The following is a 251950-nucleotide window of genomic DNA, read 5'->3' on the forward strand; positions in this document are numbered from 1 at the left end:
AAAGTAACAAAGCAATTCTCTTTAAAGACATATTCCGATGACTATAGTGTGTTTGATGTTTTTATTGTGGCTTTTTTCTGACAATATAGTAAGAAAATTGAGCTGAAACAACACCTTTGAATATTTCTTTATTCAAATCATTGTAAATCAGGAGCAGACAAAAAAATGCAGTTTGACTAAAGGGCATTCCAAATTTTACAAACTCTTAAGGCGTACTTTTTTTTAAAGCCACGGTGCGCCCCATAATCTGGAGTGCCTTATATTCGGAATATTCTGGTTGTGCTTACTGATATCAAGGTGATTTTGTGGCTATGCTAACGTGGTTAACATGTAGCATGTTTTAAATAAGTCAACGCAGTTAATAAAGTTTGACTGACTGACTCTGACTCTCTGACTAATAATCCGGTGCGCCCTGTAAGAACAAAAATACGGTATTTGTGACGCCGACAATAGGCTAGGTGGGCCGCAAGCTCCCTGCTCCAAGCTGTCAGCAACAGGGAAGGAGGCGGGGCTTAACAGTCCGCCCACCACTCAGAGGTTAATTAACCAGTGAACTCCTGCCGCTCTGCAGAAACGATGTCCTAGAAAATGACACAGGCTTTTTTTGGCCTAAAACAGCGTAATCATAATAAGAAGACCACTGGGAACACTTTTCCAATAGATCAAAAGATCGGAGTTCGTCTTTAAAGTTTTGGTGATGGAGAAAAGTCAACACAGTAAACTTATTTGAAGGATAGATTTTAAGGCTGAGGGTTTGGCATTTCTTACTGCTGTAATAATTTGTTTTAAAAACAGCGCTGGAAAGTGGTTTTTATTCAAGGATACGTGAGTTATACAGTGAATAGTGTTTGATCCATCCTTCAAGTTTCATTTCTCTGTTTTTGTTGTGTTGTTTGTTCAAAGGAAGATGAATAGGAAGTCATAAAGAGGTGAGATTCGGAGCCGTGAAGCCCGCTGAGGCTTGTGTCCTGACATTCAGGATAAATTCAGTGGAGGGGTTCCACTTGAACGGTTGGAAAGAGGAAGAGGCATCCATCCACCTTGAGCCAGCTGCCCAGGAAGCCTCATTATCCTCCCTGCATCCTTCCTGAAAGCTTCTGCTGATCAGTAAATGCCACAAGTTTCCCTCCCCACTGCGAGAGCTCTCACCATGAGCAGAGAGCGGAAAGGAGAAGAGGAGCGTCAGACTCTGTCTTTGTCCCTAATGGGGGGGCTGCAGTACACGTTTGAGCATCTCCTTTGCACTCAGAGTGTTCATCCTGAGCAGGGCCACATTTGTTCGTGGGTTTTTTTTCAGCTGATGTTTCCTTCAGTGACCTTAGTTGATCACAAACGACCAAACCTCACGTCGGTTTTAACTGCTGCAGCTCCAAACTAAAACGACATTTGTGTCTCGGATGCCACGAGGGGCATCTCATGAATTAATGAGACGTCAGTTGAGATGTCACGTCTTTATCAGCTCTCTAACAGAGGAATAACACAGGCAGAGAAACTTAACGCGCGCCGTGAATCTCAGGCGGTTTGACTCCAGAGACATGATCTTTAAAAATACTCCCTTTCTCTGTTCGGTGGGAGCAGATTTGCATACCGCCTTTGTTTTCGTATCAGCATTTATTCAACTGTTTAGTCCGGTGGGAGCTGTTTCATTGTGTTTGTGCTTTTGTGTGTTGCTTTTATTTATTTTTTGTTTGGTTTAAAAACTTGATTTGCATAGTTTACTTCTAAGTTATTGGAGGTAAACGACTCAATGTCTGTATTTTGTTTTTGGTTTGGCATAAATCTTTACAGCAAGCTGGAAAAAAAAACACTGATGACGCTATATTTTTTTCACAAAAGTAGATCGTCGTGACTTTGGGCTACATCACATTTCATGGTTCAAGGCTAAGGGTGTATTCAGACTGGACACATTAAAGTGTACCAAGCATAGTTCAGTTACCCTCATAATTTCCAGTCTGAAGACATCCAAGTGGACTCTGGTCTGGGTCCAGGAACCGCTCTCTGACTCATCTTTGAAGGCGATCTCGGTTCGTTTCTAATCAAACCGAGATTAGGTTCGCTCTGAGTTTCCTCAGTCTGAACAGGCTCTGTGGTCGGAGCGGAACAACTGAACAAAAAATGGCCAACATAGCCAGGCATTATGGGATGTGAGCAGAGAAGGAATGTTACAAACAAGATAATGATACAACTCAACAGATGAGGCTCATCAAAACAACTTTTAATGTGAAACACATTGCTTCTAACATTGTTTTCCCAACAATCTTTGTATCATAAACACTTATCAGCATAGCCTTTTAGCCGTCGCCTCCTCAGTAACCGACTAGCAGCATGCCTCCAAAATTTTACCAAAATAATAAGTGGTGCATCTGACGTTGATACAGACATTGTAAATTGGTCAGCGAAATATAAAGTTTAAGTCAGTGAACTATCTTGACACAGGACTTCCATTGTTCATTCTCTCGTTGCTTGGCCCCGCCCTCATAATTCCTGGCCAGTGAGTGAAGAGATCTTTAGTCACGTGGTTGTTTTTTTTTACAAGCTTTGGTCCGTTACAGCGATGTCCGGTTGAAAGCCAGTCTGAATACAGACCAAACACAAGGTTCAGGACTCGATCTGGAACAAATTAACCTGACCTTTCCAGTCTGAACCCCCCCAACACAATTATCCATTTCAGTCAGACAACTCATGCAGTAAAGAAGATTTATTTCCATGATTCTTTTAGTTTAGCATAAGGCTCCGTTCAGATACATAAAACAAAGATCTCCATAGAAAACTTTGGGTATTAAACTACCCCTAACGGAGCTCACAGGTGGAAGCCGGGGAGGAGGGTGGGGTGATGAACGCAGAGCTCGCAGAAATGGAGAAGAGGGATTGGACCGCACACCTGGAACTTAAGTAGGACGCTGAAGTTTATTAGACTGAACCACCTGCAGGGAGGAGTAACCAGGTTTCTTCAGCTGCAGTTCAATTTTAACATTTTTAAGCGATCTTTATGTCATCTATTGCTGTTGGATAGAAACTGTCCTTGCTTTACTGTGACGTCAGCCTGAAGGTAACAGCTCAAACAGGGTGACCACGGTGTAAAGTGTCTCAGATGAGGTTCTGTGCTCTGTTGAGGCACTGGGGGCTGTACAGGTTTTTGAGGGTGGAGAAGGGGAAGCCAACAATCTTTTGACCTGCTGGAATGCATTCCCATGAGTCAAATGCATTTACAGTATGCTAATAAACGTTCTATGGCGGTAAGGTACACACAAAACCGTGCACAAAGTCCTTAAATCCAGCCTTCAGTGGGCCATAAATCAGCTGCTAACAGAAAACTTCAGCATCAAGAAAACAACAGCCCAGCAGAGATGGACTGAAGCTTGAACTTTTTTCTACTTTTCTGTTGAAGGAATACTAAAACTCCTAAATCAGTGTAAATGCTGCTGCTGAGTGCAGTGATGTAGTGGAGAACTGAGAAACATGGGGGCAGCCTCTCCTTACCTCCCATCTGAACCAGCATCTATTTGCGTCGCCAGGTAAGGACGAGTCCTAGAAAATGTGCTTTGCAGGCAAAACGTTACATAACGTGCCTTCTGTTGGAAACCCAAAACTGCTTTCAGGAACTTTCTCCGCACGCCGTGTCCTTTGGTCTTGTTGTGTCAAAGCTTTATGGATGAAAATATAATCAATTGACATAACCAGTCAGCCAGGTAACTTCCTGTATTTCATCATGAAGAGTCCCCACTGCTCACGTAAGAGGAGCTTAATGTTTGTATCGCTCTCCGATTAAGATCATCCTTGAGGCTGTCTGGATCTATTTTGGTCTATCTGCTTTAAATTCTGCACAAAGCTGTGTCTGAACCACAAATGCAATTGCACTTCAACAGTATGCTGGATGAGGGCTTAGCAGCATGACAACAGCAAGGTGTGAGCTGCATGCTGGAAGCTGGAATTTGGATGACGTGGTTATTGATGGGTGTTTGGAGGAGTGGCCGTCTAAAGCTCTGGTCAGTGTCTAATCACGCTGGTCTCACTGTCAAGCATCATAACAGGAGAATGTCCTCCCCTGGAGACAAAAAGTTTCATGAAGGCTATCATAGTTTGTGAAATTCATGTTTCAGTCTTTTTCTGCCTCTGATCACGAGATTTTACTTTCACAGCAGCTGAGCATTGACACGGCTTTGAAAATTACGATAATAAAAAACACTTGAAATTTGAACATTTGAACAGGCCTGGATGAGGAGCTGTATCTGAAGTTTTCCCCATAAAATCAGCAGGTGTGGTCACATGACCCAATGATACATTTTAAGACATTTTTTGTTCTGTGGTGGTTGTGGTCTCAGGATGACACTATATTCTAGACTTTCTTTAAATTGCTGTTAAAATGCTTTAAGGTTGCTCTAAAAGAGAAGTCTTCTGTCAGTCAAATGACCTTTATCTTTACATAGGAGCCAGTTCATACATAAAACTAATCATTTAATGAACAAGCTCCAAGTGGTTACCATGTTGTTTTAAATTTTTATTTTAAGTACATCTAGTCCAGTCCCGTCCCGCCCCGCCCCGCCCCGTCCGGTCCGGTCCAGTTCAGTCTAGTCCAGTCCAGTCCAGTCCAGTCCAGTCCAGTTGTGTTTCCCTCCAGAAGTTAAAAGCCTGTCACCTTCCTATAACTCAGATCTTACATGCTTCATGTCATTCTACATTTGGCCTGCATGTGATAATGTGCTGACCTGTTTTAAACAAACCAACATCCATGTTCATGTGGTGCCAAAGGGAACATGAAAGAGAACTGCAGCAAATTTCACTTAAATTATTCATCTAAAACCGCCTATACGGCAGATGTTTCCAGAACGTGACTCTAAACTGCATCTACATCTAATAGACATTTATTATTGACATTGGGCACAAATGTAAATATGAATCACCTTGTTGTGACCAGATAATGCGCAGCTAAACAGTGTGTATGTTACATGTCTATTACACGCCACCATAATTGTGTGTCATTTATATCTACTGATGTCTCTCCATGGTAATAGCTTCCAGACGCCAATTAAATGTGACAATGCTCAAATGGAGACTAGGGATGCATGACATTGGAGTTGTAGTTGATAACCAGCATGTTGATTTTTCAGATGATCTGTGCTGCTTTGACTTGTTCATCTGAACTCTTTTGGTTTCCATTACAAACGTCAACATCGCAAGCATTTTGTTTTTTCCTTTTCGCCTCCTGCTGCAAGAATCCTTAAGTCTTCTGGAGTTGGACATTTCTATTGCACTGAACCGTGTGCAATGCTCAACTTAACATCCTCTCAATGATTTTCTACATGCCCCTTTTTGTTTGATTACTGAAAGCAATCAAAGAATGTTATCCTACAAACGTGCGTCTCCTCTCGCACTAAAGTAGCTATCAACATGCAACCAACTGAAATTTCTAAAGCTCCTTCACTAGAACTGTGCTTTTACCTTTGGTGCTAAAAGCTAGTATTGTTTATATAATATGAATATTTTTATGATTTTGGTTTCCCATGATTCCTGAAAACTATGAGGAATGTGTCTATTTCTTCTTATTGGAACCTACTGGCAGCTTTTTATGTTCCATCAACTGTTCAACCATACTATGTGTAGTTTCCTAAAGATATCAATGACAAAGGAATCCTCGTTTATTCCTTGTTACATCTTTGGACCAACATCAACCAAATAGCACCACTTATTTAGTGTAATTCATTTAATGTTTTCTAATTATTTTTATAAAACTCTAATTAGGGGGATGTTGCAACTAACTTTACAATCATACGACTCTCAAGCTAAGTTCTCACTGCCGTCTGCACCACGCTTTCTTTCACGCGCCCTTCTTCCATTGAGAAGTCTATGTAAACACGGGTTTAAGGCTACTGCGTTCAAAACTCTTGAGGTCACGGGTGTTTACTTAAAATTCTACAACCGTTTTTGGGCTCTAGATACATAACTTGTGGCAACAAAGTTAAACCAGGTCAAACTTTGATCAATCAGGGATTTGGTAATGACGGAAGAATAAACCATTTGAAAATTGATCATGAAGGAAAAATTAATATTTGCAGTTTGTACCCCGCCATAATTATGACACTAAGTCTTTCATATATCAGAATAGAGCTGTAGAAGAAAGAGCCTGGAGTAAGATTCGCCAGGATTTGTACAGCTTTGACATTTTGCACCAAGACTTTCCAACTGTAGGTGATGGACATACGCTAGTAAACAGTAGAAAAAAGAAGAAGCCCCCCCCCTGCTTATCCATTGTACATCATATCCTTAACCCGTCACATGCCCTGAACGTAGCATAAAACTCTTGAGGTGATGAATGAGCTCAAAAAGCTGCATCCCTGCTGGCCAAAAGGCGGCATTTGGGTAGTAAAAGCAATCTTTTAAAGCAACGGCTGCAACAGACTTAAAAACATTATTGATTTCAGCAATTAGACACAACGTCTTTAAAGACCTACTCCAATGAAAAAAAATTGTTTTTGGTGTTTTGAACATGTTCTGCTTTACTGATGATGGAGGACATATTTAAAGAAAATTAAGTTTCAGATTGCATTTCTTTTACTGATTGTGCTCCAAGTAAGTTATTGTTCATTTATGAACAATAACTTACTTGGAGCACATAAATGAAATGAAATGAAACATAAACAGAGTATCAGAGTCTCTGGAGCTGGAAGCCAAAATGCAGTTTCTAATGAAGAAACTGAAACTGTAAAGACTCAGATAGAAGCTGCTCCTACAGAAACACACAATGCAGCAGTTTTAGTTGAGGGTGCACTCGTTTGAAGGGCGGCGTTGAAAAGCTGATATGACGAGGCACTTTTCCCCTCTGTGCCGTGCCGTCTTCAGTGCAGCAGAGACAAAAAAAGTCTGCACAGTTTGACCTTCCTTCGCCTTTGAGGCTCCGCCTAAAGCCAGGACTGCACAGTCAGGTATCACAATTTTATTACAAAAATTAAATTCTTCATCTCTCAGTTTTGCCATGCTTGGAGCATATAACAATACAGTAAAAAACCCAGACCCAGAGAAGATTGTAAAGCAGACTTCAACAATGCTTTCACAGCACTCCGTCATTCATGCTGTTACTCTACAGACACGGTAACATTCCTAATACAGAGGAGTACAAACACCTGCCAAAACACATCATGTCAGTCAAATGAAAGTACATTTACCAACCAGAGAAAGGGAACCAGAGAATAAATCCAGCTTTGAAAGGAAGAAGAAAAGAGTACACACTGAGTTCGCAACTGAAAACATACTGAATGTGCTGAATACTAGAAACCAGCCCAAGGCACCCAGGCTTCGTAGCGATGTTGGCAAGTTTTGACGACATTCTCACAGAAACACTTGAAGCGCACGATGATAACGAATTGACCTTGCGGCGTCTTTCATCGTACCCTCCTCTTCCGGCATTCTTCTTCAGTCGGTCACAGTGCAAGTTCCGGGGGGGGTAAAGTGAAGGACAGAGCAGGAGACGAGGGGTCGTTGTGGCAGATGGGTTTCACTGAGAGCTGTACCACATTAGACATCACTTCACGGCGCGAAACACTGACAGGTATTGGGGCGGACAGCATCACGCCGCCAACAGGCCAGACATGAGGTCACCAGCTGCACGTCCAAGATCAGAGGAGCCAGACAAAAAGTTGAGGTGTGCTTTCAACTCAACGCCCAAGAAAGGAAAAAAAAACGAGAGCAAATGCCAATATTTTCTCACAGAGGCTTCCAAGGGGGCGTGGATTCAGAGTCCCTCGAGATGTTAAATAGCTAATATAAATCCCAGATTTAAGCTGACCGAAGTCTCTAACAAAAGGAAGATGGGAACGACAAAAGCGCAGAAGTACGTAGAGGCCTTTCTTGAAAGCACAGTTCAGTTGAGTGAACGGCACGGCTCAAAGGTCCATTTGGTTGCTCCACCAAATATTTCAATGTTGTTCTCTGTCCAAGAGAAGACATTGCCGGCTGGTGCTTTGCTGTTGCACGTTGCCAAGTTGTAGATCTCTGCCATAGAAAGTTTCTTATTCCAGATATTTAGGTGTGCTAGCTCGCCAACGAAAGCTTGCGTCGCATCGAAGCCTCCTCCCAACGTGTCCTGTGAAGGAAGACCAGAGGGTTGGACCGTCACAACCAGAAACTGCACGAGTGTCTGTCATAATTCAACAGAAAATCCTTTCAGCGTCAATCTTAAACCTTTTTCTGGAAAGAGATGATTAAAATTAGGAGAAATTCTTCTCAATAATGAGTTTCAGGTTCTTAATTTTTGTCTGGAAAATGTCTAGCTTTGTCCCTCAAGCAATTACGCTTCTGAAATTACACCCTTTATTGCTTTTCTGGGTCAAATTCATCTAAAACTGATAAAGCACACTAAAATTAACAATAATTAGATCAGCGGGCCTCAACTGCACCCTTTCTAAATGTGCCTCATGTTTTACTCCTGGCAGGTTTCCCCCTACCTCTAATCTTTGCTGGAAATTAAATCCCTAATTATCCCAGGTTTGTTTTCCAATGCCGTCTGCAGGGGACTGAAGAGCAGCGGCTGCCGTTACTCATTTGAAAAATGCATAAATGCACCTGCTCCTGTCCCAGCACCAGCACTCCGTCTGGTTTGATGGGGTGGTATGGCGCTAGGTTTTCCCCATTTCCCCGCAGTACTCCGTCCTGGTAGGCCTCCCACATGCCGTCTCGAGTGGTCCACGTGATGCACAGGTGATGCCACTTTCCGTCGTTGATGAGGAACGGCAACTTTGCAACCTGGAAACAAAGATTCATCCTGTAAATGGAAGCAATGCAATGAAACCCTGCCTGGACGCTCCACACCCTCCTGCTGCACCACCTCCTCTGCAGCTCCTGTTACTCGCCTTAGCCCCCCCCCCTTTAGCTCCAGAGAAGTTCATCTGACTCACACAAAGCTTTCTATCTGCTCTACTGCCATTCTGGTTACCTTGTCGTTGATGAGGAACTCCATGGGGTTGTTCCCCCACTCGATCAGGACCAGCTCGTTGGCTTGACCTGGGACGGCGTAGGAAAAAGGCGTCCCCACGCCAGGTGAAGCGTTGGACTTGATCCACAGACACACACTGAAGGAGTACATCTCAGGGAGGCTCATTTTGGCTTTGGCATACATGTAGTTGGTTCTCAGGGGGAAGGTGAGCTGGAACTTATCTGTGGGCCTGCCGTCCTTGTCTGTGTGGAAACACAGCGTCATGAAAACAATTATTTTTTTTACCTTTTTCACACAAAAATATGAATTTCTTACATGGGGTTTGTTAGATTTTTTTTTTCAGACATTAACTTTTCTTTCAAAGAATCATCTTCCTTTTGAGTTTATGTCGATCCAAATGAATTAGTCTCCTCCCTCGTGCGTTTTGCTTAAATGCTGAATTCTTTTTTTTAAATTAAAAATCTCGTTTAAATTTAGACTTTCATGACTTAACTCTCCTGTTTCGGCGGGAAAGAAAATTGCAGTAAAAAGCAAAGTGGTCTTGAGATATGCAAAGCAATGCAGCTCTGCCTTCTCCTCCCTCTCTCCTGCGCGCGCGCAACATGATTGCGGCACTGAAATCGGTGAAATCTCAGGCAGAGGAGCTGTGGACTCCCGCACAGCCTCACGCACCTTTCTCCAGGTCAGTGATTCGGTGGTGCAGGGACGTGAGCGTGGATTCGACCCTGTTCCGCTGCTCGGACTCGTTCCTCGCGCCCGGTTTGCTCTCCTCCAGCGTGTTGACCCGGGACAGCACTTGTCTCTCCATGTCGTCTATCTTGTTCTGCAGCAGATCCTTCAGGCTGTTCGCCTGCGCGCTGTTATTCCCGCGGCTGTACTGCTGCAGGACAGAACAGACACAGTTAAAGTGGGACCACCGACACTTTACAGCATTTCTCAGGTTCCTGTGAATTTTTTTGTCCCCTCCCTTTACATTATTTCCTATTCTTTTATTTCTGCGTCTCGGGTAACACACATGTGGCCCCAGGAAAGGAGCCCAGCGCGTCTCAGCGTCTGCGAGTTTCCTGAACCCTGCAGCTGCTGCTTCAATGAACTTTTGGTGCCCCTCTCCTACCTCGAGGTTCTCCAGTCTCTGTTTGAGCGTCTGTAAAGTCTGTCCCAGCTGGGCCAGAGTCTCCGTCGTGCCCCGAGATACATCCCCCATGGTGTTCTTGGAGCCCGGCCGCCTCCCGCCGGGTCCCGCAGCAGCCGGGAGGCTCTGACTCTCGCAGCGGCTCAACTTGGACGTCAATTCCCTGATTGTCTCCTTCTGGTTCACGATAGTCTCCTTCTGCTGCAGCACGGTCTCCCGCAGCTGGATGATGGTGGTCTTCAGGTCCTCCGCGGGCCCGCTGTTCTGCATGGAGGCTGTGCACAAGTCCATGTCTTTGGGCACCGACGTGCAAATGAACTGCGTCTGTCCAAAGTCTTGCGCGGAGCTTTCCACGACGAGCAGAGAAGAGAGTAGAAAAAGTTTCCACGAGAATCCCGCCATGGCTCCAGTCACGAACGGAGAGCTGGCGCTGAGGGTCTGCGTGGCTTCAGCACCACGGAGCTGTCCACTGAAGCTGTGAGGCGGCGGCGGAGCCGCGCGCGGCTTTTATAGCGCACGAAGCGCGTGCGGCGCAGCTTCCCCGCATCAGAGAGGGGAGGCAGCGGGTCCTGCCGCTGAGCTCTGCCCCTTATTTAAGGGCGTATGGCTCACAGGAGCGCGAAACATCGAGGAGGGGATGAAGGAAAACACTCCAGTTTCATTTTTGACGAGAATTTCTGGGCATTATATAGGTAGTTTCCCTTTGTGGGACCAATTCTATTCTATTCTATTCTATTCTATTCTATTCTGCATTAGTCTATCTAAAACTGGCCCCTCAGTTTACCTGGGAAAGGGTTTCTTAAATTGCAAACGTGGAAACAAAAATGCAATATAATAAACACAAAAATGCACAGAGAGAAAGAAATGAAAGTTAGAGAAAATATTTTAAATAACCACTTTTTTTTAGAAAAAATATTAAAAGAACCCGCATCTTGAGATATAAGAATGAAAACACTTTGTAATTGTTGTAGGTTTTCTTTGTAGAAAATCTGGATGATTTTTTTTCTGAATCATGAACAATTTCTTAAATATTTTTAAAGTGATAAGTTAACATTGCAGGTATCTTTACACCCAAACTGGTGTGAAGAAAAGACCAGTCCACCTTAAATCACTGTTTCGCACCCTTCAGAGAAATGTATCTCGCTGGCGCAGCCCCACACACCCTCAATTTTTTGGATAAAAAAAAAAACATGCGAGTCTCTTTAAAGTAATCATAAAGAAGCAAAAACCTTTTAATTCTGACCACGTGCTGTGTTTGGCTCTACCACTGCATGGGCTGGGGCGCTATGGAAGCTCAAATGTTTCCAAATGACTGAAGGGAGAGTTAGATAACTCCTCTGACTGTACAGGAGGAGGTGGTGGACACTGATCACACACCACCAGCAGCCTCCACAGAGAGAAGATGAGGCTAAAGTCACGCAGGAACAATCATTTCCAATAATAACATGCTTTTCTGGAAGCAGCAGGAGCCAGGATGCCTCATAACCACCGATTACTGAGTTAATAATGCAGTTAGTTCTGTATTTGAAATAAAATATATCACTTTTTAAATCAATTCTCACCACAGAGGGGGTAGAAGAACTTCAAGAACAAATTAAAAAAGGACAGAGCAACTCCAAAAAGGAAAAAAAGTACATGTATATACATATAAATATATGTATGTAAATGGTCTGAGTGAATACTGAATTGTGTTTGGCTGCAGGGATTCCATTAAAAAGTGATGATGGACATCTAGAAAAGAAGTTCTGGTCAAACGTTCTGTATTATACCATGGTTCGGGTAAATGCTCAATTCTGATTGGCTGCTGGGTGTGGACTATGTGAGAGATATTGGCCGCTTAGGTGACTATTATCAGAAATTAACGGACAACACTGAATCCTGAACTCGTGAAGTCTATTCATTTCTGATAAGGGACATCTCAAAGGCCATTATCCGGCCTATATACCACCGACACTTGCAAAACAAATAAATGTTCAATCAATTTTTAGTACATTGTTCTTGTTATTTTTTTTTTACTTTTTCACGGACTATTTTGATGCAACGCGTTGTCATGGTAATGGTTGGGCCGGCACAGACCTCAACTGCAGCGGCCAAGGAAACTGGAATCTATGCTGACCGCCAAGATATGTTAACCCTTGTGCTATCCTAGGCACTTTAACGTTGGGTCATCTAGACCCACTAGACAGTGCGCTGAACCTTTTTTCTTCAATGATTTGTGATCTTCACTGGTGTCCATGGATTACATGAAATCTTTCCACCTTTATCCACCTTTGTCATGGTAGGGAGAACACGTCAATGTAGGGGTGGGGTCATCTAAGATAGCACAAGGGTTAAATAAAGCTTCAGGGTTGATGCAGGCTCAGCGGCCATTACCATCAGGAGTCACACCAAGTATCTAATGTCCACCTCTTGAGAAAAACAATTTAAATGTTAAAAAATATATGGGGTTAAAGTAATAATATTTGATTTTATATTCCTTTTTTTGTAACTGACCAGGGTATATGCAAGATAATGCCTGATGAGGTAGAGTATATCTATTATCAGAAATTAACAGAAAACGTTGCGGTGTGAATTGTACGGAGGATGGTTGCTTCTGTGAAGTCCATTACTCTCATTTAATGGACACCTCACATATACAGTTTTAATATAGAAAAAGCAATTTTTGGAAAATTTTTCAAAACAGAAGTATGTCTGAGAAAATCTAAGCAGCGAAGTTTATGATTGAAAAATTTCTTCAAAACCCAAAATGTCCAAAAGGATGAATTTTTACCTGACAAGTGAAGTAACACTTTGATGATTCAGTAAAATGCACAAGCTGTGCCAATTTTTACCCCTCTACCTCCGTACCTGAGGCTTTGATATGAAGTGGGTTTTTTTTTTGAGCTTCACAAACATTAATAAACAACCAGGAACTACCAAATACTCGGATGTCACCCACCATTTATGAATGACAGAAAAGAGAAAACAGGAAAGCCCTGCCTTTAATCCAGTCTGGGGACGAACCACAGCAGAGCACAGATCCTCACTAAGCTCTCAGATAGAAGGTGTCAGGGATGAGTGATTTATGGAGGACCCAAATCCTGTAGAACAGAAGCTGTTTGTTTAAATACCTGAATCAGAAGAACACAAGGCGGAAATATGAATGGCAGTAACAAAGGACGAGAAGAGGACAGTTGTGCTCAGTGACAGAGGAGGAGCTCAGTGACAGAAAGTTCAAACCAAGACTTTAACGAGACAAAACGGGAAGGAATGACCGGATAAAGCATGAGCAAAATAAAATGTAAAAACTATAGATCCACACTGAAGGATCACTGTAAAGATGAGGTGACAGACAGAAAAAGCAACCGGAGAACAACAACCTCCAACTTTTGCAGCTGTAAGCAGACTTGAGCTGTTAAATCATAGTGTGTACTTTTCTTTTTAGACACAAATTTCCATTTTGACTCATTTTGTGTTCAGTCAAATATTAAATGTATCTAAAGTTTAACATATAGTGTTGGTCTGATGTTGTGTTTCTGTAACGTTGAGTCATGCAGGGTCAGGGAATTTATCATCCTGATTCAAAAACTTTAAAGCTTTTAGGATTGTAGGTATTGTCGATAAAATGAAAAAAAAAAGATGATGTTTTAAAGTCCCACTCGGATCATCTTTTTATCGTTCTCAGTGGTCGATTATGACGTTTTTAGACGAAAGAAAGAACGAAACAAAAAATCTTTTTTTAGGAGACAGTTTCTGCTGAGCGGCGGCAGTTCCTTAGAAATTCACCTCTGAGTTGTGGGTGGGACGTTGAGCAACCTGCCCATATCTGAGAGCCTTTATGCCACTCTGGTAGCTTCCATACGGTGGCCCTGTAGTGCAAATCACTCAACGCAAGAACAATTTAAAGATCATAAGGACAATTTAATAAAGCTAAACAAATAATAAAACAAGATCACATTTTAGAAATCAAAACAAAATTAAAAAAAGAAACAAAAGTTGTTTTCAGAAATGAAAATGAAATGTTAAAAACATGAAATACAATGAGAAACAAGTAAAGGTAGGTAATATGGGACATTGCTGATTGGATGATGATGCTTTGAGTTTTTTAAATACGTTTCAATGTCCAAAAACCCATAAAAATTGTATTAACAGTAACTCACAACCCAACCTAACATTACCGGTGCAACAAAAATGACGCCGCCATGCAGCCGTGCATTTTTGATCCAGATTCCATCTCAGACTAGGAAAACAAAGACGTACATGGATGTATTTGTCTGCAAGTGGACACTTTGGAATGGAGCAGAGCAGGGAGCTTGTGGCCCGCCCAGAGTATTTTCTACATAACAAATAAGCTCTTTTTCCAACAGCATATTTTTGTCTGCTCCTCATTCACAAATATTTCAATAAAAAAATGCTCAGAAATGAAATGTTAAGCTTAATTTTCCCTATATAGATCATCCATTGTCAGAAAATCCCACAAGATAAAGTTAAAAACACCAGAAACTCCATTTTCTCAGAGTGGATCTTTACGTACAGCTTCTACATCATCTTACAATTATAACTTGTTCATAAGTAGATTGTTTCAGCATTAAAAGTATGTTCTCAGACCTGAAGGAAGTCTTAATGGAAAAGTCACAGGTTTCCTGTTAGCCCCTTCTCTCTGCGTCAGAGTCTTGAAACGTTCACTGCAAGCATGCTTTAGGGAGGCTTTACTTCACGTCCTGTTGGTTTTCTAGAGGCAACGTTTAAGTTATGTGTACGTCAGATAAAAGTTGACCCAGCAGTCCTCTTTAATTTGTTTAATCATCGATCCGGCGCCGTGTAATCAGCTGAAGCTGCGAAACAGAGACCTGTAACAAACGGTTAACGGCGGAGCCTTGCTGTCGACATGCAGGATGAGAGCGTTGCAGATTCTCAGCAGCATCTCCAGAAAGCTTGTGAAAGACCCAGCAATCCTCCCCATCAGCGCTCATTTTCACAATGGCTGCAGATCAACAAGTAATGCTTTCAGCCACAAGCAGGGATGCGAGGCTTGTTTACCAGCAGTTTGCAAAGCTTCTCATGTGTTCTGCTTCATGTTAATGATAAAGCGGAGTGGTGCTTCCCCACTGCGAGACACCACACACACAGAGCTGGTGCAGAGCGGGGCAAAAGCACGCCACACATCTATTCAATATTCATCTCCTGTCCCGGGCAATGAAAGCAAAGCTGCAGCACCATATGTTCAAGTGGGTTTGCTTGCATTCTATCTGCATGCATGCCATGAAACGGCTGCAACACCGGGACTCATTTTTGCAAAGGATTTCTGCATTTGTTTTCCACTGAAAAGCATCCTTCTGAGCGGCGTTTGATCTTTCAAAGCCAGGCTTTCTCTGTCGGGGGGGGGGGGGGGGGGGGGCTCCCATGTTGAGACTCGCTCTTAGTTCTGGAGGTCAGATTCTGCCTGCCAATGCAGCAGCCCTGCAGTCCGAGTCGGACTCCAGGGGCCGGAGCGGAAAAGGGCCGAAATCGATGATGATCATTCTGCCCGGCTCGCTGAATAATGCAAGGCTTTATAATAGAACCACCCCCCCTTAATGGCAGAGACAGATAAGAACCATTTCTCTCACTGGCAACAAAGCACTTGCTTATTTATCTGGCGTTTGCGACAGCAGAGCAGAGAGAGGCTGCGGGTGGCGGGGGCTTGACTGGAAAGCTGACAGTGCAGCAGAGACAAAACAAGGAGGGGACAGGGGCTGCAGCGAGGCCAGAGGGCGTTCTTGACTCACCTCTGCTCTACATCTGGCAGCTGTTTTCAGCCTCTTGTTTGATCCAAACCTCATTTCACAGCTCCAGGGAAGTGTACTTTCAGGTTATTAACTTTCCATGTTTGTTTGGTGTACATTTCCCACTGTGCACACTTACCTTCTGACAAGTGAGAATGAAGATGTGCTGCCAGGTAGTCGAAGCCTCTGTGCTCTAACCCTGCTGCTCCACTGATGTCTCCATTCCCAGCATCCCTCCGCGGAGAGGCAGATGAAGAAGGGAGTCAGGGAGGGACTGTCCAATGGGATTTCAGTGCCGTGGAGCAGTCTGCTGCTCCTCTCTGGTGTTCCCACCAGAGAGGAAGGAGGGAAATATTCTAAGCAGCAGTTTCCAATCATGTCATAATTGTATAAATAGTTTCATCTTGAGGCCTATTATTTCCTTCAACATGCTTGTTTGTACTAGAGTCACAGGAGAGAAGGATTTGATCTTCGTAATCAATGTGTCTTTTTAATTTTATAAAATCTTGCTGATATCCAGCCACACCACAGAGTCATTCACCAACTGATTCCCACCTCATTAAAATCCAAAGTGACATAAACAAATATGTGTGGTATTATGAATTACTCTGGGCGGCTGGCTAATCTCATCATAACTCTCCCAAGCATGGACATTAACGCCTTTACAGCAACAGGGCTCTTCATCAAGCTGCTTGCGTTGGACCTCCTCCAGAAACATTTTCCTCACTTGGCTTTCGCCTCCACAAGTCAAAATAGCTTCAAAGGAGAGAATGGACGTTTGTCTCCGACATCAGGCTGATTATTTTTGGAGAAGTGACCCGATTTCATCATAATTTATTGTAATCAACCCGGAAAAACTATGACACTTTTGAGACAGCGTTCAATCTTTTTCTGGACTGGAATTATTCATTTTAGAGCATAAGACTAAAAAAAAAACGTTTATATTACTGAACAATGATAAAAGAAATGCTGTCTGCCTAAATTACACATTTCACAAAGCTGTGTGCCAGTTTTTCACATTTTTCCTTCAAAAGAACCGTAGAAAAAATATTTGTCAGTCACAGATGCTGTAAGTTTATAACAGTTTATTGCAAAAGCAGTTTCTAAAATGTATCCTAATTATTGTTTAAATAAAGGCTGCTGTAATACAGTTGAATTTTTTTTTCATTTTGATTTTCTTGTGTTATTGCAGATTTTATCTGTCTGTAAGAATAGGGTTTTTATTTGGTATTGCCTAGATAAATAAAGGTAAAGTAAAAAGATAAGTTGTCCCGCTTCAAATCAAATCAGATCGGATCATATTGAATCAAATCTAATCGAATCGAATCTTTTTATACATGGAGCCACAATATGTTCTACACCAAAATAAATAATCTAAAAAGAGCAAAACTAGTTTAAAAACAGACACCCCCCAACACAAACACACACAACCCCATTTTCACACTTTCCACTAATGCAGAGTAACTGGGTATTAGGCTAAGTGTGGAAGAACTTCATAGGTCTGTACTGTTCACTATAGATCCACCTTAGCCGTGAAAGAGAGAATGTGAAATTATTTAAATACATTTATTTATTTTTTTAAAAAGGGCTTCAGATCAATGACAAAAGTTTGCAATAATCGACAATGTCATAGGTTAAGCATTCCCTGTTACTCAAGAATTAACACAAATTAATACAAAATGTTTTTTAATAAAAACTTTTTAAAAGATGTGTAATAGTTGTATAATCTTTGGTGGGAACAACTACACAGTTAGAAAAAACAGGCAACGTATTTCAGAAATCTGTGGAGGAATATTATCACATCACTTACAGAATGATGAAACTCAACTTTCAATGTCTCATGGTCATGAATCTTAGGCAGAACTTCTCCTAAATATATTTATTTTTTTGCACGGTTGAGGACAAAACTTAGTGGAGAGTAATCTAGATACTGATGCTGCAGGGCAGCCCCAAACCATTACATTACCCCCACCGTGTTTGAGTGTTCATATGATGGATTTGTGTGAAATAATGTTTATTTTACTCCACTTTTTCTTTGTATTTTTGTATTTTTCCACAGAAAGTCTTTCCTGATATCCTGAGAATTCAGCAGATTTTGGCTTTTATAAGACAAATATTATTTTTTTTTGCCCTTAAATTCCCACAGAAACTTTTTTCCCCTCGTGGTTGTCTTATTGTAATACCGTACTCTAACCTCAAAGTGATGTCATCGCTGTGTTTTTTTGCGTTACTTTGATCATTCACTCCTTGAAGGTTCATAAATACAGTACTCCAGTTTTTTTTAAACTTTTCCCCAAAAAAAATAAAAAAACATAGTCATTTAAACACATCCAGAAAAGCAAAAACTTTGACAAAGATTAAATAAAATGTTGTGCTTTAAGCTAGTGTTAACAAAAAGAGTGGTTTATGTCAGAAAACGTGATGTTTTCATGTTGTTCCAGCTTTTATAATGTGGAATGAAGCAAGTGACTGATTAGTTAAAGCCTGTTTTAGCTTGAATTCATCCTCATAGATTCTGTTCCTTTGGAAACACTAAACAAAGTTTTTTTTCAACCTTTTTTTTCATGTTGAAAGACCGGCTAACATGTTAAGACCATTTGTAACGGATTTTACAAGCTGAGAAGAGCAGGAGAAACCCATTAGTCAACAGTAGCTGATGAATAAATCACTAAAAAGTGACTTTTTTCTGCATAAACAGGTCTCTGCCTCTGTTCCCACGGCTCCGTCCGTGTTCCTTCTCCCAGGTTTCTTCTGCTAATTGCATTTTAATCCGCATGTTTAACATGTTGCACAACTTTATTCTTCACTTTTGACTTCTCTTTCAGGATTTCCTGTCACAGCATTTTTGTTTTTCTCTGCCATTTAATTACTTTCTATTGTAATTCTGCGGCAGTGACGGACTCGTCACATGGGTGTGAAAACAGTTTCTGTGCTCTGCAGCCCTCAAACCGTTCAAAATTTTGAAACAACATTTTCTCTTGCTGCTTTACCTGCCTGTTGTGTCGCGTGTGCAGATCTGATTAAATTGGGAAAATGTCACCAAAATCCACAATTGACCTGTCTGAGCACTAAACAACCATCCTACATTTTATGCTGGGCCATGTTTTTATATTAAATGATATGGTGGAATACTTTCAGCCGTGTGCCCTGCTGAGGCCACCTCACTGTGGGAGCAGGTGGGCCCAGGACTCAACAGGATTGTGAAGCTGAATCCCTGTAAAGCAGAGGTGGCTGCAGTGGAACAGAAAGCTCTCGCCTCATTCCCTTTCAATTACGTCAAGTGGCCAAAGTGTCTACTATTTCACAGGGGAAGGGAGAGGAAGGCACTTTAAGAACCATTTAAGCTTGTTTGGCATGAGATGAAGTTTTGATATCATCTCCAAGTCAAAGCAGGTTTCTTGTTTGTTCCAACCCTGTGTTCCTTTTTCTAAGATTTGAAAGAAGCGTTTAAGACCCACTCTGATGAAAACTGTGCTTTTGGTGTTTTTAACCTGTTTTTGTAGCCTTTTTCTAATGATGGAGAACACGCAAGAACATTAAAATCAAGATTGCATTTGAGTATTTCTTTATTGAAATCGTTGTGAATCAGGAGCAGATGAATAAAAATGGCCGTTTGAAAAAGTGCATAGTTGTGATGTCGAAGATATGCTTGGGGGGGCCACAATCTCCCTGCTCCGTTCCAAATCTCCATCCACTTGCAGACGACTGGATCCATGTACGTCTTTGTTTTGCCCTCGTCTGAGCTGGCGTCTGGCTCAGAACTGTGCGGCTGGACTCCGATTTGCTCGCCATTTCAGTTGCACCTGTGAGGTTGAGTTGAGGGTCTGTAAGCTAGCAGGACAACGTAAACAGATAACTCTCAGTTAAGGGTGACAGGAAGAGGGGTGGGGTTGCACAGCACCAACAACTCAAAGGCAAATTTCTAACGAACTCCTGTCGCTCTGCAGAAACTAGAAAAATAAATCGTTTTTTTTTAGTTTGGCTAAAAATGGCATCATTGTGATTAAAAGACCACTGGGATAATTTTGAAAAAACATGAACAAAGTGGGACTGTAAGAGAGGTTTTGGTTCAACCACCAAGACAGACCTAGCTGATTACTTTGCATCATGCAATGGAAGAAAATACATTTTCCAAAAAAAAACTGAATGAATGTTAGATTCATGCAAAAAAAGGAATGACCAATGTTAAACATCCTTACCAGAACTGAACCTCTGTGTGGAATTTTACATTTTAATTTCCTTTATGTGTCTCTATCAGCTAAAAACAAATGGGAGTTTTTATGTTGGCCAACGTTTTACAACTTAAATATTTCTTCTTAATCATGAATAAATAAAAGTGTATTTTTCTGAGAACCTTTTAAAGTTTAGTTCCTGTGTGTCCTTGCAATAAAACTTAAATTAAAGCATGTAACCTTGGGTTTTGGACAGATCCTCTGAAGCCTTAAATTATGTATGATGTGCTCAAAGACCGCAGCGTTGTCACTTGGCTGTTCAGTATTACACAACCAGAATCTGGCATGAATCATAGAAGGTTTGTTGATAAATATTGTTGGGATCCCAAACCTGTGGCTTAATAAGTAGAATTAAGTGTTGTAACACCACCACATGCTGTTGTTTCTCACCACTATCCCACATTCTGGGGTTTGTAAGGCAAGGCAAGGCAAGGCAAGTTTATTTGTATAGCACAATTCGTACACAAAGTAATTCAAGGTGCTTCACAAAACAGAAAAATGCATTAAAATCACAATACATCATAGAAATAATCAACGTAAAATTTACTTTAAAAGGAAAGAAAAGTATTGAAAATTGATGTAAAAATAAAGGAAGGAAAGGAAAGAAAAGTGCAGATAGGACCTTTCAGTCATATACATGGCTAAACAGAAATGTTTTAAGTCTAGATTTGAACATGAACACAGAAGAGGCCTGTCTTACGACTTCAGGGAGGCTGTTCCAGATTTTAGCTGCAGAATATTGAAACGCTGATTCCCCTTGTTTAGTTCTGACTCTGGGAATCAACAGGAGGCCGGCCCCTGAGGTCCTCAGAGTACGAGATGGTTCATATGGCACTAACATGTCAGACATGTACTTTGGTGCTCGGCCATGGAGAGACTTGTACACAAGCAGAGCTGCTTTGAAGTCTATTCTTTGAGGCACAGGACTAATGTGATCATACTTCCTGGTTCTGGTCAGGACTCGAGCAGCAGCATTCTGGATGTACTGAAGCTGTTTTACAGCTCGTTTGGAGAGGCCGGTGAGCAGGCCGTTACAGTAGTCTAACCTACTGGAGACAAATGCATGAATAAGTATCTCCAGGTCTCGCTTTGAGATTATGTTTTTGATTTTGGCAATGTTTTTCAGATGGTAAAATGCCGCTGATGTTACTGACTTGATATGGCTGTTAAAGTTCAGGTCAGAGTCCATGATTACCCCTAGATTTCTGACTTGATTTGAGGGTTTAAGAGACAGAGAATGAAGGTAGCTGCTGACACTTTCTCTTTGTTTCTGTGGGCCAAAAACAATAACTTCGGTCTTGTCTGAGTTTAGCTGGAGAAAGTTGTTCTGCATCCACGCACTGATCTGTTGGAGGCAGTGGTTGAGTGAATCCACCGGCCCATATTCACCTGTTGTCAGTGACACATAGGTCTGAGTATCATCTGCATAGTTGTGATGAGATATGTTATTACTGCGTATTAACTGCCCTAGTGGCAGCATGTAGAGGTTGAACAGAAGGGGTCCCAGGATCGATCCCTGGGGAAATGCATCACAGCTCGTTCATGCCAGCTCTTCCTAAAAGTGTGACAGCGGATTGACCTTGCTAAATATAAAACCAGTCTGTGATCTTTGCTGCTGCTTTGGTTGGTTTTTGTGATCTTTTGACTCTTTCAGTCACGCCTGCATTCATTCTGCTGCCGGAAACGACGCCCAGTCAACTGGAGCAGTCGGTTCTGGTTTGCTCTCAGACTTGGCCACTCCAAACGCTCGCAGAGCGTGTTTGAGAAGGTGAGCAGCTGCTCGCCACAGAGTGGGCTCGTTCTGCCAATTAATGTGAGCATCTCACTTTGGGTTTCTTCACAGAACAATGCAGGAGAGCTCCTCAGGCTCTCCACTGCCCGCTTTGTCAAGCAAAAAACAACTTCTCCACAAGTGAAGACGTCACTTTGGAATCAAAGGTCATGGTCTTTGGGCTCCATCCTCTTCTCCTCAGCAGTTTTCGTCTTTGTTAACAGGTGAGTGAGTCCTTATATCGTCTATACATCTGATATGGTCAGAACGGGATTTGCATATCACGAGGATCTGGTAGAGCATGACATGGAGATAGTCTGAACCTGACTTTTGAGTCCAATCTGATCCTCTATTGATCTACAAGTGTTCCAAATGGTATTTTAATTATTATTTTAGCCCAAAAACCTGTGTCTTTTTCTTGGACATAGTTTCTGCAGTGCGGCAGGAGTTCATTAGAAATTTGCTCCCAAGTTGTGGGTGAGACTTTTGGCGTGGAGCAACCCCAACCCCATTTCCCATCATCTGTCTTTTTACATGCTCTCCTGCTGTACAGACCCTCACATCCCCAAATTAGCATCACCGGTGCAAAAGAAAGATGGTGAGAAAGATGGTCCTCCATCATCAGAAAAATGCCACAAGAACATTGTAACCCTTGTGCTATCCTAGGCACTTTACCATTTGGAGTTGGGTCATCTAGACCCCACTAGACAGTGCGCTGAACCTTTTTTCTTCAATGATTTGTGATCTTCACTGGTGTCCATGGATTACATGAAATCTTTCCACCTTTATCCACCTTTGTCATGGTAGGGAGAACACGTCAATGTAAGGGTGGGGTCATCTTAGATAGCACAAGGGTTAAAAACACCCAGAACACAATTTTCATCAGAGTCGGTCTTTAGATCCACATAAGAAACCACATAAAGATCTTGTCTATAAAACAAAAACAAGTGTATTTATTTATTTTCAATACCTGAAAGAGAACACACACAAAGACACACAAAAATCCTTAAAAAAGCAGACGTCCCAAATTAGGCACATAAAACACAAAATAAAAAAACGAATGTGGCCACAGCCATAACCCCAGATTTGATTATGAAAGAAAGCATATTAACTACAGTTGTGCACTGAGGTTCCATCTTCTCCATGTTTTCTTCATTTTAGTGCCCCTCATTCATTCAGCTGACTGGTTCTTGTGTTGTTTTCACGTCCTCATTCATCAGGAAGTGAAAGGAGACCCAGGATGTGTGCTCATTGGTGTCTGTATTTTTTCACGAATGAATAGCTGCGAGTGTATGCAGCTATCGATTATCCTGTCATCTCCGGATACTGATGTTTGCAGATGAAGAGCTCTAGAAAACATTTAAGCCAAGCCTGATAATGGAGGATATGTATTAATCAGCATGTTTTGACGAAGATGCACAAGCGGCAGTGAATCGCTCTTCTGCCTATAAGAAACCAAAGGCGTAGACAATTTTAGTTCTTTCAAATTTTCATGTATTGATCAGGTTTCCACAAAACTGTGGCTCTTTTGAGTGTTGATGTGATGTTTGTCTGGAGCTTTTTGAAAGCGGTACAGTGAAAACAGAGAGGATTGGACGCATTGACGCACTCAGAATGAAGAATATATAGTGTGGTTCCATTCATCATCTAACAGATTAAACTGCTCGAGTAAGTGATCTATTTTTTGACGGAAAGGTGTTGGAAAAAAACTGGTTTGATGCTCAATGAGCTGCAGAGTCACAGACTGGTCCGGATCTTTGTGCTGACCCCTGAAACCCACAGAAACGTCAGATATACACCACAGAATGGGACTGGCCAACCCTGGTCCTCTCGAGCCCCAACCCTGCCTGTCTTCCAGCCCTTTCTTGATGCTGACAACCTGAATCAGGTGTGTTCAGTCAATCAGGATGTGAAATTAATTGAGTCAGCTAATCAGCAGCAAGCTGGTCAAAGAGGACTGGAAAGAGGCAGGGTTGAGTTCCACACCAGGGTTGGCCCGCTCATCCATAGAACAATGTGAGAGGGTAGCCTGGTAACCTTCCTTTTCATGTAATTGGCTAGAGGCTACATGTTGCACTGGAAAAACTTGCATGAACATTTTCGCTCTGCGGGTTCACTGAGCCATCTACTATCTTCATCATCTACAAATTTCCTGTCTGCCCCTTTTAAGTTTACCCATTTTTCACCCACAGACAGCCTATATCCACCTGTGAGGGCAGGTGGGACCAAGTCCTAAGTCAAGTGGACACATCTGTGTCAATTTTAGTGATTGGTCTCAAGGTTTCATAGCTTCACAGAAGCAGTCAACAGAGACAGAAAAACCAGAATCTGCCCTTCAGCAAATGACGAACATCTTCACTGGGGCTGATGCTTCTGCAGAGACAGAGCTCACTCTGTAGCCTTGCACTGAGTTTTGTCCCCCTAATATTGCTTACAATTTAGTTTAAAGACCTGGTGGTGCAGTGGTTAGCACCTTTGCCTTATAGCTAAAATGTCCCAGTTCGGATCCCAGCTGGGACCTTTCTTTGTGGAGTTTTCATGTTCTCCCTGAGCATTCTTGGGCTTTCTCCAGGCACTCTGGCTTCCTGCCATAGTCCAAACAGAGGCTTTCTAGGAGTCTAAGTTGTCTCTTGGGTGTGGGACTGTGTGCACCTTCAACAGGCTGGCAGCGTGTACCCTGCCTTCACCTAACAGTAGCCACATTTTACTCTGGCAGCTTCAAAAGGGATAAAACGGGTTAAGAAAATGGATGGATTGGATAGATGGACCCACTCCAGTGAAAATTGTGCTTTTAACATATTTTTATGGCATTGTCTTTATTCAAATCATGGTGAATCTGGAACAGATGAAATGCTCCCATTGGAAAAAGTTTGTAGTGCAAACAGGTAGATCCATGTCCGTCTTTGTTTTCCTTGTCTGAGCTGGAATCTGGCTCAAAACTGTATGGCTGGATAGCTCCAAAATTGCTCGCCATTTTTGTGGCGCAGGTAACGTTAGGTTGGGAGCATAAGGGGCTGCGAGCTAGTGGGAGAGCATTTAACCCTTGTGCTATCTTAGATGACCCCACCCTTACATTCACATGTTCTCCCAACCATGACAAAGGTGGATAAAGGTGGAAAGATTTCATGTAATCCATGGAAACCAGTGAAGATCACAAATCATTGAAGAAAAAAGGTTCAGCGCACTGTCTAGTGGGTCTAGATGACCCAACTCTCAATGTTAAAGTGCCTAGGATAGCACAAGGGTTACACAGAAGGCAGGGTTGCAGGTTTGCTCCACACCAACAGTACCACCCACAGCTCATAGGTGAATTTCGAATGAACTTCTGTCGCTCTGCAGAAACTATGTCCCAAGAAAAAGGCACTGGTTTTTAGATTTTGGCCAAAATGACATAATCGTAATTACAAAACCACTGGGAACACTAAGAAAATGTATAAAAAGATGATTGAAGTGGAACTTTAGAAACATCTGAAAATATAGTAATTTTTTTCTGCCAACCCTAAATTACAATAAAGACCAACACTTACACCAGAGAAAGTTTTCGTGAGCGATGCTACAAAAGCATCAATTTCTGCAGTAAATTATTGCGTTATTCTGTAACTCTAAAAAATACTAACAGAAGCATATTTCATGTAGGGTAATTAATTGACCTTAATTAACCTTTCTCCTAAAAATCCGTGTAAAATATATGAGAAGTTGTGAATTTACATCATTTAGATGTAAATTTACATCATTTAGAATTTTATTTAATTAACTGAGAGGTCATAGGTCAGTTGGCAACTCTAAATTGTCCCTATGTGTGATTGTGATTGGAATGGTTGTGTGATTGTGGACCTGCGACAGACTGGCGAACTGTCCAGGGTGTACCCTGGCTTTGCCCACAAGTGGCTGGGATAGGCTCCAGCAGCTCCCTGCCCCAAAAGGGATAAAACGGCAGAAGATGAAATGAATGAATGAATGAATGAATTGAATGAATGAATGAATGAATGAATGAATGAATGAATGAATGAATGAATGAATGAATGAATGAATGAATGAATGAATGAATGAATGAATGAATGAATGAATGAACGAATGAATAACTGAGAGAAACCTTGTTGGATATTTGCATTTGTATAGATACACAAGGATGGGAAAGGTAAGTGCGTTATTTTTTTGTAATTACATTTTAACCATTTAAGCTTCAGTCAAGACTAAAATGTTGAAGTGAATAAACAGGGACTAATTCAGAAAGTTTTACTCATATTGCCAATCCTGTGTTGCGTCATATTTTCATGCTACATCCATTCGGCATGTCCTTTTTATGACTGTGTGGAGCTGAGAACACAAATAAAGCTGTTATTCATTGCATTACTGTCACAAATACGAATACACACCTTGTTGTGCCTGAAAGCAAATCAATTATTGACCCACAGCTAACTGGTAAACAAGCTGCCTGTACTTTCTTTAATTAAACAGCTCTCGTTAAAGTCATGATCAATTGTTTAAGGGAGAACATGTTGCTGGGTTTTGATTCAACAGATGGAATTGTTTTTTTTTTGTGTGTGTGTGTGTTTTTTTCCCCCAGGACATTTTCAAAAACAAACCTTTGGCTCCTGCTGTTTGTGAAATGAGTGTGAAGCTGAACAGCAAAGGATGTTGGGGCAAATGTGTAAAGTGACTGTTCACTTGACTCATGGTGGTTCAGAGAAATACTTGCTATTTTTTTAGAACAAAACAAGTAAAAATAAGGTATTTGTTTGTAAAGTTTGTTAGAATCACACTATGAAACAAGAGCACGACAAACACCCAAATTCTCTTGTTTTGTGGGCTTGGATTTGAATTTTCAGTGATCATCTCTAGCATTGCGATATTATTTATAGTTAGCATAAAGAAGTACTTATTTCTTAAATAAAGCCAGAAAACTAATTGAATATGGCCCTGTATTCTTCCCCAAATGTTTTTAAAAATTCTGTTGGCTGCAAAGGCTGCTGTGAAGCATGGCAGTGGAAGTATTATGATTTTAGGAGGCAGTCTCTGGAGAAGACATTCTTCTCACTTTAAAGCTTTATTAACAGAAACCTGTCAGTGTTATCAGTTTTTTTTTACCTTTTGACAATATATGATGAAGTCCCAATGTTAAAATATTTAGAGCTCATGAACAGTTTCACTGTTAATTTATCACTCGTGCCTTTTGGCATCCAAAAATGTCCTTTTTTACATTAAGGTAATTAGCAATTGTTTTGAATACAGCAGAAAACATAGATTTGAAATTGATTATTCAAAGACTTTGTTTATAATAGAATGTAGGACTAGTTCCCTATCAAATAATTTAATGCTGAGATTTATAAATGCCCTCTCACCTTGTGTATTTTTGGAAATGTACCTGATAAGAAAAACGTTGGCTCCAGTGGGATCTGCTTTAACCCTTGTGCTCTCTTAGATGACCCCACCCTTACATTGATGTGTTATTCCTACCATGGCAAAGGTGGATAAAGGTGGAGAGGATTTCATGTAATCCATGGACATCAGTGAAGATCACAAATCATTGAAGAAAAAAGGTTCAGAGCTCTGTCTAGTGGGTCTAGATGACCCAACTCCCAATGTTAAAGTGCCTAGGATAGCACAAGGGTTAAAGTAATTTTCTATAGGGACTTTCATCTCTTCCCAAAATGTGTGTATACATTTGCATTCCCAAGTAAGGAAGTATGTTCCTAGCATTTCCATACATTTGGGGCAAACATCCAGTATATTTTTGTTATACATATTCAAATCTGCTGCCGATATATTATATAGATATAGATTGTTTTTGGAGATCTTCTTTCAAAGCATTTACTTTATACTGTGAACCTTCGTTTGAATTAGACAAAAACAGATTATAAAACTCAGAAATGGCGCCTTTTTTGGAACTGTCTCTCAACATAAATTTTTTCTAAAATAGAACATGGTGGTTTATTGAGGATCTTCTGTGTTTTTCTTAAAAAGTTTTCTGACCTGGAGAAATTTATAAAAATGCTTTTTACTCAACTCATATTTAGTTTTTAACTCTTCAAATGACATCATTACATCAGAATGTGGAATATATAAGTCCGAGATGGTGGAAAGACCCTTTGCTGCCCATATTTTAAAGGTGGCAGCCGCTCTTCCAAGGGTGAAGAATTTGTTCCCCCAAATTGGGCTGTATTGTGACAGAGGTTGAGTTTGGTTCATGTGTTTAATAATTGGGTTCTTTGTCTCTTTGCGTAGCTTTTTTGAGGTGTTTGAATTAAGAAATAACAGGAGGGGCAGCTTTAGATCCTGGGATTCCATTTCAACCCAATGAGGAGTGTTTTTGACAGTAAAATGAAACATTATAGATCTAATCTGTGCAGCCCAGTGGTACCATTCAATGTTTGGAATTTTTAGTCCCCCTCTGTCAAAGGGAAGAAATAGTAATGTCAAACAGAGTTTTGCTTTTTTGTTATTCCATACGAACCTAGTGAAAATTCTCTTTCGTTTTGAAAATAAGTCTAGAGGTGGTGGCAGAGGTATGTTTTGAAACAGATAAATTAGTTTGGGGATTACACTCATCTTTAATATATGTATTCTTCCCATAATTGATATTGGTAGTGTCATCCATTTCTCTATGGAACCGTTTATCTTTTCCAGTTAAAGGATCATAATTTGATTCTACTACCTGTTCTAGTCTTGATCTGATATTGATTCCCAAATATTTAAAATTTTCAACAACATTAAATTGAATTGTCGGGCCCCACCTTTGCCAAATAGGGGGGTCCGGTTAAATTGCTACACCCAAAAGATTCAGGACCAGGGAAAGAGCGCCACACAGAAAACCCAAGGAACAATTGTTTTTTAAACTGCAATAATTTAATCCAATAAAAACATGCAGCCACAACACGACAAAGCCCGAACGGTTAAAACCTAAATAACTAAGACCAAATGTTTAAAAAGGTAGTAAAAACAGTAAAAACTTGAAAGAGGGACCTCATAAAAACATTGTTAAAATAATTAAAAGAAATAGTCCATGAAACACCAGTGAGACAGGTCTTGTAGTCAGCCACAGTCTTGTCTTTGTCCACCCTTTGCAGGCGCAGTGGGGTGTTCCTCCCAACATCTACACACCGGCAGGGCTCCTCACCCTGCCTATGAGTGTACGTCGCGCTGTGGCACTCCTGTCCTGGAGAAGACTCCTACACTGACTGCAGCTCCAGCCACACAGTTTGCTCCAGTGCTGTGTCCTTCAACGGCTACCAGCTGCTCTTCCTCCTTTCTCCTGCTGCCAGTGCAGCTTTATGGGTGGGGCCATCAGCTTACTGATTGGACACACCTGGGTGTCCAATCTGGGACCCAGTCTTCATGGGGGTGAAACAACACAAAACACAAAAACCAACTCCACCATACAAGCATGCAAACAAAAATCAGAGAAGACTTCCTCCATCAAAAACAAACTTCAACACAAAAGCATGCAAAAAATGACAGGAAAAGGTTTCACCACACAACAGAATTGTTTCAGAAGTTGGGTTTTTCTTTCTTCTTCATTATGTAATAAAATAGAGGATTTTGTTTGGTTCACTCTATATCCAGAGACATCTCCATATTTTCTGATTATTTCCATTAAAGAACGAATTGACTTTTTTATTTGAGAGAGAAACACAATCACATCATCTGCATATACTGTAAAGCTATTTTGTGTTCTACTGGACCCACTCCGATTCTATGTAGCCCTGTATGGGAGTGTATTGCTATTGGTAGTGGTTCGATTGCATTGTAAATAGCATAGGTGATAATGGACACCTTTGCCTGCAGCCTTTTGTTATGTTTATTGACTGTGAAGTGTTCCTGTTTGTCAAGATTTTTGCCATGGCATTTTTGTAAATGATCTGGACCCACATTTTTAAGTTGGTTCCACATCCACATTTGTCCATGACCTTAAAGAGAAAAGGCCAATGGACCTTGTCAAAGGCCTTTTGAGCATCCAGTGCTCGTAAACCTGTTTATGCTTTATTTGTGCTATAATGAATAATATTTCAAACTCTTCTCACATTGTGAAATCCTTGCCTTGCAGATATAAATCCATTTTGGTCTCTATCAATAATGCTTGGCAATGTATTCTGTAGTTGTGTTGATAAGACTTTACAGATTATTTCAAGGTCAGGTTATTGGTCTAAAATTTTCACATTTGTTTGAAGGTTTTCCAGGTTTTTCTTCCATGATTTTTGATCTTCACTGGTGTAAACAGATTCATGAAATCCTCTTCACCTTTATCCACCTCTGTCATGGTAGGAATAACACGCCAATGTAAGGGTGGGGTCATCTGGACCCCACAAGATACCACAAGAGTTATTGATACAAATTAGTATCTTCATACTGATTGTAAGTTTAATGCTGTTCACTGCAAACATTCGTTGCTTGATAAAATTTTGCCTGTTAAAATCTTCAACAGTGCTTATTAGTTATTGTGTGCTGAACTTTTTAAATTTTATTACTAAGCCTCACAAAGTTAACAAAATGTTTAATTTACGCAACAACAAAAAAAAAAAAAATCAACATTTAGGGGGAGGGGGGGGGCTGGCTTTGTGACGTTCAACTTTTAAAATGTGTTTATGAATGGCTACATATTTTAATAAAACAAATTCAATATTTTATTTGTTAGCCTTTTTTCTTACCCCATAATAATTGGACGGCAATCCAAAACCGGAAGTTTACACGATGGTAAAAAATATTACTTTTTTTTTATAATTATTGTTGTTAATTGTTTTTCCTTTTTAAAACGTTATTTAGAATAGTACTTTTCTTTACTAAAGATAATTGAACAGTGGTCCAGTTATTTATTTTATTTTTAGCGTCACAGGAAAAGCAACGGTGGCGTTTAACGGTGCATTCTGGGTCCTACCCAAGATGGCTGCGCCCTTGCCGTAGTGCTGAAGCAGTGCCTCTCCGGAGAAGTTTTTAGGATTTTTTGTGATTTCTGACAGAATTATCGCGCCGAATCGGCTCGCATGGTCGCTGGCTTGTAGAGGAACAAGGCAGGACCACCGTCATCTATAAGTTTTGCTGGTGCTTAGCGTGGCTGTGGCAGACTGTCCGTGTGAAGATGGGCCTCGTCTCCAACCCCTTCCCATAGCGAAGAGCCGCGGGGAGAGGAGCCGAACATTCCCCTGCAAGCACACCCCCGTCCAGCTCGCCTTCGACGGGTTCGACCTCCTGTATCGGCTGTGGACGCTGCCCTACAACTTCCTCGCGAGGATTATTTGCGCGACCTTCTCTGTCATCGCCCGGAGAAGACGGAGAGCTTCCCCTGTCCGGGCTGATAATCCCGCCGCACCGACTCGGTATGCAGCTGCTCGCTGGGTCTGTACACCCCTTCCGTCTCGGTGTTCTGCGGGGTTCGCAGTGGATACGTTTAAGTTAGCGCTCAGAAAGCCGTGGGAGGCTGTAGGAGAAGTGACGGCGACTGGACACGGGCTGACTGAAGCGCGCGAGGACAGATAGCATTAAGCTAACTGGACCCTCCAGCTCCCGTTTGCTCCGTCAGCCTTGGGGCAGAGTTCTTCACAGCTGAGCAGCAGGCGTGTTCCCACCTAACCTGTTATGAAGACGTCATCCAGGTGTAAATCCCCCTGAGATCATACCCCTTTTTTGAACTAATGTCAAATACCTCGATGTTTATTTACTGTTAGCATGTGACGTTGTTTGTATTGTAAGAAGGGGATTTCACAGCAGAGCTTTAAACCTGACTTATAAGAACTACAGGAACTGCCTCAATGAAAGCGATGTCACTTCAGCAGAAAACGGGACTTCAGAGGCTTTCCTTCAGCCTGTAACGTCAGTGAAATCAGTTTCTGAAAGTTACTTGTTTCAGTTGGAACGGTAGTTTGGTTTTTGTGAATGAGAGAGCCAAATGAACACACATTCTGCCCTCAGAGGTTCCTGCAGAGGCAGGGAGAGGAACCAAAAGTTGAATGGACAACAGTAGATGTTTGCTGACATGCTCCTACCAGTGTTGGTCTGTGGATAAAACACCGTATCTCTCAAGCATAGAATAACTATTCATTCCTAACAGTCGCTTTGCTCTGTCTGTCATTTTAAAATTAATTGCACGTTCTTCATTTGTCTCAGAGATTTCAAAATATTTGTTGCAGGTTTCAGTGATGTTTGATTTATTTGTGGTCCATAATCCCCCTTAAAGTCCAACTGCAATCATCTTGTGATCTATTTTAAAAGTATTCCCAGTGGTCTTTTTAGTTATAATTATGCCATACTTAGCCAAAAAAACAAAAAAAAAACAGTGTTGTTTTCTAGGATGTAGTTTCTGCAGAGCAGCAGGAGTTCATTACAAATTCGCCTCTGAGTTGGAAGCGGGACTGTTGGCACAGAGCAACCCCCACCCCCTTTCCCATCATAACTGAGAGTTATCAGTTTACACGATGTCCTGCTAGCCTCACACCCCCAACCTGACATTACAGGTGCGACAAAAATGGCGAGCAATATTGAAGCCATCCAGCTGTACAGTTTGGAGCCAGATTCCAGCTCAGACGAGGAAAACTGAGCATGTACATTGACGTGATATTTTTCAAACTGCTTTTTTTTCAGTTGCTTCTGATTCACAACAATTTGAAATACTGAAAAAAATGACATTTTAAGCTGAATTTTCAATAGAAATGTTCTCCATCATTAGAAAATGCCACAAGATCATGGGATTCGGTCTTTAAAGAGTTGTGTTGTAGCTTTTTTGTTTGTGTTGTACGTCAGACTTTATAGAAACATGGTAAGTGTCTTAAAGTAAAAGATAAAAAAAAAGCCATAGAAAATGCAAATTGGGAAAAACCAAGATATCTGTTCAGAAATGAAGCATTTACAAACTTCAGGACTCTCCAAACCCAGTCCTGCTTCTTTTCCAGTCCCTCTTTTCTGTTGTTTCAAAAATGTTGGAGCATCTTGGGAGGCGATAACTGAGGAGGTTGATTATGAAGACCAACTGTTTTGCTGTAAAACAACCACAAAGACTTAGTTTTGTGTTTTTGTCACCTGGCAGGGATGATGAGTGGAAGTCACTATGGCTGGGTACCGCTGCCAAAACAAGGAATTTAATACAATTTTAAGTTCACAACTCTATTCAATTTCCAATTCAACACATTTTGATTTATTATTTATCATTTAAATAATCATTTTATCTTTAAATATGAAAAGGTGTTTTCACATAACTAGTGATTTGAGCTGAGGAAAAGTGGATTTTTTTATTAATGAGATTGTAACTTATTACGTTAAAAACAAAATGTTTTTAGCTTTATTTTGAGTAACAGTTTTCTTATAACTGAAGGTTAGCACTAACTCAAAATCCGTGTTAGTAAAATAACTACCAGACTGTCTACTAACGTTTTGGTGAAATAAAAAAAGAACTGAAAGTGGGTTTAGGGTTTTTTGAAAAAAACAAAATGCAATGAGGAAGAAGCATGGAAGTTTCACATGGTGTTAAAAATAACAAGCTTTTATCTGTTCATTGGTGAGTCCTTGGTGTCATGATGTCATGACTTACAGAATAGTTTGGATTTTCCACATTATGTTGTCTTAAATAAAAAAATCTAAAGAGGTCCCTGTACGGAACCCTGGGGTACGCCTATTGAGATGAAGTATTATATTCTATAAAACCTTAGTGTTTCTAGTCAATTATGATTTAACCACAAAAGTAGTTGGCTAGTGTTGCTCAAATCTGAGAGACAAAGATGAGTTAAATATTAGCGGACAGTTTGTGTAATAACAATGTCAAACTATTTTGTTGGTGTTGATAGAAATCCAGCAGCCTGAGGAACCACATCAGCGCGGCTAACATAAGCTCTCTCCCACAGGGCCCTCATGAAAATGGACTCGGACTTGCTTCATTCGCCGGCTGTGGGCCTGGCTGAGGAAGAGGAGGCTGACATGAATGACTGGAAGCTTCCCTTGACCTTCATGAAGAAAAGACACTTGGAGAAGATCGAAGGCTCCAAGGCGTTGGCACAGAGCTGGAGGATGAAGGACAGGGTAACTCTTTTTTTAAATTTCTTTTTATGCCTGTCTATGAAACCTCTGGAGCAGCTTTTCTGGTGCAGTCGATACGCAGAGCTGTTCAATACTCGTTTCTTGAGCTTCATGAGTCCCTCAGGGAGCTTTGTTAATGCTGAGAGAGGAAATCTGAAACGCAAGATTGGGTTTCATTTGTTTCTGCAAACGCTGTCTTTGATATTCACAATGCCAAATATGGAAGCAAAATTAAATATGTACTTATTAATACTGTCTTTCATAAAGAATTATTTAGTTTTTTTTGTATTGGATGCAATCTGCCTGGAAATAAAACACTTCTGACCTCAAACACTGGTCCCCGGGTCCCAAACTAGCACCAGTCCATGGGTCAGTTGGACCCAGTTCTAATCGACTGCACGTACATCATGCATAACTTTCATTATTATTATTCTTCGTCTTATTCTAAATGATTTCCACCACATAACCATTGTGATGCTTATTTCAGTCATCTAGAATTGGACAGCTTGATGCTGACTACCTAAATCAGATGTGTCCAGCCAATCGGGATGTGGAATCACTTGACTCAGCAGGGAGAGCTAGAAAACAGGCAGGGTTGTGGTTCTTGAGGACCACATTCTGCCAACCCTAGTACATAGTGCATTACAGCTAAATTAAAAGCAAGCTAGAAAAGTAAACAAAAAACACAATTTCTTTGTGGAGAACCAGGAACTGCTTTATTAATAGAAAATGATGAAACATGGATTTATCATTCTTTAGTGTGCAAGGTTGCGCAAATCAACCACACTAAAGCCCTGCATGTCAAAACATCACATTTTCCCATCTAAGATCCTTTGATCCTTACAGCAGAGATGCTCACAAGTTCCCTTTTTGCAAGTCTGAAGTCTTTGCATTTAATTTCAAGTTAAGTCTGAAGTCTTTGGTGGCAAATCCAAGTCAATTTAGCTGCAAGTCCAGTCTTAAAACATAAGGCTGAAGTGACTATTTCATGGTCACAAACTGCTTTTGAAGAGCTTGTTTTCGGGACAAAAAACAGGAAGTTGGTGTTTCTACAAAAGCTTTATACATTTACAAAAAAAATTGTTTTAGACTCGAGTGACGTCCTGGAGCTAAAAGAAAATAAGAACAAACAAATTGACATTGTTCACAAGTCCTAATTGTCAAGTCTTTGAGTTTGAGTCTCAAGTCAAGTCTCAAGTCTCTGCATGTAAACCGTCGGTGTGATTTAAGTCCAAGTGCCCATCTCAGCTTCATACTGATCATGTCTGAAGTTTAAGTTTGGATAAAACTTTCAATAATTTCTTGATACCAGAGCTTGATACCAGATTCATGCATTTTAAATATCAGCTCAGCCGTAACAGTTATCGTTATGTCCCAAAAACCCAGGATGTTGTTTCAGAAATCAGTTCCACTAAGGGTTTGTTTTTGACCCAGAAGGACAATGTTTAGGAAGGCACCATGTCTCTGAAGACATCCGGCTTCAGTAGGAGCAACATCTGTCAGGAGTGAATGATTTATACGTTTGGAAGTCCGAATATGTCATAAAATCTTCAACTGGAAGTCTCTTTTAATGTAAATCTGTACATTATTTATAAATTACGCTTGATGACGTTTAGCTATTAATTGCTTAGATGTTTTAATGCATGAAAGCATTATTAGAATGGGATCTGACCTCCCACTAAGAGCAATGTTGGACGTGTATTTACTTTTTTAGTTTAACGCCTAAACTGGTGCTCTGAAGTAACAAAGTCCAGCTACCAGTCTCTCAGAAGATCCCAGTTAGTGTTGCCATCATGCTATTGGTGTTCCCAACAGTGCTGAAAAGATTTGCCGCACGTTTACACATTTTTTAATGGTAAAAAACATTTCAGGAAGGTTGTGGTCAAATGTACGTTACCGCTTTAAAAACATTTCCCTCCATTTGGTCTGGGCGATAGAGTAAACTGTTGTTTAACATCCAGGACACAGCGTCAAATCACATTCTTGTGCATCTTTATCAATCTCAAAGCTTTCCTTCACGAACGGCCGCTGAAAGTTGCAGCTCTCGCAGAACCATGGTGTGATCGGCAGCAGCGCCGCGTCCTTTACCTCCATGCCTCTTGGCTACTGAGTGCTGCCATTATAATGATGGCAGTGTCACTCAGTCACACATATAACCCCCACAAACTCCTCACCCCTGTAGAAAATATGACACTTTGCTGCAGTTAGGACACGAGCGGAACGAAAGTGCAACGCTCAGAGAGGTGTCAAACTGAAAGGAAATGAAGGCATCATTAAATGTGAGGCTGCTATTGATTTAGGAGAATAACGCTGGACTGAAATTGCAGTAGCTATCAGAAAGTCATGCTTGATCTTACTCTCCAACATATTTCATTACTCTGTGTTTGTGCTTCATAAACGCTTCATATATTTTGATTTGGAAAGTCTTGGTTCGTAAAAGTTTTTTTTTTTTTTATTTCTTACAAGGAGAATTTGGCTTTAATTTAAGAATTAGCTGAGACACTAATGAGAGCAGAGTGATGACTAATTTTCCTCCTAGATTGTTGCTTTGTGTTCACTGGATGTGAGCCGCACTAGGTTGTACTTTTCCTTTTTAAATAGTCAAACTCACCAAGTTTAAGCATGTGATAGGTTTGAAGTGTGCAATGCTTTCTGAGATAATATGCAGCACTCTCTTCTGCCTTGACCTGTCTTAGTTGATGGACATCATCTGCAGCTGTTGGGATGTGGAGTGAATCAATGCGCTGAAAGTTAAGCCTGCTGAGCGTGGCGTGCAGCAGCAGGCTTATGCGTGGATCCTAAATGATGTGGTGCACTGTGGGAAATCAGGGTCTTTCTTAGACTCACACAAACACACATAAAACAAGACGAATAGAGGGGCGGCTGTACAATTACTTGCCCCATTGGTCAGTGTTGTGTTTATTCCCCCGTTGGGTCGGTGCCAGCTATTGAATGGTTTGTGCGCGGCTGCATGTGTGCTCCTCGTGCTGAAGCACGTTTACGCGCATGGACGCTGCACCTGCCGGGAGGAATCCGGATGATAGTTTTCACATTTAGTGTGCAGACAGAGTCAAAGGTCAAGGCTAAGTTCAGACGACAAGTGGGCTCTTTACAAGATAAAAGGTTGCGTAACTGCTGATCAGGAAGGTTTCAAGGAGACGAGCCATATTGCTTGTGTTCATATTGTTATTTGCTGTTTGGAGGGGTAAGATTAAAGATGGGAGGAAGTCTCACAATCCCTTTATGAAGCTGTCAGTCTGTGACATCCAGCCAGTCAGGGACTTAATGAGCGCCAGTAGGTTTGCACCAATTTTATAAAGGTTTACTGACTTCCTGTAATAAACTAAAGTACCAAAGCTTATCCTGCCAACAGTTTCGAATGTGCCGTTTGTCTTGCCTTTACATAAAAGATGACATCCACAATTTTTCTATTTGTATTAAACAAACCAACAATTTTAACCTTGAGCTAGGAGATTTCACCACCAGATATTACTTGTTACTTTTTCTGTTTGAGGTGAACACAATAAGAAGAGCCAGACGGCACACCCATCAAAAGGAAGGCCTTTTATTTATGAGGATTTTAAAGATAAATTAAAAATATGATCATGTTGTACCGTTTTGATCATCTTTAATTTTAATCGCAAAACAACCTGAAACTTAATATTAGACTCTGTCCTGTTTAGAGCTCTGTGTTTTATGGCTTCAGTGATGTATTTAGTACATCTTTTTGTGCTGGTCTGTTGTCCGTGGTGAAAATAAATGACTGAATGGCAGCGGCCAAGTCAACACTTACAGACGCTGGTTGTTGAGTAAAAGTAGTGATTGTTGTTGACGCGATGAATGATATAGTCCAGATATATGCTGCAGTTTGACAGATTTCTTTTTTCCCACAGCATGTCTTTGTCATATCAGAAACAGAATCTGTTTGCTGCATGTGGTCAAAAATAGTTCTAGCCTCTTTCTCTCTGACAGCATCAGGTGTGAGAAGAGACTCTTACATACTCGCGTGATACCTGTCTGTGAGGCGGCCACTGCGTGTGAGAAGAATAGGCAAAGCCACTGTGAGTGGCTAAAATGCGTGGAGGGGGCGGGGCCTAGAGATAATCGAGCGCGCGTAAACATCTGTGGGAAGGAAACGGAGACGAATATCACAACCTGATATGTGCGTCTGAACTATGGGTAAGCGAACTATTGATTCGTTCTTCCGACCTGCGGCTAGTGTACCAGTGCCAGAGTGTACAGCAGGGGTCTCAAACTCGCGGCCCGCAGGCTATTTGCGGCCCCCAAGATGATATTTTGCTGTCCCCGCCTTAATATAAAGGTTTAGTGTTACTGCAGCCCGCCAGTTTGTCTGAATGACAATTTTACATTGTCGTGCGCGGAGCTGACAAAGCAACCAATCACAGTGGGGTATATGACTATTGGGCGCGTGACAATGACCGGGCTTGAAAGCAGGACACCTGACAGCCCCTTCCCCGGACCACATTAAGGAGTTCCTTACTTTCCTTTAGAACGTATTTATTCGCTCGTAATTTTCTACATACATGCAGTCCGTGCTGAACTTTTCTCTGGGCCGCACAGACCCGGAGGAAGGTTTAGGTTTTGGTTACGGCGGCGCATCAAACGGTTATGTCGTTACGGCAGCTCACCGCTCCCGTCCCGCGGGAGTCGGGTCAGCTGAGGAGAATAAATGTCCCACACCTACATGCGTGACAGCTAACGGGGTTTGAACTTTAAACACGCTCGAGCAAAAACAACATTAGTTTTAGACTCACTGAAAATACGTAGGGAAAATGCAACGATAGACGTGTTTGAGATGAACCGGCACCTCGCCTGGATCATTGGGGAGACCAGACGGGGGGGCTGTGAGATGAAAGCGAATCTGCAGCAAGACTGAAAGAGAACAGGAAATTGGAGTTGTCCTTAACATTCAATTTAGTTTTAATATTCTTCTCCCCCTTAGTATGATCTGTGTTCTTATATATTTTATGATTATTTTAATGTTTTGTGATGTATGTAGCCTTTTTTAATGAATTGGTATTTTAAATTATTTTAATTAATCACTGCACTACACTATCAGGACACATGTCCCATAATGCATTGTTTTGTAGTCATCAGGGCAGCTTTCAGTCAGTTCAGCTTCCAGCTGTGTCCGGGTAGGTTTGCCCCTTGCTCCCACCTCTTTCTCGCGATATTTTTGTGATGATTGACAGTTGATGTTGGAGCAAAAACAAAAATATATGTCACACACCAGGTGATCTGCGCAGCGTTGAGTCCACCGGGGTGATCTGAAACACGCTTATTGTGCATATTGGCTGCACCTATTTGGTGTCACAAAGATAAATTTTCATCCGTTTTCTTTACTCATTTGTACTGTCATGACAGCGATGGTGCTGTCAGTTTACCTTCTTGTTGCATCTTCAAAAGTGTAGAATAAAATGTGACACTGAATTTTAAACAGCACATTGTAATTTCTGCATCTATTATTAAAGTATTTATTAGTAATACAGTGGAAATTAGTAGATTTGGTTAGAATGTTGATTTACGGTATACGCCCCTAAATTTTCTGGTTGTGCCCCTAAAATTTTCATATAGGGGCCACTGTGCTCCTAGTGAAAAAGGTTAGTCTGGAGCCCTGCCTTAAATAAAAGATAACTCAGAAGTTGGTAAACAATAACGACTCTGGCTTCTTCTTAGCTTGAAAGCTGTTGACAAACATGTTGCAATAATGTGATTATGTCACAAGAATATAAATAGTGTAAATGTAATTACCATTAAACAAACATATTGTTTCAATATTGTAAAAATATGAAGTTAACATGTTTCAATTACATCACATGTTATATTAATGTAAGCATGTTGCAATAGTGGAAGTTTCAACCATTCAAATGTATTGCAATCCCATGGTTGCTGTATGGAGTGGGCCCCCTCTCTTTCGGTTTTATTTGCACCTTAAGGCCCGTTCACACCGGGACGAATTTTGCCGGCGATTTTCGCCGACGTTTAACGCCTCGTGACTAAACAAAGGGCACCAATGAGAGTGTGCACACCGACGCGAAAAAACGCCACGCGTCAAAGCGTCAAAAAAAAAAAAACGCCTCGGGTTCGTTTTTTTTTTTTTGACGCGTCGCGTCGAAATCTATTCAACCAATGAGAATGGCGCTTTTGCACACGTGTCTGGAGCTTCTGAAGTTACAGTAAAACACAACTTGGGGGCGCTCAAACACAAAAATGCCTTGCTGAGCACACATACCAGCGAAGAAGATAGACGCCAAGTAGCGTCTACACTGCCGCGAAGAAATAATGACGGACATTCTAAAATATCCCCGAACCAAGCACCAGTTGGAGCTACTGATGCTTGAAATATTCATGTTTTCTTTGTATGATTCTGACAAGCGCGTAAATACTTGCTCTCTTCTTCTGAGTGAAAAGCGACTTTAACAAGCGTAAAGTTGCGCAGCGCCACCTTGTGTACAGGAGTATTTCTGTTTACATTAAGCGCCATCTAATGTCAGGGAATGAAATTGCATGTTCGCTCGGCTCATTGTCAGCGAAAATCGCCTGGGTGTGAACACAAAAAACGTGGCGAAAAACGCTGGCAAATAACGCTTGGCGAATATTCGTCCCGGTGTGTACGGGCTTTTAGACATGTAGGGCCCTTTGTAGGGGGGGTGCTTGGACATCACTGCCAGCAAGCAGCAGATGTTCCCCCAACACCCTACCCGCCAATTTTAACCACACCTCAGACATTTGGGGCCCCTTGGTGGGAAGGGTGAGGGGACATCACTGTGAGTAATCAGGAGATGTCCCCTCAGTGCCCTACCCGCCAATTTTAACTGCACCCCCCCCTTAGTACACACACCCCTCCCCCTTCAAAATATACATTCCAACACAAACACACACACATGCACACACACACCCTCACAAACACACATACATGCACACACATTTTGCATGTATGTACCTCCCTGGTGGGGGGTACGGGGCCCTTGGCAACGGCGGCCGTGTCCCCGGGGTGCCGGTTTCCTGGGCGCGGCGGTGCTCTCTCCAGGCGGGGGAGGGGGTTCACATTACACCTGAGCCGGTGGTGTCCGTGTCCCTGGGGGGTGGGTTCTGGTTCTTGCCCCTGGGTGCTGGGCCCCGCCAAAATATCCAACTGTGGCCGAGCCTGGTCGGGGCCCACCAGGGGGTTTACAACACCCCTGGTGGGCCCCCTTTTTCCCCGGGGTGCTCCCCTCCTGGGCGGGGGCGGCTGGCCCCTGCCTTGCTCCTCCCTGGACCAACCGTGGGCCGGGTGGGTGGCTGCCTGGAGTGCGGAGCGGGTCTCCCTTGGGGGGTCCTGGCTCGTACCTGGGGTTGGGGCGGGGGGATGCCCGGAACTCCTGGGTGGTGATGGGCTGCTCGTCTGGGGCTGTGGGCGCCCTTCTCGGGTGGGGCCCTGCGTTGGGCTCTCCCGGCGCGGCGGGAGGGCTGCTCTCCTGATTGGGCTGGGGCGGCGCTCTCTTTCCCACCATGCCTCCCTGCTCTCTGGCTCTGGGGGCCTCGCGGCGGTCCTGCTGGCCCTGGCCTGGGTGGGGGGTTGGGTCGCCCGGGGGGCGGTTGTTCCCTGCCTGCTGCCGTGTGGCGTTGGGGGTTCCGGCTGCCGCTGCTGCTGCGGCGGGGGTCTTAGTGTGGGCATGGCTGGGCGCTCTCCTTCCGTCTTTTCACATTCCACCGTCCATTTTCGAAAAACACTCACCTGAGCACAGGTGTTAGCTCACCTTTGCACTAATAGTTTGCATGATTGAATGACTGAAATATTTCACACTAGTTGGTTTTAAGCCATAAGTATGTGTGTGTGAACACTATCTGTTTTGTGTAAATGTTGACATGTGGACATTTTTTTCAGCCAGCAGGTGTGTTGATAACATTTGAGTGTGTGTGTGGACAGGCCCCGCCCTTTTTACACTACATTTGAACCGTACCGTAATGATAAACAACCAGTAAACTTGTTGCTTTATGCTGCTTCATGGTCTTATCCCCCCCCCTCCTATTATCACCCTCTTACCCCCCCCCCCCCTTTCTCTAACATCCCACTCTCTTCTTCCCTTCTTTCCTTTTCCGTCCGGTCCAACACCAAAGATTTTCAAACATGATTGAAATTAATAAAGTTTGGCCTCAATTACAAAAGGGGTTTATTCAGACATATCTTTCGTTTGTCTGGAGATTAATAACCCCTATTGTTAAAGTAAAATATGTCCAACACAAGAGGCTGTCAGCTCTCATCTGCTCGCCCAGCTGTTAGACAGGACAAGTTAAAAAAAAGGAAAAAATAAATAAATAAAAAAAATAAAATGTATTGCAATAGAAATTACAAAAAGATTAAATAACTGAAATATGTTAAAATATTGTAAACATTTGGCAAAATTGTTACTATTTTTCAATGACATGACATTATATAATTTATGAAAACATGTTGCATATTTACAATAAAAACTTAAATATGTTACAATTTTATAAACATGTTACAATATTATAAACAGTGTAACAATTATATTATTATTTTTAACCATAATATAAACATGTTACCATCTCATAATCTCTGTGCTTTCTTATGGCCTGATATTAGGAACGTTGTTAATTTCTGAATGTTTTAAGCTTTACCTTGCCACAATTTGTGTTGGTGTTTTTTAAATTATACTCTGGATTTGGATCCCAACCGTAGTGATTTTAAATGAAGTCTCTTGAAGACATTTGCTCTTTTGCAAACGGAATATTTTTATTTTTGTCACACTTATACTTTAGATTTTATTTGCCCTAAAGCATGCGGTCAGCAGTATTCCAGCCTTTTGCAACAATACGGAAACAAGTCTTTAGATCTGGGTTAGTTTTATTTGTTCAATTCAGTCCGAAGAAGCAGTTCATTACGCAGCTTGTGGACTTTCAGTCATTGAGCCATAAAAGCAAGAAATGTCTGCAGAGAAGTGAAACTCATTTTCATGCAAGAGATTGGGATGTGAGTTAAATAATAGCAGCAACCTCCCTGTAGTAATTTGGGATTTGCCTTTGAGAGCTCAGATCAAAGCATGTTCCCACCCTGCTGAAGTGTCATTGATGAGAATTAAGAGCGCAGCTCTCTCACTGGCTTTGAATGGCCCTAAATTCTGTTTGCTTCTGTTTTTTTGCTTTTTTTTAAATGATACATTTGGGGGATGTCTGCCATTCCAGAAAATATCTTAGATTTTCAGTCTGTCCCGCTTTTATATCATCTGTTTTTGGGCTCATCATTTCTGTTCCTGGACAGATACTTTTCATTTTAAATGAACATGAATGAACTGTGTCGAGGTCCAGATCAGTGGCTGTGTATAGATGGGCGATTTGGTTCTAAAATATGAAACAAAACAAACAGAAAACCCAGAATTATTTAAAAAGTATTTTAGGATTCCAATTTGTGTGTTAAAAGCATTGCCAGTGGTCTTATAATTATTAGGATTACGCCATTTTTAGCCAAAAAAAAAGTGCTTTTTTCTATGACAGTTTCTGTAGAGCGGCAGGATTTCATTAGAAATTTGCAACTGTTGGTGTGGAGTAAACCTTCCCCCATTTCCCATCATCCATCTGTTCACACACTCTCCCGCTAGTTTATAGCCCCTCACACTCCCAACTTAACTTCACTTATGCAACAACAATTGTGAGCAATTTCTGAGCTATCCAGCTGACAGTTTTGATCCAGATTCCAGCTCAGACGAGGTAAACAAAGACATACATGAATGTATTTGTCTGTAAGTGGATGCATTGGAGTCCAGCAGAACAGGGAACATGTGGCCCACCCAGTGTATTTTCTACGGAAAAAACGTGATCCTTTTTCTAACTGCATTTTTTTTGCCTAATTTTATTCACGATTTGAATTAAAAAATACTCAGAAAGGCAATATTGAGCTTACATTTCTTTATATACAGTCAGGACCATAAATATTTGGACATAGACACATTCTCTCTAATTTTGTTTCTGTACATTACCACAGTGAATTTTAAATAAAACAACTCACATCCCATTAAAGTGCAGACTTTCAGCTTTTATGCCATGGGTTGAACAAAAAGATTGCAGATAAATGTGAAAAAATAAAGCATTTTTTAAACACTATCCCTTCATTTCATGGGTTCGTAAGTAATTGGACAAATGACTTGCATGCTATTGGATGGGGAGATGTGGGCAATTCCCTTCTTATGTCATTATCAGTGAAGCAGATAAAAGGCCTGGAGTTGATTAGAGGACTCGTGCATGCAGTTTGAAGATTTTGCTATCATTAAGCTGAGAAAACAAAAAAAAAAAAACATGCGAGAAATTGCTACAGTATTAGGAGTGGCAAAATCAACAGTGTGGTACATCCTTAGAAAGAAAGAAAGAAAGAAAGCACTGGTGAACTTAGCAACGCAAAAAGACCTGGACATCCACGGAAGACAACAGTGGTGGATGATCGCAGAATCATTTCCATGGTGAAGAGGAACCCGTTCACTACAGCCAACCAAGTGAACAACACTCTCCAGGAGGTAGGCGTATCAATATCCAAGTCTACCAAAAAAGAAGACTTCATGAAAGTAGATCCAGAGGGTACACTGCAAGATGCAAGCCACTCATAAGCCTCAAGAATAGGAAGGCTAGATTGGACTTTGCTAAAAAGCATCTAAAAAAGCCAGCACAGTTCTGGAAAAACATTCTTTGGACAGATGAAACCAAAATCAACCTCTACCAGAATGATGGCAAGAGAAAAGTATGGAGAAGGCGTGGAGAAGCTCATGATCCAAAGCACACTACATCATCAGTAAAACACTGTGGAGGCAGTGTGATGGTCTGGGCGTGCATGGCTGCTAGTGGCACTGGGACACTAGTGTTTATTGATGACGTGACACAGGATAGAAGCAGCCATATGAATTCTGAGGTGTTCAGAGACATACTGTCTGCGCAAATCCAGGTGAATGCAGCCAAACTGGTTGGGCGGCGTTTCATAATACAGATGGACAAGGACCCAAAACATACAGCCAAAGCAACTCAGGAGTTTATGAAAGCAAAGAAGTAGAATATTCTTGAACGGCCAAGTACGTCGCCTGATCTTAACCCAATTGAGCAGCATTTCACTTGTTGAAGACTAAACTTCAGACAGAAAGGCCCACAAACAAACAGCAACTGAAAGCTGCTGCAGTAAAAGCCTGGCAGAGCCATCCAGAAGGAGAAAACCCAGCATCTGGTGATGTCCATGAGTTCAAGACTTCAGGGTGTCATTGCCAACGAAGGCTTTTCAAGCAAATATTAGTAATGACCATTTTGTTTTCAGTTATCTCATTTGTCCAATTACTTACAAACCCATGAAATGAAGGGATTGTGTTTAAAAAAATGCTTTAGTTTTTCACATTTATCTGCAATCTTTTTGTTTAACCCATGGAATAAAAGCTGAAAGTCTGCACTTCAATGGCATGTGAGTTGTTTTATTTAAAATTCACTGTGGTAATGTACAGAAACTAAATTAGAGAGAATGTGTCTCTGTCCAAATATTTATGGTCCTGACTGTATATAAAGAAATGTAAGCTCAATATTGCCTTTCTGAGTATTTTTTAATTCAAATCGTGAATCAGAAGAGGGCAAAAAAATGCAGTTAGAAAAAGGATAACATTTTTTACGTTGAAAATGACTGTATGTCCTCTATCATGAGAATAATGCCACAAGATGTTAAAATCACCAAAAAAAGATTTATATTAGAGTGGGTCTTTAATTCATTTCAGTGTGATGATCTAGAATTTCACCTGTTGCAGAATTCTAGCCCGGCTGAGGGTGATTGAGGCTAGCCGCTGTTTTAATAACCTCTATTTATTGCTGACCTAACAAATGGATTAATCAGTAGAAATTGATCTACTCTGGTCAGAGGGCTGTGTGGGAGTCTTAAAAAGGCACAAGAGGGAAAGCCTGGAAAATCCCCTGGAGTCCCGTGCAGTTATTAATGACATGAGGACGGCTTCCAATTTAAATGCACATGCCCGAGTTGTGCATACTTTTCATTCCCCTCTATCCTTTATTAAAATGAACCTTGTTTCACAAGTCTTCTAAAAGCAAACACTGCTTATTCAAGTTAATTTGTTTTCCCTTTTCCTTCCACAAACGCACACACACACACACACACACACACACACACAAACACACACAGAAGAAGCATTAAAGATAACTCTTGTAAAGGAAAACTTTGGTTTACATTCTCCAGCAATTCTTTGTTTTCAACTAATTATGTTGTAGATCATTACAGATTTTCTAATCTTCTAATTATTCTGTTATTAGTTTTCCACTTTGAATAAGTAGACTAAAAAGTTCCCGAAGCAAAACTTTAATTTTGTCTTATTGAAGCAGCACAGCAACCATAGAAACGGGGATGTCAATTTAGTAGGAAGACAAACAACTAAAAAGGCAAAATATTTCTATTCCTTTTTCCATTACATGAACATGCTTGAACATTTTCCCTCTATGACCTCGCTGAGTGGTCTACGACCTTGATATTTTGTCTATCGCGTATTGGTTTGCCCATTTTTCACCTGCAGACAACTCGTGTCCACCCGTAAAGACAGATATTACTAAAGTTACGTTCACACCACCCTCGACAATGTTCGTTCAAGTGACCACTTTCAAGAAAAAGTCTTTGTAAAAGCGCGGAAAGACTTGTTTTGGGCTCCTGCATTCAAAACCCTGTAGTTCATATGTGGCTGTGCAAGTTTCTACAACCGTTTATAGGCTCTACTAACAAAACGTGCAGCCGTTGAACACTTGTTCAAAGTTAAACCAGATTAAACTTTGACCAATCGGGGACTCGTATTTGGTATTGATGTATGGAAAATGTCCCTTTTTAATTCACGGAAATTCCAACTGTTTGAAAATTGTTCATGGAAGACAAATACATACTTGCGGTTTGTGTGCGGCAGAAATTATTTGGTGGTTACATTTTGAACCAACCCTCTTCCAACTGTAGGTGGTGGACATGAGCTAGTAAACGGTAGATAAATAAGAAGAATCCCCTCACTGCTCCTCTGGTGTGAACACCAGGGTCTTGATGTGCATTGCTGAATCCACGTCAGATGCCTGGTGTGAACGTGTGTAAAATTATGGATGGCAAATAATTTTCTGCAGCTCAACCAGGAAAAAACTGAAATTTTAGTTATTGGTCCTGAAGCCAAGAGAGAGAAACAGTTTCTGAAGCTACAGGAACTTTAGTCATTCGGAAGCAGTCAGAAACCTGGGCGTTATCTTTGACTCTAAGCTGACTTTTATCCCCCATATAAAACAGGTGGTTAAAACTGGTTTTTATCATCTCAAAAATCTGGCTAGAGTCCGCCCACTGCTCTCTCTTGCTAATATGGAGATGCTAATGCATGCTTTTATCATGAGTAAAATTGATTACTGTAACGCCCTGCTTGCTGGTCTTCCAAAAACAAATATTAGGAACCTTCAGCCTCTCCAGAACTCTGCTGCACGAGTTCTTACAAAGACCAGGAGGCGGGCTCACATCACCCCAATTTTGAAATCCCTGCATTGGCTCCCCATATGCTTCAGGATTGATTTTAAGATACTTTTAACAGTTTCTAAATGTCTTAACGGTCTTGCGCCTTCTTATTTATCAGATCTTTTAGTAAGATATGAACCCTCGCGGACCCTGAGATCCTCTGGCACTGGTCTGTTAACCATTCCAACTGTAAAAACTAAAACCTATGGAGAAGCTGCATTTCAGCACTATGGTCCCCGTTTATGGAACAGTCTGCCAGAGAGCCTGAGAGCCGCAGAGAGCATTGATACTTTTAAGAAAAGGCTCAAGACCCATCTTTTTAACCTGGCTTTTAGCTAATTTTTTATTTTTTATTTATTTATTTTACTACTTTTATTTATTTATTCAGTTATTTATCTATATGTATTTTCTATTTTTATTTTCTCTAATTTCTTTATCCATTTTATCTTGTTTTATGAACTTGAACCTGATTTTTAACGTGTTATTTTAATTTACCTTATTTCAATGTTTTATCGTTTTTATCAATATGTTTACTTTTTGATTCTCATTTTTATTCATTTTTATTTCCGGTGCTTCCTCAGCTGGAACCTCTCCCTCTGGGACGGCTGCTGTTCAGCCACTGCGGCTCTGGGTGGGGACCTGCATCACCGCTTAGCTGTGGTGGAGTGGTCCCCACCTGTGATGTTGCATCTGGATGTCTATGCGGCTGTTCACAGGGGGGGAGGTTCCAATTACTAGCGTTTCCAGCATCATGTTTTTGTGCTCAGCATATGTGTTACAGCCTATTTTTCATTGTCATTTCCCATCAGTTAGAGAGTGGGAGGTGTGAAAGGCGTGGGGGGCTAGGTACGGGGAGGGGGGCCCTATTATTTATTTATTTATTTATTAATGCTTGCTTGTTTTTATATTTTGTTGTTTTAATGTAAAGCACTTTGTGTTATATTTTTATATGAAAAGTGCTTTATAAATAAAGTTTGAATTGATTTGATTTGAACGTAGCATAAAATCCATCTACGATCATCTTTTGATCTTTTTTTAAAAGCGTTCCCAGTGGTCTTTTAATTATAAAGCTGTTTTGAGCTGAAAAAAAAAATAAAAATTACCAACTGTCATTTTCTAGAACATAGTTTCTACAGAGCAGCAGAAGTTCATTAGAAATTCACCCCTGAATTCTTGGCGGGACTGTTAGCACAGAGTGAGCCTGTCTTCATTTTCCATCATCCCTATATTCACATTCTCCACTAGCTTACAACCCCTCACAAACCAACTGTACATGACCGGTGCAACAGAAATGGCGAGCAATATTGGAGGTATCCAGCCATACAGCTTTGAGCCAGATCCCACCTCAGACAAGGGAAAACGCAGACGTTCACGAATCTAGCTGTTTATAAGTTGATGCATCAGAATGGAGCAGAGCTTGTGGCCTGGTGATTGTAGATTTTACGTGACAACTACAACTTCTTTCAAGTGACATTTTTTCATCTGCTCCTGATTCACAACTATTTGACTTAAGAAATACTCAGAAACGCAGTTTTATTCTTCATTTTCTTCTTACATTTGTCCTCCATCATAAGAAACATGTTAACATCATAAACATGATTTTTATTGGAGAGGGTCTTTAAGGCCTTAAGAGGTATCAAATCTTACAAGATTATATCAGGTGACAAACAATTATTGCTGTCACCAATATTCACCAAAATTGCCTTTTTATCTGGAATATAAAAAACTTACCATATCTTAAATTGCTTTAAAAAATCCATTAATACTTCGTGCAACTGTGACAGTGGACCCCAGTCATTTTTCTCAACCCGGCTAAACTTACAATCAGATATGGATTCAATTCAATTCAATTTTATTTGAATAGCCCAAAATTACAACAACAGTCTACTCGATGGGCTTTGTGCTAATAAATGTAGGGTAAAACATGAAATCAAAAGGATCATGAACGCACTCAGTTCAATAGAAACATGCTAAACTGAACTAACTAAACTAAAACTGGACATCCCTGCCCTTAGACCCTCCTACGCGGTAAGGAAAAACTCCTAAAAAAAACGAATTTCGGAAAAAACGAAGAAACATCAGGGGTGTCCACATGAAGGAGGGGTCCTCCCCCTGGACGGACAGGCAATGCCAGAACTCATAGAGAAGAATTAACTTATCTAACGCTACAACTACACATTTAAAGTACAACAGATGAGCTTCATCCAGATGGAGTCGGGGGCCGGCTGGGGGTGTGAGACGAGCCAGACGCAGGATCCACAGCCGAGTGCAGGAGCAGTAGTAGATGAGAGCCAGAGACGAGGTACTTGGTCAGGATTCTAATTGCAAGGTAGTTTGGAGCAGACAAATAGAATAATCCATAAGAAAAGTGTTGGACACATGTACGCTCCTCCATTCTCATACCAGGCTGCAACATGAAACATCTGTCATTAATGCTCTTGATTTTGAAGCAAATGGAGATCAGATGTGTTATGAATACCTACATCAGGCTCTGGATGAAAACAAATAATGCCATCAGGGCCATTTTTAATAGGCTTTTACTCATCTTGCTGTCCTGAATCGCGATGATTAAATCCAGTGTGATAATAGTCTTTACAAATCTGGCATCTATTTTCAAAAAGCTGCATTTCCCGTGGACTTATGGGTGTTAAAGCAAACGTGAGTCAGTATTGACATTAAAATAAGGCAATGACCTTACAGTGTTCTCAACAGATTTGTTTGACATTTTACCTGAAATGACAGTAACATCTTTTCTCACCCCGGTGATATTCATAGTAATATTTCTCTAAATTGTGCTGCCATTTCAGATGTTGCATTTTAAAGGGCAAACCTGATATTTGTCTCTCCCAGATGAATCTACACATTCTCCCAGCATGCTGTCTCCAAGCTTTGTGGGGGAAAAAAACTTGCACCTTTGCTGATAAATCTCCCTGCCAATGACTGACTTGTAAACATTGGGTATTAATTCACACACAAGAAATGTTTTGCAAACAGAAGAGACAAACTTGGACTAAATAAAAATGATTTAGTGTGATTGTTTTCTTTCTTTCTCCCTAACTTATTTTCCCTAACTGTTTGTAACTTGCTGTAAAGGAGAAAGCAGGTCACATAAATGTTAAACCGGAGTTATGGTTCATTTAAACCGGGGGTGGTCGATTGCAAAGAAAGTCAGAGTAAACAGGGGGCTATCAAAATAAATACATAAATAAATAAATAAAAATAGCTGTAAAACAAACGGCATCAACCAATCCTCATCAATCACTTGATTGACATGCAAACGACCAATTGAACATCCATTGGTACAAACGTCACGTTGAGCGGCAGAAATGGAGTTAATCTAAAATTATCAGTTTATTTCAAAATAATTTTCTGATTCATTTTAAAATCTGCTTTGATAATGAGTATTATCAAAGCAGATATTATAATATCTTTTATAAAATTTGTGTCTTAGTTTTTGTTCGAACTAAATTTGATTTCGAAATGATCTAATAATCTAACAAATTTTATTATCATCTCAGTATCTGACTGGTTGTATTCTTTTTATTTTATTTTACATTGGTTTACATTTTGCTTAGTTAGAGCAACAAATTATATACATTTTTGTTTGTTGTTTATTTCAAGAACATTCTGTTTTTTTAATTATTCAAAATAAAAGCGCTTTGAAATAGAAATCTGGTTACATTTGTTCAAAATCTCTTTTTATCTGTGTTGTGAGTCGTTTTCTTTAAGTTATCGTAAAAAATTCTCAGGCTTTATACACTTAATGGTTTTAAATGACTGAACCTTCTGTAAATATATTTATTTTGAATTCTACTGCTGAAAATAGAGGAATATTTTTTCATTGGCTTTTCTACTTTTAGCAAATAACAGGTAGCTGGAAATGTCACGTGCACAGTTTTAATATCACAAATGCTTCAGGTAAATGTTGCTTAGTGCTAATTTTAATTAAAAAGTCAAACTACTCTCATTTGATAAATATTACTGTTAACATTATCTATAAATATCTGAATATGTTAAGATGCAGAAAAAATGCCATACTGCTTAAAGAACTTTGGTTTGATCTACTTAGTTGGGTTTTCTGCATCAGTGTGAAACATTAAAGTCCCACTCGATCACTTTTGATCTATTTTCTAAGCATTTCCAGTAGTTTTAGTAATGATTATACCGTTTTTGGCCAAAATAAAAAACAACCTGTGTTGTTTTCTAGGACGTTAGCTTCTGCAGAGTTGTAGGAGCTCATTAGAAATTCTCTTAAGTGGTTTTAGCAGGATCATTAGTGTGGAGCAACCCCATCCCCTCTTCCCCTTGTGTGTGGAGCATAGCGGAGCAGGGAGCTTGTGGCTTGCCCACAGTATTTTCCACGTCACAAATAATATCTTTTGCGTCTGCTCCTGATCCACAACCATTTGAATAAAGAAATACTCAGAAACACAAGTTTGAGCTTCATTTTCTTTATACATGTCCTCCATCACCAGAAAAATTCTACAAGAACATGTTAAGAATACCAATTTTTATCAGAGCGGATCTTTAAATCTTCTATTCTTTGTATTCGTGACATGTGTTCACATGTCAGATCCAGCCCTGCGGAGTCCCTCCGGCACACTGCTGGATTGGGGGGAAATAACGGAGTGGCTTGATTAGTTTCACAGGAGCAGCCCTCGTGACATTGATCTTCCTCAGTACGTTACACAGCAGGTGCTTCTGTTGGTTATCTTTAAAGTATCCAGCTGTACTGTCACCTGGCAGTCTGTCAGGAACCACGTGTTATTAGGAGATGCGGAAAACTGACCAATGACCGCATTCATTAGCAGAAGGAAGCTTTCACAAACATACATATAGGTTGTGTATAAATTCCATCACTACTCACTATTTTGTGCGCTATATAGGGCATATGCCATTTTTTAGTCCGGATCTACCAATTCCAAAATCTAGAACCCTGGACATTTCTCTGAAGTCCCTGCAAAAAACTAGTGTGCATCAATGCGCACTAGTTTGGCAAATGTAGACCACAACTTGCTGCGTTTGAATGATTTATCACTTGAATTTTTGTTTTATTTTAGGACCATAAATAGTCTTCGTGAAATGTTCGTATTTATTAGGTTTTTACTTCGTCAAATGGGTGACGTCATCTGCTGTTTAAAAAAATAGTGAGCATGTGTCCGGGTTACGTTAAAATCCAGGGCACTAGATAGACCTGCAATAAATAGTCTTGCAGTGGTTAGGGAGTAGTGAGAGAATTCAGACATAGCCTTAAGAAAGACTATAGAGGACCAGCAGGTGTAATGTTGAAAGATGATGCTTGTTGCTGTTTTTTTTTGTCTGCATAATTGTTGAACATTTTCAGAAACAAGTTTTTTTGGTGTTAATCTGACCCCAGGATTTTGAGAGCGGCTCTAGTGTTTGAGTTTTTAATGAACCTCAAACAAACTTTGGTGGTAATAAGATGCTCAGGTTTCTGCATAGGTCTCAGAGACAGAATGAATCGGTTTCCTCTTTTGCTTCCATTGACTGTTTGCTGTCATTTGCCTTCAGCCCCCTCACAGGCCCCCGCAGCTTCTCAGATTGCATTTTTTGTCTTTTAGGCTTCTTAATTGATGGGTTGATGTCTTTAATCAATCAATAGCCTTTAATATTTTAGTGTTTTGAACGAACTCAGCCCCAAGAGCTCACAAACATTACAAGATTGAGCAGAAATGGATGGCTCTATAAATAGTAAATAGTTATTGGAGTTGTTGTATATTTATGTTTTAACTGTTTACCTTTATTGGTGTTTGGAATCAATTAAGTTTGATTGGCACCCTGATTGCTGGATATAAATGGACACCTGTCGTAAATTAGGCATAAAACGTTTGATGTGAATCAAAACTGATTCATATTAGGAAGAAATAGAAAAATGACAATTCAAAGTTAAAATTGAAAACAAAAGGCGGCCGTACGCGTTTTTAACAATTACGGTAGCAATATATACTGCATACATTTTTATTCAATTATCCTGCTATGTTTAACAACCAAACGCATTTCTGTGTGTTCCAATAAAAATGTATTAATCTGCAAAAGAAAGCAAACTCATCCTTATTCGGGCAGCTGTTTTTGATCTGAAAGGTGATTGGTTTAACAGACCGATGAAGTCATTAGCATTCCCTCTTTGAAAAGTGCTTACGTCAGACTGTAGACCTAATTAAACTGAATGATTAGAGTAGAAGTGATTGTTCTCTTCTGTAGGTTCAGCATTAGTGTGAAAGCTTGTTAGACATCAGGATGGAGCCATACATTGTCACCAAGCTCGATGTGTGCTGTGGTGCACAAAGGAAAGTGTTTCCAAGGTGATGATGAGAAAGAAGCCGAGGTTTCTTGCTGTTAGTTCGGTGTGTAATTTGCACTGGAGGAACTCCATGTTGCTTTATCAACCTTGTTTGTGAGTCAGAAGCTCTCACCTAACTTTTGAATCAATAGCAAACAATGGCCTCTTCCATTCTCTCTGCTCTCTTCCTGTATTTGTATGGAGGGTGGTCTTCATCTGGGGTTGTATTCTTGGCTTATAGTGACTCCAGTTTGAATCTTTTTTAAATTCCATCCTTTTTTAGCTGTGATGATAAATACGAGTCTTCAGTAGAGCAGAATTAGCCTAAATGTTATGGGTACTCTGATATTTACACCAGTTGGGGAAATGTGCAGTAAAGAGAACAGATCTTGTGTCTGACCTACCCTTTGGTGCTTAAACATGGCGACCAGCAGCAGCCAAATTATACAACCAAAAACAACAAAACTGATGATTTTTGGTGGTTTTAGCTTTGAATGGTAAATTGAATGTTGTGTGTGCCCACAGATGAAAACTGTGAGTGTTGCACTGGTGTTATGCCTAAATGTGGGAGTGGACCCTCCGGATGTGGTCAAGACTTCCCCCTGTGCACGACTGGAGTGCTGGATAGGTGAGTAATCAACACATCAAACCCTTGGGACGATTAGATATGAAATGTTCATGATTTACTCTGTGGTTTAAGGACTTTATCACACCAGGAAACCCATATCAGTCCGTGCTAAAGGGCAAATGTTGCTACCTGTAGTCCTAGTACTTTTCTGAGGTCTATGTATAACTGCCAAACTCCTGAACTGATGTGATTTTTTTCACGTTAACAAACCCACATTTTAATGGAATATAGATGTATTTGTCAAATGAATTTAGTTTCGGTTGGGTTACGCGAAAAACATTTCTCACATACAGTAACTAATGGCTTTAACAGCATGAATGAGCAACTTTCACCAGTAAAATGTTAAATTTGTGCATAAAAATGTGAAAACATTTCTTGCCGAAAAACTTAATAAAAAAATTAAAAAAGAAAATTGTTCTCTGGTTCCATGAATTTATTTTCTAAGTGAGGATTGTTTTAATTAATGAATGAGTTTTTAGGGATCTATAACAGATGCTGGAGCACTGATATCACTGTTGTCTACATTTCTATATGTCTTGTTTTCTTACCATTCACTTTTAAATGGGTGCAAAAACCAGGCTAATACTGCTAAGCCCATATTTAGTCAGCCTCGTAGAAACACGATGGTGTGGGCAGTTTTGGTTACTTTATGGGTTTATGCCGAGCTGTTTGAGCAATTTGGGTTTTGAATTGCTAAAGTGATAATAACAGTAACAACACCTATTTAGTCTTTCCTTAACGCCAAGAACACCATATAGAAATGGTCAAAGAACGAAACGGTAAAAAAGAAGATGGAACAGTGAGAGTTACAGCGACAATGAGGGGCTTATCAGATGAGTGTTTTAAAAAAGTGATAAGGAGTCGATGTTATGGATGTGGGGAGGAAGAGCCGTCCATAGTTAAGTAGCAGACTAGCTGAAGGGTTTGTCCCATTGCTAAGACTGAAACTGTCATCTCCATGGGCTGGCTTTGAATATAAAACAATAGTTTAGCCTCCCCTGAGACTAACTGTTGTTAGCCTGTGAGGTACATCACATTTGGAGTGCAGTAGTTAAAGTTTCAGAGACTCCCTTTGTGCTCTCTGAGGACACTGCAGACGTGTCACATGGTTGGGAAGGATACTTTTAAGGTTATATTAAATGTTAAAAGAAAGGGTGATCTCCTGAAAAAACTTTTGGATAGACGTTTAAACAAAATTCAGATTTTATGTCGCATATGAGGCTGTATGAGGGAAATCCAAACCTTGATCTTTGTCTTAATGTTTTTGCACAGAGCACATCAAAATATCGGACAGAATTTCGCTACGTCCTACAGAGAATGACAGACCCTGTGTTGTAGTTAACTGGCAAAAGGCGGCTCAGTCCACTCTAAAACCTACACGACTATGCCTGACTCATTCATTGTATGTGCAGCTGTGGTGTATCTTGTAACGCTCTTGTGTCTGTCTCCTTGCTAGACCCTCTGTCCATGAGTCCACAGAAAGCCCTGGAGACCATCGGGGCCAACCTGCAGAAGCAGTATGAAAACTGGCAGCCCAGGGTGAGTGAGGCCGCCCCCTCCCAGGTCGTTTACTGCAGACATTACCCACACCATAATGGGATGTGTGCAGAGCTCAATCTTGCTGTGATTGTAATGAAACTCAAATGAATCAGAGGTACTTTAAGGTTGATATGTTTGGTTAAGATTTACTTGTTTAATGTTTGTTTTATGGATTTTTTCTCCCGTCTATCTTTAATAATTTGGATGATTCAAGTGGCTTTGCATCAAAGCTGCCAGTTATTAAGCAACAGCACCTTTCAACCTTGTTAAGTTGTGGCATATCGATTCTGATGTTTGTAATAAACCAAGAGAAAATGCTTGTAGGCATCCTCTAAATTGTCAGACTTTGTTTGTCACGGTCGTAGCAAACGTGATCAAGTTATTGATCATTTGGTATTGATCATAGGAAATCAGTAATAGGTTTATTTTATATTTTTAATCTCTATAGCTTATTTTTTCTAAGTTGCTCTGCAGCTATTTTTTTGTTGAAGTATTTGCAGTTAAAAATTTTTTTTTTAAAGCAGTTTCCTTTATTTTGGCACATTTAAAATCTTACTAAAAACGACGACGAAACATGTGACTTGGTTTTGCTCAAACCCTGGTTGGGTTCACTTAAACTATGCTACTAGCAAATAGACTAACTAGTAAAAAGAGGAAGTAGTTTAGATTACTCAACATTTAGGGAATGCTTTGATCTTGTGTCTTGCTCAAGGATACTCTGCGTGGCTCTATGTTTTTACCCTTGGCCAAATGATTTCCAGTCATCCTGGCAACCCAATGAGCTTTAGCCACTCCCCCCCCCCTACGCTAAACCTACTGTAAGTGAGTAGGAGGCTCAAGTACCATGTAAAAATGTACACGTCCAAACTGAACATTTCCAAATTAAAAAGATATTCAAACATTTCTCGTGAGAAGGTTTATGAGGGCTTTAACACGAGCTCCATCAGATCTTCTTCGTTCTTTATCTTGTCAGAGCTCATTGTGGGCAAAAAAGTAGCAGTTAAACTCCAAAGAAAAAAAGTTATATTTTCGGCTTTTTCTGTCTGGAACCAATTCTGAACTTGTTTTTTTTTCGAGTCCTTGAAAAAAACCTTCCTTCTTGATGCTTAGAGGGGTTAAAAAATGCAATTCTTTGGTTTGCTCTGCTTTAAATGTTTAAAATATGTTGCATTTTTTAAAAATATGTTTTTTTCTTCTTTCAAACTGAAAGTGTGTGTTTTATTTAAAAACGCTGGTTTTACTTTTTCTTGGATTTTGGTGTGTCTACCACAGGCACTACTGTATTTCTTAAAACTTACTTGTGAGTAATTTCCTATAAATTTAGTATTTACTGGAGTAAAATGAAAATGCTAAAACACTTCATTCATTCTCAAAGGGAAAAACTGTTGCAGTTTTGACTATAAAAAATCCATTCATCAAAGAAGAAAAGTTAAAAGTGTGCATATTTGATGAGATAAAAGCGTAAACGCATTAAATGCAAAGACAAAAGGATAAGCAACAAAGTAAGAACCACTTTTTGTCGTTTGAAAGCATTTGTTTATTTATTACATTTGTTCTTTTACGGGAAATTACTAGAAAACATAAAAACTTATTTTGAGGTGAAGCAACAATTCATGTGATCAATATTTATGATCAGGTTTTTTTTTATTCATAGATAAAAACAGTTTTTTTTGGTTGGATTTTGCAGCTTAGATGTAGTTCAAAACATAAGTCTTGAAGATAATGATTCAATATTTTTGAGAGTTTTAGGAGATGAAAAGAAAAAGAACATACTCCTATAATCTGGTTTAAGATTATACCGTGTATTTGGGGGTAAAAAAACATCACTATTTAAATCCAGTTGGAAAGGACTGGATTTGATCTGTTTTCTGTTGAGAGATTTCATTGGTAATGTTGGCTAAAGAAATCTCAGAGATGGCTTTAGATGGGTAACAACAGGAAACGTAAGCACACAAACGGCTGTGGAGACTCCAAACAAAATCTCACAATGAGGAGGTCGAAATAGAAACACAGCAACGAGCTGTTTGGTAAGACGGTGGAGGAGAAAAAGTCTCCAGAGGGAGAGCGGCTAAAGAAATGTAGGCTTGGGCTTGATTGACCTCAGAGGTCATCCGCAAATGTTGGTAGGAGAGCAGGAGGAGGAGTGGGAGGCTTCGAAAGCTGCTCCTTTTTCCAGCCTGAGGATTCACAGCGAAGCAGCACCGCACTCACTGGGCTACAATGTTCGCCAACACACCTTACATAAACTGTTGACAAAGCAATCAATTACACTGCAGTTATTGCCTTTTTGTCGCAGTGGGGCGAGATCTCATAATACATCATTTTAAATGCATAAAGTTAATGAATATTAGACAGAAAAGCGAGTCGGAATCCATTTTTTTCAGGTTTTCTTGCTTTGTCTGTAATGTAGACGGTTCTAACATCACAGATGCCTAGACGTTTTTTGTGTTTCTATTTCTGCTGTCAGAAGTCCATCCCTGTTTCCAGCTCAAACATCAACGCTCAAATCCAGAAAATGCACAGATCAAGGCAACGTTCTTCCCAGCAACCGCCTATTCACCACTACCAGCTTCTGTTATTTTACTTAACACTTATGTCTTGTTTGTTTACCTTTTTTTGTCAATCTTAGACCTCATCAGAGCTCTGGTATCTTTACATATCTCTGTATGTTTGTGCTAATAGAAGCTGGAGAAGTCCATTCCAGTCAGCTTCATGTCATTTTTTTAAGTAGTAAAGTTAAAGTCCCACTATCTGTCACACACCAAGGTGTGCGAAATTTGTTCTCTGCTTTTGACCCATCCCCCGGGGGAGCGGTGAGCTGCAGACACAGGAGAACCATTTGGTGGCTTAACCCCCCAATCCAACCCCTTAATGCTGAGTGTCAAGCAGGGAGGCATTGGGTCCCATTTTTAAAGTCTTTGGTATGACTCGGCCTGGGTTTGAACCTTCCAGTAACAAGGCGGACACTATAAACACAAGGCCACTGAACTGGCCTCTGCATTACAGCTGTCTGAATGCCCTTGGGCCAGGCACCAACCTCCATTTCCTTTTAATGTCTCTACTCTGTTTAAGTGTAATAAACAACTGGTTTATAGACCAAACGCTGATTAAATTAGGTGATGGGTGAATATGGCTGACTCTTTAATTGACAGCACTTATATTATGACACAGTTCAGAAATCCTCAGTAGCTATACAAACCACTGTTGGACGGCTGTCAGAGCCAGGTTTTAATCGTTTAGAAAAGAGCTGCATGACTTATCAAATTTCAACTTGTTGGTTAAAGATTTTGTTGTCAGATCATTCCATGCAAACGGTCTCTTTAGCCTTGTTTCCTCTGAGCGGTCCGGTCCGGTTTAGAATGGTCCAGGCAATCCCGGTGAGCGTTTCCACTCAAAGTTGGACCGTCATGGCGCGTGCGGGGTGAAGCAAATAAGAGCAACAATGGAGGTCTTCCAGCAGCTCATTTTTTTTCAGCTTGGCTTTTGGTACTTCGTTTATACAAGTCATTAAATGTTTGAGAGAAGATTGTGAAGGGATACAGCTGCTCTCTTGCCGCTTTTTTATTTTGTCCTAATGACCTTCAGCCAATCAACAGGTTTCAACAGTAGCTCTGTCTTCACCGGTCTGTTCCATTTTTCTATGGACCTACAACCATTGGAGGCCCAAAAATGATACAGTTGGGTCTGGCTTAATGAGTTTATGGGTTTTATGATAGACCATACTGGACTGTATCGCTCAGTGGAAACAAGGCTTTAAAGATCATATAGGATAATTTGGCTAATAAGACAAGACAACAATTTAATGAATGAAAATAGTTAGACAAAGTACAAGTACATTTGTTTTTTAGTAGTTTAAATGATTTTGGGCTAAATCCTAAACCTATTACCTTTATGAGTGGTGAAAAAAATCTGAAAAGTCAGTTTAAAATGCCTCTTTCGATTATTGGAAATCTTTTTTCTGCCATATTTTTCTGTCACCTGGTGTGTTTCCTCCATGTAGTTTTTCCTTTTTCTATGGTTTAAGCTATATTTAATGACCTTTCCTGCGTCACTATTCATTAGGCCTCATATTCAGCAATTAGGTTGTGTGTGTACAGTCATATCTGATATTCATAGTGACCATCAGATATGATCGTGACTGTGGTCATACCGGATGAAAATAAGCAGCTGGGGAACAGCAGGTTACTGTATGACGGCAGCAGAGGAACATTTACTTGTCCGCTCATTTAGGTCAGCTAGAGGCGTTTGTGGGAGTGTAGTTTGCCCAATCATAAAGCGACTCTGATTTCACTTGCGTTGGGGCTTCTTTGTGTTCATTCACTTATTTTATTGCACCTTCAGTTTGTGTAGTCATTGTCAGAAACAATTAAATCAATTCTTTTGCTGAACAAAAGTTTTTTTCTATATCTGGATGTGTCATGCTCTGCCTAGAGGCTCATACTGGGGTCATATTAGGCTGCTTTTGTTCCGCAGACATGATGCTAAGACATGAAATGTTACAATACCTTGGCTTTGAGTTTCTTGCGGTGTATCTGCTTCAACAAGATTCCTCTGCTCTGTCATCTTTCAAGTTTCACTTGTTCACTTTCATATTCTCTCCGCTTGTCTTCTTTTTTTTGAGTCCTTTATTTGTTTGAAATGCTTTCCTCTCGACTTGTTGGTTTCTGAGATGAAAAGCGATGTTTGTCCTGTCAAGCGGTCTGTTCAAAGTCCAACACATTGAGGCTAAATTGCTGAACACATTAGAGCTGCCAAACAGGTTTAGACCCACTTTTTTGCATCTGTGTGGTGTCTATTTGTTGCTTTGTGGCTGCAGACCCCTCCTGTCTTCTCAACTAACCATGTATTTTTTTTTATTATCCTTGAGCGGTAAGTCAAACTCCTTCTGCCTGCTTGTGAGGTGTGCTGCTTTTACCATGTTGGTATACAAATCTAAACTTTCCTTGTTGCTTGCAAATATCCTGGATTGACTGTATAAAAGTTCTGAGGACGGCACATTTGTAATCAGAGGTTATATAGTTAAAAGTTGCTAAAAAGCAGGGTTGAGGCATCCCTTAACTTCTTGTTACTGTGCACCTGTTAGCTGTCGAGCTGTGAAACATGAAGACATTTTCAATACCACATTAACTCTGGTGGACTGAACTGTGATTGGGCTCCAATGTCCTTCCGGGGGTGTCTGTGTGGTGAAACCTCAGAAAACCTAAATTGAATGTTGTAAAATAATATTGAAGTGAAGTCGCTATATGGATGCTGCCATGTTGGAACCATCATTTCTATGGTAACCGCCAACGCAGTGTGAGTTTGTTGGAAGTCCACACCCCTAATACTTGAAAGAGGGCTGTCTGAGGAATTGCTGTTTATTTCTTAATAGAATTCTATGGGATTTTGGCTTCCTGGTACTTCCTGTAGGAACTTGAGGGGGTCAGGGTCTCTCAGTCCAATTCTCATATACAGTCAATGCCTGGAGATAAAAAAAAGGTAGCAGGGCGAGGAAGAATTACAACATCTATAATTGTGGACTGATATTTTTGGCGACACATGATATTTTAACGAGCTCCTTCATTGGTTTTTGAACTGCCCACTAGGAGCCACAGAGAGAAATATTATCCCACTGATGTGCAACAAGCACAGATCTAAAAATTCTGTGGGAAAAAACATGGAATAAGGCTGATATATCCTGATGGGACAGGGAGAAGCTAGTTAATATTTCTGTCTGAGATACCGATGACTCATGCGTGCCTCATTAAACACTATTTTCCTTGTATTGGTGCTTACTTAATATCGATGCAGAACCAATATTGCTTAGACACCCATCGTTAAAAATGGAGCTTACTGGGGATGCATGTGCATTATGTATCTATGAATATCCAGCACCTTCATTTTGAACCATCACTGAATTGAAAAAGCATCTGAAATTATCCCGACCTGGAGATCTTATGGCTTTTAAGCTGCATTTCCGCTGGATGCTTTAGTGCACTACATCCATACTATTTCCATTAACAAAAGTTGAATCAATTCCAGAATAAACCATCTTCTACTTGGCGCCCTTCTGTTGAGGTACTAAGATGAATAGAGCAGATCTGTGAAGGTGCAAATCTATAAATCCGGTCTGTTGTGTAGTTAATTTTGTTTATTTTCAGATCTACTTAAACAGGGACAGTGCACGCTAATGAACATTTCTGTAATTGTACCAATGCTAGCTGCAAAATGAATTTTCAATGTAGTCCCTGGTGTTTCCAACAACACCAAAAACGTAAAAAATCAACAGTAAAAAAGTAATGCAGAAAGTCAGTTTGAAAGTTAAATAGAATAGTCTCTACATATTTTAAAATCTGTTTATTTAATCAAAAACAAATTAAAAAGATATAATTTGATAAATTATCTACAATAATGAAACAATGGAAACGGTAAAACTGTGAAATGCATCCAACACTGACATACAACATTTCTATTTGCAGGTTCATGCAATGTAGGAAACAGGATGTGGCGTCCTCAGGAGTGTGTGTTGTTTGGATTCAAGACAAATTTTTAGTTGATTCCTAAATGCATTAAAAGTTTGACACCATCTTAGGGTGAGTGGTACACCTTTGCAGATGTTACAGCCCTTAACAAAGAGAACAGATAGTCCAAAGTTGGTATTTATCACGATCATGTTGTTTTGTTTGTCATTAACAACACAAAGACATTGAGGATTTAAAATGATTACGGTTAGGACTATCCTAAGAGACGGTGCATTTATTGGTAGAAGAAGGCAAGAGTTGTAGAGGAAGACCAAAGAGGAGACTGTTTTTGACTTCCTAGTAGAGGTCTACAGCATGTTAAGTGAGTCTTGAATTTGATCTCATTTTGACAGTAATTGCGCTGGTCAGCATAGTGATGAATTGCATTAAGGCTTTCATGTGCGGAGGTTCAATCCCAGGCTTTGATGACTGCCTCATAACTTTCATGTACCTGTTAAATATAGCCTTTATTCCTAACTTCTGGGTCTGAATCTTCCAGAGAGTGCCGTCGATGAGTTTTCTCAGAAAGTTGAACTACCCTTGTTGCTCTGGTAACTGCTTCTCATCATCAGTGGTTTGTTTCCATTGTATAAAGGAATTACTTCTATTGTTTGCTGTTACTGAATGTTCACACTGGCTGTGTTTACTGTCTTCTGATGTTACCAGTTGGTGTGTAACCTTTTTTCCTTATCCTAAGCGTGTGTGTGTGTTTTGGCCATCTGCAGCGATGCAGAGCAGGAGGGGACAACACAGGAGGCCAGGATGTGACTCAGTGGACAAAAGATGCACCTCCCACCTTTTGATTCTGCTATTTTTTACTTTGGCGACATGAAAAGATAGTGTTGTTTCATCCTGGTTTCAGGTCCAAAAAACTCCCAGTTGAGTAGAATGTGGGTGGGGGTGCAAAAGTGTGTTCAAGGACAATTGTAATTAAAGCTACAAGTAGCATTTAGCGGGCCCGAGCACGTACGACCGCCTGGCACGAGCGACCGCCCCGTGAGCAACGCCCTGCTCGAGCCATTCTCGTCGTTTTTTCTTGTCCATTCTGGAGCTCCAAGCTAATGTTAATATGACAGCAGCCTGTGGGGGGGGGGGGGGGGGGGGCTGTAATCTGTTGCCTTAAGGGACAAAGACTTTTGCATATAGCATGAAAAAAATTCAAGCAATGATGATAATTGCTATCACTGTCCCTAAGGATGAGAACAATAGAACTCATTCAATTTCCACTACAATGTCTAGATGAGTGTCAGCTATGTCTGATAACTTGGCCAATTAGCTGGACCGGGATCTTGCAAAGTGCAGGTGGTTAACGTCCAGTGTAATGAGTCTGTGGACGGCAACAGTACAGCATAGCTTTTGGTTTCCACAAGAGAAGAACTCCTGACACATCTGCCCTAACAGACAACTACAAGAGGAGTTGAAATGTATAACACGGTGAAGGAGTTTTTGTGCAGAAAAAGGTACAATTAGAAAAGCTGGTAGCAGTGACTGCAGATGGGACTCCTGCTATGATCAATAGACAAACAGGTTTCATCACTCACTGTAAAGCTGACCCAGACTTTCCAAAATGTCTGCATTACTGCTGCGTCATTCACCAGCAGGCCTTATGTGCAGAAGTGATTGGCTCTGGACATATAATGACTCTTATTCTGAAAATCATAAAATACCTCAGCTGCAAAGCAAAAATGCACAGGATTTTTAAGGTGCTATTGGAGGAGATGTCTGTTGAATATGGTGAATATGAACATTAGCCGCGTTTACATGGGCAAAAGTAATCGGAATGAACGCCTGATCGGAAAGAAAATGCGTCATGTAAACGCGCCGTTCGGAATACTCTGCCCCGGTCAGACTCATTCGGATCAGAATTTCTTTCCGATCGAGATAGGTGGGTTATACCGATCGTTTATCCGATCGTGGAGCATGTAAACGGTCATTCCGATCGTGTGTCACTGCTGCTCTGGTTTACGTCACGCATAGACGGTGTTTCGCTGAGAGAAAGCTTTTGAGCGCACACGGGACCGACCAGCTCTGCGGACGCCCCGTGAAAAGCGCCGCTCCGCTCTCGCCCCGCTGGCTCTCCCCTCTCTTACACCCCTCACGGGGGAGATTCGGAGGAGGAGCGCTTCGTGCCCCCTGACGCTCACTCGGTCCACTGGCACCCGAGTGAACAGAGCAGCTGGATTAATAATTTTGTGTCGGGGGGGGGGGCTTTTTTACGTGTGCGTTTTGTTGTTTTGTTATGTGTGAGACTGCGAGCCGTCCCGCCGCTCTGGGTTAGCGGCTGCAGGACTCAGGAGGAACCGTGTTCGAACAGAGCTCGGGCCGCTAGCTCACAGAGTGGCTTTGGGGCGGTCTGTGTGAACTTTCAGAGCAGAAATAAATGTCGCTCAGTCCTTAGAAAGCTGCAGATTGCTGCGTTTCTCGCACGGTCCTGGATTTTGTGTCCATCCATCAGGCTAATGATGTTAGCCCGTGTTAGTCTGTCCTAAGCTTTCGTCCAGCTTAATTCTTCCACAAAAAAAGCACTGACCACACAGATTAAATATAACGATGAGCGAACAGGCAATTCATAATATTCATGACATTAATAAAAGCACGTTTGGAAGATCGTCTCGTATGTTACCGAGCTGCTGCATAAATGTCTGTGGAAGCGGTTTGTTTACAACGGGACCTATATCCGCATCCGGGTGATTTTTACACTACTGCGCATGCCCAAATGATTCATTCCGAACGAGAGTGTGAGCCATGGGAACGTTTGTTCTAATCGGAAAAAGGTTTTCTGTGCCCATGTGCACGGGTGAATTTTAACCCGACCATTGATCCGATCAAGATATTCTGCCCATGTAACCGCGGCTACTGTGAATCTGAACTTGCATTCTTGACTGACATTACTGGAAAACTAAACCACTTGATCTGCGAGCTGCAAGACAATGGCAAAACTATTTTTTTTTGACCAGCCTGCCTGAGCCAGTGTTTTTCTTGTGGGGATCTTTTCTGCCAGGGCTTGTCAGCTTGGTCAGTGGATGTTGCTGCAGTTGTCTCCCTTGCTGGGACAGCTGGAGTTAAACAGCAGCTCACGGCTCTGAAGTGGACCCCGTTGCTGTCCCAGTCTGGATGGGCACTGTGGCGATGTTCCAATGGCCAGGCTGGCTCCTGGTATAAAGAGATTCCCAAATACCATTTCGTAACCGCAGAGCCAAGGATGTGTTTACATGTTTAGGTCAAAAATGTGATGGACAGCTTCATGTTGTCTAAACATGCCACCCTGTTATTAATCCAGTTGATATGGTTCTCCATCTGTGTCTAGGTGATAGAAAAGCATTTTTTTTTATATTTAGAGCTCTAAGCAAACAAACAGTTGTCTATATAAAAGAGCTTTTACAATTGTGCACTTTTAGCAGGTCTCTGAGTTCATGTGACCAATGTATGGTGGATTTTCACAGACCTTGTTTAAAACTGAAGGTGAGAGAGACTTAGAGAAATGGCTTCATTGTTCTGGAGTTCTTTGTTTCATCCACAGAAGAGTAGAATTGGTGATTGATTTTGAAAAGCTGCTGAAAAAAGTATCTTTTTCAAATTGCAATTTCTAACTTGGGTTTTACATTTTGTGTTCCATTTTTTGTGCTTTAATTGGGAAGCATTTGTTATTTGTTTGGTGTTTTTAAGGTTCTGCAAATATACACATCATTTTTTAGAGACATTTGTTATCAGTTGTGTTTGTTGATTTGTAGTTTAATTTCATTGGATGTATAGATGTCGTGTGGGGGGGAGGCTCGAGAGCAGGTAGGACCCAGGCGCAGAGACGGGAGGCAAACGGGTTCAGGGCAAGTGGGTTTATTTAACTAACAAAAAGCGCTGCAGAGCAGGATGACAAAACTAAAAACAAAAACTTACTGTGGCATGGCAAGGGACATGGACGCCAGACAAGAAGACGTGATCAACATGAGCAGAAGTTAATGGACCAGCACAGGAGGAAGGCAGAGACAAGACTTATATACAGACAGGGCAGACAAGACACAGGTGAACACGATTAGGGCAGATGGGGACCAAAGGAAGTAAAACTCAAGAAACATGACAAGACAGGAAACCTTTCAAAATAAAACAGGAAACAGAACCAAACAAGACAGAACAAGAACTAAAGCGAAAAAAAAGACAACAAACTGAAACCATGACAATAGAAAGGAAAAGAAGTTCAAACATTGATTATAAAAAAGGATATAAGAGATAAAAAAAAAAGAAAAAGGAAAAGAAAAAAAATAAAATATTGATTTAATTGCATTTTGAATGAATAAAAAACAATGATTAATAGAATCAGAATCAGAATCAGGAATCAGAAAAAGTTTTATTGCCAGGTTCAGTAGAGCGCACTTTACAAAACGAGGAATTTGACTTGGTGTATAGTGCAATTAAGAATAAGTTAAAAATTAAGTTAACAACAACAACACACTATATACAGTAGAGTAAGGTGAATTAAAGTGGGAGCACAGATGGGCTGGGATGGTGGGGCCTGTAAGTGGCACCGACAGTCCTTTGGTGGGCGGGGGGGGGGGGGGGGGGGGTCACCTGGGGGAGTTGGGGTTCTGTTCAGCAGGTTGGCTGCAGTGGGGAAGAAGCTGTTCTTGTGGCGCGAGGTCCTGGTCCTGATGGACCGGAGCCTCTTGCCAGAAGGGAGGGGCCGAAAGAGATTATGTCCTGGATGAGAGGGGTTGGCTACAATCCTGGCTGCCCGCCTCCAGCTCCTGGAGATGTGCAGCTCCTGGAGAGACGGGAGGTGGCAGCCGATCACCTTCTCTGCTGAGTGGATGACGCGTTGCAGCTTGGCCTTGTCTCTGGCCGTGGCCGCAGCGAACCAGACTGTGATGGAGGACGTGAGGGTGGATTCGATGATGGCATCGTAGAAGTCTACCAGCATCTTTTCAGGGAGGTGAATCTTCTTCAGCTGCCTCAGGAAGTACATCCTCTGCTGGACCTTCTTAGTGATGGAGCTGATGTTCTGCTCCCACTTGAGGTCCTGGCTGATGATGGTTCCCAGGAAGCAGAAGGACTCCACAGAGGTCACCGGGGAGTCACAGAGGATGACAGGGGGAGGGGGGCTGGGGCCTTCCTGAAGTCCACTGTCATCTCCACTGTCTTCAGAGCATTAAGCTCCAGGTTGTCTTGACACCAGCCTGGCTATTTCACTCCTGTAGGCCGACTCATCTCCGTCAGAGATGAGGCCGATGAGTGTGGTGTCGTCAGCAAACTTCAGGAGTTTGACAGACAGGTGACCAGCTGTGCAGCTGTTTGTGTACAGGGAGAGTAACAGGGGTGAAAGGACACAGCCCTGGGGGGATCCGGTGCTTGTGGTCCGAGTATCTGAGACGAGCTTCCCCAGCCTCACATACTGCTGTCTGTCCGTCAGGAAGTCTGTGATCCACCTGCAGGTGGAGTCAGGCACATTCATCTTGGAGAGTTTTTAATACTAAAGATGTATGAAAGACATACCGAAAAAATATGTCTTTCAGTGTTTAACTGGCTGTCTTTGGATTATGCATGCCTGAGTAATGACCATTCTTACTCCTCATCTCTCTGTTCACTGCTTGCTAATTTACATAGCAGGGGTCCCAGCAGGAGGGGGCGGGGTTGTAACACGACTCCTTCAGCAGAGCCAGGCTGAGAGAGGCTTTGACATGTAAGATGTTAGATGTTAGAATGCCAGATGTTAGAATGACCAGTTCATTTTATATCTATGAAAATATTCAGGGAGCTATGGGACATGTTCAGCTTTAGGTCTGTGAAAATTGGTGTCGATTGTTGAAACATAAGTTACCATAAAAAAATGTTTGTTTGGAGTCTAGACAGATTTAACACAGGTTTTTGGATGAAAAGGATTTTTTATAAATCATCTGTTACACTTTTAAGTCTGAAAAAAATATGGAAGGCAGCAAACACAGATCCCTACCGTTTTTAATTTTTTTGTGCTGATATTTGAAAGATAAGTTATGCAAAAAAATAGGTGTTTGCAGTTTTGCCTAAAAAGACGTTTTCGGACCTTTTTGGATGTAATGCTCTCTAAGATGTCACCTGTAACTTCAATCATTCTGAATTTTTTTAGGAAGCAGTAGCACATAAATGCCTATGAAAGTTGAATTCTTGGTGCTGATAACCTAAACAGAATTTATGCTAAAAATCTTTGTTCAGTCCAAAATTTCATTAAAAAAATCAAGTGATGAAGTTTCTCGTAGACCCTATAGTGTTACATATCAAAGCTGGAGGTTATTAAAGGCATCTAATTCTGAAATCTCAGCTTCCTGAGACAAACGGCTGATTTATAATAAATTTCTATTATTTGGGTGCACATAATCGACCACTTCCTGTTACGCAGGCACCGTCAGGTGTACACCCATGAAACTTTACATGATGAGAGAGGACCCTTCTGAGTATCTCCAGTTTTAATTTCATGCACATCGGACAAAGCAAAGAGAAAATACAGGGCAGAATGTGCCCAATGCAATAACTAGGTGGCGCTATAGAGCTCGTCCAAGATTGTCATATCCATGGGTTCAGAATAGAAGCTTCATCATATCCATTGAATTTCAGTGAGATTGGACAAGGAATGTGCACGTGAGAGCAACTTTTGTGTGCATAGCGAGATGCCCAACTTTGCCGCTCTGTCACGACCACACCCCCGCATTGAAAGTTAGGGTTTTTTGTCAGAGTAAACTTCAATGGCTTTTCAACAGGTGGACGTCATTTTCAGGTGTGTCGGCTCATCCTACTCGGAGTAGTGATGCTCCAAGTAAAACATGTCATTTCCTCTTGCCAGCAGGTGGCGCTACACTTTTTCCAGATTTTTTCACTGCAGATGTGTTCAGAGTCAGACTACAATCATGCACATAAATTTTGGATCAGATTGGATTATGCATGGCTGAGTAATGGCCATTTTTCTTTTCATGGCGTGTTTTCGAAACGACCTCCAATTTTGACGCGCCGCCATGGTCACAAACATCCATAAAAACTTAAAAGCTTCGCAATTTAACATCGGACATGTGTCTAGTTTACAAAACCAAAGTTTGGAGTCATTACTCCAAAATCTCTAGGAGGAGTTCGTTCTAGAGCGAGGCCTGCAAATGTCCAAAATACAGCAAAAATGACATATTGTCATCAAAATATCAGACTTCCTGTGCGACTGACAGGTGGGTCCTTTCAGACTTTTTTGTAGGTCTCCATCTGAAGAACATGCCCTGTAAAAATCAAGCTTGTACGTTAAAGCGTATGCGGGGCGTCGGGACAAAAGTCACTGTAGGTGGCGCTATCGAGCCGTTTTTGTGCGCCCATGCCAATCTCCTATAAAATACGAAATTTTTCGCGACTCCTGATGTGTGTGCCAAATTTGGTGAGTTTTGGGGTATGTTAAAGGCCTCAAAAAGGCGACTCTTCCGGTAGAATAATAATAATAATAATAATAATAATAATAAACATTCGAATTACAATAGGGTCCTTGCACTCCGTGCTCGGGCCCTAAAAATTGGGGGTGGACACAATTAGGAACAGACTCTGTGTGTGTTCAGAGTGCGGAGGAGCTCAGCAATGACAAAAACCACTCAGCCTTAAAGACATTTGTGTGACTTTGCAAGTCATCTGAATCACTTCACTGCCTTCCTTGCAGCGCCGCGTTGATGATCCAGATCCCATGTCTCCATGTTTTGTTCTTTGATTAAAACAGCTTTACTCAGCCAACCGCAGCAGGAAAATTTAATTAAAAAGCTCTTTTTTTCCAAGTTTCAGAAACAATGAACACAAAGGTGCTGTTGAGTCTGTGAGCATTTGGTGTAACATCTAACTTGAAGCCCTTAGCCTGGTTGTTTTTGTACTAAACACAGTCCGTTGTGACATTTTTATGCTGTCGTACAGTATTAAGAAAATTTATCCATATTGGAGGGGCTGCCAAATTGATATTTGGATGTACTCAGCCATGCTAAGCAGACGTTTTGGTTTCTTTTTGTCAGCAGTGTGACCGCATGGGTTTGTTTGGTCTCTGCAGCCAATTTTTTGTTATTTAATTTTTAATATGTATATTTCACTGCCTACTCTATCCATATCAAAAAGCTGTTACAAACGTGAAGATATCTTTTGTGAGAACAGAAGGGCTTTATTTTACACCTAAACTGTTTTTTCAAAGTGCCAGCATGAAGAAAAAATAATCTTAGAACACTTGGTAGATTAAGGACCCACTTAGGGCTGCACGATATGAGGAAAACTTGCGATATGCGATATGAGGGATTAATATTGCGATAACGATATAATTTGCGGTATATAAACAAATAGTGAAATAACCAAAAACATCACTCCCATTTTATTGCAACAGTTTAAGAATTGTACTCCAAATGACCCTCGTTGACATAGGAGGGAACATCTAACATAAAAGGGCTCTATCCGATTGGTCAAATGCATAAAGGGATTTATTTGATTCGTTAAATAATTTAAGCTGCCATAAGATTGTTTTAGCACATTTAAGGTAACCATTTATTGCATTTTTTGCTGTGTTTTGCGATATGCATATTGCACAGCTTGATCTTGCGATAACGATAGATTTGCGGTATATTGTGCAGGCCTAGACCCACTCTTATCTTCTTTTGATCTATGTTAAAAGCGTTCCCAGTGGTCTTGTAGTTATGGTTATGCCATTTTGAGCCAAAATCAAAAACATCTTGTTTTTTAGGACATAATTTCTGCAGAGTGGCAGTAGTTCCTTAGAACTGTGCCTCTGAGTTGTGTGCGGGACTGCTAGCGCCGAGAAACCCTTTCCCCTCCCCATTGCTGAGAGCTATCTGTTTACACCCTCTCCTGCTGGCTTACGGCCCCTCACAACCCCCAACCTTACATTACCGGTCCAAGAAAAAATGGTGAGGAATGTTGGAATAAAACACTCAGAAATGCAAATTTGAGCTTAATTTTCATATGTCCTGCAACATGGAAATGCCATAAAAACATTTTAAAAACACAATTTTCATCAGAGTGGGTCTTTTAATATCTACAATGTTTTTCCTTTTTAATAATCTCTATTTCTAAGCCATACCTTTACTTAATCTATGAAGTTTTTTCCAACACGAGTGTCTGGAGTTACACCAGTTGCCTTTATTTGTGCACAGCTAGATCAAATATTTTGTTAAGAATTATTATTATTATTATTTTCCATTTCATCTTTGAAGTTTAAAAAACAGAAAAATGTATTTTTAAGCTTCTTTTTCTAAGAATACTTAGAATACTTTTCTATTTGAGTTTTTATTTACAAAGTTCCAAACTCATTCTGGAAAGCTAAAGCAAATCAGGCATTTCTCTGCACTTTTTTGATTTAACCACTGTTGATTTTCTTCACTCTAAACTTTTTGCTGACAAAAGTTAACTTTTGCTATTGCAGCATTTCTGGTACATAAAATGCACACCTTGAATAGTGACATTTGTTTCCACGTGTGGTCAGAGTTCCTGTATTTATTTATTTATTTACTTTTACTTTCTTTTATCAATAATATCTGGAAAAGTATTTACAGTCTGCCAAAGATAAGGTGTTTTAATTATCAGTAATACAAGCTCTCTTTCTTTTAACAAATGTACAGGCTGCTGCTCTTTATTAGTATCTAAAACAATCTATCAGACCTTCTGTATTTTCTATAAGTGGCTACCAATTATAATTCTTCTGATGTCTTCTGAGACGCATTCAGCCTGACTTCTTTCACTAACAATCACCTCTGGAGTTGTTCGCCCTTAATTACTTCCTAGTTAGTTGTGCTTCTTGTTTGATAAATAGTGGAACTCCTCTTCTCACCAGAGGCTAATGGCTGCTCTCTTGTTGCTTCATTAATGTTCTCTTTTCATGGCGTGGTCTTGTGTTTCCGGACGGTGGTGATATCCATGTCAGCAATCTCACCAGCAGTGTCCCTTTAATGGCCTTATCTGATGGCCTCTTGTCTGCTTTGATTTTGTTTTTAATAGTAGTGGTTGCCCCTGAATTAAAAACAGTATCGTGATGAAACAGCTGGACCCTGTGCAGGCGGATGTGGAGTGGATCTCATTAAACATTTGCTGACAGCTATCAAGCAGCCATCTGGGACATTTGAGTGAAAGGACATGTTTGCCTGTGTAGTGCTGACACTTGAAGCCTCTTTTGGATAGAAATCTTTACCATCCAGCTATGATAATTCCACGAAAGCCTGTCAAAGATTTCAGTGCTACATACTTTGGCTAAATCGAACAATCTCCTTGAAGTTGTAGTGCTCTGGCAAGTATTTAGCGATTTCTCCATCAAGAGCTCAGGTTCTTGCACTGAAATGTAGGTAAAGAGGTTAAATTAGATGAATAACTCTGGGATATTTGACTTTGCGTTGTGTTAAATGGAAAGGGTTCTTTTCTCTGCTGCTAGAAACCATACACATGTCACATTTTTGCTTGTGAATGTCCTGATGGACGCTACCTAGATGGCAGACGGCTGTGAAAGTCCTACAGCACCTATCTAGGAATTTTTGAACAAAAAAGTCGGAATTTGGCTCATAAAAATTTGCATGGAAAACCACTGGTCTGTGTTGAGTCAATTTTAATGAATTGTTATATTTGGCTCCCTTTTTGTTGCCTTTTTTGCACCATATAAAGTAATCGAACTCTGGCCGTCCGAAAAAGAGGAAATAGGCCGGACAAACCAGTTTACAGATTTAAAAACATTCCCCATAAAAACCTTTAAGAGTTCTGGATGGTCATGTGTCAATAAAAACTAAACCCCTTTCTGAATATTTAAAATGGTATTTAAATTTTTTTTTCTAGTATATTTTGAATTGTCCTTTCAGCATATTTTCAACAAACACAAACATGACTCAGCACAACACTGATCCACAGGTGCAATAATTCTTTCAGCAGTGTTATCCAAAACAAAATTACTTCTTACAGGGGTCTGTATGTTCATGAAACGATCCTTCGTGGAGGAGCAGACAGGTCTCGTATTCCAATGGGAAATACTTCGATGGCAATTCTATGGCAGTTTGCTTTGGAGGGAAGTTTGTATAGCTTGGTTGATAACATTGATTAACCGTTCTGAATCGATCCAAGCTTTATAGATCGATATTGATCAATAAAAGTAGAGATTGATCTTTCATACCTTTGCTTCTCCGGTGACCTAACCGCATAACAGCAGTAAAGCTAAAGTCTGCCAGCTTGATGGAATTTCCCATAGGACGGCTAATGCTAACACTAGGTCGACCTATACATACATGGTTTACTAAATGAACAGCTTTATATACTAACATGCATACATTTTTAAAAAATCTTTAAGGGAAACATTTTTAAAAAAAGTAACCATTTGTAGTTTAAAGCACCGTTTTTTGCTCAAATCTTCTGGAATAAAGTGTTATGTTATAGCGCGAGCTCCACCTAGTGGCTAAACTGAAACACCTCCAGGACAGGCAGGACATTTGTGTTTGGTAATATAAGCTAGTTTAGAACATTTACAATGTTAATGATCTGCACGTTTTTGTTGGAGCTTCTTCAAAATCGTGCAAGTTCTATGTGGAGTTAACAATTTCATTGATTTATTATTTCAAAAATAAAATTGACAGTATGCTAACTATATCAGATTAATATCAAAACTTTTCTAGATTATTAATGTATTTCTATTAGAAAATTGATTGAATCAATTCTGGAAAATATTGGTTGATACCCAGACTTAAACGTTTGTCATTGATCCACACAAGAGGAATTGTTGTTATGAAGCATATTACAGACTATCATACAATCTACCAGAGGTAGGGGAGGCTTTACTGTCGCTGTAATCCAGAATTAAAGAGACCGGCTTTAGCGTCAAAGTCTTTTCCAATATCTTTTCCATGTCCTCCAAAATGTCTCCCCAATATGACAAAAGTTTAGGGCAGAACCAAACACAGTGAGAGTTCCAATAGTTCCAATAGCTGATTTACATTTTAAACACATGGGGATCTTTGAATGTTCATCTGATGCCTTCTGTGGGGAGAAATATTGCAGTCTGTGGATGGTTGGAAACAGGTATTTGTTTTTAATAGTCACACCCAAGTCTGTTTTATCTAATAGAATCAATGAATTAGTCTGATTCAGAACATTTAAAAGCAAGTCATTTTGTCTTTAAAAAGGAGGTGTATGCAGTAGCTTTTCTAATGGGTATATTTTATTCTATGCTAGCTGAAATTTTTTTTTTCTTGGTAGGTGGGTGGACCCAAAAGAAACTCTCTTTTAACTTTGCTTTGCCCAATTGTTGTTGAGTTTCTTAAACTCCAGTCATTACAGCTGACCCACTTTACACTTGATTTTTGCACCTTAAGACTCATGTCAGTGCCGTAGATTATTGCTGCAGTGCATCTGTCTCTGTTGCGGATGTTCAATCCAATTACCGGCACTACTTTTTTATTATTCAAGGTCTCTGATTCAGTATCAGATAATTGTGTCCATTCTTTGTCTGCTCACTCTCAAAAGAGTCTTTTCTATATTAGAGACATGTCGTGGTATTTTAGCTGAACGGATTGCAAAAAGATCCAGAAAGTATCTAATAATTTGTCCAAACATGTCAGTGTGGAAAATCCTCTAAAAACCGAAAAGTCCTGCCGCGTGGAATGTGACAGGGTTTTCTTTCTTCTTCTCTGTCCTTGAGCTTCATTAGGGGAAAGAGAGTCTTTTCCGGATTAAAGGGGTTTGTAGTCTGCCACAGACTTTGAACAATTGATCATTACACAGCTCCTCTGCAGTCCTCCATTGTGCTGTTTAAGGCCATGTCAACATTTGACTCACTGCTGTGTCTTATTCTCTAAGGATAATCCTTCTAGAGGTCCAGAGTGTCTAAAGGAAGAAAAATGAGCTGTCTTATTTAGGAGCGGAAAGTGTTAGGAGGCAGTTTTTTGTTGGAGAACAAAGTACAGTAAAAGGTTTATCACAAACATCAAGCAGTTGTAGGTTAGATACATTTAAGAAGCTGTTGTTGTTGTTTTTATATACAGATTAAGATTGTGTGTGTGCAGAAAGAAGACTTACAAATAGATAATGACCGGTTTAATGTTAGACAATCTTTTCACCGACCTATCTGGATGAGACCCAAGTTAGCGTTAAATATTTTTTAGCTTTCGGTTTCTGAAAAACCTATTTTTCATGCTTAAATGCTAGTTGTTGTTTTTTTTATTGCAGATGATAAAGACACAGTAAAGGAAAATAGTTAAACCCTCTTCCAAAAGGTTTAGATCATCTTTCAGAGCAATAAAATATTTTTTATATTTTGTTTTTACAAAAATCATGATTGATTGTTTGTTTATTTTTATCACAGTAAAATTTTCTTTGCTAATGTTTCTTAACAGCTGGTTGCCTAATTCACCCATAATTTCCGTTTTACAAGATCCATCTCGGATCAGAAATATCTTCAGCAGGTTGGCAACTTTATTTGATTGAATCTTCATTCTGTATTTGTGATGATGATGAAGGCGTCAAAGTGGATGCTAACAACTGGATGCTTACTTTAGCTGCGTCCTATTTTTAAGGTGTGATGGATAAATAAAGCAAAATAAACGACAAAACCGTTGTTAAACTAGTATTTTCTAAAAAATAAACATGAATCCACCGTGCCTGCATCTTTATTACCTGCATGTGTGAAACATTTGAGAATCAGTCGCCGCATATCAGGCAAAGCGGCTTCTGGTGCGTGGAAAGAATAGTCTCAATAAATCCGTGTGTTAAAGGATGACTCTAAGTTTTTATTTTTCTTTGAAGTCGAAGACTCTTCTTCGGTTTCCTCACTGGCTCTTTCCTCCCCAAATAAACTTTCCCAAATATGTTTTTTATTTTTTGTTTTTCCTTAGCTTTTTAGCTTTGGGCACCTATGTCAAGATAGACGGATGTGATGGGTTAGGGTTAGGAATCCAGTAGTTTTCCAAAATAAAACTTCTGTCAGTACTGGAACATAAACAAAACAACAAAATAATTTAAGTTAATCTATGCATTTTTTTTTTACTGGTTGCGGCCCAGTACCAAGTGGCTAACGGGCCGGTACAAACAAAAATGTAGGAATTTTACTTCTAAAACATCAAATCTTTCTGGTTTGCCACAGACAAGAAAAAACAAACAAATAGTCCTTACAGTCTGTATAAAATAATTGGCAGGTTAAGCCTTGGTCACAACTGTCCTTAGATACAGGCTTTCTGCAGGTGAAAAATGGTCAAACGTGTATGTGGCATGCAGGCGGCCCGCAGGAAATATTATAGACAGGCGGGTTGAGCGAAAACGTACGTGCACTTTTGTTCTACGTTCATGCTGCAAGTCGTAGTGAACACTTGACACATAAGTGTGAAGTAGGTGAGATACAGGCGCATCATATAGATTGTTCATTTTTTTCAATCCTGCAGACTGTGGAAGGAGTGCTGTTTACTTGATAAGTTCTTGCTCCTCGAATGTAGCCTGACTGTCCACACAAACTAGGACATCCTACAGGCGTCCTACCGCAACTTGCATATCACGTGCACACCCCGTGCATGCGCAATATTTACGCACGGTCAGTAAAGGGCCAGTACTCGCATCTTGCTAACAACTGGTATGTGGCATAAAGGCTCTGTACGTCATAAGGGTGAGCAACTTACATTTACTTTATGAATACTTCACGGTACACTATCACAAGCACAACAACCGTACGTTCCATTTTCAAAGAACCTCAAGGGAACTCTAAGACACACCTGCGCTTCTTTAAGATGTGGCTGCTCCTCTCTGCGACCTTCCATGGGCCCTTAACAACCCAAAAAGCTGCAGCACCCGTACAGGCCTATGTGACTAAATCTTTAATAGAGAAAGAGTTCAAGAGAAGATGCTTATTTCTAAATGAGACTGTTTCTGCCTGAAGAGCTTTGACCATCTCACAAGATTGATCTGGCACTTGATTAAGTCTTTAACAAGGCTGGCACTTGACACAGGACTTGTTTTCCTTTCTTTAGTGTGATGACCTTGTCTTAAGCTTTAGTCACAGGAAGTCCTCCACAGAAAACTAATGTTTCACAGAAAAAGCTTGGTCTCATCCTGGCTGCTCATTAGGTTTCAGAGGAGTCTCTCCTTTTGTGTTTTTGGTTTTGGTCTTTGACAATAATCCTGTGACCTCAGAGCCCTTTGTAAAAGGATTACTGCTTTCACCTTCACACTCTTGTTTCAAGATTTACCGAGTTTATTCACTGTCAGAGCAGCAGCTGTGTGACCCACATTTAAACTCCCTTTCTCATGCCTCAGATTAAACAATAAGAAAAGCTTCTTGTCTTGTTACAGTGAGACTTAAAACAAAAGAAATAGACAACTAATCTGTAAACTGGAATTTTCTCCTTGTCTTTGAAAGTCTGCTAAACTTACAACCCTGCCCTCTACTTAGACCAGGAGACAACTTGATACGAGTATTTCTCATAAGAGACTTTAATTTTGGACATTTTATCCTTTGATAGAATGACTTCCAAGCAACTGAGTCAACAGATATAAACTGTCTTGCAGTTTGGTAAATGTACGTATAACATCTTTTCCCACAAAGCATCATTGAGTTGTATATAAATGTGTCTTCCAGTAAATGATTCAGGCATACCAATGCTGATTATTGTACAAATCATAGAGACTGAGATTCTACTTTCTATCGGGACACATTTATTACTGTCATCTTCTGTGTGGTTAAGTGGTATGTTAGTTTGGCAGTTTTTTCATACTTCACAGCCTACTTAAATGACAGAAAGAAACAAAAAAAGTGCATGTATTATTTCTCTACACTTCTTTTAATTGTACTGTTTTTTTTAATGTCATGAGCATTTTTCTGCACTTCACACATTTTTACTGAACCTGTCTACAACAGCCGTAGCAACAATGATCCTGCTTCAAATGTTCTAAAACATGCAAATGAATCGCATCTAAATTAAAGATGAAAGTAACAACATGAATACATTTCACATTCATTCAGCAACAGCTTTTATTTCAATGTACATGTTAGTGTCCTGCTTGGGGGTAAAATGGTTGTTCAAATCCCAGCTTTAAAGCCCCAGCTTCCTCCCACAGTCAAAAAATGGGCTATGTACATAGTTTGATGGGGGACTAAGCTGTCTTATGCTATGTTCATGACACGCGTTCTTGAATGCTTGTTTAGCATATGGTGTTCACACTTGACCGTTGTTACCAGATACTAGCTCAGGTCTGCCACCTACAGTTGGAAGAGGCTTGTTACGAAATGTCAAAGCGGTGCAAATCTCGCTAATCTTCTTTCACGGCTTTGTTCCGACATATGAAAGACTTGGTGTTATAGAATTCCAGCCGGGCACTACAATTGATTTCTCCTCCAAGGATCAATTTACAATTGGTTGGCACTTCTTTCAATTAAAGGGGATGTCATCTATTCGTCACTACCGAATGAGAGTCCCCAATTGGTCAAAGTTTGACCTGGTTTTTGACTCTGTCCAACGGCAGCGCGTTTTGCTCCATAAGTTTTGCGTTTTGCTCCATAACGAGAGTGAGAGTGAAAGTTTTGAACGTGGAAGCCCGAAACGCGCATCTACACATGTTTACATAGACTTTTCTCTTGAAGTGGCCGCTTGAACACGTTGGTGTGAGGCGGTGTCAGCGTAGCTTTTGCCACAACTGCCCTAACGGGTGGATTTGAGCGGTCTGCGGGTTAAAAAATCTGCAGATCTGTTCAGGTGGCTCACATGAAATATCAAGGTTGTATATCGCTCAGTGAAGCCATAGAGGGACAATGTTCATGCATGTTCATGTATAAAAAAGAAATTTTCTTTTTCAACTCAGAAAAACACAAACAGGAATTCAATTATAGGAACAGCAACACACATTTCCTTTTTTCTTCTGTCGTCCCCATAGTGACTTGGTTGTTCCGTCTTTGAATTGTCTTTGGAAATGAGAGTGGCTTTTGATTTCCTTGAGTGGTAACACAATAACCGGACGTTGCTGTCTAATGAGCTTCCCTTATCTAATGTGGTATTGCCCCGTCTTCCTGCTTTCTTCTCCTCCTTGTTAAATGGATTCTCCCATTCTTTACAAGCTATCAGTTTTCCCCTTCAGGTTTTGGAGCGAGAGGGAGATTATTCAAACACATTCAGTCCTACTAGCCCATCATTTTATTTTAAAATACTAAATTCTGCTCTCGATAAAGTTTCTTTTTTAATTTCTCTTTCATTATTGGAACGTCTTGTTTTACTAGTGTAGTTTCAAGAGTTCAAAACCCAATTCAACCAGAGTTTTATACTTTTCTGTTTTAGATCATAAACATAAGTGTTTAATACCTGTACAGCTTAAGATCAGATCTTCATGCGTGACACATTTACATCTCAAAATTAAGATCATATCTTTGCCTCCTTGTCTGAATTGTTTATTAAATCTGAAAGCTCAGTTTTAAAGCGTTTTCAATGCTGACTGGTTTACCACAAACGTCTAGTAAAGCTGTATGGGATAAATACTGCGACACTTTCTATATACGTGGCTGCTTTTGCTCAACTTAGTCCGTGACAAAATATGAAATGCAGTCAGAAACTCTCCTGGATCCTGTTACCTCACTTTCCTGAAATAGCAGAGCACCAGTCCAGTTAAGCCACGAGGATCTTCCTGCTTATCGCCATTACCTGCAGTGCGATGTACAGTTTTATGCAACCATTAATCCTCTGAGAACATGGATGCCGCCACGACTCTCGTTAAAATGCACCGGTTGGAACTGAAATGACGGATGGCAGGCGATATTTTTAGCACTGAACACCTTCCTGAGAGTCTCAAACACTGATGAGTTCAGGTCTGTATACAGGTCACAGGGCAACTTTTAAAATAATTTTATAGTAAAAGTACCTAAAAAAGATCTTCCTCTCTCTTGAGAGGTAGCCACATATGGTTCTGTTTTACTTTCCTTTTACTTTTTCGTTTACAGTTAGATTCAAGCAGCCATTTGGCAGTGAAATCTTTGTATTTCCAGTGAATTGAATAAAGCACATATGGACTCCATCAGATTTGGAATAGAATGCCGGTTTTTCTCTTCCAAGTGACTAAAACAAGAAAAGTCTGTCTGAAAAGTGGGTTGATCAGTGGCAGGTTTTCCATACCAAAGGCTTCTCTTTGGAACATTGCGGTACATTGTGCTCTACAAAAACACATTTTCCATGTTTGTTTTTTTAAACAAATTGTAGTATAAAGGTGCCTTTTCAGACGTCGCTTGTGTTTTATTGATGCAGCTTTAAATCAATTTGAATAAAAGTAAGGTTTTATTGTGTAGAAGTGTGTGTGCGTTTTCTTTGGACAACTTTATCATTTATTATGAGACAATGTAATTTATCTCACCACCAAAAAAAACTGGGAATAATTTCTAATAGATGAGAGAAACTGGAGACCAAAAACTCATTAATGTAACACGAGCCAAATGACTCGATATTGCATTTTGAAATATGACAGAGATCAATAATAAAATACGTTTTTAAGACTTTTTAGCTTTATCATTGCTATTGAAAATAAGATTTTATAGAGAGAGAAATCAATGCAAGTCTATTGGCAGCAGGTTTTATTCTAAATTCTGAGGCATCTTGTATTTCCCAAGCAAAGAGGCAAAAAGTGTTTTCATTTGTTTTCTTGTGCACTTCTTCTGTTAAGGTTGTCAGAAATCAAACGGAGCAGAACTTATCCTCTTCCTCACCTCTTCACATCTTTTGCTGCAGACTGAAATCTTTACACTGAGGAAAAGAACCACATCCCAATATCTGCATTTATTGAACGTCATTATTTAATTGATAAAGATAAATTTGGTTAAAAACAGCAAAAAATCTTTTAAAAAAGCTTGTACGGGATCAAATGCATAGATTATCCAAGTCTGGCCTATTTTTGCCTCTGTGTAGATTGCAGTGCATAAAAATGTGCCTTTGTGCAATACTAGAAGACCTGATCAGATCCTGGCTGCATGAAGGCTAATAATAAACTAATAATCCTGAGGAAAATGCACAAATAGAGGACAGTCAGGTCAATGCAGCCCCTGTTTCCATATAAAGCTATTGATCCAGTGGTAACTACGATTCCTGAGTCTTCTCTGTGCTCCTGCTTAATAGACTATTAAGCACAGGCAGACGCTTGCATGTGTGACACTTCATCGTGTCGTGCATGTGTGGGTCGCTCCTCTGGGACTGGGATCAGACACTCCAGCAGAGGACTGAACGCCATCCTTTGCATCTGCTACGAGCATCATATTTTTGTGATTATTTCTGAAGCTGAGTGGATTAACTGCACCTGTGTTCATGTGTCATTGCCGCTGATCCTGCTTTTCTCCCCTCTTTAAAATGAACTCAGAAACCCAGATCCTTCTGCATTTAACGGGAGTCATGACACTCATTCAACATCTCTATATTCAGTGAGAACTTATTTGTGCTGCTCATTATGTGATTAATAAAGAAAATGATGATGCTTCCAGTTAATAAACTTCTCATTTATTAAGAAAAGTGGACATCGTTAAAATCACAGTGGAAAAAATACAATACTTTCTAACAGCGGGGCTGTATTGCCAAATAAAATAAGGTGATATTCAAGAGAATCGTTCTGTTCCTTAACCTATAACTTTAACAAATAGTGATCAATGTTTGATTAATATTTCTTTTAAATTGATGTAGGATATTTTTTTTTATGAGTGACTGATTACAAAATGGTCAGTATGTGTTTTTCATGATACAGTTTCCAACATTTTAGGAGACAGTGGGGTATTTTAAGCTATTTTTGTTTTGAGAACACAAAAAGAGGCCTAATAAAATAAACTTTTTTTTTACCCAAATATAAATCATAATCAACTAAATAAATGCTGTCAACAATTATTTTAATTCTTTTCCTTGAAGATGGAGCAATAACGAACAGTTTTCAGTTCAATCCACACTTTTTGGTGAGTTGTTAAATGAAAAATCTGACACGACTTAAGTTTACAGCTCCTCTCAGCAGGTCAGGACTTCATCAATGCGTCACTATTGTACAAGCTGATTTTTATTGTCTCCTACAAGGATTTTTTCTTAATGTAAAAGAAGGAAAACGGCAGATATTTTCAGTGTCTTCTTTTTTTTTGAACGACAAGCAGCTCTTTGCTCGGCTTCCTGATCAATACTAAGAACTTCTGTTTTGCCGTAGTTTCTGTTAGACTTTTGCAGCCCTTTGTGACAAACAATATGCAGACAATGGAAATGACTTAATGCCTTTGACTGCAGCATTTTACACTCTGACATTTTATCTATTCACTGGATGTTTTCATAATTCACTCCTCTAACTTCTTTCATTAGTCATTTCCGTGATGAACTTTGTTTTTCACACCTGCTGCAGACTGCCTTTGGTAAAGGTCTTGATGATGAAAAGGTTTCAATAAAATTCAAATTAGACTTCTAATCGATGCCATACCAGAAGCACGAAGGCACACGCAGTCGCAGTAGCCGGCTGAGTGGAAATCAGTGGCGTTCCCTGAGCTGTGACTCCACGCTAATGGTTTGTGGCACTCTTGCTCGGTCCAATCCCTCCTCAATCACCAAGCCGTGCAACTCTCCCTGCAGGTGGCTGGAAAGAAGGGGAAGCAGTTGATTAGATCAGAGGAGAGCCGTGTAATGGGCGTCCGGCAGGTGGGGATGGGGGTAACTGCTCAGAAGCATTTGTAGAACCACAGGTTACTAAAGCGTCCATGAGGACGACACATCTTATGGTTGCCCTCTGTTTAAACTTGTGTATCGCTGGGATTCTGAAGTGGTCTCTTGAGTTTAAGAAGGGGTCTTTAAGGATACCCGACTGTTTCAGGAAAAAAGCATTTCCATTTTGTAGTCAGAGTTTAATCAATAAAAAGCAAAAAACATGTCAAATCTTATACAGATAAAGATTTTCTTTTGCCTTGAAGTTGATTCTTTACATCTGGACTCATTATATTCCTTCTTTAATTGTAACTTCATACTTCACCAAATGGAAATGTGATTGATACACTTCAAAAGTTGCTTTAACTATGAAATATTGGTGAAATGTATTTTAATAATGTTAATCACTAATTCTTAACAAATAATGGCTTATGGATTTATCTTAATTTTGCTTTGTTGAAAATAAATTAAAACTAATGTGTTTGTGCGAGTGGATCATCAACGGCTTCTCTCTAAGATAAAACATTTGATTTTTAATCATTTCCACATTTAGGACATAAAGATTTTAATAGAAAAAAAGGACATCTACACACACGTTTCCTGATTTTCCTTTTTATTTTGAACCCAATTTTATAATCACCCATCACAACTTTCAATGTCTAGCCAGGCATTTGTTCTATTTGTTTGTCATCCAAATAAACATATAAACTAAGATGTGACAAAGTTTCCGGATTGCATCTACACTTCATGTAACAGATGGAGAGGAACTTATGGATAAAAAACAAGTAAGGAATGCCGATAGTTTACTTTCCAGAAGGAACCGCTCAATTGATTTTGTAGCTCACGCTTCATATGCAGACGAAGATGGCAGAGGGAGGATGACGGTTTTCAGAAATGTGAAGCCGTTTTCTGCGTTATGTGCTTGAAAACTGGATTTGAAACGATTACACCCGCCCAAACGTGCAGCGTTTAGTGTTTTTAGACCTTCTGTCAGTTACATAAGCCGTGCCACTTAGTCATCTGCAGCAGGACTGTTCACACTCCTGCTGCTCTCTTTCAGCACCAAACTCCTCTCAAACACACAACAAACTTTAGGACGGCCATACCTTCACTGACTACAAGTTTGAAGACATTATGTGAGATTAAAATCAATGCAAGGCACTTCTGAAATATGACCCTCCTCCTTAGAAGGATTTCAGGATAAATTTAGTAACTTTGGCATATGGGAAATGGTTGTAGGTACTGTAGTCTAACAGGAGGTGTGTTCTGGCAGGATGAAAGGGTGACGCGTTATCTCTCTTTCTGCTCCAAATGACCTGCTGTGAACTGAGTCAGCCCGGAGACGCACATTGGCCTCGGCAGCAAAATGACCACAAGGAAAGAAGGTGATCACCACAATTTATCCAAACTTGGATGAGCTTTTGAAGTCGTGGTTTGGATTTCTGAAAGACTTTTTTTTTTTTTACTTCACCTGATTTTTCCTGCACTTAAAAAAATACAGCAACTGGGATTCATAAAGAAAAACATTGGTAAATAATTTCTCCTCTGAAGATGTCTCTGGACGATGTCTGTTTGTGTGCTCTTTATTTTACCCAGAAAAAACGCGAAACGCCAAAGTAATCTTTTTCTTTTTTTATTCTTCCTGTTAGTATTTCCCCCCCCCCAAATTCTGTTCTCTTTAGTTGCTGAAATGGGTTAATTTTTAGATCAAATAAAATACTCAAGTACTCACTCAAGTAAAATCTCTTATTCCTTTAAATTCATAGGTTTGGCACATTAACTGTATATGAGAAGTGGAGCGAGTGAGTGTGACGCCACTCAAAGACAATGACTTTGGGCTCCAACCAAATGAAGTCAATTCAGTTGCAGTTTTGTGGCTTCCATCTTGGAGCCAGACGTCGCCAGTGATTGGTCCTGAGTCAAAGTTCCTATGGTAACCACTCTTAGTTCAATAAAGTTTATAATGTCTGGATTGGTAACTGACTTGTAAGGTTCTTCTATTATCAGACACGGTTGTGTTTTTTCACATTCTAAAAACAAAACCGCGTAAGAAGTCAGCTAACTACTCTAGTAAATCAGGAGTGACCTTGTTGTACCACTTAAAAGCGGGCTACATAAAAAATCGGAGGCATCTGATTGGCCGGTTTATAGCTTGAAAAATCTCTGGGGGGGAAAAAGGATTATCGTGAAAAAAAATTGAGGATTATCAAGAATGTGTAAAAAAAAATGGTGGGAGAGCAAGAATTCTGACAAATATAATGACTAAATAATAGATGTTCATTTCTCTAAAGAAGTCTGGGATTTTTGCTTCCTGGAGCCAGTGGGCAATTCCTGTTTGGAACGCCAAGGGGGAGGGGTCACTCCGTCCAGTTCTCATGTGCAGTCAATGTTTGGGCCTGATGTTTTACCAGCTTCTTCAATAAAAAACAAACCAAAAAGTCCTTTAAGATAAGAGCCTGTCATGAACGTGTAGGCTGCAGGTATTCGTGGTGTAGAAGCAGCTGAAAGAAACTGTTTTTCCTACGATTCCTCACACAGTCCAACAGCTTCTCTGTCTGTCCGTCTGTCTGGTGTTTTTAGTTTTTATCAACTGGTATGTTGAGTGCAGCTGGTGATTGAAGGACAAAGGTGGACTTTCCTCGTTTCCCCCTTTGACCGTCATTCCAGTTCACATGTCATGCAGCTCCTTTTATTAAAGCCCTTTACCCATATTTGGCTTTACAGTGATCACTCAAATTATAATGAAATCAATAAAGTCCTACTCGACATCTTCCTCTCAAGACGTAATAGGATTGTGTCAGTTATGAGGTTGAAAACTCTTGATTCCTGCATTTTTCTGTAAAATATGTTTAAAGCTTTTAACTCCTTAGGGAAACTCTCACAGAAGAGATGCTAAATTGGGCGTTCATATATAGGCTTATGTAACCTTTACACCACAGGTGTTGCACTTAAAAATCCCCTTGAGTCTCTGACAGCGAGCGAGGCTCGTCCTGTCCCTTAAAGCTTTACAATCTACCATTTAATTGCATTGTGAATGCTTATGGTTCTTCAAAAAGGTCGCCCGCTCCCAGGTAGCGACAAGATGATAAATGGCGTCTAAGTCGGCGCTGAACACGCCGTTAAAAAGAGTTTGTTTCCCATGGCCTTGATGCAAAGTTCTCTTGTGTTGGTGTGAGGTTGGAGAAAAAAAAACAAGCCGCTGCACTTTCCTCACAGGAATGCTGTCCCAGCGGCAGAAAACTGCGTGAGGAGAGCACTTTTGAACCTCACGGCATATGGAAAGCAAAAAGATTGATTAGTGCTCTAATTATTTAAACAAATAAATGGTTAAGAAAAAAAATAATTTAAAGATGCCAAATATTTTTTCCAGTTTTTATTTTTGCATTTGTATTAATTCATTGCCTTCTTTTTTGCTTTTTTGACTGAAATATTTTGCAAAGTTGATGCTACTGAACACTAGTTTAGATAGATTTGACCTATAAAGTAAAAGCCGAACTTTCCCACAGCCTGTGAATGCAGCATGTGTGTGTAAACGGGAGGATTCTCATTGATAGTGAATATCTACTGGGTTTTATATGTTCTCCTCACTTTCAGTTGTGTTTTTTATTATCTTTTCAGTTTTTTGTTAATCTTTTGACGTTTTTATTCTTTCTTCTGGTGTTTGGTTTTAATTTTTTGCATATTCCGATCTATGTTACAATTACTGTAATCCTGTTTGAAAGACTTTGGCCCAAAGGGAAAGTTTTGATAGTTAAAATGAAGAATGATTAAAAATAACAACTACAAGCAGAAAAGGTATTAGTGCTTTTCCCACCTGCATGTTTCCTATTTGTCTCCATTCTCGTTTAGTTAATTGCTTCCTCCTGAATGAGACCTTTTCTCCGACTCGGATAGGAGCTCTGCTTTCAGACACTTGCATCCATCATTCACTAACACTGTAATTCCCTTCAGACATCACTTGATATCATGGAGATGAGAACTCAGACGCTTTTATCTGATCACACACAAATTGAATCGGTCTGCCAGCTCATCCATGATGCTGCAAACTCCTCCACGTCCAGGAAGATGAAACGCCGGCTTCTTTGAACAATGCCTGCTCAGTTTGGCCACTGCGTGAAATGTGATGTGACAAACAAGCGAGCAAGTGTTGGTCTTATACACCCCCCACCCCGAAAGTCAAAAGTCTGATTATGTAATTGGAAAAATGGCATCCAGCATCTTTCTACAGTCCACAGTCTCAGCATTCATAGAAGGTTTCATCTTTCTGTCCAGTTTAACACAATGATTCGCAAAGTGTGCAATCTTTAAGTAGTTTTAAAGTTTTCAGAAACACTACATGGAATCTGGACAAACGCAACAATTGTGCTCAACATCTTGTGAGACCGACTACAAAATAGAGTCTCTGTCTTAATTAGGGGGCAACTTTCCCCTCAGTGATTTTCTTTAATCTAAATCAGAATATGTGCTGCAGGCTGACGACACACTCTTTGGGTTTTTGTCAGACTGAATCTGATTTCTGTTGGGGGAAAAGTCAGCTCTGGCATGAAACTAGACGCCACCATGTTAGATAGAGGCAGACAATGTCAGTAAGCAGCGATTGGACTAAGTAGGTCTGATTGAGTTAACGTTTCTATGGCAACCATTCTAGCGAATCAGGAGTGAGCTTGTTGGAGGTCCACACCCCTTCCTCTTAAAAGTGGGCTACACCAAATCTTGTAGCCATTTTTAAGGTTCGACCTGAGGCCGCATACTTCTATAGATGCCTCTGATTGGCCAGTTTATAAGAAAAGGAAAGGAAAAAAACTTAGGAGAACAGAGCAACAAGATACCTCCATGATTTGTCTTCTTTCTGCTTTGCGGGGCCTTTTCAATCAAATCAAACAACTTTATTAACCACAGAGAAATGAAATACTCCAGTAATGTGACTCTGCTGCTCCAGGGGTCTTGAACAGAGCAATTTCATGAAAGGGGGGCAGTAAAAATGACAAATGTCTGTAGCATTTACAGCATTGGACAATGGAAACACCCAAAAATGTTCCACATTGTGCTTTAGGGGCCTAATAAATGATTGAAGCTGTCAAAGAAATAAAGAAAAAAAAATAGGAAACAATTCGTCTATTTTCTTTACTCTCAGAAACTGAATATGATCAGAAGTAAGTTTTTAAGACTGTAAAGTAACAACAAAAGAAACTTGTTGGCGTCTTTAAAATGCACATAAATGTATAAACAACTTCATGGAGAGACAAAAGTAAAAAAAAATAATAATAAGGTTAAATAATAAATAAGGTTGAAGCCTGCTAGATCTATGCCCCAGAATCCAAAAGCGTCTCCTTCGTGTGCCTGAGGTTAGGATCATTAGTGTCTTGGCTCACGGCGGAGGTCATCTTTTCAAGGGTAGGGGTGTTTTAAATAGCTCTGGCATTTGTGTGGAGCTGTCAGGCTCTGTAGGAACCTTTTGGAGGTTGGTGAACTTCTTTTCAACGCTCTTGCGAGTTACTATCACAAGATGTTTTCCAAGATGAGGGCTTGTCAAAAAGGCTTTGGACAGGAGGCAGGCTGTTTGGTGAAAGGCGTGTTAGTTATGCAACAGAAGGGCCTTGGTGAGCGTGATTATGATTCAGACCGATCCAAACGGCTGCATTTCTGTTGCATAACTATCTGACACCTCTGTGTCCCTTTCTTTCGTGCACACATGCAATTGTCTAATAAAACTAAGACGAAGAAAAGATGTTTACGTAACTTGGAGAGCTGCAAGCGAATACACAGCTTGCAGCTCCACCTGAAGGATGCTGCGTAAATCCAATAGTCCTGTGATGTATGCAAGGAAGTGAACCAGAGGCAGAGAAAAGCAGCTGACAGCACTGAGGCAGCAGCTTGTCCCTGTCAACACTTTGTGGTTTGGTTTTGGGGATGTTCTGCTGGTTTTGGGTCGGGCTGCTTTTACTGTCAGAACTGTGAAACATTGTACAAAAAGTTTGAGAAACGATTTTTCCAGTGTTTTCTTAGCATAAGCTGTTTGTTTAAACTGTTCAACTCATTTTTTGTCTTTGGAATATTGCTACCTTTTTAATAATCCTTATTGTTATGAGTTTGTTTGCTTTGTGGTAAAATCTTCATGAACATTATTGATCGATGAAGTTAGTAAGCCTCTTTGGATAACCAACCTCTTCTTCAGAGTCGGGATTATTTTAGGATTTTTAGTCATCTCTGAGTCAGATTGTTATTTTTGGGATGATATTCTCAAAAGTGAACATCCTCCAACACGACAGAAAAAGGACTGTTGCTGTTTTTCAAGACAAACAATTTTAAGAAAAGTTTAGATTTGTTTTTTCTCAGATAAGAATTGTTGATATAATTTTCTAAAAATTATTCTTGTTTAGTTATTCCAAAAAGCAAAAAAAAAAAAAAGGATTTTATTTTTGGTTGAGGAAGTTTACCGAAAGGAGCCAGTTGACGTGGCTCGGGCATCTAGTCCGGATGCCTCCTGGACGCCTCCCTGGGGTGGTGTTCCTTCCGGGCATGTCCCACTGGGCGGATGCCCCGGGGAAGACCCAGGACACGCTGGAGAGACTACGTCTCTCGGCTGGCCGGGGAAGGCCTCGGGGTCCCCCCAGAGGAGCTGGAGGAAGTGGCCGGGGAGAGGGAAGTCTGGGTATCATTGCTTAGACTGCTGCCCCCGCGACCCGGTCCCGGATAAGCGGAGGAAGATGGATGGATGGATGGATGGAAGTTTACAAACTTTTTATACCCAAATTTTTTCTGTTCTTTCTGTTTAGGCTCTTTTAATACATCTGAGGCTTATTAAGCTGAGCTTCATCTTATTTGTTTATTTTTCTGTTTAGAATAATAGAAAATCAAAGTTAGGCATCTTGGTATTTTAGATTTAAAGACCTACTATGATAATAGTTGTGTTTTTTTGTGTTTTTAATATGTTCTTGTAGCATTTTTCTCATGATGGAGAACATAGATAAAGATTATTAAGCTCAAAATTCCTTTTGTGATTATTTCTTCATTCAAATCTTTGTAAATCAAATTCAATATAAAAGAAATGCTGGTTATAAAAGAGCTTATTTGTGACTTAGGAAAAATGCCGGGCAGGAAATGTTAAGTTGAGGGTGTGAGGGGCTGTAAGCTAGTGGGAGAGCTTGTAAACAGATGAGTGATGGGAAGTGGAGTGGGCTTGCTTCGCCCCACAGATCCGCCAACAACTCTGTTGTAAACTCCTAATGAACTTTTACTGCTCTGCAGAAATTATGTGCTAGAAAATGCAATTTTTCTGATTTGGGCAAAAACTGCGCAATCATAATAAAAGGACCACTGAGAATGCTTTAAAATGGACCAAAAGAAGATCAGAGTGGCACTTTAACACTCCTTCATTTCTTTCTCTATGGTTTCAGGCACGTTACAAACAGAGTCTGGACCCCACAGTGGACGAAGTGAAGAAACTCTGCACGTCACTGAGACGTAACGCCAAAGAGGAGCGAGTCCTCTTCCACTATAACGGCCACGGGGTTCCACGACCGACCGTCAACGGCGAGATCTGGGTTTTTAACAAGGTACGGCATGCAGGGAAGCTGATTTTATTCTTCGGCAGCACCAGAGAATGAGCTAAATGATAACCTCACCGGTGACGCTTATGCTCATATTCCCATTTTTTTTGGATGACCATACTTGCAATATTTTAAGTTATTGTTATCAAGAAAAACTAAAGATTCTTGCTGGTATATTTTTATATGCATGTAAAGGATAACAGGTACCCATCAAAAAAATCAATATAGTACTGGAAGTAACACTAGTTTCTGTTGAAAACCAGCAATACGCTATGTATGTAAGTAAGAAGGTATAAAATTGATCGAGAAGTAAATCATTTGTGGTAAACTTTCTTCCTGTTGTGTTCTCCACTGATTTTGTCTTTTTATGTACGCATTCTGCAAACAAAAAGACGTCCAATTATAAGCTGGTTGACTGAAGGTGAAAACAGTGAGGGACCTGTGATGTGTGTACGAAATATATGATTAGATACATTAACTTACCTGAATACATAAAAGATACTTTTCTTTTAATACTCACAAAGAATAGGACAGTTTAAAAGACCCCAAACACCAGGTTTTAATGTTTGAAGCTGTTCAATCAAAGACATTTGTTTTTTGTTGCTAAAACTAAAAACGTAAGGGGAAAAAAAGTTTCTTTATTAAAAGGCATTTTGGCACTCCTCATTAAGGGGTTGGGTATAGTTTTAAATGCCAAATGAATAATAATATATATTTGGATTGTATCGATTTAGAAGTTTGTTGAATCTTTTGTGTATCGAGATGCGTATCGAATTAGGTGAGAGGGAAAGATACACACCTCTATACGAAGCATTGTGTAGGAAATAGTGTTCTTCCTCATTGACGGTGTACTCTGAAACTCTCAGCGGTGTTTATACGAGGACATTTCTGTAGCTGCAGCAAACGTAAATGCATGATTTAGCACTGAACCCTTTCTCTGGAACAGGGAGTTCATGTAGACACTAGGGCTGTGCGATATGGCCTAAAAAATAAATAAAATCTCCCATTTTATTTATTTTTTTATTCGACTTGTGATTTTCCCCCGGTAATCAAACGGAAGACAAATGTAACCCCCATTTCTGGGATGAATAATAAATAAATGAACACACTCCTGGAATCAAAGTTAAGTATAAGATGTTTCTTCTTCTCACTCCCTTCTGGACTTGTGTTGTTTATATAATTTTGTTTTATTTGGTTTTCTGTTTTATATAATTTTTGTCTTGTTTTTGTCTTATTTTGTTATTCCACACTTGTTTTCACTAGTCCAAAATAAAAAGGTTACTTACTTTACTTAGAGTCCCAGCTGTGTTTTAAGTCACACTTTGTAGTGTAGACTAAAGGAGACAAACATTGACCTTGAGAATAGCACCATTTTCTAAAGGATTAACAATACAGCTCATATCTGGGGTCTAAGGTTTTAATTCGATTAAGAAACCCCGTCTCCCCCTCCACCCCCCAGACCCCAACCCCCCATTGTTGTCGCCTGCGAACAAAAAAATCCTCAGGCGGCCGCGTCGCAAATTAATACCGATACAAGTATTAATTACAACGCAGAATTCTTTCTTAACAAATAACAGTAACAACTAACTATCTAACTAATGAACTAACTATATAGGCGTTGTAGAATGAGTATGTGTATGTGTATGGAAGCGATTATGTAGCATAAATAAAAAGCAAAGTCAAAACCAGAAATGCTTTTTCATTTACAAAATGAAGCTGCATTTTTTGACTCAAAAATATAATGAAAAAGCAATCCACCAAAATGCTTTTTCATTTCCTTCCTCAACACAGCTTATTCTGTCACTTAATTAAAATTAAAATGAAAATGGTATTTGACATTTCATTTTCAAGACGTTCCATGGTAAACGTGTAGCATAATTCATTTAGAAATGTCTAATTTGACCATTAAAATGGATTAATAGAAATGCTTTTTAATTTTCAAAATGAAGCTGCATTTTTTGACTCAAAATTAAAAAGAAAAAGCAATACTTCAAAATGCTTTATCATTTTATACTTCAACACAGCTTATTCTGTCACTTAATTAAAATGATAAATAAAACGGTATTTGAAATTTCATTTTCAAGACGTTCCATGGTAAATGTGTACCAAAATTCATTTAGAAATGTCTAATTTGACAATTAAAATAGATTAACAGAAATGCTTTTTAATTTTCAAAATGTAGCTGCATTTTTTGACTCAAAATTAAAAAGAAAAAGCAATATTTCAAAATGCTTTTTCATTTTATACTTAAAACCGCTTATTCTGTGTCATAATTCAAACGAAAATGCAAAGAGGGGATTGCATTTGCATTTTAACATCCACTCCGCGCAAGTTATCACAATATTCAATTCGAAAAAGCATTAGCAGAGGGGAGGCGGGGCGATGACGTCACTGCTCTCTCTGTGTGTCCGGCTGCTGACTGACGCACACACGCGCACCAGGAGCAGACTGTGTTAGCGGCAGAGACAAGGGTTTTGTGATGATTGTGAACTTCTGATGAGTTTCCACAGCTTCTCAGGACTAAGTAGCTGCATGTCCGCCTTCTGCGGTCCTCCTCCCGACGCACCGCGGACAAGCTTTGTTCTTCGGACCGCCAGCACGGATTTAAAAACATATAATCGAGCAGAGCAGGCCGTAAAATATTAGCATAACTGTAATAAAAGCACATTATGAAGATAGTCTCCTGCAGTTTCGCGCTAAGTGAGTGTTTTGGTCCACCAGCAACGTTTAGCATCGAGAAATCTGCTCTCTGATGATGGAGCTCCAGCTGTCATCAAACAGTAAATTCACCGCGAAGCTGCAGATCAAGGTGTAAATATCTGTGAATTACATCAGTCTTTATTTTGTTCTGGACACCACTGGAAACACAAATTCATATGATGGTTTCTCAGATCGCAGCAGCATTTCCGCCTTCAGCGATCGTCGGGAGCTTCGCGCTCCGCTGTGCGAAGGCAGCTGGCGGTCCGAAGAACAAAGCTTGTCCGCGGTGCGTCGGGAGGAGGACCGCAGAAGGCGGACATGCAGCTACTTAGTCCTGAGAAGCTGTGGAAACTCATCAGAAGTTCACAATCATCACAAAACCCTCGTCTCTGCCGCTAACACAGTCTGCTCCTGGTGCGCGTGTGTGCGTCAGTCAGCAGCCGGACACACAGAGAGAGCAGTGACGTCATCGCCCCGCCTCCCCTCTGCTAATGCTTTTTCGAATTGAATATTGTGATAACTTGCGCGGAGTGGATGTTAAAATGCAAATGCAATCCCCTCTTTGCATTTTCGTTTGAATTATGACACAGAATAAGCGGTTTTAAGTATAAAATGAAAAAGCATTTTGAAATATTGCTTTTTCTTTTTAATTTTGAGTCAAAAAATGCAGCTACATTTTGAAAATTTAAAAAAGCATTTCTGTTAATCCATTTTAATTGTCAAATTAGACATTTCTAAATGAATTTTGGTACACATTTACCATGGAACGTCTTGAAAATGAAATTTCAAATACCGTTTTATTTATCATTTTAATTAAGTGACAGAATAAGCTGTGTTGAAGTATAAAATGATAAAGCATTTTGAAGTATTGCTTTTTCTTTTTAATTTTGAGTCAAAAAATGCAGCTTCATTTTGAAAATTAAAAAGCATTTCTATTAATCCATTTTGATGGTCAAATTAGACATTTCTAAATGAATTATGCTACACGTTTACCATGGAACGTCTTGAAAATGAAATGTCAAATACCATTTTCATTTTAATTTTAATTAAGTGACAGAATAAGCTGTGTTGAGGAAGGAAATGAAAAAGCATTTTGGTGGATTGCTTTTTCATTATATTTTTGAGTCAAAAAATGCAGCTTCATTTTGTAAATGAAAAAGCATTTCTGGTTTTGACTTTGCTTTTTATTTATGCTACATAATCGCTTCCATAGTATGTGTGTCAGCACGCTGCGTGTGTAAAAGGGCTGAGCGCGTGCCACGCAAGAGCGAGTGAGAGCCTTTGACTGTGATGGGCTTTAGGCAAATGTTGTAGCCTGTGTGTGGGGGGCGGGGGGGGGGGGGGGGGGGGGGGGTCTCTTCCTCCACGTCTGTGGCAGTAAACCCATACCAGTTCCAAACAACAGATTATTTTATTCCTTTCTTGGGAACAAACTTCCCGCTCTCACCGGTAGCCATGCTGTCGCTTGCTGTTTCGTGTGTGCTATGATGTTGTAGTTTGTCGCTTGCGAAACCGCCGTGTGAAACTAAGGCTACGGAAACTCTCGGGAGCCAAAAATGCGGCATTACACAAAAACTCTATTTAGTTCTTTTCGAAATCGCCCGTAACAAAAAATTCGGATTTATTCATTCAATCGATTTTTCTTCCAGGCCTAGTAGACGCACAATCATTGTTAAGAAAAAGATGTCTGACTGTGTCAGTTCACCCATCCACACAACTCCTACTTCCCTGTGTTACTTCCTTGCAGAAGTGTGAAGAAAGTGTAAGCCTTTCCACTTCACACTGAAACAGGAAGTGCAATGAATAGGAGCTAGAAAAGATTCAGCACCTTCAGAATGGGACATCTAGAAAGATCGATGATTGACATCCATCGTGTTTTCACTTCTTATCAAGACGTTTCATAGAATGACAGAAAAGAGTGAACAGCTAAAAAAGTAACTGCAAAGCTGAACCAGATGAACTGATAGATGAAGAAGATGTCTTTAAGCATCTGTATTAGTGCAGACACTTCATTCATCTGTCAATCACACTTTTCTTGGAAATGAAGTTTAAAAAACTGGGTAAAAATTATTTTTTTAACCTGAAAAGATACTTTTTAAAATTTATTTTTAAATTTTTTTTATTTAAATTCTACCAGATCAAGGGCCCCTTTGTAGGCGAGGTTGAGGGTTTGACTCTACAGTTGTGTCAGCATTCACTGTTAAAACTGTATCCCAAAGCACCATGATGATTATTTTTTCTGTGGTGACGCTTGAAAACCACAAGTCAAATAAAGAAAATAGATAAATACAGCTTACATTTGAAGTTGTTACACACTTGCACGTGTGAAATTTGCTCGCTCTGTTTGATCCTTTGTCTGGGTAACAGTGAGCTGCAGACACAACTGCGCTCTGGAGCCACTGTGTGGTTTAGCCCCCCAATGCAACCCCTTACTGCTGAGTGTCAAACAGGGGAGCATTGTCATGATACAGTGTTCGGTATGACTCAACCGTGGATTTGAACGCACGACTTTCCAGGGCGAACACTCCTCCACTAGGCCACTGAATTATTATTTTTTTTTACCAATATTATCGTTTCAACAGTGCCAGTTTGTCTGTTAAAAGGTCATTCCAAATTAATTTCATTTAAATTCAGTAAGGCCTGCTGAATAATTCGCAAATTTATCGTTATAGCGATACTAAGCTGTGCAATACGCATATCGCAAAAGATGGCAAAAACTGCAATAAATGGTTACCTTAAATGTGGTAAAACAATCTTATAGCAGCTTGAAGTATTTAATGAATCAAATAAATCCCTTCATGCATTTGACCAATCAGATGGAAGCCTTCACGTTTTAGACCAATCAGATGGAGCTTTTTTTATGTTAGATGTTCGCCTCTTATGTAGACCAGGGTTTACTCTTATTTAAATGAAACTGTTGTCGAAACTGTGAAATGGAAATTATATTTTTGGTTGTTTTGCTATTTGTTCATTTATCGCAGGTTATATCATCATGGCGATATTGATCACTTCTATCGCATACCGCGAGTTTTCCTCATATCGTGGAGCCCTAAATTCAGTCATAATTTGGAGTAAAATTCCTTTATTTTAAAGTGATATTATTGTCCTCTGTTCTCTTAAAAAATGTCCACTTCAGAATTTATTGTCATGTTTTGTTCCTGTGTATCAGTAGTGTTTGAAAAAAGAACAAAAGAAAAAACCCTCCTTCCTGCTTTTACTAAAACATTACTATAAGGAGAGTTTTTGTGGTCACCAAACCCACACTTGAGCGACCACAAGCCTTGGATTAGCTGCAGAGATGAGCTCTTGGCTCCACTAAAGTTAACTCTGCTGCTGAATCAGACACATTTGCTGAGTGGGTACCCACCTTGTCTTTTTAAGAAAGCGTCCCCTTAGAATGATGATGCACCGCTGCTGCTTTTTTCCTCCAGTTCACCCCCAGGCCATACAGCTTCACCTTCTTCCTGTTTTGTTTTTCCTCCTTTTGTACAGTTTGGTTTTTACTTGTTTTTGTGTAGGATGTTCAAACATCAGTGAATGAAGGTTTAGTTCAGGAAACTGCAACCTTAAGCGCTAAAAGTCATTTTCTTTAGTTTTTAACTGACCAAACCCCTGTAAGAGCCACAAAGTCCCCCGTCAATGTTGGACACATATTTTTTTTATATGTATCAGTTTTAAAGACCTACTCTGATAAAAAATTGTGTTTTTAACATGTTCTTGTTGGATTTTTCCTCATGATGGAGGTCATTTATGAAGAAAAATTTGCTCCAAATTGCGTTGTTGAGTATTTTCTTGATGCAAATCATCGTGAATCAGGAGCAGAAATGCCATTGGAAAAAACCTGTGGCCTCAAGCTCCCTGCTCCAGTCCATACGTCTTCATTTTCCTCGTCTAAACTGGTGTTTGGCTTCAAACCGTACGGCTGGATAGCTCCAAAATTGCTCGCCATTGTAGTTGCACCGCTAATTTTAGGTTGTGAAGGGGCTGTAAGCTAGCAGGAGAGCACGTGAAACTAGGGGACGATGGAAAATCAGTGCATGCTTACTCCACGCCAACAGTCCCACCCAAAACTCAGAGGTGAATTTCTGATGAACTCGTGCCGCTCTGCAGAAACCATGTCCTAGAGAACGACACGATTTTTTTAAATTTTGGCAAAAACTGCATAATTACAATTAGAGGGACCCTGGTTTGAAAATAAATCCAAGATGATTGGAGTGGGACTTTTTTTTTTTTAACCCTTTTTTTCTTCCAATTATTAACATTGTTCTTCAAAGCCAGACCCCTGCAGTCCCCTGGTTCAATTTAGTTATCATCAGACAGTTTGTCAGAAAACAATTGTCTATTAAAACACCTTAAAACGCCACTAAAATTCCACTTTTTGACTTGTTTCCCACATTTTTCTCAAAGCTAGTATTTAATAAGGATGGATCCATAAAAGTGAGTGATGATAACATGATGCAGAACCTTTTTGTCACTCTTCAGCATTTGTCTCTTTCTCTTTTTTCTCACAGAACTACACTCAGTACATCCCACTGTCGATCTACGACCTGCAGACGTGGATGGGGAGCCCCTCCATTTTTGTTTACGACTGCTCCAACGCAGGAATTATCGTCAAGTCCTTCAAACAATTTGCTCTGCAGAGAGAGCAGGAGCTGGAGGTGAGGAAAAACCAAAACATACATAACACGTTTTACATTCATAGCTGTTAAGAAGCGGGAAACTGCCCTGTCGATGTCTTTTCACTGTAGGAGTTGAGGTTTCCAGCTGTAAACCTCCCCATGCAAGTGGACAATTGGATCTTCCTGACTGCTTTTTGACTTGATCCTTTTATTCCACACACAGAAATACACGCCCCAAATCCTTTCCAGCCACGGTTCTGCCAGCACTTCTTCTTTTTCTTGAACTTATCGTTCCAGCTCTCGGTTCAGGCGTGCTACGTGAATTCCTAATGAGTGGGCGCTGTCATTCATTTCAATTATTCATGAAGAAGTTTCAGCCAGACTGTAGATTAGGAGGAGAAGGGGAGAGGGAAGGAGGAAGGCAGGGGATTTACAGTATGGAGCTGCTGCTAGGGTGCATTACCTTTTTTTAAGTAAAGGAAAAAAAACCTAAGAGAACTGCTGAGTTGCTCCAATGTTTGACTAACTCTGTCAACGACGTCTTTACCCTCTCTACTAAGCCTGCAGAGGTCGCAGCAGGTTAGCCTCCGCCGACCTAAAAACTGCAGCTTCTGTTCTCCTAGAAAGTGTAGTTTGTTTCTAACTTTAAATTTACAAGGGATATAAAGTTTTACCATAAAGACCAAGCAGATTTGTTTTTGGACCCATTTGATGTCTGGGCTGTCCTATCACTGCACAAAAGGGCAGTACAAAGAAAAATTCAGGAGTTCTGAATCTTTTCTGTTTATGACCATAAAACATAATCTGTGTTCAAAAGCTTTAAAGAGAGACAGAAATATGATGGAAACACAGTAAAGTCACAACACTCTGCTCTCAGGCGGTGGCATAAATCTTCACTAACTCGTACAGAAGGAAGAAATGAAAAAATAAAGTCAACATAATCATAATAATCACCTAAATATGGATGGTAGTTTATTCATAGGCTGATACATATGGATAAACAGCTAGAACCTATGGTGAAACTTTCAATTTCACCATAAATGAATATTATTTTGTTTGCAAATGGTGTCAGCAAAATGTACAAGTTTTGAACTAAGGTGAGATCAAATAAAACTTTCTTCTTTTTAAAGGAAAAATGAATTCATTACAGCAGCTCTACATAAATATACCGAACAGAAAACGTGAGATCAACAAGTATAAAAAAAAGTTGCAAAAAAATACCAGTAAGAACAAAAAGATAAAAGGAGTAAAGACTCTTAGTTTATTTAAATCTTTACATTTGATGAATTGATCAAATATGACACAAAAAAATGAAGTTAGTATAAAATATGGATAAACCGTCAGCAATTCTTGCTGAATTTTCCTTTCAGACAATGTGATTCTCCTGTCATGGCAGAACATGCGGGGAATTCCAAAAGCATTTGCCGCATCATTGCACAAACATGTTGCTCCCAAACAGCCGGCCGGAGGGTTTAGCTGAAGGACTTTTGTCAGGAAATAAACAGAGGAAGTCCTTTGGGGAAATGCATGGGAAATTGCATAACATGCCCCTTTATTTTCCCGGGCTCAGGCCTTGCCTCTCCCTCTCTTTCAGACAGGAGGTGTAGTTGGGCTGTCAGGTGGAGGATTTAGGGAGAGGTGCTGACTTCCGGACACATTGTCCTCCTGCTGAAGAAAATCCTTGTACACGTCTTGCCTCCTTTTCTGTATCATCAGACCAAACCTCCCTGAAAACTATGCTGTTTCTTATTTGTTTCATTTAAGCTATTAGATTTAAAGACCCCACTTCGATATAAATGGTATTTTTAACACGTTCCTGTGGGATTTTTTTCTCATGATGGAGGACGGAATATTCAAATGAAAACCGCTTTTTGGAGTATTTCTTTATTCCAATCGTTGTGAGTCAGGATCAGATGAAAGAATGCCGGTGGAAAAAGCTTGAACTGTGAGGTAGAAGCTACTAAGGAAGGCCACAAGCTCCCCGCTCCACTCCATTCTGATTCATCCGTTGTAGACAAATAGATCTGGCTCAAAACTGTACACCTGGAGAGCTCCAATATTGCTGGCCATTTTTGTTGCACCAATAATGTTAGCTTGGGGGTGTGAGGGCTGTAAGGTAACGAGAGAGCTGTTAAACAGGGATGATGGGAAATGGAGGAAGGCGTACTCCCTACCAAGTCATGCCCATAACTCAGTGGAGATTTTCTAATGAACTCTTGCCACTCTGCAGAAATTATGGAAAACATCACAGTTTTTTACATTTTGGCTAAATACGGAATAATCATAATTAAAAGACCAGTAGGAACGCTTTTACAAAAGATGACTGGAATGGGACTTTAGAGGAGGATCGGCCCCTTGAAAATGAAACATCGCAGCTAAACGCAGATGGTAAAGCAAAAAGGAAAATACAAAAAATAAAAACAAAGAAACACAATTTGATTACCTCATCACTTAACAGGCAATCATACCGCCGACTCTTGATACTCATAATATTTACCCTTCCCTGTTAATAACAGATCAATACAAGAGAGCGTAGAACGATAGTTCCAATCATTTGGTGCTTTAACTCAAAGGTATTTTTCTTAAAAGGAGAACCCGATTTAGAAGGTGCAACTGTAGGGAACTAAATATTATTTTAAATAAAAAGGGAGGTCAAAGTTGATATATTTAAAAAATCTATTGTAGCCATTGAAACTGGCTTCTGCTTGATTGTGAAAGCCAACCCAAACGTTCGCACAGTGTACAGTGGTGAGTCGGATACGATCAGTGACCCGGTGAAAGGCCTGTCCTCATCCAGTCACTCATCCGGTCCTTTCTTCATCCGTTCACTGATCCGGTCCTGGCCTCATCCAGTCACTCATCCGGTCCTGTCCTCATCCAGTCACTCATCCGGTCCTGTCCTCATCCAGTCACTCATCCGGTCCTGTCCTCATCCGGTCACTGATCCGGTCCTGGCCTCGTCCGGTCCTGTCCTCATCCAGTCACTCATCCGGTCCTGTCTTCATCCGGTCCTGTCCTCATCCGGTCACTGATCCAGTCCTGTCCTCATCTGGTCACTGATCCGGTCCTGTCCTCATCCGGTCACTGATCCGGTCCTGTCCTCATCTGGTCACTGATCCGGTCCTGTCCTCATCCGGTCACTGATCCGGTCCTGTCCTCATCCGGTCTCCGGTCCTGTCCTCACCCGGTCACTCATCCGGTCCTGTCCTCATCCGGTCACTCATCTGGTCCTGTCCTCATCCGGTCACTCATCCGGTCCTGTCTTCATCCGGTCACTGATCCGGTCCTGTCTTCATCCGGTCCTGTCCTCATCCGGTCACTGATCCAGTCCTGTCCTCATCTGGTCACTGATCCGGTCCTGTCCTCATCCGGTCACCGATCCGGTCCTGTCCTCATCCGGTCACTCATCCGGTCCTGTCCTCATCCGGTCACTCATCTGGTCCGGTCCTCATCCGGTCACCGATCCGGTCCTGTCCTCATCCGGTCACTCATCCGGTCCTGTCCTCATCTGGTCACTCATCTGGTCCTGTCCTCATCCGGTCACTCATCCGGTCCTGTCCTCATGCGGTCACTCATCCGGTCCTGTCCTCATCCGGTCCCGTCCTCATCCGGTCACTCATCCGGTCCTGTCCTTATCCGGTGAATGATCCGGTCCTGTCCTCATCCGGTCACTCATCCGGTCCTGTCCTCATCCGGTCACTCATCCGGTCCTGTCCTCATCCGGTCACTCATCTGGTCCTGTCCTCATCCGGTCACTCATCCGGTCCTGTCCTCATCCGGTCACTCATCCGGTCCTGTCCTCATCCGGTCACTCATCCGGTCCCGTCCTCATCCGGTCATTCATCCGGTCCTGTCCTTATCCGGTGAATGATCCGGTCCTGTCCTCATCCGGTCACTCATCCGGTCCTGTCCTCGTCCGGTCACTCATCCGGTCCTGTCCTCATCCAGTCACTGATCCGGTCCTGGCCTCGTCCGGTCCTGTCCTCATCCAGTCACTCATCCGGTCCTGTCCTCGTCCGGTCACTGATCCGCTCCTGTCCTCATCCAGTCACTCATCCGGTCCTGTCCTCATCCGGTCACTGATCCGGTCCTGTCCTCATCCGGTCACTGATCCGGTCCTGTCCTCATCCGGTCACTGATCCGGTCCTGGCCTCCTCCGGTCCTGTCCTCATCCAGTCACTCATCCGGTCCTGTCCTCATCCGGTCACTGATCCGGTCCTGTCCTCATCCGGTCACCGTTCCGGTCCTGTCCTCATCCGGTCACTCATCCGGTCCTGTCCTCATCCCGTCACTCATCCGGTCCTGTCCTCATCCGGTCACCGATCCGGTCCTGTCCTCATCCGGTCACTCATCCGGTCCTGTCCTCATCCGGTCACTCATCCGGTCCTGTCCTCATCCGGTCACTCATCTGGTCCTGTCCTCATCCGGTCACTCATCCGGTCCTGTCCTCATCCGGTCACTCATCCGGTCCCGTCCTCATCCGGTCACTCATCCGGTCCCGTCCTTATCCGGTGAATGATCCGGTCCTGTCCTCATCCAGTCACTCATCCGGTCCTGTCCTCGTCCGGTCACTCATCCGGTCCTGTCTTCATCCGGTCACTCATCCGGTCCTGTCCTCATCCGGTCACTCATCCGGTCCTGTCCTCATCCGGTCACTCATCCGGTCCTGTCCTCATCCGGTCACTCATCCGGTCCTGTCCTCATCCGGTCACTCATCCGGTCCTGTCCTCATCCGGTCACTCATCCGGTCCCGTCCTCATCCGGTCACTCATCCGGTCCCGTCCTTATCCGGTGAATGATCCGGTCCTGTCCTCATCCGGTCACTGATCCGGTCCTGTCCTCGTCCGGTCACTCATCCGGTCCTGTCCTCATCCAGTCACTGATCCGGTCCTCTCCTCATCCAGTTACTCATCCGGTCCTGTCCTCGTCCGGTCACTGATCCGGTCCTCTCCTCAATTAAAGTTGAAGAATTAAAAAGTGAATGTTTTAAAGTGTTTTTTGTTTTTGCATACCCATCCACACCCACAGAACAAGCTGATGTTGTGGTCCATTTGCATGCATGTGAGCTGGGTGAGTGCTCACAGTAAAGAATCGTCTGCTTTATTTATTTTTTTTCTCATCACTTCCTGTGTGCACTCAGCCAACATGCTCGGTGCATTAGCTGCAGATGTGTGTGTGAAAGACGTTTGTGGGATTGTGTTGCTGCCGTTTCCAGGAAACTTTCTGTCTTCCTGTATTATTAAAACAGATAATAAATGTATGGATAAAAAATGAAAAATAAAACCGTTTATGAATAAGAATCTGATGCCGTTCGTCCAACATGAACGGCGCTCTACTGCTTCTGATTTCCCTCCCAACTCGCCGCAGTTCTATGAATGAATGTCATTCTATAGAAACTGAGATTTCTCACCACTGCAGCGCTTTTATCCGCAGAGAAAGAAACTGTCTCGATGATTTTCATAGTAATTTGCGGGATTGCAGTATGCTAATGTGGTAATTACAGAGGATGTTTGGCATTAATCAGCCTCTGCAGCGTTGTTGTGTTTACCATCCGGATTATCACGGCCCTCTGTCACACGCTTTTCTCAGATTTCTTTTGAGACGACGTTGTTTGGCTGACTCAACCAGATAATTGAGACATGCACGTTACTGATTTCTGTCGCTAGAAGGGATTTGACGACTTCATCAGGCAGCCAGAGCAGACATTATGTTCTCAGAAGTTTGGCTTAGATCCAGCCACACAGCGACAACCGTGCACCCACTCACATGTCGGAGCATTTCAAACTGCATTTGATGGCATGAAAGAGGCTGATGCACACGTTTCCATATTTGCCACCCCTTTGTGTAGAGACCACGCTTCAGTGTTTTCATAGCATCGTTTATTTATACGTGTGCAGTGCATCTTGTACAGCTATGCAGCAAATGCATCATCTAATGAGATCTGAGCTTCACCCCTTATTTAAGAGCCGTTTAATGAGGTAATGGACAAGCAGAGAACACTGCGGGGAAAAAAGACATCACACAATCATTAAATAATTTCCTTTTTATTGTCGTATCCTTCCAGTTGACACAGTTCAGCCTCAGGGCACAGAGAGATGTGCTTTTCAGTGTTCAAGAACGAAGCCAGTGGGTTGTGAGTCATGTAGAAGAAGGGAGTGAACGGAGCTGTCATCCAAGAGCGTCTGTCACGTTCTACACGAGCAGAGTTCATTTTCTTTTCTCTGCTGCAGCCAAACTGTGAAGTTGGGGGTGATAAATTAAGTGGAATAATAATCCTAGAGGTCTTTGAAGCAAATTCAGAACTCACTGGAACAGAAGACTGGGAACTCTCTTGTCAGACATCCATCTTATTTCTGAACCTGCTGATCCCTTCCAGTTGCTGCAGTCTCTCTCAGCTGCTGCTGGGTAAAGGCAAGGCCCTCCCTGAACAGGTCGCCCATCCGTTACAGGGTCTTACAGCCATGCACGCATGCACACACACACACACACACACACACACACACACACACACACACACACACACACACACACACACACACACACACACACACACACACACACAACTACAAACAATTTGGAATGATCAATTAAACCATGAAGTATATTTTTGAACTCTGGGGGGGAAGTCAGAGTTCCCTGAGAAAACCCACATATGCACGAGGAGAACATGCAAACTTCAGACAAAAAGGTCCCAGCCGGGATTTGAACCAGGATTTCTTAGCTATGTTTCAAGTGTGCTAACTAACCATCAAGTTCTGCCAGCAGCATCGTGTGTTTGACACAATCCCCAGTTTGATATGTCTTAAGTTTCTTTTGTACTCCCTGCGTTGCCATGGAAACAACATTTTTCTCTCCCAAGATGTGTCTGCTTCTGTATCAACAATCATTCAGTTAGTATCACAAATATAGTAAAACAGTTTACCTTTAAAGTTGTGTTGCATTTGATATTAATTGTAGTCGTTAGGAAAACATATTCTATTTAAACTTCCTTAAGGTTTTGATTTTGTTTTTTTATCCTGTGAAAACAAAACAAACTAGATGTTAAAAACTTTCATCTGACATCCTTCTTATTTCATGTTTTGTCACTGTTTCTCTGCTGTATTCAGTCGTAGCCTAACAAAAACACTGCCTGTGAGTCCCAGTCCCGTATTAGAGACCCACTCTAATCATCTTTTTGAGCCATTTTTAAATCTTTCCCAGTGGTCCTTAAATGATCATTCTGCGGTTTTTAGCCAACATTCAAGAGCTTGTGTTGTTTTCTAGGACAGAATCTCTGCAGAGCGGCAGGAGTTCATAAGAAATTCACTTCTGATTTGTGGTTGGGACTATTGGCGCAAAGCAACCCCGCCCCCTTTCGCATTGCTTATACCTGAGAGCTGTCTCTAAGATTAGCGGTGCAACAAAAATGGCGAGCAGTATCTTAGCTATCCAGCTGTACAGTTCGGAGCCCAGATATCAGCTCAGACAAGGAAAACAATGACGTACGTGGGTCTATTTGTCTGCAAGTGGATGCATCAGAAGGGAGTAGAGCAGGGAGCCTGTGACCCGCCCTAGCATTTTTTCATCTGCACATGCAGGGCTCGACATAGCCATTTGTCCGCTGGCCCGGTCCTGTTTTTCGAGCAGTACGGACCACAAGACTTTATTTTTTACTTGTCCGCTTGGGCCACTAAAATATCTACAATAAAGTATATTTTGCGAAAACGTGTAGATTTACCTCGTCTTTATAATTCACTTTTTCTGCTAGTCCTGTGTTCAGACTTCAAGGGTTTCTATGGGAAACCTTTTATCACTCTTCTCCTCCTCTCCCGCCTGCGCGCGCGGCTGTCGCTGCCGAGCACCACGCGGCACGCGCTCACTCATTTTTTTTTCAAACTTTATTGAATGTAACAATTCAATACTAAACAATGTTAAACAGCAACAACGAAGGAACAAGCCAGTGGGTTATTATTACATTTTAGGCAGATATATTTAAACTGACACACACATCAGCGCGCCCCCTGGTGGTTTTTCACCGCGATGATCATAAATCCAACACCGTCACTGAAGAGAGACTGAAGCATGTCAGAGATGTGGAAGACATGGCAGGAATAGATAGGAATATGTTAGATGGAGTGACGGGTGGAATTAGTGCTATGGACAGCAAGATATTTAATGAATGCATTGAAGATGAAACTGTATCCACTAAGCTTTAAGCTGAATGTCAAAGAATCAAAGGCAACTCCAAATACCTGAATCTCAGACTCAAATGGAGTATAAGGTCAAACTACTTAATTTTGTTTTTCTTTACAACACTGTAAGCAGTAAGTATTTCTAGTTAGCTGAATGATCTCAGTAATTTAATTGTATTTAATTTTTCAATTATTTAATTTAATTAGGTAACTAAAAAGTAAATGTAACTTTGCAACAGTAACAAAAAGCAGAACCTTAAGGCAGTCAGGGCAAAAAAGTCAATAAAACTTCTTAACTATTGATTAGGAACAAATGTGAAATAGCAGTGATTAGAAGCAGCATGAAAACTTCTTAACTAGTGTTAACTACTACACTGCAGCGCTCTCTTCAAAACATCTGAAACAGACTAGAGCAGATTTAAGTTTGATATGCTCTATTTTTAGTCATTGAAAAGTGTATAAATAAGTGCTAGATGTCACCAGAATGCACCAAATTGCACCATATTAAAATTTTCCGGGGGGGCATGCCCCCGGACCCCCCTGAAGTTGCAAGCACCTGCGGAGCGGCGGGTCTCGCTGTGCGCGGTGTCGGGCCAGTAACTTTCAAAAACTACTGGCCGTGTGGGCCAGTGCAAATTTCTGGGCTATGTCAACCCCTGACATGATTTCACACAATTTGAATAAAGAAATGCTCAGAAATGCAATTATAAGCTTAATTTTCTAAATATATGTCCATCATCAGAAAAATGCTACAAGATGGTGTAAAAAGCAAGATTTATATCAAAAAGGGTCTTTAAGGTTTTGTAAAAAGTATCCTACTCCAAAAATGTCTTCAGTTTTCTTGAGTTAATAATACTCACGATAAAAACGAATCAATTAATAACCCTTTCTAATTCAGCTGAAGCGCGGCTGTTTAATGAAAGAAACATGCGTTAGCAGTCAATGATGATGATGACAGGAAGGCAAAGAAGGCTGGGATCACTGTCTCCATTAGGACTAGAAGCTCATTAAAGTCTGCCCTGTAAGACACAGAAGGCATATTGAACCACCAGCAAACAAATCAACAATACAACAACACAATGAGCACATAAATAGTCAAGAGCTCCAAATATAATTAAAACTTTACATAATGTGCATGCCTCCTCCATAGCTCATGTCTGCAAGTATTGACTCCCAGAATGTGAAAGCTGCTCTTTAATTCTCTCTGCACAGAAACGAATCTAGTTAACCTCACAAAACACTTGCTAAGGGCTGCTTATCCTCTGGATCCTAAAATAAATACATATTTTTAATATGTTCTCAAAGGTTGCATATTAGTTGTTGTATTTTGCCTGCCAGCAAGAGATCGCAAACTTGGCAGAAATAATGATTTGCATCTTGTGCTGTCAGACTTTCCACTAGTTCTGAGCAGGAGTGGGAAAACAGCAATTACTCTTATTGCTTATCCCAAGAAAAACGACTTTTTGTTTGTTTTGAGATTTATTGAATTTTCTGCAATCTAAACGTTTCATGTTTTTTTTTCTTTTTCTTGATGTAATAAGCTCCAAACAGCCGCTTATGCAGCTTTTTATGATCTCAGCTCTATTGTTCAGGTAAATTTGCTTAGAGAAAAATCTCTGCTCTTTTGTCTGTCAAAGTGGGTGGACTCTGAGTTTTTTTTAATCTTTTTTTTTCTTTTTCTTTTTTAACATCTGACTGGTTGAAACTCGTGTATGAATTAAAACCAGGCAGGCTTTGAAAAAAAAAAGGTTTCTACTGCAGCACTTTTTTACTTTTTTTATCCAACACTTCAGACTTTACTTCTTTTTTTATTTACATTTATCACATTAGCAGAGATTGCAGTATTACTGAATCACAAAATTATTGTTTTCATTTGCAACAGCTCCATCTGTCTCAAGGCATGGAACTCTTTTTTTTTTTTCTATGTAAAAGTCAGAAATTTTATTTTAGCCATGTTTTTCTTGGTTCTGGATAACCTCCCTATGTCTGCATGACACTTCCACCTCCATGCTAAACAATGTTTTTATTTTTATTTTTTATTATTTACTGTAAAAACTTCTATTTCAACTGATCACATAATCTAATAAGCATATGTTTTTTTTTTTTAATTAATCAATCTGCAATCGTCTCAACGTATGTTTAGTTTGACTCATTTTGTTTTCCACTTTTGGGATCTTGTGGATATAGTTTTTGGGATCGTGTGTTACTGCAAGAATCCTGCCGACGTCAACGTGTCAAACTTCTGACATGTGTTGCATCAGGACTCACTATTACTGCTGAGGACGTAAACAAATAGACATACACGGTGACGTAATACTGCACTGCACTGTTTCATCTAAAACCACTCATCCGAGATCCCTGATGCAACTTCCACGTCATTTTCACCAGTTTACTTAACATTTATTCATCTGTGGGGTTTTAGCAGAAGATTCCTCTATGAGGTGAAAACGGACCAGGCTGCTGCTTAATATGAGACACAGAGATGACCAGAGATGGCCGGGGTAACTGTTGGGCGTAAATGCAACACAGTAGGCTTGTTTGTGGGGTTTCTTGCTTTAATTAACTCATCAAAAAACCCAAATTTCCGGCTCCAAATCCTGAACATCAAAGTTTCTTTTCACCTTTGTTAATAAAATAATTCCAGCTACTCGCATGAATGAATCCGTATTTTTTTTTAATGCAAAATAGGACTCCAATCAGCATCTTCAAAGGTAGAATTAACTGACGATTGTGTTTTTTGAAGTTATATTTACTGTCTTAATATGTTTATTTGGTAAATAATTTGTTATATTTTATATGAAAAACCTCAAATCTGAATTTTTAGTGTGTGAATTCGCCTATTAATGGGTTGGCGAACATGAATAAATAAATGAATGAAAACAAAACAAACAAAATGTTAAAAAATTGAATAAATTCTGGAGTTTTATGAAAACAGCATCTCTTTGAGGCGTTCATACTCTTCGTGTCTGTGAATCTCTGATGGACAGAAACAGTAACAACAAACCAGCTTTGTCCCACTTAATCTAGAAGCAGTCAGCCAGCTGCTCCTCCGTTTGTCTGCTGTCGTTTGTTTCCCCAAGAGAATCGGTCAGGTTTTGCAGCCCTGAAATAAATAGCTGTTCTCGTGACTGACACTCCTCCTGAAATTGCTTCCTGTTGTTGATGCCGCCTCGAAGTATTTCCCAAATACTCCCGATAGATCTAAAAATGGTCGTCTTGTTGGGTCCCGCAGGTGGCGGCCATCAATCCCAGCCACCCTCTGGCGCAGATGCCTCTGCCGCCCTCCATGAAGAACTGCATCCAGCTGGCTGCCTGTGAGGCCAGCGAGCTGCTGCCTATGAACCCCGACCTGCCGGCTGACCTCTTCACCTCCTGCCTCACCACGCCCATCACAATTGCACTCAGATGGTAACGTAGCATGTTTTCGTCCTGGGTATTTTATTGAGTATTTCTTAACCCTACTTCTTATTCTTACGTTGCTTAAAGAATCACTACATAAAAGTTGTGTGTTTTTATTTATTTATTTTTTTTTACATGTTTTTATGGCATTTTCAGATGGAGATTATATAATATGAAAGTTAAGCTTCAAAACAGCATTTCTGAGCTTTTTTTTTCCTTCTTCAAATCATTGTGAATCAGGAGCAGACAGAAAAAATGCTGTTTGGAAAAAAAAAAAGAGCTTTTTGTGACGTAGAAAATTCATTTACCTCCCTGCTCCGCTCCATTCTGATGCATCCACTTCCAGACAAATGGATCCACGAACGTCTTTGTTTTCCTCGTCTGAGCTGGAATCTGGCTGAAAACGATGCAGCTGGATAGCTCTGAGACTGCTCGCCATTTTTTTTTTTTTAACTTATCCTGTCCAACAGCTGCGCAAACAGATGAGAGCTTGTGTTGGACATATTTTATTTTAACAACAGGGGTTATTAATCTTCTGACAAACCAGAGTTATATTTGAATAAACCCCTTTTGTAATCGAGGCCAAACTTTATTCATTTTAATCATATTTTAAAACTTTTTGTGTTGGACCGGACGGAAGGAAAGGAGGGAGGAAGAGAGAGGGATGTTAGAGTGGGGGGGATAGGAGGGTGATTATAGAAAGGGGGGGTGAAACCATGAAGCAGCACAAAGCAACAAGTTGCTGGATGGTTATACTCATTAAAGTGAGGTTCAGATGTAATACAGGTCTATAAGGGCGGGGCCTGTCCACACACACACTCAGATGTTATAAACACACCTGTTGGCTCAAAAATGTTCACATGTCAACATGTACACAATACAAGTAATGATCACACACACATACTTATGCCTTCAAACCAACTATTATGAAATGTCTCACTCAATCACGCAACATTGCTTGCCATTTTTTTGTACCACTAATGTTTGGTTGGGGGTGTGATGGGGCTGTAAGCTAGCAGGAGAGCGTGTAAACAGAAAGCGCTCAGTAATAGGTGGGGTTGCTCCACGCCAACAGTCCCGCCAACAACTCAGAGGTGTGAATTTCTAATGAAATTTTTTTCCGCCCTGCAGAAACTGTCTTTGGAAAAGAAAAGGGTTGATTTGATTTTAGCTTAAAAAAAGGTATAAAATTGATGAAAAGACCACTTGGAAGGGTTTTACAATAGATCCAAAGCTGACCTAACCTAAGCTGAGAACATGTGTTGTGTTTGTGAAAGAAGCGTTTGTCAGTCATTATTTCATCTGTTAATCTTCTGGAGGTGTGTCTCTGCTCACTGGGTCCCCACTTCTGCATCTGCTTCAGGTAGAAAACATTTCTCTGTCCAGCATTCAGCATTCAGCTGATGAGAAATACTACAGCGGGATGAGAAAAAAGCTCATCTGCATTGATGCAGGGGTGATGATCCCCGCAGAGAACATATCTGGAAGATATTCAGGCAAAAAAACGGCTCGGCTGATGCAGCAGCCGGATGCAGATTAGCTGCGATGCATCATTCAGGGAACCGCACTGATGGAGCTTCAAAGCAAACGACGGGAGCACACCGATTTTATTAGTCAGCTGTGTGCAGGGTGGCCGTGCCGATGGAAGCACTGACATTGAACAGCAGAAGCAATAACACAAGGGTTTTTTTTAAACAAAAATCACCTTTGGTTTCACTTTCTCATCCAAGATGAGGAGTCTCAGCTGTGTCAGTACTGGTTAAAATTAAATGGATCCATTTAAACTGGATAGAGTTAAAATTTTGATTCATTGATATTAAAACTGATCGTAACCTACAAAATAAAATTCATTTAATCAAATCCTTGAATTTAGTTTTCCTAAATTAGTTTTGTGGGATTTTTTTTAAAGCAAAAAAGTCCTTTCAGATAGTTTCTGGTGTTGGAAGTAATCATTTATTGATTAAAAGTTCCACTTTTCTTCAGTTTGTCATTAGTGTAGTGACATGTGCTTTTCACAGCCAAACAAAACTGGTTGTAAGCGAAAATTTGCTATTACATATTAAGCAAAATAAGGCAAACTAAACGTGATTTTACTCAAATTAGTTCATTTTTAGGTTCTGATCATGTTCTTACTGCCTTAGTCTGTTTTGCTGAGGATCATACTGTTAAAAAAGTAAAGGCCTAGAAAAGGCTAGAATATTTTATGACTCGTTTCCAGTCCGTAACTTTTCAAACCCAAGCTGTGAAACCAGCTGTGTTTCACAGGCTCCTGTATTTTTGGATGCTGTGGAGTTGTCCATTAGGAAACAGAACACCATGACATGCTGCACTTGAGTCTCTGTCTTCAGTTGACACATTCAGTCCATGTCGCTCAGGGTGCTGGGACGTTTTGTTATCAGTCGTTGTTGTTTGTAATGTTAGAGCAGCTTTTGCGGTGAGTTTGGAATCAATCTGTCTGTTCAGAATCCCTAAAAATAATTCATTTTCTTTCCCTCCCTAGTTTCTAACAAACGCTACCTTAAATAATGTTACTTTGGGTTCAACCCACAATGTTTTAACAGAATCAATAATGGCCCATAACAGAAAACGCACATCTGGTAGATTTCTTTTTTTTTTCACAGAAAATATACATTTAATTTTCTTTCTGTTTTTTCCTTCAGGCATAATGTGATCCTGTCACAAGTCTGTTCTCCTTTCCTATATTGAAACATGCAGATGCAGTTTTAGAGAGGGGCAGGACTCTGCAGGAGCCTCAATGTGTGGCTCAAAAGGAGTCTTGAGGATGACACGGTCTTAACACGCACTAACACTCAGTGATGGCGAATGGACAAATCTGCATGCTCGTTTGTGCATCCACAGTTTCCACAGAGCATCCGTGAAGATGAGCTCTGATGTATGACGCCTCATGACTCCATGAACAATTGGTGACGTGAATCCAATCAGCTGAGCTCACTTCAGAATGAGGTCTCCAGCTGTGAAAGGTGTTCATTTCTGCTTAATCTTGGATACGATTTCTTCCCTTCTTTTTCCACCTGCATCTTCATTAATAGTTTATTTCCTCTTTGCATTCTTGGATTGTTGTCGTCCCCCCCCCCCCATCTTTTTCCCGTGTTTTTTTTGCCTCATTTTGCCGCTCCACCTCAGTTACAGAGATTTGGAGAATAGCAGTGAGAGGCGTAGGCCTCAGACCAGTCATTACTCTGTGCTCAAAAGGAATTTCTTGTCTGAAGTAAGCTCTAAAACTACAGGTCATCACCTCATCTTTAATGCAGCTCCCTGCCTCTGCAGACTCACTCTTCATCTGCAGTGTTCAAAAGCCCTTCGGTGCCATAAATCAGCACTTATGTACCTGAAACTTATTTGCATTTTAATGAAAGATTTCATTTGTGGACACTAAAAGTTATGGGGATAATTTCCCAAATTTCCCAATGAAGTTTAAGTCGTCACACTGAAAAAAGCTGAATGTTTCTTCTCTGTCATAAACATGGCAGAGTTTTATTTTCGCTTCTCCAAATCCGTGCGCCGCCGTGACCCGAGGCATAATGAGCTCCCACTTCTGTGTCATTAATATTGATATCGGTTACCAGCTTTTCCCTTCTGGAGAACAAGGTGCTAAAAGCCTCTCGGAAAATATTGACTAAATAATTCTTTATTACCATCAGCCTCAAAAAATGGATGTTGTGGTTTTCAGGGGCGGATGGTTCCTGATCCCTTCAATTAGAGTCTTAGTCGAGGTCAAGCTTCAGTGGATTTGATAAATGGATGAAACTTGTTGGTTTGCATGAATTCAGGACGACACATCTGTGAAAGACCCACTCTGATCATCTTTTGATCTATTGTAAAAGCGTTCCCAGGGGTCGTTTTAATTATTGTTGTGCTGTTTTTAGCCAAAATCCAAAAACCTGTTGTTTTCTAGGACATAGTTTCTGCAGAGCGGCAGTAGTTGAGATGCAGGACCGTTCCCCGTTGCTGGTTGCTCTCTGTTTACCGGATCTCCTGCTGCTAGCTTAGATCACATCACACCCCCAACCTAACATTACTGGTACATCAAAAAAGGCGAGTAAAAGTGGAACGGTTCTGAGCTTGTCCCAACTGATCTGTACATTTACTTTTCTCGCCAACATTGAGATGGTTAAACAATTTTAATTTGATTAGCTATCGTAATTCTTACATTTTTTTATGTCTGTTGTCAGTTTTGCCTCCTTTACGATTGTTCGAACCATTCAAACATTGAATGTTTCCAATGCCTACGCACATTTATGGTTTCCTCAACAGCGCAGAGCTTCTCCCAATTACAATTACAGCGCCTTAAAATAAATGAATGGAACCTAAATGCAACACTGGAAAATCGTACACTGTTGGGTTAGCGTCAGAGCCAGATTCCAGCTCTGACGAGGAAAACCTAGACGTACGTGAATCTGGTCGTCCACTAGTGGATGCATCAGAATGGAGAGGAGCAGCAGGTTTTCTACATCACAAATACAATCTTTTCCAACGGCATTTTTTTGTCTGCTCCTGATTCACAACAATTTGGACAAAGAAATACTCAGAAATTTATTTAAGCCTAATTTCCTTTCTATATGTCTTCAATGATCAGAAAATGCCACAAGAACATGTTAAAAACACACAAAAAACATCTACAATCACTATAATTTATTTATTCCTATATTGATAAAAGTATAATTTAGCCAAATGCGGAACAAACCCCAAATACATGTTCATTCAAAGCTAACCAAAAATATGTTTACATAAACTCGTGTTCCTATAAAAGATGCATGCTGCTCATCATTATTAATTTGTAGTTCCTGTTTTTCTTCATAAAAATTTAATGACTGTGAAACACACCCTTCGGGGCCGTTTCTAATAGATTCTGGGTACAAGTCTCCTGCGTGGATATATGACAGCCGTCACACTTTAAGATCAGCCGTCACGCTTTGAGGGTCACCTGTCTTACTCGTAGAGGTCACCCAGGGTCTCTTTGGAGGGGCCTCACAGACGGGCTTCATGGTCGTACGCTGTCGTCCTGCCAGTTTTGGCAAAGAATAACAATCTGCCCGAGACCAGCCCTGCTGCTCCAGAGCCTCCCCTCCTGATTAAACATGGCAGCTGTGGGCTGCATCAACCTGCTCCGGGGCTTCCTGTCTGACCTGGAGCTTGATTAGCATCTCAGAGCCCTTCTTGAATTTGCCTTTATTCTTTATTGGTGCCACCTCTGCTTGTTGTTGTTGTTGTTGTTTTGTCCTGTTCTCACTCCTGGGGGGTATTCCAGGAAGCATGTTTAAACTAGCCTGACTTTAAGCCTGAACTCTGGCTGAAGTCCTCCTGAACTTGCTTACTCTGGGTATGTCGGTTTCAAAAGACCGGATATGAGTTAGCGTAATTACGCTCGACTTGGTAACCCTGGGTTAATGCACGTGAACGTCAAGTACATAAAGACATCCTCAATGGATCGCCGATTTCCGGAGTAACCATGGAAACGTGTGGAGAAAAAAAAGAGAGCGCTATACTTCAGTGAGACGGAGTCTGAGATTAATGACGGGGAATGAAGATTATACGTCCATCAAAAAAGTAATACGGCTGCATCATCAAAAGAAAGAGTTTCTGCTGGTAGCAGAAGAACAGACAAAGTAATGCACGAGTTTTTGATCTTATTTCCATTTTTATGTGTTCAGTTAAATTTATTCAACCTAATTTCTTACGTCTATAAAACTCAACAATTGTTAATACAACTCAAATTTACATATTTATTTAGCTAAATGTCATATTACTCCAATTCAAGTAATCTTTTTTCCATCGTAATGAATTAGAATTCTTGAACTCTCATATGTCTAAGTTTGAGCCGGCCGATACTCATTTTTTGACGTTAAAAAGAACAAAACAGCACGTGCTTAGCGCGTGCGTTCATTTAGGAATTTTCTAACATTGTCAATATAATAAGTGACTGTAGCGGTGCTATATAAAATCATCCTCTCCCTCCCTCTCACTCATGGTGCAGAGACTTGAGCAAAGTAGGACAAAATAACTCGGCAAAACGCAGTAAAACAACTAAACACATTTGGTCAAAAACCCACACTTAAACCCAAATCCGTCCAGACAGGCAAAGGGAATGGTATCCCACAATCCCTTGCGGTGCCCATCTAACAGCAGCACCAAAGTTACACCTACTTAATTGAATTAATTTGAATGAAAGCCAAATAAATGTCTGAAAACTACGTGTTATTTTTAAACTGACTTAACAAAAAAAAAGATTTTTAATTATCCTAACTGAAGCAAACAATTAAGTTAGATCAAAGTAAAAAAGTTTATTTTTTCAACATCCGTACGTGGTCTTATCATCCTCTCACGGTGGAAAAAGTATTATCTGAGCTTCTTCATCCACTAAATCATCTTCAAATGGACACGCCATGCTGCTTCACCTCTCTGAAAAGAAACTAACCTTCAACTAAACCTGCTCCAGACCAGGTTATGTTCAGAGCATGAGTTGCCATGGTAACTTGACCTACCCTGAAACATACCTCCATTTCTGGAACCGAAAGCTGTGGTTATCAACTTCCTTAGCCTCAAACTTACCGTGGGAGCTAGCATAACCTGCTTTCTGGAATACCCCCCTGCTCTGTCCTGTAGAGAAAGGTGGCAGGAAAATGAAGGCGTGGCGAGCTTCAGAGTGCATAAATGGAGGTGAGCAGTGATGTGCTGGCTTACCTAAAACTTTAATGAGATGCATTGAGGGATGGAGGATGGGGGGTTTACACAGGGACGGGGTGTGGGCTTGGTGAGTGCCTTTCATTGCTCAGCTGAGTAGAAAATCATTACTGATGGAGTGCCATCTTCAAGGGATTTCCCCGCTGCTAAGAAGGGGGGCAAAGCGGGGGCCCATCCGAAAATAAACTAGGCAGAGGGGGAAGCAACCAGGACTGAAAACCATTCAGGTTGCAGATAAAACTTTTCAGCAAGTCCCGCATCAGTTCTGGACTGCAAGGACCACATTGTTTTTCCAATTCTTCTTTCTTACCGTGTATTTGAGTGAAAACAAACTTACCAACATTTACACGCACCTAGTACCCAAAATTATTTTTTGACAACGCTAGCCCCTAAAAATAAATAATAATAATAATGATAACAATAATAATAATAATAATGACATCACGGGGTAAAATAAGGTGAAAAAATGATTTGCCCAAAATCTCTTTTAAGGTGAAAATATTTCATGAATTACACCAAAATGCACATGCCAAGGATATCCAAAGGAAGTTTTGAAAATATTATGGGATAGCCACATGACCATTGCCTTGGCGGACATTTTGTGGCAAAGTTGAAAATTTGGCGATTTTGTTTGCCAACCACACGTTTCATTGACCGTTCACTGTGGGAAGAGGTCACCATCTTAAATTTTCCTTTAAAAAAAATCACCTTTACACTCATCTACAAATTTAAACTCCTTCCTAGAGACTTTGATTTTCCCCCTCCTAACTTCCCGAGCATCATTGGGAAGAAACGTAGAAGTTGAACGGCGTTAGTGTGGCGAGATCGCAAAAGTGGTGTTACCTTGTTGCTTGCATGTTTTTTACAGAAATATTGGAAACATTTAATACATTAAATCTTGGCTGAAGCTAAATGAAACAATATGACATATGAACATATTAGGAATGTTGGCATGGTTAACATCTTGACGTCTACATTTTTTTCTAGCAATTAAAAAGAATTTCTCTGATGTTTTTGCTTTTAATTAGATCCTAAATTAAGTTAAGTTTGCAATAAGTGGTTCGATTCGTAATGTTTTTTCATCAATAAATGCCAAGCGCATAAAGCTTTACGATGGAACCTACGATGAACAAATATGTAGCAGCTGGTGAAAGGAGAAGCCCAAAGGAAGACGAGGATTTGTCTTTAGACGTTTGGCATTACGTCTGTTTCCACTTTCTGGATGGAGTCTCCTGCCTAAATAAACTATAAAAGCAAAGCTTCCGTTTTTCCATCCATTAATCTGTCTTTCAAGCCAACTTAACCTCTTTTGGGATCTGTCCCCTATCCCAGTGACTTTTTTTTTTTAATAAGCTTTAGTCATTTTTTAGGCACCACCTTTTTGTGGCTTAAAATGTTCAAATTTGAGTCAAAATATATTGTTTATTTTTTTAAAGAGAAAACCAAAGCGACAGCCTGCCCTTTTCCTTCACCCATGGTAGAGCCCTGCGCGGGACTATTTTCTTCATCCCGCTCCCGCCCGCGCCCGCTGAATTTTTGACCAATCCCGCCCGCTCCCGCAACGTATGCGTTACACTCCCGCCCGCTCCCGCAATATGTATGTCCACTCCCGCCCGCACCCGCAAAACTCATAGAATTTAGTCCCGCACAGTAATAGAGATGCATTGATTTTGTATCGTCTCCCGTCCCGCAGGAAAAAAACACGTATTTGTATTGATATTATTACTAAAGAGATTCATGTCCCTCCTCCAGCCTCATCTTTTGATGCATTCCTCTTTTGTGTAATGTGCAACTTAATTATTAAATATATTTTCACAAATCCTGTTCGGTTAAAAGTGTGCGTGTGTGCGCGCGCAGACAGACGGCCTGAAGCGCGCTCTTAGTAAGAGGCGGGGCGGGGCGCACCCCCAACATCAGGTTAGATGACAGAGGCCATTGGGTGTCTCTACCTGATGCCTTCACGGAGCTTCAGTACCTAAGAATCCAACAGCCGCTCAGCCTAACGTGGTCCGCTAATATATATTCATGAGATATTCATGGCAGCACTGATCCCGCGGGGTTTATTTTTTGCCGCCCGCTCCCGCCCGCAGCACAATTCAAACCGCCCAATCCCGCGAGATTTGGGTTGGGTCCCGCGGGACCCGGCGGGACCCGATCCCAATGCAGCCCTCTAACCCATGGCTCCAATGCTGGCACACTGGCACGGCCTGAAATGCTGCGTTTTCGGGTTAATCTGCTCAGCAGAACAGAAAGAACTGCAATCCTCATGTTTACACGGACCTGGACAGCATCGTTGCCAATGGATGAGGCAGTAAATTCAGCTTAGATTGCAGTAAACCGAGACCCACGCTACTGTTTTTGACTCAGACTGCAGCCAGCCAATGTGACAAAAACCAAAAGCAGAACATTTGGAGAACCTTTTAAAAAGCTGTAGTGCATATTTAGAAGCAATTTTCCACTTGCGGCAGTTAGAATGCAGCTGCTTTCCTCCGAGTAGGTCTACAGATACCAGCCGTGCCTTTGGGTGCTGCTAGTTATTACGCAACACTCGGCGATGCTTTCGCTGCTGGCTATGCTTTCTTAAAAGAGCCTCAGACAGGTACACCGTTGACCACGAGCAAGGACGTTTCTGCAGGTTCTGTTATCGATGTGCGAGCAGCAGACGCTGGAATTGACCTGGAAGACCAATTCATGAAATCATTGGGCCACAGAACTGGGTTGTTATGAATAAATGTGGCTTCCATTGTCAGCAGGAAAGGGTGAACCGCTCACACACTGTTCTCGGGAAGCTCAGCCTTTAATAACAAAAATGTAAATTACTTGTAAATATGTTGATGCATTCATCTTCTCTCATTTGTCTCTTCATGCTGGAAAAAAGTGCAGCTGAGAGCACATTTGAATTCACTTAGTAGTTTCCTGAGACCTGTGGATGTGAGGAGAGCAGCAGGTTTACCTCAGGAAACCTCATCATGCATACTGATAGCTCGGTCTCCAGCTTGGCTCCCCAAAGGTGGAACAGTTTCCTGAACACATTGCATATGTTTGAAAAGTCTTTGTATGCGTGAATAAGTCTGAAATATCACCCTGGTGAAAAGAAAACCTGCCTTTAATGTCTGCAAAATCCACAAATTTCATTGAAGTGCTTGTTTTTCCAGCATTTTTTTAAGGAGAAGTTTGTGTTTATTTATGGTTTAAGGTCAGAATCAAACCCCCAAATAGTCCCAGCTCTAAGTCCTTCAGATGTCACGTGTGGTCAGTGATGGAGAACACCTGCCTGGCCTTCGAACACACACAGCTAAGATGAGACGGTCTCCGCAGACCAGAAGGTTGATTAAAGAAGTAATGAGCTGCAGAAGACGGCCGGCTCAGCGGGGACCAGAGGAGACGCTCTGTTCCTCACACTCCTGCAGCAGCAGCAGCCAGCCTGGGAGTTTCCTCACATAAGGTCCGCTTCATTTCCCTCCTCCAACTTTAATATGTACATGCTCACTTCCTCCCCTCTGCTCCGGGCGCCCACATATTCACTCCCTCTTATTCACAAGTCTAATTTAAGTTTAGCAACCTTTCTTTGTTAGTAATAATCTCCTCAATTTCCGCCCCGTCTCCGTTCTGCAGCTCTGCTGCACTTTGTTCAGGTCGTCTGTTTGTGATGGGCTTTATGCAGGAATCCTCATCTTCCAGCTGCAGTTGATGCAGTTCAGCTGGAGATCAACAATGAAGAAGCGCGTCATGGGTCTTTAATCCTTTTCCCCCGTCTCCGGACCCACCTTTTCAAAGTTTTGATCCCACAACTGACCAAACTAACGTTGGGAAAGGTCAAGTTTAGGGTCAGTGTGTTGTTCGTGAAGTCTTTGCTATTCTGTAAAAATATCTATACTATGTTTATAAATATTAGTTTCACAACACAGCTAGCTGGTAAACTCAGTTTTTCAGTTGTTATGCAAATACGAACACCTCAACGTAATAAAAGACAGAAGTGGTTTAACTCTGGCCTAACGTTTATGCTTAACTCACAGGACACGTTAGTATTTAATACACACATGACTAAATCCTTCAAATAAAATTAGCATTCTTTTGTCTTCTTCTTCCACTTTCGGCTTCTCCCATCAGGGGTCGCCACAGCGAACAAGTCGCATGGTAAATTTGGCAATGTTTTACGCCGGATGCCCTTCCTGACGCAACCTTCTCAAACCGGGCTTGGAACCGGCAGAGGTAGAGAAGGGAACAGGGAGCAGCCCGGAGTCGAACCCGGGTTTCACGGACGGAAGGCGCCGCAAACCAGCACGAGCTAAACTGGCTCCCGACAGCATTCTTTTGTAATATAGTAAATTTTTCAACTTTTGATACTAACAAAAGGCTCAGAACGTGTTTTTGCACTAAGCCAAGCCAACATTTTCTAAAGAGCAGACATGAAAAGAGTAGAAGAAAATAGGTAAAAGGCCTGTTGTACTGTCAGAAAATTCTCAATTACCATAACGAAATATGGAGGAAGAAGTTCTCAAAAGTAAAAAGTAATCCTCTCAAAAACCACTGTAAGTACTGAGGAGCTAGTAACGTTTCAGGTAAATTTATTGAGAAGGCTAAGGTTTTCCCAATCCCCTTGACGAATGTTATTTAAAGACAATTAATATGTAAACAAAACTTTAAAGAATACCTATAAGATTTAAAACGTAAGTGATCTACAGTGTAACTGTCAAAAACCATTTTAAAACATGTAAAAACACAGAATTAAGATATTTTTTCATAAAAGCATGTCGACTATTTTAAGGTGATCAGATTAGCTGTGATTGTTGAATAAATCGATTTGAATTTGGCCATTTGAACTTGAAATGTTATTTCCAGCTTCCTGCTTCTCACATTTTTAAAACCTTTGTACGGGTATTCCTATTTATTGTTGCTATGTTATGTAAAAATCCCAATTGAAGACCTGACAGACGATCCCTCTCAGCAGAGGGAGCATTTAAGCAGATTACTAGAATCAAACCATTTCAAAGCCTCAAAATAAAAACAGGAGTTAACCATTCAGCTTGAAGTAAATATCAAAAACCTGCATCAGCTTTATGACCGCCTCAAACCCGCAACCCTCTAAATATTATTATGGAAAAATGTAAAAATCAATCAATACAGTCTTTTTTCTACATTTTTTTTTCTTTTTCTGAAATAACTTCTATAAATGGGAGCAAAAACTAAGGTAAGACCTTCACTCGACATTGCTTTGAACTCTTTAGACAATAAGGATCTGGGTGAGCGATGCTCTGTAACCCGGTAATCCTGGAATCTCTTCTCAGTTTGCCTCCAAGGTTCCATCATGAGCACTGCTGGAGACAGACAAACCTCTTGGAGGCACATGGAGACGCACACATGCAGCCGTGTGAAGCTGTTCACCAGCTGGCTGGAAAATAATGTCAAAATCCTGGAGGCGAAACTGAAAAATGTGAGGTTTCCAACTGCTGACCTGAGTCTCTTAAGTCTTACCTTTGACAGGTGACTACATGACTACAGACTGCTTGTCTTATAATTTACATCTTTTTAGAGGGCTGCACGGTGGCGCCTCACAGCAAGAAGGCCCCCGGTTCAAGTCCCGGCTGGGGGACCTGAAACAGAACATCAATAGGGGACCTTTCTGTGTGGAGGTTGCATGTTCTCCCCGTGCATGCGTGGGTTCTCTCCAGGATCTCTGGCTTCCTCCCACCACCCAAAAACATGCTTCATAGGTTAATTGACAACTGTAAATTGTCCATAGGTGTGAGTGTGAGAGTGCATGGGTGTGTGATTGTGGACATTCTACCCTGCGACAGACTGGCGACCTCTGCCCTCTCCCATAAGTGGGCAGGATAGGCTCCGGCAGCCCCGTGACCCCGAAAGGGATAAAACGGAATAGAAAATGAATGAAAATAGAAAATGAATCTTCTTACGGATTCCTTGATCAACCTCATTCCATTTTTCTGATCCATTTTCCTTTACTGTATTTCATTCACTGTTTTTATATTAGAAAAAAAACACAGCACCAGAGAGAAACCATTTCAGGTTCAAGTTCATGAAGAGTAATATTTTTTAACGACCTGGAAAAATGCCTTTCCTGTCTTTGGAGAACGTGCCGGGAATTTCTGAGTTTGTTTTTTAACGTTTCGGAGCACAAACAATGCTTCTCTCAAAGCCGGGGTAAAGCCAGCATACGGATCAAATTTATTATAGACACTGGCGTGATCAAATGCCACTGACTGTGTTTGACCTCCCGTCTACTATCTTCCTTTTCTCATCTCTCTCCTCCTGAATTCCATTCCAGAGGGATCTTGCATCTCTGCACACGGCGGTTTGATGTAAACACACTGCCCCTCATGCAAAGTCTCTACGTCTCTGCTTTGTTTACTTTGGTCTGTCTGCTTTCGCCAGACTTTATTCTTATCTAATAAGCCCTGTTTATGTTTGGGGATTTACAGTTTCCAGGCAAAGTATTGAAGTTTAAACAGACGTCTTCTGGAGTTAAATAGGAAACCAGGATGCAGAGAAGTCAGAAAGCTCTTTCTGAAATGTATGTCTACCCACCGCCACACTTTATTACAGTATCTGTACATAATCGTGAGATTTTATTAGGCGTGGCCGTGGTCACGCTCCTCTTCTTTGTTTCAGACACACTTTGGGGCCATGCTGGTCTTTAAAGAGACAATAAGTCAGGCTGCAGACAAGTGGGATCTCATTATTCTCCAGCAGCACAAGGAACTGAAGAGCTGCAGCCTCTGTCGCCGCCAGCGAGGCTGTATCAGGCGTTCGGATGCAAAATTCAATCCCCAGCCATGCATGGCTTCTGTCACTTTTGAATTTAAATTTGCTCCCAATCACGGATGCCGGTGGAAAATATAGCTATTGCTCATTTACAAGGCAGGGAGGCAAAGATTGCCTGAAAGTTGTAGATTTGTAAAGACAAACTTTGACTTGCTGAATTTTTCCCATTCAAGATTTTTCAACAGTCTAATCACATCTGCACTAATTTCCCAAAACAAATCATGTTTTTTAAATGTTTTATTAACATTTCAAGAGATTAGAATGGCTGAAAGCCCTAAGATTGCACCATTACATCATTTTTCCAAAATGATCCTATCGAACTCTATTTCTGCAGCCTAACCAACAGTCTGTAGGTTCATTTAACCCTTCTGCTATCCTAGGCACTTTACCATTGGGAGTTGGGTCATCTAGACCCACTAGACAGTGCTCTGAACCTTTTTTCTTCAATGATTTGTGATCCTCACTGGTGTCCATGGATTACATGAAATCTTTCCACCTTTGTCATGGTAGGGAGAACACGTCAATGTAAGGGTGGGGTCATAGGATAGCACAAGGGATAAGACAACAGCAACCTGATCTCTAACTGTTGACACAATATTTTTCAAGTTGTTTCAGTTCTTTGTCCTATTAAATGCAATTTTCTTGCTAACAAACTGTGTTGGAGCCCCAACTTCAACATAAATCAGTCTGTAAAGGTCCAGGATGCTTCAAAATAACCTATTGACTGTAAATGAGAACTTGACCAAGTGACTCCTCCCCCTTGGCGTTCCAGACAGGAAGTACCCACTGGCTCCAAGAAGCCAAAATCCCATAAACTTCTGTAGAGAAATAAACTGCTATTATTCAGTTAATGTATTTGTCAGAATAACTATTCATGCACTGCCACATTTTTTAACATAGTGAGATGTAGTGAACATGCTTCCGAATCCTCACAGTAGGTAGTCTTTTGGGGGTTAGAGAGTAGTGAGTGAATGCGGGCATCGTCTTTAGTTTTAAGCTCAAATAACTATTTATGTATCTGTGATGCATTTAAGGCTCACAGGCTCAGAATTGTTGGTTTCTGCAGTCTTTGTTAATCCAGTACTGAAGGTGGTTTGTCCCTCATCTTTGTGTTGGAGGACCCAGATGATTTGACGCGTAATCCCACTGGCCATTTAATGTTGCCTCCACCTGATTTGTGTCTGGCATGTTCGCACACCTGCGCTGCTTCAGGTGTGCCATGACTCACAGCCCGAGACGACTCTGAGCTGCGCTTTTGACGGGACTCCAAGCGCCAGCCTGCTGTGACTTACAGCTGGCCCGACCTGTCAGAGTCGAGCACACATGGTAAACAGGAGCCATGATGGCAGACGTTTCACAAAATACAGCTCTGTGTTTCCTGCTGGCCGCCCTCTCTCTTTAGTCCATAACTCTACCCTTGTGCACTTATCAGTGCTCAGCAGTGGTACTCTCGTTTTTCACTCAAATGTTTTATCCATTGATCTTTTCTCCTGTAGGTCATAAATTTGCTGTGGCGGCCAAACGTTTCAAATGCATCATCTTGTCCCTATGTCTGTTTTTCCTGCAGGTTTTGTATGCAGAAGAGTGCCAAGCTGGTGCCAGGAGTGACGTTAGACCTCATTGAGAAGTAAGTGGCACTCAGCAGTCAACATCTTCTCACCTATCTCTCGGTAGAGCTTAATCTAGAGAGATCATTATCCAGTTTTTTTCCCCCCCGTCTCCCTCTTTTCTCTGTTTCCCTGCTACTCTTCTGTCAGCTGTTTTCCATCCTGCAGGTATAGTTTTCTACCTTTGTTTTGGCCTCCCAGCCAAAGCAGTGGCAATTTGGCAGATTGAAAACCTCACGTTCTGTTAGAGAAAAAAAAAAAAAAAGTCTGCCGTTTCTGAGGGCAGAACACTTTTTTGCTCTCCGCCACACTCGCAAATTGATGCCAGCACTCAATACAGACATCATATCCATATTTTCATGAAGCCGTGTGAGGGGGAGGAAATGACACTCTTAAACGAAGCTGGCTCCAATTTCAAAGCTCGCTCTTCAGGTGAGGCAGAAGAGCTTAATGAGACCATTTTGTACCACTAAACTTACAAAAGGTGAAGTGGTGCCACTTTTTAGATGTTTAAAACAGGATTTCAGCTTCAGGCACAAAGATTCTGTTACCCAAACGTTGCATATCTTGTTCATTTGTATGTTAGATATTTGCCTGTGACATTCTTTAAGCACCTTAACCACATGCACCTGTGCGGGGGGTCGGCCCGTACAAGTTGTCTGGGCCTGTGGAGGGTCGTAGACACAACCGGCCGCATCTTAAAGACCCACTCCAATGAAAATGGTGTTTTTTTCCCCCAACATGTCGCATTTTTCTCATGATGGAGGACATATATCAAATCATTTAAGCTTAAAACTGCATTTCTGAGTACAATTTTATTCAAATCGTGGTGAATCATGAGCAAATGAAAAAATGCAGTTAGCAAAAGCTCTCAGTTGTGACGTAGTTTGACGGGCCGACGTGTCACTGCTCTGCTACATTCTGATGTATTCAATGGTACATGAATAGACCCGTTAACGTCTTTGTTTTCCTCGTCTGAGCTGGAATCTGGTTTAAAGCTGTACGGGTGGATAGCTCCAATATTGTTCGCTATTTTTGTTGCACCACTAATGTCAGCTTGGGGTTGGGGGGGATGTAAGCTAGCGGGAGAGAGTGTAAACAAAGGGATCATGGGAAATATAAGCCGATGCTTACTTCTGCACCACCTACTGCCGCTCCGCAGAAACTCCTTTAAAATTACACAAACCTTTTCATTTTTGGCCAAACACGGCATAATCCTAATTAAAGACCACTGGAAATAGATCAAAAGATGATCGGAGTGGGACTTTGAGGGGAACACAAGGGTGTCTTGGAGTTCCCTTGAAACTTATGCAACGTCATGAAAATGGAATGTACCATTGTCGTGCGTTTGGTAACTGTATTGGGAATTATATCTAAGGATAATGTAAGTTGCATGTACTGATGACGTACAGGTGATGCTGTCATATGGTGCCCTTATGCCACCACACTCTAATTGTTAGTAGAGTACAAATGCTGGCTCTTTACTGACCGTGTGCAAATGCTGCAGGTGATAAGTAAGTCCCCGTTGGATGTCCACATAAACTACCCTTTGATTGTCTCATTTCCTAAATTCTAAGGCTGCACACAAGGTGTTCTTGCTCAGTCCGCAGGATTGGGCCCGTTAAAAGCATGAAGACTCCGTACATTTCACCTACGTCACTTACTTTTACCCTTACGTGTTGTATAAGTGTTCACTATGACCTGTTGCCTGTAGAAAGACACGTGCTTGAACATTTTCCCTCTCTGGGTTGACTGAGCGGTCTACGACTTTGATATTTCGAGCAGCCCACCTGTGGGCCCCGTTGCCTATTTTTCGCCTGCATCCACCCATAAGGGCTGGACTCCAGTGTGTCTCAGAATGACGTTCCATCTCTTTCTTTCCTGCTTTTTGCTGTCTTGTGTGGTTTCCCTCCGTAAGCCCTCCATCCTGTCAGGTTTTCCACAGATGACCTGACCGTGAATTCTTCAGCTCTGAGTTAAAGCAGAAGTTGAAGCAAACATAAGTAACAGAGTCTCGAAGCAGCAGCAGAGCCTCTCACTCCAGGTTAAAAGGATTTTGGAAAGCAACCTCAGATCCAGGACATGGAGTGAATCCGTGTGATTAAATTAATGATAGTTCGAGAAAACCTTTTTTTTTTTTTTTAACTCTAGGAGGAGCTGATCTGTGAATGAAACTCTCCCGAACACCCCACCGGCGCTCTGCATCTGTGAAGCAGCAGCCGAAATTCCTGCACATCCGAGGAATAATGGGCAAATTTGCATAATCAGGCATTTTTACATCCTGCACAAGGAAAAGTTGAACCTAAACCCAAGTTATTTTAGGCCATGAATGTGGAGTTACATAAGGAGAAACCCTGAAATGTTTACTTTTGTTTAACTAAATCTGTTTTATTGAGAGTAAATTTCGGGTGGATAATCAGATTAATGAATGAAGGGTACAAATGTTTTTTTACTAAATTATTACAATAAGGCTCTGATGTAACAAATGCTCTTTGGGTTTGATTTATAATAAATAAAATTGTCTGGTAGATTCATAATTTATCTTCCTGACTGTCTTTAAAAGAATTTAATTGCAGTTTTAAGCATCTTCTTTAGTCTATAACTTATGGTAGTCTTGTTCCTTCAATAGGCAACATAATCATTTCTTGTTGTCTCTATTTGGTTTGGGCATCGTTTCAGTTTTTTTTTTTAATATTTCCTCTTCGAATGGAAGTTATAAAGCAGGAAACATTTGAGCGCAGTTCAGATCCTAAAAGCACCACAGAAAGCCTTTTTGTAAAGGTAAACCCCTTTTTTCTCACAACCATGTCGTCTTCAATGGATTTTCAAAACTGCATTTATCTGTTTGGGGAGCAGAACAGATGTGATTCACTCTAAAGGTATTTTCTTACTCTGTTTCCCCCTTAAATAAATTGCTGGCCTTTGAAAAGCCAATGATGTTGGAACAGTTTTAAAATTTGGGAGAGTATGTGGGCTGTGGCTCAGGAGGAGAACCAGTCTTACAATTTGCTGGCTGGGTTTTATTGTTAGTCTTAAGGGGTTTTTTCTTTTAGCGAGACACGCAACCCGACGATTGTAACAGGCTTTGTCAGCCGCTTTGATAAACATGAACTGTAGTAAAAATTAGAGCCTCGCGTTCACCAACCACATGTGTTGGTTGAGTTGTTGACTTCACTAGCACAGCAAATAAAATGAAATGCAAGAAAGAAACTGTTTGCACGTCATTTTCAAAGTGCTGAACGTTTTTCTTGGCCACACGGACCCAGAGGTGGTACCCATCCCGGTTACTGTTGGGCGAAGGCGGGTACCACCTGGACAATTGCAGGGCCCATGGAGCTGGTGCGATCCCAATCACTATGCCGGCCCCCGAGAGGCGAGCTGGCGGCCGGACAGAGAGCCTCTGTCTGGCCTGTTTTCCAGAGAGCCAGCCTGCTCGGACCTCCTTAATCTTTTGACAATTTTCGTTTTTTCATCGAGGCAATACAAACAAATGTCCCCTGATGTTATTCTTGTTTTTATTTTTACTCTCTCTGGTTAACAAACCTTCAAACTCGGTCAGAGAGAGAGAGCACAAATTCAGAGAACACCTTGGACGCTCTTAAAATACGTGCGGGAAACGCAGCAGGGTGGCGTCTTCTCTTCTCCTGCACCTGAGCTTGTGCACGCTGGACGGGGCAGATCGGGGAGTTTGTTGCAATGCACATGCACCCTTGGGCCTTTGTGACATCACAACAGCTCATTAATGCAAACCGAGCGTCTTTGCGACAGTTTGAAAAATGCCACAATTACATGTCAAAAACTCAAAAAACCTGATTTTCCTCGGAGGCAGACTTTCAGTCTGGATGTCATGACAAGTCTTCCATTAAAAGGGAGGCAGATTATGGAAAAGTAAACTGCAGAATCTACATATAAACTTCATGTTAATGGGTGTTCTTATGATTCCTCCCCAAAGAACAGCTTTCAGGCCTCCTGCGGTTTTAAAACTGGACGCAAGGAGAAGACTAAGTTGCCGCTTGATCAATGAGACACGCCTGCTGTATGAGGGTCTTTACTGCGTCAATTTCCTGTCATTATTTTAATGGGCACACATGTGTGTGCGGTACTGACAAAGAAAAAGAGAAAAAAAGTCGTGAAAAACATCAATTTACATTTAAAAAAATATTCGGACATGTGCTTTTTGCATTAGCCTCCTGGATTCTAAACATGGATCCAACCCCCACCCCCCCACCCCACCCCCCCCACCCCCCATATTTCACCTTGTAACATCTCATCATCAGCAATTCATCATCAGCTTGAACGAACTTTGAGTGAAAACCATGGAAAGGCTGCAAAAACCGAAGCCTGACCCTTCCGTCATCTTCCTTGCTCTCATAAACTTTAGATTTTTCACAGTAAAAGCTTTTAGCACCTGTGAAAAATGCTGAGAAGTTCAAATTTCTTGACTCTTAATGCAGAAAAGCACAAGCATTTTTTCCCCTGTATATTGCACAGATAATGGCACAATTCCTCATGAGTTAATGTCTAAGCAACTCATAAGAGCTTTTTAAATTATTTTACTGAGATTCGGTGGGACCTCAGAAGCTTAAATTGGTGTTATGGTTCATTGCGCGTTCTCTGTGTTGTACAGAAGGCTAAATGTTGAGTCAGCTAATGTCCTGCTCTGCTAAATAATGGATTGTCTCCGAGCTCATAATAGAAAAATGGCACACACTCATCTGAGCGCTCTGCTCTGCTGAGCCGGACCAGCGTTTTAACTGAAGTCGTGTGTCAAAGTCCAGAAAAAAGTTGAGCCGTTTAAGCTCAACAATCAGTCAAAATGTTTTTAAAATGTTACATTTATTCTTCAAAATTGTAGTCTGATAATGCTAGCAAACAAAACTGACCCTTTATGCTTTTTTTTCCGTCATCTATTTTGTCTCTATTTAAAAAAACTCAACACTTTCAAACTTAACAGAAATCAGATCATGCTAATTATCTGCTTCATGCATGATTGTTCATTTGAAATCTGTTTTCAAATCTGAAACTGGAGCTCCATGTTTAGCTTTTTACTCGAAAGGCACTGACAAATGAAATAAAAAAAACGTTGTTTTTTTTAAAAGTCCTTCAAATTTAACCATAAAACTTAAAGGATCTGGTCCAAATAATGTTTTTGTCCTCAAAAATGACAAATATCTGTTAGTTTTTTTTAACCAGTTTTCCTCCTAATTGATTGGCTGGATCGGTTTTTGTCAGAGTAACCCTTTAACACCGGCGTTGTTGCCGGCGATCTTTTTGACCTACCTAATCGTAAATGTGATCATCGGGAATCAGCTGATTCTGACGCGAAGAAAAGCAGCTTTTTATAACAACTGTGCACCAATTCACATTATTTACGTGGTGTCGCATAACGGTGCAAGGCTGCTTTTATCTGCTACAGAGTGAGATGATTAATGTTGATTTACGTAAGCACCTCACTAAAGTGTCACCTATCGGCGCGAAGCTGCTTTCCTCCGCTTCAGTATACGCTGAAATTATGCTAAGCAGCTGCTTAATGCTGACTGGCAACCAAGCTAATCAGTGCAATACATTCAATTAAACTTGCACACACTGTCTTGCACACACTTTGATTATGTTGTTTGTGTGTATCTTTGTTTGTTATTGTTTACTACCTTTGCTCGAATCGAGAAATTATAGTGATGTATAGTAATGTGTTTTGTTTTTATTGCATCTATGTACCGGTAATGTACATCTTTTTTAAAGCTACTTTTAAAGCCCCCCCCCCCAGATAAATAAAGTTGTTTGAATTGAATCAAATTGAACTTAGTTGAGTTGAGTTGAATAGTTTCGTAAACGGTGCAGCGGTAGGGCGGTCGACCTCTGATTGGATGATTGCAGGTTCGATTCCAGCCTTGCCCGCCTATGTGTCGACGTGTCCTTGGGCAAGACACTAAACCCCACCTTGCCCCTGTGGGAGGTTGGCACCAGTGTTTGGCAGCGGAGCCCCCACCAGCATGTGAATTGGTTTGTGACTGTAAAGCGCTATACAACTATACGCCATTTAACATTTAAAAAGTGACGATAGTCAAAAGAACTCCAACACCAGAACTAAAGTTAAAGGGTCAAGACTGTGGAAATGAAAGAATGTTTGGTGTTAGCTATGGTTCTAAGTGTCCTCCTGTGAGGCTAATGAAGAAGCTAAACTTGTTCAAAAATGTTTGCTCCTGAGAAATTCTTCAGAAATTGTCCACATTTACGCGTTGAACCCAGTTTCTCTTCAGAAAGCGTTCCGATTGATAATCATCTTGTTACTAGAACCACTCTAAATTGCAAAACTGTCTCTTTGTGTTTAAATGATTGTTGGACTCCATCTTTGCCATCTTCAGACAAACTGGTACAACACCAATTCAGTTTGAATCCAGCTAAAGATAAACGTGTACTGTAGTTTGTTCATGGTAAATGTTTACAAGATATGAAAGTAATGTGTAAAATTAGGGATACTGCTCCCTCTATGCTGAAGTTTTTTCAAAACAAAGGGATATTTTGTTTTTTTACAAAGCCAAACAAAAGCTTCTTTGTGCCAACAATTTACATCCATTGCTAATGTAAAACTTGCATATTTTGCCCTAAAACAGGGCGTGTGGGTATTTGGTCCTTGTGATTGGTTGTCCAATCACAGGATGCTTGGACAACCAGTGAGTGTGCCTCTTTGCTCGTGCTCATGCCCACGTGAGTGGGCATGAGCACGAGCAAAGAGGCACACTCACTGGCCACTCACTGGGCTCAGACTGCCACCTTTAAAAGGTCGCACACAGATGGAAACGGCAACAAACACTCATAGCCTCTCACATGTTACAATTGATTGTTGGAAGACCAGTCAGCTCAATTGGAGCATTGATGATTTGCCTAGTATTTGAATCATTTGTGTGTCTGCTCCATCTGTGCAGCCTTCTGCCTCACATCCATGCAGCTCACGTTCTGACCGGTTCTGCCCTCAGAACCATCCGGGACCTTTTTTTACGGCAGCACGTTGGTGCAGCTGTTTCTACTCAATGATGTAGTCTTTGTTTTAAACTGTGATTTGTTGATAATTAAGGATTCTTGATGACCTGAAACTGCTTTGGTAAGACATAGATATCTGATTTTAAAAAGTGGAATTACATAAACCATGTAATGAAAATGGTACATTAGAACAGGGTGGGATTATATAAGTTCGCTTCCTTCCACTCTCTTTCAAGCAATCTTTGATTTAATGTTTAATTATTTTAAGTTTGATACATCTTTGTATTAATATATAACTGATTGTATTGTTTTGTGCATTATTCTTGCTTTGATTGCTTTAAATAAACCATTTCAACTCAAATCAATTAATCAAATACATTAAAATGTATTTAATTGACATTTAAACCCCTACATAGTGCACTGTATAGTGTTTTTGCCATTTTGTAGAGCTGTCCGAATCTAGAATTCCAAAATCGAATGCCCTAGAAATTCCCAAAAGAGTCTTTGAAAAGCCAGTGTGCATCGATGCTCACTATATCGCCAAATATAGACCGCAATGCAATGCGTTTGTCTATAAATGTATTTTTTTAATGAAAAAAAAATCAACGTTTTTATCTTCAGAAGACAGTGGACTAATAAATAATCGCCGCAAAACACTCATATTAATTAGATTTCAACTTCGTGAAATCGATGACGTTAGTAGTTAGGGGTTTGTGTGGGAATTCGGACACAACCTTTGTGCTGGTTTTCCTTTCTGTTGATTGAGACACCAGACTTGTTGTTTTTAATTTGTAAATGCATCACTATCGCCATAGTTTCCAGAAACACAAGCAACGCAGACAAGTTTAGACCTGTAAAGAAAATCCGTTGTAATAAACGGTTTAGTAAAGATTTTTCAGAATAAAGGACTAAGATATGTTTGTCTTACAATGTAGCTTCAGTGTCCGGTTTTTAGCATGACATTTTGGGAAAATACTCTATCACGTCATGGCAGCATGTTTATTCATCCGTCCTGACTACCAGGAATAAAAACGTGTCCTCTGTAGAAGACATACCTAAGCCTGAATATCTCCCAACCACTTCATACTATTGAATTAACTACTTTTGGTATCTACAGTGGACATTTGGGGCTTTTCTATGATACCAAGCTTGAAACGGGGTTTTTGGGGAATTGTAGTTCTGTTGGATTTTTAAAAAAAATTCATTGGTAGTCTACAGGTTAAAATACTCTGTAGCGTCTCAAATAAAAAACTCTCTCTGTCTAGAAAATGTTCATTGAAAGTTTTTACATATTCTTTTTTCTTTTTTCTTCCCTTCAAAGTTGCACCATTAAAATACTTTTTGCTCATAACGATGAAGCGAGCGGTAAGGTTTCATCAGAGATCCCCCCGTAGTGACGCCAGCAGAGCGGTGAACGCCGGCTGAAACCACGTGAACATCTCCTCCGGGTTGAAAACTGTTTGTTCTCTTTTTCTGTGTGAAAGCAGAGATCATCCAGGTTCATCGCCCATCGTGTCAGGTGTTGCGTTTCCTTCATAAAAGATGAAAGAGGATGCAGCTTTTCTTTTCTCAGGCTTAACTCGCGCTTACATGTTTTTAGTTTGATTTGAAACATTCATTATTTTGTAGTATATCATCTTTTGACAGCATTGCTTTTTATTATAAAGGTATTACTTGAAACAAATGAATCATTTGGGAATTGCTGTGTCTGAATGTTTTTTTTTTTAAACTTACAACATAACTTCAACATAAAGCTGTGTTTTTCATCCCTCAGCTCTTCTGTTTCCAGAGTCTAATTGTTTCCTGAGGAATTCATCATCACACATTTTTGATTTTTGGATTTTTGATTTGAAATGGTTTATTTCAAGCAATCAAATAAGAATAATACACAGAAACATCACAATCATCAGTTAAACATTCATACAATGACCTATCAAACAGGATAATTAGACATAAAATTAAAGATTGCTTGAAAGGGAGTTGAAGGAAGCGAACTTATATAATCCCACCCTGTTCTACTGTAACCATTCTACATGATTTATCATTATCCAGTTCATAACTTTTATCAGACAGAATTAAGAATCCTTAGGCATCAATAAAGCACATGACAAAGATGAATTACTTAAAGTATTATGTAAAAAATAACAATTTTAGAAATCAACATGGCAAACAGTTATCTAAAATATATGCAGATTATGTTACTTATAAAAACCATGTATATGATTAAAAAACTAATACTATATCAGTAAAATAGACATAACACTGTTTCAAAAATCTTCATAGCAAAATTTGATCAAGTATCAAAAGTTAAAAATATGTGCAAATTATGTTTCATTAGGAAAAAACATGAGTCAATTTTTTTTGGAGCAAGTGAAGTAATATCATTAGAAATTAATCAATTTAACCATCTTCAATAATTGATTAAGCATTTTTTTTATAATAAGGTAATTCTGTGAAATAAAATAATAAAGGGTCCATAATCTGTCGAATGACCAAGGTTGGTATTCTTTCTGCTGATTAACAGCCATTCTTCTTCTTCATTCAAATAATTTAAAAATAGAAAACGGAAGCAGTTTTTCACATGCAGTGCGGTAACTGAGGCAGACTCTCTCTGAACTCTGTATATCTGAGCTCTGTGGCTGTGCCGGCTGCAGCTCGCATTCAGGTGAAATCCTCACGGGTGGTGCTTCAGATGTTGCTCTGTGTGAGGCCCGACCCGTTCTCGGATCTGACAGGCAGGTCCAGCTGTAGAAATGAACCCTCATCCTCTGTAAAAGAGAGGGAAGGGCGGCACATTTCTGCTATTAGCTTAGATGTTCTGCTCACCGTTAGTTTGATTGAAACGCCTGTAGTTCCATCAGCTGAGAAAATACAACCACATTTCAAAATTCCATTTTTTCCCCTAATTAGAATACATTTTTTAACATGTTTCTACAGATTTTTTTTTTATAATTGAGAACAAAATTCAAAACAATTACGCTTAAAATTGCATTTCTGAGTATTTATTTATTCAAATCTTTGTGAATCAGGAGCAGATGACATTATCATAGTTAAATGACCACTTGGAACGCTTTGAAAATACATAAAAAAATAAAAGGAGTGGGCCTTTAAAGAGATTTACAGGCAAAAACTGTTTGGAAGGAACTGCTACAATTAATTCAATTAGCTTTCTGTGTCAATTTACTATTTTTCTTTTACCTTTTGTTCCTCAACATTTGATCCTCCAGAAATGAGGGTTCGTATTTATTTTCACAGTTTTCCCCAATTTTCTCGCTACTTTGGGTTAAAATGATTATATTAGAAAATTCTGCTATATGAGACAAGTCTCTGCACTCATTTATTGGCTGTGTTTCACAATGTAAGGCAGCCCTAATTGTCACCTAAAACGTCAGTTTTACATCAAACAACAGCAGAAGTTTTTATTTGTATTTCGTAAGTCACATGATTACATGACTGGTAAAAAATAAACATCAGCACAGAGTTTATGCTTGTGTCATTTTTGGGTTGTGTGTGTTTTAGGATCCCTGGCCGGCTCAACGACAGACGCACACCTCTGGGAGAGCTCAACTGGATCTTCACGGCCATCACCGACACGATTGCGTGGAATGTGTTGCCTCGAGGTGAGACTTTCCACACTAATGTAGTGAATTAATGTACATAAAAACAACATCTCGTTTCTGAAAGCATTTACACCATGCAATGTTGCTTATAATTGTGTACAAAATATGGATAGGACTTAGAGGGACAATGAAATTAATTTCAACTTAAAATATTCTTGAGCTACTAAAATGCAGACGTTACAACTTGCCAGCTATCTGGGAACAGATATAATATTTGTGGTAAATAAATAAAGGGTTAGTTCCTGCTGCTAATTTTCTCCAAAGCTCCAAGGAGCCTTTTTCTGTACATACAGGACATTATAATGTAAACTAACTATCTGTATATTTAGTAAACATTGAGTTAACATCTCAACCAACCGTAAAAATTGAATGTAGGGATTTAAGGTCACAGGTATCAAACCTAACTCCTCATAGGCCTTACCCATGGTACGTTCCCTGTGCAGGTTTGCCCATTTTTCACCCTCACACAGCTGTATCCACCTGTAAGGACGCCAGTTACTACAGCTGTGTGACAGGGTGAAAAATGGGCAAACCTGTACGGGCACGCAGATGGCTGCACGAAATATCATGGTTGGGGACCGCTGGTTGCTCAATGTCTGGAGTTTCACGATTCCTTATAGGAAGGCTAAAGCCATTTGCACACAACAAACAAACTAGACCCTCATAGTGTGGAAGTTACTCTTAATATAAGCATACCCAGGTAATAAGTGAAATCCCCTCTGCAACATTCCTGGGGCTGTACAATGTATTGATATGAACAGCACTCACATATTCTGAGAACTTCCCTAGTGGTTAAAATGTTGATACAAAGTGCCACCAATGCAGTTTGGCTTTTCAAATGGAGATTAATCGTGTTTATAGTTTCAGCGCACAGTAATTGGGAAGTCTCCGACCATAATTTGGCAGCTTAAATGTCCAAACAGTCAGGAAAAACCTAACAATGCAACCAATGCACCATGACACAATCCCCCTTTTCCTCCACGCATTGGTAAATGACATTCAAACGCTCACAGGCGCATCCAGTTTTTGCTCACCTGTTTACCTCCGTGCTGCAGCGACACACACTCAGTGACACACTCCCACGGGACGAAACCTTTCCCTGCTAGAATAGCAATTTGACAAAGCTGATGGCTGCCAAAGCCTTTTAAAGCCTTAGGGCTGTGCTGTTAATGAAGCTGCTCGCATCAGAGAGAATCCCTGTAATGAATGTAGAGCACACACCTGATCCAAACCACACACTGCAGCAGCCCCACTCCAGCACAAACCTCCACCTCACAAACACAGGAACCACATAATTGCAAGCCAAGAGAGGCGTGGGATTGGCTTGGCCCCGATAAAGTGAATACATTAACCAGCTTAAATGTGACCACAAACAGCCTGTTTGAAGCTGTCTTCTTGAATCTAACATTTTTTCCAGTTATACTTTTTTGTGTTAATTCTCTCGGCCATTGGTCCATAGTCCATTGCTGTCTGTTTTTTTGGGGTAATCAAATGCCCCCTGTTGAGCTCTCTTCACTCGTCCAGCTCTGGATAATTTCCTTCTCCCTCTTTTCCACCTCAGATCTGTTCCAGAAGCTGTTTCGTCAGGACTTGCTGGTGGCCAGCTTGTTCCGCAATTTCCTGCTAGCGGAGAGGATAATGAGGTCGTACAACTGTACACCCGTCAGCAGCCCTCGCCTGCCCCCCACGTACATGCATGCCATGTGGTAAGATGCACACAAAGGGCTCCAGGCTCCTGCAGACACAAATGCACAGATGTCTATGGCTTTGTGTTGCTGGAGGTTAGACGGCGCTTCTTCCTGAAGGTTTCATCTGCTCACTGACGGAGCACTGAAGAACTACACAGACTTCTTAACCCACATGTTTATTCATTAGTCCAGAGACAGTGTCCTGCCCCATGTTAGGGCATGAATATTGAATGAGTGTAAATACTTCCTTAAAAAAAAAAAAATACGGGGATTGAAAATGCTGTCAAACGCCCAAAGTGATTGGAGGTTAAGGGAATGCCAAGAACAATCAGGCAGTGACCTTGATTTTGGGGTTGTTTGTGATGTTTTTCTTTTAGGATTATTTCAAAAAACTGAGATCAGTTTAGCGATGCACAGAATCGAGACAGCCTTGACATCTCAAAGTTTTAGAGATGTGTTTATGGAAATAATAAAGTCCGACAGCAGTGCAGGAGATTTCATGAAGAGAAACTGTTGCTTTCAGTGTCGGTTTTTAACCACAAACTACTTCTCTTATTTTGGTATGATAACTACTAACAAGGATGCATTTTTTGTGTTATGTTTCTTTTCAGATGACAATGACTGCATACAGCATTACATCATGATTTACATAGAAAAAACATGTTTGTCGCACCTAAGAAACAGAATTTACAATAGGACAGAACGCCAGACCAGTTTGTTTAAACTTCCTGCACTTTAGGAAAACATGGAGCTTGCTTTATTTTAACTAGCTCTTAAAAAGGCATTAACAGCTTTTAAAAGTTAGGTTTGTACAGGTTATCAGGGTAGGAGGTTACTGAGGTGAAAATAGGAGTCTACCACCCTAGTACCAAAGGCGCGAGCCATTGACTGAGGCATTTCCTTTTATATGCATTTTTTGGGCATCTGGGGCATTATTTCAGCTGATATGAAAGCAGTAGAAAAGGGGAGATTTAGTACTTAACTTCAACTCCATCACTGTTTACAACGATGATTTCCCCCAACCTGCTTTCCTCGGACCGCTTACTACTACTACACAACTTCCAAAACGTTTGAGGAGCATTTTTGTTAAGTAAACTTACTCAATGAAGTGTTTAATTTTTTTGTCACCAACAGAAATAAGGGAAAAATTAGCGTAGCGCGTTGAAAAGGAATCCCGTGTAGGTATCTGGGGGCCCCCAGCTGCCGCTGCTGCCTCGCCTTTGGTGGGGGTCTTGATGTGGCGGTAACTGGGCACTCCCTCTATTTTTACATGCCATCATCCCCCACAGTAGAACGCAAACACTCACCTGAGCACACGTGTCAGCTCACCTTTGCACAAATAGCACGAGAGATGGAAGGATATGCTTGACACATGTTTGATTGTATGTGTTATTATGTGCGTGTGAGCTGTGGTTGTATTTTGTACGTGTTGACATGTTTGTGTGTGAAGATCTTTGGAGCCGACAGGTACCTTTGAGTGTCCACAGACACACTCGAATGATGGTATCTACTTTTGACTAACAACTTTTGACTAAGAAGATGTTGTCTACTTTTGAGGAACATCTACACATAACAATATTGATGATGACAACCTCCAGCAACTTGTTGCTTTGTGATTATTCCCCCTTCCTACTTCTTTAATCATCCTCCAACCTCCTTAACCCCCCACTTTTTCTGCCCTTTCTTTTGTACTCCCCCTCTCTAACATCCCACTCTTGCCTTCTTGCTTCTTTTTTTCCATCCTGTCCAAGAAAAAATGTATACAAACATTATCAATTTAAGTAAAGTTTAACCTCAGATACAAAAGGGGTTTATACAAATATGCACCTCGTGTGTCAGAAGATTCATAAGCCTCTGTTGTTAAAGTAAAAGCTGTCCAACGCCAGAGGCTTTCAGCTCTGTTGGACAAGTTTTTATCAGCTCCTTGTAACCAAGAAAAAATATATAAACCAGAGATTCTTTAAACTCAACGCAATCTGTTTTTCTTGCAGCCAGTGAGAATTAAGTGGTGTGCTAAAAACATTTCAAATCAGAGATCCAAGAAACTAGAAGAAGCTTTTTTCTCTGGAGGTATTTGTGCCTCCTGGTGGGGGTGAGAGCAAGCGGCTGGAAAAACTGGTTTTGTTATAGACTTCAACCCCCCAATAAGTAAATGGAGTTGCTGATTGGTCGTCCTTTCCATTTTTAATGAGAATAAACGCAGATTATAGTGTTTAAATCTGCTCTCCCTATTCTCAGAGAGGTTAACCTAGCCATAAATGTTTTACTTGTCCCACCATCCAACTGATTTGTTCTCCATTTGTTCTCATTAGCGCTCTTGCTGATATCCACACACAGGACTCCTGTTGTCCATAATGCCTTCCTCCCTGTGAAAGAAACATGACCTTGTTATCCATCTCTTCTCAGTCGCACAAAGAAGTTTACACTTTTTTCTCCCCTTTTTTAAAACTCTCCCCTGTCTTTCCCAGTCGATATCTGGCTGGTGATGTGGAGAAGAACTCACTTCTTTAGCTTCCTGCAGAGAATTGTATAACAGCTTGGCAACACTTTCCTGTTTTGTAAAGAAGCCTGCTCCTCCTGCATTCGGGAGGCGATAGTCTCTCTTTTCTGCTTGTGTGGGCTCATTATTTCACACTTTGGGTTCGTTGCAGTGTTTACTGTCCAAGAAATTGGGAGGTGCACTTTGACAAAAGCACATGCAGGATTAAGGGCGGCAGCACAGCGACAGGTGGTGCTTTAAGAGCTGCAGGAAACAAAACCACAAGGACAATAAATGAAGAATTGCTAAAAGATAAAAGGCCAGGGAATAAAATAAATCCAAATTTTGGACGGATAGAAGAAAAGTGAGCAATTTTGGGGCTCATTGATTGATGCTTGCCCTCAAACGTGCAGCTATTATTCAAATGCAGCAGAAAAGAGTAGAGCAAACAAACCCAAGGCTGATTACTCCCTTAAGGGCAGTTTAGTGTGGGAGTGTGCATCTGCTTTATGTGTGCTCATGTTGCTGCAAACACTCTCTGCAGGCAGCCGGAGAAAAAGAGCTTAGTCAGCCGCCAAATGGTTCTCCACAGTGCTCGCTTTCACACACAAATGCTGCTCAGGCTTTGGGTGATGAGTCACAGGTTTATGCTGGAGTTAATCTTGCCATGTTCAGCAGTGCAGCGGCCTTCTTCCCGAGAGTTTGTCCTTGCTGACCAGGGTCTGTCCGCTTATTTCCATGCTGTTGGTTTACATAACCACCAGCACGGGCTGGGGATGGTGTTGGCAATAGTTCCTACATGGATATCAGTCACAGTCTGTGAAGTAATTCAACAAACACAAAGAAGAGTTTTTTTGGTCAAGAAAACACTCACACAAGATTTTTATCACAAGAGGACTCTGAACTCTACGTCTTAGCCTCACTGAATCACCAATCTCAAACTTTGGTTTAAATTCTTACATGGAAATTCAGATCCATCTTTACTGATGGCTGACAACCCATTGAGCTTAACAGTTATTGTCCAATAAGGTTAAAGGGCAAGATTCTAAACCTTTTTCATTGTTGTCATGGGATCTGGACTTAATATCTTCTAATATCTTTTTTTAAGATTTTGAGACTCAACTTTGAGACGTCACCTCTTAAAATGAGAACCTTCTCCAACACTTTGTTATTGTCATTAGCATTGTTACTAAACAAATAAAAAAAGGATTGATCAAATCAAAAAACATGTTACTGAATCCTATAGATCCTTGGATTTCCAGAAAAATCTTCACATTTCACATTTTAGCACCTTTAAAATTGACGAACTAGTAAATTCCAAAGAAAAAGTGGTTGTTGCTGGAAAATAAAAGTGATAGAAATGATCTACTCGTATTGACACTGCAACAGAGAATTGTGTGGAGGTCAAACAAAGCTGAATATTTCATTGTTTCAATAACAAAACATAAACATTTGGAAAAAATATGGAGAATTCTCAAACAAATTTTTTAAAACTAACATTTCTCCTTGAGCAATATTTGTGTTTTTTTCTGTAAGGGCAAAAAAATCAATACGCTACAAAATCTACAACTTGGTGCTTCGTTTCTGCAGCGGTCCCTCACTGTAACATTGTTCACCTTTTACACCCTTTGTGGAGTTTTTTAAAGCAATTTTGCTTGCTTTTTTTTTTTTACTGCGTCCTGATTGGTTGTAAACGATTGTCAGAGTTTGTGCGTGTAGTGTCTCCTGTACAGTACAGCATACATTCAGTTTGCAAAGATGATCCTTGTTTTCATGCCATAATACCAAACTTATTCTTTTTCGAAGTTTTGAACTTTGAGAGTTTTAACAAATGAGAAAAGTGTAAGAGGTTCATGGGTAGGTGGCTGGGTAGCTCGGTTGGTAGGGTAAAATGGCGCTACGCAGGAATCCAGGGTTTAATTCCTGGAGGGAGGTACTGGGGCAATTATCATATCAATGGCGAGCAATTAAAATCACCTAGTGGGGGCCCTTGGGCAAGACCCTCAACGCTACTGCCTCCCGAGGTCTGCAGCTCTCCCGCTCCCCCAGAGGATGGGTCAAATGCGGAGAACAAATTTCGCACACTTGGTGTGTGACAGATAGTGGGACTTTATGTCTATCTGAGAAAAGTGAGTAAAGGGTTTTACAGCCTTAAAATACCTATAATGTAAAAAAAAAGTTGATAACTCCGCAGATTTTTCCAATTGCATGTAAGTTTTGGAACCTCTCTACTGAAACCAAATGTAAATTCTGTTAGATGCTAAAGAAATGCTGTCTCTCTACAGGAACTCTAAAATATCTTAAGCTACTCGTATTTTTTCAAATTGTATTTCAAGCCTTACAGCTGTGTGAGTTCATGAGGTTCTCCAGATAGAACCACAGCTACCACTACTGAATGATGAATTGTAGCTGCTAATCATTTTGCCGAAGATCTATTTACGTCTTCCGCTGTGATATTTGTAAAAGCTGACATGAATGCAGGAATAGCCCCCACTGCTCTCCAGCATTGTACTTTCGCATGTTTCCCATTCATCATCCATTATACCTTCTGCGCTGTGCTGTCAGGCCAGAGTGCAACTCTATTAGATCACTCTGGGATAATGGGGAAAGCCATTTACGCAGCAGAAAGAGTCTTGGGGTGAACTCTGCATCACTCGTCCAGCATCGCATTACATTGCAGCGCAGCGCGCATCGACTGGGAACATGAATCAACACCTAACTCACGCTAACTGGGAGGGAAAAGCTCCAGCGAGGCCTTAAGTTCAGTTTGCTGCAAGGAAAAAGAGCCGCAAAGTGGAAGAGAAAGCAGTCGGGCTGAGGGGGAGAATGGAGACGCTGTAATGTGGTTTGATGTGAGTTACATAACCCCATGAATTAGAAATGACCATGAGAGAAGAGCTGGTGTTTAGAAAAGGGATTAAAGACTCCTCAGTGCCCTCTCCAGGACCTGGGTGTGGGAATTCTAAAGTGATGTACGTGCATGAACAAGAATGCAAGCTTAAAGAAAAATACAGTCAAGTGATGATCTGCAGTTTTTCTCAGGTCCCTACTTTAAAGACTCAATCCTTTAAATTGGCTGCGTTTCCGTTACACATATGTGCAAAACTTTATAGAAATTAAAAAATGTCATGCATACTGTAATTTCGCAATTACACTGTTTCTCTCTAACTGTGCGATTAAACATGAACCAACTCACGCGATAAGTCATTCAGAAACACGGCGACAGATGTGGGCAATTCTTTGATTTACAGCAGACACATTCAAATTTCTGCCATGGTGCTAGCGCTCTTCATCATCTGTCAAAGGAGACGTCGGCGTCTTCTTCAGGCCACGGAGCGGTAAACTTTTTACACGTGGGAGCAGCTATGGATGAAGTCATTTTGGGAAATGGTGCTTGGGGATTTTACATAGGAGCTGTGGATCCAACGCTCCACTTTTGAGCGTTGGATCTGGTGGCGCCGCTGTGCAGCCAGTTCCTACCAAGAAGCGCAATGCCATCCGGTTGTTGGTCACATTACTAATTTAATTAGAAAAAAAAGTGTTTCCATGTCAACATGTCAATTTACCCCTCAAAAGCCACCACCTCCAGGTGCAAAAACCTTTTTTGGTTAAATGCAAGTTTTTTTTTGTTTTTTGCGTTTCCATTAGGCTGATTATATTATCGCAAATCCAATTTGTGCAATTTCAGAGTCAATGGAAACGCAGCTATAAACGTATTTCTGATGTTGATTTTCTTCTGGAGTTATAAGTGAGCAAGTTTTTACAACTAAAGAGGCTCGTTCATTTAACAAAGATTTGACAGATATATTTTTTTGACTTTTGTTACAAATTGTTTCTAATGCCTTTGTTGTTCCTCTAACCTGATTTGTGTGCATGCGTTGCATCTCTGCAGGCAAGCGTGGGACCTGGCGGTGGACATCTGCCTCTCTCAGCTGCCCACCATCATGGAGGGCACCGCCTTCAGAGTAAGCGAGGGAACCGTCTCAGTTCTGGCACTTCTTAGCCTTGATGGATGTCGTTTGTCTACAGACAACAATAAACACCAAGCAGTTGTTGTCTGCACTGCGGCTTTGCCTCCATCAGCACCGTCTCTGATCGTTCCTTAGCCATGCACACCAACACTCACTTTCCCAGTGGATAACGTTGCAGAATGTCAAGTCTAATAACTCAAGTGGGGAAGTCTAAAGAAAAGTGGTATCAGAAACCACTGGTGCTGCACTTTCAGCCACCAGAGTGTTTATTGTTATATTCACTGACGTGGCAGGGGACTGTGCTGGAGATGCTGAGTATAATGGAATCACGCTGCGAGTGGTTGATTGAGCTGATGATGTCTTCATATATCTAAGTGTTGACGGGCTGACACAGATCCTTTACTCTAGATGGATCGGAGTGGCAACAAGAGCCTCTTAATGCAAACTAATCAGGAAAGTTCACTGCTTTTATCTCTGCCTTTGTGCTCTCGTCCACCTGGTCTGTTCAGAGGTGAGTTTACTCCCATCACTCCCTCGAGTGCAGTTTCCTCCTCCTCCTCTGCCATCTCCTCCACCGAGGCTGAAATCACTTACCGGCGCCATAATTGAACCTCAGAGGACCACTGAAGGAGGCCCTTCTGCTCTGGCTTGACTTCTGTTTTGGAGCTTTTAATTCCTCTCCGATGAACTTCAGCAATGCATTTTTTTTTAAACTACATTCAGAAGTCTTTATTTTCCGCTTTCCATAATAAACTCCCCACTGAATCCCTAGTTACACACACTACCTATTTTTATTTTGGCTCTCAGAGTTAGAGAAAAACTGCTTTCCAAACTAAAAAATTAAATGAAAACAAATAACTTATATATTCTGTATCCTGCATTATTCTACACTGTGATAAAGATTGCCACTCTGTCAATACAGTATTGAACCCCCAAGCAATCATTTTATTAAGTCAACAAACCTCAAAACTGTCAACAGTCTTTGGTGCTTTTGGAAACATTTCCACTTCAGGGAATTAGATTGCAAGAAATATCTCTAATTTGTTAGTCTACTTCCATATCTGATACTATTTTACTGCTTTACTTGAACCCAATTACTACTATCATTCACATTTAAAGGGCAGGGGATGTTTTCTTTTACCCAGCATGCACCACATGTTTGTGTTTTAAAGCGTGAGCTCCATTCATCCTTCAGACAAGCGTTGATATTTCCCTTCTCCGTGTCCGCGAGCGGAACGTACGTCGTCGTCACAATTCCCACTGAAATTCCAGCACTTGCGGTGTGATCAAACACCATACGGCCATAAAATAATCCATCAGGCGGGCTGTTGTGGCAGGAGGGAGAGGAAGAGCCAAGAGCGAGGTGGGGGGCTTGATCATGATGGATAAGGATTTACGTTGCTGCTGCAGCGGAGCGTCACATCGAAGCTCATTATGTCGAGCCGTTTATGAAATGATGGGGAAGTCACTGCAGCAGGGTTCGTTTTGTGTGACTGTGTGTGTGCGTGCGTGTGAGGGGAATTCATCATTTTAAATATTGTCTTATCTTTGTTTGGTTCCCACAGCCCAGTGAGTTCTTCACACAGCAGCTGACGGCGTTTGAGGTGTGGCTCACGATGGGAGTGGAGAACAGAAACCCCCCAGAGCAACTCCCCATAGTACTGCAGGTACACACAAACACACACACACACACACTAAATCTGGACCTTCAATTGTAAGCTCGCTGGTTCTAATCCTTGGAGGAAACCTTAGATGTCCAGCAAGTACTGTACTTTCTTCTCTTTTCTCACCCTGCTTTGGTGCCCTTGAGCACTGCCCTTAACCCATTTTGCTACACACACTCAATCACACAAACACAAAATCTGGACTTTCAGCTTTAAGTTTGCTGATTCGAGTCCTGAAAATGGTTGGACAAAACCTTAGAAGGATAGAAAATGTGTTTTGCTTTCTCCTCTTTTCTCACCCTGCTTCGGTGCCCTTGAGCAATGCCCTTGATCTATTTTACCACACACACCAAGCACAGAATCTGGACCTCCAGCTGTAAGTTTGCTGGTTTTTGGGCTGTGCTCCTGTCCTTGGCTGTCTCATCTCTGGCTCGTCTCGCGCCCCCAGCTTTCCCCCAATTCCATCTGGGTGAAGCCCATCAGCTGCACTATGCAAACATGTAGTTGTAGAGTTAGATAAACGAATTCTTCTCCAACAGTTCTGGTACATCGCCTGTCCATCCTGGGACGGGCATCCCTGAGGTTTCCTCCTTTTTTTTTTCTTCTAAAATCTGTTTTTTAGGGGTTTTCGTGTTGTATAAGTAAGGGTTAATGGCCTTCGAAGTGTGCATTATCAGTTTTTAACGCACTTTACGGAAGCACCCGGTTCAGGCTTCCATGGCGTGCGTTAAAGAGTGATGATGCACACTTCGAAGGCCATTAACCCGCTTATACCATGGTCATTTACAAAAGAAATAAATATTAACCAGTTTTTAGTCCTTAATTCTTTTTTTTTCTCATTTGAATCGCTTTTTTCACGAAAAGCGGACTATTGCGTGGTGCGGCGCCTTGTCATGGTAACATGACAAGGCGCCGCACCACCGCTGCAGTCAAGATTCGGCGATATAAAGCTATTTTATATATATATACTGATCGTCCCAATGGGTTGAATAAAGCATCAGTTTAGAGAGAAAGTTCAGAAGATTTGTGATAGGTGACCGGAACTTCTTTTTGGGGCGTGCGGTTATCACTTTTTAACACACACCCAGCAGCCAATCAGAATCGAGTATTCACCCGGATAATGGTATAACGCTATGTACACGCCATCTATGCGTAGCGCTTTTAAGAGAGCGTGGAACATGGGTTTTTGAACGTGCGTTGAGCATATGGTCTGTCGCTACCCTATAGTAGCGCATGTACTCACAGTTGGAAGAGTCTTCGTGCGAAATGTCGAAGCTGTACAAATCTGGTGAATCTTGCTCCTGGCTTTTTCTTTCACAGCTCTATTCCGATATAAGAAAGACTTGGTTTCATATCATTCTTCTCGGGCAGAAACTGCAATTTTTCCGTTTTCGATTGGTTGGCACTTCCATGTTTTAACAAGAAAGTCACCCAGATGTCACTACCAAATCTGATTGGTCAAAGTTTGACTGGTTTAACTTTCAGTGCACGTTCAATCATCACGATTTGTACATAGAGAACCGAAAATGGACTAAAAAACGTGCATAGGGACACATGAACGCTAGAGTTTTGAATGTGGAAGCTCGAAACGGGCATATGCTCCACGTTTTACATAGATTCTTCATTAGAAGCAGTCGTTTAAATGCGGGTTTCTGTGTCAGTTATGAACGTAGCATAAGCTGCAACCTGTTGCTCACATTGTCCCCCTATTATACAATGCAATGCAATGAAAAAAAAAGCATTTTCGTTCTATGGGCTCACCAAGCAGACTATGATCTTGATATTTTGTGCGGGCCCACCCGTCCAGGTTCGTCTGCAGGCGGCTTGTATCAGTCCGTAAGGGCAGTTGTGACAAAGACTAAAGAAAAATGGATTTTCAATCTTAAAATCTTCTCCCACCTCAATGCTGTTCTCTTATGCTTTTTCTGGAGGTGTCAAACATCGTGCAGCTGTTTGTGAAGCCGCGCAGAGACTACAGAATCCCTGCTGGGTAGAGCCATCAGTGTTGCAGGCCTTCAGAAAAAAGGCCTTTATTATTCATCTTGATTAAACTCACAAATCATTTGTCTCAACTCCACCAAGCAGCCTATAAAATTACTGCTTCAGTGCTGCTCTCCTCACTGCAAGAATTTTTCTCATCCCCAAGACCCAATTATTTATTATTTATTATGTAAGAGTCTTTTTTTCCTCCCGTCTTCCCAGACACCAAAGGTAAAAAGAAATCATTATTGGAGTTTTCTCTGGACAATTTTCCACAGATAAAGCTGTGACTTGAGCAGCGGCTTCCTGTGTTTGAGCCGTGTTCATTTGTTGGGAGTGTAGTCAGACACTCACCTCGTCCCCATGTCTCCCTGCAGTTCTGTACAGTTGTATTATATCACAGGGTAGTAGCACCGTGGAGCGGTCTGCGCTGAATGGTAATTTCCTGCTGACTCGGCGCGCTGCGAGCAGCAGCACATCCATACAGCGGTTCTATCGGGAACCGTTAAAAGATGGGAAAAAGCCAAAGTGATTGTTAGATGTTTGTGTGGTGTTTTTTTTTTGGTGAACAACCGGTATCCGCAGTAGGTTTGTGCAGCAGTTACTCCCTTACAACTACAAAAAAAAGGACTCAAATGGACACAAATTCTGCACACTTTTAAGCACACGGTTGCATAATTATAAAGACGGGCGTATTCGCTGGGAAATTTATGAGTTCATGCATAAAATTAAACCTGGTCCCATTAGAAGGATTGCTAAGACTGAGGAGAAATGTGCGCAGTAATCCATCGATAATGCTCTTTAATGAGAGGGAGAACAACAGCCCCGCAGAGGCGGGAGATGCGGTGCGGCGTTGTCTTGACAACTGCCGATTCATCCAAGAAGGATTAAGAAATTTCGCAAAGGGATTACGAGCCACAATGTTACGGTAACACAAAGGCATCCTTGTTATGCCTATTTGTTCTTTCAGGAAAACATAGTGCAGGTAACTCACCGCACACACCGTAACGCAGGAGAGGGCTTACTCACTGCCTTTAAACCATTCAGGTAAAGAGTCACAGACGCACTTTTTTATGTAGCTATGTTAATCTGGGATTTTACTCTATAATGCCTGTAATGGGTGAGCGTTAAATTCTAAAGAATGTAAAAACATACAAAATATGGATGTCATATCCTAAAAAAAAGGGAAAAGAACGCTAATCTTCAGAAGAAAATCCCTAGAAGCTATTAAAATTGTATGTCCATGCAGCATGTAATTTTTACTAAACAATAGATTTGATAATAAGTTATCAAAAACTAGAAACAAGAAGTTCCACATATGCATTCAAAAAGAAAAAATAAGCTAAAAAAGCTGTCAAAATTACTTTAAATTAAATGTTGAACAGCCCAATAATAAATAATTTTTTCCCAAATCTGAGCAAATGGTTTGTAGTTTTGGAGTTTCTATGTTTGTAGTTAATTTTGCTTACAGTGACAATAAACTAGTGTAATAAGTGGAAGTGACTCATTTTGGGACAAACTGTGACCAAAGCGAGAAAACCATCTTAGCACAAGTTAGTTCATCTTAATAATTTCTCATAAAATCTAAAACTAGCACGTATTCTTAGAACATAAATCTACATTTTTGTTTCCCAAATAATGACAATGAATGCCAGTCTAACTTGAAAACATGTATTGAACTTTAATATAACATGCCAAAAATACGTTTTTGTGATTCTTAAATAAAGTATTTTCTATTCTCAAGAGTATGGAGCACAAAGATTTTGACTCATTTTAATAATAATTTCTAAATACTAGCTTTTAATAAGACAAAAGTGTTGATAAGAGGAGTTTAAACCTGGTAAAATATCTTGAATGTCTAAAAACGAGGTTTTAAATCTTTGTAAGTATCATAGTTTTTAGTGTCGGTTTAAGTTTACTTTTGCCCGGTGGCTCCACACCTGTGTCACGCTAACAAACACGCATGCTTTTGCGCTCCAACACTCACACACCCACAAGCCGGTGTTCCCTGCAGCTTCCCCCTGTTCCTGTGGTCACGCCCTCAAGCCGAAGCCCTGGAGAACTCGATTCATGCGGCCTGTGTGGGTGGAGAGCGTGTATGTTAGCTTCCTCCATATGCTTGGAAACACACGCAGTGGGACAGACCGAAGGTCCGGCGTCGTGCCTTCACTCGGGATTTGTTATGCACCACCTAATGCTACCAAAGCCCCACCCACACATGTGTACATTTATAGCGGCTGCCATATGCATCCCTATAAACGGTGCCCCAGTTGGCACCGACATTCACCAACAAACAGCACAAATACCCGAGTTCTGTCCCGCACTAACGCCTCAGTAAGAACCAAAATCAAATGGCAGCCAAGAGGATGCACCCGCCCACCTACGCAGGTGCGCACACACAAACACAAACGCTCCCTGGAAGCACCGTGGTGTTTCATCAGCAGCATTGGTGGGGCAGCCACCTGTTTCCGTCCTTCCGCTTCTTTTAATCTCAGGCTACCCTTTGGTTCTGAGGTTCACCTTTGACCCCTGTTCTCTTTCAGGTCCTCTTGAGTCAGGTGCATCGGCTGCGAGCTCTGGAACTGCTTGGACAGTTTCTGGATCTGGGACCCTGGGCTGTTAGTCTGGTTTGTACATTTTTTTGGCGGATCTTTAAAAGCTTTTAATTTGACAACAATGTGTTACTTGTAACACCAGAAGTTGCAGCTCTTGCACTATTCACAGATTCATCTTTAGAAAAAGTAAATATTCAAATAAAACACAAGATCAACAATTTTCCAAGCTTTAATTTGAGCTATGTTTTGTGAAAATCTGTTCAGAAATGAGGGAGCTGGCCAGATTCTTTTGTTGATGTCTGCCTGTCCTAAACTGGAACAGCAGGGTTCTGTTGATTTGACTCAATGCAAAGCAAAGGCGCCTGAGCGCGCACGTCACTGTGGACGGCAGCAAGTAGGCAAAGACCAAACCTGTAATATATATCAATGATTTAGACACATTTATTAATGTTCGTAATTGTATGTTAGGACACAGAAGCTGAGAAATAAGCAGCAAAAGGTGAATATAATCTTGTGTAGCCAGCTACTGTTTTCTTGCTTATTTTCTAGGTTTTATTCTTACTTGTATGGAGGAATAAAACCCGTATTTTGTATTTATTCTTGGTGAGCCTGTAAACGCCTCTGCTGTGTGTTTGCAGGCGTTGTCTGTCGGGATCTTCCCCTACGTGTTGAAGCTGCTCCAGAGCTCAGCCCGAGAGCTGCGGCCTCTGCTGGTTTTCATCTGGGCTAAAATCCTAGCTGTGGACAGTGTGAGTGCAACATTTGCATTTTGGTTCTCTTCCTGATTTATTTATGTCCGTCTGCTGCAAACAGAACTTTAAATTTAGCAGAATTTGAAGCAATAAAACAAAAATATGTTCTTAATACGTTTCTTTTTTTCTTTTATGGTTAGTTCCATAGTGAAGTAGTTTTAAGTACATTTTCTCCATATATATAAAAAAAAAAATCTTAGACCTGGGGTTTGGGAGCTTATATCAGTTGTGGGTGTGGCCTAATCCCATCCATCAACATCATATCTGCCAACAACTATTTTATTATCTTTCCCTTTTTTTTATTTTCGTTTCTTTTAATTTGTGGGCATGAAGCAACTATTCAGCCAAACAAAATAAACGTTTTTGAGTGCGTTAGTGACAAAAAGAAAATACACAATTTAATGGTGTTTTTATTTCATTAAGAGAATAGGGAAATGCTACTAAGATAAAAGCTGCAGGTTTTGTTGTGCTGTTATTACTTACTTATAACATTATTATCTATTATTACTATTTATGGAAGGACTATATCAATCAATCAATACACTTTTTGTCTTTTTCTTTAATGTAATCATTTTTTATGATCATATCCAGTTGCTGCTATTTTATAATTTGCATATTTATTTTTATGAAATAATGTTGAGCATAGATATTGGGCATAAATAGTGTGAACGTTTGGAAAAACGTTGTTCAGGGAACATTTGATGTAAATAACTGCTGATTCCATCTTCCTCTGCAGTCATGTCAGGCTGATTTGGTCAAAGACAACGGCCACAAGTACTTCCTGTCCGTGTTGGCGGACAACTACATGCCAGTGAGAATCGGACAGACAAACATTCGGATCGTCCTGCCGTCTAACGGCAGCCCGGGTTAACTGATGTGAAACGATCCGTCTGTCTTTCAGGCCGAGCATCGAACCATGGCCGTCTTCATCCTGGCAGTTATTGTCAACAACTACAGCACAGGGCAGGTATGGACATGCATGAGTTTGTGCAGCCAATAGAAGCATGTCTTCTATGATTAATTTGCCTCTCTGCGCAGAGAGCCGGGTCATTCCTGGAATGCCTGTCGTTTTGGTCGCCTGTTGCAGGAAAATATTGTTGATGTGACAGTTATGTCTCCTCTGCAATCTCCTGTTCCGTCCCAGCCGTCTCCGTGTTGACACTCTGTCACCTCAGGTGTCACTTCGGTCTGCTCCTGGCCTCTGGTGTTCAATCCCAGAAGCCCTTTGTGTCTGATGCTCATTAAACATCCGGCAGCGCACTGTTGAGATGATGTAACTCTTCTGTCTCGACGCAAGCACACTTCACCATATTCCACCTTCGGCCCGATTCCCTCTTCTCTCTGCAAAGTTATTTTTCTGTCACGTTGTAGATGGTATTTGATTTGCTCTTTTTATTTCTGCATTCCTCCCCGTGATATTACGTACATAAAACTGACACATCAGAGGAGCTGCTTTCCTTAGAAAACCCCCTTCTTCTCCTGAGTCCCTGTGAGCGAAAAGCTCCTGCCTCTCCCACAGGTTCCTGTAAATTAAAGATGATTTCCAGCAATGCGCAGAGACTGCCTACTTCACATCTCCATTATTTATCCCCCTTCCAACCGCGGCACTCGTTACCGCAGCAGGGCTGTTGCGAACGCGCCACAGAGGCTCGCCTTCTCTTCTACGATCCAGCTGGCTGACTTTAGCTGAGAGGTTCGATCAGAGCCGAGGGAATGATGCAAGCGCTATCTGACGCTCCTGAGAGAGGCTGCTGCTGCTGCTGCTGCTGCTGCTGCTGCTGATGACAGACGGGTTTCTGCTCTGGAGCCTCACTTTATTGGAGATTAAGGGGGATTCCGTCCCCCACACTGAAGTGACAATTCAAGTTTCCAAAACCTGTAAAAAGTTAGTCAAACAGCAGCTTTAAAAGTGATGCAACTGTCCTAATTAATGTACAATTCAGCGCTTTATTCCTTAAAAGTAGGCGTCAAACACGTCTGAAAAAGTAACATTTTTAAATCACGTAATTTTGCTTCAATAAAGAAAAAAATAAAAGTTGCAGGAGGTGCTGAATGGCCCTCAGGCACTACCTGCCCTCGCTGCCAGCGCCATAACTAGCTAAGCAGATGCTACATGGCTCTCACTCTCTGGTCAGAGCTCCACATAACAAATTCACAAATTGTTATGTGGAGCTGTTGGACAGGACAAGTTAAAAAAAAAAAAAAAAAAAAATTCACAAATAAAGCACTTTCTTCAGAATGGCTGCCATTCTGCTAGTTTTATCTCCATAGCAACCATTTTACGTTTCGGTCGCCTGGGTGTGACAAACAGATCTACGTAATTTTTAGAAGAATCTGCTTAAGTAAATTTTTGGATTTCCTTAGCAACGGAGGTTTATTGTTAACCACGCCCACTCTCCTAATATGTTTTTGTCGTTTTTTATATTGCTTTGTTCAGCTTGAGCCAATAACTTGTGTATTAAATTTTCAAAATATTCTGGTAAACAGATGCGCGTCCAGTGAAGGAACGCTACTTTTGCAAGCTCGCTACCTTAAAATTAATGGAATTTCTAATTCCAATTATTTTTTCTTCAGCTAGTTTTAAGGTGATGCTCGAGGAATTAGGACATGATAGATAGAAAACCCTAGGAGGAGTTTAAACTTGTAGATGGTCAAATGGTTCCATGAATGTTCACGTATGTCTGAAGGACTTTTCACACATGTACCACCGGTGTATAACTTTTATATCGCGCCAACGGTGCACATATCACACTAAAATTAAGTAATTGACGCAGGATTCACTAATAAATCACATACAAAATGCGCATGAATCATTTTTTCCCACGTAAATTCACGTATGACCAGTTTTCATTCATGCGATATGTGCAAAATGTGCGTAGTGGCTGTGCGACACGGCCCTAACACTTCCTGTGTTTTTACTGACATCGACATTCAATTTAAACCATTTTAAAGCATCACCTTAAAATAAAGAATACTTTATTGCCTAAATGTTTGCTTTTCTGACTTGAAATAAGTAAAAAGATAAAAACGGATGCCTGTAAGAAAGGAAATAAACTACCAAGACAACTTTTCTTTTGTTTAGAGTAACTTAACTGAGCTGGTATTGCTGGTATCGACTGAAGTTACTTTATAGTTCACTCAGTTTTCTCTAATCTGCTTCCAGTTGTTTTCTTCTTTAATAGCAAAAGTCTAAAACAAATTTTTCCTTTAGAAAGTTCTTCAGCACCGTCTCCTCTGTCCTCTCCAGGAAGCCTGTTTGCAGGGCAACCTGATAGCCAACTGCCTGGAGCAGCTGTCTGACCCCCACCCGCTGCTCCGCCAGTGGGTGGCCATTTGCCTGGGCCGCATCTGGCAGAACTTCGACCCAGCTCGGTGGTGTGGAGTCCGAGATAGCGCCCACGAAAAGCTGTACACCCTGCTGTCGGATCCCATCCCTGAGGTGAGAAGTCAGAAACACGGCTGCAGGAAAAACCTCAAGATTTCCAAGTTCTGCTGTTAAAGGGATGAAGTATTTGTGCTGTGTGACTATTTTTGCGCTGCTGGGAACGCGATTCTCATAGGGTTTAACACCTATGTGACTGCTATTCTTATTTGAAAAGAAGTTGTCAGAAGCTGACTCTTCCCAAACGTACCCATCCTGAAGGGTGAGCTGGATCCACAGACTGTTTTTTTTTTTTAGCAGGTATATCATGACTAAAGTGGGGAGCTGTGTGGGAGCCTGAGCTGGAGGAAGACTCTACAGATGAAGCACAGAAACATGACTGTTTTAAGAATTATGCCTTTTTTATCCTGTGCTTGGCTCAGCAGTTCAGTTCTTCTGCAATTTTTTCCATCCAATTCTTCTGAAAATGAAAACATTTTCTGTGACACTTGATGAATCAACTGCTCTTGGATTGTGTAACCTGGCAGATTTCAGGGATTTTGCTCATACTAAAATATTAGTTTGGACTTACTTGGACTTGGACTTAAAAATTACATTAATAACTACAAAATATTTCTGTTCAAAATCAAGCTACATGCATATCTGAGGTCAGGAAGTACAAAAAAATCATTTTGTCTTGATGAGAAGATCCGTTTACCACATTTACAATAGTAATGCCAAAACTGTTGTCTCTCATCAAACGTTGGAAAGGTTTGATTGACAGATTTTGTGTAGCCCGCTTTCAATTGGTAGGGCTGTGGAGTTCCTTCCAATAGGCCCACTCCTGATTGTCAAGAGTAGTTGCCATAGAAACGCTGATTCAAATAAACTCAGAACAAACACTGCTTACTGTTTGGCTCCAACATTGTATCGTGAAAAAAACAGCGACTGAATTGAATTCATTTTCTATGGGTGACGTCGCACTCACTCTGTCCAGTTCAATGTGTGTTACATAAAAGTACAAATACATATATGCGTGTTATTCTCTTGTGCAGATGTAAAAGCAGGACATCTGTCTAGGTAAGGTCTACGTACACTGTCTACTCCCTGCAGAACTGGAAGAGTTAGACAACATCTGCTGGTTTTAAGTGAAAACTAAACTCAAGGACGGTAAAAGGGGGTTCAATTCCTGGAGGGGAATGAGCAATGGTACTGGGGGCAATTACCATATCAATGGCGAGCAGTTAACATCACCCAGTGAGGGTCCTTAGGCAAGACCCTTAACGATACTGCCTCCCGAGCGCGGTTTCGGCTGGTCAAATGCGGAGAAAGAATTTCCCTTCGTGGGATAAAATACAGTGTATAAAAAAAAAAAAAAAAAAAAAAAAGATTGGACAGCTGCTATGGTCCTGTGACCGACTGATTTCTAAAGAGATGATCATTGCCTCCTATTATCAATGTGTTTCCAAACTCTAGATTTTTTGGGGTTTTTTATGGACAATACTTGAACTAAAACAAGATAAACACCTGACCAAGACCTGTGAGTCAGAAGACCACGTCCTTTTTTACACAGTTTGGCGTTCAAATATGACAAAAAAGATTTTGAATTACCTACAACACATGTCAGTAATTTGCTAAATAAAAAACAGACAAAGAATTTTGTGGATCAATAATTCAGTTTAGATTAGCGAGTTGACAATAGATACCATTTCCTATTCAAAACAATTTGATTAAATATATATTTATTAGTTTAATTTCCATTTTCAGAAATGTTTTGTTTAGTTGTAAAAACTAATTTGACTTAAATAATGACTTATACTAAACAAAGTTGGAACTTTCAGGGATAAAACAATGAGTTTTGACCAAAATAAAACCCAAATAGAAAAGCTATTTCTGCCTTAAAAAAGTAATTTAAATTTTAAAACTAATTTAGAGATCTTAAGAATCAGAATTGCAGTTTTTAATTTTAATTAATCCTTCTTTAAACCCAGCTCTAGAGCTGTATGTCAAAATCTGTTGAAATGTTAGAAGCAGCTTTTAGTTGTAACAAACCCCCGCAGGCTAATTGGTGAACTGCGCCCTGCTCCACTTGCTTTCATTCGGAAATAATCTTAATCTACAAAGATAAAGAGGTTGCTGATTGGTTAAAAAATATACATCCACTAGAGCGAGAAAATCCAAACTGTCATCTATAGTTTTGTGTTGAAAGTGAAGATTATTTATCAGTGTTGCACATTCATAGTATGGGACTCCTCATATGTTTTAGCTAAAAGCTAAATTTAGGTAAATATTTCTTCAGTTTTAGCTCAGTTTGTGACCTAATTTCCTAATTGAGGCTTTTCTGAGAGGGAGTAAAGAAACAGTTATTGTCTTTTATGCATGTTTTTTTCCATATGTCAGAAAAATAGAAGCATAAAGATGTTTACTCTGTTTACTGTCGATGGGCGTGGCCCGCCAAACAAAGCCATCAGGTCTATCCGAGTGGCCACGCCCCCTTCTCTCTGAGAGACTCACTGAAGCAGAGACAAAAGCGTCAATGTTAAAACTCTGCACAAAGAGGCTTCAGGACTAATGATCTCTGCGTTTCACTCTCACGCTGAGCCGGAAAATTGAACTGTAATGACCTCGAATACTTTCATCCACTTGTCTCTATAGTCATTAAAGCATTTTTGTGTGATTCTGGTGAGCAAATATTTGACTTTCAAAGGCTGAAAACTGAGCTCGGACGGGAATTCATTAATGTCATTACAGCCAAGTTCTCCCTGAAGGACAGATAGACGAGCTCTTTGTCTGGTTTGTGTGACTGCAGGTGAGGTGTGCAGCTGTCTTTGCTCTGGGAACATTTGTCGGAAACTCCGGAGAGAGGACGGATCACTCCACCACCATCGACCACAACGTGGCGATGATGCTGGCGCAGCTTATCAATGATGGCAGCCCTGTGGTCCGGAAGGTCTGTGAAGCACAAAAACATCCACATGCTAAGCTCTGTGTGCTGTAATGCTGACTTTAATGCAAAAAATATACATTTAAATCATTAAAAGACAGTTTTTCTGGTGTTTATTCTCTGAGAACAAACGTAGAAATCACATTGCTGGACAAAGACAATTTTCTGACATTTTGGAAACTTCATCAGATGTGTTTGTAGGAATGGGGTGAGTGTTTACCCCTGCCTCCTGAATGCTAACTTAAAAACTAATTACCTCCCAGTTGGAGTCTTAAACTTACAGCCCTGACAGGAGTGAAGCTGCAGAGCTCTCCTCCCACTCTCTACAAATAAAAGCAACATTTCTCTGAAGGTGTAAGCAGCACTTTTAGCACTCCAAAACCATTTGTTTTGAGGAGATTTCTGAGTTAAACTAAGATACTTCCATGTGTGTAACCACAGATAATCAAAGGAAAACATCCGAGACGTGATAACGATTTATACCATGGTCCAGGGGAATACTCGATTCTGATTGGCTGCTGGGTGTGAACTAAAATGTGATAATGGACAGTGATAATGTACACCTAAATATGAAGTTCCGTTCACATAGCCCATATGTTCTGTATCGCTGTACTGGCTTCTTTGAAACAAACTTTTGCTTCATTGTCTGGATAAAAACAAGTGGTGAACCTTACCTCGAAAATTATTCTTTGGATCACTTTTCAGGATTTTTGCACCTTTACTGCTTTCCCCTGCTGGTTAGTCCTCACATCATCTGCAGCAGATTGAGAGGTTCTGTACCCATTACCATGACAATGAGTCACAGCCCATGTTTAAAAGTCTGCTTCTTGTGAAAAACTGATTAAACATTTAAAGGTCTATATCATGACAAAATTCCTTTTTATTAGCTTTTAAGTGTATTATAATGTTCAACCCCAAAGTGGTATTTTGCTCCATTCCAGCATCTCTGAGTATTCCTCTAAAATCCTGCACTCTGAGCACCAGCCCCTCCCAATCCACAAAAACAAGCGGGTCCTCACATTGTGACATCACAAAGTGAGAACAGCCCCTTCCAGGAAGATTTTGCACTGCCATCACGGCTCCCAGGCTAACACACACACTTTCTCAGGGTAGCTAGCTGTGACTGACTAAACATTTTTATTTTATATGTACATCCATCTTTGCAAAAGTTCGGATGTTTGATTTCGTGGGCTCTAGGTTGACGTCACAGGAGAAAAAGGCAGTGCCTCAGAGATCGAGTTTTTACAGTAACTGTAAAAAAATGACTCATATTTAATTAAAAAAAATGTGTTCCTTAGTGTGCCAAAGGTAATATATATTATCATATATTTATCAATATATATATATATATATATATATATATATATATATATATATGGATATGGTTTACTCTGAAAGGCTTAAGAAAAGCATGATATAAGTGTTTAAAAAAAAATCAAGATTGAAGTACTAATAATTTATGTACTATTTATTCCTTTGGTAAGTGGCCATGGTATAAGCAGGAAAAAGCCCTTTGAGAAATTTATGGACTTGACGGAAGCAACCGTCCTACATGACAGGAAGAAAATCTGTTTGGGAGTTACTGGATTCTCTGAATGTGTTTATATTTTTTTTTCAGGAGCTGGTGGTCGCGCTGAGTCACCTGGTGGTTCAGTATGAAAGCAACTTCTGCACAGTTGCCCTCCAGTTTATAGAAGAAGAGAAGAACTACTCGGTGCCGTCACCCGCTAACACTACAGGTACACACCTGGCGACACCAGCGCCTTGTCTCCCAAACTTCATAGCAGCAGCTGCTAAAACATGTCAGCAATCGCAGCTTATGCCATTTCTCCACATTGTTCTGGCAGTTTTTTTCCTCCTCCTTCTGACAAAAACATGACTTGAAAAGGACTTTCCAGTCTGAAACCGTTGAGATGGAGGTGGAGATGAAGCGTGTTTTTCCAAATATGTTTTGCGTTTATCCATCACAGGGTTTAGAATAAATTTAAGGAGGAGCTCAAGGGATCTAAAGCTGGAAATAAGCTTCTCTTCTCAGTCAGGTGTGTAGGGGTTGCAGGGGTAAGTTTATGAGGAAGTTCTACATTCATGGACCACACTTTTGTTTGAAACCTCACTGGGGTTTAATCAACCAATCCTGTTGCTTTATACACCGGGGGAGCACTGAATTCTAGGACAGTAATTACTCTTTTTCCCTAACCTATCCTGTAATTTGGAATCTATTCGTAAATCCTTTTGTGAGAAGAGAAGAGCTTTTTTTTTTTTTTTTTTTTAATGCTCTAACCTGTTGCTGTCTGCTGCTGATTAGAGCCTGGGAACCTCACGCCAGTAAGGGACAGTCCCGCCATCCCCCGCCTGCGATCTGTCAACTCCTACACCAACATCCGAGCTGTCACCACCGCCCGGAATCTGAATAAAAGTCTGCAGAACCTCAATCTCAACGAGGAAGGTGAGACCCCAGGGAAAGCTGGGAAATAGAGGATGAGAGAACATGATAAAGATCACATGTCCGAATTCCCTCGGTACTACTCAAAAGGCAATAAGCAGTAGTGCCAGACTATCCATTATGCATTAATTCAGAAGCACGCTGAATACTTTTTATTTTATTTTTATTTTTTAAGTTTTTTAAATGTCACCTATGACATTAGCCAAACTAAAACCTAGCAAATATTAACATTTGACAAAGACTCAACTGTATCTGATGATGAAAACTTCTATAATTAAATAAATAAATAAACTTCATAAATATTTTTCGTTCAACCACAACGCATAGGTCTATACTCACCAATTTAGTGAGCATCAGTGCGCACAGAGAAATCTCCGGGTCACTGGATGTTAGAATTGTTGATTCGGATTCCGACAAAATGATGAGGGCCTTATAAAGTGCTCTAACCAGGGAGTAGTGAGTGAGTTCAGACACAAACATAACTTTAAAGGAGGGCTACTGAGGATTCAGTTAGTGAAGGAAATAGTAACAATCAGAGTAAAAGATCATCAGAACATTTACTGTACAGATACAGTTGCTGTTTAAAGCCTAAGACTTTCATTATTTTTGCTACAACTTTCTTCTTAAATTAAATGTTGAAGATGATCAGAGTTTGGGGTTGATGTGGCTTTAAACACTTTTGTTCTGAGAGTCTTTCCCCCCCCCAGATTTCTGCAACTATAAATTACTTTTGCCATCTATTTTGCATTTTTACTTAACAGCAGTTATCGTTAAACCTCGTTTTCACCAGTCCGGTTTAGCTAACAACAACAATAGAGGTCATCCAGCAGCTCATTTTTCTCTGCTTGTCTTTTGGTACTTCAAGTAGATTAAGGAATGCTGTTTGAGAGAAGTTTGCCGGCGGTGAAGAGGAGTTCAGCAGCTTTTTTTGGTGCCTTCATTTGTTGTAATCACTTTCAGCCAATCAACGGGTTTCAATAGCAGCTTCGCCCCAACTATTTTTCTGTGGACCTATAAACGACCGGGGCCCAAAAATAATACGACTCACTCCAGCTTAATGGGTCCATTTTATAACGGAAACACTTAAAATACCAAACGGGACTGTACCGGACCACTCAGTGAAAGCGAGGCATTAATGTCTGTTGTTGCTCTTTCCCACTTAAGAAAAAAGTATATTTCTTAGTTTCCCTCCTGGATGTCAGTATTAATATACCTTACTTTTATCATGTATTCCATATTTGTTTACGCTGCTAAGCTCCTCTGCTTCTGGTTGATTATCATCATCGTGACGCGGGAACTGTCCGTGGTGCTGAAGACAAGGAGTCTGCCACTTAACCCACTTTGACCTCACACAACATGTGGGCTTTTACAAATCAGTTCCAACATTTAATATTATTTTAAATCTTAACATTTTTGGGATTTTTAGTTGAAAAACTTAAAACACTCATTTGTTATAATTTGGCTTTCCTGCAGAACAAAAGATAATCAACATTTCAGATCTCCAAGAGCTCCTAAAAATGACTGTATTCTACTTTTTTGTTGCTTGTTAATCACAATGAAAATATTTGACATGGGACACAAAATGTTTATTCATACAAAATATTTAAAAATATGACTTTGCTGATTTATACTGATCAGTGAATCAGACTGTGTACACTGTAATTACCTCATATTTAAATGGTAAGATCTGACAATTCTTATTAAATATTTAAAATGACAGGATCTTTATTACCTCATAACAAATAAACACTGTGAGTTGAAAAGGTGTCTTTTGAAGCTTTAAAAGAAGGGTTTAAGATTCAAAGATTAGTTTGTTTATTGACTTTTTTAAACATTTTGTCTCAGAGTGGATTGTTTTCTTTACACAATCATCAAACATGTATGTAAAAATATTATGTCACAACCAAACAGTCGTATATTTAGGCACACCCCTTCTGAAAAATGACCCATTAGTTCTTGTTTTTAGGTGAATCAGAACCCAGTTTAGATGTTTTGGGTTAGACACAGTGTTTTTAATCCCCCTTTATCTTTTTTTACAAGCCGATATGATCAGAGGAGAAAGATCAATCAGAGCGGTGATAATCGGCTGCAAAAATGTCGGTTTACCAACTGTGGAAACGGTTGACTGCCAGAAGTATTGTTCCGTATTTAAACACCAATCTGATTTCTTACCAAACTGCGACTCTTCTTCTTATGCTGAAGGCGTTAGAATGTGTCGGTTACTTAAAGGAGACTTTTTTCGCCCACTCTCCCTGATCCTATAGATCTCTTTGATACAGGTTGCACTGACACATCTAGGTTCAGCTTTTGCGTTACACAACTCAATGGAATAGTATTCCTTGATCTTTCAGGAACCGTAGAAAAAAAGTTAAACTTGTGGAAGCTCCCATGGAAAAGGTTGCAACTTTTTTACTGAAGAGATTTGTTCCGACTGTCAGTCACATCCCTGTTATTGGACCGTTTTCTTCCACAACCTTTTGAGCACCCAACCTGCCTTGACTTATGTGCTGCAAGCCCTCTGTGTCTCTGTCACATCTCAGTGATTTAGGCTGGTAGGGCAGCTGCACTCTCCCTGTGTACCGCTGCCAGACTGAGCATGGACAAGCCCTAAGTAGCTCTAAATCTCCGGAACTTGCCAAAGTGCCTCACCTGCTGCCGACTCCATTTCTAATTCTCATTCTCGCCGCCTGCCCCAGTGTGCAGGGCTGTTTATCACCAATAAGCTCACAAGCAGGGCAAGTTTCTGTTCTCTCTGTTTCCACATTGCAGCCTGCAGCGTTAGAGGACGACGCATGGTGTTTGGGAGTGTGTGAGTCAGAGCAGCGTTCAGTGAAAGTGAGTTACAGCAGGACATGAATGAAGCTGAAATGAAGTTATGAGAAACAAGCCTTCAAGCGCTGCTCGCATCGTGCGGGCGCACAGCACCTTTTAGGATGTTGACTATTATTTATGAATTCATTTATTTCCTCTGTGAAGACTTAACTGATTGACCACATGTTGTGACTTGTCCAGGTGGACCCGCAGCCTTCTCGCCTGGTAACCTGAGCACCAGCAGCAGCGCCAGCAGCACTCTGGGGAGCCCTGACAACGACGAGTACATCCTCTCCTTTGAAACCATTGACAAGATGCGGCGGGTTTCCTCCTACTCCTCACTCAACTCCCTCATAGGTAACTCTTCCTGCTCTGCCCGTCTCCTTTAACTGTGCGACCTCTTCTATTGATGTCCAATTCCCACCAATGCTGTTTGGCCTGAACCAGTTTGGTACATCAAATACTCCTCTTCTGGTAGAATATGAAGGCCTATTAAAATAATAACAACAATAGATTTATTTCTTGCAACTCAAAAGTGGCCGAACAGGGATAAAAGCACAAACTTAAAAAGGCTTTACAGTTTTTAAAGTTTAAAATTGCAGTCAAGAAGAGTAGACAAGTCTGAGAAGGTGAGTTTTGAGGTTGGACATGAGGGAGTGAGTCCATGATCCAGGCAGAGCGACTGAATGCCCTGCTCGCCATAGTGGCATGGCGGGGATAACAAGTTAAAGGGAGGAGGAGGACCTGTGGGAGCGGATGGGAGTGGTGACTTGTAGGTTGCCTAAGAGTTATGGGGGGGGGGCGAAGTTCTTTAAGTCAGGAGGAGGATTTTGTAGGTGTAAGGTGCTTGAGTACAAGTTTGATTTGATGGAAGGAGGGGGTCTGAGTTTTGATGCTGAATTTTAGACCAGTAGAGTTTTTTGCAGAAGTCCAAACAGAAGCGTGATAGAATAATCTATACAAGGCTGTGCACCAGTATGGCAGTGGAATGAGGGCTGAGGGAGTTTTTTAGGGTGTTTTGTTGACCTTTGACCTTGGGAAGAGGCTGCCATCTTGAAATTTCCCCCCTCAAAAATTCACCTTTCAACAAATTTCAACTTCTTGACATTTTAATCTATCACCTCTTAACTCCCCGAACATCAATGGGCAGCTACTTGGGGGGGAAAAAAGTGTAGTTTTAAAGTTTGTAGATTTTGAACAGCGTGGTGAGCTTGTAAAAGTGGTATTTCCCTGTTGCTTGCACCTTTTTTTTCTACCGGAATATTGTGAAAATACAACACATGACTCAGGCTGAGCGAAACAATATAACATATGAGATGAACATATTAGATAGATGTGGTTGTAGTTGACATAAAATCTCCGTTGCTAAGAAAATACAATAATTAACTTTTGCAGATTCTTCTAAAAAATGACATAGACCTGTCTGTCACACCTAAGCGACCAAAAAGTATTATGGTTGCCATGGAAATGATATAAAACAAAGAAGCCACTTTTTATTCAGCAATGTATCTCAGTGGGGGGGAGCGAGGGACGTGTACCAGTCGCTCAGGCTGCGCCTCTGAGCATTTTTATTTATTTTTTCATTATGTTTGCTTTTTTAACTACTTTTTTTAACTTGCTATCATCTATTTTATTATGGAGAGCAGTTTGAGATCCTTTGTAGCAGGAAAAGTGCAACCCAAATATAGTTGAATTGAATCTCGCAACTTTAAAACTACATGGATTTTCCAGTACATTAGTTTGAACAGCTTTTTAACAGTTTTTAACGCTTGTTAGACCTATAACAACTTGGTTTACTTCCTTCAGTAAGGACCGCCTTAATGCCAAATCACAAAGGGTTATACTTTCTTTCAGTGACCTCCCAAAAAGAGGCGCAGCAGAACAACAGCAGTGCTGCTCTTTAACATACAGATGCTGCCCTCCCATAAAGAGACGGTGAACTGCGGGCCGGCCTTCAGGGAGACAGAAGTAAACAGAAAATAAGATGGCACTAAAGAGAGGTGGGGACCTTTGCGTTTCTCCGGGGACAATAAAAGTCTTACAGCGACTGGCGAAGAGCTCCCAGGCTAAGTGTAAAGAGGGTTCGCAGATGTGTAAAGGGCACGACAGAGACGAAGTTTTTTTTTATCCAGATGGAAGTTAAGCGGCTCACCCTCTGTTGATTGGCGGGTCTTCTGTGCTTCCTGACAGCTGGTTTGTCAACAAAGAGGAAGGCTATTAGCTCCCTCCCACCAGGGCAAAGGAAGTCAAACGTGAAAACCTCCTGTGTCCTGTTTTTTTGGGGTTGTGTGGTGTCTTTCCAACTGTTACATCAATATTTTATTTTTTTTAATCAGCGTATGTATTTGAAATTTTCTTTTCCGCGTAAACTCTTTCACAAATTTATACATAAAGATGCTTTTATGACTTCAAAACTAAGAAGCTTATTATATTTGCTTTATTATTCTTTGTATTTATGTTCTGTTAATGCCACAAACAGCATTTAATTATTGTTTTAATGACAGTAAATGAAGTAGCCAGACACCCATTACCCTTTCAGCAAACAAATTTGACATTAAATCCCGCTTTTAAAGCTTTCCCAGTGGCTTCTGGGAGTTTCTGTGCAAACAGGTTAAATGATGCTCTGGCCCCCTGCCCAACACTCTGCCCCCACAGCCTCAGCTGGTCACAGTCCCAGCCTCCCAGCGAGCTTTTTTCTGCCGCGCGCCTCCTGAATAAACAAAGAGGACACAGAGTAATGTGTGGATGCTGTCAGCATAAAAACGAAACCAAGTAATGATAATAAAAGCTATATTGTGCTCTTTCAAGGCCGTCTATTTGTATACAATTTTTTAAAATTAGTTTGATGACCTCAAATATTATAAACTCCCCCCTTGTTTCTTCCTTTCTTATACCAGCACTTAACAAAAATGCACCACCCACAATTCAATTCACTTCAACTTTATTTGTATAGCCCAAATTCACAACAACAGTCGTCTCAATGGGCTTCGTATCGGTAATTGAAAAAGTAAAACATGAACTCAAAAGGATCATGAATACATAAAGTTCAATAGGAAAATACTAAATTGAACTAACAAACTGGCTAAGCTATACTGGCACAGCGGTAAGGAAAAACTCCTACAAAAACGGAAAAAAAAGAAAGAAACCTTAGGGGTGCCCACATGGAGGAGGGATCCTCCCCCAGGACGGACAGGCGATTACCAGAACTCTTAGAGAAGAATTAACTTATTTAACCCTACAACTACATATTTAAAGTCCAGCAGACGAGCTTCATCCAGCCGGAGTTGGGGGGACAGTCAGGGGCGCGAGTTGAGCGCCCCTGACTGTCCCCCCAAACAAAACGTGGAAACAAATTTCCCATTTATCCCACAATGGGAAATTTGTTTTCCACATTTGACCCATCCCCTGGGGGAGCGGTGAGCTGCAGGCGACCCGCACTCGGGAGGCAGTAGCGTTAAGGGTCTTGCCCAAGGGCCCTCACTGGGTGATGTTAATTGCTCGTCATTGATATGATAAAGGCCCCAGTACCGTTGTTCATTCCACCTCCAGGAATTGAACCCTGGTACATTAGTTACATTAGTTGCTATTTAAAGGTAGGACGAATCAAATCGTTTTTCTAAGTGTTTCTACACTTCGTTCCTCATTTCACCTGAAAGCCCTTTTCAGGATGTTCACTTTTCCATTTGAACTCATCAGTTGAGCACAGTTAAGAGTGCCTTTGAGTGATTGCGCAACAGTTGGGAGGAAATATAAGTGCTGGTTCCAGTCTCAGCTGGACACCCGCCTGCAGGAACCCAGCAGGACAGCTCAACTGTGTGGGAGGCCATCTTTACAGCTGAGATTTATTGACCCACTAACATTTTAGGTAGAACACATTTCGTACAACAGCAGCAGCCACACAAACCCCTCCCAGCTGAAGAATAAAAGAATGATAAAGTTTGAAAACTGCAGTTTGTTGTTTGATCCATAGCACCTAGAAAATTACAGTTGCTGTCAAGAAAAAAGTCACTGCTGCCTGATTTTGTTGTTCTGATTAGTAAATTGTTAATTTTCTAACGGAAATATTTTATTAACAAATGTACTTCAAGACTTAGAGGCACAAGTTAGTTTTTTACTTTAATTTCTACATTTTCTTGTTTGTTTAAATTTGCACTCTTGTTACTGGCAAAACTACAGAACCAAAACTTCAAATAAAAATGCCTTTCAGATTTATGTAAATGAAAAACTAACATAAGTATTTTGGCAATATAACCTAAAAAAATACTTTTATTTTTTTATATATTGTGTCAAAACCTTTTTTTATAAGAAAAAGCAAAAAATATTCATTTTTTTTAGTAGGGGTGTAAGGATTCATCAATGAATCGGTTTATCCAACCAGATTGATCTGTCTCAGGCAAGTTGTTAATCAAATGAAATTTAATCGAACTATACCCTTAAAAAAATCCTTGCAAAATAAATCCATTGATGCATCCACCTAAAGACGACTCGATCCACGTACGTCCTCGTTTTCCTCGTCTCAGCTGGAATCTGGCTCGAAACTGTACGGCTGAATAGCTCCCACATTGCTCACCCTTTTTATTGGTAATGTTAGGGTGGGGTTGTGAGGGGCTGGAAGCTAGTGGGAGGAAGTGTAAATGGAGAACTCTCAGTTATGGGTGACAGGAGTGGTGTGGTGCTCCACGCCAACGGTCCCGCCCTCCACTCAAAAGCCAATTTCGAATGATTTACTGCTTCCCTGCTGAAACAATGTAGAAAACAACACAGCTTTTTTGACTTGAGGTCAAATCTGCATAATTATAATTGAAAGACTACTGGAAACGCTTTGAAAATAGATGAAACGAGGTTCGGATTGGGGTTTTTCACATGAAAATGTTTGCTTTAAATCACTAAACTGGAGCTGCAGATCTGCTGATTGAATTTCTGATTTGTATTGTTTACTGTTTTGTTTCTCATTAGGAGCTTAAATTTGCTTCTGTTTTCTTCTATGTTTCACCATTTAAAGCTTCAAAAAGCGCTATGCGGTGTTAGCGTTACTTTATGTCCTCTGCCAGATTTTGCGAGGCAGTAAAAAAGTGATGCAGTGCTTCATTTAGTCAGCGGTTAGCATCTTTACAGCGTTGCATTCGTTTCTCTCTGCCTGGGTGACACCGGAATCATGTTGAGGCAAAGCACCGCGGCTTTGGGCCCCATCCTACATGATTTTCAGCACCGTTTTCTGTCCGGTGGATGACATTGCAGCAGTGCTTTGATGATTTGGGATCACTTTTGATGTTGACTAGAGCAAAAACAAAACAAAACACACATTTTAATTCAGAGTTTAAGTGAGCATGCTCTGCCCATTGTGTCTTCTCCAATCTCCTCCCCCTTTTACTTTTTGATCTGTTCCTTTTCCACTTCTCTCCTCTGAGACCGGAGGACTCACTCCTCCATCAATGTCAAGATTCCCTCCTGTTTCCTAGGATTCATTTAGCTCTCCCTCAGCAGTACTCCTCCATATTTCATCCTGTTTTAATAAGCTGTATTGCCTTTTTGTCGCATCGGACACATGAGCCTCCCCCAAGAGAGGAACGCTGGCTCCAAATAGACTTCAGGTTGTTCTGATTCTTTTCTGTGTCAAACAGGATTCGCTGCCAAGAAGCTTTTTGAAGAATGAGAAAAAGAGTAAAAGTGTGAGGAGATGAGAGCTCATCCTCAGAGTTCAAGTTTCCAGCTCTGTTTCTGCTCCTGGTAACATCTGGCAGATGGAAAAGAAACAGCAGACTTAATGAAGAACACTAACTTCACCCCTGTTGAAAGTTGGGGCTCTCAATGTTGGGTTCTACGATGTCTGTGTGGTGAGAACGTGCAGTGACAACAACCAAATCTGACTGGTGATGCCTGCCCAGACTGGTGCACCCCCTATCACCAAAGCCAACCCTAGAGACAATGGTGACCTCCCTTAAAAACTCTGACAACCATTATTTCTGAGCGAGGTGACTCATCAGGGAACAAGATGGTAGACCATTGCTGCACCATCAAGGTAACGTAGTCTAGTACGACAAACGTTCACAGTGATGTCTTGGTTCAGTGGAGTCACCTGTAATCGTCTATCATTCAAGACAAAGTGGTGGAGTAAAATGGTTTGTCTGGAAACCCTGGTACTCCTCACATGTGGTAAACGGGCCTGCAGCTGTGCATGTGGTAAACCATGCCTTGAGTGCTGAGGTCGTTAGGTACTGGTCGTGGTTGTAGTCTGTCTCTGGCGGGTATCCACTTCTGGGTCTGTCACAAACTCTGCCAGTAGGTCTGATTCCTGATGCACGACTGTCTGCTACCGACCTAAAGGCGCTATGGTGGTGCTGCTCGTCCATTTGGAGACATTGTGTTCTCATGGCAGTTTGAATGAGTTACTGGCTAAATCAGCTTTTTATACCCACAGAATGTTCACACTGATGCCACATTGAAAAGGTTTGTTAGTCCTTTTTTTGTTTGTTTGTTTTGGTCCCAATAAGTAAGACACACTGAACACAGTGAAACCATTATGTGGAAAACACAAAATTAAGTGTGTCTATCACCCAAATACAACTGCTATGGAGTTTCATGAAGCTTTGCACTGGACTCTGCAGCTTTACACTGGAGTGTACCAATTGGATGATAGGCTTCAATGCTTCACAAAGCTTTGTCTGTCCATCACTAGTTGCAATTGATGAGCAGAACTGCTTTGAGCAGTAAGTGTTTGTGTGTTGATTAACCCTGATCATCAGCAGCACGATGCTGCAGGTCGTTATTATTCTGCTTGTTTTTTTTTTTCTTTTTCTTTTATCCATTAAATAAAAAATGTACATATCCTTGTAGAAAGTGAACAAGTTTAAAGATTAATAAAGTTTTGATTATCTAATTTTTCAATTCTCTGTTTTGCAGCTACTGTAGATCTTTTTCCACTTTAACGCAATTTTCGCTCCTCCTTTCTAGCAGACCTTTACCCACAGATGGATGTTTTTTCACCTGACTTTGGTGCATTCTTGGTTTCCTCTCCAGGTGTGTCCTTCAACAGTGTTTACACGCAGATCTGGAGAGTGCTGCTTCATCTGGCTGCAGATCCTTTCCCTGAGGTGTCAGATCTGGCCATGAAGGTCCTCAACAGCATCGCTTACAAGGTTTGTTAGTTTATCTTTAAACACTGAAACCGTGTTTGTTTGTTAAGTCTTTTATCAGAAAAGCCTAAAAAGTAAAGTGCAGCTTAAATGAGTTTCATGTTGAGAATTAAAGTTCAGGACTAGTTTTTGCTCCTGTTGTTACCATCAGGATGTCTGAAGAGCATTAAAGAGCTACTGATTCTTTCTTTGTATGTTTGTTGTCTTTTGAGCACACAGGAAAAGACATTGGTTTCCAATGCTTACCTTTTCTTTGTCCCACTGGCATTTGCTTTCCTCAAAAAGCCATTTCTTTTGTGCAAATGCAATTAAGGGCCGATGGCTCCCTCAGGCCTGGCATGGTATAACTGAGTAAAGAGGCTGCTGCCACTTTGAAAGCTTTAATAACCCACTGCAGTCCCCCCCGCCCATCCGAACCCAAACCAAACTTTTGTGGTCACTTTTAAAAATCCAATAACAAGTGGACCAAAAATTTCACCTTCATATTCTACTGTTCTCTTAAAGATCATGAGAAAAATTCATTTAAACTGAAAGACTCAGACTCACTCTTGTTACAGCAATCTCCTGATTGAGTTTTGATTCCGAATAAATAAATAACCTTTGTGTCATTACATGAAAAAATAAGCAGAATATTTTCTTTTGACCCCAGAAGCAAAACCACTAGCACTGATTTGCTTAATCCACATACCTGTAAACATTTTCACGCTGCTGAAAATTCATAGTTTTCCTCCTACAGCCATAAACCGAGTGGAAAAACACTCATTTATTTAGTTTTAGGTATTAAAAATCTTAGTGACTCATCATCCTCTTTGGAGTAGAACTGTTTTGGTCCACATGATTTTTTAGACTACACACTGTAACCATTTAAAGAAAACCTGATTTTAGTTTCAAAGCAGGAAAAAACTCTTAAATAAAATAAACAAGCTAAAGATGGAAGTCCGTTAAGAACCAGCCACACAGCGGATTCTGATGGATTCAACCTGAAAACAAACTTGCAGAAAACGTTTGACTCAAACACAGGAAGATGATGAGCTTGTGAAAATGCCAGAGAGAGTGGTGGTAATGGTCCAGGAAGAACCTCCTCTCCCACCTTTAAATACAGCAGCTCAGCCAATCAGGCTCCAGGACTAACAGAAAGAAGAAAAGATAGGTTTGTGCATCTTTGGATAAAAACTCAGTTCAGGCCAGACACGCTCGATGGCAACAGTATTTCTGCAGAAAATCCTTCATTATTCCGTAAGATTTTCAACAAAAGACATCTGACTTTGGTTTCAGATTGCTATAACAGGCAAAACCTCATCTTTATTTTCCCCAGTAGCATTGCCTGTAGATGCATTTTTTTCTAAAGCGAGTCACCGTGGACATATCTCACATTCTCTCCAGCATGGAGCTGAGAGCTTTCATCAGCTCTTCTAATTAGGATTTTGATTGTCGGATATTAACGATTTCTAACTGTGTGCACAAGGTCAGCAGCTAATTCAAATGTTGTCTTTTTCTTTAATTGTAAAGACATTAAAAGCATTTTTCGTTTTGTTTTTTTCCCCCAGAGTCACATTTTTTAAAGTAATCAATCAAAGCTAGAGGAACAAGTTCTTAAAGAACTTTAGATAAACCTAAATGTCACGTTTTTACAACCACTTCTGTTATAACCCTAGAAATAGTTTTGGTTTGAAAACACAGAAGACACTTTTTTTCTCAGTTCATTTTCCAGCTCATGAATGCCAAAGAAAATCAGAGAAATGGGGTTAAGCATTCTTGTAAAGAGTAAAAAAAAAAACAACTCGTAGGATTTTCCGCTTTTGTCAAAAGTAGCACAAACACACCTGCGCTATTATTTTGTGAATTTGTGACCAGTGATGATGTTTGTGACCAAGGTGTTTGCTGACATGTGTGATCCGTTCTGCTATGCGTCATGGCAACGCTACCTTTACAGTCCTTTTCTGTCCAGCCTCCAGATGAAAGCATTTATGTAAACCTAAAAAAATTGTTGCACAACTTTTTCATTTTCAACTGTAAGATTTATATTCAGATGCTGTTTAAATACGCTTAAACCGAATTCTAAGAAGAACAGAAGTGAAACAAACCGTTGTGAAGAGTCAAAACCCTTTAGTCGATCAGACGATGATTATTTCTTATTAGCCAAGGTTGTTGTAGATTTTAAAATTGTTTAATTTCAGGGAAAATGCAACATGTGGTTAAAAAAGTTGTAAGTTCTGCAGTTTATTCATTGACTACATAAGAGAACTGGAATGAGCGACCCCCCCCCCCCCCCCCCCCCCGGCATTCCAAACAGCTATAACTATTTTATTTATTTCATTCTTTTTGTCAGAACAACAGTTCTTGGTCTGCCACCTTTCTTTGACATGTTTCTTGATAATCTTGATCATTTTTCCGTAACTTATTCAAGTTTGAAATTGGCCAGTCAATAAAAGCATGCGGCGCCGGCGACTGCTGGCCAAATGTTCGAAACGTTTGATTGACAGATTGAATGCTGGCTGCTTCCAAGTGGTAGGGATGGGAACTCCCAACAAGCTCACTCCTGATTGGCTTGAAGTGGTTTCCATAGAAACAATGACCCGGACCGATTCGGACCATTCCCTGTTTACTGATGACAACTGGTTCTAATGTGGCGTTAATCATTTTAATAATCAAGGAAATTCTTCAGGTCAGATGATGAGATTTATTTCTAAATAACTTTTATCGGTAAATGTTCTCTAGAATGGCATCAAACTCTACAAAACAGGAATTTCAAAGAAAACCTCTTCATGTACAGAAATGTATTTCATGTTCGATTAGAAAACAAATCATTGGTTTTTATTTATAATGAAGCCTTTTAAACAAATACAAGAAAATTAAAGTTTGTACCTCATTCAAGTTTTTTTTTCTCCTTTTTCACCTTTGCTGTGATAAATGTTTATATTTATTCCGTCTCTGCTGCTGCTTTCATAAACAGCGGTCCGTCGTCGCAGTCAGTTTGAAGTACAACAAAATATAATAACTACCTTCACAGAAAACCTGCCCTGAACAGAGATTCATAAGCAGGTTTCCATAAGAACCGCTTCAGCCTTTAATCACAGAGTTTTAGAACTGCTGTCTTTTGTCATCAATCCCACATTTATTGAAAATGTTGCTTTAGTGTTTTTTTTTTTTTTTGCATGCCTCTAAGACTCTTAGCCTGAAAAAAAACCCACATACCTGCAACAATTCTGCAATTAGCATAAAAATCAACTTACTGGCTCTTCCCGCCAGTGAAATGTGTTTGCTGCTGTTAACAAGATTTAAACCGCACACTTTGGTCTCCAGCTTGCTTCAGTAAACAACTACTCTGCTATTTATCAGCCATGCTTGCCTCTACTGTCCTTATTAAGTTTACACCTCCCTCGCGTGTGGTTACCAGACAATTCACAATGAAGAGGTTATATTACCTGCTCGGCTTAATGAGATAAAGTTCTGGAAATTTAGGCAAACTTACTAAAGTGTTACACTTCTTTCTCCGTTTTGTTTCACTTCTGACAAAAATAAAGGGTATTTTTTGTTTTGTTTTTTCCCCTCAGGCAACGATGAATGCCCGACCTCAGAGGATCCTGGACTCTGCGTCTCTCACAAAGTCGGCACCGGCCAGCCCCACCAGCAAAGGGACACTCATCCACCAGGCGGGGTGAGTGAGAATCCAACCACAGTTGACCTAAAACTGGAGGTGAAGCCAGTAACCGTATGTGTGAAAAGCTGCATGTAAACGGCTCCAAGCAGCGATACTGTTCATTTCACCTCTTTTCAAAAAACAGGTTTTTGAAAAGTGGTTTGCAATTTTCTGACACCCACAATGTTGGATTATCCTATTCGTGTACAGTTTTTCGTACATTTCTTGCATTTTTCACATTTTCAATCTACCTAAATCCGTTTCAGATGTGTTAGTCACCAATAGCTACTTTTGAACTTTTTTCAAGGCGTTTTTAGAATTATTCTGCAATTTTACTAAATAAATTACAGAAAATTGGATAATACCATCCTAAATAATGTTAATTTTCTGTTGTCAGTTGCACTCTAGTGATGTAAAAACGTTGACGTTATTCCCTGCCGGCAAATCAGGATTAGCTTAAAGTGAATTAAAATACAAAATTGTAAATAAATTATTTTCTTTCCTGAATTTTAAATATTTTTAACATTTTTTCAATATATCTTTCAACTTAAACATGTTTTTTTTCCAAATGTCAATTTATTCATATTTTTTTCATATTTATTTTAAATTTAAATTTTTTTAAATGTACTTTTTAATATTTTTGACAATCTTGAAATTTAAAATGTTTCTATTTCAAATTTACCCTATTTTAATTTTCAAGATTTCTCTAAAGCAAGATTTTTCTAAAGCAAAAGGTGGCTACTTTGAAGAACCTACAATATGAAATATTTCCAGTTGTTTTCACACTTTTTTGTTATGTATGTAATTCCACGTGTGTTAATTCACAGTTTTGATGCCTTCAGTGTGAATCTACAATTTTCATAGTCATGAAAATTAAGAAAAATCTTTGAATGAGAAGGTGTGACCAAATATATATGTATATATATAATTAGGAAAACAATTTTTTTTTAATTAAGAAAAAATGTAGCCCTATAATAAATATTGAAAATTACAAGAAATACATAAATTTGAAAAAAACTTGATAGAAATATTGAAAATTAGAAAAATAAATGTATATTTGAAAAAAACATTAATTTAAAAATTGTGAAAAATATATATAATTTATAAATTCGAATAAAAAAAATAAATTTACAATATTTTTTTTCATTCATTTTAACCTGATCCTGATTTGACCTCATATTATTGCATTTAATCTCTGACATTGTTGATATTTGAAGGTATCAGTATTTTCAGTAAATGGGACAAACGATCAGTGTAAATTCTTATTTTACGTCTTCTTCTTCCTTCCTCCTGGTCCCTCAGTGGCTCTCCTCCCATGCCCAGCACCAGCAGCTCCAGCCTGACCAACGACGTCCCCAAACCCCCCAACCGAGAGCAGCCGGCCACACGGCCTCCCTACACACCCACTCTGGGAGGACAAGCGCCCCACTCGCACCAGTTTCCACGCACTCGTAAAATGTTTGACAAGGGCCCTGAGCAGGTGAGGACATGAAATCTCCTTCAATTAAGACGATGCAGCCAGTTAAACACATTTCTATACTTATGTGACCCCAACTCTTTAAATCCAACCAGCTTTTTTTGCTCTGCTTTTGTTCAGGGAGCTGAAGACGGCGACGAGCCGGTCGGCCACAGGAACTATGTCAGTCTGTCCCTGCAGACCGGCCTCTGCGACTGGAGCGCCAAATACTTTGCTCAGCCGGTTACAAAGGTACCTCTTTCTCTTTTCACCTGTGCATTCTCTTTTATGTGGAGCTGCATCTGATTTTGGATTAAGCTGCTGTATTTCTGCATGATAAATAGAGTAGGATGGCGCTCTTACAGTCAAACAGCAGATGAAGCCAACGCACCTAAAAAAAAAAAAACAACAACAAAAATATAACTTTTTATAACCATCATGTCATATTCTTTATCCGAGCACACTGCTTCCCTAATGGCAGCTTAAAGTAGTTGCTAGGCAACAAAAGGAAAAGAGATGGGTTGGATTATTTTTTTGTTTTCACACATAAATGGGAATCTCCATCACAGATTTATGTTGATCCTGCTTCGCCTAAGAAAAGAATCCACAATTTTTGTTTCGATGATTTTTATTTTAAGTAATATAAAAAGTGATAAAGTTGGGAGGGGAGGGGGCTACCTTCTGCCTATAAAAGATGGTTTTTTGAATAATTCAGAGGTTTGAGCTGTAACATTGTCCTGAATGAATTTCAAGATTAACAGAAGTGATTTGGACATTCCCACTGGTGGTTTGGTTTATTACACCAACTTTCTTACAGGCACTAAGTCAAGAATGAAAGTTTGTATAAGTATTTTATCCTATCAAATGGTTTTATATCAGGTTAAGTAAATGAAACTGCATAAAATTGGGATCTCCAGTGGAAAAAAACGGCACTAAAACTGATGCATTTCCTGCTAATTGTTGTAATCATTAAAAAGTTAAGCTTAATTTCCAATGAGGGGCTTAAAAAATCCTAACTTTAGGTGGTAAATTGTCTGCAGCTGGATCAAATCTGAGTCCCATTGGGAGCTGATTCCACCAGAAGGCAGCTTAATGGCCCAAAGCCATTTGGCCTCCTTCGGTTTGATTTCTGGCCTCCATTAGCAGTCTGGTCCCTGCAGACCTCCAACACCTTTAAAGCAGAAGCCATAGGTTCTGCCCAGACTTCTGACAGATCCAGTGTGATTCCACATTTACGCTGACAAAGGTGAAGGCGTGGCAAGACATGAGATTTCTCACATCCCCAACATTTAAAGGAGGATCTTCTAACAGGAGAGGAGTTCCACTGTTTTCCACATCTACTAAGTTTCTGTTTTTCTAATGACATGTTTAGTCTCTCTTTGGGTTTGTTTGCATCTGTGCTTTTGTCATTTTACCGTTTTTTCAAGGGTTAACCTGATATGAGGAGGCTCTGCTGGTCATTGTTCTGTTAGTTCTCACAATTGCTCAATGTTGACAGTGCATTAATGCAAAATGAAAAGATCTGCCTCTAACAGATCTGCATGATCAGTTAGAGGAAAAGCTGTGAATCTTTTTCAGGGCTTGCAGGTCGTTCTTGTTCCGTGTAAAGCCTCAGTCACAGCTGTCCCTACGGGTGATTTCTGTAGACCTGCTTTGGGCGACAGGTCGAAGAAAGCACTTAAACCAACACACAAGCTGGTGAGGTTGCGTTCACATCGCCCTCGGCAACGCATGTTCCTCGCCGCTTCCAATCAAAAGTCTATGTAAACGCGCATTTTGGGCTTCAACATTCAAAACCATCACGTTCACGTGTAGCTACGCTCATTTTCAAGATTATTTTTGGGTTCTACGTACGAAATGTTTGTCGAATACGCAAGTTAAACCAGACTTTGACCAATCAGGGACTCACTGATGTATGGATTGCACCCCTTTTTAGCCACATAAGTGGCAACAGTTTGAAAATTGATCATGGAGGAGAAACGAATAATTGCGGTTTGTTTCTGGCTGGAATTTTATCATATCAGAATAGAGCTGTGAAAGAAAAAGTTTGGAGCAAGATTTGCACCACTTTGACATTTGGCACCAAGCCTCTTCCAACTGTGGCGGACATACGCTAGTAAACAGTAGAAAAACTAAAATGTAGAAGTACAAGCCCCTCCCTGCTTGTCCAGTGTGAACACCATGGGTTAAACCATTGACTGTAAATAGGAACTGGACAGAGGGACCCCTCCCACCTCTGTTTTCCATACGGGAAGTACCCGCTGGCTCCAAGAAGCCAAAATCCCATAGACTTCTATAGAGAAATCAACATAAACTTCTATAGAGAAATCAACAGCTGTTCAACAGTCATCCTATTTGTCAGAATAACCATTCTTGCTCAGATTCCTTTTCCTTAACATTGTCTTGATAATCTTTTTTTTCTTTATTCCAAGTTATTTAAGTTATAAACTTGAAGGGTCTAAGGGCAGGGATGCCCAGTTTAGCTTCGTCTGTTTAGTTTAGCCAGTACCTTTTGAATTCTATAATTTCCATGTACTTCATGATCATGATTTCAGGTGTTTTAGGTTGATTGAACATGGATCCACATAAATGTTGAGTTTGATGAGGGGAAAAAGCCACATTCTTGTCTTTGTTGTTTTTTAATACGTCTTTCCACCTCACACAATCATTTTCAGACCATCTTAACCGTTTCTAGGTTTCGATCCATGATAGCTGATCTCAGGAGAGCTGAACACTTTTTCCACAGACGGTTTTTTACTCCGTACTGCGACAGGACCGAACCACAGCAGTGGAAACAAAAGGATCTGCTGGCTCTCACATTCTCACGCACACAGAAGGTTTCACTGCTAAACCTCTTTGGCCTTCATTCATGCACTCATAATGTCCACAGACAGGCTGGATGTGAATTACTTAAAAACTGACTTTCTACATGCAGCATCTCAGAACCGTTGGTTTCATACGCTAAGGTGCTAAAACGTCTCATGTGTTTTCTTAAAAGCCACACAAACACAGGTAAAATGTCACCTGAATGTTGTGTGTGTTTGTGTGCACGCATTTTTGCTTGTGTGCACGGAGGACAGTTTAACACTCCACAAGAGTTGGGAACTTTGAGTATAAATGTTCCTAATAAAGCACACAGACAAACATTTGAAACCCACATGCACATCCTTCCTTTAGAGGAATTCATAAAACTTCATTTTTTTCTCTTTTCGAATTAACTTTCTATTTATGAAAAGTTTCATACAAATCCCTAATCCAGTTGATCAAATTGTACCGTAAGCATTTCAAAATACCCGTTTTTTGATTTCATGAAAACAAAAATACCTATTTTTTTTGTAAATCTATTATTAAAACTATGAATTAGGAATTTGGAATAGAAGAGCATGTCAGGCGTAAAGAGGAATTTGAAAATAAAGTGTTAGTATCCTGAAAGAAGCCTTTTTACTCTGAAGTCATTTTAAACTTTACTACAAACCAATGACAAATAGATTTAAAGAGGTTTTTTTTTTAATTGTTGTTGGTTTTATTAAAAGATTCTGAAATCCTAATGTAGCCAGATCAGAATGTGCTTCTTTATTCGTATTTATCTGTTGCTCTGTGTTTTTGCTGCAGCTGCTGGATGCTTTGAAGGAATTAAAGCTCCGCTTGTCGTCTGGTTTTGTGTTCAGATCCCAGAGGAGCACGACCTGGAGAGTCAGGTGAGGATGGAGCGTCAGTGGAGGTTCCTGAGAAACGCTCGCGTGAGAAGGCAGAGTCGAGTTATCACCCAAAGAGGTTGGTTCCACGTCCAACACCACAAGCATATAATGTATGCTTGACAATAAAATATAACCTTAAAGATTCGCAAGTAGGTGGGAAGTCCTCCTACATTTGTCACCCGTGGATATGATGCATTTGAAGCAGTTTTTAAAAAGAGACTGACATTCTTCCTAAATCACGTTTTATTAAAGGTTTTTGGTTTTGTATTTGCGTTTCAATTCTGTTTAGAATTTAATGATTTTTATTTTTGATTTAAAATGGTTTATTTCAAGCAATCAAATAAGAATAATACACAAAAACAATACAATCATCAGTTATACATTCATACAATGATGAATCAAACTTAGGATAATTAGACATAAAATTAAATATTGCTTGAAAGGAAGTGGAAGGAAGGGAACTTGTATAATCCCACCCCTGTTCTACCGTAACCATTTTATTACGTGATTTATCATTATCCAGTTCATAACTTTTATCAGACAGACTTAAGAATCCTGAAGTATCAATAATTCACATGACAAAGATGAATTACTTACATTATTATGGAAAAAAATAACTATTTTATTCAGAAAATGTTAATTATAAAAATCATGTATATCATTAAAAAAACTAATACTTTATCAGTAAAATAGACATAACACTGTTTCAAAAATCTTCATAGCAAAAATTGATCAAGTATCAAAAGTTAAAAATATGTCCGGATCAATATCAATTTTATGCATTTGAATTTGCGTTTCAATTCTGTTAAGAATTTAATGATTTTTTTTAAATACAACATTCTTTTACAGAATAATTCTTCTGGAGGATCAAAGTTTTTATTAAATCTTTTCCATTTTCTTGCACACATATCATGCTTTTTATTTATTCATTTTTTTATTCAAACATGCGGGATAAGCCCCTTGAGACGCAACCTCTTGTTTTCAAGCGGGTCCCTGGTATCAAACGCTTACAAGAGTAGATATGAAACAATAAACTAGAGAATAATAGATAAAGAAGAAATGAACAAGCAGTACGATGTAGCTGGTATTTGCAAGAATGATTTTAAAAACCAGCTTTTACATTGTCATCACTCATTAATTTTTCTTTTTTTGTTGTTGATAAACTGTACAGTTTTTTAAATTCTTATTAAATTATGTATCAAACACTCGCATTTTTTTATCATCAGCTAATGCCTGCTCAGTTCTTTTTGATCCTGAAGCTGCCCTCGTGCGTCAGACAGCTTTTACTAGAACAAGGCATGTTGGGTAGATGTGTGTCTATATAAGCCCTTTTGTATTAAATGTAACAGATTATGACACTCCTGAGCAAATGGAAGAATGGTTGGGTTAGGGGGGGTAAAAGAAATAGGATGAAAAAATATTTTACCAACACAAACGGCAAAAGAAAAGCTATTTATTGTCATATAAAGTTCAGCAAAAGGGCTTGTGTGTTTGTTTTTATGCAGGGGTGTGTGTGTATTCATTAAGCTCATTTTGCCTCAAACTGCGTCTTTCTTTCCAATTTTCCATGATCTTTGATAGTTTATGACTTTGAACGAAAACCACTCCAGCTTGTTTGTTAATCACTCGATAACTCAGAACCTGAAGAACAAACCGAATGTGCACAAATGGATTTCATTAGTCTGAGGGGGTTTGAATCATTTCCCCTGATAATTCGGAACAAATCTTCAGTCTGAATTCACCCAAGCGGACCCAGGACCAGGACCAGGACCCGCTCTCTGACCCATCTTTTGAGGTGGTGTCGGTTCATTTCCAATCAGACTGAGCTTCAGTTTGCCCTGAGATTCCTCCGTCTGAATACAATCTGTTCCCAGAGCGGAACAACCGGACCAAAACGGCCACCATAGCCAGACGCCATGTGATGCAAGCAAAGTAGAAAGCAACCGATGAGCCGCAGACAAATATAAAGCAACGATTGTTGTGTTAAAAAGGGTCCAAATGTGTATTTGTCAGATCATTTACTGTAACACATTACAAAAAATGTCTCTTTCCTGCTTTCCTGTATCTCGTTACGCAGCGCTGCTGTGACGTCATCCTTGTTGTTCCTTAACAGAATTCTCTTAAAAATAACACCACAACGATGAGACACAGCAAATCACTGAAACGTGATCAGAATAATTCAGACTCATCCAAACAACTTTTACCAAGACACATATTGGTTCTCACTGTTTACCTGACAATCTACATGTCATAAAAATTTGTCAGCGTACCTTCTTAGCCGTCTTCTTGCCAGTAACCGCCCTGCAGAAGGCCTCCATTAAAAGGGGTGAGCCTGACGTTGACACAGACATTCAGAGTTGGTGAGAGAAATATAAAGTTTTAATAAGTGAACTATCCCGACAAGGATTGCATAATTTCTGCCTGTTGTTGCTTTGCCCCTCCCTCGTAATTCCTGGCCAATGATTGAAGAGATCTTTAGTCATGTGGTTTTATTTACAAGCTTTGGTCCGGTGGCCTGAATAAAGATTAAATGCGAGGTTCTGGACTCGATCCGGACTAAATTAAGCGGACTGGGTCCATAACAAATGATTTTTTGCAGTCTGAAAAACACCCTAAAGGTGCTGCTGCTGACAAACATGAAGTTTGCCTCCCACTAGCTTACAGCCCCTCACAACCCCGACCTAACATTTCCACTGCAACAAAAAGGATGAGGAATATTGAAGCTGTACAAATTTTAAGCCAGATTCCAGCTCAGACGAGGAAAACAAAGACGTTCATGGATCCATTTGTCTGCAAGTGGATGCATCAGAATGGAGCAGAGCAGGAAGTTTGTGGCCCCGCCCACCATCACAAATACAATCTTGTCAGTATTTTCTTGCCTGCTCCTGGATGTCAACAATTTAAATAAATTTAATTTTTAGCTGAATTTTCTTCATATATGTCCTCCATCATCAGAAAAAAACAACTGAAACATGTTTTTTTTGCTAAGGGTAACCGCCCTCCGTGAGACGTGCGTGTGCGTTTGTCAAACGAGCTTCACCGTTGAGCGCTGGGAGAACTGGAGCTCCCTGTGTTGAGTCCTCCCAGAACTGCTGTGGAGGCTCAATCACAGCAGACTGTGGTGAGGCGGCGTCACCGGTGTGTGAGCGAGTGCAGATGATATACCGCGTCAGAGAAGGGATGGAGATCAGTCCACAGCTGGAAAGATCCTGATTTATGAGTCACAGGACTCCCCTCTCTCTCCCAGATCAAACAGCCCGGAGGACCAGCAAATACTCAGAGCCTCCAAGTGAAGTTTTCTCAAACAGAATCTCTAACAAGCCCTCCCCTCCTCTTCCTCACACATTGACGAGGCAATTGGCGTCAGAGCTGAGGCTTGCTCACGCACCTCCTCCTCTCCCTCTTTTATCTGCCTGTTCCATCATTGAATTCCCTGCACGGGTTCCTGAAAGAGGTAAAAGGGCTGCCCTCATTCCGTCTGCTGCCTCCCCAGACGGACAGAGCCAGGAGGAAGAGGAGAGGGGAGGCGTGTGGTTGGGGTTTCTTCACTTGTTGATGTGAAGCTCTGCTTGCATCAACATGCAGGGGATGGACCTTCAGTGAGGAGGATCCCGGGTTTTAGCCCGAGCCGTGTTCGTCCACAATGACCTCATGATGGATTTTCCTCCACGCATTCAATCGTATCATTGTGGACGTCTCAAGAGTCCCCACGCAGCCAAGAGCAGAAGAGCCGACTCGAATGTAGTGTTGCCATGACAACCTATTATTCTATGATTGAAAACTCGGCAGATGAGTTGAATCATCCTTTTTCAAGTCCAACTTTTACTGAAAGAAGCACTTTTTCCCTATTTTTTTTCAAACCTTTGGTTATCATTTAATGCTTGAAACTGTATTTTTTTTAAATGAATTTCAATTTTTGTTTTAGTTGTGTTGCCTCCAAGCAGTTGTAGAGTAAACAAAACCTAAAAAATTGATTTTTAGGGTACCTTCAATTGACAATTTTAAAAACATTTTATCAAACAAGTTATTATGTCGTCCTAAAGACCCACTCTGATGAAAATCATGTTTTTAACATGTTCTTGTGGCCTTTTTTCTGATGATAGGGGACATATATTAAGAAAATTAAGATTAAAATTGCATTTCAGAGTATTTCTTCCTTCATATCACGGTGAATCAGGATCAGATAAAAGAAACATGTTGTTGTAAAAGCCTGTAGCTGTGATGCAGAAGCTACTACGGCAAGTCTGTAGCTCCTTGCTAACAATTAAAGACCACTGGGAAAGCTTTTGAAATGGATCAAAACAGGATCAAAGTTGGGACTTTAAGACTGAAGGACCATTTATTCATTGGTATAAGTATTTTTTCCCCTGAAACCATAACAAAAATCCCCCCCAAAACAACAAAACATCTCAAAATATTTACCAAAGCCTGAAAAAAAAAATTAAAATGACATTAAGGACTGTGGCAAACGTTTCAAATCATGCCTCATGGAGCTGAAACAATTAGAAAGTCACATAAAGTTTTATCTTGAAGTTTGAAGTTTCCCCCCACTTCACCAGGATGAAGCAACTATTGAAAGTTATTAGGAACTTGAAATGAAAGCAGAATCGAGTGAGGAGAAACCCTTAATGATGCTCAACAATAATGGAACGTAATGGAGTATCTTTCATGATGAAAGCAGGGATACTTGAGAAAATTAGAATATCTACCTAACAGGGATGCTAACATTGTTGGTCTAAAACCCAACTGTAACTGGTTGGTGGCCACTGACCTCCCCCTCATCTTCACAGCATGTGTAGACACAGAATAAAAATGAAATTAATGATTAAGACCGATGGTTCTTACATGAATGAAATGTCTTCTTCTTTTTTCTTAGTAAAAGTGTATTTATAAAATAAATATAGTATTTTTGTGTGTTTCACAACACAAGTCATGTGTGATGGTAGAAAACGTGACTCTCATCCGTTATTCTGTCCACAAGCTGAAAGAATCTCTGATTCTACCTCGTTTTTGTAAGAGGTCTGCACCTTTTGTTTGTGTTGATTTGGTTTCTTCTTAACTCATGACTCGGTCGTTCATTGCGACCACGCGCACATTGTTGTGGTTATGCAGGAATCCTGGGAGCGTCTTTGTTTTGGGCCATGCTTTTGATTCCATGATTCTAAGACCATCATTTAACATCCTGAATGTGCATCTCCACCACAGTCCTCCACTCACTAAAGTCCCTTCAGAAAAGCCCTATGGTCCTTTGGAAAGTCTAAAACTTCTTATGAATACAAATTATTGTTTCGCTTCTTGTTGTGTTGAATTTCTCAGAGACCTTTTTTAAGTTTTGTGCACCTGCAGCCTAGAAAATTCTTAGAAAAATGAAATAAGGCACATCAGAGTGGACCATTATGATAAATGTTTGTCTAAATGCTCTGAGCTTATTTTTGTGTTCACTGTTTCTGATTAATGAAGCGCTCTCTGGCTCTTTCCTGGAAACGCTCTGCGTACATTTTCAGAAACCCAGTGAGTTTTGGTTCTTGTGATGCAGCAGAGTTTGGGTTAAGGTGCCTGAAGTCCCACTCCAATCCTCTTTTCTGTAATCCTAAAACGAAACGTTGACTCTTTTTTTTGCTTTAAGCTTTATAAAATCCCCTCTTCCTGACTATGATCCACTCTCTTCCTACATTTCCAGGTATTTCCCGTCTGGACGATCAAATCTTCATAAACCGTAACCCCGGAGTTCCATCTGTCGTGAAGTTCCACCCCTTCAACACCTGCATCGCCGTAGCCGACAAAGACAGCATCTGGTGAGACGCTCGGTTCGCCCTGCAGACGTTCTGCAGCGTGTTGACTGTCGCCTGATGGCCGTGTTTGCCGCAGTTTCTGGGACTGGGAGAAGGGCGAGAGGCTGGACTACTTCTACAACGGAAACCCGCGGTACACCCGCATCACCGCCATGCAGTATCTGAACGGACACGACTGTTCGTTGCTGCTCACCGCAACAGGTTGGGTCACACGCCACCCAGACGTCGACATCCAGCAGCACCACAGAAACTATGATTTCTCTCTCTCTGTCTCCTGTCTCCTTCATCATTTCACCGAACAAAGTAATTATCCGTCATGACTTTATCTTCATAACACGCGGTTCTGTAGAAAACAACCACACATTAAAAGCCATTGATTTTGTTTGATCTTCAGCGCGTTTAATTAAATAAGAATGAATCTGCGGCACACACCTCTGACAAAAGGCTCAGGGAGAAATGCATTTAAATTCCATCTCATCAAAACGTAATGTGCACTTATTCCGTTTTTTCTCCATCAGACAAGTGCCGGGGGGTGGGGATCGTGGGCCAGGACATCCGTCATAAAGATACAAAGTTAAAAATGTAAAGCGCAGGGCTTAAATCAAGCCGAGACATTTATGGGAGGTAATGGGTTCCTCACAAGAGTTTGCAGGCATTTTCTGCAGATCCTGGCTGCAGAGTTTTTTATGCTTTTGCCTTGATTTGTTTCACGCCTTCCAGAAAACTCTTTAAAGATGCTTCTCTCCTTTCTTCTCCAGTATTTAAGGTCTCTTCTTGTTGCACTTTCTAGCACTCACACTTAAATCAAACCACACACCAGAAACTCTACTTCTTTTGTCTAGTTGGTTGAATGCTGTAAAGCATTCACCCCATCGTTTTCCTGTTTCTCTTTATTTATTACGCTCATCTTCTGCCGCTTTTCGCCGCTTAACTCCTTCTACAATTTTTAACCTATTTTAAACATTTAACTATTAAAATGTTCAGCTCTTTCAGCTTATTCCAGCTATGACTTTTGGTTTTACAAATCCACCAACTTTTTAAGATATTACAGGATTTAGGGATTTTTTGCTCCATTGAAATACATAGGGAAGTCTTCGTGCATGAGGTCGCTGGTTCAAGACCCGGCTCGGACATTTCAATTTTTTTTAACTATTTAACTATTAAAATGTTCAGCTCTTTCAGCGTACTCCTGCTATGCCTTTTGGCTCCTTGATATTCCAGGTTTTCCAGGATTTTTTGCTCCATTAAAATGCATTGGTAAACTTTTGCTACTTTCAACCATTATAACTTCAAAATACTTTTAGCTATTCATTCAAACGTTAAAATGCTCACAAAGCTTTGGACTACACCATATGTTTTGAAATTATTATGGGATGGCAACAGTTTTGGAGACAATGCAAAAGCAATTTTGTGTTAAATTAAATTAAGCTTTCATTCAGCAATAAAGCATTCAACCCTGCATTTTCTTCTGGAAATGCAGCTCCTTCTAGTTTCTACTAAAGTTACATCTAGGATGCAGTGGTGAAAAAAGAAACATTCCAACAAGACGGAATGAGTTTTTCTTATATATTATATATTTACTACATTTAAGAAACATTTTATAAGAATCAAGTCCCTATTTCTCAGTGAAATGTAACCTGATCAGACATGAAGCACAAAAATTTCAGTCCTAGTTTTGTTTGACGTTTCTCTCTTCTCTGCCTAGACGACGGAGCGCTGCGGATCTGGAAAAACTTTGCTGACCAGAAGAACCCGGAGATGGTGACGGCGTGGCAAGGCCTCTCCGACATGCTGCCCACCACCCGAGGTCAGCCCCTTAAACGAGCCCTTAAAAGAGGTCAAAGTAACAAAAGGAACTGAAGCTTTGAATTTAACAGAGGAGCCCCAACTTAACCAACTGAGCACACAAACAAGCTTACTTAAACAGACCAATCTAATTAGAAAGACAAGGGAACTAATATATGGAAGATCAGACTAAGTAGACAAACAAGGGGGGACTGAAAAAGATAAACTACAAAATACAGCAAACAAACAAAATTGATGTCCATCCTATGGTAAATGAACATACAAAACTAACTAGAAGGAGCTGCATTTCCAGAAGAAAATGCAGGGTTGAATGCTGTATTGCTGAAAGAAAGCTTAATGTGTAAAATAAATGGCTGAACTGAGCTGAAAGAGATCAACATTTTAAAAGTAAAATGGTTAAAAAAAGTAAAAACCTGTAAAAGAGGTTAAGCACAAGAATTCCCTATGCATTTTAATGGAGCAAAAATCCTGGAAAATCTTGAAAAGTTCAAAGATTTGAAGGACAAAAGTCATAGCTGAAAGGAATAAGATGAAAGGGTTGAACATTGTAATAGTAGAATGGTAAAAATAGGTGAAAGTTTGAAGAAGTTTAAAATTGCCTCACATTTTGGCACAAAATGGCCGCCAAACTGTAGGTGGTGTTGCCATCCCATAATAATTTTGAGCCTTATGTTGAAGTCCAAAACCTTGTGAACATTTCAATATTTGAACGGTGTCTCTAGCCAAAAAAATGTTAAAGTTACAATTGTTTAAAGAAGCAAAGGTGTGGCCAATGGAGCAAAAAGATTGGAAAATCTGGGAATATCCGGGAATATCTGGAAAAGTTCAAAGATGTGAAGGACCAAAAGTCATAGCTGAAAGGAATAAGATGAAAGGGTTGAACATTGTAATAGTAGAATGGTAAAAATAGGTGAAAGTTTGAAGAAGTTTAAAATTGCCTCACATTTTGGCACAAAATGGCCGCCAAACTGTAGGTGGTGTTGCCATCCCATAATAATTTTGAACCTTATGTTGAAGTCCAAATCCTTGTGAACATTTCAATATTTGAACGGTGTCTCTAGCCAAAAGAATGTTAAAGTTACAATTGTTTAAAGAAGCAAAGGTGTGGCCAATGGAGCAAAAAGATTGGAAAATCCGGGAATATCCGGGAATATCTGGAAAAGTTCAAGGATTTTAAGAACCAAAATGTCATAGCTAGAATAAGATGAAAGAGCTGAACATTGTCATAGTCAAACGGTTAAAATAGGTGAAAAATTGTAGAAGGAGTTTAGCTGTGAACTTCTGCACGAAAAATTCTCCATGTATTTCAATGGAACAAAAATTCCCGGAAAACCTGGAATATCTTAAAAAGTAAAAGGATTTGAAAAACCAAAAGTCATAGCAGGAATGAGCTGAAAGAGCTGAACATTTTAAAAGTTGAATGGTTAAAATCGGTTAAAAATTGTAGAACGAGTTAAGCGGCGAAAAACGGCGGAAGATAGGCGTAAAGAATAATAAATAAAGAGAAACAGGAAAACAAAGGGTTGAATGCTTTACAGCATTCAACCAATTAACAACAATTAGAATTTAAAGAAAAGCAATATTCAACACGAAAGGAGTTTCTTCTTCCCCCATCCCCAGGCAACGGTTTAGTCCGATTAGCTGCCTGCTGAATATAATGCCTCTGCTGACCGGCAGGCTTTCTTGTGTCAGGCCTGACTTGATGGTTCCAGCCTCAATGCACAATTAAAATAAAGCTTAAAATATGTGATACTGGATCTCCTATTTTAAACTAAACAAACGTGTGTATGTGTTTGAAAAGAAAGTGTCTAAAAGTGTGTGCACAATACAAAGTGAGAGAAAATGATGCAGGAGGTTACTGCCCTGATGGGGTGGCAGTTATCACAGCCCTAAAAACAGTCAACCTGGTTATAGAGAATAATAGAAAACTGGGGGAAAAAACTCTTTAAAAATCTCTTCTAAGGCGAATCATCTAACCTTAAAAAAATGGTCCCGTTTTAATTTTTCCGTTAAATTTTTTGTTTTCAAAAATGTCCTTTTTAAATTAGGAAAATATTTGATAAAGTGTTCTGTACGTATAAAGTTATCAGGAAAGAAGTAAAGAATGTGACCTTTTTTTTTTCATTTCTAGGATTAACTAAGATATTGGTGACATTTGGACGGTAATACAAGCACCGTTCATTTAATAGAATCTGGTCATGCTAAGTTATAAATTCTTTTTATCAGACAGTCATCCTTGTCTTTAACAAAAAAAGAAAAAAAAAAGACATAATGCATTTTGATCTATCTTAATAATTAGCAGTGTAAGCTAACTCAGCACTTTTTTAGGACCTTATTTGCATTTTCTTAGGTCAGAGGTTAGAGACAATGCAAAAGCCATCTTCCATTTATGCTGAGTCACACAGTTTTTCTTTGTAATTTAATTTAATCTTCTCAAAACCGCAGTTGGTATTTGCCGCCAAACAGAGAAGTATTTAAACTATGGAAACACGCAGTGGCGAGAAATGACTGACAGGAGCTCCCAGAGGATTCATTTCAAACAGGTCAATGCTGTCAATCAGTGCAGCTCATTCTCCATTTAAACCAGAACAGGTTTCATCCGAGTAAAAGTTACCAAAATAAGCCATTTCTGTTTTTAAATTGTAGATTTTAAATTTGGTTCTTTAGATTTGCATCCATCAAAAACATGAAACTGCAAATTTTGCTGTCAGCTGTTTGTTCATCACCTGTTTTACACACACCTTACCCATCATGCATCTGTCCTCTCTGACAAACTGGGTCAAGTTCAGCCCGTCAGCAGTAAATCATGAGACCCAGCAGGTAGGTTTAATGTGCTCCTCCTGTGTAAGGATCTGGATTTGGTTTTCAGGTGTTAGTGATCAGTTTGCTGTAGAAGTTCACTGCTGACACACTCCTGTTCTTCTGGAGGCGGATCATCCTTAGAAATGCGAACCAGAGCAGACGGCGGCACTTCACACCTGTCAGAAACACCCACCCGCTTTTGTGTTGTGGTGTTTAACATGCGGCGCTCCGCGGATTCCGCCTCAGGCGTTTGCTTCATTTCTGGGTCAGGGATGGTTTTGAGAAACCAGAACAGCTGCAGGAAGGATTGTGGGAATTTCCAGACAATGAAGTCATCAACAACCACACTTTATAGAACTGATAAAAACATCTTCTTGTTTTTGAGAAGTTTCCATAAACTTGATCATTTCTTTATTCACTTATTAGTTTGTTTGTTTGTTTTTTAATTTTAATTGGCAGAATATTTGCCAAAATATCTTTCCTTCTAGTACGAGGGGCACATTTGTGCAGCTGGACAGTTTTTCTCCTCCGCTGTTCGCTGGCTGAAAGCAGCATGGACAGTGGGGGCGGTGGTGGGGGTACATGCTGTCTCATTAGTTCCTGTTTGGCCCGTGAAATCCAAGCCAAAAAACAGAGAAACAAAAAATCAGTTCCACAAAAGAGTTTCTTCAAGCCTCTTAGTGAACCTTGTTACCACCAGAAGGAGCATCTCTGGTTCTACGACATGCATGTTTGTGTTTTGATAGTTTTAACCGTCCTATGTTAATAATGTAAGCGGCAAAATGTTACACAAGCCTCGCTTCGTTGTGCCAAAAAGCCCCTCAGCTTCAGTTGTTGGAGGAGTTTTCCGTGTGAAGGAGAAGCTGGCAGACAAACACACACTCAGCCCGAGTACCTGCAGGACCTGTCCTCACTCACCCCCATCTCCACCGCCCAATAACATGCCTGGTTGCTGTTTTTCCATTCCATCAGTCAACCACCTCTGTAGACTGTCTGGCTTGTTTGCTGGGGTCTTTGATATTGTTTTGTTTCCCCCCCCCCTCCTCTCTGGAGAGAGGCTGAACAAGGCAGCAGCTACGAGCTTCATAGTCCCGCATTATTTCTCCCCATGAATTTGCTGTGTCTTCATGCATCTTCATTACCTTCAAAACTCTTTCTCACCATTCATAAACTTTTATACAGCTGCGGTGAAAGAACTTCTAGATTTTGACTAATTTAGAGTCTTTGCTGAAGCCACAGTGGGCTGTTTTTGTAAGCAGCTGCCTTGTTTTTCTCTCTTTCGAAAGCATGCGGAGAAATACTTCTACGGTGGCCCTTAAGTGCAAATCATGTCAGCGAATCACTCATCACAAAACATATCAACATTTTAGAAGTGTAGGCAAAATTCCACACATCCAGACAGGATTGTTTGGCCCCGATTGGATTCCGCGTCCTGATCCGCGATACCGAGCCTGATCCGACATGTTTGAAACTCGTGAATAAAGTGAACAAGTTTAATTAACAGATCCAGGTTGTCCCCAATTTTTTATTATAGTAACTTTCTTTTATCATCTAACACTTAAAAAGAGCTATTAACTTGTAAAAATAGTTGATAATTATTCATGTGAGAGTGTTAGGTGACTGTAGTTTTAGTATCTTCAGAACATTATTGATCGTCTGATTTGTATCTCCATAAAAAATTCCTAAAAATAAAAAATAATGACTTTCATCCAGAGTCGTTGTCATAGCATAAATATGATGAAATGTATTTTATGACTTGCTCATATCAATTAAACTATTTATGTGTTTTTAAGAGATTATAGGTTTCTTTTTTTCGTCCCTTTTTCCCAGAGCTTGCACTTTGTAGACGGTCCCTTGGCAGCCTTCTCGCTGCCGTCTCTCCAGTTAATTCTCAATAACTAGAATAAAAAATGAAAAAAAAAATTTAAGGTTTTTGTTTGCATTAAGACAGACCAATAAAGACGCTAGCTGTCAAAACTGGTTTTGTGCGCCTCCTGTTCAAACTAGAGCCGTATTCTGCTGCGTTTTACAGCAATAAATGTTGTGATGTGTTCATCATATACAGACTTTACACTAGGACATTTATGTAAAACTATTAGCTAGAAATACATAGTAATGACCAAAATAATACTAAAATGAATATATGGTTCCTGATCAGGATCCCTCATCCGACTCCATCGAGTCGGAAACTCCGTGATCCGATCACGTTAAGGTGAACAAACGTCATCCAATCAGTAATGTCCTATAAAACTTTCCTTGTCCAGTTTCTTATTTGGTTTTGTTTTCATCATTTAATTTGGATTTCTTAAGACACATTTTTGTTTTCTAAAACATTTCTTGTTTATTTTGTTTCATTTTCGTTTTTTTTAAATTATGTTTTGGTTTCTAACATGAACTGTTGTTTTTTTTATCACTAGTTTTGCTTTTTTTTAATAGTGTCTTTATTGTTTATTTGCGTTGTGTGAATTGTTGATGTGGTTTGCACTTCAGGGGCGCCGCATACTTCTGACGCGATGACGCATCGCCTCACAAGTATGACCTTTCTGTCAAACGTGTGTGACTCTCAGCGTGCACGGGGGGTTCTTGCTAATTTGTGGCTTGCTTTGTTACGTTCCTGCTGTCCCCCCCCCTCCATTACCCCCTCCCTCCCTGCTCGCAGGTCTGGCCAGAAGGGTTTCCATCTATCTTGACAGAAGTAAGCAAGGAGGTGAGTTTTTCTTTTCATTTTTTTTTTTTCGTTCTCTTCTAGTCTCCCTGAGTTTCAGGGCAAACGTTTCTGGACTAGCACAGCTGGGAGCGTGCCTCTTGTTGTGTGTCTTTCATTCCCTCTTCGATCATTCCCACCCACCCCATTGCTCGTTGCCACCCCATCCCTGGCACTCACTCCATGGTTCCGGAGGAAAATAATTACACAAGATGACGCTTTTCATCTGACAGAAATGCAAAATGCTTTTTGCCTTAACTGCTATTTTGAACATTCAGATCAGATATTCGTCATATGCACAGCTCTCAGTGGCACACGAAATTATGCTTCAGTAAAGCCATCGGCGGTACCTGAGACTGGACCGAGTGAGTGTGACGTCACACATAGAAAATGACTGACTTCCAGCTCCAAAGTCCTTTCAGTCCCCATTTTTTCGGGAAACTAACACCAAGCCAGACCACGTCAGTAAGCAGTGATTGGTCCGGGTCGCTATGAGTCGTGGTTTCTATGGCAACCACTCTCGCCAGTCAGGAAGAGAGCTTGTTGGACACCCTCACGTTGACTGACAGAAGAATCTGTCAAAGATGTTCAAATTGAGACCAACTACTTTGATTGAGGCGTCTGATTGGTCAGTTTATAACTTGGAGAACTTAAACTACAGAAAAAATTTAATGGGAAAAAAAAGAGGATTATCAAGAACATGTTTTAAAAAAAAGGTATCAGAGTAAGAATGGTTATCTGATAAATACACGGGGGCAAAAAAGTATTTAGTCAGCCACCAATTTTGCAAGTTCTCTCACTTGAAAAGATGAGAGAGGCCTGTCGTTTTCATCATACATGCATCAACTATGAAGGACAAATGGCGGGAAAAAATCCAGAAAATCACATTTTTTATTTTTTTAAATTTTTTAAAAAAAATTTAACAATTTTTTACAATTCTTTTTGTAAATCATGGTGGAAAATAAGTATTTGGTCAGTAACAAAAGTTCAACTAAATACTTTGTTATATACTCTTTGTTGGCAATGACAGCCAAAATAAATGTATACAAAAATGTATTTAATGTTCATTTTCAGTGCATGACAAATTTGGGGATTTTTAGTTATTCTTTATCTTATTAGAGCTCTGTTTTGTGCACAATTAGCGACTTGTTTTTATTTTATTTTTTTATCATTGTTGGGACTCAGAGGTGGGCAGTATCAAATTCAAATTAATTTTATTTATAAAGCACCTTTCATGGCAAACAGACAGCTCAAGGTGCTTTCCATAAAAAACAATCAATAATACAATAAAACCAATCTCCACACATGTAATAAAATAATTAAATAAGCCCCTCATAATAAAATACACAAAAACAAGCACAAGTAAAAGAGACATGACAGAGCTTAAGAAAAGAGAACCCTGAAGGCGCCGTCCGCCCTGTCCTCGTGTTGGCCGGGGTGTCAGCATCTATGCAGCACAAGCACAACTCATCCCCAGCAGCCGCCGCCCCAGAGACCCCCAACCCCCAGGCCCAGTGCACCCAACATGGGCAACCCCCGGAGTATCAACTCCAGTCAAAGTATCAACTCCAGTCAAAGTACGTTTAGAGTCCTGTAGGTTAGAGACTGAAAAGGTAATCAGAGATTATCTGTTCAGTGTAGTAAATACTGTTTCCCAGAAAGAAAAAATAATTTCCTTAGTGAGGCACGGGGAAACAAAAATCTTCTCAGCCATAACAAAGTATATACTGTCTTTTTGTCCAAAGATATTTAGGGATAACTTTTCTTCCAACTTTGAGTTTTTTTAGCATCCATCAAAATAAAAAGGATGATTTTCGAGTACTTTATTAAAAGACTTTCTTTGCATGAAGCAGATTAATCATTTTGATATCCTGAGTAGAGGCCGCTTCGGTCTTCAACACAGTCTGCTAGATGTCATTGTGCTCGAAGCGAGCAGCCAATAAATCAGCTTCTGTCAGGAGCAGACATCCTGTAGCGGCGGCGGCCTGATGAAAGCAAAGCTCGACTAAACGGTGCCGTGACATGAGCTAAGTGTTTCATTAAGAGTGTCTGGCGTTGGACATGATTTCTGTCTCCTAGCCTGTCTCTTTGGACAGATCAGCGTGAACAGAACTGGGGCTGATCCGTGCTAACACGCGTTGGTTAGCATGCACAGAAGAACGGAAGGGACGTCAAAGGCAGAGAGGAAAAAGGCGCAGAAATGATCGGATTTCGCCTCTTGCACACTGCATTGACAGTCCATCTGTTTAGGTTCTGGGCTAAGATCGGTTTAACGTGACCTCTTCTACATCTTCCCTACATGCTCTCCTCGTTTGCACCCAAAGGTTTAAGGTTACTCCATCCCATCAGTCATTGTCCTCCATTTCTGACGACATTAGTAAAAGTAGGACAGCCGTCTCCTTGTTAGCCGTGGGGAATCGCTCACACTGTGCCCTGCTCTACATTCAGCTGCACTCCTGCTGCCTTGTTAACATCAGAGCTCAGGGAGCTGGATAAATCCTCATCCTGAGACCTGCTGAAGACTTGGAGCAGAAGACTCGGAAGTTTGAGAAAATGACAAAAATCCTGAAGGCAGCCTCGTTTCTTTTGTCTGCAGATTTTCCAAGAATGTAAAGCAGAAAGTTTGACTCCGCTTTTAGTCGTGAATGGAAGTGTGGAAATGTGGAAATGTCCGTTCTTCAGTCAAATGAAAAGCAAAAATTCAATTGTGAGAAATTTCTTGAAATTCTTTTCCTAACTTTATAACTTTTCCAATTAAATTTACTTCAAAATCCTCTTAAAGGTGTGACAGTAACTACAATTTATTTCTAAAAATATAAACCCTTTAAATAAAGTTTCCTGTTTATTAAAGCACAATTTTAAGATTGACAGTGATGTTTATTCTCAGTTTATCTATTGTTAGGAGATGTTTTTATTACTCAAATTTGTTCATAATTGATTATAATTGGTTATAAATAGTTAGAAAATTGGTTAGATTAATTGAAAAATAATTTGAATATTTTTCATTTAAACTTAACTTTTTTATTTTTATCTTGGCCCAGCTTTTTAGGTGATGGGTTATTTCTTAACTTCTAAGAAAACACCGTAATGTAGTTATTCAGTAAATTCTGTTTACTTTGACTTATTTTTTTCCTGAAATTATCTTGATTTTTCTTTTTAATTTTCCTTTTTTTTTATTTTAATACATAAATGTGCTGACATAAAGAAAAAAAGACAGATTCATTTCCCTCATTCCATCTTCTGAATGCCTTTCGGGTCCCAGCTACTGTTGGGTGAAGGCGAGGAAAAAAGTATTACTTGAAGTGTAGTTTAAGCAACCTAATTTTATTTAAGAAACTTCTAGATAATTGGGCAGTTTTGCATCAGTTATGGCAACAGTTCTTCTACCGTCTTGTTGGGTTAAAGTGACGGCAGTTTTAAAACAGGTCTTCACTCCTGTTGTCGTTGTTTGCCCCGCCCCCTTGGTTGTGTTGTGAAACCACCACTGGTAAATGTGCCGTTTCAGTCCCAACAATTAAATGTATCTGAGAACTGGACTGAGCGACTTTGACATCATCCATAGAAAATGGTTTACTCCTGTATACAACTAAATTCAGTCAATGATGTCGCCTGTTTTTTGTTTTTTTTTTTGTTTTGTTTTTTGCAATACTGACACGGTCACCATCTTAAAACTAGACGTCGTCAGTAAGCAGTGATTGATCCGAGTCAAGGTGAAGTGAGCTTTAAACAGTGGACATGGGGGCCAACAGGCACCACCTACTTTTATTGAGTCATCTGATTGGTCAATTTATAACTTGAAACAACTTAAAATAAAGGAAAATATATCATGAAAATAATAGAATTATCAAGAGCATGTTAAAAAAAATTGTAGTAGTGCAAGAAGTTTTCTTTTGACCAATATGATGACTCAGTTATTGCTGTTTATTTCTCTATAGAAGTCTAGAACCATGTCCAAATAAAAGACTATCTAGTGCCCTTGATTTTAAAAGCATTTCAGACACCATCCATTTTGTTTTTTCTGTTTTTAATGGCAACTATGGCGTCACAAATTTCACAAAATAAAAAACTAATTACTATGAACATTTTATAAAGACTATTTATGAATCCACTGTGTTCTGATGATGAAAACGTTCATGATTTGAATAAAAAAAGTACATTTAAATAAGAAATGTTTGCAAGAATTGTTCAAACCCAATGCATTGAGGTCTATATACGCCAGTCTAGTGAGCATCGATGCACACGGGTTGGTATCCATGCTTCTGGGAAATTACCAGGGCACTCAATTTTGGAATATTGCATTTGGACAGCACTACAAAATGGGGAACGCACTATATAGATCACTATGTAGTCAGCAGTGAAGGAATGTGGACACAACCTATGAAATTTTGGCTCTCTGTTTGGGATACGAAAGGGGAGGAGTCACTCAGTCCAGTTCTCATTTACAGTCAATTGTCACACCTGAAGTTCTTGCTTCGTGTGAAAACTGCCGTAGTTAAAGTTTCGCAAGTTTGGGATCTTCTTGACTCTCGCTAATTAAGATTATTGAGAAAAAAACTGAAGTTAGAAATGTTGCTTTAGGTCAAAGTGTTTTCCTCCTCCCAATGTTAGCTGAGCTCCAAACGGAAAGCAAAGTGTCAGCCAGAGCGCTTCCACTGGAAGGAGTCTTCTTCTGTTCGAAGCATTAAATTCTCTGGAGTAGCAGAGAAGGTTTATTGCCATTCATGAAAGGCTGAAGGAGAGAAGAAGCCGCTTTAATGAGCTGCACTCTGTGGGATAGGAGGCCATCGCTGGGGATAATGGTGCAGAATTAGAATGCAGAGGGAGCTGTCAGAGGAGAGTCAAGCTAATATGTTCTTGCAAAGGAGAAGATGAATGAATCACAAATTAGTGATTGTGCTGGAACAACAATGAGATCCTAATGGTGTTAAAATGTTGACATTCTGCGAGCAGAAAAGCCATCTGCTAACATTTTGTTATTGGGGCAGAGAGCGTTGAATCTCAACAAGGAGGAGAAAATTAAAACCTTAAAGATTTACAGCTGAGGAGAGGTTTTCCTGGCTCCTTCTGCAGCTGCTCCTTCTGCAGCTGCTCCTTCACATGTCCGTATCAAACCTGAAACTCCCGTCTTTAGCAGGGTTTGGAAGATACCCCGATGCCCGGTGTTTGGGTTCTGAAGTGATGGACGTGATGAAGACAGAAGGAAGGGAGTTGATTCTTTTTATTAAAGCGTTGACCTGTTGTGTCGGGGAGGGGGTTGGCCATAATTCGTGCTTGTTCATTTCTTATTTCATTTACCCAGACATTTCTATCTGATCTTTAAATGACTCGTACGTCTGGAGTCCAACAGTTCATCGGGGAGTTTACTGTTTTGAGGCAGCATGTGCGCTGCAGTGAGAGATTCTGATCTGACTCGGCAACACACAACAACCTTATCTGCACAACACCGTCAAAGTTGAAGACCCACTCTGATAAAAATTGTGTTTTTAAAGTGTTCTTGTGGCATTTTTCACATGATGGAGGACAGATATAAAGAATTTTGAGATTAAAATTGCATTTCTGTGTATCTTCTTTATTCAAATTGTTGTGAATCAGGAGCAGACGATCTGTGATGTAGAAAATATGTTGGGCGGGGCCACAAGCTCGCCGCGCCGCTCCATTCCGATGCATCCCCTTGTAGACAAACAGTTCCATGAACGTCTTTGTTTTCCTCGTCTAAGCTGGAATCTGGATCAAAACTGAACGGCTGGATAGCTACGACATTGCTCACCATTTCTGTTGAACCGGTAATGGTATGTTGGAGTTGTGATGGGGTTGGATGACTGGAAGTGTGGGCGGGCTTACTCAGCTCCATAGACAACTTGGAGGTGAATTCCTGATGAACTCCTGCCGCTCTGCAGAAACTATGCCCTAGAAAACAACACAGGTTTTTAATGCATCATGAAGAGACCACTGGGAACGCTTTGAAAATAAATCAAAAGATGACGTGAGCGGAACTAAAAGGTGCAGCACATCAAACGAAGGCAGCAGATTTTAAATTTGATCTGGGGGAAAAAAAGCTTTAAAAAAAATCTTCGTTTAAGTTGTTTTAGGGTTTTGTACCAATTTGCTTGAGTAGGAAGCCCCCTAGTGGGTACTTTATGAACTTTCCTGGCTCCAGATAGGTTTGTCTTTAACCCCCTTAGAACCCATAAGGTTCTTAAAATTAGGCTGCTGTTTTTGTTTGGTCGTTTTTTTTTCTGTCTTTTTATTCTTTTTTTTTGTAGATTTTTGATTGCTGTTAATTGCTGCCCAAAATTAACAAACAGAGTTAAAACAGGGACAAAGAAGAACGTCCTCACCCGTCGCTGGGAGAGTTACCGACTTTTGGCAGCAAAAAAAGAACACAAACTCTGATCCTTTCTGTGGGTAAAAATCACTCATGCAAGAATTGAGCATTCTGTTTACATCGTCCCATAAATAAGGAAGGATTATCTAACACAACTGCGTCTCTCTGTTGGGATTGTCCTGCTTTGTTGTAAATTCATCTGAAGCTTTCTCCCTGTTCAGTTTGGAGGAACGACATTCCCGTTTGTGTGATGTTTAAAGGAAATCAAAAACCTCAGAGCTGATAGACCAGATTGAGACCTGATTCATTTAAGGTTTACTGTGATAGAAGGTTTTTTATGACTTCACTGTCATCCAAATCCACAGAAAAATAAGAAAACCTGACCTTTCCACTGTCATGTTTAAGAGTCAAACGTTCATCATAAATTCTAAATGTTTTCTTTGACAGAAAGGGTTTAGAGAATATAAATCGTTGCCGCTATAAAGGTTATTAACAATGTTTCTATGTCTGTCGTAGAGCCAGAAATGATGCATTTGTGACGAATTATGCCGTATCTCTAGACAAAAGCCGTGCGTGGACTGCTGTTGAGTTTAAATTCATGTCACATCCTGTCATCCTCTGCTGCAAAGGAGGTGAAGTTTACCTGCTTTACTAGAAAGTAGCAGCTCTGATTCACCATCAGCTCAGAGGGACTGCCTCTTCCATCAGTGAGATGGTTTTCCTGCATCTGACGTCAGGCTGGAGCTGAATAGTCTGAGGCTCTGACACATGTGGCTCAGAAAAAACCATCACGACTCCTAATGGGAGCACGTGGCGGCGCGGTGCACGTGTTTGCTGGCGTGAAGGAAAGGTGTGTGAACTAGAGAAACAGAGGCTGGTGAAAATGCTCTGTTGTGGACCCAATCCGGTCATCTTTTGATCAATTTTGAAGCGCTCACAGTTGTCTTTTAATGAAGATGATCCTGTTTTAACTAAAATCAAAAAGCCTGTAGTTTCCTAGGAAATACCGTATTTTCCTGAGTATAAGTCGCACCGAAGTATAAGTCGCAGGAACCGAAAACTAATAATAAAGAGGGAAAAAACATATATATCAAATATGTTTGTTTTTTAAAGGTAATCTTTTACCTTGTAGTGCAGGAGCTGCATTTCCAGCAGTTCCTTAGTGTCTCTGGAACCCAGTTTGATGACTTGCTGTCCTGCATTTGTCCAAGGAAGGAAAAATAAATAAAACAAAATAATAATGTTCAGGGGGAAACTTCTGGATGGCACTTCTACTGCTGTGTTGCTGTCAGTAGCAAATATTGATACACACACACACACACACACACACCTACAGCGCCCTCTAGCGGCTTTAGTGTGAAAATAAACATATAAGCCTATTTATGTTTTTTAAAAAAATCACACACAAGTCTATCCTGAGTATAAGTCACACCCCTGACAGAACTGTAAAAACGAAACGCAACTTATACTCTGAAAAATACCGTAGTTTCTGAAAATGGCAGTAGTTCATTAGAAATTCACCTCTAAGTTCTAGGTGGGAACATTGGCACAGGGCAACCCCGCCCCTCTTTGATCTCCCCGTTGCTTTTCTATGTCACAAATAAAATATTTTTCTGACGGCATTTATTTCGTCTGCTCCTGAATCAAAATTGAATAAAGAAATACTCAGAAATGCCACTTTGAGCTTTGTTTTCTTTATATTTGTCTTCCATCAGAAAAATGCCACAAGAACATCTTAAAATCAGCATTTTCATTGGAGTGGGTCTTTAACGAGACATGTAGTGTTTACCTTCCCACACCGTGTGCTCCTCTCAGCGCTGCAGCTCGTGGTCCTCCATCTGGTGTTTGTGGTCACCTTCCAAATTGTTGTTTTCTGGGTTTTGAGCCGACAGGATTTTCTGATGGGGCTGCAGGTCTTTGGTTGTTTTCATTCCATATTTTCCTGTGCCGCTCCAAAAACCCGCCAAGCGGAAAGTAAAAAAAATGAAATTGAGATTGGGAAATGAGTTCATTTTAGGAACACAGATGTTGATCAGATGATGTTTAGATAAACTAAAGATGATGCAAAATAGTTAACGAGATTAAATGGGCAAATATTTGATTCATAGAAAGTATTTTTGTTCCCATCCTTTGAAAAAGATGCTCTTCACAATCTGGCACTGAAGATTTTAGGGCGAGTAAACTTTCTTTCTATCTTTGAACATTCTGTGCAGAACCCTCAGCTCCATGAACCTCAGTCATAAACTCACAGTTTCGCTTCAAAAGTTGTGTTTCTATTGACTATAAAATTGATCAATTTGGATTTGCGATGATAAATTTGCCAACACCACATTTCCTCGCCTTTATCGAAAAAATGTTTTAGCGCTTGTAGGTTGTTTTCTTTTGATCAAATTTGACCAAAACTGCAATGGATACAAAAATTAAATGAGTCATGTCACACACCCATCCCATGCGCACTCACATTCACACCCAGGGACTATTTAAAGTAACCGATTAACCTATGAAGCATGTTTTGGGGCGGTGGGAGGAAGCCGGAGAAAACCCACGCATGCACGGACAGAACATGCAAACTCCACACAGAAAGGTTCCCCATAGGTGTTCTGGATCAGGTCCCCCAGCCGGGTCTTGAACCGGGGGGCCTTCTTGCTGTGAGGCAAGAGCGCTAATTCAGCTCCTCTGTAAAATCACTAACCGCCATTTCCCAGAATCCCTTCATCCGTAGCCGCTCCATAGCCTGAATAAGACGCCGTCATCTCCTTTGATAGATGAAGATGAGCGCTAGTTGTTCACATCCATCGCCATGTTCTTGAACTGGTGTGTTTTTATTTGCATAATTGGGATTTAATGGAAACAGTGTAATTGCGAAATGGTGGTTTTATTCGACATTTCTAGAATTTGGATGAAGTTTTGCGTGTCATGGACTAGTGAGATCATCTGTTCCACGTAGATGAAGAAAGAGGGCACGTGTGCTCCTCCCATCACATCTTGACGGTTCTGTTACACATTTCAGACTTTTTGAATAGATCCAGCGCCCTAAAAAACCTTTCATTTGCTGCATGAGCCACTGAATGCATCACACACCTCCTTTTCTCAACGTCTGAATAATGTATCGGGTGCAGTCATGAAAAACCATCAGAATGTCAGACAGCTCGCTCTTGTTTTAAGAAGAGAAGTGTGGAAAATCGGTGAAATGTGTTAAAGCGTTCATATCTTTTCGTTTTTATTCCTTTCGTTTGTATTTTCTGGATGGAGCTCTTTGTGTTGCGCCGTAGAGTTGTATGATTTTGTGTCGATTAGCAAGGCAGCTAAGGATTTGAACCAGCGTGAGGGAATGAACACTGACAGAAGAGAAGAAAGAAGTGTGCAGCGCTTCTAGCGATGATGCAAAGATGTGAAACGGTAGTTATGGCGCTGGAAAACACACACCCCCCACCGTCCACGGTGCCATGAATCATGGGAAGGGTGCAGTGGCATGTGCGGCCGCCGCGCTGCGTGACCAGGCCGTGACGAAGCCTCCTTTTGCCGGGGGCGTCTCGGGTCTTTGCTCACTTGGCTCCTGCCGCCCCCTCGCCTTCTCACGCGAGGGCCGTATGGCTCATCACAGCTGAAACGCTGAACGGCTCAGATCCAGGGTCGGCGTGTGCATCTCCCACCGGTGGCTTCGGCAGGATGCACGCCAAACGCTGCGCCGTGCCCCCGTCTGCGTGAAGCTTCTGCCCCCAAATCCACAGTTTTTATGAGAAAGCTCAGTCTTTGTAACCAAGGCTGACATGTAATGCAATAAATCGCTTAAATCCACTTATTTTGCTCCTGAGAGCTCTCGGTTTTTATTTCTTTTCACGTTATTATTGTGTTATTTTGTTGATTTCATATTGTTCCTCTCTGCGTTTTGTCAGTTATGCGTTGGTGCAAGACGCGGCTCCGCCTCTCTTTAATTTGACTTGCTAAATTTGGCAGCAGGAGTCGCCTGAAACCTCCAGCAGATTGTGTGGGCCTCGTTTGGAGGCAGGAACACATGCTGCCGCGCGTTCAACAGCTGTCCTCCTGAAAGTCCATTTTCAATTCAATTTAATGCTCCAAAATAACAAATTGAAACAGCACCTCACATACTGTGAACAAATTAGATCTCAGCTCTCTAATATTTCATGCTTTTCACGTTATCGCTTCCTTCTGTTGCCGCGATGATGGCGGCCGAGCAACCGTGCCGCGTTTTCCCCTCCTGTTTTCTGCTTTTTGACCGCTGGGCTGCTCCGCAGGAGCTGGGATGGTCGTGGACTGGGAGCAGGAGACCGGCCTCCTCATGACCTCCGGAGACGTCCGAATCATCAGGATCTGGGACACAGACAGAGAAATGAAGGTTCAGGTACTTGGAGCTCCTCCATGATCCAATCTTTCTGATCCCTTTGAACCAGAGAACACAAAGAAATATAAATTTTCCACTTTCCACTTAAAATAATATACATAACCCTGTAAAGAACCAAAACCAAAGAACAGATCTGGAAAGATGAGGAGTTTGACGAAGGCCTTAAGTCCAGCTGTTTTTTTTTTTTGTCTGTTTTATACAGTTGATGTTCCTGAATGTTTCCTATAATTTTGCCTCTTTTGCTTGAAATTCTCAAAGTGAGATTGACTAGAAATACGAACAAAGTTGTTTTTTACTCAGAAAAATGTTTTGTTTTTTTTAAAATATATATTACCCTGAATTCCAGTGAAATATCAACTAAAGTGTTTATTGGAGGGAATTTGACATTAGTTACAAAAAAAGGATGTTTTTCTAAACTTTAAACTGAAAAGGTATAAATCACATGCATAGTAAAAATGTTTTTATTGGTTTTTAGGATTTACACCTTTGTTGCAACAAAGACATAGTTATCAAAAATTTGCAGTTTAATTGCTTTAAGGTTTAATTTTGAATGTTTAGGTGTAGGAAAGGATTAAATGTAAAGAATTAGCCTTTAGCAAACTTTGTGCTACAAAGTTTACTTCATTTAACATTAAACACATTAAAAAAAAATGATCTCTAAGACCCCACAGAGTCAAATGTTTAACTTCTCATCTGAGTTGGATCACTAATAGGACATAGAGTTTAATTATTACTATAATCTATAATGAAGAAACACAATCTTTGCATTCTTTTTATTCAAATCCATCATGAATCCAATTAGAAAAGCGTTAAAAGTCCAGTTTAGCTACCAGTTTGTGCAAAAGTTTCCGAACTGCAGCTGAAATCTGAAGTCTGAGCTGTTTTCCAACGCATTAAAACTTAATGAGTACACCGAGCGAGCTCTGCTGCTGGTTTCCAGGCAGTTAGTGTGCTTTTCCCTTCTTTAGCGCGTTCATGGGCCGCGCTTTGCTAATCACTGTCATGATGGATGGACTTAATACAGGTGCAAATGGCCCCGACTCGCCTGTGGCTGCGTGTCGACGCAGAGTTCAGCTTCAAATGAGTTGCACGTGATGGATGACTTCAGAGGAGGTTTGATGGGAAATCTCTGTACCTGATCAAACCGCTACCCGAGCCTTTCTGTGCTTCTGCGTCCCAGGACATCCCCACCGGTGCCGACAGCTGCGTGACCAGCCTGTCCTGCGACTCCCATCGCTCGCTCGTCGTGGCAGGCCTGGGCGACGGGTCTGTGCGCGTCTTCGACCGCAGGATGGGTCCAAATGAGTGGTAAAACTGGCATTCAAGCTCTTAAACTATTTCTTTCTTATTGTTATGACTTCACGGATACACGTTCTATCTCAAGACTTCCTGAACAACTATTGATTTCTGCTTTACAAAGAGAGAAATCTTTGATATTTTACTCAATTTTTATCATGTGAGGATTCAGATCCTGCCAGCTCAAAAAAAACCCTCTTACATTATAAAAACTGTCATTTTTCTCACTTAACAGCTTCATTTGAGGCTTTTCTTTACTTCAGTTCTGATGTTCTGCTGCCACCCTGTGGTTACTATTCTGTATTACATCATTACGTTAAAATAGTCGGACTCTTACTTTGCATTAGTTTTTTTTTTTTTTAATTCACCTTTAAAGGCTTGAAGTTGAAGCAAGTTTCCTGAAGAAAACTGTAAAGGTTCAGAAAATAAAAGTCTTTTTTCATCCTTTGAGGTAAACAAAAATACGTGTAAGTATTTAAACTGAGAATGAAAATAAACTGCAGGCAGGAAATTATTTTATTTTTTAACTAATTGATCAAAGTTTAAAAAAAAAAGGTTTTGATTTAAATTTAATAAATATGTTGTATTTGTAAAATAATAATTTGGAATGCAGGAAACTCTAACACTACAGCAAAAACTCATTCTATTTCAAATTTTTTCAAATCTAATTCAGTTCAGATCAAATTTAACCAACTTTTAAATTATTATTTAAAAAGCCTTAAGTGATTTAAATAAAATATATAAAACCATAAAAAATGGTAGTTTTGAAGTTTTTTTATTTAAATATGTATTGATTTTTTCAAATAGGATATTATATCTATAAAAAGATGCAGGATATTAATAATAATTTAATGCTCATTTTGCACCAACTGTAGCTTCATCACCTTCATATACATTTATGTGTTGTTGTTTTTTTCATGCAAAAAATCATTTTCCTTTTTAGAATCATTACCTGTTGATTCAGATTTGTAAACATACAGATCATAGATGTAGCAAATAATGAAAGAATCAAAAATAATTAAGGCAAAAATCTAACGGAAGCAGATTTTTTTTAAAGTGACATTTCTAGTTTATTTTTAAACTGTACGTTTTTTTTAAAAACTCTTATTGCCATAGTTACGTTCTAAAAATTAACCGACGATAGGTGAAACCTGCAAAGTATTGTTGAATTAGTTCTAGATTTATAGTTCTTTGAGGTATAGAAAAATGTAAAACCGCTCAGACGGTCTTGGTTGTGGTCTGTGATTGGCAGTCGCGTGATGACGTACAGGGAGCACGGCGCCTGGGTGGTCAAAGCTCATCTGCAGAAGGAGGCGGACGGCAACATCATCAGCGTCAGGTACGCTCGCTCCTCGCCAACACGGGTGTACGTTCTGCCGGTTCTGACCACGGTGCCCCCCCTCCCCCCGTCAGCGTTAACGGAGACGTTCGCTTCTTTGAGCCGCGGACGCCGGATTCCATCAATGTGCTGCAGACCGTGAAGGGACTGACGGCGCTGGACATCCACCCGCAGGCCAACCTCTTCGCCTGGTGAGTTCTTGTGCAGACGCACCAACCGACGCGCCTCCTTCAGAGAATCCCGCCTCCTCATGCCTCCCTCTCGCCCCCTCAGCGGGTCGATGAACCAGTTCATAGCCGTCTACAACTCTAACGGTGACGTCATCAGCAACATCAAGTACTACGACGGCTTCATGGGGCAAAGGATCGGCGCCATCAGCTGTTTAGCCTTCCACCCATACTGGGTAAGTACAGATGTCAAACCTTCTCCATCAGCGTCAGAAACTGCTGTCGTCTTTTCCTCCAAACAGATTTCAGTTTCTGCAGTTGTGCCGCTTTCCGGACCAGCAACTAAAAACATAAAACAAACTTTAAAGCGACACAACTACCACCTTTTTCTGCGTACATGGAGAGCATTCAGAGACTGGCATGAACAGGTTGTTCTTAAGTCTGTCAGGCCCCTCCCACATCCTGAAGAACACACAGGCGGATTAATCCTCCCACAGGCGATATTTAACTCTTGTTTGAAATGGTTTTAACCACTTGTGAGTCACGGTTGGAGCCATCGTGCCTAAAATGTTCTCCTTTTTGTCTTCATGCTCAGTGTGAGTTATTTCTTCCTCACAACTGCCCTTAAGGGGTGGAAACGGGCTGTCTGTGGGCAAAAAATTGGCAAACTTGATAGACCGCTCGCTGAGCCCGAAGAATGAAAATGTTCATGCGTGTTTTTTTTCTACGGCGGTGAGTGACAGGTCATATCAAACACTTCTACAATACCAGTAAGAGCAGGCAGGTTGTACAGAATATTTCATTTATTAAACCCCGTCTAAAATCCTGCAGACTGCACTAAGAGCTGGTTAGTGCTGTTAAACCGGTAGGTTTTAGAGTGTGGCTTAAGGGCGTCTTACCACAGCATCACCTGGACGATATAAGTGCGTCTAACTTACATTATCCTTACAAAGACTTCACAATATGCTTTCCACACACACCACAGTGGTACGTTCCATTTTCCTTCAGGCCATCTCCAGGGAACTGCAAGATGCACCTGTGCTCCCTTTAGGATGCAGCTGCTCCTTCCAAGGGACCTCCAAAAAGACACAGCACCCGACAACAACAACAACAAAGTTTCTTTATTCTACACAAAGGAGACGAGAGGAAATGGTGGAAGACACTGGAAATATGGCAATTAACGTATCAATATAATCACCACATTGCTACTAAAAAATTAAGCTATTAGTTTCAGGAAATTCTGATTGTATCTTACGCTAGTTTGTCTCGTCCCCTTCGTGAATAAGGAAACTTTTGTTATTGTTTTTTGGTCATGAATGACAGTGAAAAGCTGCTGATTGGTTGATTCATTGAGAAGCAAATGAATTGTACAGGTCACTTGGGTTTGGTCATTGGAGATCAAAGCGCGCTCTCGTCTGCGGACTAGTCTGCGCTCTCGTCTGCGCTCTCGTCTGCCCATTTGCCGTTTCTCACACACAATGCCGTTTTACCGACAGACTATTTTTTTCGGCAGTTATGAAACATTTCCTACAAATCCCTTATTACAAGTACGATACCTTTTTACGGATGGAGAATCCTGTTTTGCTCTTGAAGTTTTAGTTTCCTGGTTTTGGCGCCCCTTAAAAGCTGCTGGCGAGCTCCGTGACTGACTCCGCCTGTCTGGGAAAATCCCTGTGAGAAACGATCTCTGGATTTCCTTCTGCTGCTCTGATCTTTTTCTTCTTTTTTCCCCTCCTCCTTTCAGCCTCACTTGGCCGTTGGAAGCAACGACTACTACATGTCCATCTATTCAGCGGAGAAGAGGCTGAGATAACACACCAGCACCACCACCCCCCACACACACCCACCCCCACACACCCCCACCAACACACTTAACTTGAGCCTGGAGCGCCGGGATGTAAATGACCTTTTTTCCCTGTAAATACGCCGTTTATGTTGTAGAGGGGCTGCTGTCAGAAACAACTCTATGTGTACATATATATATTGTATTATTCTATTGTCCTTGATCCTTCATAGTCCTATAATGAAGCTAATGATTGTAGACTTGGCTGTGCTGAGGGAAGTGTGTACATTACAGAAGAAGAAGAGATGTTCTATTTTAAAAGAGCCGGTACCTGCAGAAGAACCTCCTCATCCCCAGCATCACTAGCTTCCTGTTCCAGAGGAGGGGGGAGACACTGACAAAGCTGGTACAGGACACCCCCCCCCCCCCCCCCCCCACACACACACACACACACACACACACACAGACTGTAACGGACCCGGCAGGTTCACTCCTGGTCCTGCGCTGGCCTTCCACACCTCAGTGTGCCAAACAGATTCCCCTCCCCCGCCGGGACTCTTCCCATCACCCGCAGGGGGGCGGTCCTAATGAGAGCTCGCCGTGGACGGCTCGCCTGTTCAGCCTGCGAAGCAATAAGAGCGCTGCAGCGTCCGGTCGAAGGCCTGCGCCGCCACAGCAATACGATGCGCTGCACTGTCACGGTCAGAACAGCAGGGGGCAGCGGTCCGACTCCATGTGCTCCTGTCTGACTGGAAAAAGAAATGCTTGAACTGGTTTCCAGGTCTGGTTTTGGGAACTCCCCAGCAGTCTTCTGTTGGGATTGGGAGCTGCTGCTTTAGTTTCAGCACTCAGGTATCTGGAGAGCTTCCTTACACTCAGATTCATCATTGTTGACCTCGGTGTCCTTTTCCTTTTTCTGTTTGGATTTAGTTTTTTTCCCTCTGCATGTGCAGCATCACCAACAGCGTGCCTCTTCTTCAGGGCTGCAGCTTTGCCTCTTTTAGCCGTTTTATTATGATTGTTTGTCTTCTTTTTAAGTTATATTTTTAATTTCTGGAGTTTTCCTCTCTGCCTTGGCCTCAAGAGGGGGATCAAAGTGTGGACACCCCTCTGTGTGTGCCCCCCCCCCCGGCTTTGCTTTTTGTCGTGCACCAGAACCGGACCTGGCCACCCCCCCCCCTGCAGTCAGCACACATCCTACCCCGATGCTTTGAGTTTTAACATTTTAGATCTGGAGGGGAAAAAAATACTTGAAGAAGTAGAAATGAAAACAATCATGTTGGTCTCTGTGACTGCAGACGGCTCTGCTGACGGTGGTTCATGAGCAACGAGTCCAATAAACCAAAAAACATCAAATGTCTCTGGAGTGCTTTTTTTAACCGCCAAAAATGATCGTCATTTTAAATATCTACCACAGAATAAAATGTCTTAATGTGTTATTTTAAAATCTTTTTAGGCCATAGTTCTTATTTATGTTTAAAAAAGCACCTTTTTACACAAAATGGTTACAATTAGAATATTAAGAAGAGATTATACTAATCTCAGAAATGATCAAATAATTATTTTTTCTACATTTCTTGCTTATGTCAGACTTTATTTGATCAACTTCATAACTTTTAGCTTCCTCATTATGAGAGAATGGTGATAAACCGTTGACGGATGGTTTTAAACAAAAAGGATCTGAGCTTTCACAGCTGTGATTGAAACTTTTGACAGGAGGAAGAGGAGGCTCGAGTTTTGCATCAGGAAAACTTTATTGTCCAGATTTTGCAAACAGCACTAGGATCAGACGCTCAAAGTGTGGAGAAGAGGCAAAAGCTGCTAATTGTTACATCCTACGTCTTGGCAGAGGAAGTGTGATGGTATGGGCAAAATGCTGTACACTGTGTTTTCAAACTTAGCTTTAAGACCCAGAGTGCTTTGCAGTCACAGTCTCATTCACTCTGGTGGCGGCTCCTCCGCTGAACACTGGCGCCAACGTGGGGTTCAGTGTGTTGCTCAAGGACACTTGGACAAGGCAGAGGTCAGCCTCTGCACCTCTGTGCCACAGCTTCCTACTAGTCGTGGTCTTCAGTCAATAAGGTAAACTCAATGCAAAGAGGGCTAAAGAATCCCACTAAAGACACATATGGGGGGGACACATGAGGGGGGCGTCGGTTGGTTAGTTTTTTTAGTTTAATCCATAAATTGCTCATTTTATTATCTGTCCTTGCAGATTTCAATTTTCACACTTTAAAACAACTATTGTTACTATTGTAATTATATTGTATTGTAAGATTGTCCAGCTTTTTTTTTCTCTTTTTTTGGCCAAAAGACCGTTTCTATTGCACAAAGTGCTTTATCTAACCCTATATGGTTTTTTTTTATCATAAGTAAATTTAAAATAATTAGCCACAGATTGATAAATTAAAGATTTTTTGAAATTCTACTAAATATTCCATTTTAACAGTTTGAAACACGTTTTTCTTATTTATTTAATTCCAGTAGTTTCCCGTGAGATTCAGATTCAGAGTTTTTATCAGATTGTTTTTATCCCATTTCGGCTCCGCCCTCTCATGTCTAATCATGACACTGACAGAGGGGGAGTCCCCCTGGCACCTCCACATCCTCCAGGAGCTCCCACTTCTGTCTCCTGAAACCGTTGGAAGCGCCCCAGGAAGCCATTTTTACCTGCAGAGGCCCCGGGGCAGCCGAGGTCAGAGGTCAAAGGCCTGGGGCGCTGCGGCCCACGCTCTTTGGCTTCACTGTGACCGCCGTTACACGCACACACTCACACTTGTGCGAGGAGAACATTCCACAACAGCCGGCCCGAACATCCTCAGGAAACAACACTCGCTTCCTGTCAAATTAAGCCAAGCTGATGGCTGCTCGCTGTGATAACCGCCGCCGCTGACTGGCTGAGGTAAGCGCCATGATGGTGCCCGCTCCCGCCCAACACATAAACCGCCCCCTCCAGCTGGCAGCGGTGTCACACAGTCGTCGCCCTCCAGGACCGCCGGCATCAGTTTTCCTCCTACAGGATGGGTCTCCTGCTGCTGCTCGCCTCCACGCTCCTGTGCGGCTGTAAGGTCCCCCCCCCCTTCCTCCGAGGCCTCGCTCGCCTTAATCAGGCGGTGATTTATTTGACACTAACCTGCAGCTTCACTCTTCTCTCCAATCCAAGGTATCCAGTCTGGGATTGTGGCGAACGAAGATACATGTGAGTACAGTCTGAGATCCTGATTCCTGATTTTTTTTTTTTTTCCCCCGGTCCTTCAGTCATTCCGAGGGGAAAGGAATCGATCATTTTCTCCTGGAAAAAGCGACAGATAAAAGCTCCTTAGCAGATAAAAGTGGTGGAAAGTTGTGATGGGAGCGTGTTGGGGGGCAGTGTCACACGCCTCCCCAACCGTGAATGGAAGGTGTGAGTCAGAACAGCACAGCCGTAGCTACTACTGAAAACGTTCAAAATGTGAACATCTGAAAGAGGAGAAAACAGCAAAAACCCCCAAACTGAAGCAGAAATGTTTAAAAAAAATCAGTTTGGGAAAAAATATGTAAGCTGATAAAAAATAAATAAAAAAAAAGTTTGAAAATAAAACTTTGAAATGTCACTAAAACATTACTTTGACCTCTAATTTTTCCTTTAAAGAAGGTCCAAACTTTTAGGATAATTTAAATTGTTTTCATCTTTGTGGCACAAAGAGCAAGTTTAGTTACATATTTAATCCAAACAGAATTTTCTGACATTTTCTCAAAAAGAAAATCTCTGAGGGGATCCACACCCCCCATCAAAAAGTACTACACATGACGTTTATTAAGTATACATATAGCAAGTATACTTTAGATCATGTACGTGTAAGAAGTATACTGACTGAATACTTCAATACACTAAATTGGAATTTTACAATATAAAATGTAAACTTCCAGTATACTGCCTTTTTTTTTAGAATAGACTAAGTAAACTTGTAGTACACTTAAATAAACTACTTTTTGCTAAGATTAGTACCTCAAAACAGATTATTTTATTTTTTGTGTAATATTTTATTTTTATACATTTAAAAAAAATGCTTAGTGTTTGAATATCAAACTTTTGCACAAAAATTTACAATATTTGGAATTAACTAATCTTTAGAACAGGAATGTTTGAGTAATATAGTAATGGATTACTTTAGAAATATAATTTTATTGCTTGAAGGTTTTTAAAACCAGAACTAAAATATAGACTGTTAAAATACTACTTTATAATAATATTAAACAGTTCACGTGCACATTTTTCGAATTGAATTTTAAAAAAACGTCCTTATTGACATATTTTAACTTGAAAACCTTGTCTGTTTGTGTTATTTCACCTGGAATGAGGTCAAAGATTTTGGTGATTATTCTTCTAAAGTTTCTGTGGGTGACTGTGTTTAAACGTGAAGTTTAGTTTTTCAGGAAAATCTGCGTCTGTGATACAGGAAGGAAGGAAAACCATCAGAGCATTTCTCTTCATGAAATGTAGTTTTTAATGTGATTTTCCAACAAGCATTCATTTGATTTTGTCACCTTTGAGGCCCAAAAGATTCTGCAACTTCATGACTTCCTGTATGATGCAGGTTTAAAAACGAAATCTGACCTGAGCCAAGTCTGATCGGCTGGTAACTGCTATGTGTTTGCAAAGCCAAGTGAGTGTGACTGCAGAACACGCCCAGATCATCAACTACCACCGCCATGCTTTACTGAACTGTTTCTGCTGCCAATGCTTTAGTGGTTTTCTTTAAAGACCAAAATATTTTTTTGTGTTTGAAGGCAGGATTTACATACTTTGGTTGTTTTTGTAGATTATTTTATATTAAGAGGCACTTCCAACTTAACTGTGCTTGCTTGGTTTAACATTTTATGTCGTGGATATTACCTGTTTACTTGCTCTATGAATAATGTGACACCTGTGCTGTTTGGGACGGGGACTTGTCGCTACAGGCTACCCGATCTGTGCCCTACACTTCAGGCCTTTTACTGCATTTACTGGTTAGAGTATCTCTTGACATGTTAACAATCATAAGTACCTCCTGAAATGTTTGCAATCATGGAAACGTTTATTTTAAAGTTGACAAAAAAGAGAAAGGTTAGGGATCAGAATTGCACGATCCATACCACCCATGTCCAAGTGTCTTCTTGTTCGGTCTCATTTCATGGCAGTTGACTCCCCAGTGCGGGGAAACCCCCCCTAACAGACACATTATTCACAGTTCATTTTGCTGCAAAAGTGGCTGCAGTTGCCCCCGGGGCATCTTCTCAGAGAGGTATTCATGATGTCATTGAGATTTTCATTGTAATAACAACAATATAGAATAATAATTCTTATTATTCAGGGATGGAATTCAGTCGATGGAAACTCTGTGTCATTGAGGAAAACATAAATAAATGTGAACATGGAGTTAAACGGGTCGCACAATCGTGAAGGAGGCAAAACTGTCGGGAAATGTTACCAGGGTGCTAATCTACTCCAAGTAGCTTAAAGACCCACTTTCCAATGAAAACATTGTTTTTTTAATCATTTTTCTTGTCGCATTTTTCTGATGATGTAGGACTAAAATAAAGAAAATAACAATTAAAACTGCATATTTGAGGATTTTTTCATTCAATTAGTTAGGAATCAGGAGCAGACGAAAAAACGCAGTTGGAAAAAGCTTGTAGTTGTAAAATCTACAATTGGCTTGACAAGCTCCCTGCTCCGCTCCATTCTGATGGAAACACTTGTAGACAAATAGATCCACGTTTCCTCTTTGTTTTCCTCGTCTGAGCTGGAAGCTGGATCAAAACTGGACGGCTGGAGAGCTCTGATATTGCTCGCCATTTTTGTTGTACCAATAATGTTAGGTTGGGGGGGTGTGAGGGGCTGGAAGCTAGCAGGAGAGAATGTAAACAAGGGGATGATGGGAAATGACTGCAGGCTTACTCCATGCCAGCAGTCCTGCCCACAACTCAGAGGTGAATTTCTAATGAATTGCTCTGCAGAAACTACGCCCTAGAAAATTGCAGTTTTTTTTCGTATTTTTGCTAAAAACCGCATCATCATCATTAAATGACCTCTGGGAACGCTTTGAAAATAGACCAAAGCTGCTCTGAGCTGGATTTCTACCGTCACAAATCTTAAGATTTGCTCGTGTGACGTACTGATCGGGTACAGATCAGATAGTGACGGGACGTCAGACAACTGCCTTTCTTTCTTATCACTTTCTTTAACGTGATGGGGCACTTTCACACAGAGCTGTTTTATAAGAACCAGGATTTGTTTTCTCATAAGGTTTGCTTAATTTAGGTTCATTTAAATTTTTTTCATTTGAAAAACAAGTGAAATCTACTGAAAGCCAGGCAGGGTCCTGCTTCATTTCCAAATGAACCCTGGTGCTGTTCACTACAGTGTGAAAGCAAATGGACTCTCCACAGAACCAAAGAGGAGATATGAACCAGGAATAGGAAGTGATGTGCATTTTGAGTAGAAAAGAAGAAACTAAAAGAAGCTTGAAGTAGACATTTATCAGTCACAGGTTCAATACCCGGCTAATCCAGTTGTCGAAGTGGGGTGGAACAAGAGCACGGGTGGGTTCAGCAGCATTCCTGTTGCCTCTTTTAAGTGTGAGAATATCTGAGTTAGAATGGTTGGAAGAGCACTTTAATAGCAAACCAACTATTGAGTAAGGATAGACTTTGGACCAGCAGGACATTCTGTGTGATGTTTCCAGGCATTTTGGTCCAATCAAAATGAAAGCAAACAAAAGTAGGATGGGACATTTTTGGGGTTCCTCACCCAACTGAACTGTACCAGACTATCAAAGTGTAAAAAGGGTTTCATAGTAATTTAAAGGTTAAACACAAGGGTCTTCCCTTATCCTGAAAAAAAAAGATTCATGTCTCACCACCCTGCAGCGTTCAAGATCTCGTCTGTCACCCTGACCATCGAGCCCGCAGAAGAGGTGCCTCGGAACACCAACGTGACTTTGAGGTGCCAGACCAAGGTCCTGACCTCGGGTAACTTGGCTTTAACTCGAAAATACACCATCTTCAAAGAAAACAGAATAGTCCACACCAAGATGACCGAGTCCTCTGATGACGTCCTGTACCTGCTGCCCGAGGCTAGAGTTTCCAACAACGGCAAATACGTGTGCCAGTTAACCATCGAGGGTGAAACCTTGAGCAGCCAACCGAAAAAGCTCAAAGTGATGGGTAGGTCTGTTTACTCTTTTCTCCACATCAAAAGAAATTCAGAAAACAATTTCTCGCCATTCTTTTTACATTTGTGTCGAACCTGAAACCAGGTCTGTCGAAGCCGACTCTCCACCTTAATAGGACTTACCTCACGGAGGGGGATATGGTAACGGCCACGTGTTTGGCACCTGGAGAGACCGGTGTCTTCGGGTTCTACTTCTATGATGACTCTGTGGAACTCGGTGATGTTCAGACTGACTCCAATCGTGCACAGTCCACACTGCACTTCACTACTTTGGGTCTCCACAGACTTCACTGTTTCTACACCGTCGATAACATGCCAGTCGACGTCAAATCCGAGGAAAGCAACGAGGTCATCGTCACAGTCAGAGGTAGTCTGGGTTTTGTAGTTTCACATCTATACAGAGTGGATCCAAATTCCAAACCCTTTTTTTTTTTTTTTTTGCATCTGCAGGGCTTTCCATCAAACCAGTTCTGGAGATTTCCCCAGAGAACAACGTCTATGAAGGAGATCCTCTGAACATATCGTGCAGAGTCGAAACCTCAGGGCTCAACTCTGAAAATATTGAGGTCTACCTGAGCCAGGACGGCAACTCCCGATGGCTAAGCATGGGGAAGACGAACACCAAACACAGGATGACGGCAACAGGCCCGCAGCTCACCTTTGAGTGCATGATGACTATGGAGCATTTGAAAAAAAGTGAAAGAAGGAATGTGACCGTGATTGGTGAGTGGATTCGTGACCTCGGTAATGCTACAGACACAACAACAACAACAACAACCACCACCACCGCCGCTCGACGGGGAGGCATCGGGAGAATCTTTTATAGTTCACGCCGCCACACATCGCACGCTGCTTGGATGAGAGCAGCTAGTCTACTTATTGTGCTGGTTTTTTTAGAGGAGCGGTCCAGGACTGGGGTTCAACAAGCAGTTAAAATCACCTCCAATAATAGCAGCGAATATGTTTAGGTCGAGCAATAGTTTAAACAGTTTTCCGGTGACGGCAACATATCTACCAGATTTGTCAGAAATCACACTATGAGATTTAAAAGAGATATTAGGGTCGATGAGAAGTGAAACCTGGAGGAATGGAAACGTTGTTCCTTCCAGCCTGTTGGGAGACGTTCGGCGTCTGAACTACGTACCTGCGTTTCCTGCAGGAAAGCGACTCCTGCTTTAAGTTGTTTAAGATGAGTAAAAACGTTTCTTCTCTTAATGGGGTGGTTGAAACCTTTTCCATTCCAGCTTACAAAATGTATGTAACTGACCATCTGGATCTGTCACCCGCTGACTCGGCTCCTCCAAAGCCAGCTCCAGAGATAAAACACATTGACCATGGTCCTCCACCGCGATGGGCGTTTGGGTCAACTTTGAGTCAGGCAGGTCGAAGGAGGTTTTAGACTCTGTGGCCAGAGCCTCATGGTTCTGCCCCAGCTGTGTGGTGATGGCTTCTAGAGTCCAGCCAGCCTCCTCTTTTTTGGCCGATTTAGTTTTCTTTGAGGAGATTTTGGACTGTTGAGGGGCAAGCGTTGTTATGGCGGTCTTGTCGTGTCATTTGTAGACGGCTAAAAAGAAAAGATAGAAGAAAAAAACTTTGAACTACTCTATTGCCAAGCAACCAGAAGTCCCCCCTTCTTCGTTTTTCTTGTGCGTTTTGTCATTCTTCGATGATTATTGCAGAAAACATAAAGTTCTGTCTTCTTGGTATTCTTCTTAGCATCAACCACAGTTAGTCAAGACACGGGTTTTGGAGACGCTGTGGTGATATCAACGCCATGGCAAGTTTGGTGCAGAATCAATACTGCCTCCATATTTGGACCCACGGTGGGCTGGATCACCAGATTGACGTCTGGTCATCGCGGTCCATTTCCATTTCAAGGAGTGCCTGCACCGCTGCTGAACATTTTCTAACAATCGGACCGTGGCAGTGGGACAGCCGCAGATAATCAGTCAATTATGGCATTCCTGCCTTTCTACCACCTGCCTGCCACCGCACCAAATGTGCCCGGGCGGCCACTGACCAATGTCACAAAATCATCCAGTCACCTTAAAATATTAACTATTTTTTTCAAACCTCCGCGTGTAAAAATGTGACTGCCTCCTGATTACAAATGCCGCCACACGTCCCTGTGGAACTTGCTGAAAAACTTAAATTTAGGTATTTCTGGGATAAGTGACCATAATCTAAAGGAAAAAGCCGTCTTCCAGCGCTGCCGACTCGTGTCTTTGGTGTCTACGTCTTTAATTGTGAATCTATCCACAGAGCTGTTCTCCGCGCCCGTCCTGACAATGTCCCCGGCTGAAGTCTTTGAAGACGAGCCCATGACGCTGACCTGCAGAAGTGAAAAAGTCGCCTCGGAAAAGCTGAACAGAGCAGAGCTGAGCTACTACCTTTCTTCAAACCAAAGCTTCGCCTCCAATGGAAGTGGGGTGTTTAAAGTCAAGGCCCTGAAAACAGACCACACATGTATCGCTCAAGCAAGGGGCATCAGGAAAACCAGTAAAGCCCTCAAAGTTCATCCTAAAGGTGAGCCGCCGGGACGAACCTAGGTCACGGGGTCGTATGGCGGGTCGTACAGAAGAGCCGCTCCATCTCAGGGGGAGCACAGGCCTGTGCCTTGAAGCTTGTACGGCAACCTCAAGGGATATTATGACGTTATAATGATTGTTTGAGACAAAAATAGACAAATGTTTCCAAAGTATCTTTTTTTTTTTTTTTTTTACGTTACCTCAAAGCCTTTCTGCTTACAAAGCTATGTTGAAGACTGAACCCTTGCAGTCCTTCCTAATGCTGTTTGGAGTACAAAATGGGCCTGTAGTTGATTCCTTTGGACTGCACAGTAAAAAGATATCCTGAGTTGAACATAAATGTGTGTTTTTTTGTACTTTTGTGCTCAGGAAGTGACCAACTGCTAATATATTAATGAAAAACTCTGTACAGCAGGGAAAAATCACCTTTTGCTGCTTTTCTATTTGCATTTATGAACTCAGATATTGTCCAACGCCCCTCCCGGGTGACTATGTTTTTGCTCTTTCAGTTGCAGTTTCAGTTCCAAAAATCTCACTCCAGAACAAGCCGATCCTGGAGCAGCCCTTTCACGTCCTCTGTCAGTCGGCTGTGGGGAGTTTCCCCATCACCTACATCCTTTACAGTAACGCCACAAAACTGAAGGAAACCGTCGTCCATCTGCCCAATCAGACGGCTCTGTTCACAGTCGTCATCTACAACGCCAAAGAACTGGGAAGCTACAAATGTGAGGCACGAAACGGTGGAAAGAGGATGCAGAGCGAGGAACTGGTGATAAGCGCCATAGGTAGAAAATCCCTCAACACATTCATCTCATTAAAATGACTTTTTCCCTCCATGTTCTACATTTAGTAAAGAAACTGACCTTATTTTCCTCCCGCAGTGCCTTTGAGCAGACCGACTCTGACTGTCCTCCCTGACCTGTCAGACATCTCAGAGGGAGACCAGCTCAACCTCATCTGCGCGGTGAACGGCACTCCTCCCGTCACCTTCAGGTGGTACCGTGAGGGGGACAAACATCCCCTCCGCATCACCACCTCTGCAGAGACGTTCAAGGATTACGAAGTCGCCGTGGTTTCCAAGCAGCACAGCGGCTTGTACTACTGCGAGGCGGAGAACCGGGCCAGCATCATGGTCAGAAGCAACCCGGTTGACATAGATGGTGAGGCGGATTTGAGCTTTTCTCCTCAGAAACTGTTTTTTTCTGAATAATTTGACTGACTTTAGACATCCATGCTGATGTTCACCTTTAGAATCAAGCATTTAAAGTCAGAATTATTGCCTAATTGGCCAGATTGCCATCTGCTAACCTGCAGTCACAAAAAACAGGTTTGAAGCAAGATACTCCCACCTCTGTGTTTCACAGTTTGAAGATCATTCTTCTGTCACACCGAATATACAGAAATATTTTGACAATAACCTTACTACATAAATGAGTAAATTCTTCTCATTGTTTTTTTATTTTTTCACATTCTGCATTGGCGAATGTCAGAATGAAATGGTAAGTTTAAGGTCAAAACCAGAGGACGACGCTTTTTTTCCTCTTTTTGCTGTTTTTCTTAGTATTTGAACTGTTTTTTTTTTCTTTTCTAAGTTTCTAAGTACAATTTATCATCTGTGTAGATACGATTAGTCTGTTTAAAGTCCCTCTCCTGTCATCCGTTGATCCATTTTCAAAGAGTTCCCACTGGTCTTTTTATTATGACAATTATGACAAAACCCGGGTAGTTTTCCCCTCCCAGTTGCTGAGAGCTCAGAGCAGGGAGCTTGTGGCGTATTTTTTACGTAACTATTATTATCTTTTGCAAATAATCAACAACAAACAAATAATCTTTTTGCTCCTGATTCACAACAATTGGAATAAAGAAATACTCAAAAATGCTATTTCAAGCCTAAATTTCTCTACGTTTGTCCTCCATCATCAGAAAAACGCAACAAGAACATGTTACAACAACATTTTCATCAGAGTTGCTCCTTAACCAAGGAGGGGACATAGATAATTAGATAGTTTATCCCCCATTAGTTTCAACTGCTTTTTTTTAACCATTTAATTCAAATTCCTACATGAATCTGGGAAGTTGCTAATGAGTTTTTAAAACTGCTCTGTGAAACTGCTTGGAAACGGTCAAAAGTTGTCAGTTTACCATCCAGAGAGATCCAGTTGATTCGTTTCAGTTGACCTTTTGTCTGATCTGTACTTTTTTTTGTTTTTAGTCCGCATGGCGCTGTGGAAGAAAGCCATGATTGGGGGGATCGTGTTCTTGTTCATCCTGCTGGTGGTGACGGCCGGCTGTGTGCTGCACTACAAATCCAAGAGAGGTAGACAGATATACAGTCCTCCAGCAACTCAGCCCTGATTTGACTGTGAATGACAGAACACAGAGGTGCTCCACCTTCTACACCTCCCTTTCTTCTCATTTTATCCTCTTTCAGGCAAACGAGAAAGAGCTCCTGAGTTGTCAGTGTGAGTTTGTTTGCCCTTTGTGATGTTGTAGTGATTTTGTGTTGTGTTGTAGGGTTTGCTAAAAAGAACTATACAGGTTCTTTTGCTTGTTATTGCTAAAGCAGGTCACTTCATTGCAGTTATGTAAACGGATTTTCTTATTTTTATGCATAGGGACAGAGGTCAGACAAGTTACTTCAACCATGTTTCCACAAAACTGCACAATTCAAGTTTGTACTGAAAAAAAAAAGTCATTTGTCACCTCTTTATTAAATAAAGTTGTGGCTGAATGGAGACTAAACTAGGAACTTAACATTAGAAATTGTGCAGAAGTCAATATGTTAGAGGCAAATGAATGTTACTGGTAGTTCTTTTTGTGCAACTCCAAGTCTGTCTCAGTCAAAGGGAAAACTCTTCATTTGTGCTTCTTTTTTCCCTGTTGTCACAAACCACCACAGCTCCTCAGAGCTGGAACCAAGACAAAAATTTAGTGTTTGATTTTTTTGGGACACAGTATTAAATCTATAGGAGAACTGGACTGAGTGACTCCTCCCCCCTCCATACAAAACAGGAAGTACCCGCTGGCTCCAAGAAGCCAAAATCCCATTGACTTCTTGAAGAGCTATATTTGGTCAGAATCACTATTCTTACTCTGTTTCAGCATGTTCTGATAAACTTTTTTTTCATAATTGTAAGTTATTCAAGTTGTAAACTGACCAATCAGATTCCTCAATAAAAGTAGGTGGTTTCACGTCCAACATTCAAAACGTTTGATTGACAGGTTTCGTGTAGCCCGCTTGCTAGTGGCTAACGGCTTTCCAACTCCCGATTGGTGAGAGTGGTTACCATAGAAACAATGACCTCAAACCAAACTGGGACCAACATGACGGCATCCGTATTTCAATAAAATGCGTGACTCAAATCAAATCAAATCAAACTTTATTTATACAGCACTTTTTCAACAAAAACAAAACACAAAGTGCTTCACATTAAGACAAAACAAAATAAATAATATTAAAACCAGCACAAATTAAAATTAAAATAGAGCCCCCTCCCTAGACCAATGCACAACCCCCCACCCCTTTCCCACCTTCCACCCCCTAAACTGATGGGTGATGATTGACAGACGTAGCAGAAGCGCTTCTTAGATTTGGATAAACTCGTTCCTCCTAGCTGATGATACACGAACCATTTGAAATGATCACGACCTCCATCATTGTCCGTGATACCTGGGATTGACTCTGACCACGCCATTTTAAACGGGTTACCTTCTTCGTTGAGTTTAGTGATTCTCTGGTTTGGACTTGATGTTCAGAAGTAGTGAAAATGTAGAAGCTGTATCGTGAATTTCCGACATTTCCACCCATTTTTTTTCAATCAAATATGATCCAAGTTTTTTTTTCTTTTTCTACACCCAAATCCATGTTTTTATTTGTATAAAAAGCTTGGGCTTCATGTTAAACACTTGCTGAAGCAGCAGGGACGCTGTTTTTGGCTTTGTGGATTCAGGACTTCGTTCTAATTGGTTTATATTTTTCTGCCACTCAGCTTTGTCTTCTGTTTAGCTTATACTGTTCAGGGGTGGGGTAAATAAGGAAAAAAAGGGTTTCAGGGTGTGTGGGGCAGTAAATCTGTTGTTGTTGACTAAAGTCTTTGCTTAACCCCTTCAGGCCATAAATCGCTAATTCCCAATGTACCATTTAATCAAGGACTGTGCTTTATTTAGGAAGATTTTGTCTATATAGTTGTAAATAAATCGTAGAAAAAATTGGTTAATTTCAAATTGATTGACCAGCTGATATTGAAGAACCAATGATGTTGGGTTGTAAGAGTGCACCTATGCAGACTGGCTCGTTCCCCACTTCTCCTCCCTGTGAACCCAAGAATCTGTGGATCTCCGGTCAAAAAGAACGTTTCAGGTGTGCTGCTGTTTCAGGTTCAGACGTTCATGACTGTTTTCAAAAGAGCTGCTCCTGCAGCAGAAACATCAGTTTGAATTGGGCGCCACCATTACTGTGTTGGCCCCGCCCCTGTTCAGCAGCTCTGGTTCTGAACATTGAGCCTGAAAGCGGCCTGAAAAAGGCGAAGGGGAGAGTTTTAAACGCGCGTTTACATGGACTTTGTACTGACAGTGCACGGTGCAGAGGGTGGTGTGACCGTAGGATTCGTGACAACTGCTCTTAGATGTGGAAACAGGCCATCTGTGAATGGAAAAGTGACCAGTACTCGGACCTTAAGGCCGTGTCACAGCCACTACGATCACTTCTCGTGATACATGCGTAAACATACATCATTCATGAATGTTTTTTGCGTTTGTCATTTGTCGATGTACGCAGTCTTTTCGCAAATTGGGTTTTTCAGCTGTTCAAAATCTTTGGTTGGCTGAGAATTACACTGTTTATGCGTGTTTCTCACAGTCTATGTGCAATTATTACGTAGATCTTAGGCAACTGTGCGTGATTTTCGCAAGGTGCATACGCAAATTTGTGGTTTTCCACGACCGTTCCACGTTCATCTGACTGACTTTTCACGCGTGTACCACCGATGTACAGCTATTTATGATGACTAAAGCAGAATTAGCTGCAAAAAAAGCACGGCAAAGGCAAAACCTCACGAAGAAAAGGGTTGGAGGCCACTGTGGCGTAAAGGGCAATGTACGACTCCATCACCCGTACGTCAAAAGTGCGTGTAACTTACTTTATCCTTACAAGTACGTCATGATACCCTTACCAATCGTTGAGATACTCTACAACCCAAGTTATGACAAACTCCTTAACATTCGTTCATAACACCGTTTGCTAGGGTTGGAACGAATCAAACGTCTCAATCAAATGTCTTTTTTGTCAGGGAAAGCCAGCATCTGTTTATGTAAACAATGCAGTACAGTGACAACATGCAAAACTACCTGTATAGTTTATGAAGTCCTTCAGAAATGATGTGATTTTTTTTAAAGTTCTCTTCGCTTTGTGGCCGAGCTGACTTTATTCTCACTATTTCTCAGAAAGCCTTCAAGCCCTAAATCAGATGACTCTCTAACAGTGACTCTAACTCACGGCACAGAGGTTTATAAGTCAGCCTCAGGTAGCTGGTTTTACTTCTCTCCCATAAGTCACTAACAACCTCCATGACTTTTTAACTCCTTTTAACACTTCCTGTCTTCTTAAACGCATCAAACCTGTGGTGTGATGTTCTTCTATTGCCCAGCCTCTGGGGTAGTCACGGTATGTTTGGATTTATGGTAATCATCATTTTTTTAAGCTTTTCTTTCCTTGTCTGCGTTTTTCTGTGACTTTTATATAACAGTCAAAAACTTTTTGATTCAAGTCCAAATGTATGTTTTTTTTTAATAAATCCTTTTAGTAATAAAATCCAATTTAAAAATCTGAATATCGTGACAACCCTGCTACTTACATAAGTGACCAGTCGTCTGAAATGCATGCAGAGGTCATGTGAGGTTTTTGTCTTCACCTGAACCTCCTTTCAGACGTTCATTCTCTGTTTTCTTGAGCTTGCACCCTCTGAGTCGCCCTCAAAACTGTCTGCTTTTCCTCTCATGAGTTGTAGAGGCAGAAGAAGCCGGATGCTGCGAGCACACAGATGCTGCAGGATCTGCAGTTCAATGCTAATTCATACTCGGTTGCTGCAAAACCTGCTTAGAGCAGCCATTATCATCTTCTTGCAGACGCAGCGGCGTTCTTTGGTGACAAGGAGGGGAGAGCGACCAATGGGGCGCGAGGTAGCTTGGCGTCGCTACCTGCTGACTTCAGCAACAGGAGCAGCTGCAGTATTCCAGCAACAGTTTAGAGAGCGGACATTGTGAAGGGCGGTCACTTTCTGTTTTTAGAGGAAAAAGGAAGCTCTAAGCAAAGACTTTTCAAGAGGAACTCAAGAGACACAAACGTTGTTGATCGTGCAGAGCCGCTGCAGACTTTTTTTTGTTGGTTTTCATGAGCAGAACCCACTGCTCCCTCTCCCCTCCTCTCACAGGCTTCTCTTTTTCTGGAAACTAGGGGTGTGTATCGGGAAGAGTCTGGCGATACGATACCTCGATATTGAACCAAAACATTTTTTTTTCAAGAATTTGACTTAGAAAAACCTCTACCTGGATATGAATATGCCCTTCATTGTGATAAAATGGTAAAATTTGTTTTATTTAATGATTTCAACGCTAAGCACTGCAGCAGTATTTCATGTACAAGTTGCTTTTACCCAAGCTAATTCATCGTGCTTTTATTTTGGTAACTTAAAATATATTTTTTTCCGAAAGGGAACAGTCAACAAAACAAAATAGTTTTCAGTAATAGAAAAAAAATGAATGTGCCTTAACCAACAAGGTTCTAAAAGTATGATTGAGGAAATAGATTGCTGTTTATCCTCAACATTGCTAAATGTTCTCCAGTACTTTTAAACGGTTCACGTAAACACGGATTTCACCGCTCATTGACACGACGTTGGCCTTTTTTCAGAGCATCGTTCACATCACTCTGATCCGTCAGGTCGCTGAACTAGAATCTATTGCTGTGAAGTTCTGCAGAACTGTGGCCCGCTTTGCCGACAGCATTTAGTCTGAGGCTCCGTGCGTGACCCGCTGCACAGCGGCACTGCTTCGCTTGTTCTCATCTGAGCGCGCTGCAAAGCACCGCAACCCACGTTTTTATATGATACTGTCAGCAACATGGCACAGAGTTCTGGTTCGGTACCCATCCTGAGTAAAAACTAAGTGGTTCATGTCTCATAACAACAAAGCAGGCTGCTTTTTGCTGAGATCTTGTAGATGTTTTGTGCGGTGTAGAGCTGCTCAAAGAGGCACAGTGTGTTCTGCTGCCATTTAGCGGTTGGTGGTTAAAGTGGAAAACGAGACAGACGCTCATAAATAGTTAAACAAATATCCTCCTGACAGCATTTTAAATCAATACAAATATCGCCAGATCGATTTTTCCTTACACCCCTAGTGGAAACACAACAGCATGTGTCTTTGTCATGTCCACTCACTCACACGTTCTTCTTTGATTGTTGTATTTGCTTTGTGTAAAATCTCCATCTTCATAGTCCGTCTGCTGATCTTGATCTGTACATATCTTTACTGGAAATGTGTGTATATATTTGTGGTTGTTTTCTGGTCTGATTAGAGCAGAGGTTTCTAGAATAAAGATGCTGGATTTTATTTAGAAGTGTGTGTAGCGTTCATTTACTCTTCCGTTTTTCAAACTAGACATAATTCATGTTAGAAAACAGGAATCTTAAATGCTATTAAGTTATTATTTTTAAAAGAATGTGTGCCAGACGGTGCAACCATCTAAAGTCAAACTCATGAAGACTTTGGCGTCGTTTCATTTCCTGAAATATTTAACCTACAAAAGAGACTTCCTTGAAAAGTTAAAACAATAGAGTCTGCCAGAGAGTTCCTACAAAGGCGGGGTGCATGTTGCACGGGGGGTGGGGGGGGTGGGGGGTGCTGTGGAGGGTGGGGCTTATTTTGTTTCACTTTGAATGCCTGCAGCAGGTGGAGGAAATTAATCATAAAAGCTCTGGTGGAACAGAGTGTGAGATTACATTCTCTACTGGGAAGTTGTTTTTGCCAGAATGGACCGTGCAACCGCTGCTACATTAACAGCCCATTGTGCATAAGGCAGGGAAAGACTCTGTTTAAACCAAACAAGGAAAAACATCTACAATAGAATTAAAACGACCAAAAACTGCCTCGACATGCGCTGAAAACTTTATATTTCCCTATTTTTCCTCTGGATTAAAGAAACACAAACATGATTATAAGTGCTGTTGAATGCTGATTTACAGCTGTCACTGAAGCTTTTCCCCAACTGGGATTATCAAAGAATGTCAATCATCTACCAATCAGGTGTCATTTATGCTGGCTAATCTGCAAAAGTTGTGGGAAATCTCTGAACAACTTCATTCATTTTAGTTAGTAAAAATCCCCAAACTGAAGAATTTGAGAAACTGAAGTCTAATCAAGTTCAATGGGAAGAACGGGGTTAAAGGTCAGCGTTCAGACCAAGTTTGAGATTATTTATGCATTAATAACAACTGCTCTTACGGGTGGATCAAGATTGGTGAGCCCATAGAACAAAAATGTTCATGCAAATTTTTAATACTGGCATACTGGGGCACCACTGGGGCGGCCGATGGTGCAGCGGTAGGGCAGTCGACCCATGATCGTATTATTGCAGGTTCGATTCCCGCCTTGCTCGCCCATGTGTAGAAGTGTCCTTGGGCAAGACACTGAACCCACCTTGCCTCTGGTGGGAGGTTGGTGTCAGTGTTCGTCAGCGGAGCCGCATTCAGTGTGTGTGACTGGGTGAATGGGACTGTGACTGTAAAGCGCTTTGGACCTTCGAAAGAGGGTAGAAAGCGCTATATAAGTATACGCCTTTTACCATTTACCATGCTGGTATGCACGCATGGCATGCGCACTGACAGGTCATTGCAAGCACTTAAACAAAACGTATGGCTGCAGTAGGTGAGACGCAGGCACGTCGAACACCCTTTTTTTTTTCTTTTTACCCCCAAATTCTGTGATGGAGCCCCAGCCCCTTAGTCCTGTTTAAGTAATAAGTGTGTGGGCATCCCATGGGCGTCAGTAACAGGGTTGGGGTTTGTCACAGACATAAAGGAGCTCTGATCTGTTTATTGCAAAGCTGCATCAACATTTGTGTGTCATTCTGGGTTCCAAATGCTTAACAATGCAAACCTGCCTGACTAGACTTCTACATTCAGCAGAAGCTTTTATTCAAAGCGCCGTTCAAGCAAAATGTCAGAATCACACAACACTCATTAGGTGTTGTGCGTGTCTCACGTAGCCATTTCTACTGTTGTGCGATCCCACGTTTGTAGAGTTCAGCTTCATTTCTTTTGTGCATCAAACACACATTGTGAGCAGACAACAGAGTTCAGGTTGGACGCTGCTGTTGTGTTCGGGCGCTGATTGCTTTGATATGGCAGCCACAGGAGGCCAGGGCAGAGAGCCGATCAATTTTTTGTCATTAAAAATGTATTTTTTGCATTTTGTAGCAGTTTGACTGTGCATGCTGATACATGCATTACACTTGTAAATTTGATAAAAGACAACTTTCTGCAGAAAAAGTGGAGGTCCATAAACCAAATCTAAATACGGATGTTTGCAAGATAGAAATGGATGATGATGCTGTTATGTCAGATTGAGCAGTGTGTCATCAGCATAGAAAGGATTGAAATAATTTGGGAAGGTTAGAACTCAGAAACAAGGAAGGGCCACGTTTAGTACCCTGTGGAACCCCGGTGGAAAGGATGTGGATTTATATTTCCCTGCTAAGACCCTTACACTGAGGATCATAAGGAGGATAAGATGATTTACTGTGTTAGATGGAAGTGAGCAGCTAGAGAAGGTTAGGTGGTCATCTGTCATGACATCCAGATTTTAGAGAGCCATAATGATAAGAAACATTGGTGGAACATCCAAAGATAATGACAAGTTTAGGTTAATTAAAATCGGTTTTATACAGAAGTGTTTTAAACCCAGATGTGTTATTTTATACAAGCGACCTATTACTATGGGGACGGTGGTCTCATGAAAAACCCATGTTTTTGTCTGGCCTCAAAAGGGGGTTTGTGTTCTGGAAAAATAAAAATCAATCAATATTTTAAGGGTTTTAGAATTTGATGTAAAAAAAGCCTCCATAAACATGTTTTAGATGAAAGAACAGGTTCACACCACTTTTTCAAGGATAATAAAAGTGGGAAAAATAGTGGGTTTTTTAGAGAAAACACTGGCAGGAATAAAGACTTTTTATTAAAATAGAAAAATCCATGGAAAAACCTCCTGTTGAACAAAACCTTTAAACCTTTTTTTGTTCCATGAGGCACAAACGTTTGAGTCAGAGATGACTTGCACACATGTGAGCTCTGATGCAGCGGCCTGGTCTAGGAATTTGGAAAATTGTATTCAGCACGGTCACGTTTACGTCATTTCCTACAGTTCATTTTTCCTGCAGGACAATAGGAGTTCTCAGTAGGAGCAGGAGTCCTCGTCTTATGCACCACTTCCGCCTGAAATACAGACACAAGAACACAAAGGAGAGTCCATGGTGACTCCTTAAACAGAAATGTTACATTTGGCAACAATTCCTCTGATTTCTCAAATTGTGTAACAAAAAACTTTAAATATTCAGTAACTGTCTTGACGCAGCTTTATTTGAATGTAGTATGTGCTTGAAATTCTACTAATGTTTGGATTTTCTTGCCTGCATTTGATCAAAATGCCACCATTTTCTTGACATAAGGTTTGTGAGATGTTACTGTTGTTTCCTGTTATGCTACGTTCACACCAGGCTTCTCGCATCCAAGGATGAATGCCTGTTTACAAAGACTTTTCAATGAAAGTGGTCACTTGAATGCGCGGTGTGAACGTAGCTTTAAAGGAATGTTTCTCCATCCCAGCTGGTGCATGTTTTCAAGGCTTAGTGTCGGTTTGGTTTGAGCGCAGGCTGTTGAACTGACGAGTCCCTGTGTGTTTAACAGTGAGGGTGAACAGGTCAGCAGTCAGTGTATGGACCGAGAGAAAACCTGAAGCAGGTGAGTTTCACTGAGAAACCTAAAGTCCGTTTCCTGCTATCACCTGAAATCATTTCATACCTGTTTTAGTCCATAAAATAAATCTTCCTATTAGTGAAATTTGCAACTGAAGAGTTTTGAGGTCTGCCAACCAGTATTTACTCAAATGTGCCCAAGTCACGACAGAAACAATGGAATGAATGTGCATTTTCCCACTCATGGAATAATATTCCTCCAGAGCTGCATGTAATAACAGATCTGAACAGTTTGGAACCATTGACTGTAAATGAGAACTGGACTGAGTGGCGTTCCAAACCAATAGTATCCGCTGGGACCAAGAAGCCAAAGTCCCAGACGTCTGAATAGAAAAAAAGCAGCTGTTTACTCAGTCAGTCTATCTGTCAGAATGACCATTCCTGCTCTGCTACCTTTTTTTTTAATGTGTTATTGCTAATCCTCGTTTATTCCGTGATTTGTTTTCTGTAGTCTAAGTTATTCAAGTCATAAACTGACCAATCGGATGCCTCACTAAAAACAGGTGGTCTCACACTGAATGTTTGAAGCATTTGATTGACAGATTTCCTGTAGCCCGCTTTCAAGTTGTAGGGGGTGTGGCCAACAAGTTCACTCCTGATTGGCGAGAGTGGTTGCCATGAAACCGACTCGGACCAATCACAGCTGACTGACAATTTCTGGTTCCAACGTGGCGACGTCTGTACGGCGAAGAAATGGCGACTGAATTGACTTGATTTGGTTGGAGACCATTTTCTGTACACTCACTGGGTCAAATTCTCACATTAGTCACGTTACTTTCTTTATTATGAGGGTGTTATGTTAATGTGGATGTAATTAAGAGGAGGTTATTGTGAGTGTGTGAAAAGCATAAAGGGTGAGCTTAAGGTTTCTAACCTTTCTAACGGGCATAAACTGCTTTGTTAGAGATTTTTATTTATTTATTGTTGTTTGAGCTCTGTCGTAATGAATTTCTCTTTTGTTTTCACCTTTGTCATTTGCATATTGGAATAAATTAAAAGTATCTTTGTTGATGTAGACAACGAGGAGGACCACAGCACAGTGTCCAATGAGCCAGATGTGGAGTACACGGAAGTGGTGCATCCTCGCTCAGCAGAAGCTGCCAGAGGTAACAACGCTTTACAACCTTTAAATGATGTCCTCAATCCAGGACAAGTGTCTTATTAGGCTACAACCAGTAAAAGACACACATTTAAAATGGCAGGATCTCCAATCTAGGCCCCTGGGGTACCCCTACTTTGATAGAGGGCAGGGGTGGATTTAAATACAAGCATTCAATGAAGACTTTTTCCAAACAGCAGAAAAGGATTTTTACATGAACTTTTTTGACGTGTAAAAAAAAAAAACATAAACACAGTCTTCATATTAGATTTATTGCATTAAAGTACTCTGCAAAAACGGAATCTTAAGAAATTAAAAAGACCCTTGTTTCAAGAAAAATCGTATTTTCTGTTTTGCGAGAAAAATAATCTCAGCTAGAAAGTTTTCAATAGAAAAATAATCTCAGTTCAAGAAATAACCTGACTAGAATTATTGTTCTTAAAATAAGAATTCTTGATTTTCTTACCCCATTGACAGATTTTTATTTTATTTTTTTTAATTTTATGATTCTTTTTTTTGTTTCCAGGGGTCTGTTTTTGCAGTGCAGCTCAAAGGTTGCATAATATTTGTGTAAAGTGTCAGATTCCCATTTTATCATCCAGTAGGACCCAATTTGACTTTACTTGCAAAGTATTTTTACATTTTGCACTTTCTCGCTCATGGAAATTAAACAGAGTAATTTGAGAGGGAGTAACTGTATTGAAACATATTTTTTTAAGAGGGTACAGCACAATTCTGCATCACAGTAACAACTCGGAGGGGAAAAAATAGGATTTGCAAATGTTTTGAAAGTTTTTTTTAGCAAACATTTGCGTTTTGGCAATAGTTGTTATGTCAAATGTGTGAGTTTTTCTGTTTTGTTTTTATTAGACTTCTCCTCCACTCTATCCCAGCTCATCCAAACGACTCTTCAGTGCTTCGCCCACATTTCTTTACAGTTGATAAGACCAGCCAGCGCTTCCTGGGAGGGGCCTAATTACACTTAATTCATACACTCGCAGGTCGCAATAACTGCAGGAATAACGGCTGGAATTTTCAGCAAAGCCGTAGACCTAAACAGGAAAGGGTTGAGCTAATTGCACGTCTGCTTTTGACAGTTGCATCTTCTTCCTAGTTTTCTGCTCAAGGCCCCATGTGGGCCAGAGTGATCATTAGTGGTGGAACCTGACCCGTTTCAGGATTCTGTTGATCAGACATGAAACCCGCAGCACCTCCTGCTTTAGATCAACACTTGTCGCTGTTTACATTAACAGCTCCGCTGAGACGAGGGACAGACACAGTTTACAGCGAGCTTCAGAACTCCACACATGGTGAGTTTAACATCTTAACCAATCAATGTTTTCATATGTAAAACCACTCAAAGTTTAAATTTGTACATATTTTGGCAGTTTGGGGCTGAAATAGGGGACAGCGACTCCTTTTCCGCAATGTTTGTTATCGTCCACAGCAGTTGGTTTTCAAATTAAAACCCTCTTTTAATGGAAGAAAATAAAACAGCGTATACTTATATAGCGTCATATAGCACAGTCCCATTCACCCCATGCACACACATTCACACACACCTGATCTATGATGCTTAAAGATGTTCTGGGTATATATAAATCTGGAGCTTCATATCAAAAATTAAAACAAAGCAGCTTACAAGCTTAATGACACCACAGCCGAAGGTTTTAGTTTGTGAAGCTGAGGGCGCTTTATCTTTGTTCTGTTAAATCCCTGTGGGACTTCCTGTTATTACCAAACTCCGGGTTCCTATCAGACGATCCATCTGAACTTCTGAGTTTCCTGTTCAGAGGCAGAAGAATTGTGAGCCGCTGATGGACATCTGAGCAGCCATAGGCAGAAATAAAAGAGTTCTTGCTTTGTGTCTCGGTTTTATTTGTTGAAACAGACAATTATTGCATTTTTTTAAGATATAGACAATAATATTGGATCTTGTTTAAAAATCTCAACAGAAATTGAGTTTTTATTAATTTTAGATTGTGATGTGAGAGACAAAGCTTCATTTTTATGCTTCCTTGATTCAGACAGAATTACTCAGATTAACTTTTATTAATGAACTGCTGATGCTTTTTCTTGCAGGCCCTCCTGAAGGTCACGATTATGTAAGTAACACCCGTGACACACGGCACACCTGCTCGTTCTCTGATCAGATTGTAGGATCAGTTCACAGCAACAGTTGTATTCATGAATGAAATCCAAGTATTTAACCCTGTAAAGCCAAATAATTACATCAAAGATTTGACAGGAAATTTTTTTTTTAATTAAGTTGTTACAAAATTACAAAAAGGTCATATTTTATGAAAAAAATAATATAAATTAAAATACGTTGGGGGACTTGGTTAGTTTTTGCTCTCAACAATGTTGTTTGAGATGCAGAAATACTGACAAAAGTGTTGAGGAAAATAACACCTTAGACTGTTTACCCATGCATGTTTGAAAGACAGCACCAATTGTTATTTAGGATTGAAGTTATGTCTCCAAATTGCATAAAAAATGTGAAGATTGTTCCTGGTTTACACGGCATTTAGAGATCAAATTAAAAGATTTGGTTTTGTTTGACCTCACGTTCACACAAAAGTATTTTTATTAGATGAATTCAAACAGAAATGCTTTTTACAGCCTAAAGACTGAAATTAATAAACGAGTTTTTAAGCAGCATTTGTGCAAAACAGGTTATAACCTTGAATGCAGATTTCAGCAGTGTGATGCTGATGACCATAGAAATGGAATCTGTAGATGACAGCAACCTGAAATGTCTTTATATTTTTTTACATCTCCTTATGCTTGTTTTGTTTATGAAAACGTTTTCTGTTCTGTGGAGGACCAAATCCGAGTCACCTGAGATGAGTCACATTCAGTTTCCTCTACAGTGTAGAATTGTTTTCACTCTACTGTTTAACTAATTCATCTACAACCTTCTATTTCTCCTAAGTTAGAGGTAAAAACAGGAAAACACATAAATGATAAGCTGTTGGCCTAGAACCAATATTGTCTGTGATGCCTTTGGTTCTGACGGAGGACAAATTAGAAAGGAGTTCTGCAGAATCGCAGGAGTGGGGTCTTTTTTAAGCCAAAAGAAGCTCAAACAGACAAAGCTTTTCATGAAAATTGAGTTGTATGTTAAAAACACTCTTGGTCTGAATACAATCTGCAGTTGCAAACCCAGAGTTTGTCCCGCTTTCACTGAGCCTCAGCAGGCCAGTAAACCAGAGCAAAAGGGGGAAACTGCCGTCAAGGTTTCCAGGCTCAAACAAAGGCATCTGGGTTGGGGCTTCCTTCCCTATCAGCCGCTGCCATCAGTTCTGACCTGAAGTCACCTCCAAGCCCATCTCAGTCTGCACACCAATCACAGCCGCCAGGCCAGTCGCTGCAGCAGCAGATGTTCTGACTGTGATTCTGCCTTCGGTTTATCTTCTTGAAGAACAGTTGAACCTGTTTTTCACTCATGCTAAGGCTCCTTTTGCAAAACTGTGCTTTATATTTTGGGTAAAAACACATTTACAATGAAGTGCCACTCCTTTGATCCTATTGTAGAGCATTCCCAGTGGTCTTTTAGGTAGAACGATGCCGTTAGCCCATAAAAAATCCTGTGTCGTTTTCTAGGACATAGTTTCTGCAGAGTGGTAGGAGTCCATTAGAAATTGCCTTTGAGTTGACGAGGAGAGACCTGCGCCCCCCCCTTTTCCCTCCCCGTCACTGAGAGCTCTCTGTTTTTTACTCTCTCCCGCTAGCTACGTCTACGTCACAAATAGGAGATCTTTTTCAAACTGCATTTATTTCGTCTGCTCCTGATTCACAGCGATTTGAATAAAGAAATAATCAGATATGCAATTTTGAGCTTAATTTTCCCTGATGTATGTCCTCAGTCATCAGAAAAATGCCACAAGAAGACGTGAAAAACCCCAGAATCCAAATGCTCCATCAGAGACGGTCCTTATGCTGGCAAACTGTGCCACACTGATCTCACAAACCCAAACGTTTTGCTTTGTTTTACAGTCGACCATATTTAGCTCTTTGGCTTTGTGTGTCTGCAGGGTTCAGTAGAGTATGCTGAGCTCAATGGAGAACAGCCAGAGACGGGTCAGAACCACTCAGATCCAAACAGGTACTCTGACCTGCCAGAGCCGGTGGACTAGACAAGACCTTAGTTTTCTTTCTTAACCTTCTGTCACTGTGCTGTTTTCATTTTTTGGGTTTGATTTGTTTCTGTTCTGTTTTGTTCTGTTTTTTTTTTTACCACAAAAAGCTCCTGGCAGCTCAACTGCTGTAAATATCTTGTCTTAATAAAGTTCAGTCAAACATGAGCAATTTTGCTTTTTTAATTAAAAATAAAACTTGAAGCGCAAAAAAAAAACAGCTCTGTGATTTTTTAAAGAATAGAAAAAAAACAAAGTTTAATCTTTCAATGAGAGTTTTTTTTCATTTGTATTAAAGGGATTTTATTTGATGTGTCAGGATTACAAACTGAATTCTTCTTTGTGTCATTAAGAGAGCCAGACTGCAGCAATTTATCAACAAAAAAAATTAACAACAAAAAATCCATCCCAAAAAAGAAAAAAACTGCTATTATCAAACCATATGTTCAAGTCTGACCTGAAAATGCAAACGTGTTGATGTCATAAGATTGAATGTCGGGTTGTTTTGAAGTCCGATTTGGTTTCCAGGAATGTTCGTGCTCCAGGAACAAAGACATTCCAGCTGCTGACAACAAACACAAAGCAGTTTAACTCCAGTGATGGAGACTGGACATGACAATGGGAGGAAGACTGGGGAAAGCCAAACACATTTGGGCTTGGAGGACTCCCTTCTTTGGTGACTGCTTCTTCCCTGAACTGTTGCTTTGACGTGTGTTCGCCACCAGAGGGCGGCATTGTTCCTGTAACTACACTTTTCTTCCTCAAATGGTTTGCTACAGCAGTGTTTTTCAACCAGTGTGCCGCGGCACACTAGTGTGCCGTGGGAGATGGTCAAGTGTGCCATGGGAAATTGCCCTCATTAACTGAAAAATTAAACATTTCCCATCTCCAGGATTTCAGCTCTGTGTTCATCCAAACAGGCCCTGATAAAACACTGAGGAGTTAGGAATATAAAAGATCGTAAAATACTTTTTCTTTGCGTTTATTTTATTTTATTAAAGACATTTTGATAAGAATGACGTACCGCGATTCAACTGCAACTCCGGCTGTATTTTGGAAAAGTCCCGCCCCTTTAACTGTCTCCACCAATCATTCTTGGGGAGCTTAATCACATGTCATAAATCTGACCAATCAGAAGTGGTTAAAGTCTTCACTTCCTTGTCCCGAAAGTCGCTCAGTTCTAACAAAAATACCAGCTAAAGCTCGTCTTTATCGGTGCAGCTTTCCACAAAATCGGATGTCAGACAGTGGAACAAGTGAACAAAACAAGGAAGCTCAGAGACGCGATCTCCGCCGGCCGTTTAATGCACTACATCTCCCATGATGCATTGGGTTGTGAGAGTGACAGCGCTCAAGGAGATCTGTTGTTAAACGTCTTGAAATCAACGAACACACATCAAACTGTTTTTACATCTTCTAACTTAACTTTTATTGCATCTTTTAGAAAAAAACAGCTGCAGTTTCAAGCTTTTTCTGCAACAATTATCTAAAAAATGCATGTGAGATTGTGGAGGGACTGTAGATCAATACAGACTATGAGTTTCTCCGTTTTTTTTTTTTTTTAATTTTTGGATCCTGGTGTGCCGCGGGATTTTTTTTAAGGTTAAAGTGTGCCGTGGCTCAGAAAAGGTTGAAAAACACTGTGCTACAGGAACCATTTTATAACAGAACACATAAAAAATATCATAAAACACATTTTCCATGGAAAATCAAGGAAAATCTAAACGGTTTCTATTCAATATCATAATTAAAACAAATCTGACCCATTTTTAAAAAAAATCAAGAATGTTAATTTTTCATTCAGATGCCTGAAAATACAAGGACATTTGAATGTTTCTATAAAGGCCAAGCATTTATTAAGGTACGCTATCCAATAATAAAGTCAATGCCAACTATATAAATGTGTACTTTAGATTTAATTTAAACTCAACGGTGAGTGAAAAATTCCCGAACGGATGCACAATTACAATAAAGTTTTTAAATTTTTTATTTTTCAAATTTTAGATGATATATATATGTATATATATTTATATATATATTTTTAAATGATCAGTGAATGTGACTTCTTTTTTGACCTTGCAACTGTCACTTTTCATCCTTCAGGGTAGCAACAGTTTATCGGTGGAAATGCTGCAGAATATCAACCCGAAGTGTGCACCATCTGTGGCTGATAGCACAGCTTTTATTCTGAAGCAGTTTAGTCCAAACACTTGATATGACAAGGTTTGCATTTCACAAAACATCTGCAGCTGTTTGTATCAAAATAGCTCTGTTAATCCTGCAGTTTGACCTGCATGCCCACAGTGAACGCAGGTCTTAACACCTCGAGGTAGTTGGAGGGGGGCACCAAACGTATTTAACCCTTGTGTTATCCTAGGCACTTTACCATTGGGATTTGGGTCATCTAGACCCACTAGACAGTGCTCTGAACCTTTTTTCTTCAATGATTTGTGATCTTCCATGTCCATGTCCATGGATTACATGAAATCTTTCCACCTTTATCCACCTTTGTCATGGTAGGGAGAACACGTCAAAGTAAGGGGGGGGGGTCATCTAAGATAGCACAAGGGATATGATAGCGGGTCATAAACATAATTCACAGGAAATTAAATTCGTGCTGATGTTAAGGATTAGGAGATCTATATTTTTATGGAAATTTCATCATTTTTAAAACTCATTTAATTTCTCCGTCTTTTTTTTCCACCTAAATGTGGAAAAAAAATAAAAAGTTGTAGTTGAACAGATAATGCTGGAATGAAGCTGAAGGTCGACGTGGCTCAACCAGAGAAGGCCAGCATTGCAATCTCATTGATATTTCTGCAAGGCTGCGATAATCGGTAGCAGTGACCATGACACTGAGCAACGTGTGCAAGATGAACCTCTTCAGGGATTTAACCTGTGACCTTACATCGACATAAAAACTAAACTCAAGTATTTGTTTTTTTTCCATTACTGAAAAAAACACATTTAGCTAGTAGCCCTGTGTTTATTTTAAGTGTGGTGCTAAAAGATCGTGGCATTTGTGACTGCATTAATCATGAAAACCCCACATCACATTCAGGATCCCCTGGTAGTGAACGTCCTTGTCTGCATCGTCACCGTTGGCATGGCAACAGTTCCTCGGACTACATTACTTTCAGAAATAAATCAATTTAAAGGTGAGCGGTCATTTATGACTCCACCGTCCTTATTAAAACACCATTAAGCTCCAGAGAAGGTCCAAATGAGTCAGCGTCCTTCAATCATCTCCCAGCCCGTTCTCCTCCACTACAGCCATTCTGTTCATTATTGCACTTCCTGCTGCTCTCATCATGTTAATCATTACATTTCTGCCTCTTCTGTCCTCTGGGTTTGACTAAATCTGTCCATATGCAGCTAAAAGACGCAGCATACGGGCAGGTTATGATAGTGTTCTTTAATTTAGGAATAAAAAAGAGGACTTTTGGATAAATAAAAGCTCTTATTGCTAAAACCCAAAGATATATAAAAGAAATTAAATAGATAATCTAAAGAGGATCAATCAGCTGTAAAATTGGGCAAGATTGCTGGCTTTTCATGCACAAAGTTGCTCATAAGATTGAAAATATTTTTGTTTTTTTCGATTATTCTGTTGAGAAGACTTTAGATTTTACTACATTTTCTGGAAACCAAAATTCTGGATAAAGACACAAAACTGCATTTAGAGTTTTTAAATTGTGGGAAACAATTTTAAAAATCTTTCATCCTCTCATTTCTAATTATTGTTCCTCTGCTACATCACTGATTTTTTTATCAGCTCAACAGGGATTGATATCTTTTGGAAATCCTTTTGCAATGGCATTAGCCTGCTCTTTCAAAAGCCCAATATCCATTTTTTATGACAAATAGCATAACTCAGAAGTGACAAAAATACTGAAAGTTGATAAGAATTTAAACATTTAAACTGCAAACATTGATGGAAAAGAATTCCAACTTTTGAGTTAGTGTTGATTTTGTTGCTGCATGTAAAGTTGAATGCAACAATTTTAAGAAAAACAGGTTAATCTTGAACTAAATTGATTTTTTTCCCATTTTTACAACATGCAAAACACAAAAAATTATCACAAAAAGTGGAAGAAAAAGTTTGTATTTCTCATAATTTCCTTGCAATTCTTAAAAAAAAAAGACATTTTAAAATGGTCTTGTGCTTTATTTGTAATTGGACTAAATAGGAAACTTTGTTTCTTTGGAGTAAGTGGCTGCAGGATGTGGTTAACCCTTGTGCTATATTAGATGACCCCACCCTTACATTGACGTGTTATCCCTACTATGACAAAGGTGGATAAAGGAGGAAAGATTTCATGTAATCCATGGACACCAGTGAAGATCACAAATCAATGTCTAGTGGGTCTAGATGACCCAACTCCCAATGTTAAAGTGCCTAGGATAGCACAAGGGTTAAAGCAAGTGCAAAAGTGACAGACTGCCCCAGCTGGCCTGCAGATCTAACACCTCGGTCAAACTTGGCGAGTGTTTACTGCACCGGATTCTAACTCAACGAGCACAAGGAGACCTTGTCTCCCTTTGTCTGTGCTGCAGAGGCAAACCCTTTTAAGAGCTGAGGGTAAACATGTTGTTGTGATAGTTGGTGGTCAGTTTACAGTTACGGCAAGTTGAATCAGGTTTCAAAACAGCTCCAAGCGCGCAGGAGTGGTGTGACCCGACATGAGACTGAACAGGAAAAGGCTCTGACACTGATGCCTCGCTTAAAAGAAAAAGAAAAGCAATGTATTTGATCCAAAAAGGCCCCACTGCCAGAGAAAAATGTCAAATTTCAAGTGATTTGAGTTTAAGCTTGGTGTTTTAAAACCAAACTCCTTCACATGTGAGGTTATGAATGGGATAGTAAATCCTAAAATCAGACTTCAGTCATCAACTTCCCATGGTTTTCTCTTGAACTGAGGAAAAACCAGCTGCACTGAGAGAAACAGATCTAGCATTGTCCAAAAGCACAGAGCGGCTTTTTGCAGTCGCCCAGACTGCAGAACAGTGACAATGTTCATATTAAAACAACAGCCTAACTGAATTCATTACTTGATTGTTAGAAGCAACCGATTGTTTTACATCTAAAGCAACTGTTCTGCAACCTGATGCTCTGGAGTCACATGCGGCTCCTTAATTCCTCCATTGTGGCTCTAAGAAAAACCCTGACAACTCGAATAAATAATGCATTTGTAGATTATTTAAATTTGTGTTTGTTGAGTTTTGTCTTTTGTGTTGTCAACAGGTCAGATAACGAAGCAAATATTCAATATATTGAGTGTCTTATCTTCTCTGCTGCACAGAAGTGTTCAGTTGTTTACATGGAGGCAAAATTCTTAATGTGTTCAATTTCATTTACATGTATAGATTTAAAAAAGAATCGGTTTCTAAGGCAGTGTCGTCGTGTTAGTATTTGAACGTTAAATAAAAAATAAAAGAATGATGGCGCTCAAAAGTCATAATGATAGAAAATTTCATCTTTAACTTTCTTGCATTTTCAATTCAAGAAAATATTTTCATTTTATTTTAAAAGGAACTTGTATGTTCTGCTGTCATAACTAAAAAAAAAAGTTCAAATTGTTCTACTGAATGTAAAAAAATAGATAAAACTGTTATAATTTAATTATTGTAAGTATTTAAGCTACATTTTGTAAATGAATGGCTTAATGGACACAAAATCTTGTTTTTTTGTGACTTTGTGAGTTTTGCTGGGTTTTGGTCAGGAAAAAACAGGCCTAAATGGTTCTTTTAGTGCTATGAGTTGCAGGCCCCTGATCTAAACAATGTTGGTGAGCAACTTTGTTCAACCCTCAGGACAGAATTTATGATCCCCCTTATTAAAGTCTTTATGTCTTGAAATTATTTACATTTTAATGCTTTTTTTTTGCTCTCAGGTTTATAATATTTAAAATGTTTTAAAACGTTTCAACAAAATTTGAATAAATGCAAATGCATTGTACTTTTGGATACACTGCACCCTGTGTGTCACTGATTTTTGTCTTAACCTTTATTCTCTTTTGTTGCAAAAGAGCTAGCTGCAGCACTAAAAGCCCTAAACCTGCAGTCAAACCAGCTCTGCAGAGTCTCTGCATGTTTGCAGAGTGCAACTGAGTGTAAGTTTCAAATGTTTCTAAAACTCAATGACAGATAATGGTGAACACATCTACTGAATCTTTAGATTACCTTTCAGAAAATGTAAAATATAAGGAAATAGGATTGTATGAGAGTAAATTAGTCAGAAGTGTTCTGGATTACCCATTGTTGCATCAGGTCTAAACTTCCTCTCATCAGCTTGGTATTTTTTGCTGCAAGACCTGTGTGCTATTATTTATCAGCCTCGCCTCCACCTCCGTTTTTGAAGTGAATTATACATTTTCTGGGTTTATTAAAGGTTTATTTGAGGTAGCTGACCATTTTGATGATGAAAGGTTTCATCTTTTTTTACCTTTTTGTTCCATAATTGGTTTATTTCTTTGGAACAAAGACAATTAAATGTGGAAAATGAGTTTTAATACTAGAGGTTTTTTTATTTTATATTTGCAAACAGTGGAAAATGGGTTGGTTTAATTATTATAGTTTTGAAGGATTGTCCCAAAAAAAGTGTAATTTTTCAGACTTTGCTCTGGAAAAACAGGATTTCCACATCCTCACCTTTGTTTTTGCAATCCGTCAGTAAAATAAATGACACGTGATAAAATAATTTAAAACTCAGCACATTGGATCTATGTCTCTTCTCTTGAAGAAGTTGTTTTTTAATTTGTCCCTCTGTTTCTCTTCTGTACTGGGATGTGCAGGCACGGCGTCGGGGGCGCGCACGCAGCCCCTATCTTTCACTTCCTGGTGCAGGCTGCTGCGGTCCAGTCACAATTCAACACGAACAGCTTTCTGCCTCATAAAGGCGCATGCGCGCTAGGGCTGACCCCTCCGGTTTTGCGTGCACTGCCACGTTAGTAGCGGTAGACACAAAATACCAGCTACTCTCTCCCAGCCTTAAACAAGAAGGGCAAAAAAGAACCAGAAACTGAGACGGTTTTCTTAGTTTTTTCGCTACAAGTCGCCTCTGCAACTATTTTTTCCCCCCTGTTAAAAACCGGCTCGACGTAACTATGCTGAAGTTTTTGATGCTTTGCACTCTGGCCGTGGCCAGCAGGGCTGAGATTGCGGAGGAAGAAGATGTCTTGGTGCTGAAGAAAAGTAATTTCGACGAAGCTCTCCAAGCTCACCCCAACATTCTGGTCGAGTTCTGTGAGTAAAATTTGCTGTTTCTTGTTCGCCTAACGTTAGCTTCGCTCTGCAGGCGCCTGGACTCACTCGGAGCTAGCTAGCTATCAAGCCGGTGCTCGGCGTTAGCATTAAACTTTGTCCCTTGAAAACAAGTTGCTGTTGTTCTCACTCACAGTGGTACGACCCTATTCTGTCTCCATGCATGACTTTCAGAAAACGAAAGTCATGCATGACTTGAAATGTGCGTCCGTAAAAGGTTTTTTTAATCAATTCAACGTCAGATTTTTAGCTTAATCCGAGTTAGCCGTACGCGACATTTTATTATAATAATATACAAAATAGAAAATTAATTGCAAATGCTCTGTATTAAAGGGGAGTATTTTACAAAATAGATTTTTTTTAAACATGTTTAGGATGTTGCAGTAATATGCAGTGAAGTTGCTCAGCGCCTTCGCTGTTTTGTCAGCAGCTCTTGCTAACTCAGTGAAAGTAGGGGAATCTTTAATAAGTTTCGAGTGGCGGTTGTGGTTTCCAATACGATGCTTGAAGGTTTCGCTTTGAGCGTCAATTATTATTTCAATTCGAAGCAAACTTAAAACCGTCCAATTCCAATTAACGGGACGTCAATGAGTCACCGATCTCATCTTGACGGAGTGTTGACCTGTTGAGTGACGTTTGATTGGACGAGTCAGGAGTGGCCCCTGGGGTGACTGACCAATGACCTGCGGGTGGGCGGGACAACCAACCTTTTGCTCGGAGGGGCGGGATCTCTGTCGGTTTGTGCAGCTAGGTTGACGTGTACTTTACCAAAGAGCAACGTTTATGTAGACTCAACTTTGACGAGGAAGTTAAGTTCATGGAGTGGTGGTGGTGTCATTATGCTACGTGTCACTTCTTATAAATTGTCATCCGTTAGGAATGCACCCCCCCTTACACACACACACACCTAATAAAGTACAAGGGCATAATTTTTGACCTATTGGGTTTAAACTATTCCCATTTAATTCAATTTTTTGTACTTTATATTTGTACTTTTATGCATTTAAATAATGGACCAATAGTCTTTTGTCTTAAATATCAGTTAGAACATTCACGAAGTGACAAATAAAAACAATTATCAAAACGTTAAGGCGCTATTTTTAATTATTCTTTAGAAATGACGTATTCAAATTTGTTTTTAATTGTATACTTACTAATTTTAGACTTTTATGTTGAATAACTTATAATGAATGTAGTATAGTTTGTATATATTAAGTTTCTTCCTACATTTGAGTTAAATTTGTTAATTCCTTCCATATTTTAAAGAAATTAAATGATGTACCCTGAAGAATTCCCCTTTTTTTTAATGGAGTATTGTATTTATTTAGGATGATCACAATTAAAAAGCTTGTTTGTTTATATGTCAGTGTGGTACTTTGACCATTTTGGTGGCGTGCGTCGTAAAGCAGACCTCTGAATGCGATCCACAGACGCACCATGGTGCGGCCACTGCAAGGCCCTGGCTCCAGAGTACGCCAAAGCCGCCGGCATGCTGAAGGCCGAGGGTTCCCAAATCCGCCTGGGTAAGGTAGACGCCACAGAGGAGACCGAGCTGGCTCAAGAGTTTGGCGTCCGAGGATATCCCACCATCAAGTTCTTTAAAGGAGGAGATAAAGAATCTCCTAAGGAGTACTCGGGTGAGTTTGTTTTGTGCCAATATTTTCAGTGTGTTGGGTTAGTTTCTCTTGTGCCACTTTGTTTTAACTTTAATTAGATTATTACTTCAAGGCATCAGTTTTGTAAATCTTTTCACCATATTTTCAGTCTAACTCTGAATCTGCCTTCATAAATTTCACAATAAAAGCCCTGTTTCAGGATTTTACTTTGTAGCTCTGGGGAAAAAAAAAGCTTTTTTGAATTACATTGAAAGCTTGACAGGTTCTTGACTAATTAATATGCTTGTACGTAAAAAGGAGAAGCTTTCATTTCCCATCATGCCTAAGGAAAATGTCAAGGGGGGGGTTCTTATTAAGACTTGCACATTTCTTATTGAATAAAATCTGTTTCTGATTGGCAGAGCATATAATGAGGCGGTACATTGTTCTAAGACGAGTCAGTCGTAGCAGTGACAAATGGCTTCTGAAAGATTAGTGACACCAGGAAGAACTCTGTGATGTTAAAGCTTTACTTTTGTATTTGAACTACTGTTAAAACAGTTTTTAAAAGGGCTTCCATGTTCCTGCCTGCAAACTGAGGCTTTATTTACACTGCAGCAGGAGTTTGTTTTTTCCCTCCTAAGCTGATGTAATCGACTGTACTACCACAGATTGAGTGGAATCGCAGAAAATGCTAACATGCTGTTTGTCTGACCAAAAGAATCCGGTCAAACTAGCGAGAGTGAGGCCGACTGTCTCCTTTTTTTTTTTTTTTTTTTTTTTTGGTAATTCGATCTAAATGGCAATCCAGCCAATCGCAGTCGAACAGCGCGCAGGCATGAGGCAGCGTATGGGCCGGGGCCGGGCCTCCCGCTCACGTTCCTCCCATGCCGACTCCCAGCTGAGGCAGACATATGTGCCTCTCCTCACGTCTGCCTCGCTCAGCTGGCCTGTGCCCAGATCCATTCAGAATAGGCGGGGAGAGGAAGTTTGGAAGAAGTGCTTTTGTGCAAATGACTATTTCAATTTCAAAGAATCCTTGAAGCGCCTCATCCTCAGGCCACTAAAGAAAGTGGCTAATTTGCATGTTACCTCAGGTGTAGTTTTGTTTTTAGTTTTAGACTAGTTGCCATAAACCCACTCTGAACAAAACTGGTATTTTAAAGTCTGGTATTTTGAAAGGAAAACTGCTTAAAATGCCCTCTCTGAGTTAAAAAATCATACAAAGGAATGTTGGATTAAAACTGGGTTTCAGAGTTTTTCTTTATTCAAATCATAATGGATCAAAAGCAGACTGAAACCCGCTGTTCTGAAAAAACTCTGTAGTGATGCAGCAGCTGGAATGGGTGGGCCAGAGTCTCGCTGCTCCGCTCCATTCTGATGCATCTGCTTGCAGACAAATGGATAGATTGACGGCTTCATTTTCTTTGTCTGTGCTGGAATCTGGCTCAAAACTGTTCAGCCAGATGGCTTCAAGTGTTTGCCATTTTTGTTGTATGCTAGCGGGAGAGAGGGTAAACAAAGGGATCATGGGAATCAGCAGCAGTTTACATCCGCACCATATGTCCCGCCCACAACTTGGAGTCAAAATTCTGGGCTAGGCCTAGGATTTTGACTAAAACCTGCGTAATCGTAATAAAAAAGTGGGAACGATTTTATAGTAGATAAAAATATAGTTGGAGTGGGACTTTGAAATCCTCTAAAGTATTTAAGTTAAAACATTCACGCCTGTAATTTACGCAGGTATCAGCTGTAACATCCTTAAATTTCTTTTTTTTTCCATGCTTCTAGGTCCGTTTGTTTCATCAGCCTGAAGCCCGTCTTCCCTACACACGCACTCGAATGCTTGACCTATTGTGTTTTGTCTACAGCTGGCAGGCAGGCTGATGACATGGTCAACTGGTTGAAGAAGCGCACAGGGCCTGCCGTCACCTCCCTGACCGAGGTCACTGATGCAGAGTCTCTGATCGCTGACAACGAGGTGGCAGTCATCGGCTTTTTCAAGGTGCCACTCCGATCTCTCGCCGGCTTAAAACATGTATCATGTTTGAAGTTGTGATCGTTTTAATGAAGTTCCTGCTCAAATCTTATCTGCGTTTCTGTAGGATGCCAACTCAGACGATGCCAAAGCCTATGAAAAAGCAGCTGAGGCCATGGATGACGTTCCCTTCGCCATTACCTCCAGCGACGCTGTTTACTCTAAATTTGAGGTATCCAAGGACGGCGTTGTCCTCTTCAAGAAGGTTGGTTCAAGTTTTCTTTTTTTTAAACAGTTTTTGCTCTTCTGAGCTGGCATTGGAGATGTTAGATTAAAAAAAAAGACAATTTATTTGTCTTTGATATAAAACGCTTTTACAGCCGACCTGCTGAAAACGCCCCGCCGTTTTAAAATTTACACCCTTTTGTAAGCCGATACCGCAGCCTTCTCCCCAACCGAACCACTTGCTAATCTTGGCCTCCCTGAGGTCCGTTAACATTTTATATATTCTGTGACCTTTGGGCCGACACCTCGACCTGACCATTACATAAGTGCTGGAGTTATGGCTGAACTATCAAAATACGAATAAAGCTACGTCTCAAAAGCAGCCTCCCGACAGCGTCAAAGGCTGACCTAAATTCCAAAGATGGACTCGGTCTTATTCAATGAAACGTACTCACATTTGCTGCTTGTCTGTAATCCCAGCTGGTGGCTGGGAGCGCATGAACAGAAATACCGGGCCTTGGATCTTAGCACTGACCCTGTACATCCATATTCCTATCACTCTGAGCGAAGCTTTGGTTTATTCCTCATTTACCTTTTCTTAACTGGAGTAATATTATGTTGTCCAGGTAAAATTGTAAAACATCCAGGAATACCTCTAGTTAAAAGAATAATTGAATCTGATTATAGGTGAAAGTTTAGATTCTAACTCGTCAGGTATGGACAAAATGCCAGTTTCAAATACTTTTTGGTATTGATGGCTTAAAAAGTTTATTTATAGATTATCGCCAACAGGCCGAAGCCCATTTATAGCCAAATTCATGTTAAAATCACAACATTATCTTCTAAATATAATGAAACAATAAATATAATAAAAAATAAACTGTTAATTATTTCAAATGTTCACAAACTAAGAGCTACGAGACTTAAAAAAAATACTGGCAAAAGTCCAGATGTGGGCAGGAAGCGTTGAAAGCCTTCCCTGAAATACAAATGTAAGTGTTAAAACATGAAATAAAACTGCTTGTCGTGCGATTCGCTGTGGCACATGGAGTCTAAATCAATCCAACACAAATGACGACTCAATCGTTCCAGTCATGTTCCTATAGAAAGGACCTGCAACAGACTAAATACAGCAGCTTCCTGCTTGGTTTTGTTTCTGTACAGAATTTTATTCATTAAGATTAGATATCAAACCCACACAGAGTAAACACACAATATGTGCATCTACAGTTTCTCACTTCATGTTTGCTTTGTGATCCACTGGACGGCGTTCTGTAACTCCTGATTTCTTGACCGCACACATTTTTCCTTATAAGTAAATCCAAACCTTTCCAGCAGATCAGGGTTTTAGTCTGCACCAAAAACATTTAAGATAAGCAAAAATATTAGTATAAAATGTCTGTTCTAACTGGAAATCGTTTGTGCTAAAAAGGGAAGCTTTTTATATGTGAAGATATTTACATTTTTGCCCCCTCAGATGCGTAGAAATATCATGGGTTGGGGTATCATAAGAATAGATCTAACAACTCATTAAAGTAAGCAGCTATGCTGACACTTCCTTCCAAGAGTGGCTCTATATCTGCTGAGATGCTTGGAACTTGACAAAATCACCAGACACTTTTCCAAAATGCAGCTGGCTGCAGGTTTGGAGCTCATTCTGATGCTCAAAATGGTCAGATTTTGTGGTGTGTGATGGGCTGCACTTTGATCTCAATCTGGAGGAGGCTGTGTGTCAAAAACCACTGACGGCGTGGAAAGATTACAGCTGATAAATGTGGTGGTCGTGCAGAAACACTCAACATGTTGGGCTTGAAGGTCATTGCTGTTTCCTTATCTCAACCAGGTTTAAAGTCCAGAATGCGAGTGGAAAGCTGAATGAATTTCTTTTTTTCAGGTGCATTTGTGTGCATCGTTCTATAGCTGCTCCCATGTAGATCCAACCTGGGGAGAGGGGGGGGGGGGGGGGGGGGGGTTTCTGATGCAGAGTCACTTTCATAGATGGTGTGTCACTGGGATGAGGTTGCCTCAGTGTGAAGCCGCTTTTAATATCTAGACCCCTTAAAGAGTCGGATGATCCCCTTTCAAGTTGGCTCAGACAGCCCAGCTCTAACTGCCATTGTCGGGTCTCCGGTTCACGCCGGTATCTCCTCGCGGTTATAAACGGCGCTGACGTGTGCCCCGCAGTTATGCGGGAGCGTGTGAAAGCAGGTGTTCGCTTTAATAAACAGAGGCTTTCAGATTTGCTTCGTTTCGTATCCCTCCCATCAACCCCCTCCTTTTTTTTCCCAGTAAGTTTTATTTTATTTTTTTCAGATTCTATTTTGGTTGTTCTCAGGCAGATTAAAACAGATCAGCGGCTGATGTCCGTTTGCTCCACAGTTTGACGAAGGGCGAAACACCTTTGATGGGGAGCTGACCAAAGACGGCCTCCTTGCTTTTGTCAAAGCCAACCAGCTGCCTCTGGTCATCGAGTTCACCGAGCAGGTACCTGCCATCACTCCGCCGTGACGTCCCAATGAAAAGCTGTCGGTGCGACGTTGCTAAATCTCTCATTCTGTGCAGACCGCGCCTAAAATCTTCGGCGGAGACATCAAGTCCCACATCCTCATGTTTTTGCCCAAAGCTGCTTCAGACTTCCAGGAGAAGATGGAGCAGTTTAAGAAAGCTGCAGCAGGATTCAAGGGTCAGGTGGGGAAACGGTCTCTGCACCATGAATGCGTGTTGGAACCAACTCGGATGTTGACCGCCCCCTGCCTCTCTGTCCAGATTCTCTTCATTTTCATCGACAGCGACGTCGACGACAACCAGCGCATCCTGGAGTTCTTCGGCTTGAAGAAGGAAGAGTGCCCCGCCATCCGCCTCATCACCCTGGAGGACGAAATGACCAAATATAAACCAGAGAGCAAAGACATCACCGCAGAGAGCATCGTGGCCTTCTGCACACAGTTTGTTGAAGGCAAACTTAAGGTAAAAACAAGAAACACATTTTAGGATGCATTCCGATCATCTTTTTGGGATTTATTTTCAAAGCATTCCCAGTGTTCTTTTAGTGATGATTTTTGCCATTACTAGCCAAAATAAAAATAAAAAACTTGTCGATTTCTAAAACACGGCATGTCCAAATTTGAGGGCTACCTCCTTCAAAATCTGCGGCCTTCCCGGGCGACCTTTTGGCCCTTCATTGAACGGGTAGGCCGGATGTTATCGGCTGTTAGTTTGGACGAGTCCAGCCTTTAGATGATTTCAGCCGGATGTCCTGTCGCCTAGCAACCGTAATTCCCGAAAAGAGAGGAGTAGTAAAACCGTCATGGAGCTCAACATTTTCCTGGCTTATTTGATCCAACTTTTAATCTTGGGGGTTTAATTATAAAAAGGAGTAATTATCTCCAACTCCGGGTCCCGCTTCACAGTCCGCCATTGTTGTCAGAAAATCTCCTGGTTCGGCCGCAATGCATCCTGGGATATGTACAGCATAGGATACACCACACCGATCTTTGAAGTCGGGGAAAAAGAAGGCCGTGTTCGTTGGCCGCATTTGAAGGAGTCGTTGAGTTTGGACAGGACTTGTCGCGGCGCCGTGACGTAAGCCGCCTACAAATGCAGCCCAGAAGGGATGCAGCCCTCAGATTTGGACACAGCCATAGTTTCTACAAAGGGGCAGAAATTTGCCAATGGTTTATGGGTGGGACCGCTGGGGCAAAGCAACCCCGCCCCTCCTTCCCCGTCTCTGATACAGGGAACTTGTGGCCCGCCCATCCTATTAATTTTTCAAATGTTATTTTTCCTTTTTCTCCTGATTTACAACAATTTGAATAAATCAATACTCAGAAAAATGCAATTTTTTAGTGTAATTTTCTTTATAAATGTCCTCCATCAGAACAGAACATGTTAAAAACACCAGAAACACAATTTTCATGCAAGTGGGACTTGACAAGCTTTTTTATTTATGCTACAATTCTTTGCAGTAACATCTGTAAATTCATCTCCTTACAGCCTCACCTCATGAGCCAGGACATCCCTGAAGACTGGGACAAAAACCCCGTCAAGGTTTTGGTCGGCAAAAACTTTGAGGAGGTTGCTTTCGACCCCAAAAAGAACGTCTTCATCGAGTTTTGTAAGGGCTCCTCGTTTTCCCTCAACTCCTGACATCTATTTGAAGTCTTACTTTTCAGCTCTGCAGCGGCTGAAAGCTGGCAAAGCCTCCGTCTTGGGTGGGAAACTGGACTAGCCAAATATTGAAGGGTCAGATTCTCGAAGCATCTGATGACACCCCCCCTCCCCCCCAACTCGCATCTCAGCAAATTAAAGGGCTACCAGACACTGACCCTGAAAAGACTTGGTTATATATAAGTGCAAGGCAATCTTCACAGCCATCCTCGGCCAAACGCTGACTATTTTTGGAGAAATTTTCCACGTCTGGCTGTTTAAAAACGGCTTATGGTTTAGGCATAAGGTGGGTGGGGAGTTCCTAGACATTCAAGCTGGAGCAAAGCCACGAAGTTTATATTATACCCTGAATAATTCAAGTAGGAAACTATTTCCTAACTAGTTACAGTTTGTGATGCAAAGATCTGCATAATTATTTGTGCATAATTCCTCTTTTCTTTCCAGATGCACCCTGGTGTGGACACTGCAAACAGCTGGCCCCCATTTGGGACAAACTGGGAGAGAAATACAAGGACAGTTCTGACATCGTTGTGGCTAAGATGGACTCCACAGCCAATGAGATCGAATCTGTCAAAGTCCACAGCTTTCCCACTCTGAAGTTCTTCCCTGCAGGAGAGGAGCGACAGGTGAGCAGCTCGCCATTTACTTCATGGCGCCGCCTTCTTAACTTAAAAGTCGGTAAAACATAATCCTCGGGTGTGTTTTTGACCAAGCGCCCTCATGTTGGCCATGACTAAGCTCTGGGGTCACGGAGGCCGCTTACAAAGACTGGAAACCTGGAAGCCGTTGGTCTACGTGTTGTAGTTGATCATCTGATATGTATGGAAATACCGTATTTTCCGGACTATAAGTCGCACCGGAGTATAAGTCGCACCAGCCCAAAAATGCATTATAAAGTAGAAAAAAACACATAAGTCGCACTGGACTATAAGTCGCATTTTAACTTTCACAACCTTATATGACACAATCATAGCAGACTGTTTATCTAATAATTTCACAGTAATTCTTTCTCTTACTTAATTATTTATTCCTTTCATGAAGCATCATTGGCCAACTAATACTCTGTTTTCATCCTGTATTTGTAGAAACAGTTTTCACTTTTATTGCATTTCTGAATCTATGAAATCATTGGAAAATAGAATATTATGTTGTTAGCCTTCAAGATCTTACTGTAAAAAAAAGTTTGCTGATTCTCTGAGTCACTTAACATACTTTTAACACTTAACATACCTCATACATCAAATTTACCCAGGAACATCATCTCTGTTCCTCACAAATGAACATAACAGGAGGGTTAACAATGTATTTATTTCAATTTATTTCTAATATAAGTCGCTGCGGAGTATAAGTCGCACCCCTTGCCAAACTATGAAAAAAAGTGCGACTTATAGTCCGGAAAATACGGTAATTACAATTGCCGTTTAAAAAAAATAATGATAATAATCCCCTGGTCTCCTCTTCGTATAAAAAAAAGGCAACACTTTGCTGCTGTTCTGTTTGGTTTCCACAAGGAGGAAACTGTTACCTTGGATACACATTTCTAGATGAATTTCGGTTTCCTGCCTCGTGTAGATGTGAAACCATAAAATGTATCAGATTACCGTGGATGGACACCAGGAAACATCAGCTTTACTGGGAGAAATCTAGATTTCCTAATACCAGATCATTGCTACTATTGGGGGGAAAAGGTCGTTACATTATCCTTCTAACTCGGTGGCCTTGTGATGGCATCTGCCCCTGACAGTTAAAAGGTTGTGAGTTCAAATCCATGGTCGTGTCGTACCAAAGACTCTAAAAAATGAAAATGGGGCCCAATGCTTCCCTGCATTATGGGGTTGAGGGTTAAACCACCACCTGGTTCCCGAGCAGGTGGTGCAGCTCACTGGATGGGGAGAACATATTTCACACACATAGCTGTGTGACAACTCTAGAGATCAGACTGTTGGTGTGCGTGGGAACCAGTTCTACAGAAAGACCTGCAGTTCTGCTGTAGACTTGAACGCTTGGTGGTTGTGGTTGTCCCTATCCGAACCAACTTGAAAACCAAAACCAATCGACTACAAATCTCTGAATTAAAATGACCAAATCCATCGGATGCACATCTATTGACGTTCATTCTCGCTTCAGGTGATTGACTACAATGGCGAGCGAACGCTGGAGGGCTTCACAAAGTTCCTGGAGAGTGGAGGGAAAGAAGGCGGCGCTCCTGCTGGGGACGACGATGATGACGTGGAATCCCAGGTGAGGTCGTTCAAACCACCTGATGGGAAGCACTGCAGACTCACAGCCTTGAGACAAGATGACAGAATTTTACAATTACTTTAAAACATGAATATGTGTAGATCAAGTATTTAAGCCTGAGGAGCTTTTTTTTTCCTTTCTATGCATTCGGCTCCTGCAGGGAGTCCTCGGTTTTACCCACAATCCCGCTTCACTGTAGACACCAAAGTATTTTCTCTGAAGTCTAATTGCGTCGCAGTGACTTCAGACCTCTAATGCCTCCTGCAGCTGTTGCAGCTGCTTACTGGGATTTGCAGGAAGACCTGAGCGTCCTGATTGAAAGCGGCACGTGCGTGTCTGCATGCAAGCTAAAACGGCAGAGTTGGTTCTGCCAGATGAACGCGTCCGCTGCTCGAAACCCTGCATCTGTGATGCGGAAGAATTTAGGCTTTGGGTTTCCTGCTCACTGAGACTCCTGTGCTTCCCAGGATTTGGACGATGCGGATGACCTTTCTGACCTGGAGGATGGAGGCGAGGATGGACACGACGAGTTGTAAACACCAGACAGAGGAGGAGACGAAAGGAGAGAGCGAGAGGAGACGAGTCCCACCCCGACCCTTTCAACCAGTCACCGTCACCACTTCACTTCTTTGAGGACTCTCCCAGTTCTGTGAACATTAATTTCCCAGTTTTTTATTTTATTTTATTTTTCCCTGTCAGAAAGCCGGCCCCGATGGACGGTCTTTCTTTTCTCCATCCACATCTTAAACCTTGCAACTTCTGACCACAATGGTCTCGTCTTTGCAGGTGGGGGGGGGACTCTTTGGATCAGCGCTCCACCACTGTGGGAGACCTCGATGCCTTGTCTATAGAGCTCCATATCAGCAGTTTGCCTTGTTTATATCTAAACTAAATGTTAAAAAAAAGGCATTGAGATCTAGTTGTTGAAATGTTTGCTTCTCCCCCCTCTTGAAAGTGTTCATTGTGGAGTTGAGGTGTCACCTGGATTCGTCGACGAGGTGGGGGCTGCCGGTGTTGTCCTCCCTTTGACAGGTTTTCAGACGACCAGAGGTTGTGTAGGATTTGTGTGAGGACCGATCGATCTCTCAGGGGAAAAGGGGCCATTAATGTCTTTAGTTTGTCCAGTGCAGCACAAAGAGCCTCCGCCCTCGTTTGTAGCCATGACCAATCATTTTCATTTCATTTCTTTCCAAATATTTCTGTTCACCTGTCATTTCAGCATTTCTACTGAATCCTTTTTTTTTTTTTTGTTAAGCTAACAACAGTTTGGGGAAACTATTATTTAATGTCACAGTTTTTTGTTTTGGTTTTGTCGAGACTTCTTGTCATTTGTACTGCACCATTGTGCCCCCTTGTTTCCGGTTGGGGCAGCGTTGGCCCGAGGACGCCTCCCCTCAGACCCGGTCTGACCCTGAAGCGGTCCTGACGGCTCGCACTGCATTAATGCCTGATCAGAGATTCACCGCCGTTCCTGAAGCGGACAGATTGGAGTTTACTGGCCAGTGGGGTCTGAGGGAGGAGCCTGTTGATATCTGAGGTGGGGAGTAACGGTCGCACGCCCCGCCCCCCCCCCGTCCATACTGTTGACCTCCCACATCCCTTTAGCGCTCGTGTGTGTGCATGCATGTGTGTGTTACAAATGCTGTGAGGAATGTGTGGTTGGAGTGAATGCACTGTGTGATTGGCAGGAGGAGGGGGGGGGGGGTCTGTAAGTGGAGCAGGTTAATGGATGTTTGTGGAGCAGTGGGGGGGGGGGGGGGGGGACTAACAAAGCATTCCATCATAATACAAATTACTGTGGAAAACGTGAAATGGTGGCCAATAAACAATAATACATAAAGATGTTTGCTTGTTTGGTTTTTCTTGAACTGTCAGCAGTTTCCTTCTTCATCCACGTCTTGAAATTGAGTCAACTTGTCTTAACTTTTTGATTAGAAAAGATAACGGAGAATCTTATTGTTGTAGGTTTAGTTTAAATCTGCTCTTCCAGGTTTAGGTTTCTACAAATTGGCCAAATTAGGAACGTCCCATTTAGATTGAACTACTTAATGTCTTACTGTGACGAATACCGGTATGTTTTTGTTTTCCAATAGTAGTTAATTTTGGTGTACCACAGGGCTCTGTACTTCCCTGCATTATTGTTGGTAATCTTCCACTTTTACTTGACATTTTCAGTTGGTCACCAATGCCTCACCAGCTTGAAAACTCATTTAAATCTGCTTTTGACTCGAATAGTCAAATTACTTTTTATGGTAGAATTCCAACCTTGGTATGTATATGTAATAATGTAAAATCATTGACATTCCCATGCTGCTTTAATGGTCTGCTTTTTAAAAACTAAACCAACTGGCGCCGGTTCTCTATTGTAACTTGGACGTTTCAAAGACTTATACATTTTTGGAGCAGATTACTAAAGATAATTGGAGAACCTGAGTGTTTGGTAGTCTAGCCCTGGCTGTTCTTTTTCAGGTTTAGGTTAATCCAAATGCGGAAAGTCTCGTTTAGCCAAAAAAAAAAA

At 40.7% G+C, this 251950-nt stretch overlaps 4 protein-coding genes and 1 long non-coding RNA gene across 20 annotated transcripts; 3 read left to right on the forward strand and 2 right to left on the reverse strand.

The window, feature by feature from the left end:
• Positions 1 to 6916: 6916 nt before the first annotated feature.
• Positions 6917 to 10601, reverse strand: LOC101155403 (neuronal pentraxin-1). Its single transcript, XM_004065550.4, has 5 exons — positions 10041 to 10601; positions 9599 to 9806; positions 8927 to 9168; positions 8557 to 8736; positions 6917 to 8077 (listed from the first exon to the last, which is right to left on the reverse strand). The coding sequence occupies exons 1-5, from the start codon at positions 10458 to 10460 to the stop codon at positions 7856 to 7858; spliced, it is 1272 nt and encodes a 423-aa protein (XP_004065598.1). The 5' UTR covers positions 10461 to 10601; the 3' UTR covers positions 6917 to 7855.
• A 20061-nt stretch (positions 10602 to 30662) lies between these two features.
• Positions 30663 to 207335, forward strand: rptor (regulatory associated protein of MTOR, complex 1). 9 transcript variants are annotated; one of them, XM_023954642.2, is made up of 37 exons: positions 30663 to 31116; positions 33631 to 33805; positions 54145 to 54247; positions 55704 to 55786; positions 90296 to 90454; positions 97660 to 97806; positions 109171 to 109346; positions 124390 to 124449; positions 134927 to 135027; positions 136589 to 136733; positions 143087 to 143159; positions 144731 to 144832; positions 149353 to 149436; positions 150003 to 150113; positions 150853 to 150927; positions 151018 to 151083; positions 153364 to 153555; positions 156287 to 156427; positions 158040 to 158160; positions 158392 to 158460; positions 158727 to 158867; positions 161877 to 162032; positions 168693 to 168811; positions 172363 to 172466; positions 173751 to 173928; positions 174046 to 174156; positions 177573 to 177678; positions 183283 to 183397; positions 183471 to 183595; positions 185100 to 185201; positions 190662 to 190709; positions 201288 to 201394; positions 202575 to 202702; positions 203943 to 204029; positions 204104 to 204220; positions 204303 to 204432; positions 205941 to 207335. In XM_023954642.2, the coding sequence occupies exons 2-37, from the start codon at positions 33638 to 33640 to the stop codon at positions 206007 to 206009; spliced, it is 4119 nt and encodes a 1372-aa protein (XP_023810410.1). In that variant the 5' UTR covers positions 30663 to 31116; positions 33631 to 33637; the 3' UTR covers positions 206010 to 207335. The 9 variants fall into 9 exon arrangements, with proteins under 9 accessions (XP_023810410.1, XP_078803276.1, XP_078803277.1 ...); XM_020706919.3 differs by having other exon boundaries at positions 30664 to 31135; XM_023954640.2 differs by having other exon boundaries at positions 30687 to 31392.
• Positions 196476 to 198948, reverse strand: LOC110016366 (uncharacterized). The gene is made up of 3 exons (XR_002291650.2): positions 198821 to 198948; positions 198157 to 198227; positions 196476 to 196613 (listed from the first exon to the last, which is right to left on the reverse strand). It is a non-coding gene; the product is annotated as an uncharacterized LOC110016366 (long non-coding RNA).
• Positions 207336 to 208847: 1512 nt separating the features above from the next.
• On the forward strand, positions 208848 to 232181 carry pecam1b (platelet and endothelial cell adhesion molecule 1b). Of its 8 annotated transcripts, XM_011484063.4 has the most exons (16): positions 208848 to 209042; positions 209143 to 209178; positions 212871 to 213167; positions 213260 to 213541; positions 213625 to 213897; positions 215437 to 215700; positions 216212 to 216487; positions 216584 to 216862; positions 217915 to 218019; positions 218134 to 218164; positions 221145 to 221224; positions 226658 to 226711; positions 227742 to 227831; positions 229078 to 229134; positions 229907 to 229929; positions 231862 to 232181. In XM_011484063.4, exons 1-16 carry the CDS (start codon positions 209000 to 209002, stop codon positions 231961 to 231963), a joined length of 2292 nt encoding a protein of 763 aa, XP_011482365.1. In that variant the 5' UTR covers positions 208848 to 208999; the 3' UTR covers positions 231964 to 232181. The 8 variants fall into 8 exon arrangements, 6 of the variants coding, with proteins under 6 accessions (XP_011482365.1, XP_011482408.1, XP_011482455.1 ...); XR_013656030.1 differs by lacking the exon at positions 221145 to 221224 and having other exon boundaries at positions 231862 to 231892; XM_011484106.4 differs by lacking the exons at positions 218134 to 218164; positions 221145 to 221224.
• Positions 232182 to 238767: 6586 nt separating this feature from the next.
• On the forward strand, positions 238768 to 251272 carry p4hb (prolyl 4-hydroxylase, beta polypeptide). The gene is made up of 11 exons (XM_023954602.2): positions 238768 to 239208; positions 240657 to 240863; positions 242693 to 242826; positions 242927 to 243064; positions 245404 to 245508; positions 245587 to 245712; positions 245791 to 245991; positions 247018 to 247138; positions 247636 to 247817; positions 249319 to 249432; positions 249900 to 251272. The coding sequence occupies exons 1-11, from the start codon at positions 239070 to 239072 to the stop codon at positions 249966 to 249968; spliced, it is 1536 nt and encodes a 511-aa protein (XP_023810370.1). The 5' UTR covers positions 238768 to 239069; the 3' UTR covers positions 249969 to 251272.
• The last annotated feature ends 678 nt before the right edge of the window (positions 251273 to 251950 follow it).

Source organism: Oryzias latipes, chromosome 1 (assembly GCF_053564925.1).
Source record: "Oryzias latipes strain Hd-rR chromosome 1, Olatipes_Hd-rR_3.1".
Taxonomy (NCBI): Eukaryota; Metazoa; Chordata; class Actinopteri; order Beloniformes; family Adrianichthyidae; genus Oryzias; species Oryzias latipes.

Coding starts and splice junctions, on each gene's coding strand:
- LOC101155403 (XM_004065550.4), bottom strand. CDS start 10,460: ATGGCGGGATTCTCGTGGAAACTTTTTCTACTCTCTTCTCTGCTCGTC. Junction 9,169..9,598: donor AATCACTGACCTGGAGAAAG/GTGCGTGAGGCT, acceptor GTTTCCACACAG/ACAAGGACGGCAGGCCCACA. Junction 8,078..8,556: donor TGGTGCTGGGACAGGAGCAG/GTGCATTTATGC, acceptor CTTCCTTCACAG/GACACGTTGGGAGGAGGCTT.
- rptor (XM_020706919.3), top strand. Junction 143,160..144,730: donor TGGAGGGCACCGCCTTCAGA/GTAAGCGAGGGA, acceptor TGGTTCCCACAG/CCCAGTGAGTTCTTCACACA. Junction 183,596..185,099: donor GTTGCTGCTCACCGCAACAG/GTTGGGTCACAC, acceptor TTCTCTGCCTAG/ACGACGGAGCGCTGCGGATC.
- pecam1b (XM_011484063.4), top strand. CDS start 209,000: ATGGGTCTCCTGCTGCTGCTCGCCTCCACGCTCCTGTGCGGCT. Junction 227,832..229,077: donor CTCAGCAGAAGCTGCCAGAG/GTAACAACGCTT, acceptor TTACATTAACAG/CTCCGCTGAGACGAGGGACA. Junction 229,135..229,906: donor GCTTCAGAACTCCACACATG/GTGAGTTTAACA, acceptor TTTTTCTTGCAG/GCCCTCCTGAAGGTCACGAT.
- p4hb (XM_023954602.2), top strand. CDS start 239,070: ATGCTGAAGTTTTTGATGCTTTGCACTCTGGCCGTGGCCAGCAGGGCT. Junction 239,209..240,656: donor CAACATTCTGGTCGAGTTCT/GTGAGTAAAATT, acceptor TGCGATCCACAG/ACGCACCATGGTGCGGCCAC. Junction 245,509..245,586: donor TCATCGAGTTCACCGAGCAG/GTACCTGCCATC, acceptor CATTCTGTGCAG/ACCGCGCCTAAAATCTTCGG.